The 272,800-nt window shown below is 42.2% G+C and overlaps 2 protein-coding genes across 3 annotated transcripts; both read right to left on the reverse strand.

Annotated features, from left to right (window-relative positions):
• Nucleotides 1-58,381: 58,381 nt before the first annotated feature.
• SCGN (secretagogin, EF-hand calcium binding protein) lies at nucleotides 58,382-77,707 on the reverse strand. Its single transcript, XM_053396722.1, has 11 exons — nucleotides 77,344-77,707; nucleotides 75,764-75,834; nucleotides 70,097-70,189; nucleotides 69,668-69,757; nucleotides 66,727-66,783; nucleotides 66,447-66,524; nucleotides 62,276-62,331; nucleotides 61,914-61,959; nucleotides 61,754-61,813; nucleotides 60,417-60,485; nucleotides 58,382-59,327 (listed from the first exon to the last, which is right to left on the reverse strand). Exons 1-11 carry the CDS (start codon nucleotides 77,414-77,416, stop codon nucleotides 59,199-59,201), a joined length of 822 nt encoding a protein of 273 aa, XP_053252697.1. The 5' UTR covers nucleotides 77,417-77,707; the 3' UTR covers nucleotides 58,382-59,198.
• A 9,046-nt stretch (nucleotides 77,708-86,753) lies between these two features.
• Nucleotides 86,754-221,076, reverse strand: CARMIL1 (capping protein regulator and myosin 1 linker 1). Of its 2 annotated transcripts, XM_053396694.1 has the most exons (38): nucleotides 220,354-221,076; nucleotides 215,423-215,520; nucleotides 166,431-166,481; nucleotides 162,426-162,485; nucleotides 159,725-159,846; nucleotides 158,585-158,682; nucleotides 158,132-158,202; nucleotides 157,894-157,967; nucleotides 151,228-151,303; nucleotides 149,901-149,989; nucleotides 149,084-149,178; nucleotides 147,542-147,628; nucleotides 145,439-145,542; nucleotides 143,260-143,337; nucleotides 143,098-143,174; nucleotides 140,812-140,916; nucleotides 139,975-140,044; nucleotides 138,311-138,392; nucleotides 137,389-137,488; nucleotides 137,237-137,291; nucleotides 130,717-130,889; nucleotides 130,395-130,463; nucleotides 126,244-126,337; nucleotides 124,843-124,941; nucleotides 123,471-123,599; nucleotides 123,163-123,294; nucleotides 120,304-120,479; nucleotides 118,445-118,532; nucleotides 117,355-117,504; nucleotides 110,844-110,861; nucleotides 105,713-105,779; nucleotides 104,795-104,991; nucleotides 103,935-104,041; nucleotides 102,046-102,475; nucleotides 99,153-99,225; nucleotides 95,265-95,498; nucleotides 94,484-94,624; nucleotides 86,754-87,808 (listed from the first exon to the last, which is right to left on the reverse strand). In XM_053396694.1, the coding sequence occupies exons 1-38, from the start codon at nucleotides 220,391-220,393 to the stop codon at nucleotides 87,687-87,689; spliced, it is 4,131 nt and encodes a 1,376-aa protein (XP_053252669.1). In that variant the 5' UTR covers nucleotides 220,394-221,076; the 3' UTR covers nucleotides 86,754-87,686. The 2 variants fall into 2 exon arrangements, with proteins under 2 accessions (XP_053252669.1, XP_053252670.1); XM_053396695.1 differs by lacking the exon at nucleotides 110,844-110,861.
• Between the last annotated feature and the right edge of the window lie 51,724 nt (nucleotides 221,077-272,800).

Raw genomic sequence — 272,800 nt, forward strand, 5'->3', positions numbered from 1 at the left:
TTAGATTTCTGAAAGAGAAATAATAATGTTATATTATATTATATATTAAGGCTCCAATTCTAAACACATTTCCTCCATGGTTTAGTTCTGAAGGAGTGAGCAAGCTTAGGACTGCAACCTGATTAAATTTTTCAGTTTATATTTCAATTCAGAAATGCAAAAAGTGCATTTCTTTCATACAGCTACAAGAGTCCAGGAATGGGTGAGTGAGCTGTTTGTCACCTACCTCCCCCTTGGGACTGCTTATACTTGTGGGTAGTAGAAGTTTACTAATCTTAAAGTCTCACAGAACCCCTTAGCCAGTTTAGAATAGAATCCTGTTTGTAAAAGGTAAAAGGTAAAGACCGCCGGACGGTTAAGTACTGTCAAAGGTGACTACAGTATGGCACCCATCTTGCTTTTAGGCCAAGGGAGCCAGCGTTTTTCCACAGACAGCTTTCTGGGTCATGTGGCCAGCAGGACTAATTTGCTTCTGGCGCAACAGAACACCATGATGAGTGCCAGAGCACATGGAAATGCCGTTTACCTTCCCACTGCAGTGGTACCTATTTATTTACTTGCACTGGTGTGCTTTTGAACTGCTAGGTTGGCAGGAGCTGGGACAGAGCGATGGGAGCTCACCCTGTCGCAGGAATTCGAACGGCTGAACTTCTGATTGGAAGCCCAAGAGGCCCAGTGGTTTAGACCACATCCTGTTTGTACTGGCTCTTTGGCTTGGATATATGAGAAGAATGGGTATATTCTGGGTATATGATCATATAAAAAATTCCTTAGATGTGCAATAAATATCCGAAGAGGGCTTTTTTTGGCTTCCGAAAAAAGTTCGCAAACCAGAACACTTACTTCCGGGTTTGCAGTGTTTGGGTTCCAAGCTGTTTGAGTACCAAGGCATTTGAGAACCAAGGTACCACTGTATATTTCTTCAGTGCAAATTTGAAAACAAACAGGATTTAATACATTTTCACTTTCAATATGGTACTAAGAGGAAGCTTAGTGGAGAAACACCCCGTTTCTAATGTTATAGAGTGGTACCTCGGGTTACATACGCTTCAGGTTACATACGCTTCAGGTTACACACTCTGCTAACCCAGAAATAGTGCTTCAGGTTAAGAACCTTGCTTCAGGGTGAGAGCAGAAATTGTGCTCCGGTGGTGCAGCAGCAGCAGGAGGCCCCATTAGTTAAAGTGGTGCTTCAGGTTAAGAACAGTTTCAGGTTAAGAACGGACCTCTGGAACAAATTAAGTACTTAACCCGAGGTACCACTGTATAGGCTTAAAGACAATGGCAATAAGCAATGGCAAATCTACCAAGCAAATTGATCTTGTGCAGACCTTCAGATAAAGACACACCTTGTACTTTAATCTTCTTGGTCATTTCAGGCTTTGCAATCACAAGTGGCCCCTTGAGAAAATATACTGTTAGACTTTGTTATTCTTCTTGGGACTGCAAGCAATCACTGAGGATACCACATCTCATCTGGAGGCTATTGTTTCCTGCTTTCTTATAAAACTCTCCTGTGTATTTTGATGGCTTGTAAAAATGGAAAAACATTCTTATTTCTGCACAACCATTACAGCATTCCTGAATGCACTTGCCACAATCAGTTCATTCTTGGTGAACACAACAGAATGGCAGGAGTATACATTTAGTGTTGTGACATCATTCCGTAATGTGTTTCCATTTAATGTGTCCAAACCTTATAAATTATTTGGTGAACCAATAAACAGTTTCCATTAGCAGTTCTGGTCTAGATCCTGTGGATTTTTATGGACAAGTTGGCTTAGGAAGTTATATCTATTTTCATCATTAAAAACAAATAAAATGAGAACCTCAACACAGCACAGTGATTCAATGGAGTTCATTCCTTCTTGATAGAGTTCTTATGTTGATATCTACAGTACTTTTATAAGGATCTGGCTGGCTCTCTGGTACAATTGCTGGTAAAATGCAATTGTTTCACCATAAATCTCATCTAGTATTTATATCAAGTCTTGTTCATGTAGAAGCTTCAGTTAATTTTACCAGGTAATATATTTTTCTACACGTTCCTAGAAATCACTGCATACCAAGCTGAAATCCTTTAAAAGTTAACTCTTTGGCTGTATAAACCTGAGCTTTCTTCTAAAGCCAATGGAGGTTCTTCAAAGCTAGTAGCCAGAGTTTTCATCCCTTAAGACCCAAAACTGGTTAGCAAATTGAACTTGAAAATGAAAAATTAAGTAGAGCTCTTTGACATTTATGCTTGTAAGCCACAAGCCTGATAAATTACTTTGCTTTCTGTTAATGTTTTAAGCTAAGTTTATATTACTACCAAATAATGGACACTTGAACATAAAATGATGCATTGATTTCCTATAAAGTACCAATAAATTTTTAACAGTGTAAATCTCTTGGGCTTATCAACTGGTCTGAGAAAGCTTAATTTGTCAAATCTTTGAGAGCAATACTTTTCTCTGAATATATCATATTCCTAGGGCTGTGTGAAACTAAACATAGACTCAGCCTTATCCAACTGCCAGGCAAGGACACGTACTCAGACAATATTATGATATCTCAGCACAAATTTATTCACTATGAGCAGTAATCTTAATTATGTAGGTACCTGCAGAAATAATGGCAAACATAAATCACAAGGGCACCAGAAGCTGCTTTTTGGATATGTAGATGTGCTGCCCCACTTGCATGAGCAAAATTTCTGAAGCTCATTTTGGCTCCATTTCAACTCTGACAAGTCCATGCTGGCATTGTCCATACCTACTGATCTGATGTGGTCAAAATACGGTAGGTCACAACATAGAATGGAAGGTTCAATATCTTTTTTTTTACAGCCTGATAACCTGCTGCCATATCTTCTGCTGGCCCAGAGAATTCTGAAGACATATGTTACATGTGTACAGCTGAAGCTAAGAAAGTCTGAAGGGAAGGATAAGTCAGATTAGGGTGCTGGGGTAGGGATGGAGGAAACATGGTACTATTTTCCAAATGATTTTTCCTATGAAGCTGGTTTTTTGTTCTCTGGTGGAAATAAGCAGGTACCCATAACGGAGCCATTATGTTTTCTGTCCACGTAGAAAGCAACAATTTGCAGTGGGAAGAGGAGTTCTGACTGGGATAAAGGGGATGAGGTTGTCCCCCACCTCCATGGTCCTGTTCCAATGTCCCTTAGATGCTTTTAGGGTTGTAGAAAAAAATGTGGGAAAGCCCATCACAGATCTCCCATCATCATAGCCATTTTGGCCCAACAACCAAAAGAGTATTCGATTGTATTTGATTTTCCAGCTTAACAAGTTCTTAACTAACCATTGCAGTGTGCAACCAATTATTATTTGCAGTGTTTAACTAACAGGGAAAAATGTGGATGATCATCCTGTTTCTTTCCTCCTTGTGCTAACGATTCAGGCAGCGTTGATTTCTTTAAGATTTTCCTTAAGGTGCTTCTCTTAAAAGTTATGTCATAACCCTATAGATCACTTCTTTCTTGTGCTTAAGGATTATTTCCATGAGCCAAGGCTAAAGAAGATCAAACCCATTTGCTATGATAAAATGGGCACAAGATGTTGGACATAACATTATGTTTGCTGACTGGGAACAGTTGTGGACCACAGGTATGAAATTTACGGCATGTAATGCCTTAAGAGAGAATATTATGAAAATGATATACAGGTGGTACATGACACCAGTCAAGCTTGCAAAAATCTATCATTTGCCCGATAATAAATGTTGGAAATGTAAAGAAAATGAAGGTACATTCTTTCACCTTTGGTGGACGTGCCCAAGGATTAAGGCTTTCTGGGAGATGATCTATAATGAAATGAAAAAGGTATTTAAATACACCTTCCTGAAGAAACCAGAGGCCTTTCTCCTGGGCATGGTCGGCCAATTGGTGCCAAAGAAGGATAGAACTTTCTTTATGTATGCTACAACGGCAGCAAGAATACTCATTGCAAAGTATTGGAAGACACAAGATCTACCCACCCTGGAAGAATGGCAGATGAAGGTGATAGACTATATGGAATTGGCGGAAATGACTGGCAGAATCCGAGACCAGGGAGAAGAGTCGGTGGAAGAAGATTGGAAGAAATTTAAAGACTATTTACAGAAACATTGTAAAATTAATGAATGTTAAAATGATGTCGGAATGAAATTAAGTGGTTCTAGCAGCAATGTTATAAAGGAGTATGTAAAAATGGATTATTAACAGGTGAAAATGTAAAGCTATAATATATTAAGATAAAGAATTAAGATAAAAACAAAGAGGGAAAGGATTTGCTGAATTAACCATTTGAACTGGAATACAAAAAAGGGAGGTGTGAGGAGGTCAGGGAAATAAGTAAATGAAAGGCAAGATATGGAAAGATGGATTTATTTTTAATTGTTTTTATTTTTTCTGTATTTTGTATTTTCTGTTTTTTTTCTTTTCTATTTCTTTTTTACTTTTGTAACTCTTTCTGAAATTCTAATAAATATCATTTAAAAAAAAGAGAAGAAGATCAAACCCATTGTTCCAGTCAGCACTGTAAGTAAATGAAGACAAAATATTTTCCCAGAACGGCCTAATTTTATTGCATTCCAGAGTCATGTGTGGAAGGCAGGGTTAACATCTGTTCAGCAGCAGTTAATGCTGGCATGTACATTCCATTTGACTATCTAGCTGAGCTCAGGATATAAGTTTGGAATTGTGAATATGCCAGGTAGCAAGAAATCTCAAGGATAATTTGAAATCACTAACCTACAGGCTGTTTTCTCTGCTGCTTTGCAGCAAGGGAGTCAGTTTAGCTTGCCGCTGCATGATATCACATGGGTTATATAGATTCCAGTATTTAGCAGGCTGTATTCCTCATTCGATTTGGGATTGAAGTTCTACACAGAAGTAGGCAGACACTACCAGCAATTGATTTTAACACTCTTTATAGCATCCAGGAATATTGTATGTTGTCTGCTTAATAATTCAGACCAGTGTAGCCACATTGTGCAGTAGTAAAGCTCTTGGAAATGAAAATGAGACCTACAAACAAATACTGTAAGACATTTCAGAGATTTCTGTCCAGACACTGCTTGCAACTGCCGAATCCCGGCTATGTCTGGGAAATTCCGGATGTATGGCAGCCCTACCAATGAAAGCCTTTTGGTGCTTTCCCTGCATGAAGAATTCATCGAAGAATAACACTCACCGGAACCACAAAATACAGTGACACCTATATATAATATTATTTCTTGTTCCAAATTTGTTTTTCTCTTTGGCCTTTTATTATTTATTTCAATGCCAACATTCCCATACTACATAATAATAATAATAATAATAATAATAATAATAATAATAATAATACCTCTCCAGGCATATCCTTATACAACAGAAGAGCAAACAAATATCATACCAAATATACTGGTGGAGCAATTGTAAGCGATTGTAACTTTAACGCAGTGGCAGAGAGCTCTGATCTTGCTTGGTCAATGAGGGCGGGAGGTGTTTAACTTTCCCACACACTGTTTCCCAAACATAAATCACCCCTCAGAGCTGCTGTTAAGGCCCTCCAGTGGGGAAAAAACACTAGTATGAAAGGAATACTGAAGCAGGGAGGTCTGAGCAATAAGCCTTTGAGTAAGAAAAGCATATTGGACTATGGGTTGTGATCCAGCAGGGCCCATTCTTAAATTCTTGTGATCTATTATTATAGTTTACGTTATTGATAGGCACAATCATATTGTTATAATAATTATTGTACTACTACTACAGACTTCTGAAAAATAACTTATATCCACCCAGTATTCATGCTCAGACCACCCTGTGACAGTGGGCGTTGGGTGGGTTTATTTTATAAAACACAGTAACTTTATTTTCTTAAATGTGCATCAGAAAAATCCTTCCACCTCTCCTCTCCATCCTCTTTTACCTACACTTTTGATGTGTTCTTTTGTGCAGGCAGAACATGACTGATGGGCATCTGAGGTCACTTCTGAAGCTAGATGTCAAGATAACAATGCAAGGCTGGACACTGGCTTGAGCACAGTTGTATTGTGAGGAGGGATAGAAGCTTTTGGGCTCCAGATTTTGGTGGTTACTCAGTTCTGGGAAGTTCTTTGTTCTGCCCACATGGTTAATTGGGGAAATCTGCAGAATGGGGGATGGCAGAACCATTATTGTCAGGCATTGTTGACAGGCTATTGGACAAGGTTATTCTGGTTACTGTAATCTTCCATCACATGTTCAGAAATCCAAGGGAAAACATGCTACTTTTGACTAAAGAAGTACCGTACTTTCATAAACAAATAAGTAGCAGCTTCTTTAGAGTCATTCTAATATTGACATCTATTTCCACTCCAATTGTAAACTTTATACTACGACCCCACAGCATTACCAAAGCACATGCTGTCTTGTGTCTGGTGGTTTGTTTTCTTTTTCTGGATTCTTTCCACGCAGGTTGGTGCAGAAACAGTTGGGTGAAAATGGAATTATTCCTACAAATAAATATATATATATTTCTAGTAGCAAGTTGGGATGCGGGTGGCGCTGTGGGTAATAATAATAATAATAATAATTTATTATTTATACCCCACCCATCTGGCTGAGTTTCCCCAGCCACTCTGGGCGGCTCCCAATCAGTGTTAAAAACAGTACAGCGTTACATATTAAAAACTTCCCTGAACAGGGCTGCCTTAAGATGTCTTCTGAATGTCAGGTAATTATTTATCTCTTTGACATCTGATGGGAGGGCGTTCCACAGGGCGGGCGCCACTACCGAGAAGGCCCTCTGTCTGGTTCCCTGTAACCTCACTTCTCGCAATGAGGGAACCGCCAGAAGGCCCTCGGCGCTGGATCTCAGTGTCCGGGCTGAACGATGGGGGTGGAGACGCTCCTTCAGGTATACAGGACCGAGGCCGTTTAGGGCTTTAAAGGTCAACACCAACACTTTGAATCGTGCTCGGAAACGTACTGGGAGCCAATGCAGATCTCTCAGAACCGGTGTTATGTGGTCCCGGCGGCCACTCCCAGTCACCAGTCTAGCTGCCGCATTCTGGATTAATTGCAGTTTCCGGGTCACCTTCAAAGGTAGCCCCACGCAGAGCGCGTTGCAGTAGTCCAAGCGTGAGATAACTAGAGCATGCACCACTCTGGCGAGACAGTTCGCGGGCAGGTAGGGTCTTAGCCTGCGTACCAGGTGGAGCTGGTAGACAGCTGCCCTGGACACAGAGTTAACCTGCGCCTCCATGGACAGCTGTGAGTCCAAAATGACTCCCAGGCTGCGCACCTGGTCCTTCAGGGGCACAGTTACCCCATTCAAGACCAGGGAATCCCCCACACCAACCCGCTCCCTGTCCCCCAAAAACAGTACTTCTGTCTTGTCAGGATTCAACCTCAATCTGTTAGCCGCCATCCATCCTCCAACCGCCTCCAGGCACTCACACAGGACCTTCACTGCCTTCACTGGTTCTGATTTAAAGGAGAGGTAGAGCTGGGTGTCATCTGCATACTGATGAACACCCAGTCCAAACCCCCTGATGATCTCTCCCAGCGGCTTCATATAGATATTAAAAAGCATGGGGGAGAGGACAGAACCCTGAGGCACCCCACAAGTGAGAGCCCAGGGGTCTGAACACTCATCCCCCACCACCACTTTCTGGACACGGTCCAGGAGGAAGGAGCGGAACCACTGTATGACAGTGCCCCCAGCTCCCAGCCCCTCTAGACGGTCCAGAAGGATGTTATGGTCGATGGTGTCAAAGGCCGCTGAGAGATCCAGCAGAACTAGGAAACAGCTCTCACCTTTGTCCCTAGCCCGCCGGAGATCATCAACCAGCGCGACCAAGGCAGTTTCAGTCCCATGGTGAGGCCTGAACCCTGATTGGAAGGGATCCAAATGGTCCGTTTCCTCCAGGTGTGCTTGGAGTTGTTCAGCAACCACCCGCTCAATCACCTTGCCCAAGAATGGCAGATTTGAGACTGGGCGATAGTTGGCCAAATTGGCCGGGTCTAAAGATGTTTTTTTAAGAAGCGGTTTAATGACCGCCTCTTTCAGCGGGTCTGGGAAGGCTCCCTCACAGAGGGAAGCATTCACCACCCCGCAGAGCCCATTGCCCAGCCCTTCCCGGCTTGCTTTTATCAGCCAGGATGGGCAAGGATCAAGGAGACAGGTGGTCGGTTTCACTTGTCCAAGCAGCCTGTCCACATCCTCGGAGGTAACAGATTGGAATTGATCCCATGTAACAGGACCAGACAGAACTCTAGCACTCTCCCGCCCTGGCCCTGCTCCCACGGTGGAGTCTACCTCCTTCTGAATCTGAGCGATTTTATCTGCAAAAAACTTGGCAAAAGCATTGCAGGAGATCTTGGGGTCCCTACCTCAGTGCCTAGGACTTGCTGATCGCAAGGTCGGCGGTTCGAATCCCCGCGGCGGGGTGAGCTCCCGTCGTTCGGTCCCAGCTCCTGCCCACCTAGCAGTTCGAAAGCACCCTTAAGTGCAAGTAGATAAATAGGTACCGCTTTATAGCGGGAAGGTAAACGGTGTTTCCGTGTGCGGCGCTGGTGCTGGCTCGCCAGATGCCACTTAGTCACGCTGGCCACGTGACCCGGAAGTGTCTCCGGACAGCGCTGGCTCCCGGCCTCTTGAGCGAGATGAGAGCGCAACCCTAGAGTCGGACACGACTGGCCTGCATGGGCAGGGGTACCTTTACCTTTACCTAGTAGCAAGTCAAGCTTGGTCCTGTAGTAAATAATAATAATAGTAATAATAATACTTTCAAGCTAGTCAACTTGATTTTTTCTTATGATGAGCTCTCAGGCTTTTCCAAATCTGCTTCTAGTTAAGATAAGCTAGGGTAGTTGGTATCCTGTGCCAGGAATGAAAGGCTTGGATGTTGTGCTTACATGTGGTTTTACTGTCTTATGCTTTGTTTTTAATGAAATAAATATTGTATTTTATTGGTTTCAATGGTATAGTTAATAATGTTTTATTTTATTGCTTTGACTTTTTCTTATAAGCTGCTTTGGGATGATTTCCGATTCTGAAATGTGACATGCTTAAAATCAATCAATATAGAAAAGAATTGTATTACTACCACTATTATATGGTGAAGCATAAAGGGGAGTGGAGGACGAAGTCAGGTAAGGTTGGAAATGCTAGAGAAATGCTAGAGTGATGTGGTTGGAAATGCTAGAGAAATGCTAGAGTGATGTGATTGGCTGTCCTGCCCTAAATATACTTCCAGCAACCACTGGGAACTGACTGAGGAGCAGGTCTGGTTGAAGAATGTCGGCATAACTACAGTATGACTCAACAGAGCACTTCATTTGCATGAACTGATATAATCAACTATTGCAGCCTGCCACAGAGTCAGGACTGGGCCATGAGTAACAGTCAGGAGAATGTCAGAAGCCAGGAGCCTGGAGCTGGCGGGGACCAAGATCACAGGTCGAACCAGGAGGCAGGAATGTGCAACAAGTCAGGAGTCAGGTCTAAAACCCCACAAAGCCAGGAATTTGGAAGCTAAGATTGATGCCTTAACAGACATGCCCAATACCACACCCAGAGAGATAAATCACAAACTAAACAACTCTGTATGCGGTATACAAAAATTCATTAACAATAATGTATGACATTTTGACACCTTCTAATACACGAAATCTTATATAATATGTACAATGCCAAAATAATAATAACACATGCAATTTAGTATCTGAAAGACAAAATGTCCAAATATTCCTGAAATAAGTCCATGAGAACAACTCTCTATGTGTATACTTGTGCGATCCCAACGTAACTCTGACAACAAGAAACCCAGATTCCAGTCTCTGTTTCCTGAATCTTCTGGCTGGCCTGAAAAGGAACTATACAATTCAGTGCTCTCTCTCTCTCTCTCTCTCTCTCTCTCTCTCTCTCTCTCTCTCTCTCTCTCTTAAAAAGAGCAAATTGCCTTTCTAATGTTGGAGTTGACCTATTTGGTGGAACACTGAATTGAGTTCTGTTGGGATTGCACTAGAACAAGTATACACATAGAGAGTTGTTCTCATGGACCTAATATTCTCATGGAAATATTAGGACTGTTTGGCTTTTGAGATACTGAGTCGTGCATGCTGTTGTTATTTTGACATTGTATATATTATTTAAGATTTGCTGTATTAACAGACATGCCCTGCAACCAGCAATTACGTTGGTGCAATGTCACAAATTGTGCTTGCATTCAACTTACCCTTCATGTGTCCAAGCTTTTTTTGCCTGATCCTTCAGGCCCAAATCCAGAGAGGGAGGACAAAGTGCTTGGTACCAAAGATGCTACACATTCTGGTCCTGCATTGCCTTTTGAAGCATCTGAGCCTTACTGTAATGTTAGAGGAATCCTCCTGTGAGTTGACCTATGCCTTTTTAATATTACACACCCCAGCTTGGTAGCTGAAGCATAGCAGTGCCTGTCAGCACTATAACAGGCTGCCATTGCTGCCTGTTTTCCCCAACATGCAGTTGGGAAGAGAAGAAAGTTTTGTATATTTGGCTGCAGCAAGGTATTTGCCCCTAGGTCAGATTGTTTTGGGACCTTGGGTTGTTCCATTTAGAAGCATTTACATTTAAAGACACATTCCCAGCTGGAAGTATCCACATTTTGCAATATACACAAGGATTGTTGTTGTTGTTTAGTCGTGTCCGACTCTTCGTGACCCCATGGACCAGAGCACGCCAGGCACTTCTGTCTTCCACTGCCTCCCGCAGTTTGGTCAATCTCATGTTGGTAGCTTCGAGAACACTATCCAACCATCTTGTCCTCTGTCGTCCCCTTCTCCTTCTGCCCTCAATCTTTCCCAACATCAGGGTCTTTTCCAGGGAGTCTTCTCTTCTCATGAGGTGGCCAAAATATTGGAGCCTCAGCTTCAGGATCTGTCCTTCCAGTGAGCGCTCAGGGCTGATTTCCTTAAGAATGGATAGGTTTGATCTTCTTGCAGTCCATGGGACTCTCAAGAGTCTCCTCCAGCACCATAATTCAAAAGCATCAATTCTTCAGCAATCGGCCTTCTTTATGGTCCAGCTTTCACTTCCATACACAAGGATTAAGGACAAACAAATCAGCCCCAGTTCCAGCAGACTGCATAACGTACGCATTTCTTTAAGAATACAGTTTCTTCTTTCAGGATCATATGGGAAAGATATCAGGTTTTTTTTTTGAGGGGTTGTTTTTTTAAAAAAGAAAGTCTAATGGTTCCTGTATAATTTCCCAAAGATTTCCTGTTCAAATTCCTCCTTTTCCAGAGCTGCCTTTATTTGAAAGCAACGTCTCTATTGTGCATGAACTCTTTCACCTCTGACTTCAGTACAATACAGAAACTCTAGAAATCAATGTCTTCCTGCCATTCAAACGCTCAGTTTATTAACTCCTGGCATGCTGTGCATGAAGGTACTCTTAGGATCTGGAGATAATGTAGCTCTCTTTATTATCTACTGGAAGTTCAATCTTTTAAAAATACTTATTACTTCCTAGAAGAACACTGAATTTTAGAACAGTAAAAGCAGCTGTTACATGTGAAACATTCCACATGTAGGCTGTATTCTGTGTTTTTCTATCTAATTCATTATTCAGTTGGAAATAAACCTGGAGTTCCATAGAATTATCTGGAAACATCAGATGCTGCAGTATTATTGAAGATGACTTGCTAAGCAGCTGGATCACACTAACCCTGTTGACCATTTAAGGTAGCTAGACCAGGACCCAGGTTGGGACCCACAATGCTTTGCAGTCATTGTACTGACAGCTTCCAGTGTTCTGGCCAACGAGAAGAAATGTATTGGGATGAATGCCAAGCACCTGACATTTAAGAGATTTTATTTAAAATTAGAACTTATTTTATTAATGTATCTGTATTTTAAAAGCATTTTAATTTAGGCTGCTGCTTCTCCTGATGGTAAGATCAAGCATAGCCACATGAGTCTATTCAGAATGTGATAATGATGACCAGTGTTTTTCCTCAAGAAAAATAGGTGCCAGAACTCACCATGAAGTTGTTACAGTAAGTCACTGGGCAGCCCTGAACAGATGCCGGTTTGACAACAGCCGTGTTCCCCTTTCACATGTGCCTTAATGTTATAGAAACAGCACATCATCTCCACCTGAGCATCCTGTAATAACTGACACAAGAAGTTGCAGATTAATTACCTGCTGTATACCATAAGGAAATACAGTGGTACCTCGGGTTACATACGCTTCAGGTTACATACACTTCAGGTTACAGACTCCACTAACCCAGAAATAGTGCTTCAGGTTAAGAACTTTGCTTCAGGATGAGAACAGAAAACGCACGGTGGCAGTGTGGTGGCAGCAGGAGGCCCCATTAGCTAATGTGGTGCCTCAGGTTAAGAACAGTTTCAGGTTAAGAACGGACCTCCAGAATGAATTAAGTTCTTAACCCGAGGTACCACTGTAAATGTATGTTGTAAGGAAACAAATACTGTATACGTTTTCTTTTGCTGTGATTGTAGACAGGTTATGTATATGGATTAAATGAAATACAATATGATCTAGGTGAGGGATGGCCAGTGACCTTGCACACACCAGCCCCTTTTGTGGGTCCATACAAGCTCTAAGTGTGTCATTGCTGTGTCACACTAAGGCCTAGCGCATATGCAGCAGTCACTGCACTGTAGCTAAGTCTGGGCTTCGACTCAGAGCAGGCATGAGCAGACAAGCTGTGCCCTTGCCTTGGTACAGGGGCCCTTACGCCAGATCTCAGTAACTTACTCCCCAGCACGCAAAAGCTAGTCATAGGCATTTCCCTCACCCCCCTTCTCCAATCAGGACTCAGCCAAGAAACGGAGAAGGAATAAATAACAACTAGATGATTGCGAGCCAAGCTGTATGCAGCTGCAACGAAGCTGTTGCAGCTGATAATTGATTTATCAGTTAAACAAAGGGTGCCTGCTGTTAAAAGGCAACAGTTTACATGGCAACTGGGAGAGTTTCGCCTCTTCTCTGCTCTGCCTTCAGCTTCTTGATGAGCTCAAGCTCGCCTCCTAGCCAGAATGCAAGTTCAATACATAGTAGCAGGCCATTCATCACTCTTGAGACTGTGTATGTAATCTTTCTTTCAAAGCTGAAAAGGAGAGGGAATCTCACATCTGGAAACCTCCTATTTCAGTGCTATCGGGAATTCAGCCAAGAGGGCAGATGGGCTGAAGCTGCCAAGAGGTCTTTGAACACCAGCTACGAGGAAGCAAAATGGATAGCTAGTTAGATCTCCAGGTCACTGCTCTGCATCAAGCCTTAAGTAAACACCAGGGAGCAGTCCAGAAATGCCGACTATACAATTAACACGGGCCAAAACTAAAATCCCTGAGTGCCCTGTTCTCCTCCTGCAGGAGGCTAGTTCGTCCCAGCACATGTTCCTGGTTGTTCCCAGTTTATTGCCTAACTGCAGCACTTTACAAAACAAAAAGATGCATTGAACAGCGGTGTGATATAACATGATTGCAGGGAGATAAATTGGGAGCCAGGTGCTTGGTGACGAAATTGCACAATCATTCCACAAGGAACAATGCCAGAGCATACATTTTCTCAGGGCAAGTGCAACATCTACTACCAGCTGAGGTCTGGCATCTACCCTGCTCATTCAAATGATACATTCTGCATAAAGCTGAAAAATAATGGTCTATGGCAGTGCTATTTTTTTTTCTAGAAAAAGAGGTGCCGGAGCTCACCACGAGCTTCTCCCTTGTTCTTTGATAATGGCAATGGTGCCCATCTGAGAGGTGCCGAAACTGAGTTCTGGCGAGTTCTGGCTGAAAATAAAGCCCTGGTCCATAGCCTTTTGAACCATGCGATGTTCCCAGTGCTGCACATAACACCTAGGAAACCTCCATGGGGGGGATTTCCCCCCCAAAAATTATCTTCAGCTTTGTAAAAAAAAGAAGGAAGGCTAATTCATTAAATGTTTGATTTAGTGGTGAACCTGCTTTGGAGAGGGTCAGGGAAAGCACAAGTTGTTCACTGTGATTACGGGAATGAAGAAGCTGCTTCAGAGGAAGAGAGGATTGCCCCACAGCGAGTATCAACCTGTTTTAGAATTTCACATCTTCACCTCCCCTCCCCTCTCCCTTCACCCAAGACTAACCTGTTTGCTTACTTTTCACAGGCGTATCTGTTCAGCACAACTGGGGAGGAAAATAAAGTCTGCCTGCCACCTACAGACAAGCTGGGTATTTCAAACAGTTTCAGACATAGCTGGTTCTTAAGACGCCGCCTCCCGCCTCCCTGAAAAGGTAGTGGCCACATTTATCTAGTTATGAGAACGAATGGATACAAATGTAAAGGTATGTTTAGATCTCAACCAAACATTGGGAGGAAGGTTTCTGAACTGCAACCACCATCAGCCCCAGCCAGCACATGGCCAGTAGCCTGGGATTATGGGAGTTGAAATTCAGCAGCTTTGGAGGTCCAGAGGTTCCCCATACCTTAAGAAGAGGTAGGATGACCATCTGCCAGGGATGCTGTAGTACAGCGGTTCCCAATTGGCAGTTTGTGGACCCCAGGGGGGTTCGCGTGACCCACCTGGGGGGGGGGTCCATGGCACATACCTGTCAACTGTCTGGGATATCCTGTTTTGGGGGGTCATGCTGTCACATGAGAGCCTGGTACCCGAAAACACACAAGGTTGTGGCACCCAAAAATGGGGCACCATACTCTCAGGTGGGTCTCATGTGACTTATTGCAGGAGTGTCCTGGTTTTGCCCTGAGACATGTTGGAGGGTATGGTGGCACCATTCACATAACAAAAATGACTGCAGAGATATCAACGTTTTCAAAAGTAGGAGGTTCATGGCTTGGCTTTTGAAAAACAGGGCATCCGCAGAACTTAGCTAATTGGTAACCATTGCTGAAAAAATCCTGCCCTGTAATGAAACATCATAGCTTGCGTCGTGTGGATTCACCCTAATATCAGAGCTGGTCCTTCTTGACAGTCTTTAAACACCTCATGTAATTATTGCAGAATATAAACTCAGAAGCTAGGAATTAACCCAGACCAGGGCTTCATCTATGGGAAATCTAGTGCCCTACAGATGTTGTTGGATTCCAACTCCCATCAGTCCCAGCCAGCATGGCCAATGACCAGGGATGATGGGAATTATAGTCCAACATCTGGACTAATAAAGAGGGCTCTTATGTGTTACTGTATAACCTGTCATGCACACAGTCTCACATATGTTCCTGTTAATAAACGTATAGATAGACTCTGTGGTAAGTTTTGATAACAGATATACGCACCATTCAGTCTCTTCTCATACACATACAAAATAAAACAGCAAGTGTGTGCTTCTGAAAAAAAGGAGACTGCCTATCAACCCCCTTTACTCCAGACCCTGTATGAATAAATCACAATGAAATAGTAACACACAGCAAGCATTCTAAACCTAAAGCATTCACAACAAATGATCATCTAGCCTTTTCTTGATTATCTCCAAGGAATGTTTCACAACCTCCTGGTCCTTATTGTGTGGCCAAACTGCTCTTTCTAATTCAAGCAGGGAATAAGTGCTAACATGAAAAATACTTAACCCCAGCAGGAGTTCATAGGCTGCACAAGCCAGAGGCATCAAAGGATATTTGTGTGGGAAATCACATTGCAAATTCTGATTCTCCCTCTAGCCCGTAGGTGGCATGGTTCGACTGTCTGTGTTCTGCAAAAGCCAGATTGGAAAAATGGCAAGAAGAGATGAGGAGAACGGAATAAACAGGATGTAACTGAACTTCTTTTTCACTCAGGAATGCGAGCTTCATCCTCAAATCTCATACAGCAGAATGTTAACTGGTGGGAAGGATAACAGCTTTCAGATGGGCTCCACTGGATGCCAGCAATGGCATCCAATCAATTGCAGCCTGTCCCAAAGGTGGAAGGAAAACAAGCACACAATCCCATACAATGCAGCCTTTCTGGCCTTCATAGGGGGAAAAGAAAATAAGTACTCTGGGAAATGAAACATGAAATGCAACACAGATGGAGATTCTGAATAGAGGAAAATAAAAAGATTCTCCTGGAAGAAACTAGCAGAAACGGAATGATGTTATAACTGCCTATTAGCATCTCATGGCAGGTGTAGTGAAGTGGTATCCTCCCAGTGTTGTTGGACAATCCCCATCATCTCTGACCATTGGCCATGCTGGATGGGGATGATGGGAGATGGGAGTCCAAGAATATCTGAAAATCATGGCTACCCCCGTTTTATGGTATCACAGGTATGACTATATCTGACAATCAGTCTTCACCTTCCCCGCTCCCGCCCCAGGTGTTTCCCTGGACTGGACAAAAAGACAGAAGGATCTGTCCCTCTAGATTCTAGATTCTATTCTTATTACCCTCTTAAACCCATGGCAGATGCAGTTTTGGGTTAATACATGCCGACTTGGCAGCCACATGGCCATGAGCTGAGCAGGTTGTGTGACACATGCTCTAAAGTCAGTTTAGATCAGCTTTTGGCAGTCGATTGCAGCTGCACCTTTCAAGTGGCTGCATCTGAGTTGCAAATAAACCATTGTTAGAGGCAGCACCTAATATTCTGAAGACAGGGAGCGTAAAAAGAGGCTACTTTCGATTGCCTCATAAATCCTCCGACTAGCAGTATTCAGAAAGCATCTTCTCCAGTTCCCAAATACATTTTATGGGATCCGCCATTGTGACAGCAATATCTTCCACCTATAAATCTGATTTTATTGTTGTGAATGGCTGAAAACCAGCAAGCAAATCCTGTGAAATAAATAAACCTGTGATGAGTTCAGAACATGTTGCTGGCAGTTATGCCATTGGCCCAACCCAGGGTAGTGTGGCTGAAAGTTCCCAGGGAGGAACAAAAACTACAGCTGCTACACACTCATGAGAAATGTGGGAACAGTCCATTTTAGTTCTCCAATCAGCTCTAAAGATGGTTTTAGCTTTAAATTTCACATAACAAACTAAATAATTATAATGGCTTGATCCACTATTAAAAACTACGTACCGGTAGTTGTTACAACTATTAATGCCTGGCCCCTGAGGTTAGCAAAACCCACACATCTAACTTAATACACATATGCAATTTAGATGTATGCCATTTTTCAACTGTTTGTTGGCTTGGAGGGAGCAGATACCTAGTCCATCACCTGTTACGTGGCAAATCCCCAGCTAATTTAAAACTAGCTATGCAAAATTCCTGCTGCTGTGAACTTGCTGTGAATAGGCTTGTCTCCATGGCTTTGCCTCAAAGCAAGGCTGATAAGAGTTTGGAATTTGCCCCAAAGAAGGCTAAAACAATATTTCTTAGTGGTCTAGGATGACTGGTATAACTCTCGTTTTATAGGAGCTGTTAGAAGTTACAGTAGATCCTTGATACAAGTATGTTTGGAATGGGAAAGCCATCAGAGTTTGGAGAAGATGACACTGACCCTCCTCTTCCCCACCCCACACCCTCCAGCTAAGAGAAGGGGCCTGGTGCAAATCATGTAGGTATGAATGGGGGAAAAGCAGTTTGGGGAAACAAAGAGCCTCAAGCAGGGATCTGAAAGTTAGCTGAATCCTGTGCAGGGTGAAAAGATCTTAGGAGGACTGTACACGCTGGTTGGCTCTGCTTAAGCTCTACCTGTCTGTTTGTAAACAAAGCAGCTATGAATAAACCATAAATATCCTCTTTCAAAGGTAGCCAGACCAATTCCAGGTAGCCTCTAGGATCTCTCACTACTTGGGAGAGTGGGAAGCAAGTCATACTTCCCACTATAGATTTGGATTCAGGCCTATTCATATATTAAGCAGCACACCCAAACGACTGTTATTACTTATTCATTTGCATAGCACTTAATTGCCAAAGTGGCTTCCAAGAAGTTTACAGGCATAACACCAATTACTAAAAAATTATAAGCACACGTAATTAAAATATGCAATAAAGCAACTCAATTAAAACATGAAAACAAGCACCCACGTCTTAACATCGAAAATGTGTAATAAACAGATCCCATTAAAACAGCACAAGTTAAAACAGTCAAAACACTGTTTTTAACTGTTCAGGTCATGCAGACAAATGCTAGGGAGCTATGGGACCATGAACGCTCCCCAGGCTGCATCCTTTAGCAGATATCCCCAACCATTTGGAGATTGTATCTTGCTGCCACACTTTCACCAGTATGAATCTGACCTTAAAAGGCTTCTTGGACACACAGTTTCTCTTACATGAAGAGTAGCAATGCCTTTAAATGTGATCTTATAATCTCATTGCTAAAGGAATGAAGCTACCAACATGGGTTTGACCAAACTGTGGGAGGCAGTGGAAGACAGGAGTGCCTGGCGTGCTCTTGGTCCATGGGGTCACGAAGAGTCGGACACGACTAAATGACTAAACAACAAAGGAATGAATGCATGTTGGAAAAAACAGTATTAGCTTCCATAAAAGTCATTCTACTCTTAGCTAGAAAATGCTGCAACCTTGCAAGTGATAGTCTGATCTTCCCCATTAATAAGAAATCCAATTTCCTTAGCTCTGGCTAGAATTGTATTTTAGCAATATAGCCTGCCAACATTTCCCGCTGATAGCCTCATAATGTGAACATTTTTAGCATATTTTGATTGCACAGTTTAACAATATTTTGATTGGGATTTACAGGTCGACAGTATTATGGAGCAAAAAGTGTTTTCCTGACTTGTCACACGTCTTTTTGTGGACTTTGGCACTTTGGATACTTCATAATAAAACAGGGCATTGTGGAGGCCCAAATTTGCAGTTGGCAGTGTTAAAGTTACCTTTGTAATCTAAACTCCAACCCATCTGGATATCTGCAGCAACGGTCCCCAAAGCTAATAAAACAAACAGCAGTTATGCAGGAAATGATATCAGTAACAGCCCGAGGAGGCCATACCTCATGCCGGGTTGCTGGAAGTTCATCAGGGATTCTGATCGTCTTTGTACAATAACAAAGGCTTGCTGCCTTTTGTTTTAGTAATACATGAAAAAGTAGTGCCCTCGGTGACATGGTTGATCTATGCCAGCAAGAAAACAAGGAGTGGAGAACGGATTGGAAATATTGCAGAACAACAGAGGGCAGGGAAAGATCTAGTCAGCTTTGATGTGGAGCAGATGTACCTTAGCATTCCACAGGAAGAGAGTGTCTGAGGCCCCTCGGAAAGCAACTAGGAAGCAACAGACACATCCACAAACATTTTAAATAAGCTTGAGCACAGGAACTTTCTGTTCAAAGCTTTCCATTTGAAAAACAAAACTTGAAAAGATTTTTTTAAAAGCTCCAACGCCAACTCAAGATGGAGATGTATAGTACATTCAACATTAAAGGGAAATTTGCAATATTGTATGTGTGTGAAAGCATAGCAAGAATCAGAAGAGTCTACGTGGCTGTTCTTATGGTTTTCCCCACTCCAGTAATTAATCAAGGGGATGTGGGTGGCGTTGTGGTCTAAACCAATGAGTCTCTTGGGCTTGCTGATCAGAAGGTTGGCGGTTCGAATCCCCGTGACGGAGTGAGCTCCCGTTGCTCTGTCCCAGCTCCTGCCAACCTAGCCGTTCGAAAGCATACCACTGCACGTAGATAAATAGGTACCGCAGCGGCAGGAAGGTAAACAGCGTTTCTATGCACTCTGGCTTCTGTCACAGTCCTCCATGTGCCAGTAGCGGTTTAGTCATGTTGGTCACATGACCAGGAAACTGTCTGTGGACAAACGCCAGCTCCCTCAGCCTGAAAGCGAGACGAGCACCACAACCCCATAGTCGCCTTTGACTGGACTTAACCGTCCAGGGGTCTTTTACCTTAATTAATCGAGACAGAACAGTTTTATCACAGAGCAGAAGAAACTCATGTGGATAGTTGCTTCCCTTAACCCAGGAATGAGGAAACCTGTGGTCCTCCAGATATTTTGTTGGGAGGGGGGGGGACTACATCATCCCTCACCATTAGCCATGCTGGTGGGGGTTTCTGGAAGCTGGAGTTCAACAACACCTGAAGGGCCAAGAGCTGCTCACCCCTGCCTTAATCTGATGTGGTGGTACATTCTTTGCTCCTTTAAACACATGCTAAGTTCACTCCCTTGGAAGGTTGTGGACTCTCCTTCCTTGGAGGTTTTTAAGCACAGGTTGGATGGTCATCTGCCATGGATGCTTTAGTTGAGATTTCTGCATTACAGAGGGTTGGGCTAGATGATCCTCCAACTTTATAATTCTATGATTCTATGTATAAAATTCACTGCTGAACAACTTTTCCAGTGATAGGCAAAAAAAGAAAAGAAAAGAAAAATAAGTTCTATTCTATTTCAGGCACATGATTGTTTTCATAGCAACGAATTATTTGTGCTCTTAAATTCTCCATTAAATTGAGTCTGAAATATACAAAACAGCCATGGCCCAGTGAAACTGTAATTGTCTCCAGCCTCTTACAAATATTTGCAGAATCAACACTCAAATTCCCTGGAAGCCTCATTAAAGTAGGACACTATCATCTTCTAGGTGAGAATATCAGTGCAGTAGAAAAGCTTTCAAGATGGGTTTTTTATTTTTTTAAAAAAAGATTACTTTGGGTGCCTATCTGACTCTGTATTTTTGATCAATAGGGTCACTGCTTTGGTCTTCTCCACCAGAAGCAAGTGAGGCAGTAAAGATTGACATGGCAATTACAGAGGAATGCAGCCATGGTAACTGGAGTTGTCTGCAAATTTCTGAAGTTTCAGTTGAACAGAAGAAAAGATACAAAGAAGTGGATTATCGAACCATTTGCACAGAAGGCAGTGGGCTTCCACTCATGCTTGCAGGTGATCTGTTAAGAATACAGTACCGTGGTACCTCAGGTTACAAACTTAATTCATTCAGGAGGTCCGTTCTTAACCCCAAACCGTTCTTAACCTGAGGTGCGCTTTCGCTAATGGGGCCTCCTGCTGCCACCGCCCCGCTAGCACGCAATTTCTGTTCTCATCCTGGGGCAAAGTTCGCAACCCGAGGTAACTACTTCTGGGTTAACTACTTTCCGGATTTTGTAACCTGAAGCCTTTGTAACCCGAAGCCTTTGTAACCTGAGGTAACAATGTACACTGGCTCAAACTGACCCCCTCATTACATATTGTAAGGCACCAGGCAACAACATTCCTCTTCTCCCAGGTCTTTGGCTAATGAAGCAATCTATGGCCTTTTACACCATGGTATTGTTTCTGCTTGTTACTATGTTATGTATTTTTGTGTTTTTATATTGTAAACTGCTCTGGGATCCTCAGATGAGGGGTGATATAGAAATAATAATAATAATCTGAAAATAAGGCTGCAATCCTATACCCATTCCCTGGGAGCAATTCAGTGGGACTTGCTTCTGAGTAGACATGAATGAGACTGGGGTGATGGGCAGGGTGCTGGCAGCCATCTTGGCTCTGCTGGTGCATTTGCACTGTGCAGCCTTCCCTGCTGCCTCATGCTGCCCCCTCTCAATAAGCAGCCGCTACTCACCTGCCATGAAGTTAGGCAAGTGCCTCTGCCCCACCATGTAGTCTGCTACTAGGTAACACCATTTTGTATATGCTTAGTACCATTACTAGACATTCCCCCTTTCCTGTAACCAGAGGCTGAGTTTGATGAAGGGTGAAAGAGGTGCAGAAGGAGATAACATGGGGGGGGGGGAGTAATTCTTGACTGTGTGTCCCCCACTTCAGAGGTGCAGCACACCCATTACTCAGAGTGTGCTTAATGAAAGGAAGCAGTGGGCGGTGTGTGTAATCCCCTTGCAATGAGGTTATTCTCCCATCCAATAGCTTTAAATCATCATGGGAGAATAACATATGGTGGTCCTAGCCCAGACCTGAGGACCTGGAATTTCTTTGTCATAAGACCATGTTTAATTTTCAAGAAACAATGCACTGGGGAACTGACACATAGGAAGCTCCCTCTGAGTGCTCCAGCTGCTTGAAATGCAAGGCTCCTCAACGCTGTGGGGGAGCATTCAAATTACGATACTTCTTGGCTATATGAACGAATAGCCTCATAACGCTTTCAGTGCTTTGCTTTGGTGAGAGCAACGCAACTAGGATGAAACCCATATTGGTTTCCTAAAAAGGAGCATTGGATACTTTATCTGTTTTTCACACAGGTTGCTTATAATTATGAGGTTTTCCCACCTCCCACCCCCCGCCATCCTTGGACACGAAAACGAGGAAGTTTTACTGCATTACATTTTGGATGACCAGCAGAAGAAGGGATTGAAGAGATTAGCTTGAACAGCAGTCTGCCAGTAAGCCGCTTTCCAAGGGAGATGAGACTGGCAGTCCTCCTGGAGGTAAACAACACTGGTACTTGCTATTGTCGGTTTTAAAAACTCAGTTGGCTACAACTTAGCTAATGTTATAAGGGATTCACGAGAAGTTTGCACTGGACGGCTTCCACTAATCTGAACATTTGTGGCGAGATAGCAGTATTCATACCTCCAGGGAAAGATTGGCGAGATACCCAGATCAACGTTGCCTATATTACAGAGAGGAACTCTCCATCACTTCTTAGCTAGCTCTCGCCTCTAGAGGGAGTAAAAGCTAACTTCTGGAATGGAAACGATCAGGGATATCATCATTTCTTCCCTTCATGAAATTGTGCTTTGCATGTGGATGTGCTGGGCCCAAAAATAGGATCAGGGATGTAAGTGAAAGTGCGGAAGGCAAAGTGTACACATTTCTTACTTTCAGGGGTTTATGGGAGCTTTTCAGGTAGTGGAGAAGAAGGGGACTTTATTTTTTAAAAGCAATTCCTACATTTTCTCCTCCTCCTTGAATTCTTTTTAAACTTAAGTTGTGGCTACAAAGGATGAACTGATACACACTTCAGAGTACGCTCCTGGTTCTTCCTTGAAGTTTAAATCACATGATTTCAGATGACTGACAGGTGGGCTCCCTTGTCCACCTGTCAAAGTGGTCTGTGGAAAGTTGGCCACTACCAGATCTGACCCTGTAGCTGGATTAAATTCCTTACCCTTCGATTAAAACCTTTGCTGCTGAATTTTGTTTAAGGCAAAAACTTTGTGTATGTTAACAAAACTGAAGTTGGTTACTAATTCCGTGTTTGCACGAAAGTTCAAAACACTGTTATAATCAGTAAATATGTGATGTCCTCAGAGGACAACAGCAAATACGGAACTGGATGTATGCACACCATGATGAGCTCTAGGTGATCCCAAATCTTACCTCTGCACCTGCAGGGGGAGCGTCCTCTTTAAAAAGGAATTTAATTTATGCATGCTGTGGAAACACAACAGCTTTGACTGGAGAAAACTGTCACAGATCTCAGAGGAGGTGGAAGCCCCGGTCATGGAGATATATGATATAAGGGAGATCAAAACTTATTTGGAGGATGATTGACACATATATTTTAGTTCTTAAAAACAACAACAGAAGTTTAGTCTGCCATCTTGATTCAAATCATGTTCAGTTGTATCCAAACACAGACAAAAACCAGGCCCATGATCTTAGGGACCATCATGCAAAAATTGGTTATGATGGATTGTAGCCAATGCTAGTCCTACTCTGAGTATACCCATTGGAATTAATGAACATGACCAACTTAGGTCCATTAATTTCAATGGGTCTACTCAGAGTAAAACTGGGTTGGAGACAACCTGGCATTTTAAGAGGTAGAATCATAGAATCATAGAGTTGGAAGAGACCACAAGGGCCATCGAGTCCAACCCCCTGCCAAGCAGGAAACACCATCAGAGCACTCCTGACATATGGTTGTCAAGCCTTTGCTTAAAGACCTCCAAAGAAGGAGACTCCACCACACTCCTTGGCAGCAAATTCCACTGTCAAACAGCTCTTACTGTCAGGTGTCCAAATGAAAACCAAACAACCAACTTTGCAAAATATAGAAGACCTAAGGCATAGTAACTAGTGAGTGATAAGTCACCACAAGTAATAACAAATGATCATCCTCTTCCCGAGAGTTGCTAACTTTTTTCTGGGCGGGGCTCCTGTACCTTGAACAAGTAGTAAAATGATGATGAGAAATTCAGTTGATCAAGTTTTCCACATTATTGTATCTGCAGGCCAGGAGAGGCAGCATCTACTCCACAAGATCCTTGCCAGGAAATAGCCGGCAATGTTCCATCAGCCATTAATACCACAGGGTACCACATTAATACCACAATGCTCTATTGTTTTAGAACATGCTGCTGCAAATTAATATGACTTGCTGATTATTAAGATTGACATTCCAACCCCAAACATTTCTGCCAGTATATTTGCAAGCTGCTTTGGCATCATGACATCCCTTGCAAAGTTGTGCAAAGTATCCTAGCCATTCCCACAAAGGCTCAGCAAATCCTGGCACATATGCTACCAATTCAGTGTTGTTGATTCAGCCTCATCTGCCATATTAGCTAGAAGCAGGCAGCAGAATTAACATATGCTTTGTGGGTACTGGATGTGTAGAGATCAGAAGATCCAAGCCACATCACCAGGTGGTTAACAACTGATGAGTAGAAACTGGAAATATGAAAACAAATCTTATAGGGCCAGATTTAAGTAAGTTCTTGCACTAACAGAAGCCAGCATGAGTCCTGCTAATGCAGTGGAACTTTCCTCCCCATTCCTCCCTCCAGGCTTCCTCCTCCCAGAACAGCACATGGTTTGGGGGTTGGTGGAGATAGGAATTCTTGCATTGATGGAACAATCTCTTTAGAGCAGGGATAGGCAATCTAAGGCCCGGGGGCCGGATGCGGCCCAGTTGCCTTCTAAATCCGGCCCGTGGATGGTCCGGGAATCAGTGTGTTTTTACCTGAGTAGAATGTGTGCTTTGATTTAAAATGCATCTCTGGGTTATTTTGTGGGGCATAGGAATTTGTTCATTATTATTTTTTCAAAATATAGTCCGGCCCACCACATGGTCTGAGGGATGGTGGACCGGCCCACAGCTGAAAAAGGTTGCTGACCCTGGCTTTAGAGCAATGTTGAATTCCACCTAGAGTACCTCAACACAGCTGGTATTGAGAGGCTACCTAATAAATATCACAGTGCCTTCAACAAATAAACTCCTCATTGTTTGAAGAATATGTTTAAATGATGTGTCAAAGGCATGACTCCTGACTACAGTAATACTGATATGCTGCGTATACTTTGAGAAGTTACCCATCTGTATTTTGCTTAAATACCCCATCCCCAGCTGTCTTGTTCCTGTGAAACCTCACCAGTATCATCTTCAAACAGTTAGCTGTGTTAAAGCCTTGATATCATAAGAAGTATAATTTATCCTGTACATTTAAAATGCCAGTTACTAAAAAACCAATCACACAAAATGTTCTAGGCTTCCTGGTTTTAAAACTCCTCCTGTGCCTATGAACTTGGGATTGTTTACTTGGCAATGAAATGCTAAGATTTATTTTTATTTGAAAAGGACTTGCATTGGCATGTCCATTGTTACATGATTTTTAAAAAATTGAAACAGAAAGGTGAAATGACAACCTCTCCCATTGGCATAAGCCAAAAACAGACCTAAAGAGAAGAGAGTAAACATATTCCCCAATAACCTCTCAACACAGTACCCAGTGGAACAATAACAATAGAATAGGAACCTGAAAATTAGAGAAAGAGGCTACACATTCCCCGTCCCTGGTCTAGTGTGTTGTTGTTGAGTTCTATATGGGAAACACCTGAAGCTTGTCAATACCAGCCTCAAAGTCTTGAGCTTATGACTTTGGAGAAACATCCATAATATCTTTACTTTTAAGTTTAAGAAAGAGAAGGAAGTTAACTTGATGTCAAAGCTTAAGATCAGAAGCTATGTTCGAATCCAGTAATTCAGTAGCATTGCTCTACCCTAACTTTGCAGTTCCTGTTTGCTGTTCCACTACCATGAAAACACCTATCTGCAGTACAGGAGGAAGCTGATTAGACATGTTTATGTGTGTTTTACATAGCCATGCAGTTTTATAAGGACAGGGCCAGCCTAAGACATTTTGCTGCTTGAAGTGAAGCAGCAAAAGGCACCTCCTCTTATTCAAGGTGCATAGGTAAAGGTAAAGGTAAAGGGATCCCTGACCATTAGGTCCAGTCGTGGCTGACTCTGAGGTTGTGGCGCTCATCTTGCTTTTATTCCATGTCAGTAGCGAATCCACTTGCTCTTTTTTCTTCCTCTTCTTTCCAACCCCCTTTCTGTCTTTGCTACCCTCTTTCTTTTGCCCCCTCCCTCAGGCTGCTATTGTAAGAGCTCCGCCAGGTGACCTGTTTACTGAGTGTTCATCCTGATTTGCTTGCACAAAGCTCACATGGCAGTTGGGTGATGTCTGGTCTTTATGGAGCATTTGTTCTGACCTGTTTGTGGGGAGTTTATATGACCATGAGCATCCACCCCGATTTGATGGATTAGGAGTCTACTGAGTCACAAGAAGAAATAGGTACAAGGTATGGAATGTGAGTAGGGATGAGGGTGGCGCTGTGGGTTAAACCACAGAACCTAGGACTTGCCGATCAGAAGGTCGGCGTTTCGAATCCCCGTGACGGGGTGAGCTCCTGTTGCTCGGTCCCTGCTCCTGCCAACCTAGCAGTTCGAAAGCACCTCAAAGCGCAAGTAGATAAATAGGTACCACTCTGGCGGGAAGGTAAACGGTGTTTCCGTGCGCTGCTCTGGTTTGCCAGAAGCAGCTAAGTCATGCTGGCCACATGTCAGAAGCTGTACACTGGCTCCCTCGGCCAATAAAGCGAGATGAACGCCACAACACCAGAGTTGGCCACGACTGGACCTAATGGTCAGGGGTCCCTTTACCTTTATGGAATGTAAGTAGCAGAGAACCCTTACTCATCTGCCACCTGAGGCCAGCATCTACATTTTGCCTAATGATAGAGCCAGTCTTTATGAGCATCCAAGGGACATTTCACAATGCATCCGACACTAAGCTGTTTGTTATCAGTCTTAGTGCAAATGTATCTTGATGTAAAGAAACAAAGAAGCTAGCTGCCTCTGTTTTGTGCCCTTTTAACACTCATAAAGCCTTTTTTTAAAGGGGTCAGAAGCTAAAACCGCTTGATGGATGGAAAAGCAAAGCGGCCTGCCCATTATACTAGCTCTGTCATCATCAGGATTCCATCTGCTTCTAATGAGATAGCTGATAAGAAGCAACAGCTTGCTCAAGTAAAGAAAAGTTTTTTGCACTCAGCGGCCTCATTTGATGCATGATGTTTTGCTTTTGACATTTGTTCACTCTGTTGAGCTACGGATGCAGTGCACTCAGTTACTGCCCAGCAACAGAGCTGCTAAGTGGCCTTCCTGGCAGATTGTTCTGTTTAATGCACTTTTTATTCCCTCAAAGGCGTGTAATCAAGGCTTGCTCTAATGCTTCCTATGCTGAAGTTAAACTGAAACGCAGAACAAAATGTATTTTTACCAGCCAGCATCCGGAAAAGAAAAGAAAATACTAGAAGGACTCATTACAGGGAGAAGCCCTGCCACTTACTATCCTTTCATGTATTTATAGATGAACATTTAAAGAAATAAACAGCATGAGGCTGGAGTGATAATGGTTCTTGATCCCTCTATGGATTTTGCTCCTGGATTTCCAGAGTGCCGTCATATCCTCTGATCATAGGAGGTTGTGGTGGCGGCAAGTTGGACTTTGGTATTGTCCATATGCTGGTGACACCCAGCTCGCAGTTTGTTTATTGTCTAACTGGCTCTTATGTAGTGTCTGCCTGTGACTGTTGGGAGTGAGTTGATGGGAACTCAAGCTGGAGCAAGAGATCCTGGGTGGAAGAAATTGCTCTCAAGTTGCCCATGCCAGCATTTGGGGCACTCAGCAACATCACAGGGTCGTGATATAGTCCATAGCCGAAGTGGATCTTTGGCTTTCAACAGGAGAGGAGACATATGATGAAAATGGAGGAGGAAATAAATCCATAAAGCTTGGGAAAATATGTGAAACAAACTCTCCAGTCCACAAGAAGGGACATTATTACATAAAGAAGCCTGGGTGTAAATCTGCTGACATACATAAATGTTTCCTTGTTACTAGAATTTAAACCCCGCTCCTTAAGGCACCCAGGAATTGCTTTTATCTTTCTCACATTATTAGTGTAGATCTTATTATGAGAGCCACATAATATTCATCCTTTAAAGCCTTCATCTTTACATCACTGCAGGAGGTTGGACCAGATGATCCTCAGGGTCCCTGCCAACTCTACAATTCTATGATTCTACGATCATGGTAGTTTGTAGCTAGCAAACACCCACCTTGGACAGTCCCATCAGGTTGCTTCCAGGATCTTGAGGAGGCCATCTTGTTGAGGTGCCCTGCCACAGGCCAACCATTCCGATCTGATCACTCCTGTTGGAGTGGAAGTCTTGGGTTTATATTTCCAGATCTCTCTTTGTCCCTTAAAACCTTAAAACCCAGCAGTTATGTTCTTCCTTTCCTCCCCTGTAAGACTTCTTGTCCCTGATGCTTATGCTTTTTCTGTTCATAAATCTCTGTGCTCTACTCCCTCTTAGAGATCGATGCTCTTTTATTGTCCACCTACAGAACTTTCATGTATACCATACTTGGTTATTGCTGAAGATTTTCTGGTATTGGTACACGGTGGGGTTCTCATTCCATGCATACGTCTTCTTCACAAAAGACTTCACAAAAGTGAGGGTGGTTGGCAGTATAGCACCATCTCCCCTGGTTGCTCAACTTCACAGTCTCACAGGGACCCTGGACTTACCATGGCATCTGATTGTACTGCATTGTGAGCTTGTGGTGATGGTTAGAAGAAGTTCTCTCAGTTCCATGTGGTGAGAAGAAGGATGGAGATGGGGGGGAAAAGGGAAACACAATGAAAAACTGCAGCTGCAAGAGTGGCCTTTTGATGGTGCTGCCAGAGGGAGAGGGAGCCAGTGTCACTACAGACTTTGGGATAGCAGTCCAGGGACCCAATAGCCAGGAGGACCCCCCAGATGCAACAGCAGCTGTATAAGGAGTTCCCACCTTAAGACTGTTAAATTTAGAGTCTAATATTACCAAGTCGCACCATTGGCTACAGTAGGGATTGAGAACATGTTGCCACTTCTATCATCTCTGAAGATCAACCACACAGGCTGGGGCTGATGGGAGTTGAAGACCAACAATATCTAGGGAGCTACAGGTTCCACATCCCTGGACTACAAGGTAACTCATGCAGGTTTGGTTCACTATCTTCCCAGGCCATTGATGGCATCTCTTTCTGCCCTTGAGCACACTTAGGTTAATCCAATGCTTGCTCTTCTCTCTTTAGGGACTTTTAATTTACAGTGCCGCACCGAGACTTTTACTGCATTGCAGTTCTCCCTTTGATCAGTGAATTATCCCCTTAATTAGTCTATGAATATTAATAACTGCTAAGTACATTGAAGGCAGGTGTCCTGGCACTGCATTTGTTGCTTTTGCAGAATAATGCTTGTTTCATGGAAACAAAAGGAGGATATTTTTTTGTGGGAACAATGCCCACTTCTGCAGCACATGCCCTTGGAGAACCAGGATGCTATGTCATTTGGCCACATTTTAAAGGGACAGGAGCACCAAGAAATAGACTGTGGAGTCATGAGTTCTTAAGAGTTGTAAAGTCTCCCAGTTCCACAAAGGGGTCTTTTTCTTTCTTTTGGCGGCGGGGAGTGGGGTGTGTGTGTGGAGGAGAATATGACGCAAATCCTAATAACAACTGGCTCCAAAACAAGACATTTGTGTTTCTTATTGTTTCCTGAAAACCAGCAGAAATATAGTTCTGAGGTTCCAAAGGGAAGAGTTCTGAAGGTCTTTCTGGAACCCAGGCCTGTACTAGGGAGAGAAGGCATGTGTCTATTGTGACAACACTGCCTAAAACTATGGGTTGTATTCTTGGAAACATCCAACTAAGTTTTTACTCAGCGTAGATTCATTGAAATTAATGAACATGACTAAGTTAGGTCCATTCATTTCAGTGGGTCTGCTCTGAATAAAATCTGACTGAATACCACCCCATGTCATCACCATTGTCTCTGGGAATGAGGATTACCAGCAGAGCAGGGCGAGGCTGATGATGAAGCAAGAACATTTGTATAGAAGCCCAGATGTCCGTGGAGAGGCAGTATGGATCCCAATCATCATCAGACTGACCACTTGGCCTAGTCCATGCTTCTGGCAGTCTTGGACCAAAATAACTACAAGAGGAATTGCTGGACTTGAACCCGAAAGCCTGGTCATCCTAAACTGGGGAGAAAGGATCTATGAGAAATGGACAAACCACAGTTGTGGTGAACTCCTCAGGCAGACCTGAGACGGCATTACACTGTCGCTACATTGGACATGCCAATTAAGTTTAATGAAAGCTGCAACCCTATACACAGCTGAGAGTACCGGTAAATCTCAGCTTTCTTCTGAATAGACATGCCTAGTTTTGTTCTGTAAGCTTCTTGACAGCTCGTGCTATGGCACTAGGGCTGTAGTAGCTTCTGTGATTTAACTTTTTCTTTGATTAAAGGTTTATATCCCTGGGTTCAAAATCTCAGCTCAGCCCTGATGCTCACAGCAAAACCCATGCATACCTATTCAATAGTAAGTCCCATTGAACTCAATGGGTCTGAGTCCAGCCATAACAACAACAGCAACATATTCCAATCACTTGGAAAAGTTATCTTTGACAAGTCACTATCCCTCTGCATAACTTCTTAAAGTTTTTGAGTTTTGCTTGAAATTGGATAACCCAATGCATACCAACTTTAGCTCCTTGTAAAAAGAGCGGATAGAATACAGACATGATAAATCAATAAGATTATACCTAGTGGCCAATCCACAATCTTTTAATGATCTATATCCTTTTGTAGTGGGTAGTAAGAAGAAATGCAGAGAGAGATTTTATGCCACTGGGAAGCATATTGCAGCCATCTATGAATCCAGCTTTAATTTTTCTCAAGGCTTCTTGCCAATTAAAGTCTAGATTGATTACTATATATGCTGTGTAACTACAGGGTAAACAGAAAAAGGCACAGCAATGATTAAGCCAGGAAGTTCATGGAAGCCATTCATTACAATGCACCAAATTGGTCTCTGGGCCTCTGTTCTGCTCTGTTTGCAATTATTAAAAACTGCATAACGCTACCACACCATGATTACTCCCAGGTACAATGACAGATGCCGTAGAAATACAAGAGCCCCTTGATTTCCTTCAGCCTCATTTGCAACCAGGAAACCAAACAAGTAAATTGACTTGGATGAGAAAAAGAAGAGCGTACATGCCATAAAACCACCCCACTGTGTTGCAAAGCTGTCTGCAGCTGCTACAACTTTTTTTATACTTTTACGGTCTGAAAAGTTTGTGCATCATAAATAAGCTCCGGTTGATTTAAAAGTGCAGTTAATGTGACGACACCCACATTTTAAATTTGCTTTAGTTATTCTGCTCAGAGAAAAACTTTAAAAACCTGGTTTTGTGGCTTGCAAGTTCTTTTTGTTTGTTTTGATGTGTATAGCAGACAAAGCCCTCCCTCCCCCCCCCTTTATAAGCAATTGCTCTAGTGCTGATTGAGATCCGTGGACTTAAAACCTCAGACAGTTGCCCAGGCACAGGCGATACCCAGAATCAAATAAGGAAAAAGGCGCATATAGGAATTCATAAGTAGTTCACGTGATGGGGAAAGTGAATGCCACCACCATGCCTCTATAGAACAGGGATGCATTTATTTCCAAAAATGTAAATGTGGATGAAGTAATAGTAGTAGTATTCAACAGCTGGGTGCTACAGTCCTGCATTCAACTAAGAGGAAATGTAAAATGTAAAATGCTAAATCATTTGTGAAGCCATTCATTCTAACTGGGGCCCATGCCAGATATGGAAACTAGGATTATTTCTGACATCAGTGGTGGCCAACCTTCTTTTGGCTGAGGGCTACACTGAACCGTGTTCAACCCTCTGACGCCAAAATGGGCATGGCCAATTTTCTTTAAAAAAATAATAATGACAAATGGGGTGCCTTGGGAGGACACCGAAACCTTTTAACATTTAACACAGAAGAGGAGCCATGGAAGTACTCAGCAAAAAGGGGGGGGGAAGCATTTTTTAAATAATTAAAAGAATGAATTAAAAATAGACAGTTCTTCTTTCTTGGATCCCTGTGTGTAGGGCCTACATGGTGATTTATTAAACTGGCACCATATATAATTTGCTTAATAATGAGATCTAATTGCTAAATTGCAATCCCCCCAACCTTGTACATCTGTTGCAGAAGGCTAAGAAGTTGCGCATTCAACATGCTGCCAGCCAATCTGTTCTCATTAGTGGGGTATGAAGTATTTTCCTCACTGCCCAATCAATCACATGCATCCAGTTGCCTCTCACTAACAAAACTGCCCAGACTTGTGGCAACCTTGTTATTTGCTATGCAAAAGGCATGAACCAATGCAGCCCCAGGGCTGAGTCTCACAACCTAATCAGCCTGGCTCTACCCAAGATAGAGAATGTCTGTCTGTCTGACTGTCTGTCTATATTGGCCTAGAGCATTGCTGGCCTATTGCAAGGCAGGAATCCAGTGTCACTTCCTTCTGTAGCGGTGTGCCAAGAGCAAACCTGGGCTGAATCATGTGCTGGTCACCAGCTGACATCTCACCATGGTCTTGAAATTAGCATGACTGATTTTTTACTCAGGGCTACTATGTAGTCATCAGCGCCTGAATTAACATGTAAAGGAACTGGCAGAACATAACATGGAGAACTGTATGAAACCAAGACAAACCATGGATTCATCTAGCTCAGTATGTGTCAGGGGGCTGTCAGGAGAATGCTGGACACTGGAACAGCGATCTCCTTCATGGCTTCTTGATCATGCCTGGCCTGAGACTCTTTGTTTGTGGTGCATCCACTCTGGGAGGACTTAGCATGCTAATGCAAATGGGTCGTCTATGCATCAGGGATCATTTTGTGAATAGCCACCATTCTGTTTCATTTCGTTTGAATTTCATTCATTTACTTAGAGATTTCCATTTTGTCCTTGTAACGGCCATGAACTGCTCATTCAATCTATTCTATCCAATGACAGTAGGACAGCATTGGATAAAAACCCATCCACTTCCAGCTGCATCACATCTGGGATGCAGATCTCCAAAACATCTGGCTGTCAGGGAGCCAGGATCCTCCCTAGGGACTTTTATTTACCCATGAGATTTTTATTTTAAAGACACTCGCAGAAAAAGATTAGGCCACGTTTTAAAGTCAGTTGAAATATTCATTATGAAGAGTCATAAAATGTGAGCAGAAGCCCAGCCAAGACTATAATATTAATATTGTCATTGCAAGTTGGAACACATGAAAATTTCATGGGCTAATTTCAGGGAGGGAAGTGGACTCAGAGGATCTCTTCATATTGTGACCCTTTAAGAAACCAAAGGACAGCCCCCCTCATTACCTGAAGAATCCTTTTTGGGGTGGGGGAAGGAGGAAGGAAAAGAAGAGTCAGGATCTCAGGGACAAAGCAACCCTCCCTATTTCATAATGACATAATGATGATGTCATTTACTGAGGGCAGCATGCTTTTCTCAAAGGAAACCTTCCAATTAAGCTAAGCTTTGGAATAGGTAGAGTGCATTGGCATGTATGTATAAGTGTCAAACAGGCATTGAATTTTTTTTAAATCCCCAAGTCCTTTCATTACAACCTACAGAAATGAGCAAGCTTTTGAGTCAACCAGAGCTCTTCATTAGACTGTACATTATGCTGTGCAGGTGGGAGTAAAGCTATGGTGTCTGCCACTGGCCAAAAAAGTCCATTTTTGATGTACAGTTTTAGAAATGGTGTGGCTATGGGGTTCTCATGAAGAAAGCTTGCACAGCAGTACTTGTTTGGAGGGGTAGAATCACAGAATCACAGAGTTGGAAGAGACCACAAGGGCCATCGAGTCCAACCCCCTGCCAAGCAGGAAACACCATCAGAGCACTCCTGACATATGGTTGTCAAGCCTCTGCTTAAAGACCTCCAAAGAAGGAGACTCCACCACACTCCTTGGCAGCAAATTCCACTGTCGAACAGCTCTTACTGTCAGGAAGTTCTTCCTAATGTTTGGGTGGAATCTTCTTTCTTGTAGTTTGCATCCATTGCTCCGTGTCCGCTTCTCTGGAGCAGCAGAAAACAACCTTTCTCCCTCCTCTATGTGACATCCTTTTATATATTTGAACATGGCTATCATATCACCCCTTAACCTCCTCTTCTCCAGGCTAAACATGCCCAGCTCCCTTAGCCGTTCCTCATAAGGCATTGTTTCCAGGCCTTTGACCATTTTGGTTGCCCTCCTCTGGACACGTTCCAGTTTGTCAGTGTCCTTCTTGAACTGTGGTGCCCAGAACTGGACACAGTACTCCAGGTGAGGTCTGACCAGAGCAGAATACAGTGGCACTATTACTTCCCTTGATCTAGATGCTATACTCCTATTGATGCAGCCCAGAATTGCATTGGCTTTTTTAGCTGCCTCGTCACACTGTTGGCTCATGTCAAGTTTGTGGTCAACCAAGACTCCTAGATCCTTTTCACATGTACTGCTCTCAAGCCAGGTGTCACCCATCTTGTATTTGTACCTCTCATTTTTTTTGCCCAAGTGCAATACTTTACATTTCTCCCTGTTAAAATTCATCTTGTTTGTTTTGGCCCAGTTCTCTAATCTGTCAAGGTCATTTTGAAGTGTGATCCTGTCCTCTGGGGTGTTAGCCACACCTCCCAGTTTGGCGTCATCTGCAAATTTGATCAGGATGCCCTTGAGTCCATCATCCAAGTCGTTGATAAAGATGTTGAATAAGACCGGGCCCAAGACAAAACCCTGTGCCACCCCACTAGTCACTCTTCTCCAGGATGAAGAGGAACCATTGTGTGCCATGTGGCACTTGCCATTTTAGCTCACTTTCCCCATGCTGCAATCCTAGAGACACGGAAAATGAGCACCCCCACATCCCAGATCAGTTCTCCCAGACCTTTGTTATAGTTTCTGCAGAATGATAGCAATTGAGTTGGTTTTAGCTTTTGAAGGCGGGCTGAGTATTGCTGATTTTGTGTCTTTTTTCCCGCCAAGTTGAATTATGTCTTTGTCCTCTTTTTCCAGGACGCATCCTCTTCTTCATGGGTATGTAAAATGAGAGTTGTCATAGCCATCCACAGTTAAAAGTAGAAGTCGGCAAATGCGCCCTTTTTTGCTCTTCAGAATATGGCAACCCTAGTTGCTCATATTGCTCATATTGTTGAACTGTTGCTGGTCTGGCATTATTGTTTTATTACTGAACTGCTGTAGGTGATTTTTTTGCTTCGCCCCCCCCCAGGCCACCATGGATAGGCTGAATTTGAATCTGGGTTTGGTGGGAACCCAGAAGGCTCTGCAACGGCAAATGGGGTGGAGCAATGGTTGACAAAACAGTGAGGCTCCAAGAGGACAGCTGGGCCACAAACCTTGCCCACCACTGGACAGAGTGAGCAGCCGTTAGATTCAATAGCACATTAGACTCAAGTAAATACGGCATTTATTTATAGGCTGCCCTTCAGAGTGGTTTCTCTCAGAGCAGCTCTCTACGTGTGAAAAACAATGATGTATATATTAAAAACATCGCAAATCATAAAGCAATAAAACAGGCTCTGAAGCACAATGACACATCTACAAATCATCACCCCAGGAGATAAAAACAGACTAAAATAATGCAAATGTAAAAAAAAGAAACGAAAAAGCAGAGAGCAAAAGCAGTGCATTAAAAAGACCAGAAGCGGGAAAGTATCATATTGTTACAAAATTTGGGTACCACCCGTTCCTTTGCCTAGCGGTGGCAAGATTCCAAGGGGCTCCATGTGCTCACCCAGGGTCTTGTGTTCCAGCGAGAATCAAGGCAGGCGGAGACTGTCTTAGTTTTAAGAAATATGACTTATTCCCATATTTACACCTGAGTTTGGAAGGGAGGAGTCCAGATCTTACAGCATGGTCCTCTCAAGAGTGCAGCACTGGAGTCTAAGGCATCTCTTCCAGCCTGCCTCCAGGCAGCCTGCCTAAAATAGATTTCCCTCTCTGTTCTCTCGCTTCTTCTTCCCAGCACACCTTGTGTTATGTACTGAGTTGAATAGGATCCAAAATGCAGCAGTCTGATTGGTCCTAGAACAATAGGATCCAAAATGCAGCAGTCTGATTGGTCCTAGAACAATAGGATTCATAATGCAGCAGTCTGATTGGTCCTAGAACAATGCAGCACTATGATTGGTCTGCAGGAGCCACCCAATCCAGCTCCAGATGGAAGTGAATCCATAACCTGATTGGCCTACAGGAGAATTCCGGAATTAGCCAATCACGTGCAGCCCATTGCGCAAATCATGTATATAAAGCAGATACTTTGGGGGAACATTCATTCCTCCTCACCACTATGAGCTGAATAAAGAGCATGAAATCCACTCTCTCTTTTTTTAAAAAAAATATTTTTATTAAACAATTTTTATATTCATACAAACAAAACATACATAAACAAACAGAAGACAAAAAAAAGAAGCAAAACAAGAAACAAGTACCCTTTCATGTCCTAATTTCTTAAACCTTTCTTCTTCGACTTCCTCGTGCCTCCCGTTTCTGTATTCCAAATTCTAATCAATTGTTCAGCAAATCTTCCCTTATTTTGCTATAAATTTAAGCTAATCATCCTTATTCTCCTTGTCTTAACCATTACTAATAGTAACCATTTACTTTAGTCCAACATCATTCTAGCTGTCATTAATTTTGTAATATTTCTTTAAATAGTCCTTAAACTTTTTCCATTCTTCTTCCGCTGTTTCTTTTCCCTGGTTTCGGATTCTGCTCGTCATTTCTGCCAAGCCCATGTAGTCCATCACCTTCATCTGCCATTCTTCCAGTGTGGGTAGATCCTGTGTCTTCCAGTACTTTGCAATAAGTATTCTAGCTGCTGTTGTGGCGTACATAAAGAAAGTTATATCTGACTTTAACACCCCCTGGCCGACAATACCCAAGAGAAAGGCCTCTGGTTTCTTGGGGAAAGTATATTTAAATACCTTTTTCAGTTCATTATAGATCATTTCCCAGAATGCCTTAATCTTCGGGCACGTCCACCAGAGGTGAAAGAATGTACCTTCCTTTTCCTTACATTTCCAACATTTATTGTCAGGCAAATGGTAAATCTTTGCAAGCTTGACTGGGGTTATGTACCACCTATAGATCATTTTCATAATATTCTCTCTTAAGGCATTGCATGCCGTAAATTTCATCCCGGTGGTCCACAACTTTTCCCAGTCAGCGAACAAAATATTATGACCAATGTCCTGAGCCCATTTAATCATAGTTGATTTAACCGTTTCATCTTGTGTATTCCATTTCAGCAGCAAGTTGTACATTTTTGACAAATTCTTAGTACTGGATTCTAACAGTTCAGTCTCTAATTTTGATTTTTCCACCTGAAAGCCAATTTTACTGTCCAATTTGAACACTTCGTTTATTTGATGATAATGCAACCAATCTCTCACCTTCCCTTTTAATTTTTCAAAACTCTGCAATCTCAATTTGTCCCCTTCCTTTTCCAGAATTTCCCAATATCTTGGCCATTTCGACTCCATATTTAACTTTTTAACTGCCTTAGCTTCCATTGGCGACAACCACCTTGGAGTTTTATTTTCCAGCAAATCTTTATATCTGACCCAGACATTTAATAGTGCTTTTCTGACAATATGGTTTTTAAAACTTTTATGCGCTTTAACCTTGTCATACCACAAATATGCATGCCACCCAAAAATATTGTTAAAACCTTCCAAATCCAAAATGTCTGTGTTTTCAAGAAGCAGCCAATCTTTTAACCAGCAGAAAGCTGCCGCTTCATAGTACAATTTAAAGTCTGGCAGGGCAAACCTCCCTCTTTCCTTTGAATCCGTTAATATCTTAAATTTTATTCTGGGCTTCTTGCCCTGCCAGACAAATTTAGATATATCTTTCTGCCACTTCTTGAAACAGTCCATTTTATCCATTATTTGTAATGCTTGAAACAAAAACAACATTCTTGGCAATACATTCATTTTTATAACTGCAATTCGGCCTAACAAGGAAAGCTTCAAGTTTGACCAAATCTCCAGATCTTTTTTCACTTCTGTCCAAGTTTTTTCATAATTGTCTTTAAATAAATTCACATTCTTAGCTGTCATATTCACCCCCAAGTATTTCACTTTTTTAACCACAGTCAACCCCGTCTCATTCTGAAACCTTTCTTTTTCAATCTGTGTTAAATTTTTCTCTAATACCTTAGTTTTTAACTTATTCAATTTAAATCCTGCCATTTGACCAAACTCTTGAATTATTTCCAAAACTCTTTTCGTACTAGCTTCTGGCTCTTGTAAAGTAAGTACTAGGTCATCTGCAAATGCTCTCAATTTGTATTGTTTAGCTCCGACCTGAACCCCTTTGACCAACTGGTCCTTCCTAATCATATTAAGCAAAACCTCCAGGACCGATATAAAAAGTAGTGGGGAGATAGGGCACCCCTGACGTGTCCCTTTTTCAATCTTAAACTCTTCTGTTACCACATTATTTACAATTAATTTTGCTTTCTGTTCAGAGTATATTGCACCTATACCATTTTCAAACCCTTGGCCTACCCCCATCCCCCGGAGGTTCTTCAACATGAAACTCCAAGATATATTGTCAAAGGCTTTCTCGGCGTCCACAAATATCAAAACAGCTTTAGTGTTTATATTCACTTCCAACTTCTCCAAAATGTCAATTATATTCCTTACATTGTCCGACAAATGCCTTTTCGGGAGAAAGCCCGCTTGGTCCCCATGAATCTCCTCCATCAAAACTCTTTTCAGTTTCTTTGCTAAAACATCAGCAAAGATTTTGTAATCCACATTTAGTAACGAGATGGGTCGGTAGTTCTTAAGTTGGGTCTTTTCAGTCTCTGTCTTTGGTATAAGTGTAATGTAGGCCTCTCTCCACGTATCGGGTGCCTTCCTCCCCTCCATGATCTCGTTGCAGACTTCCTTCAAAGGTTGTATAAGCCCTTCCTTCAAAACTTTGTAATATTTGGAAGTCAGTCCATCCGGTCCAGGTGATTTGCCCAACGTCATGTTTTGAATGGCATCTTCTATTTCCTGTGCTGATATCTCCTGGTTCAAAATTGTCTTACTTTCCTGCGAAATCTTTTTCAGCCCATTTTTCTCGAGGAATTGTTGTATATCTGTTTCTTTCTGCGGCCCTTGTGTATACAGTTGTCTAAAGTAGCTCTGAAAACAGTTCCTAATTTCCACTGGGTTGCATATGTTCTTTCCCTCCACTTCTAAGTTTGTTACCGTGTTGAGTTTTTGTCTCTTCTTTATTTGCCAAGCCAATACCATCTGCCATAACAAAGTCTTTCACTCAAGGTCATTCCCACACTCTTAAGCTGTCAGAATAAAAAAGTTCTCAGGTTTTAAATTCCACTTGTTGCTGAAACTGTTCACAAATCCTCTAGGGGGCGTAAAGTCAGTTCTTAAACTTCAAGTTGTTCCCACACCTTCCCAAAAGCAAAAGCCCTCCTAGTCCCTTTCTTTGTAAAAGATCCAAATCAATAGTATCCTGCAGATAACTTACTATGTAGCAAAATAGGATGTTTCAAGTTGAGAGTAGCCAAAGTCAATATTACAGTTACTTTCTAACCTTTTTGTAGCGACCGTCCTTAGCCGGTTCCTTTCCTCCAGCAGTCCGGCCCCAGGTAGAGGAACAGCGGTAAACAGTTCAATTTCTTTTAAAACAGGCAGGAAATCCCTTTAAAGTCTTCTCCCCCCCCCCCTCCTGCCTTCTGGGGAGGGAGTTCTTTACTTGGTGTTGGATTTCTTAGCTCGCAAACTCTCCTGTCAAAAGTTACAGCTTAAATGCCTTTCGCTTTAATCTTGCTGCAGAACGGAAAGCAGACTTCCTTTTTTAGTGCTTGTCCGTCTCGGTGCCCAATTTCTTTAATTTTAGCGTCCAATTTTAATATAAGCTCAGTCCTACTCACGGAAAGTTGCTCTTTTTTAATCCGAATTCTCAGGAAGAAGTCAGCGCTCTCCGCTAATGGCGACGCGGCTTCGCTTCGCAGGCTGGGTGAAAGCGACTCTCAGCACCGCTCCACACACCCTCCGCTGATCCTTAGCCTTTAAAAAGGCTATTTCACAACGTCGGGGGGGCGCAAAGGTGCCTGCCGAGTCTCCAGTTCACAGGCTACGCGCCTGTGATTTTTGAGGGTCCTCGCTCCGCCGTGAGCTACGGGACCCGAACCCGCGAAGCAGATCTCTCCCGGAGCTCCGGGAGAAATCCGCCATTAAGCGCTGGCGCTAACCCGGAAGTCTCGAGCATGAAATCCACTCTCGACTCCGAGTATATTTCACCTTGCTAAAAACTCTCATTTCCTGTCACTTCACACCCAGTTACCTGGCAACCTTCTGTTTGCCCAGCCCCAAGAATTCCTCTCAGTTGGGCCATCAATACCTTTTGTGAAGATAACGCCTCTATCTATCCTAGGTCTAGGCCTTGGCTTGGAAAGGAAGCTTAGTCTGTATTCCTCCCCCCCCCCACTGGATTGCAATCTTCCCTTCAGTACTCCAAATAATTAAAATCCTATTGCTTATTAATTTCTAGGGTTTGGAGGCATCTCACCCTCAGATCTATAACACCATTTATTTAACTTTTGTGCTCCGTTTTGAGGTTTCAGGGGGAGAGGAGGTTGTTGTTGAGCCTACTTTTTTTGAGCCCCAGGAACAGCACAGCCTGCTCCCAGCAGAGACTCTTTCCTACCCCTCCGCTTCATCCAATTATGGACAAGAGGAGTTTTGCATTCAGCTTGCCCACTCTGTTTGTATTGGAGGCTATTATTTTACCTGTTTTCCAATGGTGGAACAGGATTAAGGAGACTAAAAATAATTTCTAAATGGCACTTGAGCAGTCAAAGCTACAATGAGAGGGGGGGGGGAAACGCTCAGTATGCATGATTTTTTTTTTTAAAGCACTAATTCACATTCAGAAGGGAGCCTGCTGGCTTCCCAGAAAACATGGAACATATGAACTGAAGTAGGAGATAAGATGGGGAGTATATGGGCAAAGGCACTTACAGGTTTTTTTTAAGGCAGGGTGGAAGGTGTCTCCTCTATGTACTAAGGCAGCAGAGAGTGAAAAGGAAACTGAAGGAAGGTTGTTTTTGTCCTAGTTTGGGACAGATGCATACCGTCCATCTAAATCACATCCAACACATGTTTAAAGCACATGAATGCCCCCCAAAGAATGCTGGTTAGTGTAGTTTTTTGGGGTTGTTTTTTTTTAGAAGATCTTAAATTTCAACTAACAAAGCATACCTATACAGTCATACCTTGGTTCGCGAACACCTTGCATGTCTAGCGTTTTGGCTCCCGAATGCCGCAAACCCGGAAGTGCGTGTTCCAGTTGCAAACATTCTTTGGAACCCGAACGTCCGACACGGCTTCCACGGCTTCTGATTGGCTGCAGGAGCTTCCTGCAGCCAATTGGAAGCTGCACCTTGGTTTCTGAACGTTTTGGAAGTCGAACGGACTTCCTGAGTGGATTCCGTTCGACTTCTGAGGTACCACTGTACAAGGAAAGCCGGTATACAGAAAAGAAATAAGAACGATGGCTGCATTTGAAGCACATCCAACACACATTTATAGCATGCTATAAACTCATTCTTATTGGCACTGTTAGCCATTGAGAATGAAAGGTAGCATATGTTGTTGTTGTTGTTGTTGGCACCCGCCTTTCTCATGGAGTACACCTCCAGCGGTGAAGTCAAATCGCTGCGTTATCAGCACAGAAATGTCCTCTCTTGGGCGCAAGCCTGGGCCATGTGTATGGAAGCCCTGAACTGTCCAAACACCCCCCTCAGCCTTGCTGTTGTTGTCTAAAGGAAAGCAGAGCACTACTTTTGGCACCAGCTTGTCTGCAGGAGTTGCTGGAAGGAGGCATATAAGGTACTATCCAGCCATCATAGAGATAATATATATGTCAGGGGCATTAAGAGAAAAGTGTTTATTTGATTGTTGCCTCTCACTCTTCCCTTTTTCCTCACCCACTTTATGTTTTGGCCCTGTGGTAAAGAAATCTCCAAGTCATTTAGAATGTTTTAAAATCTCTCATTATAACATAATGTCCTCAGGTTTCCTTTCATATACTGGAGGGAATCCAAGAAATTTGTTGGGTTCTTTTGTCAGTCAAAACAATATGAGGGAAATAAGACTCAAGCAGATCAAATGAGCAGTGCAAAACCCTAAAAAACAACAACAAAAGCTGACATAAAAGTCTGGCAGGAAATGTTTTGCAGTTCATTAAAAAAGAAAATCAAATAAATATTCTAAAAGCTTTTCAGAAGAAAGCCATTTACATTTTCTAAAAAAGCAAAATATTATGTTGCACAGTTCTGCCTGAAAAATAGGCAATGCATTCTAAGTAGACGAGATGGAAAAAATAATCCACTTAGAGATTTCAGTAAATAAAATATCCTTTTAGAAAAAAATAAATCATGTCAAAGGAGAATGAATAGACTAGGGGCATACCAGAAACTGGTTCTTAAAGCCAGCCGTACTGTATGTATATTTTCCATACAATGAGTCTGAAAAACAAAGGAACCCTTTTTGATATACAAACGCTCTTAAGAAGCCAGAGAAAGAAAGACCCAAAGAATATAGAAGAATAACAATGCAAGTGAAAACACACACAAAAATGGCTGTGTTTGTTAGTTCAGACAAAGGGTATGAATTGCCTTCCTTCCAAGTTATTTCATACCGCAGACAGTTTTCAAGATTGTTGTTTTCTTCCTGAGGCTGGCCATCTCATTAACAGTGTCATGTTTCATTTTCCCACTCAGAAACATCTTAACCACTTGCCCCCACCACCTGGAAGTGGGAAGGCAAAATAAATATTTTAAAAACTGATAAACATAGACTGTTGATGTCCTCTGCAGACTGGTTCATTTAAAAGAGGGCATCAGTGGTAGCACCAGGCAAAATAGTGGGATAGAAATGCATATAGGGGGCAAATCACGTTCTGGGAAGAGTGGAAGGTTTGTCTCATGCATCGAATTTCTGAGACAGAAAATAGCTGTATATTTCACATGAATGCTCTCATCCTAATCATATTTTCTTTGAAGGAAGTCTTATGAATCTTGAGGGAATTAACTTCCAAGTAGGCATTCCAGACCCTCCAAGTGTCCCTATTTCCAGGGGCAGCCCTGGATTTACAGAGGCCGTCCCAGTTTCTGATTTGATCCCAGAATGTCCCGCTTTTCCTTAGGACATCCTTATTTTCATCAAAATGTTGGAAGGTGTGAAGCAAATACAATACTGATAAGTTCTGAAGATGTGTACACATCAAAGCGCATCCAATTCAGTGTGTTTGGATATGGTTGCTGCAACTGAGCAACGCTCAGGGATATATTTTGCATAATTATTTCTAGTCAGTTGGTTTGATGTTCCGGAAACCTGTTAAATAAACCTTGTTCTGTTACTTATAGGTTTAGTTCACAGCACTACAGTATATAAACAGTTCTTGAAGGCAGAGATGGGCCAGACATTCTCCATCGCTGGTTTCAAAACTGCTGGGGGTCAGCATTATTTTTGCTGCTGCCTAAGATTGTGTTCTTGTATTTTTATTGTGAATTTTCAATGGATTGTTTAATTTTATTGAGTTGTATCCAATGAGAGTCCAACTCAGAGTAAAGCCATTAAAGTCTAATAGACGTGACTAACTTTGGTTCATTGATTTAGATGGGTTTACTCTGAGTGGAACTTAGTTTCATACAACATACTGCAGGTTTATTCATTTGAGATGTTTTCATTAGCCTAATGTTTAGAAGAGTATTTCGTTGTGTCTTGTAATTGTCCTTTGTTTTAAACTCCTTTTTAATATTGTGGGGGTGTTTTTTTTAGATTGCTGTGAGCCATTTTGAGCATGATTTGCCATGGAAAGTAGCATACAACTAAAATGATGATGATGAGAAGAATCCACAAAGTGTTCACCTTGTTGGGATTACACTCCTCCCGTGCTGCAGATACGTGGGATTGCTTTTCATCCCCCGGTTCTGACACACCTAAGATATTGGTGGTGGCTGCGGTAGAGGGAAATACAACGTTGGTTCCACTGCCTTACACTTTGCCCTGCTAGCCTGGAATCGGCAGGGCCAGAGCAACAGTATTGCGTTCCTTTGTCTGTTTCCTTTTTTGCTTTGTTTTTAAAGCGTTTTGCCCTGCCATTTGAAACAATATTAAATCATGGTATGAACCAACAATGATCCCAGCATCTGCATCCCACAAGCAGGAGGTTGCAATTGCCCAGATGATCCTCCAGAGCCCAGCGCCATAGCCAAAGCAAACAAAGCCTATAATTCAGCCATTCATCATCCCTCACGCATGAGTGGTTTTCAGTCAACAAGCTTATCCTACCTTACTTAAACCAAGTGTCCTTTGGGCATTGCTAGGAGAGGTCTAAGCTCTTTCAGCAAGAGCAAGATGACTGCTTAAGAATAAGACTTGAGGGGTGAAAGGTTGGCTTGGTTTAAGCCCTGTGACACGACACTTAATTGGCATGACTCAGGATGCCCCAAGAAATTCCCCACACGTATCCTTTGTCATATAATGGCTCATATGTCTAAGTCCACACTTTGTTAAGGGGGAAAGGGCCCTTTCATATTCCATGATCAGCTTTTCCTATAACTGGGCAAACATTGCATCCCTAGATTGTTCAGCTTTTTGAGGTGCACCCAGAAGGTACTCCCTGCCACTCTTTTTTAGATAATCTGCCACAGAGGCTGACCGCATAAGTTGGTTTCCCTTCCTCTCATTCTTTATACTTCAGTGAGTCCCCTTTCTTGCCACCGCCTCCTTTCCAGCAATCCTTGGCATGGAATCAGGTTTGCGATTCTGCTTCAGGTGTAGCCTAATGACTGCAGCCTCTCATAGACAGCAGATGAAGGCCAGTGATGCGTGGTAAAGGTAAAGGTAAAGGTAAAGGTACCCCAACCATTAGATCCAGTTGCAGACGACTCTGCGATTGCGGCACTCATCTCGCTCTATAGGCTGAGAGAGCCAGCGTTTGTCCACAGACAGCTTCCGGGTCATGTGGCCAGCATGACTAAGCTGCTTCTGGTGAATCAGAGCAGTGCACGGAAACACCGTTTGCCTTCCCACTGGAGTGGTACCTATTTATCTACTTGCACTTTTGGGCATGCTTTCGAACTGGTAGGTTGGCAGGAGCAGGGACTGAGCAACGGGAGCTCACCCCGTTACGGGGATTCGAACCGCCGACCTTCTGATCGGCAAGTCCTAGGCTCTGTGGTTTAGACCACAGCGCCACCTGCGTGGAGCCAAATGCAAAAGTGGATAGAGTCTGAAGAAGTGGGAAGGACCAAATATGTGACTCTCATTGCTGAGAAATTGCAGCCAGAGGTTTTTGCACATATGCAAACACATCTCTCCATCTCTCCAAGCAAGCAAGAGGCATTGCCACAATTCAATGACACATTCTAGCACTTGAGGGTGACATAGCCTGTGAGTGCTGTCCCCATGGGAGGCTGGATGCCCTGGAGAAAGTCCTCAGGGCTGGTTAGAGAGGCCTGGAGGTCTGCACCCGACCACCCCTCCCGGCAGAAAGTTGCAGGATTATAGGCACTATTGCACTCAAGAATTATTCTCTCTCATGCATGTCCTTTTTTACGCAATCACATTTTTTTTAAAGAAAGAAAACCAAAAAATCCACTCATTGTTTATATTTAGGCACCTGGCAGCCTAGAGCAGGGCTGGCCCCCTCCAGATATCATTGGACTCTGACTCACATCAGCCCCAGCCAGCATGCCCAATGGTCAGAGATGATGGAAGTTGTGGCCCAACAGCACATGGCCTACATCTCAAAAACAAAAATACTAGTGTGGATTGAGCTAGTCCTGCTGCTCGCTAAACAATGTTTCGCTTCTTTTCCTGTCCTACTCTCATTGTTGGGGGTCCCTCTGGAGCCCCCTCTGCAAACGGCTCCTTGTGGCATGATGTAATTTTTTAAAGGATGCAGTGAAAATGCAGGTGCAGCTAATGGGAGCAAACTGATAGCGCCTCATTATCTCCTGGAGTCTCTGACAAAAAAGGGGCAAGGGGGCTTTCACGGCTGTGTTCTATGGTGTAATTACACAACAATGCCCCATTAAAGGTTTCACTTTATAACAGCAACGTTCTCTTCTAAATCAGATTATTGTTACGATTAGCCGTCCATTTAAAGAGATAAATACCGGTAATTAGGGTGTTCCTCATGATGGGTTGTTATTAATAGGTGGCAGATGCTCAGTGATACTCCTGTTGGCAGCTTCCTAGACAATTATTTTCATTAACGCCAACAATATTTTCTTGCTACACAAACAAAAAAAGATATAACCAACCATGCAGACTAATCAAAATATTATAGCATTTTGTTATGTTCTTGATTGTGTTTCTGGATGCTGTTCAGGCCAATACTATATATTCAAGAGTCAAATAATGGAATACAGAAGATACTCCCTTTATGCCTACATGTACTCCAACTATCATCCCCTTTTAATATATATAAAAACCAGGGACAGGCGGTTTTTATTTTCTAGCAATTGCCCCAGGTAAATCACTGTCCTGATTTTGCCTTTGGGAGGTTATGAAGGATCACCGAGAATCTACCACATCTCTCCTGCAGAAATGCCATTCTTGGTTTTTCACAACAGGGAAGGAAAACAACAGGGAAGGAAAACATTTTCTTTCTCAGGGGCCACACAGGGGAAAGTAAGGGGGGCAGGTTTTAGGATTGATTGGCATTCTTGTCTTCATTGGACTGTCTGGGTGCATCACTTACTCTCTTTCTCTTTGTGCTTCTCCCTTCCATCTCTCCGTTCAACTAGGCTTTACTCCCCTTTCACCAATCCAATAAAAGAGATCAGAGCTGATTGCATGCCTTCGCCCCTTTCCATCACTCCATCCATTTCGGTTCCCCCAACTCTCCTCTCCAGGCCCCTGTTTCCTGTGACTCACTGCAGGGGGTTTTCTGTTCTGGGATCACTGCGCATCAGCCATGCCTCCTTCTATACCTCTGATGCACACCCATGCCTTAGAAGAAGAGGAAGCGATTCCCCAAAGGATGGAGGTGGGTTTGCAGAATCTGGGGAGCTGCATGAGCTTAGGGTGGAGGCTTTGGGTATTTTACCACTGCTGTAGACTGGATCAATGTCTGAAGGAATAGAGAGAGATGCCGGAGAGCGGGGTAGGGGGAGAAGAGGCCCAAGGAGGATGACCAGGAGCCTGGAAATCAAGTCCTTTGCAGAATAGTTGACAGAGCTGAGTATGTTTAGCTTGGAGATCCTGCATCATGCAATGCATTGACCTTCCAAGTCCCCTTCCACCTTCCAAAATTTTATTCTGTGCTGCTATTCTGTAACAACTACAACCAGGTCCATTACTGGAGTAAACATAATAAAAGTGGGGGGGTTGAAGGGGGGTAGAGAAAGAAAACAGAAACAATTAGTTTACTAGAACAGCAGACACACCAGCAGAGAAGTGGGGTTTGTGTGTGGGGTTTTCAGGCACATTCTGAACTGGAGTCATTCTCACACAGCCATAAAGCACTGCTTTATCAAAACTGTCAGGATGCCTTATCCAGAAAGCCATGCTATGGACGAAAAACAATAAATCCAAATAAACCCCATCTCTAGCTATTATTGCTGGAACAGTATTTGCATCCTCCTATAAGGGAGAGCCATGCTTTAAAATACTGGGAGACCAAGTTTCTGGAGTCTTCCAGTAGCGTAAAAATAATAATAATGGCTGACAGAATTCCATAATAGACTGAAATGGGCCTGCCGCCTCTCAGCATTTACGAGTGCTCTCAACTTGTGGAGATAAAATTGTCAGAGTAGCTTTAGCAGTAACAATGACTGAAGTATCTGGGGGAATAATGAGAGATAGTCTCTAGAGAGTTGAATATGCGCTTTCCACAATATGGTAAATATTTGCTGGCCATAAGATCAGTTTTGGGGATGGCTCATTTTTTTAGGCCAAGATTTGTGGAATGCTCTCCCCAGGGAGACTCACCTGGTGCCTTCATTATACATCGTTAGGCAATATGTGAAAACAGTCCTCTTCAACCTGGCCTTGGGCTGATTAATATTCTATGGCCTTTTAAATGTGTTGGTGGGAGGGGAGAGAATTGTTTCATTTTAACTAAGACTAGTACAGCTTTTAGGCTCTACTTTTATCTTGTGGCCTGCCTTGCGATCTTCAGATGAATGGTGGTTAATAATAATAATAATAATAATAATAATAATAATAATTTGACTTTAATTTTTCTTTTTATAAAGTGAAGGGAGGGGTGTGAGAAGGCACCGATTTCTGTTCTGACCTGTGATGCTCACATGCAGTGCTGTCTCAGTTCTGCTGCAGTTTGGCCTCCAACAAAAACAGGGTTACTTGTCATGCTGTCTGCTGCGATGGAATTTTACATCCTTAATTACATTAATGAAGTACAAAATGAATTAGGTGGTTTGAAGCTGACTTATTTCATACAAACCATATTTAAGATCTGTTAGGTTTGGACAGTACAACTACTGTAGCTGTGGTAGTTCCTTTCCAAAGGGAGTGAAAACTTTCAAACTCGTCCTTGCAGCAGAAGCAGCAGGAGAAGCGAGACAGCCTACAACACACTGAGGCTCATTCTCATCTAGTCCTGGGCCCCATGAAGGGAACATGTAGTGCAGACTTTGGCATTTCCTATGTCTACTGCATCACTCTGGTTGACCTTTTATTTTAGAGGTTTGAATTCAGACTTACTTAGAGTAGTCCCACTGGAAACCATGGGTCTATGCTAAGTCTGATTCAACTCCATAGTTCAAAGCACATGGCAGATCAGATGCTCTGTGACTTGCTGCAATTAGAGGCACAATTAATCAGAAGCAGGGGAAGGGAAAACCACGCTGGTCTGTGCCAACATCGCTAGAATCATCACAATTCAGGCTTCTGGACTAGCTGCTTTTACACTTGCAGTTGATGGCATTTTTGGCTCCTGATTGTGAAGGGTATGAATGCTGCTGTGATGTTTCTGGGAAAAAGCCAGAACAATATCCCAGCTTGCTTTGGCTTTGTTCAACAACTGGTAGCAACGTTGCCATGAGGGCTTACTTGGAAGCTTTGAAGGCAAAAAATGAAATGGAAAGTTGGAACATGCTGTTCAGTAAACAAAAATCCTCCCTGTGTTTCTGAGTTGTTCAGCATAGCAGGATAACCATCTGTGTCGCTAGGGAGAATCTTACAAACAAAAAAACCTGCAAAGCAGGGGGGGGGAGGTTCCCCCCCAGTTTCTCTCCTCCCCCCTGCAAGACTCTTATCAACAAAGCAGCTCATAGTTCTCAATGGGGTTTGTTTTTTTTGCTAAGTTTTCTTTGCAGATTTGTAATACCAGGAAGGCCAGATAATTTTAGTTTCTTCCTATTTTAGACAATTTAGCTAAACAATATATTGCTTCTGCTTCAGAAAATGCATTATTCTTGACACTCTGTTTGACGGGAACTATTGGAGGCTTTTCCAACAGTTTCAGAAATGAATTTGGAATATTTTTCATGGATGTTAGACTTTCATCCCATCACACCGAAAAGTTGATATGGATAGGCAGGCAGCAAATTGAGTGTGGCTGAGACAGCCATTGACATTTGGATCTTATCCACCCCAGATGGCCTGTGAAAACTACTCTTCTCCCTTAGCCACAGCGGCTCTCCTGCAAAATGGACATGTTCTAAGTTTAAAATTCAGCTGCTGATCCACGTACGGTAACTTCAATACATGGAATGGAGAAGGAGGCACCATCTTGTCCTTTGAGGTGGCAAAATGTCTAGGACCAGCGCTTTGAGTTAATAAGGTTCTTTTAGGTACAATTTTAATCTGTGTGCCATTATTTAGGGATAAGGCATTGGGAACCAGACACCCATACCTGTTTGTACACAGTTGGACTAAAACTGGATTTCCATTTCCCACAAGTATGCCATTTAGGAAAGAAGGCATTCTCCCATTGTGCTTTCCGATCCTGTCCAGCAATTCCTAGAAGGCAAATATATCTATTGCAAACTCACTGGTTTTGCATGTGCAGCAATTATTTTTGAAATAAGCAGATTACTAAGGGCCTCTCCAGACTGTTTTTTAATGATATATTTTGCAACATGTCATTGATACAATAATAGAGCATTAGTGGTGGATTTCCAGTGGACCGTCCACACACCTGTTTGCTTTATTAGTTACACATTCCTGCACTATAACACAACAAGTGTGACAACTCCCCCATTTGCCCCCCCCATTCCCCTTCCAAAAAATTGTGGTGTGAAAAGTTGCAGGATCTTAGCAGGAAGTTATGGGATATACACTGATTGACAACATAAAAGTATGTCTGCCTTGAAACATTTGCAGGTGCAAACAGTATTGAAAGGGGATCACATGTAACTGCCCCAATACCATTATGAGCACAAATCATATTGAATGCAGAGTAAAAAGAACATTCTGCGGTATTCAAACAAGGCGAAGAAGGAAATAACTTTGTTATGTGTCTTCCCCTCTTCCTGAAATGGTAGTCCCTTTTCTGCCCACCAAGGTTTCCCAACACTCAATTATTTTACAGCTAGAAGCAGTTGTCTTGAATTTTAAAAACTTCTAGCCAAACTTCAAATACGTACCAGTGAAGGGACAGGGAAGGTATTCCCTGTATTTTATATTTAAGTAAATTGCTCTGATAAGTTGCTTTTCTAAATTGCTCTGTTAAAATTGCATATTATCCTGCTTTGCTGAATTTGGAAGAGGCCCACTTCCTCTTTCTGCCGGCTAACAGACAGCGAGCAGTGGCTTTGCAAGCTGGGAGCTACTTCCTCTTTCTGCTGGCTAGCAGGGAAGCTCATTTCCTGTTTTTTTCTCTCAGCTAAGTAGAAACTGCAGTACTCTCTGCACATGCTCTCTGATGCAGTAATGCAAGAGAAGAACACACGAACAAGGGAAGGAGGGGCGTTTAGATAGCCATATGCCATATAAGGAAGTAAGCTAAAACTTGCCAGCTGATTGGAGAAGGTTTTGGGGAAGCTTGGGGGAGGGAAGGGTGTTTTCAAGGTATAAGAAAGTTTGCAAATGTGAAATTGGGCGTAGCCAGTCTTTGGAGAGGACTCCACTGGCTGCCTCTGCGCAGATCCCAATAAATCTCTTTTCTCTGACCAAGAAGTCTCTGGAATTGTTTTTCCCCTCTGGCCACGGGGTTGGCGGACCGCTGGACCTCCGGGTACTGCTAATCTAAGGCTTCATTTTGGGGGCTCGTGTCCGGGATGGGTCCCCACCCCACGAAAGGTGGACCGAGGGGCCAGACTCGACCGGGTGAGCAACCAGGACCAGCGCTCGCAATCTCCAGCGCGCACCCTGCCAGTTCGTAGGGGGAGATCGCCACGCTGTGCCTGAGCCGAGACACCCAGTCGAGAGAGAAAAGAGGACGGCCGAAGGAGGGGTCCGCAGCGGAACAGGTAAGCCCAAGGGAAAGGGCGTGGTAGGAAGCCCGATCAGCTTCCTCTGGCTGTGAGCAGTAGAGTGCCGCCAGAAAAGGGATAAAGGGTCTGGCTGTGAGCAGTAGAGTGCCGCCAGAAAAGGAACAAAGGAACTGGCCGTGGCAATAAGGTGCCGCCCCGCCAGACGGGAAAAGGGAAAGGGGAAACAGAGGGAAAATTATTTTGGTGTGTTTTGTGTGTTGCATGTTGGAATTATATTGGGGTGTGTTTTGTGTGTTGCATGTCAGATACTCCAGCGGCTGAATTGTCAAGTGTGGGCCGGGGCTTAGCGTCCCCTTGGCCGAGCGATTGCAGGGCTGTGCATTTCTTAGCAACGAGAGTTCGCCAAGTCACAGTCTGTAGTGGTTGGTGTGTGAAAGGATCTTAAGCCCGGTTAGGAGCGGAGTATCTGAAAAAAATGGGGTCTGGGGCAAGCTAACGTAGTCCTCTGAAATGTTTTTTAACCAACTGGAAAGCAGCTACGAAGCATGATGATTGGGTTCAAATTGAGAAGAGAGAGGATGTGAGGTTGATTGGCCCACCCAAGGAACTAATTGGCCCTTGGAGGGCAGATTTAATTTGCAACTAATCAACCCACTATATCAAAATATCTTGAACGTCCACCCAGACCAGATCCCCTATATTTCTACCTGGAAAATCAATGTAGAAAAGAATCCACCGTGGCTGAAAGCCTGCCGAGGCGACGCCCCACAAAATACAATTTGTGCAGTCTGACCGGCAGGGAAGTCAGAAAAGCCTCCGGTGATATCAGAGCCGGAAGGAGAGGAAGGAGAAGAGGGGGAAGTCATTAAACCGCCGCCACCCTATGCTCCACCAGCTGCCCCTCTAGCGAATCCCCCAGGCCCAGGGCCCCAGGACCAGGGAGGAGCCGGCCCTCAGCCTGAACCCTCCAAGGTTGATGAATTAGAGAGCAAAGAGGAAGAGGATGATGAGGAGTTTATGAAGGGACTAATTGAGTTAGCAAAGAAAGGAAAAAATGTGGACACAGTATCAGACATTGAGATTGCAACAGTATGTACAACCCTGTGCGAAAGAAGTGAATGTTAGTTCCCATTTGTTGGCACAGAAGAAATGGATAGAAGCAGAAACCAGGGCGTCCCTCTATAAGTCCCATAAGGCACAGAAAAAGGGTGGGACTGCAATGATGCCTCTACGCAGAGTGTATGACCCACCAGCCCCCCAGGACAGGGTGGGGAAGCACCACCATGCACTTATACAGTCCAACATGTGCCTTTTTCAAGTGCTGATGTGTGCAATTGGAGAAATTAGAACCCTACCTTTGAGGAGAACCCAGATGATATTGCCAACGCCCCATTATAAAGGCTGCCTTTGTAGCTCAGGCAGCGTCCAATATTCGCCAAAAGAAAAAATCCAGAAGCATGAGGGGTGCATCGACCATGGGCTGCAATGGATGTTAGAAATAGCTCAAACCACTTACAATCAGAGAGATGAGGAGGCCCAGAGAAAAAAGGAGAAGTATCAAACAAGGAAGTTGACGGCATTACAGGCTACCACACCCACCCCTCAGGAAAGAGGAAGTGCCCGGGGAGGAGGGCGAAGCCGCCTGGGGAGGAATCAGTGCGCCATCTGCCGACAGGAAGGGCACTGGAAGAGAGAATGCCCTATTCTATTATTAGGAAGAGATTTGTTGGTAAAGTTGCAAGCCCAAATTATTTTTAAGCCATCGGGAGAAGCCACATTGTCCACTATGTCATTTGGGGAACTGGTTGTGGAGGCACCCCTGAGGGAGTACTGGCGCCTCATGATAATAAAAGAAGAGGAGGGACCCATCCCCGCCAGTAATGGCAAAGAATATCCCACCAATAATCGTGAAGCCCAAGCCATTTGTCAATCCTGTTGCAGTAAATAAGTATCCCATCCCACGAAGGGCGACTGAAGGAGTGTAGGTGCATCTAGAGCGACTGCTCCAACATAGGATCTTGAGGCAATGCCAATCACAGTGGAACACCCTTTTGTTACCAGTGAAGAAAGGAAGCAGGCTATTATCCTGATACCAGAGGCAAAGAACTGCAGAGAACTCCGTGGCTTTCTGGGGTCTGCAGGATTTTGTAGGATATGGATATTTAATTACAGCATCATTGCCAAGCCTCTACATGAGTCAACCAGAGGAATTGAGAGAGACCCCTTTGTTTGAAGCACAGAACAACAGCAAGCCTTCGTGGATTTGAAGAGGGCACTGCAGCAAGCCCCAGCGCTTGGCATCCCAAATCCTGAGAAACCCTTTATTCTATTCGTGGATGAGGACCAAGGGACGGCGAAAGGGGTTTTGTGCCAAAAATTGGGAAGCTGGCAACAGCCAGTGACATGAAGGGTACCTGAGCGCCTGACGCCTACAGAGCAAGGTTTACCGCCGTGTATGAGAACAGTTGTGGCAGTAGCCACCCTACTGAAGAATATTTTAGCAGGCCTGACCTCAAAGATGAAGCAAACCCCCACTGGCCTTCATGGTTTGTGGATGGAAGCAGCTTTGTTAAGGCTGGACAGCGAAAAGCAGGCTATGCAGTGGTAGCCTTGGAAGACCAAGTGATCGAAGCGCAGCCACTCCCGCCTGGAACGTCGGCCCAGCTGGCATAAATAACAGCGTTCACCAGAGCCTTGTGCTTGGCAAAGGGACAGAAGATAAACATTTATACTCTAAGTATGCCTTTCTGACTTTACATGCCCATGGAGCCTTATGGAAGGAAAGAGGTTTGCTTACCTCCAGAGGAAACCAGGTGGCCCACCCACAAGCCTTATTGAACTTTCTGGATGCTGTATGGGAGCCCAAGGCAGTGGCAGTTATCCATTGTTATGGACACAAAACTGGACTAGGAGGAGTGGCCAGAGGAAACCGACTAGCAGACAGGGTGGCCAAGGAAGCAGCCCGAGAACCAGCTCCCGCGTCAGTTATTGGAGCACTGGTCCCTGGAAGGATCTTGAACACCGCTGATAAGCCAATATACACCAAAAGGAGAGGGACACTGCAGATGCCCAGGGGCTGACCATGTCCAAAGAAGGATGGTACCTTACTCATGATGACAGAATATGGATTCCAGAGTCCCTTTCTCAGCAGATTACTCAGAGATACCATGAGTCCACCTACATGGGACCAGATGCCACAACCAGACAGCTGAAGCAGTGCTTCTACATAGCCCACCTTTATCAACTGGCAGCCCAGATTTCCAGGAAGTGCCCGCTATGTCAAAAGAATAATCCCAGAACCGGACCCTTGGCTCCCCCGGGGATTCAGCATAGTGGAACTGCACCCATGGAAGACCTTGTTGTGGATTTCACTGAATTGCCCCGCTGTGGACTATACCGCTACCTGCTTGTGGCGATCTGCACGTATATAGAATGGGTTGAAGCCTGGCCCACCAGAACTGAAAAGGCATTTGAAGTAACCAGGTGCCTGCTTAGGGAGATCATTCCCCGCTATGGACTACCTAGGTCAATAGGATCTGACAATGGACCAGCTTTTGTCCACTCAGTTTTGCAATAACCCCCCATGCTAGTCAAAATGTGCAGTTTGATAATTATGTGCAGTAATTCTCCCGAGATTTTCTCTCTTTCTAACAGGTGGACCCAGGCCCACTGCTGTTACCTCACCCCTTGGGTCCACCACACTTAAGTGAAGAAGGCTATTTTAGATTGGACAGTTACACCAAATCCTGATGATCCTCTGAAGCTAACCATCTCCAGAAGAGCGCCAGACAACCGCCCTGCTGGACAAGTGGATGGGAGGGACGCCCGCGGGCAGCGTCCCCAACGTAGAGACTTTTTTCCCCAGCAAATTTTAAGGCACCGCCAGGACTTTTGATATTGGGGCCAGAACTCTTTGATATGGTCACTCCGTGTGTCAGGCCTCTGCAAGGGTGGATATATATTCCTGTGGGTATATGTTAATATATGTAGAGGGAGAAGCCCCTTACGGATATAGTATGTTGGGAGGAAATCATGAGAGTATTAAGCATCCACAAGGACAGGTGGGAAAATTGGTTAAGATAATAGGCTCCTCCTCAGAGAGGTGGGACACAACCTCCCAAAAAGCAAGGCAGCTGATAGAGCACGAGTATCAGTGGGCCCTTCAGCAATAAAATAGATATGTCCCAGATAATAATGTCAGCATTTCAGCCACCATTGATCACATGGAAACAATGATAGCCAGGAACCCGCTGAAAACTACAGGAGGTGATCTATGGGGTTGGTTATATTCCTGGCTGCCTCATGGCAGTTGGCTCAGGCATATTGTGGTATTATTAGCAGGGCCGCTGTTAATCCTTCTGCTTTTTTTTTTTTTGCTTCTGTATATCCTGCTTCGTGCAATGCTTACAAGGTGTGATGCAAAAAGAATCATGGCCCTTATTGCTCTTCCCCAGGATTATAAACCCGAGAGACCAGGACGAACCTAGGAGATAGGTTGTCCCAAAAGAAGAGGAGGGAATGAAGGGACAGGGAAGGTATTCCCTGTATTTTATATTTAAGTAAATTGCTCTGATAAGTTGCTTTTCTAAATTGCTCTGTTAAAATTGCATATTATCCTGCTTTGCTGAATTTGGAAGAGGCCCACTTCCTCTTTCTGCCGGCTAACAGACAGCGAGCAGTGGCTTTGCAAGCTGGGAGCTACTTCCTCTTTCTGCTGGCTAGCAGGGAAGCTCATTTCCTGTTTTTTTCTCTCAGCTAAGTAGAAACTGCAGTACTCTCTGCACATGCTCTCTGATGCAGTAATGCAAGAGAAGAACACACGAACAAGGGAAGGAGGGGCGTTTAGATAGCCATATGCCATATAAGGAAGTAAGCTAAAACTTGCCAGCTGATTGGAGAAGGTTTTGGGGAAGCTTGGGGGAGGGAAGGGTGTTTTCAAGGTATAAGAAAGTTTGCAAATGTGAAATTGGGCGTAGCCAGTCTTTGGAGAGGACTCCACTGGCTGCCTCTGTGCAGATCCCAATAAATCTCTTTTCTCTGACCAAGAAGTCTCTGGAATTGTTTTTCCCCTCTGGCCACGGGGTTGGCGGACCGCTGGACCTCCGGGTACTGCTAATCTAAGGCTTCACCAGGTTTTGAAAGTAATCCCTCTTGGGGGCCATATGCGAAAATCACTTAAACCTCCCTGATGTTTTTCCCGGAGATGAAAGCAATAATATTTCTTATGTCCATTTGTTTCCTGTCCTTCCTGCCAGCAGCATAGAGCAATCTAGGAAAGTTAGTGTCTTTGCCCACCAGGTCTCCAAATGAACTTCAGAACTGGTGGAGGAGGGGAGGGAACTGGACATGGGTTTTGCACATCCAGCCCAATACTCTGGTCCTTAGCCCACCTGCTGCTCTCTCCAGATGTTCTTGGCTTCCAACGCCTATCAGCCCCAGCCAACATCTGGAAGCCACCAGGTTGGTGGCTACTGCTCTAGGCAGTGCCCCATACTGGGGAGTTTTGCTGGCACTTCTTCTGATTTTAAATTTTTTGAAAAGAGAAAAGATTCTGCCTGGTTACAAAAAAAGGTGAAATACATTTCAGTCCCAGTCAATGTTTAAGTGAGCAATGCTTAAATTTTACCTGGATTGCAGCCAATCTGTTTGGCTCACAGTGAAGGCTCATGGAAGGTGGAGAAAAGCTGCAGCTGGTTAAATAGAGAGGGAAGCAGTGAATAACATCATGAACAGAGCCACAAAACCAAATCTTTCAAATCATTTGGTTGAGCCAAATGAGGCCTTTGCTTTAAGTCTCCTGTTTGGCATTCTATTTGCTTGTAAGCCTGGTTTGTTTGTAATAAAACAACTCCCTTGTATATTGAAATATCATAGAGGCATGTGTGGTATGCACATTCAGGACACAAACCCATCTTTCAAGTTCAAATAGCAGCATGACTTCAATTGCCATCATCAGAGTTGGGAACATAAAAATGCAAAAAAATATATTAGCGGTGGTGAAAAGGGGAAAGGAAGAGGCAGTTATCTTTAATTCCAAATTATTTTGGAAGCTAGAAGTGTAGACCCACTGGAATCAATGGACTGAACTAACAAGTTGATTTATTTGAAGGGCTCTGCTCTGAATGTGACTAACTTCGATGATATCCAAAATATATTAGACTTACATTGTATAGAAATGCAAAGGTTAAAAAAAGTTAAAGGTAAAGGACCCCCGGACAGTTAAGTCCAGTCAAAGGCAACTATGGGGTGTGGTGCTCATCTTGCTTCAAGCTGAGGGAGTCAGCATTTGTTCAAAGACAGCTTTCTGAGTCATGTGGCCAGCATGACTAAACCGCTTCTGGTGCAATGGGACACCGTGATGAGTGCCAGAGTGCACAGAAACTCCATTTACCTTCCCGCTGCAGTGGTACCTATTTATCTACTTGCACTGGTGTGCTTTTGAACTGCTAGGTTGGCAGAAGCTGGGACAGAACAACAGGAGCTCACCCCATTGCAGGGATTTGAACTGCCAACCTTCTGATCGGCAAGCCCAAGAGGCTCAGCGCCACCCACTCCCCTCATACAAATGTTCCTGTTTGTGACTCGGCTAGGATTTACAAAGCCATAGAGAAAAATACGCTGTTGTGCCTTAAAGTAGGGAAAAGCAGAATGGATGGATTTAAGCATATAAAGGTAAAGGGACCCCTGACCATTAGGTCCAGTTGTGGCCGACTCTGGGGTTGAGGCGCTCATCTCACTTTACTGGCCAAGGGAGCCGGCGTACAGCTTCCAGGTCATGTGGCCAGCACGACTAAGCCGCTTCTGGCGAACTAGAGCAGTGCACGGAAATGCTGTTTACCTTCCCACCGTAGTGGTACCTATTTATCTACTTTTACTTTGACATGCTTTTGAACTGCAAGGTGGGCAGGAATTCAAGCATATACTGGACCTCAAAAGTCTTGCACAAAAAAGAGCTGGAGGGTTTTCTTTGAAAATAAAAAGTTTGAGCATTGTCAATGATCACTCTATGGGTTGAAGCACACAAGAGAGATGGTTCCCACTAGAAGGACAGGAGATGGAGCAGATACTTGATCTTAAACCAGAAAGACTTGGGACCCTTGAAAGGAGACCCCTTGATCAGGATCAGCTTTGGTGCTAGTATTAGCACCACTTTGGGGGATATTTCTGTCCAGCTAAACCTTTGCTGTTTTCCAGCTTTGTCTTCCCCTAGCATTTAAAATCAGGTTGGAGGGTGTTACATATTATAAGTAATACACACACCAGTTGTACTCTGATTTCTAAACGGTTGCTTTTATTCTTTTACAAATACACTGCCTCCAACACCATCAAGCTTTTGTGCCTTAAAAAAAAGGGGAGGATACTGTGAGTATCACACACTACACAGTTGTCACAGACATGGACTACCAAGAAGGAACCGATAGTTTTAGGGATATAGCACAGGGAGCAGAGTACAACAAAGTGTGATGCTATATAGCAGCAGTCCTGGTACAATGGCTACGTAGCTTTCTGGCAGACTAGGTAGTTTGTAGATATGAAACATGTTTTAAAAATGTGTAAGAAACCCCACAGACGAGATCTCCTTTGGAACAGCATGTGTGTCGTTACTGTTCATTACATGTAATCTGCTGGGCTGAAGACTTGCAAATGAAGATTCTCATCTGCACTGTGAGTTGCCTCTATCTTCTAGGCTTGGCATAACAGAGATTATTAACACAGCACTGGAAATGTTCTACCAGGACCAGCAGGCTCTCACAAAAGACAATAATTGGCAAGCCACAGGAGAAGCACATTCAGGTCTATGGGGCAATTTTGATTCCCAGACACAAGGCGAGTTCGGATTTTTGAATTTTCCCATCCTTGTTCACATCACAATGGCGAAGCAGGATCTGGCGGAACTTATCCAGGTCAGTGCCACTAATGCTGGGCTACAATGGGAAGGAGGGGAAAGAGAGAGAGAATTACTTTCAGAGGACAAAATATCCATTCTCAGGAGTTATTTTTCTAACATCAAGCACGAACAAGAATTCCACAGCAAAGAACAACAAAGACAACAAAGGAAGTGAAGAGCCAGCAAATAGGAAGCCTCAGTACATCTTGAAAGAAGGAAAGAAAGAAAAACGAAAAGGAGAAATAATGGATTTGTGATCTGCAGCAGATGGTGGAGTGGCAGCACTTAGTTGATCTCCTGACAGCTGAATCACTTCTGCTTAACATGAGGTGGAGGAGAGAGGTGGCAGTGAGATTGGCACAGTGCAAACACAGAAGCACCAGACTGGCTCTGCCAGCGCATTTGCACCACGCAGACCTTCTCACTGCCTTGCCCCTCACTGTCCCAGTAAACAGCAGCGGCTCAGTTAACAGGAAGTCAGGTAAATACTGACACCACACTCCACTGTCTGCAACCTAAATAGAATGATGCTGTGTGTGTCTTTTCTAAATGCATAAACATGAATCTGGCCAAGTTTATACTACTAGTCCTTCACTTGTGTGCCCAGTTTGGAGGATTTGGAAGAAGGGGTAGAGGCGATGATGGTGCAAGGTATGTACAGCAAGAGAACATGGCCAAAGCCCTATGGGACACAGAGCTCTAGATGGGCCAATGCTTTCCATCCTCTTCTATAATGGAAAATGCTCCACATGACACAAAGCGTTGGTGTGTGTGTGTGTGTGTGTGTGTGTGTGTGTGTGTGTTTGGAACACTTTCTGGTTCAATGAAAGTATGAGGAAGCTTTTTGTATCTGGAAAACCATGTGCACCTCAGAGCTGCTGTATTGGGTCTGTTACATTCATAAATCTGTCACAAGGAAAGCTAAGTCCACATCATAATTTATCACTTCATTAGGTTACCCAGGCCCCCAAGTTAACAAAGTGACGTTCCTCATTCTTTATTGTTCCACAAAAGGCCTGGAGTCAGTTATTTGTTTTGGTGCCTTATGCTTTTAAGCTACTGAAACCAAGCCACATTTGTCACAAAACCTATGGGAAACAAAACATAGAAACCACTAAGTAGTCACCTTGACAAGTTCCATCATATCTTTTACAAATCCGTCCACTTCTGGGCCTTCAAGTGCTCCTGTCTTACTCTGGAATATATACATGTAAAAATCATACAGTTTTGCAGACTAGAAACACATCCATCCATGAATACTTGGGTGCCTGTTCTCTTTCTGGCAATATTATCTCCAGCCTCCCAAGCTATATGCCTATGGACATTCCAAATCATATGGAAAATCCACTGCATGCTCCTTGTTGTCTTGATAAGGTTTTGTCATGGCAACTATGCTACAAGGAAGGTGGTCATCAGAGCTGATTCAGACACTCTGATTCAGAAGAGAGCAAGACAGCTGTAATCCTAGTTGTCCCGACTTCTGCTATAACGGGTCTACTTCTGCATCTCACAAATAATCTGCCAGCGGCAGATCGTTCCCCACCTGTGCCCTGGGCATGCACCAGGGCACACCATGGGGTTGGGGCTGTGGGTGGAGCATGCCACTGCAGCAGCCCCTACCCACTGCTGAAAAGCGGGGTGCACGCCTGCTTGCGGTGCCCCAAGAGCCCTGTGTTGTTTTTGTGAGTCTTGCAAAAATGATGCTGGGTTCATGTGGCACCACGATCAGGCATGCGTCCTGGCGCCTGCGAGCCCAGCACAATGGCTATAGAGTTGTTTTATGGTTTTTACTAATAGATTTGTTGTTTATTCTCATTGTAAATTGCTTTGAAGGTTTTCTTAAAAAACAGCAATCAAGATGTATATATATTTTAATGAAATAAATGAATCCACTTGATTTCCCTACATGCTATTCTAATGCAAAGTTTTGTAAAGTCTGATGTGCCACTTGATCAGCAATAGCATACCCTCCAACAGTTCTCAGATGAACATAGGGACTTCCTATTCTATTATTTTTTATTTATTATTATTATTATTATTATTACTATTATTATTTTACCCCACCCATCTGACCGCATTGCCCCAGCCACTCTAGGCGACTTCCAATATATATAAACACATCATAAAACATTAAACATTAAAAAAACAGGTCTGTCTTCAGATGTCTTCTAAAGGTTGTATAGTCACTTATCTCCTTGGGTTGTTTTCTTGCTGCTGTTGTTGGTTTTCTTGCAAAACTCCATCCCTCCAACATTTCTTTAATGAAAATAGGGGTGTCCTACCATACCCTCCCAACATTTCTCCGATGAAAACAGGGACATCCTAAAGAAAAGTGGGACATTCCGGAACCAAATCAGAAACTGGGGTGGCTTCTGTAAACTTGGGACTGTCCCTGGAAAATAGGGACACTTGCAAGGCTTGCAATAATCCCAAACCCACGAAAGAAACAAAAAATCATCTCACAACATCATAGTGTGCAAAGATTTTCTCAAAATCTCTCTTCCTTTCTTCTGTACTACAAGCCTGAATGGAGGAGAAAAAAATATTTTAAAATGTTTGGGGATTTTTTTTTAAGGGAAAAGGGGGAAAGGTAACTAAATGCACTAAAAATTACTGTACTTACATCCAGTTTAAATTGAAGGAGAAAATTTTCCTGAAGAGCCAGAATTCTAAATGGAAAGAGACGCATGGTCATTTTCTCAGATACCAGTTATACAGAGATAGGCATTTCTGCCTGATAGATCTCACAAAGGGGAAATATGAACAGTCTGAGAAACAAAAGCTTATAACATTATGAGTAGGGTTGTCGTTTTTTCTCTCTAGACAAATTCTAGAAGTGCTGGTTCCTTGTGACAGGCAGGAATTCAACAGATTTAGCATTTAGAGTAGAGGGAAGACACAGCAATGAGGAAAGTTTTGCCTGTTGAAGCTACCACAGATTCAACACTCCCTTTCTGAATAAGCTGAAGAGTCATTAGAAGCTACCTTGCTAGGTCATTGAGATCCAGTCGTCCGTCTTTATTTTTGTCAAAGAGCTTCATCTAAAAAGCAAGATAAGAAAGCCTTTATGAAGCTGTCATTAATATAGGAAACCTGGCATACACAGTGAGCCAATATACAGGAGCATTTTACTATTCATAGTGATGCTGCCCACATTGTGGAGTCACATAGCCTTGATGGGCATAATGTCAGATTTGCCAAGGACTGGACAAGCAATCCTCTCTCCTCCTCAGATTTTATCATGGGACATTTGGCCAGATCGCAAACAGTTTTGAAAGAGTGCATTGTGTGCCTGTTGAATGTATACGTGAGAATGATACCAACTTCCTCCTGTCTTTCCCAATTTTGATGGAACTGTCCTTGGAAAACATGGTGGAGCACCATCCATCTTCCTTCTGATAGACAGATAAGTGAGCGTTTGATCCGACTCAGTTTCATGATGAGTATGTTTGACAAATGCTCTTTCCCTCCATAAGCACGTGCTGCCGCTGGGAAATTTCAGGTTCTTAATGTCAGAGCACTCATGCTGATGACTGTAAGAGGTTCTCCCCGGTATATTCAGATTTCCCTGAACTATATTTTGATTGCTCCCCTCCAGGCTGAATCACTTCTCTTCAAAGTCCCCCCTCCCTCCCCCGGTCCTTTCCCAGCTATAGCCCTGTTGCTATAAAATGGCAATCACTTTCAGAAAGGAGAAAAGTAGCCTGAATAATTCATGATAAAAGAGGGTTGAGAAACTGAATTTAATTTTTTAAGGTGTTGGGAGATGACTACACTGTGTATCTCATAGATTAGCTGTAAAATATTCACCACTGGGATAGTGTTTAACTTCTCTTTTATGAATGCTACCTCTTTCGGAATGATGATGCTCTGACAAACCTACAGGGGGAAATGTTATTGTGTATGTGTTTGTCTACACACACCTCAAGATGCATAAGGAAATACCTCACCCTCCCAGGGTGTGAGGCCAAAATTTGGTGTCCCTCCTAACTCTTGCCATCTGTTCTGCTCAATTCACTGCATCATAGTTGTGGTGCCCTCCAGCGCCCCCAAGGCTCATGGTCCAGTGCGACAGAACTCATTGAACTGCCCTAAATCTGCCTCTGCTGTGTTAACCTTAACTAAGCTCCCTTCAAACCATAGTTTACAAAGCCTCTATCTGGCCAAGAGGTTCCCCATCCCAGGATCAAGCAACAGCTCTCTCTCCTTTTCCCCACCCCTGAAATTTGAAAGACCAAAGTCTACCCCTGGACACAGAAAGCTGTAGTTAAGCTACAATGGAGGTAAAATATCCTGAACTTCCCACTGGAAAAGTCATGCTGAAGGACAAGGGAGAGGCCAGAGTGTGCAAGTCCAGGGGAAACAAGAGTCATTCTCATAACACTAAACTATGGTTTAGATTCACCTCCAAGCCAGCCTAATATGAGCAGGATGCTTTCTCTCCTACCCCTTCCCGACACATTCCATAATTTTTCACAAGTTTCGGTTTTTTGCTAGTGTCGTGGGAACTTACTGCTCATAGTATTTTCCCATGCAACTGTGGCAAGAGCTTGGTTACAAAAAACAAAGGGATGGTTTAATTTGAATCGGGGCTCATCTCCAGAACCTGTTTGCATGCCTGAAACCCAATATATATCCAACAACAAGCGTAATCAACAAACATTTGGACAGATGTGGAGACAGCAAGGGAAGGAAGACATAGGAAGCACGGAGTTAATCCAAACAAAACCTCCATGGAAACATAGCACATGGATTTTTCATATGCCTTAAACTATCTGTGATTCTGTAGACAAACTAGATGCTGTTTTATTCAGTGGAAGCATATTGTGTGGTGCAAATGAAAGCCCAGCACTGACAGCTTGTCTGATATTATCATGACCTCCTATTCTAGCCAATGAATAACAATAGCCTTAGCCAGGATGTGATAATTTTGGCAGGCTAGGTAATGTGATTTGCTGATGAATAAACCAGTAATGAGCTTGCCTTGCATATGGCATTGACAAGATGTAGCTTTGTGAACTGCAGAATTTAAAAACATACTGGTGATTTAATAACGACTGTATGCTCTAATTTATCCGAATGTGATTGGGGAACATTAAAAACACTTCTAAAATCTGGAAGTCAGGTGTCAGATGCATTTGAACTTAGAAATTAAAAAGGGTTACACTGATACAGGGCACACGGGGATACAATAAGGGACATGGAGACAGTCAACAGAGCTAGGTTTCCGCAAAGTGAATTGGATACATTTCTGAGTGGTTTTGAGTGATAACACCCTATAACCTTTTAAATATGTTTGGGGTGGGAGTGGGAAAGGGATGGGGTGGTGTTATTGGTTTATGTTTTTTTATGTTTTTTGTGTTTTTATGTTGTATTTTAAGCACTATAGAAATGATCCCTAAAAGTACAGTCTTTTTATGTTGTATTTTAATGTTGCAAAATCTATGATGATCTATGAATGAAGGGCAGGACACTTAATAATAAGAATAATAAGAATAATAAGAATAATTTTAAAGTAGGTTTCCTTCTTCCTAGTTGCATGATTAGAGATAGAACTTAAAGGTGACATGTGGGACATGACAGATGCAGTGGCGTAGCGTGGGGGGGCCGGCCGCACCAGGCGCAACATCTGGGGTTAGGGCAAATCCACGGTTTAGGGGGCGCAAATCCACGGGTTAGGGGGCGCAAATTACTAGCCTTGCCCCGGGTGCTGACAACCCACGCTACGCCACTGGACAGATGAATGCTAATGGCAAGGCACTTGTTGTTCATTTACCAAACCTTTTCCTTAGCTGATTTTCACTCCTGCAACAACATGGTCTTCTCTTCTCCTTCAGCCTTTGATACCACTTAAACTGAATGATGTGCTTAGAAACACACTTGCCCTCTAGAATTCATCCTCTCGTAAGAGAGTTTCAACAGGTATTGAAGGATAATTGCTCGTCACCTCTTTTGGACCTTTGTGGTAGGATTCCTTCCCTTGTCATCCCTCTTGTGCAATGTATACTTGAGGAGGCCACTTGACAAGGTCAATTTCGCAATATAAGGTCAAGCTTGTGTAACAGCTGCTTCCCATTTGCATGAAGTGCCTCAATGGCTCTTCCTTAAAAACAGTACATCTCTGGGGAATGAGCCCTATCTGAAACCAACTCTCCTGTGGACCAATAGGTACTGGAACAACTTATTGAATGACACAAGAAAGAGAAGGAGATCACAAATACCTGATTTAAAGCCTACTGAAATCAGCCAGGTTGCTGCAAGATTACAATGTTAACATATGCAGTAACTCAACAGATGGTATCCACAAATCAGTTGTCTGGGCATGGATAGAAAAGATTTAGTGCCTGTTCAAATCCTTCTTGTGTATATCACAAATATTCTTGTAAAGTATAAGTTTTCAGTCTAGCCTAAATAGGTTATAATGGGTTCTATCTTGATCACAATGCAGTTTATTTTTTAAAATAGTTTTTTTGGGGGGTCCATGAAATTGTAGTCTGTGCTTGTGATGGAGATCATGCCAAGTCCAGGCTGAAAACAACTACATAGGCCATGAACAAGGCATATGAGAGAAAAAAGCCACACTAAATCTCAGTCAGATTGGGCCTGTGGGCTGGTGTGAAATATGGGAGCAGTACACACTGCAATAGTTTTATGATAATTGCTCTCAGTTCTTTTGCTATGATTTAATGTTTGCTTATTTTTCTGCATTTCTTTCCCCCCTCTCATAATCCGGATGACAGAATCCCTTTCCCCCGAGCAGGATGTTATTCTGAGGTACAGTCCAATTACTTATTCAAAAGCAAAACACAAGTCATCATAAAATAGAATAGGAAATAAATACTGGTAGTTGGTACCAGATGACGTCTGAGCACAAAAGAGGTAACTTCTAAACACCAGTGACATCAGCTCAAGGCTGGGATGACAGGCTTTAGGGACAATGGCCACATTGGCCTAGTTGGACCCCCTAGCTGGCCAAGAGGTTCCCCATCCCAGGATAAAGCAACAGCTCTCTCTCCTTCTTTCCCCCACCCTTTAGATATCCCCTGACCATCCTTTGCAATGTTGGTCCATCTTATGCAACTACCATATTGGCTATCTAGAATTCCTGAGAATTTCTATAATAACATAAGTATTTGATCATATGCACTCTGCTTACCATGGTTTCTGTGTATTCTTGCAGCTTTGCCTTAGAAATGGTTTTTCCATGCTGCCGGAAAAGATCTTGCAGAAAGTTCTTTGTCAGGAAAGGAGAGAAGCAGTTTTTACTGTTTCAGATTCATACTAGGAATAATATAAAGGAGTCAAGGCCTGTTTCATCAGACGCTTCACAAAAACTAAGGCAGTTGCTTGAATGCACTTAATACGTTTTATATACAATCAAAATATACATATTGAGTAAAAAAGGCATCTGGATAAAGACTCCCTAGAGAACTTACTCTGAGTTCGGCAGCTGAAATAAAACCACTGCTATCAACATCATATTGGCGCCAGATCTAAAGGGGGGGAAATGAGTGAACAGTTATCATCTTCAACTAGATGTTCAATACGTAACTATATCTCAGTCTCATTTATGAAGTGCTATAGAACATAGCAAATGTTTGGATAGCAGGAGTTTGGATAAGTGATTATATTTTTCACAAGGGTTGCAACCAACATGGGAAGGATTTCAGATGATGGGAGTCTGTTGCAGCCCTTCAGTGGGCTCACTGTGTGGCAATTGTATGCCCACTCTCCCTTGTACTTCAGTCATGGGGAGCCACAGCAGAAAGAAAGGGCTGCTCTACAGTATCAGATGGAAAGTAGCCACCATCACACCAGGCCCATTGCTCATGAATCAGATAGTTTGGGAAGGAGATTCTTCTGGGCTCATGTTCCTTCAGGCTGTGCTGAGTCTCCTAGTAGATGAACATGCAAGACTCATTTGGAGCTATCCAGCAGCAGGTCAGATTCAAAAATACGCAGGTAGGTGGAATTACTGATTTACTTTTCTAAGACTGAGCATTTATTTAGCTTGTTCTCTAGATCTTGGCTATTACCCCACCATCTCTAAAATAAACTGTTTGACGTGTGCACATGCATGCGTGCACATCTAGGGCTGCCATATTTTGAAGAGCAAAAAAAGAGGACACATTTGCCGACTTCTACTTTTAACCATGGATCGCTATGATGACTCTATCCACAAAAAAGAGGATGTGTCCTGGAAAAAGAGGACATATGGCAACCTTAAATGGCTCATCTCATTATTGACATCGTGGAATTATTAACTAACATTTTGTTTCTTTCCAAAATATTTAGAAAACAAGGATTTTGAAACCTGGAAAAAACCTTTTGTGTCACTGACAAGTTCCATCTGAAAGAAGTGCGTAAACAGACTTAAGTTAATTTTCATCCTTAACCTGTACATGTCGTTACCATGGCTGCATATTCAGATTCTTTATTTGTTATGTAAACAACACAGCCAATCAAGGGACTAAGTGGCTATTTGTATTCCTATTTGTATCCCCTTGTTCTTAGTCATCCTAAGGTGGTAGTTGACATTAGATGGTATTTTTAGATTGAAACACTAGGCCCAGATTAGAAGAGATTTTATTTTGTAAAAAAAAAAATTCCCAGTGTACTTGATGGTACCCACCTGGAGCTAATTGATAGTATCACCTTGGAAAGAGCAATATAAACAACTCAATGCCACAGTTACAAAATTACAGGAGCTGATTATTTCCTCTGTGGTGTTGTTCCAATTTATTAATTTTTTTGCTGCCCCTTCACTATGAAGCTCCAGTGTGGGTTATAACAATTAAAAATATAATATTAAAACAGTTAGAACAAAGTACAGTCGAGATAATAGGCTGGGTCCTAAAGTATACATCTCAGATGTCAAATGGCAGGGTAAAAAAAGGTGCATCTTTAGTATTTGAGGAAAGTGACATAATGAAAGTGTTCAACACACTTCTGTGGGGAGGGAATTCCACACTTTAGAGGCTACCACAGAGAATGTCCTCTCCTGGGATACCACTATAAATTTCTGAGGGCAGTGGAATTCCCAAGAAGGCCCTCTCTGCTGATTATAAGACCTGAGAAAATCTGTAGGGAAGGAGGCTGTGAGTCAAATTTGGGGCCTGGGCCATTTAGGATTTTAAACACTAATTTGGACACCTTGAATATGGCCCAGAAGCAAGCTGGCAGCCAAAACAGGGTTTGTGTGAATTCTAAATGTAATCCCAGCCAGTAATCTGGCCACTGCATTTTGGACCAGTTGAAGTTTCCATCTCATTTTTAAGTATTGCTTAAAAAAGAATCAGGAGATTCCTCAGAGATCTCTTTGAGTAATGTACAGTTTGGTCTAGTGCTCACAATGGAACCATTCTTAGCCAGGACTCCAGAATGGCCCTCCTTCAGTAACTGCAGTGTCAATCCCATGTTTGGGAGAGTGATCTGGGAAGAGACAGAGAGTGATCTGGGAAGAAGAATGAGAGTTCTTAGCTAGATGTTTATATGGTGACTTGAATCATTAACCTAGTAGGTATATTCTTTTAAGCGTCAAGCCTCATAATCTCATTTTTCAGGTTCCAAAGTTCAAAGGCACACAATATTTAACAGCTTGTGTTATGTAATGAAAGCTGATAATATTATTCTTGAATTTAATAAACAGCTGTGCAAAAGATCCCCACAGACCATCTGTGGCCAAAAGCTGCACACTGCTTCTTCCATGGCTGATAAGTTCCACATCATGCAAACTAGGCCATTGTGCTTCACAATGGAGAAGGATGCTGAGGCTCAACATATATGTGATGGAGGGGGCAAACTAGAGATAAAGCAGGAGAAGAAGGGTCTACTTTTGAGAGCAAAGGTGTGGGTGTATGGGAGGATTCTGAACCTGCCCCACACCTCTCCCTCACTTACTTACTTCCTTGCTCTCTATCACCTCCAGAGCTCTTTCCTGGACCAAATTCTAATGTTGGAAGTGAGTGCAACTGGGGAAAGCACTGGTTGGGTGGAATGCAGAGCCAAGGAAGTGATAGGTACAAGGAGCAAAGTACCAGGTCACACTTCCTGGAGCCTTTTCTTGGGCTCCCAGAATCTGATCCTCCATCTCATGCTTTGTACTTGATTGGGAAAGACCTGGGTTTAAACCAAGTGTAGGGAAGCTATGGCCTTCCCAAAGTCATTGGACTACAACTCTCATTAGCGCTGGTCATTGGCTATGCTGGTTTCTGGGGCTGCTAGGAATTGGAGTCCAATAAATTCTGGAGGGCTACATGTTAGCTACCCAGAGGTTAAACAAATGTGAGCCTCAGCTTGTGGCCAATACACCAACTAAAAGTATGCAATGCAAAATACTTTGAAAGATGGAAACAGACAGCAGGAAATTACACCCACCCGCATGAATTCCACGCTGTTGTCCAAAGGTGTTTCTCTTCGGAAAAGAAGCAGGAAGTTCTCATCCTCCGACAAGAGTATACTTGCAAGCTAAAGTTTTTTGGGGGGGAGGGGGGAAAGGTTACATTTCTCAAACTGTTCTCTATGCAGTTATTTTCATCATCATCATCATCATCATCAGTGTTATTGTTATTCAGAATAAATTGCTATACCACAAGGACAGAAGCAGGGCAGAGCAAAGCAAAACTACAAAATCTAGCAGCAAAATTCTGACAGATGCTTTTGTCAAAAGGACATTTGGACAAAAAGTTCCAATACTACATTATCTAAACGAACCGGTGAACCCACTCTTTGCAACAGTGCAGTTATTATGCCTCAATTGCCTGTCATCTATTTTCTAACACTGCAAAATAAAAGGCAGCTAGGTACCTCTTGTATTTGTAAGCGTCCATCTGCAGTCACATCGTAGGCTGACATAAATCGTTTTTTCACCCTCTGCACCTTTTCTTCTGTTACGGGGCTCTGTGGTATGAAAAGCAACAGGTTAAGGATAAAACCAATTTCCCCGAGTACAATGTGTTCTCTCCAGTCTCTTTTAAGACCAGCCATGCAGGACCTGCAGTGAATGTCTCTCTTAGGCTGAAAGGATGGGAGCCTGCAGCAAGAGCCATTTTGTTCTGGTTTCCTAACACCCTGCCTTGAAGTCATCTTTGGAAGTGATGTGCACGCACACACAGACATTATCAGAAGCGACTTGTTCCTTACCACAATGACAATAGTCCAAGAGCACATGAGGCCACCACCTAACTAACATTAAGCAGGAGTGGGTCTGATCAGTGCCTGGATGGGAGACTTCTTGGAGGCCACATGTATGCCATCTTGGGTTCCATGATGGAAGAAAGGCAGAATATAAATGTGAGAAAGGAAAAAGATTATCAGAAGAAAAGACAAAGTCATGGCAGCTAGGCACATTGACCTATATGGCAGTTAGCTTAGCTAAGATTGGGAGCAGTTGGTGTCATGGAAGGCTCTGGTGAACGACAAGACAATAACTTTATTTAGACAAGAATAGAATAGTGGCAGGAAACTCCTGACCATACCCAGATATAAATTAAGTGCAGTGCCACTTTGTGACCAAACTAGACACTTGCACTATCCATACAGATAGAAACAAGAGCTTACACATTTATATGAAAGGTTCAGGACCAGACAAAAAGAGGAAGATATCAACCTGGTCTCTGAAATCTTCAAAGAGCAGATTGAACTCCTGGCTGGGGGCCATTGTGGATAAAACATAGAACAGCACTCCAGGTGATAGTTGCAAAGGGGGGCACCTGAAGGCAAAGCAATACTGCTGCTCCTGAAAAGGATTCGCTGCTCATATGCATCCACCCAGAGCAGTAAGATGTTGTAGGTATATGTAGCTGCCTCTGCATGTAAGACAACCAACTCACCTTGCAGGTACAGCTAGGGATCTCTGCCTGAAACAGTGAACAACCTTTTGCACCAGAAGGGTGGGATATAATTGCTTAAATAAATGTCACCAGGCAGCCAAAAAAACAATTTCACTGTATTACTGTGTTCCACACTGTACATAAGAGGACTCCTTATTTACCAAGAAGCCAGTGACAGCTTGTAGAAATAAGATGGCCTAAAGTAGCCTTTAAAGCCAGTCAGAAGAATATCAGACTTCAAGATTTAAATATCCCTGAGCTCTGCCTCTGCTCCAAAAGTTAATTCTATGGGAGCCAGGTTAATTAAACTTCATGACACTTCCAAGATATTTTAATCCATATAAAAAGATATTGTCTGCTTTAAATTCTTTGAAGAAGTCATTAAAATAATCCTGCATACAACTGAACAATATCCCGGGGTTTTTTAAAAAAGAAAAAGGGCAAGCTTGGTTTCCCTAGTATCTTTTTAAAAGAATACCACACGTTATTATAGTTCAAAAATTTCCAATGTGAGACTGTAACAGAAGTTTAAGCCTAATTTTAAAACCACCAAAAAAGTAAAATAAAAGTGAGAATAGAATAGTACGTATTCAAATAGACCTTCCTTTGTATAGTCATCTTGGTCTTTTAAATTTAGCTTTCTTCCCGCAATGCCACGTGTATTCCATCAGCTAGTAACAAATGTAAGATTTGCTCCTGTATTTTAAGTAGAACATATATATAGCCAACCAAGAACTTCTTGGGGTTTCAATATTCTGTCCTTATTTATGGGCTCTCATTTTAATATGATATCAGCAAAGAGATTAATTAGTAAGAGACTGTTTAATTATTTCTCCATTAAATATGAAATTAAGTTGGTAACTTTACCAGCAATCCTGCTGGATTGTGAGTTAAGGTTGTGAGGCCATTCTTCATTATGCTCAGAGGATGGATTTCAACCCCATTTCCATTTAAAATACATGGAAACAGTAACCAGGAAAAGACTGAGCCTAACTTCCAGGTCTGATAGAGGGAAATGTAGCTATTTTGACACAAGCACACCATTTCAAACTGTCACCCTCAGCCATCCTGAAGGAGATATAATGGAAGTTTGTTGACTGAGCTTCAGCTGAACAAATATTTTAAAAAAGGAGACTTCCAGTCGCCAATATAGCTGTTCCCTTAAAAAGTCTGAAGCTATGCACAAACCCCACAGATCTCCATTTAAACAACCAGAAATGAAAACAAGCACAGACTCCTCCATTTCCTCATTCATTCCACCCTTTTCCCATTTTGCATGCCCACTGAATTCGGTCAGTCTTTTGTTCTCCCAGCTGGGGTTCCTTTTCTTGCCTTTAGCATTAGTTGAGAACGCTTCAGAGTAGATGAAAGAGAGGCAGGGGAAACATAGTGCTAGAGACTACAGTGGTCATTAGGGAGAAATAACATCAGGGTGCACAGAGGTTAAAAACAATAATTATGGAACAGTCTGCTATTCAAACAGAGACAACTTTCAGAGTGCATAATAACTATTCATTTTATTTCGTCCAACACTTTTAATCTTCAAAGCATATAAGTAGAAATGGTTATTGTTGACAACAACTTAGGTTGCTTGGTAAGCAGGGTCGTCTCATTCTGACGCACACCAACACAGTATGACAAATTCATAACTCAATAAGTCACTGTAAAACAATCCCCACTGGGAGATGCTCTTCCAGCCTCCAACTCGCTGCTCTTACAGAATTACAACATTGTTAGAGTCTACACTACAAAACTCTGCAGAACATCAAGGGCATGGAAAGGCAGAAGTGGTCCACGCAAGAGGTGTGGCAGAAGGAGCACCAAGACAATGGAGAACAGGGTCACAGGATGGCACTTGGGTGAAGATCAGTGAGCAAGCAAGAAGGAGGGATGCTTTATCCCCCAGATGCCAGTCATGTCTTGCCTGCAAATGCCAGCATTGGCTTTTCAAGAGGCCTAGGAGAGGCAGAGGCAACCTTAGGATCAGGGGCTGAATGTGCCCCCTGGCTTCTTTAGCCAGCCTACCTACTCATAGGACATTCCCCAGGCCATGTCCCTCACTGGTCCTGCCCTGTGTCCTTCTCAAGAGCAATTGCTGGGCCAGGATGTGTCCTTGAATTGTGACAATGCCTCTTGTTTGGCTGGATGAAGGTGTTTGTAAGGGTAACCTCTGAGTTTTGCATGGACGGTACAAAGATAACAGTCTACAATCTTGCTTTGCCCACTTGCCCCTGGCTCCACCACTGTCCTGTGACCTCTGCAAGCTTGCCCAGGGGGACAGGCAGTCCTTAGGCTGAAACAGTTCCCTGCTCCTACCCTGGGGGGCTACCTTGTCCCCTGCAGGATCTTACTTCCCACAAACACAAGCCTGCCCTATTCACCCTGCCCTTTAACCTTCATGGTGCCTGATGTTTGAGGGGAGGTGAACAACACAAACATAACAATGTAAGAAGAGGCACCTGGATCCGACCAATGGCCCATCTAGTCCAGCATCCTGTTCTCAAAGTGGCCTGTCGGAAAGCTGCAAGCAGGACCCAACCACCAGAGCATTCTCTTTTTCTTTGTATTCCAGCAACTGGTATTCAGAAGCATTCCTGCCTCTGACTGTGAAGGCAGGGCATAACCCTCATGGCTAGCAGCCAGGGGAAGGGAATCTTCCATACTTTCCACTCAGTCCAAGAGATGAGAAGCAAATGATGTACTCTGCGCTTTCTTGCAATCTGACTTCCTTTCCTTTCCCTCTTCCAAGTGTTTGGTAGGGAAGTGTTTAAGAAAGCAGGGCTTTGTTATTGAAACAGCAGAAACCCATTAAGATGTAGAGAATCACCTATTGTTCATATATTATGAACTGCATCCTTCCCTTTAAGAAGAATACCAGCAACTCAACATAGTGGGAAATAATGTCTGAAGCAGCTTGCAGTGTTTGCTATGAGTAAGTGGAGCCCACTGCCCCTCACTGGAGGTACTAAACCTATCAGTCATTCTAAGGTCACACAATTGCAGTTCAGAAATAATTTCTAATCATCCAGGGGTCTTTCCCATCTCCCTTTAACTTACTTCTCTCTCATGATTTTTCCTTTGATAGTAAAAGGAGAATCCAAAGAGTTAAGGTTTTATGAACGCAGGATATCTGATCACAAAAACAAGATCACAGTAATCAGAACTCATTTCCTTTTTTGGTGGTTTATGGCAACTGCAGATAGTCAGATAATAGACAGAAGAAAGTAAGCACAAGTTGAGAGCATGGCTTTTTGCTAGTGGCAATCAAAAATAAAGGGCCAATATGTCAGGGGAAATGAAACAGAACCGCAAAGAACAGGACATGCAAATAATTGACTGTGCTGTTGATTCTACCGTTCATTTTACAGCTGTTTACAAGCAGATCCATTTTCCTAAGCAAGTGTCAATTAACTCTGGAGAAAGACCCATGTTAATTGATTTTGGAAAGCAGAATTTTGCATCTGCAAAACTAATCAGCAATGTTTTGAATAAGTCAAAGACACCTGCTGCCCTAACTCCCTTCATCCAGATTAATGTGTATGCAAACCTCTTGACTCACCTTCATTAATCTAAATGTGTTTTTTTGTCAGTAGCCTAGCATTTGCTTCATGCCAAAATTATGACCAGTGAGTGGGTGGCCAGTGCAGAGGGACTCAGGACACAAACAGCGATAAGAACGTTGCCACACCTGTTGCAAAAGGAACCTGAGCAGAACTCTCACACAAAGAACGTTATTTACTTTAGAATGTTGTTACTAAGAAAAGCAAAGTAGATGGGGAGAGAAATATGGTTACACACTCTTGGCTTGGTCTAAAACAGTATGGACAGCATTGCCAGTGCCATGCATGGGGAGTTCTCTTTCTCTCTCTCTGGGTAGAATTTATTTATTACTGCATCTTGCATTTATACAAAATATTCAACTTTCCCCCAAGAAGTTCAAGGCATACAACATGACTCTCTCTTTCTCCATATTGCCTTCACAATACGAAGGTTAAATTGAGAGTTGGTGACTGGCCCAGGGTCACCCAGCAAGCTTCATGGCTGAGTGGATATTTCAACTCCCAGGTACTAGTCCAATGCTCTAACCACAATACCACATTGTGTGTGTCTGATACGTCTCATCAGGTGTTGGGCAGGAAGGAGAGAGGTGGGTCACATCCACACCATACATTTAAAGTGCATGGCTTCCCTCAAAGAATCCTGGAAACTGTAGTATGTTAAGGGCGTTGTAGCTCTATGAGAGTTCCCCCACAGTTCTTTGGGAGAACCAGGGCCAGACTTTGGTAATCTTTAGTAATACGGTGAGCAAGGCTAAAATTTGGCACCTCCAAATGGATCTTTTCAATTATAGATCTTCTCAGTTTTGCCCCCCCCCCCCAGCTCAAAACCCTATGCAGGGAAACCTCCTGCACTGCCCTAAATTTGGTGCTTTAAGAAGCCATGTGATTTAAATGTATGTTGTGGATAATCCATGTTTCTCCTCCCCCTACCAAACAGCTGAGTGGCAGAATTCTCATCTTCCTGAAAGTGCTCTGCAACAGGAACCCCAGCTCTTGGATCTATGTTCAACACCAATTTGCAGGAAACCTCTGCATATGCTCATGGCTATATTTACATGCAGAATATAAGACACAGTACTTACTTCACTGCCCAGTGTCTTCAGCAGATGATGGAAAAAATTATCAAGCTCTTTCCCTTCTATGTAACCGTTGTCTAAAACCGATTAAAAACATATTACTGAATATTGTACCATTAATGTTCGGAATCTAAACTGAAGAAATAACATGCAACACAAACATTTCATAAATCTAGTAACAACTCAAACATTTAGCCAAACTGACACACACACATAAAGAAAATGTGAATGTTTGTTTTTTCCTTTGATAGATTGTTTAAATGTGCAGTTACTTTATTCCAGCTTTCTAAGTTGAAATATTCCTCTTCTTCAAATAAATAAGAGATATGTAACTTTGTCCAAAATCCACCAAGAGCTTCTCTTGTTTCAGCCTCCTTTGATATTAATCAGATAGCCAAGAACTGTATTGATACAAAGATTGGAAAACATAGGTACAAGGTGCCAGGCTGCATATGCCAGAGCAGGCCTATAACTTTAGACTGCAAGCACATACATTTTGAAGTACATGAAAGAGGAATAAAGTTTTCATGCATGTATAAATGCACTAATCAGAGAATTAACATGTTTATTTTAAAACAGAATATATACATCTAAATAAAAACAATAACAATAATAATTTATTTATACCCCGTCCATCATGTTCCAGGTTGTACACAATCTAGCGTTACAATAAAGTATTAAGACATTTTGGGATCTGTTGTTTTAGGTTGATGTTTAATGAAGAAGAACCATTTAAATCAAACTTTCATCAACTTGGAAAGCATAAATGGCAAACAACTGCAGGCAGGCAAATGAGGGGAGTAGTGCAGAGGTCTCCCCACTTTCTCGGTCTCCAGCATAGAAATCAAGCAGACAGCTGGAAGGAGAGTGGGATTCTGCATTCCTCCTTTGCCAGCCTAAGTAGGCTGGTATATTATTATTATTATTTGCATGGTAGTAACTTTGGGGGTCTAATTTACAAGACTGGTTGAGAGTGTAAGCTCCTTGGAGAAGGGACATGTCCTTTTGCTTATGCTACTCAACACCATGCACACTGATGGTGTAAAACAAGAACAATAAGTTCTTCAGGATTAAAATCGGTATTGAAACACAACAGTGTTTCTTTTAATCATCAAATTAATAATAATAATAATAATAATAATAATAATAATAATAATAATAATACTTTATTTATATCCTGCCCTCCGCAGCCGAGCCGAAGCCGGCCTCAGAGCGGCTAACAACAGTAAAATAATACAGCATTCTAAAATCAATAATAGGTGAAAAAAGTCAGCTGATCGAGGTCCACGAGGATCTGTAATTAGCCTTGCTTCTCAATTAAATGGCTTCATTCAGACCCACCAACCACCCTAATCTCCTCTGCGCACCCATGAACACAAGACACTCTGAGATCACGGAAATACAAGCATATGTCTAGTCGAAAATCGAACTTGGAAAAGCAAAAACTTCCTTGCAAAGCAGAACGAGAAAACTTGGACAAAGAAACACCCCAGCTAGCGCCCCTGCCTACCGCCTTTTCTAGCCGCGCTCCGTACCTTCCCTATTTAACTCCCAGAGTGGAAAGAGCCTCTCCCGGGCGCACTCACCGTCGGCGTCGAAGCGCTGCCAGAGTCGCAGAAAGGCAGCTGCCTCGAGGGAAGGCAGAAAGTCGCTGTCCATGGTGCTGACGCCGGAGAGACCGCGATGGGCAAAGGTCAGCGCGTCGCGTTGGCAAGTCCAAGTGGGCTGCGCGGCGCTGGGGCTGCTGGCCTCGAGTGCCCAAGAGGCGGGCGGGTTTTCAGAAGGCAGCCCAGCCGGGGACACGCCCAGGCTCCCCCCAAGATCCCACCTGCTGCCTGGAGAGAAGGTCGGAGCGATCCAGCAAGCGAGGCAAAGTCGGCTGCTTGCTGCCCCCTTTCGTGCCAAAGTTTCCCTTGTCACCTGCTTGGAGGAAGAGCTGCTGGGCTCGCCCTTGAAACTTTAGTTGTTTTTTGTAAGGATATATCCTTGTAAGTAAGGCGAGAATATAAGGGGATTTATTGGTGCACGGAGGTGCAAGATGGAATTTAGAAGGCAGAGTCACCAGCTTAAAGGGACTTTGAAAAAGCTTCCTCAGAAGAAGTCGAAACAGCTGCAGTATTAAAAGCGGTTAATGAGTAGGATTAATTCAGAACTGCATTCGCGGCAGGCAGAAGGGTCGGTTTGAAAGCTCGCTTTGCATGGAGCTCTCTCACTTTTCCTTCTTTTTATATTGCCAGAGTTTCAAACTTGCAACCCTTTCTAGAACTACAGCAGCTGTAGAGGAGCATTACAAAGGAAGCCTATGGAGCTGTTGCTACTTTTGGAAACAATCCAAAAATCAGCTGAAATGAATAGAATGAAACGCATAGTGGTGGCTTTAAATCAAGATTTATTTATTTTAAATGAGGAATATAAATTAGTTATTTACTTCACAGAAAAGTACATTGTTAATTTGTGATGGGCAAGGGGGTGTGAGTTGTTTTTGTTTTTAAAAACCCCCTCACAGAATTAGGGGTAAATAAATATTACATAATTGTAATGTTGCTCATGCACACAGTGAATTATTCATGAGTTGCTCTGAAGCACCACCTCTGTTTTTAGTTAGTTTTCAGAGTGGCATCAGAGAAGGAAATAGCTGTTGTGCCTGTTTTTCAGTACAGTGGTACTTCGGGTTAAGAACGTAATTTGTTCTGGAGGTCTGTTCTTAACCTGAAACTATTCTTAACCTGAGATACTACTTTAGCTAATGGGGCCTGCCGCTGCCCCTGCGCCGCCACCACACAATTTCTGTTCTCATCCTGAAGCAAAGTTCTTAACCCGAGGTACTATTTCTGGGTTAGCGGAGTCTGTAACCTGAAGCATCTGTAACCTGAGGTACCACTGTATTCCTCATTTGAAAAGCTTGCAGGTTTTATGAACCACTGGTGGTAGACTGAAATAGACTTATTTATTGCTCAGCCACAAACTGACCATGGGTTTCTGCAAATTATGGCAAAGCTTGGTTCTTACGCTTTGATTATCAACTGGTCTGTGAATGCAGAAGATACGTTATTAATGCCATATAACTCTTATCCCACATACTGGTGTTTAGAATTACATTAGTATCTGAAAGAGGAAAAGACAAAACAACAACAACAATTACCTGTAAGTTTTCCATTCTACATACCTTAGCAGTTTTGAAGATTAGGATGTGAAATGGCATTTCCAAGTTAGAAGTTAGAAGAGTAATGCATTGCAGGGGGGCGGACTAGATGACCCTTGGGGTCCCTTCCAACTCTACAGTTCTATGATATCTCAGGCAAGCATCCTGCAGAACTGTACTTTGTGAACACATTTGCTCTACTACAGTTGCATTATGTACACGGGCACCTGCAATATTAGCTAATGCGCAGAATATTGTTGTTATTAGGGGTGGCAACATCAAATTTCTCTTGAGTGGATCACTAGTCTAGAAAGTCTAAACATACACAAGCACACAAACAGATGAATTAAATCTGCCCAACATATATTAATTTGTCAATTTGGCCCGATTGATAGCAAATGGTAAAAAAAAACAAAACCACCCACTATCAAATTACACAAATAATGACTGGTGTGATATAGAAGCCTCTGAAAACAGGCACAAAGTCAATGTTGCATATTGAGGTGTGTGAGAGGGATTCTTAGCAGCATGGCTACAGTTAAAAGCTTGACTTGCTCCCTTCTTGCATGGCAACTGCCTATTTGAAAAGAAAGAAAGAAACCACCCTTTTGCTTTTCCTGTCTCTCTTTTCCCCTTCCAATATTCATTTTGACAGTGAGGCTTAATTTTTAAAGGCACCCTTTCTCAAAGGCTGACAGCTAATTGAAATACAATGGAAGTGTTGAGACAGCAATACAAAAGATTTCTAAATGAAAATTCCAGAAAAACAAAAGTACGTACACAACGCAAGTCCACGTTTGTCCAGCTGCTTATCCAGTTGCTTCATGCATAAGTGAGCAAGCTCCATTTGCAATTTTAATATCAGCTTTATTATATTTGGTGTGGCTCAGGGGCAGCTAACTAGTAGCACTGCCATACATCCGGAATTTCCCAGACATATCCGGGATTCATCTGTTGAAAATAGCGTCTGGGCAGAATTCTCAGAAACCAGTTAAAATGTCCCCAAAAACCCCAGGCATATGGCAGCCCATATTGGAAGTGTTGGAATTTCATTTTTGGGGGAGATTTTGCAAAACAACAACAACCCACCCCTGGTCTGCATGATGATGCAAAACATTATAATGGATAGGTGCACATCTGTCCATTTCCATACGATTAGAACCTTGTGTTCCCTGCTGGCAATTGGGCAACTGTTTGTTGGAATGTCTAAAATACCCTACAGTTATTATTTTTACACTGTTGACACCAGAGAGTAGCCCATTAGGTTCCAAAGGTATTTAAGAACTAGTAGCAAGCGCCCAATCACAGAGATTTGCCTCTGGGCAGGTTAAGTTGGGAAATGGCTGGAGTCTCACTGGTACTGAGCTTCGTAGTACACTCAGAACCTATATCCCTCCAGATGCTGCTAGACTACAATTCCCATCATCCATGTATGTAGGCAATTATGGTTGGACCTGATGGGAGTTGCAGTCCAACAACATCTGGAGTGCCACAGGTTTCCTGCCCCTGCTATATAAAAAAAGATAAGGGCCAGTGCAATAGACCCAGGTTTGGATCTTCTGGCTTCCAGTAACACTGTACTAGCATTCAGTGGCAAATAGCTGTCAGCTCAAAAGCTGTGCAAGAAGCCTGCATTCAAGAAAAATCTTGGAGCAAGTTTGGCAGAAGTAATAGTTCACACAGAGGCCCCATTTTCTCACACACCAGCCTGCTATGACAGCTCCCCTGCATTAACATTTTAATAAAAGAAATATATAGAAATAATGGAGCTAATCTTAAGTCAATAAAACCCACCCAAACCTTTTATGTTCATTGAGCAGAAAGCATGTGGCTGTTGAAGGCCATTAAAGAGAAAGGAAATTTGCCACAAGAACCGAAGCATTCAATTAACCCCATGAGGTCCCAAACTGACTAGAATCACTATTGTGCTCTGGGGTAAAGGGTTTCTGAAGTATTAAAAGGGATGTCTCGAAAAAGAATTTCCTCCACATCTAATGAATGGGCTGGAGCAAACCCTTTTCATAATTATCCACTCCCAGTTTTCAAGAGTGGGAGAATGGCAGCAATGGGGGAAGCTGGAGGAGAATAAAGAGGAAGGGATTGGGAGGGGGCCACGGAATCAGGTAGTTTTGCTTAAGGGGTCATTTGGGGCATCTACAAAGTTTGCTTTATGTCAAATATGGGAAGTTCACACACACACACACACACACACACACACACACACACACACACCATTGCACATTTCCCTTTCCCCACAGTAATTACCATGTGGGCTTGAGCATCCAGATTCCAATATATCTGTTCATGTGCTCCAGTTCAGTGCAAGGGCACTGATTACTCTTCAGCACCTGGATAGCTCAGCTGATTAGAAAGTGGGGCTGATAACATCAAGGTTGCAGGTTCAATCCCCATAAGAGACAGCTGCATATTCCTGCATTGCAGGGGGTCGGACTAGATGATCCTTAGGATTCCTTCCAACTCTAGGATTCTATTTTGCCACAGCCAACACCATTGCATCATGCTACAAACCACTGATCCTGGAACATTTTCATACAGATTAGAACAGTTGTTGGGAACCTTTAACTGCCCAGATGTTGCTGAACCGCAGCTCCCATCATCCCTGGCCATCGGCCATGCTTGCTAGGGCTGATGTGGAGCAGCAACATCTGGAAAGCTAAAAGTTCCCCACTCCTGTGTTAGAAGAACCAAAGAAGGCCTCAGATTCAATATACCCATTTGTGTATGGCTTTTTCTCCACACCACCCACCTAACCCCACTTTAGCAAGGTACTTGTAAAGAAGGACATCATTATTACATGAACAGCATGAAGATTATCACTATCATTATTACTATAAAATGTATTGTTAAAATTATTATAACTCAATCTGAAAAGAAATATTGAAATAGAAAAGGTATTCTGAGTTTTAAATTTAACAAGCATTATGTTAAAGCCTGCAAAATGCATTTAAGTGCATTGAAAACTGGATAGGCTATTATGAGAGAAAATAAAAGGCACTAACTAAATTGTCTACATTTGGTTGTCTCAGTTATTGACTTATTTTGTCTTCATGATTGTATAGTAGCACAATGCAAACAAGCTAAGCTTCTCGCACAGTACTGAACAATAAGTATTGACAAAAATGACTGCCGTTGCCACACCACATTCTATTTGCTATTTTGTAAGAATGTTCGTAATCAAATTCTCTTTTTGCAAAAGAAAATGACTGTCTCACAGATGGATAAGTAAAGCCTTATCCAACCTCCCAACTCTCAAATTATGAAAAGCTGTTACAAGTTTCAACAAGCTTTTCTTCAAGCTGTAAGATGTTGCTAGAAGTAGAGTGAAGCATTTATAGGAATACTGAATTGTTCAGCATTCAGATCTGCCTTCCATTGAACAAAAGCTTTCGATAAGAAGTACTGCAGGAGGCCTGGAATCCTAGGACTTGAACCCCAAATTTAGGAGAGCAGAGGGTAGATTCCTCCCCCTACCCCTGAGGAACATTGTTTGCTTGTAAATATGTGTAGTACGCATGCTTCTCGTGTACGAGGCCATGGGTTCAATCCCCGGCATCTCCAGGTGTTTTGGGACGTGGGTGGCGCTGTGGGTTAAACCACAGAGCCTAGGCCTTGCCGATCAGAAGGTTGGCGGTTTGAATCCCCGCGACGGGGTGAGCTCCCGTTGCTCGGTCCCTGCTCCTGCCAACCTAGCAGTTCGAAAGCACGTCAAAGTGCAAGTAGATAAATAGGTACCGCTCTGGCGGGAAGGTAAACGGCGTTTCCATGCGCTGCTCTGGTTCGCCAGAAGTGGCTTAGTCACGCTGGCCACATGACCCGGAAGCTGTCTGCAGACAAATGCCAGCTCCCTCGGCCAGTAAAGCGAGATGAGCGCTGCAACTTCAGAGTCAGTCACGACTGGACCTAATGGTCAGGGGTCCTTTTACCTGTGCCTTGATTTCCCAATGGGAATACAACCCTGTGTGAGCAGCTGGAAACCCCTGAAATCTTGTTGCTGCTTGGCAGAGATTAGGAGTGGTGCACAACCTCTGTAACAATATGTTACTGGTGCAACATGGGAGCTGCTAGCCCACGTCACTCACCTGAAATTAGCACTATCACCTCCCAGATATAAGCCCGAAAGCAAGTTAGAAGCAGCAGTTACGAGAAAGAGTCGGAAACCAGGAAGTCCCTGGTTCCAATCTTGTTTTGGGTTTGACCTTAATAGCTGGCCTTATCTCTGAGCCTCAGCCATCCCACCTGAAAATAGGGAAAGCGCATGCTGTCCACCTTAGTTGGGGTAAGGTTTACTGTCAACGTATGTGAAGTCCTTTGAGCATGCAGGAAAAAGTAATTATTTTTTGCTGAAAGGCAACTGTGGTCTAAATTATTCCACCACCAAACAGAGCTCTTAAATATGGATTATGTCCATGGCCTAGGTCAGCATATCACAAGGTGTGAATACAAGGTCAGGTCAATAGCTGTGAATACCAATACTAACTTTCTTCAACAGACATACTTGTTAAGGGGAATAAATATAGCCCAGGATAAGTATCACAAATAGCCTCCTAAAGTTCAAACAATTCAGACATACAACTGAATGCAAAATTATGTGGAATTTTAGTTTTAACTTTATACATGTGGAATGTTCAATGATAATATACAATTGCATGTCTGACGGATGATTTAAGACTACAAAGAAAACACGCTTATCTGCCTCACAGCATACAATTTAAATTGAACCTGACACACATGGTTCTGCCAAACAAGCCTTTTCAAAGCAACTGAGAAGATATTTGATAGGAAAACAGGCAGCAGCCCACTAAGGGGGTCTTTGAACGTTGAAATAAACATTCAAAGTGGGGGAATTGATCAAAGACACGCTGATAGCTGAACAAAGTTGACACATCACTTTCCAGTCAGACCCTGCTATGCAAGAACAGCTAAAATAAAAATTTGATTCTGTTTTGTTTAAAAAATGATCAAATCCTAACCTTATTTTATTTGTAATATTTATGCTGAACACCTGTGGTCTGAAGAACAGAAAGATATGAAAGCCTGCTACATTTCCACAAACATATTTCCTGCATATCCGGCAACAGTGAAAAGCAATTCACCAAGGCACCTACCTTGAAAAAATATGTAGAGTGGAACTCATGGCTAGATGCTGATGATGAAAATGTGCTAGGCATCTCTGGGTAACTGTTGGTGGAAGCTCCTTTGAGTACAAGTTTACCCCAACCTACAGATAATGCCATGGACTTTTAGCTAGGGTGCCACAAACTTGTCTACAATGCTTTTATGCTGAAAGGAAGTAAAAGACTGGTCACAAGGATGCAATACCATGTAATGTGGGATAGTGAAGATGACTGCAGTGTGTGTGTGAGTGAGTGAAGCTACATTGGTGCAACCCACAGTCTGCCTCTGTTCATACTCTTAGTCCATTCACCCCATTCTGTGTTGTGGCTTTGGGTAGAGAAATCTTTGTCACACTCTGTCTACAGGCAGTCTGTTTTAGCTCCACCCCCTAGTGATGCTCTTACTAGAAGACTCCTGTCTGACAACCAAGAGGAGGTACTTCCCAGAAATGAAAGAATGCCCCATTCTAGAACTACTAGATAGATCACTCTGTTACTAGCCAGGCAGGCAGGGATGAGTTGGAGAGCTGGACAGGCCCTCCCCATAGCATCTCAACACTACCTGTAGCCAAGAGTAGGTGCGACTGCAGATGGAAACAACTGCCTTTGCCAGCAAACTTCTTAGGAGAGAAAGGGAGTCTCTGCCCTTCAACTGCTGTTGCTTGCTGATCTGAATTATGCTTACACAAAGAAACCTTTTTCTGTAGTGATTGCCTGACTTTGAAATACCCTCCCTGGGGAGCTTCAATTGGCATTATCATCTTTTTGATGCCTGCTTAAGCCATTTTTGTTTGCTCATGAAGTTTAAAAGGGTTACATTTGTTTTTGCTGCATTTTTTTTTAGCTGTTGTCGTTTAGATGTATGCTGGGTGTTTTCTTTGAATGATTATGTTTCACTTTTATTTTATTTGGTTATTGTTGTCAATTTCCTTGGAATCTGTTTAGATGAAGGGTGGCTTGGAATGCAATTAATTAATTAAACCATTTCCCCCCCTACCATAGCTCTGGAAGGGAAAAAGCACAACAATATAAGCAAGCGTGGTCCCTTCCATTGTTGGCTCTGGAACCACATAAAAGAATCAGCAACCATCCCTCCAACTTTTTAATTTCAAGATTAAGGTGGCACTGAAACATAGTACTCTATGGACACTGATGGGACAATCGTATTGGCAAACCTGTTGGGTTTTACATTGACTGGTAATGTAACAAACATCTATGCCACTGTCCCTTTGCCGACCTATAATGCTCCAATCAACACTGCAAGCTGCATTAACTTCCAAAAGGGTTTTTTCTGCCAGAGGGTTTTGGAGAAAAAAGCTTATGGGAAATGAGGGGAAAGACTTACTTCATTTCCCCATATGCTGTGCCTTTCAGCAGTCATTTAGAGAGTTAGCTTTGCTGAATTCAAGCAAATTGGATTTGTGCAGATAGCAGCCCTATCCCTTTCCTGGACACAGTCAATCTAATTAAAACAACAGTTCTTCTAAGAGAGCTTTTATATCCTCCCCTGGTTCTACATGTTCACTTCCTCATTGGAAGAAAGAAAGAAAAATGACTTGAAAGATGGAAAAACTCAGGGTCACTTTGCTTTGCGCACCAGATATGGTTACGAACAACCTTCCTGAAATAATATTACCTAAACGATTATTGTAGAGAAAAAGATTAACGTTTCGAATGTTTAACCTTACCTTTCTGGTTCACTTGATCCCATTTATTTTCATAGAACCCACTTATACTAATAATAATGGCTGTGGCATAATAGATTAAATAATGGTAGAGCTGACCTCTGCCTTCTTAACGTGTTGAATTACTTCATTTGCTGTATATTATAGGCTGAAAGAGAAGCTTAGCAGTAGTCCTCTAAGGTAAGGACTTGTCTTGAGGGCAAACCATGTTACACGTAACTGTCTGAACAGTCTTTATTTTTATTTTTTAAAGCAATTTTAGGATGCTACATATTTTAGCAGAGAAGGATATGATACTTAAAAACTCATCCTATCCTTTGCCAAAGCTATCCCTCTTTATGCAATTGCAGATGCCTATTTATAAAAGGAAATTACTTACTGGGACCTTGCATGGAGGAAGCAATGCAAACCGGCAGTGCTGAGCAGGAAAGGGTTAAGCATCACTCATTTTTCCACTCAAAATGGCACGAATATTTTTTTTTTTAAAATGCAGTGGATTCACTACTCTCATTTGCATGTAACATGCCTTTTAACTAAAGCCAGGGCAACCCTGCACACAGCCCCCCCCCCCCTTTCCTTAATTTAGCCTCTGTTAGTTTTGATATTTGGTTAACAGTAACATTTTTGGTTACTGTTGGTTAAGCGAACCAATTAATGAACAGATACACATCGGTGATAGAGAAAGGTAGATGTGGGGGGAAATCTGTTGATTCACTGGCAGAAACATACAGAAAGCATCACAATAGAATTGTGTAAAGATGATGGGTTGTTTTGCAGCAATATGCCTCTTATTCTGCAATGTTACGTTCAGAAGAAATGATTGACTTTAAAAATAAAATAACGAAGATTTTTTTTTTGTCCACATGAAGTTACTTGCTACATTATGTACAAAAATGATTTGAAATAATTTAAATGAGAAGTTTGCCTATATTTAGGGTTTGAAAAAAATGTACTGGAGTATGGAACTATAGATTTATAATTTATAAATATACAAAGGCTTCGAGAAAGTATTTCTTTAAAATTAGAAATTCAAATTCCAGTTGTAAAATCATTTTTATTGGTACAAATATACATTATGAATAAACTCCCTTCAGCGTGTATTATAAGCGGATGCCTGTGAAATATGCAAAGGAAAAAAAATGAAAAATTGCTTTTACAGACAAGAATCTACTTTTCTTTCAAAAGTACATGTTAGAAGCTAGAGCGAATGCAGACTGACCCCCCAAGGTGCCCTCTAGAAAATACCAACAGTAATAAAATGTCCATTGCCCGCATTCCAATCAACAACAAACATTTACTTCTGGATAAGGAAGCATATCAAGTTATTAGTAATTCTGGGTTGTTGTTGTTTTGTGCTTTAGAACAGTACACAAAATGTAGGATATTGTGTTCTTACATACAGTACAACAAACGAGAAAAAAGGTCTCCCAAAGGAGAATGTAAAAATCATATCCAAGCATCTAATATATATTATTTATACAAATTATTTTATTAGTGTGCTCTGTTGATATAATTACAATGTGCAATTGCATTCAGCAAGAATATATTTATAAAGTAAGTTGCGTGCAAGTTTGACACATTTACATTCAGCAGTACAACACGTCTCATGCTGTACAGTGTGGGTTAGTGTAAGAAATTGTCCAGTTCCTTTGCTTGGGGTTTCCTCCCGCAAAGCCCCGCAGAGCAAGGCATTATTTTTATAGCTGCTTCAGAGAAATTCAAGTAGAAGACATGAAAAAGTTGCTGGCTTTTGCAAAGGCGTGAAAGGGAATGTCTGGAATCGTACAGATCAGGAAAAAACAAAGGATCAGAGTCATGAAGTTCAGTTACCAGTGCAATCACCGACACTCCCCCCCCCCCCCAATTTCCAAATGCTCCTCTATAAAAGGAGAATAACTGATCAAAAAGAGGGATAAGCGGTCCCCTTATTGTTACAAAAGAGCACTGCCAAACACACGACCAATCAACTAAACAAAAATAAAATCTTTATCAGCTTCTTCACCAGAGTCACTGGACTTGCTTCCCTGCTGACCATCTTTACTTAAAGACCTCTGTTTCTGCTCCTGGTGTCCTGGGCTTCTCTTTGGACCTGTATCAGAAGACAGAATGTTGAGTTGGGAAGTTGCGGAGTGGATATCTTCATTTGCTATGACCCCAGAGCTATTCACTATGACCCCAATATCTGCTCTGTTGCTCCAAATTGTTCATCGATTAGAGTTCTGTGTAACTCAAAAGCTCATATCCTACGTTCCAAATAGAAGCTGGTTAAAATAGTAAGTTATGGCCAACATCCAAAGGATATCACAGATAGTGGCAGGATTTCCACAGTTATCATGTATGGCAGGGCACAATCAACATTGACAGGAACTGTCACATTTTCCTGAGCAGAAAGCTCACTCAGAGGACAGGCACTTTCAAAGCGGCACGAATCAAGTTAGGCCCTGCACATGGGGCCCTATCAAACTCAAAGAAACCATGGCAGTAGTGCTTTTCGATAGTTTGGTACTTCTTGACCCAGAAAGGGATCCATGTGTAACTTTTCCATGATTGGAGAGCAGAAATTACCTCATTAGCGTGCAAGTGGAAACACTAACTTGAAACGAACAGAAGGTGGCAGAAAGACATTAATTTAAACCAAACCAAAACATATGAGAACTTGTTTACATTGTAAATGTAGCAGCAGCTTTTATAATAAATGAACACAGCAATACTTACATCTGTTTAAAAAGGCAAGATACAGTGGTACCTCGGGTTACATACGCTTCAGGTTACAGACTCCTCTAACCCAGAAATAGTGCTTCAGGTTAAGAACTTTGCTTCAGGATGAGAAAGGAAATCGTGCTCTGGTGGCGCGGCAGCAGCAGGAGGCCCCATTAGCTAAAGTGGTGCTTCAGGTTAAGAACAGTTTCAGGTTAAGAACGGACCTCCGGAACAAATTAAGTACTTAACCCGAGGTACCACTGTATTGGTAGTTTTTAATCATATATAAAATCTACAACTAGCCTTACCAAGCAGCCAAGTTGTTGTTGCTATACAGACAATTTATCTCCCAAGGAAAGAAATGGTTTGCTTTTGACTTCCACTGCAATCTTTTTATATTGCACACATTGTCAAACTCATTTCATCATATGCAAAAAGTGGGTAAGTATAACGCAGGAGATTAGAGCAAATTGTTCCCTCCTTTTTTTTGCCCACAGCAGAATGCATGTTATGTGGAATGCATTATAAAGAACAATGTCCTTGACTATGCACAGGTCAACAATTATACCAATAATCCTTCCCTAAGATAATAACTGAAATTGCTCTCATTCTCTTTAAAGCTCTGATGAGTCACATATCCAATGAGGTCTATTCTCAACACAGAAGAAATTCCTCCATGTTTGGCAAGTGAGCACATCTGCTTGTTTCCTATTATTCAGAATTCACCAAAAAGACAATTCCACTCTATTCATTATCAATGTGAAAACATACTCACTGGAAAACTAAATGTAAGACTAAGAATTCTGAGAGAAAAGAAGAGAATGGGTGAAAAAACATTTTTTTTAAAAAAACTAAAAATCAGATTTAAAGGTTTGATTGCTGAGCTGCAACACATGGTAATTTGGTGATATAAGGCCCATTTATTTCAGCACTGAATAGGTAAAAGATCGAACTTTTTTGCTACAGTGCTTTTGTTCAGCACAGCATTTAAAAACCTGCAGGGATGAGAAGTACTTCCTAACATACAAAAATGAATAATGTAGTTGGAAAAGAAATATTTTCACGTCAGATATATATATATATATATATATATATATATATATATATATATTTGCTATTCATTAAGACTGCTACCCTGTGAGGAACAAGTAACTGTCTCTAAAATTGATACTGCACATTAAGAGTTCATTTTCAGAAACTAACTTTCTCAGGAAGGAAGTCTGAGGAAGTGAGGCACATAGTGGTGACAAGAGTCAAATTCAAAACTGAAACATCACTAGGTCTGGATGGCATGCCCTTAAGATCAGCTCTTATACCCGAGGACTGGAAGGTGGCCAGGAGAACAACAGTTTCAAGAAGGGAACTAAAGGGGAGCTAGTGGGAGGTTTAAATGCAGAATTACCATGCATAGAGAAGAACAAGTCTTGCTGAAGCAGAACCAGCAAGGCTTCTGCAAGAGTAGGTCCTGTCTCACTAACCTATTAGAGATCTCTGAGAGTGTCAATGAGCACATAGAGGAGATCCAGTTGACACTGTGTACTTTGAAAATGCTTTCATAAAGTACCTCACCAAAGATTCCCAAGTAAGTTTATCAGTGAGGGAATAAGAGGAAATATCCTCTTGTGGATCAGTAGGTGGTTAAAGAACAAGAAGCAGAGAGTGGGAATAAATGAACAATTTCCCCAAGGTAAAGTTCCTGGAACTGTAGTTCTGGGGAGCTGTCCAAGCTGAGCTGGGCTGTCCTGATGGCTCTTAAATCAGGAACTAGATTGGATCAGGGTATCATTAAGGCAGGATTAAAAGAAGCATGATTCTGAAGATTAGTTGGCTGGGAATCACAAATGGGAAGGGTGCTGTTGTGCTCAGGCATTGATTAGTCACGGTGGGAATAGGATGCTGGTCCAAATGAGCTCCTTGATGGATGGCGCAATGGATTTCACAATTTCAACTTTGCCAGGAATTGTTTGCCAGGAGTTGCTTCAGGTAAAAAAATGCCCACACAGCCCTGTTTTCTGGCCCCAGTGGGGATAGGGAAAGGAGAGACCCTGGAATGCCTCTGGCCCTACGACATTCCTACGTCTAGCATGTGGCAAACCTTTAGCATGTTTACACATAAATATATCCTACTATGCTCATTGGGGCTTACTTCTAGGCAATAGGATTCCAGCCTCACATTTTGAGAATCAAACCACTTAATAAGGTTTTACAAATATATATATGGAATTAAATATTAAAGCACTTAGTCTGCTTTATACAGATGAGAGTTACCAGAATTGCTGTGCTGTTCCTTAAGCACAAACCCGAGAAAGGAAAGCACTGAACAAAAATGCCTATTAAGTTGACTAAAGGTTTCAGGAGGGATGTATTGTAACTGACACTAATGAACTTCAAGCTCAACTTGTAAATACCGTATTTAATTTTCTAAGTACAGCTCTTCAAAGAGACAGGTGCTTAATCACTAGGCGTAATCAAACCGCTGAGCAGTTACACTGAGGACTGTTTACATTTGGAGTTTAGCATGGAGAATTGAGAGTGCTGTTGATTCTTGAGAATGTGACCAAATGTTAAGCCAATGGGCTGCTTGGCATGTCATAGTAAGCCAAACCATGGCTTAGTGCAGGTATCAGGGCTCCTGGTGAGGAGCCTGTGGCCTCTTTGTTCTTCCCTTGTTGTTTTGCTGAGCTAAGCAGCAGCTTGACTTAGTGCAGAGATGGAGAATTGGATCTAGCTGGCCAGCTAAACCAATAAGCAGAAGTTTGGACTACATGCTAAGCGAAGCCATGACTTAGCTCAGTGTTGTGCAGCAGCAAAAGAACTGGGGATAGCAAAATGACAGCTATCTCCTCCCCAGGAGTCTAAACACTCATGTGTTCGCACTTACAGGGGTACCACGGGTTAAGAACTGAATTCGTTCTGGAGGTCCGTTCTTAACCTGAAACTGTTCTTAACCTGAGATACCACTTTAGCTAATGGGACCTTCCGCTGCCGCCGCGCGATTTCTGTTCTCATCCTGAGGCAAAGTTCTTAACCCGAGGTACTATTTCTGGGTTAGCAGAGTCTGTAACCTGAAGCATCTGTAACCTGAAGCGTCTGTAACCCGAGGTACCACTGTATTGTGAGATGCAAACCAGCCCAATGTTTCTTACTGAACCAGCCTTCCCTGCAGAAGCAAGAGCCTCTCATAAGGACATTCCTTTTCTAGAGATACGCTACTGGGTCAGAAATGGATTGGATTAATATTACACTTGGAGATTTCTACAGCAGGCAACAACTGATGCCAAACTGCATAGGACAAAGACCTATGTACTACTACCTGAACCCATATAAAGGATGTGACTGTTGTATCCATTGAAGAGTTGCAAACATTTCCTGCCCCTTTAATCTGCAGCCCCCGCAAGGCACATGTATCACTCACTGCAGTAAATGGCCGAGGCAAATTATTTCAGATTTTGAAGCCTGATTAGCTCAATCAGCAGCATTCTTAGCCTCATTTGTTTATATTATACAATTTAGCAGCCCTAATAATGAAAATGTCATGCTTTACATATCCTGATATTTAGCATGCTTAGTAACACAACAATACACAAAAGAAAGAGAGAAAATAAGATGGCATTATTTCATCATTTTTGTCAAGCAAATCGTGTCAATGATTTACTGGTAAAGGAACCAATTAACTGAGTGTGTTGGTCCACGTACATTTGTTTTGAACTGTTTTCAATGCTGCTTTTAAAAAATATGAGGGTGTTACGGTGAAGAGTGGGGAATAAATAAAATGAATAATAATAAAGTTACAGGGGTGAGCGTGAAATGGGAGCCAGACATAACACAGAAGTATAGGTTGCACAAACAGAACTGTAACTTTAAAAAAGGGAGCAGGAGGATATAGCTTTTAACCAGTCCTAACATATAATGCTATATAATGTTATATAACATATAACATATATAACGCGGGTGGCGCTGTAGGTAAAACCTCAGCGCCTAGGACTTGCCGATCGTCAGGTCGGCGGTTCGAATCCCCGCGGCGGGGTGCGCTCCCATTGCTCGGTCCCAGCGCCTGCCAACCTAGCAGTTCGAAAGCACCCCCGGGTGCAAGTAGATAAATAGGGACCGCTTACTAGCGGGAAGGTAAACGGTGTTTCCGTGGGCTGCGCTGGCTCGCCAGATGCAGCTTGTCACGCTGGCCACGTGACCCAGAAGTGTCTGCGGACAGCGCTGGCCCCCGGCCTCTTAAGTGAGATGGGCGCACAACCCTAGCGTCGGACACGACTGGCCCGTACGGGCAGGGGTACCTTTACCTTACCTTTAACATATACCAAGAGGTAACAATAGAAATACACCTGAAATGTTCTAATCTAACACTTCACACTTTCCAGGGAGCTGGGATTGATTGCAAGTTTCTATAGGGGCTGAACATGTGGTCAAAATTCATGGGAGGGGTGTTTTCAGTTACTCCACCCCTTGCTCTTGGAAGCCTTATAAGAAGCTTATAAGCAGCTGCTGCTGCAGGAGACGGCCTATGAGCAACATCACAGGAGGTGTGTTTCTAGGACTAAGGCGAAACCTTGGAGCTCCCTTGTCATTTTTGCTATTGGATGCTGCACCTTGTTTCAGTAATCTTGTTACATTTATAGTATTGAAATGTAGGTTTTTTTATGTTGTTATATTTGCTATTGTTTTGCTACGTTATTTTGGAGTTGTTTTGCAGTGTTTGTTTGAAATGCACTCCTGTTTTCTTTGTTGTAAGCTGCTTTGAGCATGGTGTGTGTGTAAACAGGATACAAGTAAAATGAATGAATGAAAAATCCAGTTTTGCCTTTTTGTAATGTGTGAAATGTCTGTGAGCATCACCATACGTCCCTTACTCAGCAGATGGAGCACTGTAGAGCTTTTTTAATGAAAGAACATATGAAGAGTCTGCTAGAACAGGCGAATGGACCATCAAGTCCACTTCCCTCTTCTCACAACGGCCAACCAGAAGCAGGACCTAAGTGCAATCTGTATTGAGATTCGACTTCTGCCAGCCAATGATAGGAGTTCTCTGGGTCAGAGCAGATGGTACACAGAAGGATTCTTTGTATCTAATGCGCAGGTTTTTAAAAATGTGAATACTGCACCAGCTTAGGCAGTGGGAGTGATATTTATCGGGATAACAACAGATGAGGAGGGGCAATTTAACCTTGCCCTTGCATGCTGAGGTCCTGAGGAAAATCCTTCCCCACAAATTGGTCTTTGCACTGGGAGGAAATCTGCATTTGATGCCCAGGGAAATATCAGCTTCAGAGGCAGCATTTTCTGCAGGGCTGCAGCAGGATGAAATTCTGTCTTCATGCCTCCTGCTGTCACAGTAACTACCAGCCCCTCTGGAGAATGCTAGCTGAATTGTTTTGAAAACCCTGCATGTTAAATGTAAAGATGCATTTAACATTAGCCTCCTGCCTAGCTTGGCCCTGTGACCGAGAAGGAAATGATGGAGGCTGCAGATAACACAAAAGATAATGGGAGATATAATTAGCACCATGGGCTGGAATGGAAACAACCCCTGCAGAAGGGCGAGGCGTGTGCGTGCATGCAATTAGAACACATAATATAGGTAAATTAACACATTATTATGACCAGACATTAAGGTCACATTCAGAATCAGAAACTTTGCAAATTGACTTCCAATAGCTGAGGACATGAACAATTATACCATGGGTAGGCAAACCAAGGCCCGGGGGCTGGATCTGGCCCAACTGCCTTCTAAATCCGGCCTGTGGATAGTCCGGTAATCAGTGTGTTTTTACATGAGTAGAATGTGCCCTTTTATTTAAAATGCATTTCTGGGTTATTTGTGGGGCCTGCCTGGTGTTTTTACATGAGCAGAATGTGTGCTTTTATTTAAAATGCATCTCTGGGTTATTTGTGGGGCATAGGAATTTGTTCTTCCCCCCCCCAAAAAAAAAATATAGTCCGGCCCCACACAAGGTCTGAGGGACAGTGGACCGGCCCCCTGCTGAAAAAGGTTTGCTGACCCCTGATTATTATACAAGGGGGGGCGGCTGGAGAAATATACTAGCATTCTCACCTTCGTGTGAAAGAGATCTGACAGCTGGTTGGGGGCTGCTCTGTCCATCTTTTTCTTTATCAGAAGGAACCCTCTTCAGAATGGGGGGAAGAAGAGCAGTTTTAGGGGAACCTGGACCAGATGGAGACTCTGGGATATCCTCTGTGGAAACACAGCGTGCGCACAGAAAAATTCAGTCACCAGCTGCACAGCATCTAGGAAATTTTTTCACATAAACCCTGACACAACCAACCAACCCATCCAAATGTACTGATTTAGTTTTTGAAAGCATGATAGAGGAGGAACAGCCTCAAAGCTAAGTATCTCCTATCCAAAGTGGGTAAGCTGGAAGAAATGAAAGCGCTGAAGGGCTACGTGGCAATAAAGCACAATAGAGGGGCTTAAAAAGTTGTTTAAATACGTTCCAATGAAGCCTCAAAAAAGTTTTTTAAAACCTGTATTTCAATATTCAGAAATGAGGGGAAACAATTTGCTTAATCAGACACAAGAAGCATGTAGTAATCTTTGAGACCTTTAGGGTAGTACTATAATGCAAAGGCTACAAATTAGTATCTCAGTGTTTAGGGGAATATCTCATTCTCTCTTATAATTTACCATTGCAATCCCATTTCTAGCATTTAAAAGATTAGTCAGGATTAGCAGAGAACAATTGAAAAACGCGGCCGAACAAACTAATAACCATTATCTTATTTTCTGAATTTTCTCTTCGGTATTTAACTATTGATTTTTCCACACATAAGCCATTGTGCTAATGCTAGCGTAGTGTACAGAGGCTTCTCACCAGTCCGAGAGGCAGATCGTGGCTTCTGAGGAACTGTTGGCCGTCCTGCTAGGCTGGGCTTTACTGCTTGGAGCGGAGGCTTTGGGCTGGCAGGTGTGCTGGAAGAACTTCGTGTCCTCGCCCCAACTTCTGTCTTTGGTTCAGCCTTTGTGATTTTCTCTGATGAGGTTACAACAGAGTCACCTTTACTCAGGGCAAACCGGTTCTCCGGAGAAGACTGGTGGAGCTTGGTAACTGAAACAAAAGGACCCAGCGAACATTGAGACCAAGAGTGCAGCGTATTAAAAAGTTTCTAGCTTTTGTAGGTGCAGAGAAAAACACAGAGGGATGTGTGTGGACTGACAGTTACTCAGGAAAAAGAAAAGCTGCTACTTTCCCCAAGTGTCCTCTTTTCTGACCAATGTGAATATAGTCACTGACAAGCAATATCAGTGAGACATCCAATAGATTGTCCATCTCTATGGGAGCTTTAGAAGGAGAATGTGCCCAGATTCCTGGAATTGTTTGGGCCAATATATCACTACTCTGACTTTAGAAACTGGCTTGATTCTCCTGGTCATTAGCACTTTAAGCAGGACGTAGGGTACATGGTTGGTTCCTCAATGGGGCCCAGGTTGATGACAGTAACACATGAGGGAATGAGTGGGATAATCTGATACAGTCAGTTTCCGTAGAGGAACACCTGAGCATTAGACACAAGCCTGATGATATGGAGAGTGTGTGAGTGCAAAATACTCACACCTTTACCGTCAGAAAATATCACCACCACCCTATTATTCTCTGAGGTCTGGCAATAGCTGTGTGCTCCAACAGAAAGCTTTATGAGGCAGAGAGAAACTGGGCTGAGGCTTAGCAAGCTCCAAAATATCTCAATGGACCTTGGGCAGATCTACTCTCATCATTTATAATGTTAAAAAGGTGCTATGAAAATGTGACACCAGAGCAGCAAGCCACTGGCAATGGAAAACTGCCATTAAGCTTCCTAGAGTGTTATATTGAATAGCGTTCAGAAGATCAATGTAGATCCAGCCCTAGTGTCAGTGTAAGTCTGTGAAAATGGCTGAGGAGCTGCCCTGAAGACTGGTGTCCAGACAGGCCAACAGAGAAAGAGCCAAAATCCCTCAGTAAAGTCAAGGGATCTTGATTCACCCACCATTCAACCTAGGATGGCTAATCATACAAACATCTTGAAGGTTGTTTTGGGGTTGATGCATTTCACAGTTCTATAAAATACAATGGCCTGTGAATTACCACCCTGGAATTCCTTAATCATGTTAATTCACTTACTGAATTCTATGGAACATAAAGATGCTTAAGTCTGCCTGGGTGATGCTTCTTTTTTTTATTCTCAAATATATATAGCTTATATATGCTAGGCTTATATACATACACATGTATGCATATAACATGTAGGTTTTTTGTGTCAAATGGAGAAAGCAGTTTTTCTACTTACGCATTTTATAACTGCACATAATCCTATCCTACTGAAGCTACTTGGCCAGTCAACTAATGCAGAACATTATATCCCAAACTCATAACTTGGCCCAGCTACCTGCTATTCTAAATTCAGAGCTAGGTGATTCAGGATGCGGGCCACTTTCCAAGACATTCTTCTAGCTTACATAGATGTTTTGTACTTTGACTTGTACATGTGTGCATGCATTCTGTGGCTAAAAGTGTATTATCTATGCGAACAAGATGTTCTTCCAATTTTTAATTCATATTTTTGGGAGAGTGTTTGAGAAATACTGGTATATGTTCAGACATTCTTGTAAGATCTGTGAGAACTAAATGTTCTCTCTCCCAGAATTATTTAAATATGTGGACCACCTTTTCCCCCCAGTAACATTTTTCTTTCCAATATATATTCTGTTGCCTTCAAAACCCTCTCCCCATATCCATCAGCTGAGCTCGTTTCAAAGAGAGGGCTTATGTGGTCAAAACCAAAAAGGATCTTAGCACATGCACATTGTATATACAGGGAGCAAAGCAAATGTTTGTGCAGCTGGCTATGTGTCATTTAGACACCATTTTCTCCCTGGCAGCATGCAACTGAACTTCCCTGCCCCCTGAGCATTGCATAAATCTGCAATTCTAAGGAATCCTTAGAACAGATTTTATGGTCACACACAGAGGTGACAAGCCACGTAAGTTCCACTGCACAGCTTAAACTCCTTGCATTAGCAAAGGTGGAACTTTTGGCCCTTCAGATGTTGCTGAACTACAACTCCCATCAACCCCAGCAAGCATAGCTATTGACCATGATGGCGACTGCAATTCAACAACATCTGGAGGGTCAAAGGATCCCTGCACCCACACTAGCAGAACTGTTTCTAGGTGGTCCAACTTTCCATACCAAGTCAGCCACAAGAGTACTTCAACATGGAACCCGCAGGCCACACACTGCCTTGCTGTGTGTGGGGCATTCAAAATTTGATACACCCCAGCCTTTGTGCTGCCTTTCCAAAGCTGGGTAAGTGAGGTGCTGGCTTTGGGAAGAAGGAGTGAGGGCTCTGGCAGGGTCCCAAAGCTCTCCCATCTCCTCCCCAAAGCTGGGAAAGCACTAACTGGGCTTGGGAAGGAGGTGGGAGGACACTAGGATCCTGTCAGACCCCTGATAGCTCCTTCTCAAAGCCCAGTGTCTCCCTTACCCAGCTTTAGGAAGGCGATGTGAGCTAGGGGGGTGGTGTGACAAATGGGGCCACATGTTGGACCAACCTGTTTTAGTTGGATACAGCCCAATCTGTCAGGGATCATATAGTTGGTATACCAGCCACAGTCAAAAATAAACAAGACCATCTCTTCTCTTTCTGCTGAATGCTTTCCCCAATTTCCCCTCTTCTTGACACAGATATGAAGTTCACTAGGGCCACACTTTGCCCAGCTGTGCTTCACACAGATGGGGTTGTTTGCATTTAATAAAAAGAGAAAATGCAGAGTTAGGATGTTTCAGAAGTTAAGAGAAGATGGGAAGCCAAAGTAGCAGCGACAGTGGCTACATTTTACATATTGGTTAGAGTCAGGCAGCCATTTTATATCCTTGAAGTTCCTTAAAGGAGTGACATACATTTTGAGAGGAACCATGGAAAAATGCATTTTTTCATCCACAGACAAATGTACATTATTTCTGGCACTAATCCGTTCTATTCTACTTCTTAGCAGGTGTCTTCCACTCTAAAATTCCTTAAAAACTGAAATGCATTTCTTCCATCTCCATTTGCATTCATAAGGCAGATCTATAAAGGCTGGAGGGCAAATCCACAGCACACTCTTAGAACCATTTTCTTCTGTGTTCCCATCACTGCTGACTGGAACTTGATTTCCAGGCCTGGCATAGAGGATGCTACTAGTTAATTATTCCCTGTTGGAAGCGTTCTAGGTTAGCTTCCCCACAGTGTAGTGAATGAAAATGAAGCAATCTGCTAAGCAACTGACACCAGCTACACGTAAGACAGATCAGAATTCTGCCCTACAGAGGGAGTCAAGGAATATAGCAAAGTAGGTCAGCTTTCACAAATATACATAACATGTCTCTACTATGTAAAAATTGGACAGGATATGAATAATATAATTGCACTTTTTTTAAAAAAATCAAGATTTCAAAAGGGGGTTGTGTCAAGGAGGCCAGATGTAAAAGAGGGCAGTTGTGCAGAGGGAATTTGAGCAGGTGTAGTTTGCACGGCAAGGTGTGGATATGAGGGAAATGGAAACTAATTTCCATGGTATTGTGCAGATAAGGCTTGGTCTGCATGGCTGTAATCACTCTAACAATCAAGTACATTCACAAAAACTATATTACTTCAAATCATTCATTTGTACTAACTGATCGGCAACAGCAAGCTTGTGGACACTAGTTAATGAAGTAGCATTTTACTAATAGCAACACACCTGTAGCACCTCCATCCAGCCGTTCTGAATTCAACGATAGATCTGTTGAGTCTCTTGAATCATTCCCTAGTTTCTTTAAAACAGAAAGAAAGAAAAGTGTGATAAGGAATCCTTGAAAATTAACAGAATTCTCTGAACTTGGTTGATAGATCACCATTTTCCAAGGCTCCGGACTATTATTACTATCATCATCAACATCCCCATCATCATTAATTCAATCATTATTCATATTCTTATTTCAATTTATATCCCGTTCTTTTTTGCAAAGGACTCCAGGGTAACAAACATGTAATTAAAACATCTCTCTGTCCATTTTATATTGGGCAGCCTTTGAAGAATGTTTGAAAACTCCAGTTAGTACAAAACAAGACAAGCATGATTGCTAACAAAGACTGGCCAAAGAGAATATATTTTGGTGGTATAAAAATACCTATACTGGCTGCCAGTATGTTTCTGGGCTAAAAGTGGTGAGATGAGTGTCTTAGCCTTTGAAGCCCTGAATGGCTTGGGGCCCAGGAATCTTAAGGACCACCGGGGGGGAAATTCATTTGAATGGTGGAGCTCCCTTCTAGACATGTGGACCTGGTGCCTACTCAACAATCTTTTTTGGTCCCTGGTAAACTCCATCCCGTTCACCTCTGCCTTTAGTGGCCTTTATTAAGGTTTAAGATCCTGGTAGTTGCCCTTTGCTGGTCTATCAGCTGTGTTTCTTTCTTTCTTTTTTACATCTAGCTTTATTATTTTCACTGTAGGTTCACATTTTTGTTTTTATCTTTTCATAAAGGTGTTAGGAATTAATTCAACAAGGCTGGGTAAATATTTACTCCAATCTCGTTGCATACCTGCATTTCTCTTGCACTTTCTTCACTCTGCAAGGGGGGGGGGGGATTCTGAACAGCCTTCCTTTTGGCCTCCATGTACTTACGGTTTCATTAAAAAAAATGAATCTATTAACAGAACATCATTTCCCCATGATGATATCAAAGTAGCATTGTGCACAAACTTAATTGTAATCCCATTCCAGCAGTTTAAATCCCATTTAGGAACATAAGAACCTGCCTTATACGGAATCAGGCTGTTGTAGCACATCCAGCTCAGTATTTACGCTGAATTGAGGTGGCTCTCCTGGGTTCTATATGGGGGGCACCCCCTACCCTACCTGGAGGTGCCAGGGCTGAATCTGAGACCTTCCATAAGCACAGCAGATGCCTTACCCCTGAGCAATGGCTCTGCTACACCTATACTCAAACAGGTGGCAACCAGGATGCCTTTAATGAAGTCATGTGAACTTCTTTGTCCTACTTTAGATTTACTACCACCTGTGTGCCCAGACTTGATCAGTTTTTATATGGCATTGAAAGCTTTTCTTGACACTGTGCTACATCACATCTGAACAACAGTAAATAACTATCACATTTCAGCAGTTCTTGATTTACAAGTACATCTCTGCATTATAGGATGTGTAGTCTAAATTAGTTGTTATTGAACACCCTGAGTTGACATTTACCGTAAGCAAAATCTACGCTTTGGGAAGATGGCTAGCCTATGACAAACCACATGTTGCTGAACTACAACTCCCAGCATCCTTCACCGTTGGCCATGCTGGCTGAGGCTGATGGGAGTTCGGAGTCCAATAACATCCGGGCAGTCACAGGTTCCCCACTGCTGCTTTGAAAGAATTCTTCTCCTTGTATTTTCTAAAAGTTGAACACATCTTCAACGTGTGCATGTTTAGCTTTACATGCTTGGCAAAATAAAAATCAAATAAAAATAAAAATGGGATGATCATTGGGGAAATTTGCCTCCCCATCCCACCCACCTTTAAACCCATTAGGGACACCTGCCTGTGCTGTAAATCGACTTCCTGGCATCCTTTTTTTATCTTTGGAGATGAAATTTCTAGGTAATAGAATTTCATCTTAGTAAACTAGGCCATAGATTTACTATCATGTACCCATATCTTATAGCTAAAACCATTTCTACGCATAAATAAGGTAATGCACATAAATTACTAAGTAGGAACATACATCACACAGGAATAAAACATTAAATAACTTTTATCAACTGCATCAAAAAATCCTGGAGGGTAAGGCTCCACCATAAAAGCTTTTTGGTTGGAGTTTCTTCACTCTTTCTAGCCAACACCAGATTTTGTAACTTGTTGGATTAGGCCAATAATATCTATTCCAATTTCACATATACGTGTGGTACCCGGGAACGTAATCCCCACGTAAGTGGGAAGTTGCATGTATTTTTTTAACCTATTTGATATCTAACTGCACTTCATAGCAACTGCAAACAATACCATCTCCCAAATCTCATTAGTCTTACCGTTGCTTGCTGAAGAGTTCTGTTTTAAACCATCTCAAGTGCTAACTAAGCCATGCTACTTGGTCTTATTTGCACTGCATTTCTTCCTAGAGCTAATATTAAAATCTCTTCAAACACTAGGTGGAGCAAGACCACTGCCGAATATTTGCTTGGAGAGAAGACTAATCCCCTATTCACTGATCTTTCGCTGTTCCTGCAAATTCACACAAAAAAACACCCCCTCCCCGCCCAACATTTGCCATCTTTTCATCTAGCACACACCTGCTCCTCACCAGCAACTGTAGTAGGATTGTACTAGGTCGCACATCAAGTAGTAAATTCCTTATAGTTTTGGTTCCTACCTCAGGTACATTTAAGCAGCCAGCTGTCATCTCAACAAACATGCTAATTTTTTAACAACAAATACAATAATATAGAAACCGTAAGTCGTAATGGCAATTTTGAGTATAACCATCTTGGTCAGAATCAAATGACTCAAGCTGGCTGCCAATATTTAGCTACATTGTTCTGTGTAAGCCCTCAAATGAACTGCTCGGACCATTAAAATGAAAATGTCACTCACCTTTTGTGCAGATGCCGCTCTGCGCTCCTGCTTGGCTTTCATTTCTGCTAAAAGTCCGCTGCCCATCACTTGCACCCCATACCGACGTCCTCCTTGAGGACTGCCTTTGCTGTCACTCTTCTCAAGCTTTGAGGCATCCTCTGAGGACCCCTCCTCTATTGAGTCTGGTGTTTTCAGTTCCTCGTTTTTTTCAGTGTTGCCATTCTGTTCAGTCGATTTAACCTCCTTCTTTGCAGTGTCCGCTGTGGGGCCTTTGGCAGCACCTTTGGGTGCTGAGGGGTCCTCCGACACCAGAACAGTTGGAGGACGTTCAGATTTTGATCTAGATTTGATTAAATTGAGAAAGCCGCTTTTCCGAGAATCTCTTTTCTTCTTTTCATCAGTGGCTTCGCCGGAATCATTCGTGTCCCCGCCTTTTGTTGAGGATCTCCTAATAGATGAAAAAGGCACATAAGCTATAATGGCTTCATTTGGGCATAATGCTAAACTACGGTTTAGTGTTACATAGACTCTTGTGCTTCCGTTCTCCATATCTGGTGAGATCACAAGGAGATTGGAAGCTTTCAGTTGTATTTTGACTAACCACAGTTTTGAGCCATCATAGAACTGTGGAGTTGGAAGGGACTTCAAGGCTCAACTAGTCCAACACCCCCTGCAATGCAGGAATCTCAGATAAAGCAATCATGATGAGTACCCAACCTCTGCTTAAAGCCCTCCAAGGAAGGAGAGTCCACAACCTCCTGAGGGAGTCTGGTGCAGTACTGTATTAAATTCTCCTTGTTTAAATTCCATGGTCATGCTGGTTCTAAATAAAGAATGCATTTTATATTACCAGAGAAGTCAATCTTCTCTGGTGGATTATGTCTACCAGAGACATAGTTATGTGAAGTTATCATACTTCTCCCTGGGGAAGTTCACCTGGTGCCTTCATTATATACTTTTAGGTGCCAGGCAAAAACATTTCTCTGCAACCAGGCCTTTGGCTGCTAAATATTCTACAGCCTTTTAAATGTGTCTGTGGGAAGAGGGTGGTTTGTTGTTTGGCTTTAATACTTGTGTTTTTATCTTGTATTTTATTCTGTGAACCACCCTGAGATCTTATGACGAAGGACGTTACGAAAATGTAATGAATAAATAAAAAGAAAATGAATAAAATAACATAATCAAGTCAGAACACATTCTGTTTGGCCAAGGAAACGAGGGTTTTGTGTGGTACCAAATTTTGATACCTACCTCAAAATACCCACAATTGCTTCAGCTGAACAAAATCATCCCTCCTGCCCTAAACCACTTTGAAAAGGAAATGCAGCATTTAAGTGCTGCTTGGCACACTTGTTTCACTGTCTGCTTTTCCTCACCACTGCCTTCCTCCTTGGCCTCCTTTGCTTATGCCACTCTTTAATCCTACACAATGCCCTGCAGTGCCATGCCATGACATGTAGCACTGGAACGTCACCAAGATATAGTGAAGCATAGGTTTTGCATGCAGAAGTTCCCAAGTTTAATCCCTGGCGTCTCCAGATGCGGCTTAGAAAAGACTCCTTGCCTCAAACTCTGGAGAGCCATTGCCAGTAAATATGGAAGATGCTGAGCATCAATGGTCTCAGTATAAGGCAGCTTCCTAAAAGAATGGCTCTTCTGCTTAAATTGCAATCATAAAGAATTCTAATAAACTTAAGTGGTGCTATGGTGACATAAACCCAAATATATGTATATTGATGTATTTAGCATATATAAGTCACTTTAACTTACTATTGGTATAATTACGTTTATTACATTAGTGCTAGCAGCGTGCTGTACTTGCTATTTTGAATTTTTAAAGACAGAAAACACCCCCAAATATCTACAGCAGCTTTAGCTACTGTACCTTGCTGAAGAATAAGACTTACTTTGAATCCATTTTTGTCACCTTCTTAGTGAAAAATTCATCAACGCCTTCATCCACTCTTCCCATAAGACCATTCTGTTCGCCATCTTGAGGTGCTGTCGTACTCACCTGATAAGACACATAGTTTTACTAAATCTAGAAGCCTCTGGAGGTTCTATATTGCCAGTTATGGGTGTCAAAAGCCATAACTGTGTATGGGTTTGAGAAGCAGCAGTTTTTCTTATGAAGAGTGCTGACAAGAGGACAGAAAAATAAGCAACCAAGCAGGACTGAACGTGGCTATCAGAAATCTTAAAGCATGCCTTAAAGCTTGCACATTATTTAAATAATAGAATAATAAGAATCCTAGAATTGTAGAGTTGGATGGGACTATGAGGGTCATCTAGTCCAACCCCCCGCAATGCAGGACTCTCTTGCCCAATGTGGGGCTTGAACCCACAACCCTGAGATTAAGAGTCATAGAATAGAATCATAGAATCATAGAGTTGGAAGAGACCACAAGGGCCATTGAGTCCAACCCCCTGCCAAGCAGGAAACACCATCAGAGCACTCCTGACATATGGTTGTCAAGCCTCTGCTTAAAGACCTCCAAAGAAGGAGACTCCACCACACTCCTTGGCAGCAAATTCCACTGTCGAACAGCTCTTACTGTCAGGAAGTTCTTCCTAATGTTTAGGTGGAATCTTCTTTCCTGCAGTTTGGATCCATTGCTCCGTGTCCGCTTCTCTGGAGCAGCAGAAAACAACCTTTCTCCCTCCTCCATGTGACATCCTTTTATATATTTGAAAGAGAGTCTCTTGCTCTACCGACTCAGCTATCTCTCATATGAGGTAAAATATCACAACCAAGATTTTCACTCACCGCAGCTTGCGTGGGCTGTTGTTTTTTATTCCTCTTAGGCCTTAGTTTTGTAAAGTGCTCCAGTTTTTTCCCTTCCTCGGAAGGCAGCTCTGACATAAGCCCAGAAGTCCGTTTGTCCACTCTTCCGGAAAGGAATGGGGGGTCCTCTATGTGGATGGGAACTTCTTCCAATGCTTTGTCCAAGTCAAACTCCATCTCTAAGAGAAATATTTGAAGTTTATTATATTTGAACCTCTCCTTCTCTGGTCAGGTTTGTTAACATTAGGCATAATCCTGTCAATAAGCCCCCTCAGTGGGAAATGGCACTTGTAAGCAGACACGTCTGAAATAGTTTGGAATAACGACAAATCATGCTTTGATGATTGGATCACTTTTTCACCCCACCCTTTGTGCACTCCCCAGTTTGTGGCAATCCAGAACTGGAAATTATGGTTTGCACATAGTTTCCAATTCTGGTTTGGATATAATGGTGAACTATAGGATGTCTTAAACCAGAAAGGGTATGAGGGAATCAGAGCCCATAAAGGAGGGGAGAAGGGAGGGAGAAGCATGTGAGTGCTTGAGGCTTGACAATGACCAGGCCTACAGCAAAAAAACTATCTTCGCTCATAATGTCTTTAAATATAGAATTGCAGTTATCAAAGTATTTCATCTTTTTTTGTAGACAGAGGTTCCTGCACAACTAACACCCCTAAAGAAGCTTGAGCATCAGTATCTATTTTTAATTGTTAATTTGTATAAGGTTAAATGAGAGCATCAGACCAAATAATGCTTATATTCTAGAACAGGGATGGGTCCTTCATTGTAGTCCATCATCATATGGAGAGTCACAGATTCCCCATCCCTGGTCTATTTAGGTAAATCTTATAAATCTTAAGGAAGTAGCTTAATAAATTGTGAAAAGAAACAACCCCTTACCAAAAGCTCTGGATACAGGCCTCAGCATTCTGCTGTGGATACTCTTCCTTTTAGACTTAGGAGTCATCTGCAGAACGAAAAGATGGCAGAACTTAATGCCATAAGTGTGGACAGAAAAGTTAGCTGTACCAGTGCAGCTGTTAGCTCTGAGTAAGACTGGAATATATTCTTCCTATTATGAAGTCAACACAGCTGTGAAAGATGGAGCAAAAGCAAAGCTCGTTTAATTCTGGATCAGAAATCAAGTGATCTGTTAATCAAGTAACGGTTAATTAAGCTTTCTGTCTTCAGAATCATTCATAATGATCATTTATTGTGCTGGAAAGCATTCAAACCTGGTGTTCAGGCTTTATAATGAGTCTGCAAATTCATCACATTTGATGAAATGTGGTTGGAAAAGGAGCAATATCACATAGTGCCATCTGATTTTTAAGAAGTTACTGAGATTTCACACACAAAAGTATTATTATTGAACAATGGAAGCATTATCCTAAGCGTTATTTTTAGTCAAGCTACCTTTGAATGGTGTTTTCTATTTTTAGGCATTATACCGACAAAGAAAGAAAGAGAAAGAAGACACACACACGCATGCGCGCGCGCACACACACACAGAACAGATAAATTCCTTACTATAAATTGTGCATAGTGTCATTCTTGTAAATTTATCAAATTTTGGTGATAACCTTATACATCACTTTGGGGATTGACTTATTGTAGTTTTAAAATGCTACAATAAAATAAACCTAATGATTTATACTCAAAGCTGACCCTTGCCACAATATTCACAACTTTTCTTTCTATCTTTTATGAGTTATAACAATATATGAAATACTCATTGTATTAGGCAGCCTCAGCACAAAGGGTTTCAACTGTAACTGGTTAGTAGTTCCCTGTGTACACCATTACTCAAAACCTGTGCTTCTGGAATCACTGTACTTGAAAACAATACATTATTTACTTTAAAAATAAGAGTAGAGTTCACAGTGATAAATCAAAGCCTGAATGTAAAGACCAAGAAGAAATTAATGAAACGATGGACCTACAAATATACTTGTTACTCATTCTAGAATGCAATGAACTCTGAACGGGAGTTTCCTCTTTGATATGACAATCTAGCCTCCAGTTTGGTTGATCTACCTGTTCACACCAGCTGAAAAGAGAAATGAAGCCCTAGGGGATGACCTCAATTAAGTTTTTCTTGCAGGATCAGACTGGTGAGTCTCAAGTCTAGCCAGAGCCATTTCAGCTGTCAGAGCCATTAGAAGGGATAATGAACGGAAATTCCAAATGGCTGAATGAATAAATTAAATAAATAAATAAATGCTACTACTGCCAAACGATGAAAGTATTGATAGGTAGCATTATGCATTATTTGTTTTAATCAAATGTAAGTCACAGTAGAGAAAGCCAGCACAGAAAAAAATTGTTGAACAAACTTCACTTCACTTCATACAAAGTTTATCTGGCCAGTTCACACCTAAGCATGAACATCTGAGGGTGTGTGTACTCACAACAGGAACTGTGGTTGCTTTGTTCCTCCCCTGGTCCTCCTGTTGTGGTGTGACCTAGTTTGGCTTAGTGCTAGGACTCAGTCTGCGCTTAAGTTTGTGCTTGGCCTACCTACACCCCCTCCCCCAACCCCCCCCCATACAAATAAAGCACAGACAAAAAAAGGCAAAACACCCTAAACAAACAAAAGCCAAAGGAAAGAATTCAACTCCCTCAAGTAAAAAAACAAAGAAAGAGCAAACACAATAAAAATAGAGAGGGGCAGGGGGAGGACCACAAGTAGGGTATCAAAGGGCATTGTTGTGCCCATCGGCACCGTGCTGAGAACTTCAGGTATCATCATAATAATCTCATTATAAACAACAGTAGTACTCATCAGGGAAGAGCTTCAGGTGAAACCCCTAAAATAATCTAGTTCCTACTACTGTGGCAAACACAAAAAAGCCACAGAATCAAAATAGGAAAGGATACAGATTTAGGGTGGGGGGTGGGGGTACCTCTTCTGTAAGCTTGATGAGCCTATTCCTATTATTTTGTTGTTGTCTGGGTAACCAGTTCCTGAACCAAAAAGTACAAGTGAAAAGAAACTAAATGATGCTAACCAGTTAATTAGAATCTGAGGTACTTTGGTGTGCAACAATTAGGAGGGAGAACAGGGTCTGATTAAATGCACACAGAGAGCCCTCAGTCCCCCTGCCCAAATTTGCCTCCTCGCTCCACATGAGTTTCTTTTGTACTGCCTTCCGTTCATGCAACACAACATGCTATTTTATGTTTACAGTTGTTTTCCTGATATTTCCCATGTCACCCCCACCCCCAACACACACACTCACTCCATGTACCCTCCTTGAAGCCTGCCTCTGATTATTCCCCCTTCTGGTTTCAGCTAGTCATCAGGATCTACAGCTTCCTGGCTCTTATTACGCTACATTTACGACAATGTCCAATATATTGTTAAAGCCATGCAAAGTAAACAGATAATTAAACAAAAGCCTAGATTGAAGCAATTTCTTTAATGGGCACTGAGAGGAACATTCCTGCTTAGTTAACTGAGCTTTCAATAGCAGGTGGGTGGTGGCTATTGGACACGCTCCGCCTGCTTTGAGTAGGATTGAAGAACGTTGTTAGATAGTTGGACTGTAGTCAATGAAGGAAAAAGAAAAGGTGGGCTTGATAAACACACTGTTTCCTTTTGCAGGACTGAATGCTGCCTTAAATATTAGCACTATATCTGGGTGCATGTTCCCTCGTGCACAGCTTGCATATTTATAAAGAAGCAGACATTCCAAGCATGCCAAAGGTCTTCAGTACTGCCTTGTAACAATAAGCCAGACAGTGTAAAAGACTTCCCCTAGAGCTTTCTACTGCTTATGGAAGTGGAGATCATGAAACAATATTATTATTCTAACTGACTAAACCTAAGAGTAGTGGCAAGGCAGAGACAGTGATTGTGTCCTACAGCCACCAGGCTGGAGCAATTAATAACTGTTACACTGGTACACTGATCAATTTGTCCCAACCATACAAAGAAAGCACAGTTTATCTAACTTATTTCATTAATAATTTCTGGCACAAGATCATCTACACATTTTCTTGGTGACTTTAAATCAATAGGGCAGTTTTAGTTGGTAAAATTGAATGCAAGTAATCTTTTAAGACATGCTCAATGCTGCCATACTGAAAGCTTAATTGAAGATTGCTGAAAACTGCAACTCTTCCATTTTCAGCAAAATGGGATGGAGCAGGGAGGAATCTTGTGTTTACCTATCTATGGCAATTATGTTTTGAGTGAATATGGTAATGAAGTGCATACAAGATAATCTATTTTCTACCTAATTGGCATTTTGGTACCTGCAGAAGCTCGTGTTCAAGCCATTTTTTACCTACATATGTTAAGACAGCCTTCTCCAACTTGATACCCTCCAATGTTCTGAACTACAATTCCTATCGGCCCCTGTCTTCTCTAGCCAATGTTCATGGATGTTGAGATTGTAACCCAAAACACCTGAAGGCTGCCAGGATGGGGAAAGCTGTGTTAAGACATTCTTCTTAAAAGTTCTGCCCATACAGCTGAATTTGAGTGGCATTTGGTTCAGCAGAAAGATTGACAGATAAGCAGACGCCATTCATACATACCTAAAGGCAATCCAATTAGTATGATTTTAAAAGATATTTTCATTATTAGTCTACTGCACATTAGTCTAGTGTAATGTAGGATGCATGAGAATGCACGTGTCTGCTCAGTTTCAGGATGCAGTATGAATAGCAAATATTCCATCAAATGTAGGAATTGTAGAACATATATATGATTTTTACAGGTGGCAATGCATATGGGTTTACCCACACCTGCATAACCACTTTTGATAAAATATTTGCATGTGTGATGTGACCGTAACTCTTTTCATAGAAACCACGAAAAGCAGAAACAGTATGCTGAAAGTGATGCAAACCAAACCTTCACAAATTGAAAATGAAAAAAGTCCTGCAGGGCAGAAGGAGAGAAAACATTTTCTTCCAAGTACCCAAGTTACACTCCAACTCTAAAGCAAAATGGTGGTGCACAGCACTCCAGACTCCTGTTGTATCCCACTCTATAACAGCTCATGTCACCTGTAGTACTTGTGTTTGTTGCTCCTCTTTAAACCAAAGCCTGGCTGGCAAACGATCAAGAACAGAAATGGAAGTGTAGAATTGCCAGAGGGTGTGGGCATCTGAGGAAAAACTGGCAAGAAACCTAGAGTATTGATTCTTCCACTGCCCAAGGGGAAAAGTAGGGATTTCTGTTATATCCTCTTATAACTGGAAGTGGAAATTACATTTTAACACGTATGGAGAGCTTCAATTTTGGTATTAGGGGAAACTTTACACGCCATTGCTTAGCATAATTAGACTTGAAATGACTCCAGAAGAGGTTATATACAAAGGTTTCCCTGTTTCCGCTGCCTCTGCTCTATTCCTGTTACATAAACTTGCTGAACGCATTTTCATTCAGATCAGATCCAGTCTCTTCCTTTTCTCCCTCTCCCCATCAAAGGTACGAATATTGCATGCTTGAATGGCATTTGCCAAGCAGAGACAATGCAGTGCAACAGAAAATATGTCACCTTAAAATCTATGACAGGAAAACCAGTGCCACAGCTACAGTGGGGCTAGCCGGGGTTTTTTTGCCCTGGGTGAAGTCTCCAGAGGGGCACCTGTATGTGTGGGGGTGGGGGTGTGCCAAACTGGAACTTTGACTCAGGTGAAATAAAGCCTAATTTTGCCCCTGGGAAAACCCTACCTTCTGTTCCTTTAAAGCTTTGTTTTCAATAAACTGATTTTAGGATTAATGCACAACTGAATCCTGAGATTTTCTTAGCCATTAACTAGTGCTATGTGAACATTATGCTTGGTATTGTTCTCATGTCTTCTGAGGGATATTTCAAATTCGCCACACATTATGCTGGCTGGAACGTCTTGTAAAATCCAACTTCGCTTCCAAATCATCGCCTGTTTCTGTTAATAGCTTCACACTGACGGTACGGCATTTCCCCCAACAGATTAGTAAGGCACTACAGAAGCAAATGGAGCAAGAAAAACGAAGTAGGTAAGAAACAGCAAAGCTTAAAACAAAAATACTTACACTTGTACAGCAGAGAGTCTCCATGCAGCCAGAAGAGAAAGATAAAAGAATATGAATGGGCAGAAGATAAAGCAAGAGCAGTTTCAAGGGAGAAGAGTAGGGAGAAGCAAGCAGTGCTGAAATTTGGCAAATAAAAAAAAATTGAAGCAGAAAATACTGAAGCAAAAATAAGCAGAAGATACAAACCTTTCACATTAAGGCAAAATGGGAACAGATTTATATCAGGTGCATATCGATGTGAAACAGGGAAGCTCTCTCTGTACTTTCATTTATGCTTTATTACTATTCCCTGAAGAGGTGAAGATGACTAAAAGGGGCAGGGGAGCATGAAGACCTCCAGTGTAGAACCTCATGCACTTTCAAAACATTTGAGGATCTTGATTTTTAATTGAAATAATGTAAGTTCCTGGCTCAGATGACTGAAGGGCCAGTAGCTCCTTGAACCTGAAGTTATTATTATTATTATTCTTTATACTGCAGCACAGTTCAGTGTTACATTTCAAACACCTGGGAGAAATAGACGCTTGGTAGAAGGCATCCTCTTCTGGTCTATGTCCAAATGCCATTAACAGAGTTAACATAAATGAACAAACAAACAGAGAAACCTCCCAAACCTATGTGCGTTATCCAGAAGAGAGTTCAATGGAGATCGCAGTAACAGAAAACAAACAAACAAACAAACAAACAAACAAACAAACAAACAAACCATGTTTCCTTATTTGTAAATAATGCATATGGTATGAATACTAGTGTTTTCACCAAATTACATGTATGTTGCATTTTAGTTTTAACACAAGGATATTTATTTTAAAACAGCTATCTAACAGAGCATACAAGTAGGGGTGGAGAGGAAAAGCAAGTTCCTTCAGCATTTGCAGAGGAATTTTACGTAACTTCCTTAACATTCTCAGTCGCAATAGGATTATCCTAAATAATTCCATTTTAATGCTAATATTGCAACTGGTTCACTGTATGTAGTACAACATACTTCACTGTAGTTCAAAACATTTCAGAGTAAAATACTCCTCTTTTGGGAGATTGAAAAGCTTACAAGTTCTTAAAATTGAAATACACCTTATTCTCAAACAAACAAACCCTCCAAGAACTAGCTTGAGACAGAGTAAAATTATATTCTCTTCATATTTGTGTCAAACACCTGCAATTTCATGGAATGCTATACACATATAATTTATCATCTGGTTCACTGTATATAGTCCCTCTTCCTACAACTAAGACAAAGTGAAATGGTTTAGGAAATAATATTTCACCTTTTTGTTTCGACACATGCCTGACATCTAGATTAGAACAGAATCATTTTGAGTCCATTTCTATCCTCTGCTGAGCAGGCAGGACGCAATACACAGCTCTGAATGCTGCTGCAAGTGTTGGGAGCTGACATCATACTATTTTAAAATTCATAAATGGATTTTTACACTGTCCTTCGTGCCATAGCCCTCCCAAGGAGGCTCTCAAAATTAAAACAACTTAAACAATTAAATACATTATACCTTATCCGCCCAAATAAAAAATCAGCAGCAGTTAAAACTCCTGGCACACAACACTTCAGCCGAAGAGAGATTGAAACAAATATTTCTTCAGAATCCATTTAAAGGCAAATAAAGATGGGATCGTACATATCCCTGTAATGAAAGAATGCCATAGGTGTGGGGGCCACCACCCAAAAGCTCCTCTTGCTGGTATCATCCACTGGACTGGTGGAATTTTCCAGTAAGCCAGAGATCTCATCTTTGAAGTCAATCTTAAGGCTGGGCAAGCTAACATAGGTTGGTGCCTTTGCTGAAGCCTTAGCGCAGGTGGAACAGTCTTAATTACATATACAGAAACTTTGTATACTTCAGAAGAGGAGAGAAGGTTGCCATTTGTCTCTTGGACCATTCTATGCCTATGGTTCTAAATTGACACAGTTTTGTTCCAGCTAGTAGCTGTAAGCAGAGGATTTCCCTTTAATTTTAGATGGAAATGGAATGTGCCATTCTTGTCTCACCCACACTGAAATACGTGTTCCTGCTTGGGCAGGAAGAGCCAAAGAAGGCTGCCCAGAAGGGAAGTGGAAGGCAAAAGCTTTCCTTACTTTTATTAGACTGAACAGCTAAATACTTGTGTGTTAAACACCATGGCAGCCAGATGCATGGAAAAACATTCCTCTTCAGATATCATTTTACTAGCTTACTTGCTGCTAGATCCAACAGTTGCTCCAATACCAGTCACAGAACATCTGAAGTCTACCACTATGAAAGTTGCAGCTATGCTGTCATTAGCGATGTAATATCTGAAGAGCCTGGTTGTTGTTTTTTGGCAGGTTTAGCTATCACACAACTAAGGGGTGCATCCAGATTGTACAATGTTCCTAGGCATACGTCCTGGCTTTAAAACTCTGTGTCTGAGCGTTGCTGAGGGGTTTTTTTGGTCCCAGAGCTTTCCCCAGGAAAACCCACGTTTTACCATTGAATCACAGCAAATGGCAATTGGGTTTTCTGCAGGATAGCCATTTACTTCAATTCAGCAGTAAAACAAGGGTTTTCTGGGGAAAGTTCCGAGACAAAAAACAGCAGCAACCTGCTCGAACATGGAGCTTTACAGGGGGGACCTGTGTCTGAAAAGTGTGGAAGCAAAAGGAGGTATGGATGAGCTGCAAGAGAAGTATGACAAGCACTAAATTATGCCAGAGAATCATGCAATAGCTCAGCTTCCCATATAATAATCCACGACTGAGTCTGACCATTGTCGGTTTAAGAGTTCGCCTGCAAGTCAACTCCACAGAGCAAAACCAAAAATACTTAAATATCCTGTTCAACCTTACAAAGCTACTTCAACTACAACACTAACAGCACCAAGCCTGTATCCAACAGTAAAAGACAAATTCTTAATTTATAAAGTAGCCTTTAGAGAGAATCTTCTTCCTTTCCTTAAGTCTGGACATTAATTCTGTGCCAGTGCCGTGTGAAGATTGCACAGTCATAAAGAAGATGAAAAAACGCACACTTGCCTCTTCTCTTCAGGCAGGTTATGATTTAGTGCTGAAATCGAAGTGAATGAACCATGAAATACTGAGAAAGAATAATGGAGAGTGATCTATATTTAGCACCTAAGTGTGAAGTCTCCAGGCAAATTGGAGTGGTCTGAACAGCCTAGGAAACCTGACCAAGGGCTAAACTAATCATGAAAGACATTAAAAAGAGCATGTTGAGAGCAATACTAAAAACAAAAAAACAAAACCCAGTACATAAAACATCAGAACAAAGTGTAAGTAAGCTTGCTCAACATTAGAGCAATCAAAGAGTCTTAATTAGCATTTGAAACTTTGTGGTATATTAAGCAGGGATGCTCTTACGATAGGAAGTCAAATATCCTTTAACGCATATTTGAACACACCAAGATCTGCAGTGCAAATCCCAGGAACAAATTTGATTATGGCTAGATTCATAAGATGTTTCAGAAGGTAACTCTTTCCCCTACTGATGGGATGAGGCTGGGTGCCTTTCATCACAGACTAATTTTAGATTTTCTCTCAGTCCTTTTGCTGCTGTGCTCAGGGTGGGAGCTTCTCCTGGAAATGACTTCAAATGCTTTTCTTGAATTCTTGGACTCAAACAAGAGCCAGATTTCTCAAGCTTGCACCAGAAGCAAAAGCTCCTTACTGGAAACACAAGCAGTAGTTTTAAAATTTTAAGTAGGAGATCATCTGTTTAAGCTTGAACTGTTATTTGCTTCTCAGAATAACTTCTACCCATTTGAACACTCCCACCGTCACACAGAGAAATCTTTGAAGTAAAAATACAACACTGATATTGTTACTGCATTAACATTAAAGACACAACAACCATAGATCAGACCAAACAACATATAGCTATTTGCAATAGTTCTCTTATGGCTATTATTTCAAAAACTATTGGGGCACAATCCTATGGTCCCCCGGGAAGGTATTCCAGGGGTCATGGGATTTTCAGATCCCCCTCTCTGATGCTGGGGAGAGAAATGTCTACCCTCGAGAAGGAGATTTTATCTCCTGGCTATGGAAAGATAATACTGAGAGGTATATGAAGGGAAATGTCCCCATCTTTCTCTTACGTGTATCACTGAGCTTTTAAGAGGGAACAAGAACTGAAGCAGATTTGAAGCCCTTCTCTGGCAAAACCCAGTGCCAAATCATCCACTCTCATTAGCTTCCACTAGAAAGATTCTAATTTGGAATATTATGCTTTTCTTTTCTCATTTTTGTTTAAAAACATTGATCCATTAGTTAATGCAGACATACCACTTTAATTGTACTTTGTCTTACAAAAGAACATAAGAGTCTGCCGGTTGGGATGCTTGATTCCACTGCCAATGAAAACGACACATTCCTGAGTAAACGGCTCATTCAGAGTTTTGCAGATGTAGTGATCACATTGCCCCACAAGTATTTTATAACTTCTGATGGTAGCTGAGATGTATGTAAGGGGAGGAGCTATTGCTCAGAGGTACAAGCATTTGGCTTGCATGTAGATGGTCCCAATTCCAGAGGTCTTTAGCAGAAAATATTTCATGTGTCAGGGTTGATGAGGAATTCTGTCCAAGGATTTATCAATCTAATTTATATCCCACCCTGTTCCCCAAAGGGCCACCAGGTGCCACACAACAAATGATAAAACAAAAAATCATTATAAAAACAAATCTGATACAGATGCAAACTGGGAAACATACTAACTTAAAGTACTTGTTGAAAGAGGACAGTCTTCAGTAGGTGCTGGAAAGACAACAGAGATGGTGCCTGTCTAAATATCCAAGGGGAGGGAATTCCATAAGGTAGGTGCTGCAACATTAGCTGCAGCTTCCAGACCAGCCTAAAGGGCAGCCTCACATGGAGAGAATTGCAACAATACAGTCAGGAGGTTACCAAAACTTGGACAATGCTGCTCAGGCTATTCAGGTCCAGACAGGGCCATAACTGACTTACCAACCAAAGTTGGTAGAAGGCACTCCTAGTCAATGAGGTCAGCTGAGCTGCTGGCAACGATGATGAATCCAGGAGCAGCTCTAGACGATGAACATGCTATTTCAAGGGGAGCACGGCCCCATCCACAGAAGGCAATTAACCAATTATCTGGGCTCAGGAACCACCCACCCACAGCACCTCTGTCTTGTCAGAATTCAGTGTTTATTCCCCGCATCCAGCCCACCACTGAGTCCAGGGCTTGAATGGCCTCTCCTGATTCAGATGTTACAGAGAAGTAGAGTTGGGCATCATCAGTGTACCTTGACCCAAATAACCTAATGACTTGAGCAATCTTTTGTCAAACAAAGCTCAATGGTCCGACAGTGTGAGTCAGTAGAAGACTGTTTTAGAAAGTATAGCCGATATTGTTCTGTAGCCAATGCATTTTTTAAAATATATCCTTAAATTTGTAATTATGGTCAACAAACCACTGCCAGCTGCACTTATTTGATTCTGACCTGTGATACAATTGCCAAGACATCTATAGGTAGGACATTTGGAAAAATAAGAGCCATGAAATAAAGCAATGATAGGCAGTTATGCCCCTTATTTACAAAACCGCCTACAAGAGCTAGTTAGATAACATGTACCATCAATAATGCAGCATGCAGAATTCATGCTGCTTGCTGAATGAGTTATTTGATTATTTTGACCCAGTTTAGCTCTGTATAAAAGATCAGTCTCTAGTGTACATAATAAATAATCAAGAGTCTTGTGGTAGCTTGAAGACTGAGATATTTATTGTGCCATAAGCTTTCATGTAGTAAAGTCCACTTCATCAAACGAAATGTTATTCTCAGTTGAAAGGCATGTATGTGCATGTGCACAAACACTGGACAGAAATGAAAAATGTGTACATCACAACTCCCTTGAGAAAGGACACTTAAGTGTCAAGACTCAGCCGCCTTACTTGAGCTATCTACTGAGCAGAAGAAAGATTCACACACACAATTTTCAGTTTCCTTAAAGTCATGAACAAAAGAAATCCATATAAACAAAAAAGTCTGAGCCAGGGGCAAGAAGGATCCATTCTATTTGTAAGAACAGATTTCCAATACATTCATGAGATTCATAGTAAGCCTTGGAACGACAGCAGCAGCAACCAAAACCCGCCAAACATCTGCCACTAAAATGAGCATATAATAAAAAATGCAACCATAGATAAAGATAGCTCAATGGCTACCTGGGTGGAAAATTTTGTGCTGACAGAAGCAACAGTTTGCTGCTGCAGAATGGCTTGATTTATTGAGGTAATCATTCCCTGTGTACTGCCAGTCACTTATAGAGAGGTAGCAGCATAGCACACACTAAAAGATACCATAAAAAGATAACTACAAGAAATATAAGTGAAAAGAAAAGGAAAGTGCTATCTTTCCTTTTGTCTCTCAATATGTTTCTTGGACAAATGTTTCCCACATCATCCATATTTACTAGCTCAATTTTTTCAATAACAACAAGCAGAAGTTTAAATGAACCAGAATGCCAAGATCTAGACAAGGGCAAAAGGTGTCTTACCATGCATGTATCTAGGTCTTCCAAACGTTCGATTTCAGTTAGCTCCTCAACTGTGATGATGGAACGTTTCGCAGGTTTTTCCTCTGCTAGTTCAATATCTAATGATTCCAGACTGGGAAGGGGCTTGCCTCGCCGGGTCAGATGATCAGCCTAGAGGAAAGGTTGAAACAAGAGAAAGTACTCTTAGTAAAAATGAAACACTGGCCAAAAAAAAAGTTTGATGCAAATGGTTCCAAAGAGCAAGGGTCAACTCAAGAGCCCTTCACAGAGCAACTCCTCCCAGAATTGGACAGGGCCTTGTAGAAAATCTAGTTCACACCCACCTCCGTGCAGGAAATCCAGAACTAGAGCATCTCTCAGAGATGATTGTCTGGCCTCTGCTAGAAGAGCCCATTATCTCTCCAGGTAATTGGTTCCTTGCCAAACAGCTCTTAACCTCAGGATGTTTCTCCTTATGTTCAACAGAATCTACCCTCCTGCAACTAAAGCCCATTATATTTCGTCCTGCTCACTCTCTCTGCAACAGGAGAGAAGACTTTGTCCTCTTCCGTACGACATCCTTCAAGTATCTGGTTTTCCTACATTCTAGTCAAAGATGGGAACTCTTGAGCAACAATTCTCTGACTATATAACAGAGATTACAGAGGGTTGAGGATGTATGCCACATGACAAGCCTGTTTTTAAATGCATATCCAGTTGAGTCTTTGTCCCCTTAGTCCTCATTCACATTGCTGCCTTACTAGTATCAATTTACACAGTATTATACAGATATTTTGTCCATTATGGGTGTTAGGGACACTGTGGTCGCCATTTGTGTAACTACAACATGTTACACAATCCTAATTGCAATTACACAATCCTAATTGTTACACAATCCTAATTGCAATTATAATTTGATTTCTTACCTGTCCTTCACCCTAATGTTGTTGGGTAGATTATAATTAAAAAATATAATATTAAAGAACAGTTTGAAACAAAACAGATGGGTATATATTTGGAAGCTACAGTGCAGGTGAGTGCAACGTAACAGGCAAATCATGCTGAGCTGTTATAAATATCTTGAAATACTCAGATCTGTGTCAGCACTCACCAGTTTATGATGGCAATGTGACAATGCATCAAGGATCTCATCTACGATTCGGTCTGAGAGAAATGAGGCCACTGTCAACTTCACTTCACTGTGTGAAAGTTGAGAATAAGAAAATGAAAGCTTAATTCACACTAGAGTTTCCGTTATTCTTTACAATACTGGCTGTATGATTTAAAAGTTACAAAGATCTCAAAATTTCTCCAAGGAGAAATGTATGAATGTGTATGTAGGAACAGAGGACATTTAATAATTATTAATATTATGAAAATACACAAAATGCCACACACTCTTTCAGCAAATATGATGAATTATTTCTAACATAAAGAACCAGATGTATTTCTACCTTGTTCCTATCCTTCCATTTGCAAAAAAATAAATATAATTTATCCCTTCCTTCTGCGATACCAATCAGCACCATTATGTGGTTGTAAATTGCACTTATTACAGTGCAGTGTGACAACAACAGAAGTATTTGCACTACAAGGCTGGAACTTCTGGAAGTGTTATGTTGATGTTGTCTCAGGGTCCATTTCAAAGATCTGGCACTCTATACAGATGGAGTGCCTTAAATAAACCACACAACAGCCAGTGTTGATACATGACATAGTTCATGCAATTGTGCCACTACAGAATGTGACATCAGTTCAAATGCATGTGTGCCATTGGTTTGTACCAAGTTGCAAAATGTGAGAACAAAGTAGGGACATATGCCCCAGAGCATCGTATGGCACTTCTGAGCCATGGATGCTTAACAGCTATGTGCAAGCCTTATGGTATTTAGGGGAGCACAGTTAGGCTGCCCTGGTTTCCTTGCAAGGTTGCTATGACATCTGCAGTGGTCCTGACCATTGTATCAATAGAATTAGATTGTAAACTTTTTTAAAAAAAAAAAGCTGATGAATTTGCAATTTTGTTACAACTTATCTCAGGGCTTTTGCTTTTGTATTGAACAAGAAGATATAAAACAGAGGCTAATTGGTGCAGTAAATAAACCAGGTTACATAGAGTACATGGACAATAAATCAATATTTCTTTTGCTGATTTGTACTGTGTAGAGGTTTTATAGGAAACATTTCCTTTCCAAACTGTGTTCATCATCATTTTTATTTGTGAAAATGTGTATCTGGAGTAGAGATTCTAGGGGATTTCATTCAGTCTGCATTTAAGGTACCAGCCTGAGTTGCATTTGCCAATATACAGATTGGAATGCATTATCTTTTGGTTTTCACACTTCTCTGAAGTTTGTGATATATTCTCAGCTAAAAAATAAAGAAAAAATGCCTTCAAAAATAATGTGGCATTGTTGTTGTTTTTTGCAGTTTTTTTTCAAATCTCAAGACTGAAGTGGACTCACAATGAAAGGGACATATAAATGACCATGTGTAAAATTGACACAGACCATAAATAGATGGTTCTACCCATCCCCCTGCCTCAATGGTGATAACCAACAATTCTCAAGAGATCAAACTAATGAACCATATTTAAAAATCAAATAATGAAATTAATTGTATTCTACATTAACTGTGGCACCATAGCCTGAACTTCAATTTCTATATGTGTTTTATAAGACCTTACTTCTGTGTCAACAAAACATTCTAATCAGAAAACAAAGTTGGACATGCAAGAAACCTAGTATGTCTGTTAGGACTTTCTGGACCATGAGATGAGCCAAGAATCAAACACATGGACATCCAGGGCATAAGTGTTTTACTTAAGGGAGGTAGAAACAAACTAAGTCTAGAACCGCTGGTATTCCCCATTTGCTGTTGCAGGGACAGGTAGACGTCTGTTTTTAACAACGTACAATTTAAATATGTGCCCTGAATCCATAGACGAACCGAGAAATCATACCGACTTACCTAATTTTATTACGAATGTCAATGCCAGACTGCTCCAAGAGAACGTTTTTAACAAATGTCCGTGGAATGGAAATCTTTTCAGTGCCTGACTCAATCAGATCTTGCCTTATGTGTGCTTTCTTCATTGCACTTGGACAGAGATTTTCTGCTGCATCAACCATAGACTCAAGCAGTGTCTGTAGCACAAAGTGAAGGAAGGCAAACTTTTTCAAGAAACCATCTGAAATACTGCATGTGCTGCTTTAATGCTAAGACCTGGTGATGTGCAACTCACAAATTATGAAGAGTCATCAAATTAAGTGCCAGTTCCTACAGACACTTTCTTCTACCATGCAGTTTATCCCTAGGCAGATTCATATGAGAACGTCTTTTGAAATTACCCAACATATTTTCAGCATGAATTGTGATATCAGCTCTAGATAACTTCAAGTTTGTGTGTTGGCAGCAGCTGAATAAGATCTACACAAATATTAGCAAGAATTGATTGCAAAAATGAACAAAAAGGAGGAGCCGCAATGTTTTTAATTGAATGTAAAATACAGAAGAGGAAATGATATCACTGATCTGCTACCCACTAGACATATGAATGCTAATTCAGTTGCTTCAGTATTAAAGGGATAGTAGTGTAAGTATAGACCTCTATACCATTACCTATAGCAAATAGTGACCTGTTTTAATTTTTTTAACAGCTGTCTACAATAAGTTTAAGCAGAATGCACTGCAATCTTAAGTAGCCAGCATTGCTCTCTTACATGGAAGATCTCAATAAAAATCTGAATAGTGGCTTTGTTTCTAATAATTCCAAGATCTTAACCCCCCCCCCAAAAAAAACCCACCATCAAAGCCTGATCAAATAATGAACAATGATAGCTCACTACGGTGGAATTGAGCACATCTATGAAGTTTGATGATCAGATTACTTGAATTTGACTTTGGTAAAATGGAAGTTGGAAGAAAAACTGAAATACTTGAACCACTAGGAGATCCTAGTTTTGCAACTGTAGCTTTTGGCATTATGCCACATACTAGGCTTGGATGAAAGGCTTGCTCTCAAAGGGTTATTTCTTCGGTGCTGCATTGGCTAGGATTTCATCAAGTTATACATGGTCCACTTTGGTGGGGGGAGGCTGGAAAGAAGGTCTTTCCAACTCTATGGCCATGTTCAGACAATGAACAAGTTGGGTTTTTTTTTGCCAGTGCACACCTTCTCTTTGCTCCTTCCTTCGCAGCACCAGCAATCAAACCAGAACACTTCCAATTAGCTACAGTTTCTTGGTTTGGGCAAAATGGGAAACTGTGGTTTACTTGCTTTGGAAAAAGCCAGAATATTAAGCTGACGTCAAACTGTGGCTACCCTGCCTTGTTTTGAAGAGATAAGCATAAAATGGGATTTCCAAGCCCTACAACACAGGAAAGGGCTGCATGCCTGGAAGCTTTAAATCCTGGGAACTGGTAGGAAGATTTAAGTTTGTCCCTTCAAATACTTTGGCACTCTGGGGATTTGAATCAGTACTCTAAATTGTAACATTTTCTTCCTCATTAACTTCTCTAATTTAGATTTATATATATATATATATAGCAAAGTGGTGTTTCTATAGTTCTTCATTACCTTCCCACTGACTGAGGCATTTTCTTTTTGTGTGTCTTATGAGCAGAAGTCCAATCTGTAGCTTTAGAGCTGCTACTAAGTTCACAAATACACTACTACAACAAGCAGTTGGAAGCAGAAACCATTGCAGGAGAAATTCTAACACTCTATGTCTGATGATTATGATTCCCCACAGATAACCCTGATGGTGACAAATTTCCACTGAATTTTAGGCATTGCTTTTTTCACAACGGAATAGAAGCTGCTTACCTTCTCATAATAATACCTCCAAGGGCTGATTGCAACAACTAGCACCGCTGGGCATTATGATTCCCTTTTAATATGGCATGATACATTCTCCCTAACTTAGTTTTATATCAAGTATTACTACTCTTGTTGGATTATTTTTTTAGGCAGTGAAATAAATTACAGCAGGGGTGGGGAAACTTTGGACCATGTGCACGACGGGTTATTTTTGGAAAGTCACGGCAACCTGCTCTACATACAAGACGGCAGGTAGGTATGGGCAAGACTTCAAAGGAACAATTGAGAACTTGAAGTGAAGTCCTGATTGTTCCTTTGCTGGAGCACAGCACACTCCCACTCACAATGGAAAATGCTTCTCCTTCCTTGCACGTCTCTTTGAACCTTCAAAAACTAGAGGTTCCCTTTCCAAAACAGTTTTGAACTGCTCTTAAAACTTCATATTTTCTGAAGTTTAAGGAGCCACACAGGACTGTTTGCAAAAGGGCTTTCAAGCAGCCCTGTGCTGAAATTTGAAAAATCCTGAAAATCGGGGCTTCAAAGCGCAGCATCACTTGATGTCACTCTGACATCAGGTGATTGACAGGTGGGTGGCTTTCAGCCTGCCATGAACCACCATTTGCAGCAACAGCAGCAGATATGTTCTATGCTTAAGATGACTTTTTATTCCCTTGTTAATTATGCTGTTTTAAATGTGCATTTTATATTTGACTTCCTTCAGTAATGTTTTCTTCTGAAACTTTTTTTGTTAACTTTATATGTGCATTCTGTTAGCTGACATACTTTGTACTGTTTTCTTTTATTTCTTATTTTATTTCTTTAAGGTAACATTTTCATTTCCACTTAATTATGTTGCTTTGAAGGTATACTTTATATCTGACTTCCTTCAGTAAAGTTTTACTCTGAATTATTGTATTTGAAAGTTTTAACATGTTGTAAACTGCTTTGCTTCCCTCCCTTTAAAATATAAAGTGGTATAGAACTGAACTGAAAAATAATAATAATACCTTGAGTTGATCATCGACGACTCTGGTAACCTCCCCAGCCATCGATTCTAGTGTCTCCTGGATTGGGTTGGATAAGGAACCATTTGCTCCTGCCCATGAAGGTCCACCAAGATGATACAGATTGGGCAGTAACTGTAGAAATTTTTGCAATAAATTAACTCAAATTAATCCTTATCTACAGAATCCTGTTTAGCAGGTAAACGTAAATAATATATATTTCAAAATACTTAATCTACATTAATATTTTAATAGTGATTTATTCTATTGGAATTAGTACGCCAGTAACATAAAAGCCTGGTGCCACTTACAGTTTTGGAGTTCTTCGCATCTTTCATAAGTCTTTCTGCCGATTTCAGATCTTCCTGTATTGTATCAACACCACAGTTTCTTAAAGAGTTGATATGGTCTTGCACTTTGACACATATTCTGTCGATCATCTACACAGAAACAGAGCAGGAAGAAAAGATAATATTAGCAACCATCAGAAAAGCTGTAAAACCTTTTCATTCCCAGTATTCTGGGTAACCTTATGGGAGCCACATGAAGGCTAGAGGCAAAAATGGGCAGAGCAAGATTAATCCAGAATGTGGCAGCTAGACTAGTGACTGGGAGTGGCCGCCGAGACCACATAACACCAGTCCTGAAAGACCTGCATTGGCTCCCAACACATTTCTGAGCACAATTCAAAGTGTTAGTGCTGACCTTTAAAGCCCTAAACGACCTCTGCCCAGTATACCTGAAGGAGCGTCTCCACCTCCATTGTTCAGCCCGGACCTTGAGGTCCAGCGCTGAGGGCCTTCTGGCAGTTCCCTCACTGCGAGGAGTGAGGTTACAGGGAACCAGGCAGAGGGCCTTCTCGGTAGTGGCACCCGCCCTGTTGAATGCCCTCCCATCAGATGTCAAGGGAATAAACAACTATCTGACTTTTAGAAGGCAGCTCTGTTTAGGGAAGTTTTTAATGTTTGGTGTATTATTGTGTTTTTGATATTTTGTTGGAAGCCTCCCAGAGCGGCTGGGGAGGCCCAGCCAGATGGTCGGGGTATAAGTAATAAATTTATTACAATTATTATTATTATTATTATTATTATTATTATTATTATTATTATTACTATGCAGTTCAATTTCTACATGTACTCATAGACCCTTCTCTCCATCTAGGCAAGCAAGAGGCATTATCAGAATTCAAGGACACAACCCAACCATGCAAAAACAGTCAAGAAGGGTGTAAGGCAGAGCTAGTGAAAGATGTGGCCTTGGAAGAGCCCCATGGGTCTGGCAGTGATGCTAGGAAGGTCACATTTGGCTCCTGGGCCAAATCTTACTTCAGACTTAGAATGGTGGTTTAGAAGGGGATGGAAAGAATCTGATGTTCAGGAATACGTGTTGGGATCCAGAGTTCTACACATAGTCAATTCAAATCATACTCTTAGGTTCAAAATCTCCCTTCCCACTGAAGCACCTCTGAAAATATGCTCCACAAGGTTGGAAACCCTTCAGAATAGAAGGTGGGGCAGGAGGTTTTGTGGAGAAATTGGTGAAAGTTATCTCTCCTCCACTTCCATTTCTGAAACCCTTTTCTGTGAGTGGAATTTTATGAAGACCAATTTAAATCCAACCCACTGAAAATTACCATAGCTTTGTTTGTTTGTTTGTTTGTTTCTTTAAGTGAAATGCATTCACCTGCTGTGTTGTGCTAGTAACTATGCCCTGCTGCAGTCTGTATGCTTGTTCCTGTAGATATTTTCGGGTCTCATGATTGCGAAGCAAATAGTTTTCTATCTAAGAACAGAAGTAAAAAGTAAGTTAGGAATATATGTGCATGAGTATGCACACAAACAGTTAACACATTTGGTTTTAAAAATCAAGTGAGAAAAACAATGAAAGAAATGCAATTTCACACACCTGATACAAAATGAGTAAACGAGAGTGGATCACAAATGAGTCAAAAGAAAAGGGGAGTACTATTTGAGGCAGGGAAAGTATTACTATTATTATTAATTTATTGAATTTATATACCGCCCTACACCTGGAGGTCTCAGGGCAGTTCACAGAAAATAAAGCAAAACATGTTTGGCACCACCAGCTCTTCTGATACATCCCAATATTTAAAGCACAAAACTCAACAGCCACATTTCTCAGATCATATTGTTAATATTCTCTATATCTGCAGTCACTAGCGATTAGTAAGCAGAACATGTACAAATGGCACCACACATACATGTATTTAGATTGAGGGACAAGGGAAATCCTATGGAAAATTTCAGCAGATTTCCTTGCATTAAAATGCAATTGGGAATTCCTTAATCCAGTGGATTTAGATAGTAACAGGCACAAGTCATTGGTTCAGTTTTCTCCATGGTGGTGCCTTTCTTTGCAACTTTTGGGTGGGGCCCCAACCACCCAATCACTGGAGACGCGAAATTGTTTTTTTAAAATAATTACTAACTGGAAAAGGATTTATGTTCCGTTGTTTTTAATTTGTGTTTTAACTGTAATAACAAATATTATTTTCAACATTGTAATTACAAATTGTTTTGAGTATTGGAAACAGAAAAGTAACTAAAAGTATTTATAAAATGGGGTAAAGGTGGCAATCATTATGTCCAAAGGTACTTTCAATTCATTGATTTTCACATGTGAAATCATCGGGGGGGGGGGGGGCGGACAGCGACCCTTTTGTTCCTTGGATTAAGGCAAAATCAGTGTTCCCGTTACCTAGGTTCCTAGGAATACACATGAAAACATACACATCCATTTTATTTGTGTTATGTACCAAAAAATACTGCTTAATTAGCACTACATGGGACTGTTTACTATTATGCTATTATTTCTGTTATTTTCACTTCCCACGCTTCATTTGGAGGGAGAGTTATTTTCATGCACTTTTGGATATCATAACCTTTGCAAACATACTTGTATGGGCCCCCAGGGTTAAAACACACACACACACACACACACACACACACACACACACCCCTCAAGAATTTTGTTCATTCAACCATGAAATGACAAGCATTTAATAACATTACTTTCTTTGCGTCTCCCTGTCCATCCCAATCTATAAGTAACTGTAGGCAATACCTTTTGAAGTGCCTCTTCAGTTTTTTCAGGGCTTGTTTTAAGCGCTTGAGAAGCATCATTCACAGGTATAGGCATGAATCTTAATGTATAATTTCTTTTTAAAAAAAGATGTAGAAAAAAATCAGGTTAGATGGGCACATAGAAAAAACAATTATTTCTAACATTTCTGTAAACTTCCTAGTCCCTTTATCAAATGCACACATTTTGTTACACACAAGCTGAAATGCTGTATCAATATATAGTTTCCAGGACTACATTTCAAAATGGCTTTGATACATAGCTGAGATGTAAAAAGTGATATAGATGGTGTTCTGCATCAGTTTGCAAGTAGACACAAATAAGGGGTGATTCTTACACCTCTTCTGAGAAAATAGATCTCAGACTTTCATACAGATATAGGAAGATAGCTTTACCCATCTAAGTATTTTCTTGAAATCAAACTTTTTGAACAAGGATGCCCAATGAAAATAACAGAGGCTGCACAACAGATGTGTTTCATGGCATATATGAGTATGAATAATAACCACCAAGTGGGGAAAAAATGACTGCATAGGGAAGTTTTTAATGTTCAATGTCTTACTTCGCTTTAATTTGTTGGAAGCCTACCAGAGTTGGTGGGGCAACCCAGCCAGATGGGTGGCATATAACCAACTAAACAAACAAACAAACACCTGCAAAATAAAATGTGACTGCCCTATATAAGCTTACATTTGGCACAAACACAAAGCTGCTTCACAGTTTTCTAGTTGTTTTTAGTTTTTTTAACCCATATCTAATGTGAAATATGACTTGCTTTCACCCTTACCATATAAATAGTATATTTCAAGTAACCCAAACTGCTTCGTGCTTGGCATCTCTCAGTCATTCTTTTGGTTTGTTGGGGATGACAGTTAAAGTTCTGCTATGACTACTTAAGAATCAGCAGCACTACAGAATCCAAATTTGATGCGCCCTTTCCGGCCAAATTCATCCCTCACCAATCCCTGACAGTTATTGAGACCACAAGCAGGGACCAGGTGAGCTGCAGAGGTGGCTCAACAAGCATCCAAGCCAAGACAGTAACGTATAGTGGTTAGCGGGAATGTAAAAAGGTGAAAAACTTCTGGGAAATGATATCTAATGAGATGAAAAAAATGTTGAAATATACATTTATTAAGAAACCAGAAGCATTTTTACTGGGCATTGTAGGAGATGATATAAACAGAAAGGATTGTAAGCTGTTCTTATATGCAATGACGGCAGCAAGAATATTATTGGCACAAAAATGGAAGCAAGAAGAATTACCGACGAAAGAAGATTGGAGGATGAAATTGATGGACTATGCAGAATTAGACAAACTAACAGGAAGAATTCGAAACCAGCGGGACCAGAGATTCACAGAAGACTGGTGTAAATTTACGGACTGTTTGAAAAGTAATTGTGATGATCAGATTACATTTGTAGGTTTGCAAGAAGTTTTGTGAGGTGAATAATTTGAATTATTGCATAATTGGATAAAAAGGAAGACGTTAGTTAAGATAATTAAAGGCAATATGAATTTAAGAAATGCAGAAGAAATGATAAAAATGGGGGATCATCAGAGGTGCTGATGGAAGTCTAAAAAGATTGTATAAGAAGTGAAATTTTGTGGTATGTATGACAATTAATATGCTTAAAAATGAATAAAAATTATTTTTTAAAAAGGGTATAGTGGTTAGCACACAGCTTGAATCTGGTTCAAAACATTACATGCCAAGTGGGTTCCATCTTTCTCATGTCTGCAATGTTTGATCAGCCCACATCGTCCTGTGATCCCCTTCAACAGGTTATTGCATTTTACAGACCCCAATGCAAACAAGACCCCATTTTACAGATCCTGCAGCTCACATCAGGCAAACCGCAACCTTAAAACTAATCTCTCTTTGTCTCTGCAAACTTTCTCCCTCTTAGTTGAGGCAGGGGTCCTTCCCACAGCTGTCTGACTTAACAGACTACTTTCCTGCCTTTTGCTTGGTTAATGACTGGGCCATTATTAAATAACTGCCTCATTAGGAAACTGGCTTGTGTTATTTCCAGCCCTTGCTAGATCCAGGAATTTAGGAGTTTGCTTAAATTCTAACCTTTTACTGAATTCAGAGATCTAGCGGAGTCTGACCCCCCCCCCAAAAATCCTAACAATATATTTCCAAGGGGAAAGTTCTCATTTCTAAAGACAATTCAGGAAATTTAAAATTCAACATCTGAAAGAATAACCAGCATGTATTTTTACCCCTATATTTACTGTTTCATACTGAGTGCAAAATACATGGATAAAATGCAAATGAGCTCCTTGGAGGAACAGCAAAATACAATAAATTACAGTGGTACCTCGGGTTACATACGCTTCAGGTTACATACACTTCAGGTTACAGACTCCGCTAACCCAGAAATAGTACCTTGGGTTAAGAACTTTGCTTCTGGATGAGAACAGAAATCGTGCAGCCACGGTGCAGCGGCAGCAGGAGGCCCCATTAGCTAAAGTGGTGCTTCAGGTTAAGAACAGTTTCAGGTTAAGAATGGACCTCCGGAACGAATTAAGTACTTAACCCGAGGTACCACTGTATATGTATTTTATAAAGTAATGCAGGATATATATTATTTAAAGAGAACAAGCAATAGGAAAAAAGAAATTTAAGAAGTCTATCAATGTTACTTGCATGCCCAACAGGTGTACTGCTAGCCTATTTAAGTTTTCTGACAACAGATGTAGCAACTAGATCTTCCGTGCAAATATAAACCACTGAGTTTTCCAGTATAAAAATTTGGAATGAGGGATTACAACCTACTTAAAAAATATGACTAAATAATCCATAGGCTTCTGCAGAATTAGCTTGCAAAACTATAGCCCTTTGTTTAATGAATACATGACGTTATCCACCAAAATGTCAGTAACTGTGGGAGTCTCGACCTCTTCCTGTGTTATATATTGACTTATTTTTCACTGCTGTGATCCTAATCTATGTTTGGAGTTTTTGTCTCTTGGATTATAACACATTTCTAAAGAGTTATTTCCCACCCTGCAGCCCTGATACTGTCCTGAAAATTCCAATCATCATAATGCACAACAAGTGGGTTTTTTCATAATTATCTCAACCTGATTCTAGACTTTGGATTTTCAGTCCTGCAGTGCAACCATCAATAAATCACTCCCTATTGAACCAAAGTAATTAAGATGAGAGAATGCAACACTGTTTGTTGTTCTTCATAATGGTTTTCATATTTCTTTAGCAAATATATAACTTCACTGTTACAGTTTGAAAAACTCCCAAACCAATCATTTTGATGCTGTTAAAAAGGAAAACGTTGTACTTCTTTTACCCTGAGAACAGAAGAATTAGTTACATTACTTGATCTGCTAAGAAGCATATGGTAGAAAATGTTTTCTAATAAAGATGTCACACACACACACACACACACACACACACACACACACACACCCCTCTTTACCAATGTTGACATAAAAGGCTGTCTTCCCCGTTAAGAACTTTGCTGATCACATCTGAGGCCCCATGAAGGAGACAGAAGGTGACCTGAACTTCTATGCTCAGTAAATAAGATGTCACCTTTAGAAAATCATAGCTGTTGTATTAGCACCAACATTTCCACTTTCTGTCAGATAATTTCATTCTCAATCTTAAGAGCAGCCCCTCCTTTTCATTTATCTTGGCAGATGGAAGAGAAGGCACATATTATAAACAGGATGCCAGAGAGTATTTTCCTGTCAACAGAATGTATGTTGTCAGTCTGTGAAGGGATTTCCTCACCCCAAGTTTGCCATTGATCTCAGTACTGCCAGTTAACTTTTCATTAACTGTAACTTCAACAAGATGGCACCGTTTAAGCACCGTTTAAGTGCCTAAGCTGGCCACTTGACTATTTTTTAATTCCACACATTAGGATAGAAAGTGATAATGAATTTGAAAACTGGTAATCAACCAACAAATGTTTTAGTAACAGAGTACATCCATCAGTACAGATGAGAGAATGTCAATATTAGGGATTCCTCTGCCATTCAGACCATGCAGATCAAAATGATTCATTGTCTATTTTTGCAAAGCAGTATCGTAACATTACCAACCAAAAATTGGGTCCATCTTTGTGACAATTATAATACACAACTGGGTGGAACTTACTTTTCTAGAGCCACTGCTATATCTTGGAAACCCTGGGCAGAGATATTATTCTTGTCCCATATAACAGTTCTGTTGAGAAAATAGAAATGACACTGATGAAGTTGTTTTTTTAAAAACAAACAAACAAACAAACAAACAAACACATATTAAAAACTATCAGTAGTAGTGCACTTCCAGTATTTAGAACAGAGTAGATCTGTATGTTTGGTTTGGGAGATTAGACAATATGCAAGAAACTCATGAACAAAGCATGGGCTACAGCATGCAAGACAGACATCGTTCAAGTTAAGGAAGATGTTATGTTTAAATATGCACATAATACCTGAGTTTGGTGTTTATTTGAAGAGCCTTTGCTAGCATTTTTGCTCCCATGTCTCCCATGCCGTTTCCACTAATATCCACTTTTGTAAGAGATGTATTGCTGCCCAAAGCATTGATGATAATAGTAACCTCCGTCTTCAGCTTGGAATCTGCTAGAGACAGCGACTGCAAGGGCTGCAGAGTAAATAAAGAACAGGTAATATCACTGCACTACCACTTAAAGGTAAACGGTAAAGGGACCCCGGACCATTAGGTGGCCGACTCTGGGGTTGCGACGCTCATCTCGCTTTATTGGCCGAGGGAGCCAGCGTACAGCTTCCGGGTCATGTGGCCAGCATAACTAAGCCACTTCTGGCGAACCAGAGCAGCACACGGAAACGCCGTTTACCTTCCCACCAGAGCGGTACCTATTTATCTACTTGCACTTTGATGTGCTTTCGAACTGCTAGGCTGGCAGCAGCAGGGACCAAGCAATGGGAGCTCACCCCGTTGCGGGGATTCGAACCGCCAAACTTCTGATCGGCAAGTCCTAGGCTCTGTGGCTTAACTCACAGCGCCACCCGCGTCCCACGCACCACCCCTTATGCTAGCCCAAATCATTAGATCAACCGGCAGCACAGCTCTGCACAAGATGCCTTCACACAGGAAGTTCTGAGTGAACTGCTACAAATGTAGAATTTTACACTACAAAAGAGCAATACATTCCATCATATTATTTGGAGCTACTGCAAGGCGCAGGCCTGGTTCATATGATCATCTAAATCAGGGGTGGACAACCAGTGGCCCTTCAGATGTGGCTGAACTTCAACTCCCATCATTCCTGACCATTGGCCATGTTGGCTGGGGCAGATGAAAGGTCTAGTTCAGCAGCATCTGGAAGCCACATATTCCCCACCCCTGGGTCCAGACCATGGTGCAGATGGCTGCAAATGAGCTGCAACAAGTTCTGGACACGTGAGGTCCCCTTCCCTTCTCCTCGTCTTTTGTGCACATGAGATATAGAGTAAAAAGCTTTAACCTTTTAAAAGGAAAAACACACAACTAACAAAATCTAATGCTCAATATATCAGCTGGTAGACATTATAGACTGGAAGAGTCCTGCTTGTGGGCTTCTCTTGGGCATCCAGTTGACCACTGTTAAAAAAACAATACTGGACTGGATGGGATACTGGCCTGATCCAGGAGACCTTTTGTTATAACTTTGCTTTTTTTGGGGGGGGGGACAGCATCTAGAAATATAAAATACCCTCTGCAACTGAATCTGCAGCTCACTGTCAACACACAAACACAAATACACACACACACATACACATGCTGCAGGAGATCTCTAGATGGCTTGAAAAATATTATTTTTTTCTTGCCGCCGCTATACAGTAAGATTAAAAACCCAGAGGGATGGCGCTAAGTTGGAGCTTGCCATTATGCAAACTAGGAAGGCAACGCGCTGCGACTACATAATTGAAAAGCCTGTCCTTGACAAAGAAATGTAACCGTTTTAGTTTAAGTGACAGCTATCAAATTACTGTATTAATTCTCCTAATCTCCAAGTGCGCCCTTACTTTATTTGCCACATAATTTAGAGAGCATTAGCTTCACATTAGCCTGGTGCTTGGGAACGGTAGCAAAAGTTTAATTGAGGTGCTTCGTGCTTCTGTCGTAGGTTCTAGCACAAAACTGTAAGAGTACAGCTCATCCTTCTGAAATAATAATCAGCTCAGCAATGCTTGTTTACAGTGTGCATGGCAGAAGAAATTTTTTAAAAAATCAATTGGAACAGAATGCAGGAGTTCACCATCATTACTGAAAGTGAGCAAGGGATAAGCTTATCTCTTCAATAATATGTACCATAAGGGATGGGAAATCTGTGACCCATTGTCGGACAACAGCTCCTACTAGCTCAGCAAGGATGACTAATGCTTGAGGATGATGAATGCTGTAGTCCAGTAACATCTCTCTTGTGGATGCATTCCTCCTTCCACACTAAGGCCTTCCTGTTCTGTAAACCTGCTGTCTCTGCTTTCATACTAAAAGTGGAACATCTGGTCTTCAATCACAGTCTCAGAAAAAGCACAACTTATTCCTGCATCCAATTGACTCTCAATTAGCTAATTATCCTGGTCATAGTGGTAGTTGGGCGCATGGAAAAATTAAGAACTATTCACCCCAGACATCCTTGAAAAGAAAGCCTCTGTGTTTATCAGTCTTAGACCCTATGAGGGGACTGGTAAAGGCACAATGTTTCTGCCTAGCTTGGCTGTGAGGTAAATTCAAAAACCCTGAATAGAGTCTGCCAAATGATCACATTACTATTTTCATATTTTAGTATTTCGACATTGGATAGTCATTGGTATAAAACACACCTGTGTAATAAAAACCACAAGACTTAATGATATTATATGAAAAATCAGATTTTAGAATGAATGGATCCAATACTCCCAAACATTCTTATGTCAACCTAAGGCAGACATTGCACCAGTCTGTCAAATCCAATAAAATGAAGGCTTTAAATACCATTTCATATGACAACTTTCTTACACACTACTCTGCATGAAAGCATCTATGCCAATATGCAGAGTAGTGTGTGAAAATGGCATGAGTTTCTGTGTTATCATAATTATACCCTGAATTGACTCCTGCACTTGAAACCAGGTGCTGTGCCAAGTATCAAGTACTGTAATTCCAAAATTAGAGTTATTTTGTTCTTAGGGAACCCATTCCAACACTTCACGCTCCCATCATGTAACACCAGAAAAATGAGAGGTTTGTCTGAAGTCGTTTATCTATAGAGGGGAGATAACTGTCCTCCCCTTTTCCAATTGTCCAGGTGTGGATATTTGTTCCCCCTTTCTTGCTCAGGATTGTTTCTATGTGTCTCTGATACTCGAGGGACCCTTTTGCCTTCCCTATTCCAATAAATCCCTAAGAGATTACAAAACTCTGGATTTTTTTTACCTATTTAAGGCTGTGAAATTGCACCCTCCTAATTACTATTTGACTCATCCCTAGAAGGAGACTTCTCCAGTTCCCAAAAGATCTTTCTTTCTGACTCCAAAATTTGACTTACTCCTCTAAAATGGGAATGTGGCTCTATTCAGAGCTTAAAGGTAAAGGTAAAGGGGCCTCTGACCATTAGGTCCAGTCATGGCCGACTCTGGGGTTGCGGCGCTCATCTCGCTTTATTGGCCGAGGGAGCCGGCGTACAGCTTCCGGGTCATGTGGCCAGCATGACTAAGCCGCTTCTGGCGAACCAGAGCAGCGCACGGAAACACCGTTTACCTTCCCGCCAGAGTGGTACCTATTAATCTACTTGCACTTTGACATGCTTTAGAACTGCTAGGTTGTCAGGAGCAGGGACCAAGCAACAGGAGCTCACCCTGTCGCGGGGATTTGAACCGCCGACCTACTGATCGGCAAGTCCTAGGCTCTGTGGTTTAACCCACAGCGCCACCCGCATCCCATATTCAGAGCGTAATAGATCACAATTGCCCTCATCATCATAATGTCCCTGGGGGAAATTTGAAGGAGACACAGGGATAAAAGAAAAATCAATCTGCATTCGTGGACAAATGGTTGTTAAAAATAGCTCAGAGCTGTTTAGTGGTCATTTTGTTTGGAATATTTCTCCACATAGTCAGTCTTATCAGTTGTCCAGTTCAGAGACATTGGTTGCCTAATAAAATCAAAGACAAATAATCTGCACTTTTATTAATGGGGACATTCCCAGGGGAACTGAAGGAGGCAGTGGTGCGCCCGTTCTTAAAGAAAACATCATTAGATCCTTTAGATCTATCCAATTACCGCCTGGTTTCAAATCTTCCGTTCCTGGGTAAGGTGATTGAGAGAGTGGTTGCTGAACAGCTTGGTAGGTTTCTGGATGAAACATCGGCTCTGGATCCATTCCAGTCCGGCTTCCGTGCTGGTCATGGGACCGAGACGGCTCTGGTTGCCCTAACAGATGATCTTCGTAGACAGCTGGATCGAGGCGGGTTGGGGCTGCTGATTCTTTTAGATCTGTCAGCAGCTTTCGACATGGTCGATCACGAATTCCTGGATCACCGCCTTGCCGACGTGGGGATCCAGGGCACAGTCCTTCAATGGCTGTGCTCGTTTCTCTCTGGTCGGGGACAGAGGGTGGCGCTTGGAGGGGAATTGTCATCGCGCCGCTCCTTGGTGTGTGGAGTACCTCAGGGTGCGATATTCTCCCCGATGCTTTTCAACATCTTTATGCGCCCCCTCGCCCAGCTTGTCCGGAGTTTTGGGCTGGGTTGCTATCAGTATGCTGATGACACCCAACTTTATCTGTTGATGGATGGCCATCCTGACTCGGCCCCAGACACACTGACCAGATGTTTGGAAACTGTGGCTGGATGGTTACATGGGAGCCGGTTGAAGCTAAATCCTTCGAAGACAGAGGTCCTGTGGCTGGGACGGGACGATATGGGATGGGGGGGCAACTCCCATCTCTTGCGGGGGCAGAATTAGTGCCAGCACCGTCCGTTAAGAGTTTGGGTGTAATCTTTGACACCTCCTTTCCATGGAGGCGCAGATTGCAGCTATAACAAAGGCGGCATTTTTCCATCTCCGCCAAGCTAAGCAGTTGGCTCCTTACCTCTCTCGCCCTGACCTAGCCACTGTGATCCACGCGACGGTCACCTCCAGACTGGATTATTGTAACTTGCTCTACGTGGGGCTGCCCTTGAGACTGACCCAGAAACTCCAGTGGGTGCAGAATGCTGCAGCGAGACTCCTTACAGGGTCTTCGCTGCGAGATCACATTCATCCGGTGCTATACCAGCTGCACTGGCTCCCGGTGGAGTACGGGATCAGGTTTAAGGTGCTGGTTTTAACCTTTAAAGCCCTATACGGCCTAGGACCCTCATACCTACGGGACCGCCTCTCCTGGTATGCCCCACAGAGAAACATACGGTCTTCAAATAAAAACATCTTGAAGGTCCCAGGCCACAGAGAAGTTAGGCTGGCCTCAACTAGAGCTAGGGCTTTTTCGGCTGTGGCTCCGATCTGGTGGAACACTCTGTCACAAGAGACTAGGGCCCTGCGGGACTTGACATCTTTCCGCAGGGCCTGCAAGACAGAGCTGTTCCACCAGGCCTTTGGCCAGGGCACAGCCTGACTCCCTCCCTCGGCAATCTTCGCGGAGCTCTGACCCAATGGTTGCCAGTGGCTTGATACGAATTAATTTTATAATGAATGATTTTAGAGTGTTGTTTGTGCTGTACTTTTGTACTGTTTTATTGTTGTTAGCCGCCCTGAGCCCGGCTTCGGCTGGGGAGGGCGGGATATAAATAAAATTATTATTATTATTATTATTATTATTATTATTATTATTGGCCTGAGATGAGTCATACTTTGATACATTAAGCTTAATATAATGATAATTTAGAGGGCAATTCTTTGCTCATGGGTTCTGAAAGCAAGAGATCACAGAACCCTGAACCAAATCCTATGAGGGTCTGGAGATCAATTATCCCTGGAAGAGAGACATGAACTGGCATTTATTGATTAGAGCAAACTCTAACTCTGCCAAAGTACAACCCCAAAGTTTCATGTCTTTTGATACTGTCTTTTGGCTGCCACTGCCCCTTCCCAGAAGCAACATCTTTTGAAGTTTCAGCCACGATGGATGGCGGACATGATTGGTCACCTGGCCTAAATGTGATACATATGATCTTGCTGTTAGTAGGAATAATTCATTTTTGGCAAGTAGCCTGGCAGTTATATGGTCTCACTTAGCCCTGGGTGGAACCTACACTCCCATGCCAATGGCTAGTTGCTATGTACTACCTGGAACTGTTTGGCCCTGCTGGTAGTTAATGTAGGAGAGACTAAAGGAGGACAACCTAGGCTTTGCTTTCCCACCAGCAGGTGACTGGCATTGTTATAGACAACAATGCCAACCGTCTGCTTGGCCAATGAAGGAAGAGAACAAGTAACTATAGATAGATAGATAGATGATAGATAGATAGATAGATAGATAGATAGATAGAGACAGACAGACAGACAGACAGACAGACACACACACACACACACACACACACACATATTCTGCACTCAATTCCAAAGCACTCAAACTGCTGATTTCCATATTCTTTGGAGCGAAAAACAAAAAACAAGCTTTTTATGGTGAGCAGGTAAACTTCATATGACCTCATAACAACAACCCCAGACAATTGTAGAACGAGATTTGGATCTCAGGAGTAAGGGAAACTGTTGTTAAAAAGACAGGGAAATGGACCTTTGAATATTTGTTACTATCTATAAAGCACAAGTATAGCCCAAAAATCAATCAGACCCTGCACAGAATCTTAAAATGTTTCAACACTTTCAAAAAAAAGGTTGTGGGTTTTTCAGTGCATAGCTCATTGTTTGCTATATAAATTTGAACTGGTTAAAAAATAAACCTAAATAATGCTTTCGCCTAGTATATATTGTTGACTAATAGCTGCAGGTGAGAGATGGTGGTGTTTAAAACAACTTTAAAGCAGTAGGGTAATGATACTCACCGAATCCTCATCTTGAATCATTTGTACTAAATTATCAAGTACAGGGGACAGATTTCTAAAAGAGGCAACAAGCAAGAGAAAAGGTGAAACCAGCAGTTTTTGTTGATTATTCCATTTTAAAAACCCCTCCCACAAATAAATAAAAATCTTACTTGGATTTCATGTTGTTAAAGTTTTTTCCTAATGCCAAGTGTCTTATTGATCGGTTTTTACTAAGCCAGACTATAAGGGTTGAAAGGTCAGATTCCAGGCCTGTGAGGAACCAGATGAAATGCATAGTTAAAATAGATCCCCACAAATGCATTTTGTCACAGGGGTTTCAATCTATAGTTAGAGAGTACTTTGACGCCAATTTCCTTAATTAGCAAGAGCACATGCTTTGGTGGATGAAAAATGTGATCTAGTCCCTTATTTTCCTATGGAAAAGCAGTTTTGAGAAGACGATTTTAAAAAGGAAACCAGTAGGTGGAGAAAGGGTTAAGTGGCTTGTTTACTTCAAATTGCTAATTTCCTGAAGATGCTTCCTGAAGATGCTATGCAGACAGCTATGTGTTTCAGCAAAGGAAGACTCTCTCATTCTTTTGAGAGTTAAGGCCACAATATATTGTTTAGCTAATTTTAATTGCTTTGAAAAGCAATATAACTCTCCAACAATTTGATCCTATTTTGAATGGGTTCAATAACCGCTGCCCAAGAAGATTAATAGCATGAGAATAAAATGATGCAACAAGTGTTTTGCTCTGTGTCTAGACTAGAAAAGAACATCTGACGGAAGTATATTTCAGCATTAGGCTTTTAAGGGTTTTGTGGAAAAATGAGGTTGATTGCATACTTAATTATCCTGTTCTTCAATTCCCCCCCCCCCGCAACAGCCTATTATATAATGAAAGCAGACTTACTACTCAATGCTAACTATGTTTGCTCAGCAAGTCAGATTGCTTTCAATGGGAGTTTTGTCCAAATAAAGCAAGTCCCATCAGGTATGTAGTCTACTTGCAAGCAAATATGCATAGGATCACACCATAAATCACCCACATTCCTTAATCCTCTGTGCAGACTTATATGAGCCCTTACCATTGTCTGAAATATCAAGGCTGGCGATGTTATGTATTTCTGCTATGCATCCTTCTAAAACCTGCGCACCTCCTGATCTTAGCTAGAGGGGGGAAAGAAAGCATTAGATACCTTTTCACTGAGGGAGTGCTGAGAATGTGGAAAGCAGAGGTTTGCAAATAATGCAAACTATAGTACAAATAAAGCTGAAGTACATCATTTTTTCTTAAAGTAGCTGTTAGCGTTTTGTTTAATTGCTACCCTATCGAACAGGAATAATATCTCATGACAAAGTATATGCTATAAAGGATGATGAGGATGAAGATAATACAAACTATATGCAATATCTTGCTGCTCCTTTCATTAAGTTCAAAATAGCTTCCCAATTCTCCCTGATCTAGGCAGTGATCAATTTCACATCTGCCTAACCTCTATTCTATGAAAGTATGACACATTCTGCTATAAAACAACCAAACCTCTCCTGCGTCCAAGTATCAGCAATTAAAAAGATGCTCTGCAAAGGGAACATGTGTAGTGGATAGGCAGGAAGTGAGCTGCTTTGAGGTTAATAGTTGAGAGGCTGCAAGTAATAAATGATGTGTACTTACACAGTGACCAAGCTAATGGAAGCAGGAGGGGGAAAAGTTAAAATACATCAGAGCTGAGCAACTAAAATAGAAGTATTTTCTGCAATAAAATCAGCAGTACATAGCAACAAAGTTTTGGATCAGAGTTAGTAAGTCAGCAGTTAGTAAGTCACAAGATAAAACTGAAGCGGTGAGGAAAGGAAATATTTGGTTTTTTTCTAGGCATGATGAAGCCTTGGCTCTGTTGTGTAGACTGAAAGGACCAAGCAGCCTATAAGGAAAGGCAAAGCAATATCCCGCTTGATATTAATACATTCCTCTCAGATTCAGATAAAACTAGGAAAGAAGAGTTTGGATTTGATATCCCGCCTTTCACTCCCCCTCAGGAGTCTCAAAGCGGCTAACATTCTCCTTTCCCTTCCTCCCCCACAACAAACAGTCTGTGAGGTGAGTGGGGCTGAGAGACTTCAAATAAGTGTGACTGGCCCAAGGTCACCCAGCAGGTACTGTGGCTGATTATTTGCTAGAAGCTGGGCTGGCACTGGGGTATTTAAAGTGGGCAGCTGAAAACTAATTGTACTACTGATAAAAACGAAACATTCACAAGTTTTCAACAGCATCAGCAAGTCTACTGTCATGCACAGAGGGCCTAAGCACTGGGGTCTTGCTAGCTAGGGATGATGGGAGTTGTAGTCTAAAGGCAGCTGGAGACACAAGTTTGGGAAACCCTGGACTAAGATAACCTTTTTCAGTTTTGCTTACACTGACTCTTTCTTTCAACAGCAAGGCCATAGTAGTAGTAGTAGTAGTAGTAGTAGTAGTAATAATAATAATAATAATAATAACCCTTCATCTGAATTTCCTCAGTTTCAAAACAGATTGCCATTTTTGCTGCGGCTGTTCAGAAAATCACAGCATAACAGATGCATGTCTGTACAATAGGTCACTTGTACACAAGGCCAGGCATGTTCTGTAAACAGGCATTAAAATTGGCTTATTGCTTCTTCAGCATGGCCAACACAAAATATATAGAAACCATGGTGTTTAAGGAGAACAATATAATCGTGACATTATAGATTCATTGTAAGCATTTCCTACCTCACAGCTGCTCAGATCTAAAAACACCTCCTTCACATTTTGGTTACAAGCGAGACCCAGTAAGAGTGCTCTGAAAAATGAATTAGAATTATTATTATGGAACACTAGAATGGCAATCAAGTCACAAGAGAAATTCCTATTATATTTTTTTTGTATACTGTATGTGTTATTGTTGGATGCTTCTTTGAGAACTACATGGTGGAAAGAGGGATACATTTTAAAACAAACAAACAAAATATTTACTGAAAGGCATTGGCAACGTAACTAAATGTGCTACACCTTATTTAGAATACACTGTATAATTAAAACATGGTTTGGAAGTGTCTCCATAGGCTGGCACACTTCTTCTGCTCTCTCCTGTATACAGGTTGCTCCTCTATGGTTAGAATATGGTGCCTACTGGATAAGGTTTGTCTAGGACCTATTATAAAATGATAGTTAGCAAAAGGGAAGAGGGACCACATGAGTCTGCAGTGTCCTGAATGATCTAAGCCAAGTCAATAAGTTCTAACATCTTTCAGTTAAACAGAATTAAAGTAGAACATTTATTAATTAAATACTCAAACATCAAAAATCAAGCAAATTAAACCGAGCATGAAAGAACTGAGTAATTTTACTATTCATAAAACAGGAACTGTAAAGAAAGCACATAACACTGCAGGGAATCAAATACATGACTATTTATAAGCCAAAATCTGCAGAACATGTTTTCGGTCTATTTTATTCATATGAAATCAACACACCCTACTATCAACTTCCCTGCCTACTCATAAATTTACATAAGGGAGCGTCACAATGCAATTTAAAATCTTATGACAAAATTCACAGCACACTTACTTTAGCGGCTCAGGAGGAAGTTTAGTCCCTGAAAGGTTGATTTGCATCAAAGCAAGGGAACTGCTGAAAAATTGCTTGAAGGATGGGGGTACTTCCTTGCCCTTTCTGTAAAGCAATAAGCAGATAGAAGTCAACATCCCCAAACCTCTGATACGCTGCTAAATCTGCAGTTTCCCACATAAGGCTTGTGATCATTGTTATGTATGTTTGCAATCCAAAGAGATACAATTGCTAACACTTATCAGAATGCAATAATAGCATTACTGTATTTTTCGCCCTATAGGGTGCACCGCCCCATAGGACGCACCTAGTTTTTTTGGGGGGGAAATAAAGAAAAAAAATTATTTCCACCCCAGGCGCGGGGCTGGCACAGGGGAAGCCCCAGCTTCCCCCAATCCCAGCCCCGAGAACAGCCTGCTATCCGCAAGCCTAGGGAGGCCAGCGGTAAGTCGCGCAGGTCTCCCCAGGCTTCGGAATGCAGGCAGCTCTGCGCAGCCATTGGGAGGCGGGCGCGACTTTGCCCCCCGCTCCGGATGGCTGCGCAGAGCTGCGCTCGCCCCGGGACTGCAGGCAGCTCTGCGCAGCCATCGGGAGGCAGGCGCGAAGTGGCGCCCCGCTCCGGATGGCTGCGCAGAGCTGCGCTCACCCCGGGACAGCAGACAGCTCTGCGCAGCCATCGGGAGGCGGGCGTGACTTCGCCCCCTGCTCCGGATGGCTGCGCAGAGCTGCGCTCACCCCGGGACTGCAGGCAGCTCTGCGCAGCCATCGGGAGGCGGGCGCGAAGTGGCGCCCCACTCCGGATGGCTGCGCAGAGCTGCACTCGCCCTAGGACAGCAGGCAGCTCTGCGCAGCCATCGGGAGGCGGGCGCGACTTTGCCCCCCGCTCCGGATGGCTGCGCAGAGCTGCGCTCGGCCCGGGACTGCAGGCAGCTCTGCGCAGCCATCGGGAGGCGGGCACGAATTCGCGCCCCGCTCCGGATGGCTGCGCAGAGCTGCACTCCCCCCGGGACAGCAGGCAGCTCTGCACAGCCATCGGGAGCGGGGCGCGAAGTGGCACCGGTCTCCCGAGGGTTGCGCAGAGCTTCCTGAAGCCTGGAGAGCGAGAGGGGTCGGTGCACACCGACCCCTCTTGCTCTCCTGGCTTCAGGTAAAGCCTGCATTCGCCCCATAGGACGCACACACATTTCCCCTTCATTTTTGGAGGGGAAAAGTGCGTCCTATAGGGCGAAAAATACGGTAATTTATCAGCCTCAAATGTCTAGATCAACAAGCATCAACCAGCAGAAAACAAACAGGAACCACTGGGTGGTATCCAGTGTGGGCTGGTGCTACAGAACTTCAGTTTCCTCCCCTCTACCACCAATATCTGCTCTGAAGGGTCCCACAACCCTATGGAGATGAATTTGAGTACATGTTGGAGCTGGAGGGGACAGGAGAGGAAGAGAGAACTCTGCTCACAAAACTGCCTTGCCCAAGCAGAGCTGCAGCATTGGATATGACCGCCTAAAAATAAACTTATAGTAGTGCACATGTTTTACTGATATAGGCACCCCCCCCATTTACACACATTCAATATGTGTGCAACTGTGTGCACATGTATCACGCCGAACCCATAAGTGACCCATGAACGTCACAGAAAGGGGCAGAACAGGGAGGGTGGAATAGGGTATTTTCAGGCTTTTTCAATGACATTTCAAAAATACGCGATTTCACTGAAACATGCAGTGGCTTAGAACGTAACCCCCACATAAATGGAAAGTTGCATGTACAGAGAAGCTAGCAGCAAATCAGAGATGAAGTAAAACAACTATTTTGGTCTTGGATCTCATAAGAGGGGTAGGAAAGAACCAACACCCAGCTGTTTCACTTTTTCTTTGCCTAGCCCTACCATATGACACTTAAATGTTAGCATGGCAGAGGTAAGAGACAACCGTAACATGTACAAGAGGTACTTTACAAATGACTTTTCATACACAGTTATCACATGATATACAGAAAACATTGCATGTGGCATACACCTCCCCAAATCACCATAATCACACCATCCAGCAAGATTCTCCACCTTTTTTATTCCTTTTTCATCCTCTAGTTTCCAGCCTTATTTACCTACACTGCCATTTAATCCAGTTTCGTGGTGCATACAACCTAAATGCTTTCATTTACAAGTGCTGGTAATATCATTTCACCAGATATAGTGTTTTTACAGCTCTAAGTCGTTGGTTTTTTTTGGGGGGGGGAGTTTCATGATACAGTATCTAATTCACACAAATAATGATAAATGCTGACCTGTGAGAAAAAACTGTTCTGGATAAGTTGAGGATGGCAAGATGCTGAAGGCAGCCATGGAGAAGTGCTCCACACATCTAAATCGTAAATAAGAAGATAGTAATTTTACACATAAGCCAATGTGAAACAGAAAAACTGGACTTCTCTTTAGTAAATTATTACCATGTCTAATGCACACTCTGTGTTGGATAAATCCAGATGAACAATCGCGTTTGGCTGGGCCAAAAAATTATACAGGAACTATAAGGGAGAGACAGAAAGAGGAATTTTAAAAAATAAGCTTCAGTTTTCTTCTGGTATTCATATCCACTTCTCTGATCTTGAAGGTAACTGCTGCCCTGACAAATACTCATATTTCACCCTTATGATACCATAACATTCTGGTCCTTAAACACCAAATACCTAGTAAGTACTAAGAAAAAAATACTGCCTACATAGGATCACATAGTAGCCTTGACACGTGCATGCCTCGGTTTTAAATAATCAATTAACTACCCAGTTTCAAGGAACCATTATTTTTAATTACAAAGTAGATTAGAATACCAGCCACCTTTCAGCCAAATAATGCAAAACAATTTTAGTGAAACTCTCACACAAAGACAGCTATTAAATTGCAAGTGGATCTAGTAATTCAGCTGCATCCTCCACCCAGAATTAATTCCCACAAGGCATTTCAGAAATAATTTCATAGACTGAAAATCTGAGAGCTTTATATATACATGTGTACATGAATAAACATTCTCATAAAAAGGGGGGAGCTGACATGGGCCATGTTATTTGTCAAGGTTCACAGAAACAAGCAGCAAAATTAAGAGAAGAGCCACTTTCTTCTTTTGCTGAGGGCCTGTAAATCCCTATAAGGACACCACATTGGCTACTCCCTGCACAGAACCTACGATTGGGGTGGAAGAAAGCAAAATTGCATTCGCCCCACCCACTGGTGTGGCTACCCTGCTTTTCGGCCCACAGGGCAGCAACTGGATTCTATACTAGGGGCAAAGCAAACCAAATTCAAACTGCGTCACAATTTAGAGCAAGCTCTGCCCTCAAATGCAGTTTCATTCACTTTTTCTGATATTTCTTGAGGCAGGGTTAAAGAGAGGACATACTGAGGAAGCCAAAACCTTCCTTCCACTTCTAGCCTTTCTGACACAGCAGTATCTGCACTCAGCTGAAAGGGATTCAGGTACACCTCACTTTCCCTCCATCTTACAATGAGAAGTACTGTATTTTTCCGTGTATAAGACTAGGTTTCCCCCCCTAAAAAATAAAGTCAAAAATTAGGGGGTGTCTTATACACGAGGCCGTCTTAAATCTCAGTCCCCCAAAATAGGAGGCGTCTCATACATGGGGGGATCTTATAGATGGAAAAATATGGGATATTGCTGGTATTGAACGAAACCAGCGTTTTCCCTTGCCGAGAGGCAAGGGGGTGCCGAATGTTGGAACTGCACAGGGTGCCAAATTTTGGAACTGCACAGGGTTCCGCTGATTATTTTTTAAATGATTTCATACATTTCAATAGTTTTACAGTCATTTTAACATTTCAAAACTCGACTTCCTTCCTCCTCTTTCTGCGGTTCCTTAAATTTATTTGTATCATTTCCTGCAAATTCTAACTTAACTTATTATTTTATTCATCTACTTTAATTAAATACTCTTACGAAACTGCAGTTTATTACAATAATCCTGCCAATGTCCTTATCTGTTTACAATTTCCATTCTTTTATAAAAAGTTCGTTATCTTGATTTCTTATTTTTCCGGTAAGTTCAGCCATTTCTGCATAGTCCATAAATTTTTGTATCCATTCTTCTTCTTTCGTTGGAGGTGCCACTAAAATTTGAAAACGCAAGATCCACCACGGGTGAAATAAAGCATGATATCTGGTTCAGACATTGTGATGCTAAACCAAGGGTTCTCTTGCTCATGGAAGAACAAAGCCAAAGTGATCTGCTCATTCATGGTAAGCCATTAACTATAGGTTTACTATGATAGGTGAACCAGCCCATATTATCTTCCACAACAACCTGATCCATAGGTTAGGTGCTTGCTATGTTGCTTTCTTCACAGATTAAGGAAAGTAATGGAAGATGGCTGACAACCTCAGGGGATTATTCCTTTAGTCCCTATAGATTGTTATGAACATCAAGGATCGGAACTAACAGGTGGTTCACATGACACATTCGATTGGCAAACTGTCTAAAATTAGGCAACTTGGAAAAACGAATGTGCTTTCTACTATTCCCAATTCTCTTGCGATGCTGCCTTCACTGGTATTTACTTCATTGATTGCTTTAACACAACAGATTTGTTTAGGAAGTAGAAAAAAGTAGCACCTACTGAAAGATCATCACCCCGAAGAACGTTCCCTGAGAGATCAAGGTGGGTCAGTGTGGTAGCTAAGAGCTGGTTGGCACTCAGTGATTGAGAAAGGCTGTTTACCCCTGCAACAAAATGGTCAACATTTGTCTTTGTTGCACTCAGTAAAGTATTAACATACACTCTGCAAATATACAATTTCTATGAAACATTTAATGATTTCCTGTTCTGCACCTCATCAAAAGAACATGAACAGCAATGAATATTTAAGATAACAGCACTGCTGGAGAGACTGTGCTTCCCACATGCTGATCATATTCAGTGGAAGCTTGGTACATATAGAAGATGAAAAAAACCAAGTCATGCAAAAGTCTGTGGGAGGCTGATCTCAGAAAATAAACATTTCCTTTCTTAAGGTCATAAATGTGGCAGCTTCATACGGAATTGTTACAGTCTTGTTGAAACAGGATCAACCACTTCACAAAGAAAGAAAAGAGCGATAGGTACTGTGCAGGCTACCAAAGGTCTCCAGTCTGTATTCAACAGGCTTATAGGCTAAATGAAATTTTTTTAAAAGGTAGCATGGGAAGGAGTTAGATGGGAATGAACTGGCAGTACAGAGGAAGTCAAGCTTCAGTGATCCAGGGAAGATTCTGCAGAAGAACTAAGTTTTCAGAATCTGATAAGAGATGAAGACTGATTCAAGTTAGAGGCAGCAGGGGTGGGGAAGGAATATTAGGAAGATTGGAATAAAAATGAAACATCACAGCATGCAATGTTATAATTTATTAAGAAAAGAATTTTTTTAAAACCCCTCTTAACTGCTGTTCTCCAAAAAGCAGATCTAGGACAACCAACAATGAAGCTGCAAGGTTTAATCAAAACATCCATTGCAATTAACCATGAAAATGAGCACAAATAAGGAACTCAAGAGCAAGCACGCATGTGATACTCTCTTGAAAAGTGTGTGGAGGGCCAGGCTAAGGGAGAAGAGACCCACTTCTGTATACTCCTGGGATGAATTTACAGGTGATAAGCACAACCAGTTTCTGCATCTAATCTTTAATTGTAATAAAATTCAGCCTTTAGGCTTCCGATTAAATTTCCCAACCATGGCTAAAGCAATGAAGTGTTGTCCTTAAGCCAAGCGAATGTTTTAGAAGATAAGCTAGGCAGAAAGCCACAAAGCTTTAAGAGACAAGATTGAAGGGGCTTTTTAGAGACACACAGAGAGAGAGGGGAAATCACGGGTTTTTGTACAAAGAGGATCTCACATACAGAGACAGACATAAGTGCTCAAAAGAATTTGTTTTTGTTAGGAGAGCTATTTGAGTTTGCTTGCCTCTTTGTAAGAACACTGAAGGGCTGACCTAGTAAGTGATTATAGTTTAAGGTGTGGTGCTTGGAAGCTTCCTGTACCTGATTCTAAACAGAATGTGCAGAAAGAAATCCTTGAAAATGGCAAACACAACATTGACTAAGGTTTCCTGTGCAACTGCAGTTCCTTCACTTGCCTTGACCTGCCATTCAGACACATCCTCCAATTTTCTCCACCTCCACCACCTTTTTAAGCAGAGGTTGGATGGCCATCTGCCATGGATGCTTTAGCCGGGATTCCTGCATTGCAGGGGGCTGGATTAGCGGACCCTTGGGTCCCTTCCAACTCTACAATTCTATTATTCTACTTGCCATGCAAATCATGCACTGTGCTGAGCAGACTCATTGCGACTCTGCCTGTGTATTCATGCAGTGCTTGTGATGACAACTGCTACTGAACTGGAACTCAATTAATCCTGATGGTCTAGACCAGTGTTCCCCAACCTTGGGCCTCCAGCTGTTTTTGGACTACAACTCCCATCATCCTTGACCACTGGTCTTGCTAGCGAGGGATGATGGGAGTTGTAGTCCAAAAACAGCTGGAGGCCCAAGGTTGGGGAACACTGGTCTAGACTACAACATCCAATGGGGCAACAGCTGATAAAAAGTGTGCTGCAAAACATTGACGGCTCTATTTTGCCTGCCTGATCATGAAAGAAAAGTTCTGAACTGGAGAAAGCACTCAGATAACAGAAGGGAAAATAAAAGCTAATGTGTCATAATGACTTGTACATTTATTGAACATACCTTTAGGCGATAATGAGGTTTTTGATAGATTTAATTGTGTCAGCCCCTTTGGTAGTTTGGCAAACTGAATACTTAGTGAGGACACACCTGTAGAAGAACGAAAGACAACAAAGACTCACACTAGAAATGGGGAAGTGCTTACATCGTAAATATTTATGTTTCAATATTGACGTACAGTGTGGTCCAGTTGACACAACAGAATGTCTGGACCTCAAAAGCTAGGTTCAAAGCACTGCACATACAGAAATGCATCGTTTGGCTTCTGGCAAGTTGTTTTTGCAAAATGGGACAGACTTCTATTTTGCATGGCTACTATAAGGCTAAGTGGAGAAAGTAGGGAAGTTATTTGCACATCCACAGACAAAAGGTATATAATGAAGCCTTAGCCATTAATTACAATACACCTATGCTTCTCTGTAATTATCAGAATAATCACTTTCCTCTACTAAGGCTACCCTGGGAGCTGTAGTTTGGGATGGGCTAAAGGTTTGCAACAAAACGTTCTGCACACTGACTATAGAATCTTCAAAATTATTTGGGGTGAAACCATAAAAAAGTTAGGTAAAGGTAAAAGTACCCCTGACCGTTAAAAAAAGTTAAACTGATACAAATATGATGGATTTCTACTGCAGATATGCCATCAAGAAATGACCCTGAGTGCACTTACTGGGAATACATTCCAGTAAAGTTAAACGTTAACGGTAAAAGTAAAATAAATTTCGGTGTCTCTTTTATCCCACAGGAGAAGATCAGAGCAATTTCCTATATGAAATGAGTATTTTTAACAAAAAGAGTGCACGCTAATATGTATGTGGAATGTGTGAGAAAGTTAATGAGAATTCCTACGCTTTGATAATGTCCAAACGAGGTTTTAAATATTTAAATTTAAGGAAGGAACAGGAAACCAGATGATGGGCAAGTATCCAAGCCCACCAAATTACTTAACTGACACTTCCTAGAACTGAAACTGAATCCCTGGGATTGAAACATGATTCAGTGTTATGCAGAACAGTGATAAGCTTATCATTCATTATTTCTGTCCTGACTGGCTGCTCTTGATGCTTACTATACCAATGACAGAAAGGAACTCCTCTTTTGCTCAAATTGTATGATATGCTAATATTTAAGCTCATATTACCAGACACAAATGTATTATTTACTCAAAAGAGTAACACTTCTCCCTAGGGTGAATATTATGGTAATTCTAAAGACTTTGAAAAATACAACATTTGTGGCCTATTAATTCCTACCTCAGTTCCAAACTAATTACCCGCTATTGTTTTTTACTTAAATGCCAGCAATTTTTGTGAAATCAGAACAAAGCTAGGCTTAATTAAATTTATGGCCACTATAACTACTAAACATGACTTGCAGTTTAAAGGGACAGTGACTAAATCCTCAGACATTTGTGAACAAAGGGTATTTACGAAGCAATGACATCCGACAAAATGTTGTATTGTTTAGACAAAAGCTGAATGAAACCACACTAATCCCCTTATTGGGTGTGTATTAGGAATGGAGAAAATTTAAGTGCTACAGTACCTCTGTCCTCCAGGGGGTTGCCAGCAAGGTTAATTGTATGAAGTCCTGAGTTGGGATTATGGGATAGGGCATTGGCCAGTTTCTGTGCAAAATCTCTTTAAGAAAAACAACAACCACAAAACAGAGGATTATATTAAGGCTTGCAAAGTTGCATCACACCATATTTAAAAGCTTAATATGAAATGACTACTTAAAAAGAATGAGCATAGAATTAGGGAAACTGTGTACAACATTGCCACTATGTACCAATTCTCTTTTACGTTAAGGGTGGCTTTGCCTATACCTTGGGTTATGCATTAGGCTTAGCTTCTGCGTGTAGCGCTTAACTAGCCATGCAAAGGCACAAGTATGCAAGGGAAGGAAAGATGCCATATTTACTGGTCAATGTAATACACATTTGTGGGCTTCCTAAAAAAAAAAAGATGTGGTATTTTCTTTTTGCATATCTGCCTCTATGAGATAAAAATTATGTAATACAGAATGAAAATTTGTGCAAAGTTACTCTAAGTCACACCTATTTTCACAAAGCAACAATTTTCTAGGTCTGGGTGGTTTCTCCTGCAAACCCTAAATATTTATTTTGAAGCATCACATATCTTATTTACACTCCTATCATGCACTGCAGTGTTAAGTAGATAAGAGGCGCAATTTTGTACATTTTAGCAATTCTAGGTATGCCTACTCAGGCCCCACTGAGTTCAGTAGGACATATTCTCATGGAAGTGTGAATCAGACTGCAATTTCAAACTCAAAGCTCTTTCTAGCAATATTGGGATTTGCTAAATACTTATGCTATTTAAAGAAAAAAGGGACTTACGTTCTAAGACCTGCATTCTCCAGTACTAGCTCTTCCAGTCTGTTAGATCTGCTCACCACTCTTAGGATCTGCTCACAAACATCAGCAGACTGTCAAAGACAACAATGGTGTAATATTATATATCAATGAAAACAAGTCAGTATGAGAATGCAGCAAATAACAACCTGCCTTCATATCCAAAGTGCCTGAAACTATTTTAATGTGGTTGGGCTCCACAGAGGGGCTCTAATGTTCTCTGAAGTGAATCACCACATACAAAATGTCCACATCAAAGCCAGAAGACCACAGAAAGGCATGGATTGGTGGACATTTCAGGTGTGAATACGCATACCATGTAGAAAATAAAAAATAATTGGTTCTGCCAAGCCTATGGTTAACAACTGGAAGCTGGAAACTTAACTGTCATTGCAACTCTAAGAGATATGACAATATTTTTTGCCAACTGTTCTGTACTAGATTTTTTTGTCCCTTCAAGGAAAATACTAAAGGGGTCTCCAAGGTTCAAGGAAACCTCCCCTTAAAAACATAAATATGTGTTAGCTAAGCCCTAGAATCATGAAGTGACAGATTTAAAAGGAAATTTCTGAGTTGGGTGTGATTTGTGAATTCAGTGGGCCTTTATCCATTCTGCCACATCAACACTGGACCCGCTTTCATGATTAGCCATGCAGACTTTTAAAAAAAAGTGAACTGAAGACTGGAAAAATGAGAAACCAAAATTGGTAGATTCGTCCATTGCTAAGCTATCACAAATGATTTCAAATTAGATTATATTTTTTTTAGTACATTGACTTTGAAAATTTCAAATAATAAAGGTAACTTTCACTCAAAAGGGTTGCTTAACTTACAGATTGTTTAGGGGGAAAACCCATGTCCCTCTTCATCACCTGAAACAACTTGAGACATCTAAGATGTTTCAGGATGAACCAGGAGATTCCTGGCATAACCAGGTTATGGTGGCTTAACTCCTTCAATCCTTGGCTCAGCAAGGACCCAGCTGGCTGATCTGAGCCTGTTGGATGTTAAGCCCTGAAAAAGGGCATTTTCCCCTTGCTCAGCCAGATGCTAAACAGAATAACTATACACTGGTTTGCCTTACACTGCTTACTTTATGCCAGCTTCTTGTGTATAGGATTTCTCCTTTCATCAGTGTTTGAAAGTGAACTTTGCATATTTAATTTCACTACATTCTACTGCATGCAGAATTAAAGCAAAACATTTATAGCTGCAAATCCCTCTTTTCATTTGGATAACCACACCTTCATAAATTCCACAACACTAGTTATTTTATATGAACCAGATAGTCACCCTTCACCCTAATACTTACTAACTTTAGATCCTTGGAGGAAAGCTTTGTAAACCACTGGTTGTATTCCAGGGCAGCAACTATTGGTATTAAATCCCTAGGGGGGAAAGTACCACATATTGAGAAAAATGAAAATTATAAGCAATGCATGAGAGCGATCAACTTGGTAAAATGTTTTATCTTTATGAGAAGCTGCAATTGTCAGGTTTACAGGCTACATTCACATGCAGAAAGGATTGACCCTTGATAGGCTAGTAAAAAGGTTGGAAGTGTTTGCCCAATATCAGAATATGTATTGTGAACATTCTATTTTAGTAAATATTATAATCTCTCTTTTTAGCAATACTTGCTGATTACCGTATTTTTCGCTCTATAACACGCACCAGACCATAACACGCACATAGTTTTTAGAGGAGGAAAACAAGAAAAAAAAATTCTAAACAAAATAGTGGATATATGATTTTTGTGGTTCATGCTATGGCCACAGACATGTGATCTGACAGTGAGTTTGGAGTAGCCCAATGCAAAAATCCTGAGGATCCATGTGGATCCATGCTTTGTAACCATGGAGGAGGGGAGGAAGGGGAACCATGGATCCTCTGCTCACGACTGCAGCAGATCCACCCCGCCACCCGCAGGCATTCGCTCCATAACACGCACAGACATTTCTCCTTACTTTCTAGGAGGAAAAAAGTGAGTGTTATGGTGCAAAAAATACGGTATGTAAGCTTGTTTTTGGAATATGCATCATACCTGGTCTTTTGTTTTTCGTGTGTGTGTGTGAGAGAGAGAGAGAGAGAGAGCCCCGTGTGTGTGTGTGATGTTTTAGTATTTCAAGCCAAAGTACCTGAAACGTGCAATAATTACAATTTTAGAGAGCTTTGTAAATGTGTAGATCTGTAATAAAAAGTAGGTGGTAAGAGGGAATGCAAACAATTCTGTTTAGTCTGGTTTTTCAGACTGGGCATATTAGATTGGGCATTTTATATTCATTAAAAAGTGAGCACCTGTTTAGAATGCGGTTTCAGCTACTGAATTGCATTTGGTTTTTTATCAGCTTGTGTCACATTTAATCAGTGTAGTAATCATAATTGAGTGCTAAAGGCTTTTAGGCGGCTAGATGATTTAACATAATCCTATGACTGAATGAATCCAACAAGCATCTCTTCCAGTCACCTTTTACTCTAAAGATACTGGTGTCTTGTGAAAAGATAATAAAACTTTCCACACGGCCTCTCCTCTAATTGTAAAGGATTTTAAAAGTAAAACCCTAAGATGAAATTCATTCCTTTAATCCTAGACTCCTTAATTTGATATGCTGTCCCTCTGTCAGCTTCTCCATTAAATTAATACCAACAAAGGCATGCTGTTGGAGGCTTCCATACTAACTACAGCAAAATCGTATTAAGTGTTACCATAGCATTTAGTATGCTAGATAGCTCAAAATAGATATTTAACATTCCTGATCCATACAATAGGACCTTAAAGTTCTAGTTCTCTATAAAGCAATTACTCTGAAAGAAAACAATTTGTACTAAAACTGGCCTGTTTTAAGAGTAAATTTTCATCTATTTTCTTCCTGATATTTTACTCTCAATATTTTTATCTGATACAGATGTTTTTATGTATACAACATCTCCTCTAAATGTCTAGCACAAACCTGTACATGTCTACTCAGAAGTAAGTGTCCAGTGTGTCCAGTGGCGCTTACTCCCATGTAAGTCTGCATATATTTTTGGCTGTAATCCTATGGTTACTTCAGATTGAACACAGGTAGGAGGTTTCGTTGTTGTTTTGGTCTATGCCCCCCGTAAAATAACTGTTCAGTGTTGTGCCTATTAACAACGTTGTGTGCTATAAAATATAGAATGTGTGTGGTTCCTGGCCCCTTCATGGATCACTGCCTTGCCGTGGTGAAGGGGCTTGAATAACTCAGAGAAGCTATGAGCTTTGCCGTGCCGGGCCACCCAAGATGGACAGGTCATAGTGGAGAGTTTTGACCAAACGTGATCCACCTGGAGCAGGAACCGGCAAGCCACTCCAGTATTCCTGCCAAGAAAACTCCATGGACAAAGACAACAGGCATATAAAAGTTATGACGCTGGAAGATGAGCCCCTCAGGTCGGAAGGCGTCCAACATGCTACTGAGGAAGAGCGGAGGACAAGTACAAGTAGATTCAGAGCTGATGAAGCGGCTGGGCCAAAGCCGAAAGGACGCTCAGTTGCGGATATGCCTGAAAGCGAAAGGAAAGTCCAATGCTGTAAAGAAAAATATTGCATAGGAACCTGGAATGTAAGAACCATGAACCTCGGTAAGTTGGATGTGGTAAAAAATGAGATGGCAAGAATAAATATTGACATCCTGGGCATCAGTGAACTAAAATGGACAGGAATGGGCGAATTCAGTTCGGATGACCATCATATCTACTACTGTGGGCAAGAATCCCGTAAAAGAAATGGAGTGGCCCTCATAGTCAACAAAAGAGTGGCAAAAGCTGTACTGGGATGCAATCTCAAAAATGATAGAATGATCTCGATACGAATCCAAGGCAGACCTTTTAACATCACAGTAATCCAAGTTTATGCACCAACCACTGGTGCTGAAGAAACTGAAATTGACCAATTCTATGAAGACCTACAACACCTTATAGAAATGACACCAAAGAAGGATGTTCTTCTCATTATAGGGGATTGGAATGCTAAAGTAGGGAGTCAAGAGATAAAAGGAACAACTGGCAAGTTTGGCCTTGGAGTTCAAAATGAAGCAGGGCAAAGGCTAATAGAGTTCTGCCAAGAGAACAAGCTGGTCATCACAAACACTCTTTTCCAACAACACAAGAGACGACTCTACACATGGACATCACCAGATGGGCAGCATCGAAATCAGATTGATTATATTCTCTGCAGCCAAAGATGGAGAAGCTCTATACAGTCAGCAAAAACAAGACCTGGAGCTGACTGTGGCTCAGATCATCAGCTTCTTATAGCAAAATTCAAGCTTAAACTGAAGAAAGCAGGAAAAACCACTGGGCCGGTAAGGTACAATCTAAGTCAAATCCCTTATGAATACACAGTGGAAGTGAGGAACAGGTTTAAGGATTTAGATTTGGTGGACAGAGTGCCTGAAGAACTATGGATGGAGGCTCGTAACATTATACAGGAGGCAGCAACTAAAACCATCCCAATGAAAAGGAAATGCAAGAAAGCAAAGTGGCTGTCCAATGAGGCCTTACAAATAGCGGGGGAGAGAAGGCAAGCAAAATGCGAGGGAGATAGTGAAAGATACAGGAAATTGAATGCAGATTTCCAAAAAATAGCAAGGAGAGACAAGAAGGCCTTCTTAAACGAGCAATGTAAAGAAATAGAGGAAAACAATAGAATGGGAAAAACCAGAGATCTGTTCAAGAAAATTGGAGATATGAAAGGAACATTTTGTACAAAGATTACCATAATAAAAGACAAAAGTGGAAAGGACCTAACAGAAGCAGAAGACATCAAGAAGAGGTGGCAAGAATACACAGAGGAACTATACCAGAAAGAAATGGATGTCTCGTATACCCCAGGTAGTGTGGTTGCTGACCTTGAGCCAGATATCCTGGAGAGTGAAGTCAAATGGGCCTTAGAAAGCACTGCAAATAACAAGGCCAGTGGAAGTGATGATATTCCAGCTGAACTATTTAAAATTTTAAAAGATGATGCTGTTAAGGTGCTACAGTCAATATGCCAGCAAATTTGGAAAACTCAGCAGTGGCCAGAGGATTGGAGAAGATCAGTCTACATCCCAATCCCAAAGAATGGCAGTGCCAAAGAATGCTCCAACTACCGCACAATTGCACTCATTTCACACGCTAGCAAGGTTATGCTTAAGATACTACAAGGCAGGCTTAAGCAGTATGTGGACCGAGAACTCCCAGAAGTGGAAGCTGGATTTCGAAGGGGCAGAGGAACCAGAGACCAAATTGCAAACATGCGCTGGATTATGGAGAAAGCTAGAGAGTTCCAGAAAGACATCTACTTCTGCTTCATTGACTGTGTCGATCACAGCAAACTATGGCAAGTTCTCAAAGAAATGGGAGTGCCTGATCACCTCATCTGTCTCCTGAGAAATCTCTATGTGGGACAAGAAGCTACAGTTAGAACTGGATATGGAACAACTGATTGGTTCAAAATTGGGAAAGGAGTACGGCAAGGCTGTATATTATCTCCCTGCTTATTTAACTTATATGCAGAATTCATCATGCGAAAGGCTGGGCTGGATGAATCCCAGATCGCCGGAAGAAATATCAACAACCTCAGATATGCAGATGACACAACCTTGATGGCAGAAAGTGAAGAGGAATTAAAGAACCTTTTAATGAGGGTGAAAGAGGAAAGCGCAATATATGGTCTGAAGCTCAACATCAAAAAAACAAAGATCATGGCCACTGGGCCCATCACCTCCTGGCAAATAGAAGGGGAAGAAATGGAGGCAGTGAGAGATTTTACTTTCTTGGGCTCCATGATCACTGCGGATGGTGACAGCAGTCCCGAAATTAAAAGATGCCTGCTCCTTGGGAGAAAGGTGATGGCAAACCTAGACAGCATCTTAAAAAGCAGAGACATCACCTTGCCAACAAAGGTCCGTATAGTTAAAGCCATGGTTTTCCCAGTAGTGATGTATGGAAGTGAGAGCTGGACCATAAAGAAGGCTGATCTCCGAAGAATGGATGCTTTTGAATTATGGTGCTGGAGGAGACTCTTGAGAGTCCCATGGACTGCAAGAAGATCAAATGCATCCATTCTTAAGGAAATCAGCCCTGAGTGCTCATTGGAAGGGCAGATCCTGAAGCTGAGGCTCCAATACTTTGGCCACCTCATGAGAAGAGAAGACTCCCTGGAAAAGACCCTGATGTTGGGAAATATTGAGGGCACAATGCGAAGGGGACGACAGAGGACGAGATGGTTGGACAGTGTTCTCAAAGCTACAAACATGAGTCTGACCAAACTGCGGGAGGCAGTGGAAAACAGGAGTGCCTGGCATGCTCTGGTCCATGGGGTCACGAAGAGTCGGACACGACTAAACGACTAAACAACAACATGGTTCCTGGGTCCCTTGGGAGGAAGGGCAGGATATCAAACTATAAAGTTATTTATAAATAAATAAATTTCAAATAGGAAATAAGGTTTATTTTGTACTGGCTTACACTAAAAGCTAAAACTAAACATGTGAGAAAGGTATACATTAGCTCACTTCAGATGTGACTGGCAAACAAGTGATTGGCCATTATGAACAGGATTTGGGCTCATGCAGTCTCTCCTTGCCTTCAATACTTCCCTCCCTAGTTTGAACAAACTGTAGCTTTGCTGTGTTTCCCGCCACCCCAATCAGGCAAATTATGGTTTGTGCATAATGAGATGACAAAGGGTCATGAGCATCCTCAGCCAGCATGAACTGGTGTCTGATCATGGCCACTATGATTAGAATCCAAAGATCTATCTTAGGTATGCCTGAAGATTTTCCCAGAGAGACTTCCTTGAGTGTGCCGCGTACTGACAACAGGCTGACATACAGTTTTAAATCCCCACAAAGCTAACTTACTATTTGCATGCATGGCTAACTTGTGAAAAGATTTCTGCACCACAGTCCTGCATTGCATGATATTCTTCCAGTTTGCAATTATTTCCTAGGCACTGAAATTCTGACCAGACGTACAACATCAAACACCATATACATTTTTGTTATCATAATCTAATGCCAGTATCCTAACTGTGCCACAGATAGACATATTAACTGTCCCAAGAACAAATACACAGTAGCCTGCCATCTGAACATAAGAACAGCTTTCTGGAGCAGGCCAATGAGCCATTTAGAGCAGCAGCCAACTCGCTGCCTGCACACAAGACCTGATAACAAGAGCAGTTTCTCCTTCTGTGGTTTCCATCAGAAGAAGAAGAAGAAGAAGAAGAAGAAGAAGAAGAGTTTGGATTTGATATCCCGCCTTTCACTCCCCTTCAGGAGTCTCAAAGCGGCTAACATTCTCCTTTCCCTTCCTCCCCCACAACAAACACTCTGTGAGGTGAGTGGGGCTGAGAGACTTCAAAGAAGTGTGACTGGCCCAAGGTCACCTAGCAGCTGCATGTGGAGGAGTGGAGACGTGAACCCAGTTCCCCAGATTACGAGACTACCGCTCTTAACCACTACACCACACTGGCTCTCTAGTATTCAGAAGTGAGCTGCCTCCAGCCAGGAAGACAGAGCATAGTCACTGAGCTACAGGGAGCACCATGTGGGAGTGTTTTCTGTGGTAGTGAAATGCACCCTTTAAGTGCAAGCAAATAAGTGGTATGGATGGGAGCATAGCAGCAGTTGCATCATCTCAAACACTGCAGATGATTATAGTAAGGTTACCAGATTTTTTTCAATGAATCCGGGGACACCTTTCAACTTCCTACTAAATAGATGGATTTGGTCAGGGGACTGATTTGTAAATCCGGGGACTGTCTCCGGGAAACGGGGACGTCTGGTAATCTTATAGAGGCATCACAGCAAGCTCACAATGTCACCACTAGACCCAAGCATTGCTCTACATTTCAACAGCATACTGAAAAAGTAAGGTTTACAGATGCACGCAATACTGAGTGCTGTGAAAGTAGCATGGCATATTGCTTTCGGCCATGAACAGTTTTTGGAATGTCTCGGGTGCTTACCTGTGGTCGAGATGACTAAAATCTTGTAAATTCAGCTCCCTGGTATCTTGAGTCAGATAAATTGTATCAACATCCTGGTTGGGGAAAAAACACAACGAAATATATTTTACAGCCGGGATGGTAGAAAGATAGTGTTTGGGTTCGGTTAGGGCTTTTATAAAATAAAATAAATAAAACCCCTCTGTCTTTGCACAGCTAGGTGAAAATAAAACTCTGCCCATGAGATTTCTGTACTTACCCACTGAACTTCTTCCCTATACGGAAAACCAAGCCAGTCACAAACACACGCATACATTTGAGAAAAACCTCCTAGAAACAAAAGAAGCAACACAAACCATTTGTCTCCTTTGGGAATTGGTACTTCAAGCTGATGCACATATCTTAAAGACTCGGTATATTTTCCTCTCCTCTGAGCACAAACATGCTGCAGGCACAATATGAAGCTAGCTGAGTCTAGACCACGTTGCCTGTAATGTACAGCAGGGCACAATGACGTACAAAAATAGCACCTTCCCAAGCCAGTCGCAACGGCACTCTACTCTAACTATACCTTAGAGCTAATTATACCTTTACCAAAAAGCCAAGCCTCTCCTAGAAATAGAATTAAGCCTACCATAAATAGAATACTGTTTCCCAGCACTGGCGATTATACTTTTGTACATTTCAGTCTAAAAAAAACATGCACACTCACCACATGGTCCTAATTCTGCCACGGTTTGGCTGTCCCACAATGCCTGGAGATTAGCCAGTCTTTCTGGCGGCTCCATAATTACTTTTTTCATTATCCTTCTGCATGCAAGAGGAAAATGCACATCTGAATTAGAACACAGGTGAAAATGTAGCCTACCCATATTTGGGTGGAATTCAGTGTATGTAGTGCTAAGGAGATTGTTCTGCCAGTGCAAGCATTTCCATGTGTTGCTCTGGATTCTGCTAACATAACGAAGTAGCTGAATTCAGCCCTTTATAAATTTAAAACATTTCTACGCCATCCTCCATAACAATTACAACTATATAAATAATAAGTTAATTAAAACCTGATACAATAAACCACAATTACTGAGGCACATGATTGATCACATGTTTTAATGTGTTTCATTGTTTTTATATTTTTTAACAGTTTTTAAACGTCACACACACAGACACACACACACACACACACACAGATGTGTAAATGCCCTGGTCGCCTTTGGGAGGAAGGGTGGGTAAATAAAACAAATAACCATAATAAAATACAACAGATGACAAAGCAGACTGAGGGATTCAAACACTTGGGTGCATAAAAACATCTTAACTTGGTACTGAAAAGATTGCAAAATAGACAGCAGGCATACTCGTTTATGGGATGGCATTCCACTGCCAGGCACCATCACAGAGAAAGCCTTTCCCCATTGTGATTACATAAGGAAAGCAGTTGGAATATGGCCTCATGGGAAAGTTAAAATACAGGAGGGATGGAAAGAGGTGCTCCTTCAGCTACTTTATTTATTATACTTATCTACATTAAGTGCAGAGAAGGGTAAATTGAAGGAGAAGTTAAGCTTTCGGTTTCTTCCCCCGCCCCCATTAATCACACTTCAGATTTATTACATTGGTACTTGCAACAATCAGAGCTTTCCTGGAGTGAAGTGGTTGTTGAACCTGCTAGGTCAAAGGGCTGGTTCAACTGCACTTTTTGTCTCCAAATCGTAAGCTGAAACCCACTTCAAGCCATGGATGTCTGAACCCTGATGGGGTCACACATACACATACACATATACAAATATAAAGAGAATCTGGCTGACTAATTGAATATCAAATATATGCCACAGTTTCCCCAATGAGTACCTACACAGGAGACAGACCAGGAAATATCCTCCTAAGGCATGTTCCAACATGTGCCAAAACTTCATGCACATCTTCAGATGAAGTCAACTTCATAGAAATGTTGCATTTTTCAGTTTCTACAATCAGCTGCATAACGAAGTAGGAAAAATAAGGTTTCTTCTGCATACCGTTTCAATAATAAATATTATGATGAAAATCTAATAACACTACTGTAAAAAACACCCAATCCAAGTAATAATCTATGTTTCTAGAAATGTGTTTGCTTCATCAACCAATAAAGCTGCATATTCATGTCAAAACAGCGCTGTAACAATACTGTTGGCATTATCAGATCAAAAAGTCTTGATTGTGGTGGTTACCACCTGGCCATCTTACAAACCTAAAGGTAAAGGGACCCCTGACTATTAGGTCCAGTCGTGGACGACTCTGGGGTTGCGGTGCTCATCTCGCTTTATTGGCCAAGGGAGCCGGTGTAAAGCTTCCGGGTCATGTGGCCAGCATGACTAAGCCACTTCTGGCGAACCAGAGCAGCACACAGAAACGCCGTTTACCTTCCTGCCAAAGCGGTACCTATTAATCTACTTGCAGATTGTTGGTGTGCTTTCAAACTGCTAGGTTGGCAGGAGAAGGGGCTGAGCAACAGGAGCTCACCCTGTTGCAGGGATTCGAACCGCCAACCTTCTGATCGGCAAGCCCTAGGCTCTGTGGTTTAACCCATCTTACAAATCTAGCAAGGAACTAACACAGGATGCTAGACTGAATAGACTTGAATGGGCTTTGGTCTGATGTACCAGGGCCGTTCTTGTGTTAGTTCCTTACAAACCTAGCAAGGAACTAACACAAGAACGGCCCTGGTACATCAGACCAAAGCCCATTCAAGTTTATTCAGTCTAGAATCCTGTTCTCACAGTGGCCAACCAGATGCCCATTGGACACCCACAAGCAGGACTTGGGCACAACCAAACTACTTTGTCAGTCTCCCACATCTTTTTCTAAGTGATAAGACATCACAGAGGTTTTGGAAATGGGGCTGTATTAGCACATCACTGCACCATTCTCTTGGGAGAAAAGAATGTGCAGAGACCACCACAACTGATATCTTTCCACTTGTGGTGATGGGATCACATGTGAAACGTGTGTATGTAAGAAACTCTTTGTTCAACCTCCCAGACAAAACAGTGCTTAACTATGCCAATGTGATGTATAGGCACAGAAAAAACTGGTGACAACCTTTACTTTAAAAAAGAGACTACTAAAAAAAAGTAAACAATTGGGTTTATATAGGCCACTTTAGAATTGAATTGTTTGGCGCATATGTGATCCAATTTTGACTTTTGTATGTGTGGCTGTAGGCACTCCAATATATCAAGTGAAATATGGTCCTAGCACTTTCAAGAGAGATATTCGAAGAGTGATACACTCCATCTTCTCTTCTAATTAATCCTATGCCCCACTTTAAGCATACTGACAAGTAATGGTTGTGTGTAGGGTCTGAAACTTGAATATTCCCTGCTTCCTTTGTACACTATGGATCCCTTCCCGACTTCCTAGTTTGAGACAAACCTAGTCTGTTGTTACGTCTCTGAACATGGCAGACCACCACAAATAGAAACCATAATTTGGTATCCTGTTTATGGTTTGTGAAAATCTTGGGTTTGCCCAGAAATGTCATAGCAAACTATGATTTGCTATGAAGCAAGAAGCCAGGGAGGGAAGTGTGTGTGTGTGTGTGTGTGAGAGAGAGAGAGAGAGAGATGAAGGAAGTGTGGGTGTCTGAGGCTTAGGCTCATCAGTCAAACCACATTTAGATATATTACATCTGAACTGACTCAATGCTTTTCTTTGAGAGGGTAACACATACGGAAAAAGGATGTAAGGGAATGCAAACACATGGATTTTTACATGAAAGCTTTGCAAGTTGCAGACTAAGTTGAGACCTCCATGTATAGGGTGGTATATAAATTTAAATAAATAAATTCCTGCCACCTCCTTCTGGAATACTCTTGCGATATTTTCAGATTCTGCATTCACAAACATTTTTTTCATATTTTATTTTTGCCAAGAAGGAATGAAGTGACATTGGATTCCACCCCCCCAAAAAAATCTTTTATGAAAGCAAACATACGTTCAGTACAAAGCCAAGTCAATCTGATTTATTGTACTCCAAGTTACAAACTCATCTCCTGCCCCCAATTCAGTATCTACACCTGCTTGCAAATAAAGAACTGTATCCAATTGGTGTCCCTTTGCTAACAGAAGACACTTTAGTCCCACGAGTCCTTCTAGTATAATAGCAATCAAGGCAATCTTTGGAAATTCCCTACCCCCTGCCTGCCCACCATAATCTTCCCTTCCCTTCCTCATGCTTTTCTCCAAAAGATCCCAGAACCCTCTGGAGCAGATTTTTGGAACATATGGTAGGGGAAGTGAACAGCCCAAGATTGCTTCAATTCCTATTCCATCAGCAAAAGGCTCTGCTGGAAACCTCCACTTATGTCAGCAGAGGAACACCAATTGGTAATAAACTATTACCAACATAATTCAGACAAGGCTGGTATTCCATGCACATTTCTTTCTCCATTGGTTTCACCTAAATTAGTATTGGAAAGCGGGGGTGGGGGAGCACAGCTGCCTAATTAGAACATTTCTAATCTGCTATATAGGATTACTGCATCGTTAAATATATTCATAACTGAAATATTCACCTGGCCTGGTTTATTGCAGGTGATTCCTTGGATTTCCAAGTAGCTGAAAGTTAGTTCTAGCTGTAATTCAAACAGAAAATTACTTCACTTTATATTGAAACACAGCAGTAAAAGCACACCAAGCAAAGATTAAACTATTCTACACAGACTGAGCGCCCAGTCAAGTATCCATTAATAAAGCACATGTCCTTAGCTAGTGCCCTCCCATAGTTTTGGACTACAATGCCCATCAGCCCCAGCCAGCACAGTAATAAGGTAGTTATGAACTTTAAGCTTAAAGGCTCAACTCATCTAAGGAGGTTTCTAGTTAGCTAAGTATGACGGATCCTCTGTTTTCCAAGAACCAAGCCATGGACCCCCTACTTTTGAAAATTTTCGATATCTCTCTTGTAGTTTTTGTTATGTCAATGGTTCCATGGAGCCCCTGGGTGGGCTACACAAACTCCCAGTTGGGAACCACTAGTCTAAGGAGCAAAACACATGCAAGATAATGAGCCTGAAGATGAACTTGATAATGAATCATTCACAGTTCTACCCCAAATGAATTTAATTCACAATTAGTTCACTTTGAAATTATGGGAACTACTTTCATGCATGGTTCTAAGATTTTTGAACTAATTTGTTAAACCAGATTTGTTCATTGCAAGCACTGGTTAAGCAAGTTCTAAGTTTATTTATGGACAGCATTGAGTGTTTATTCTTTTAAAAAGGGAGACACAGTTTCTATCTTACAGCAAGGGGGGGAGGGGAAACAGCACCTCTCCTCCATGTCTCCGCAGAAAACTTACTGCAAGTGTATTAATTTGCAGATTGAAAGAACAAATTTGCACTGATAATATGTTTCTGTGTGGCCCAGCTTTTCTTTTTTGGGGAAAAGAGATCTGGTATTTTTTCAGCAGTGCTAAATGTATTTGACTATATTCTTATACTTCCTAATGTAACACATTTTATTTAGCATGTTTACGAGGATTCAAATTTGGGTAAAATTACTACACTATACTATTACTATAATATTAATATTGCTATACTAATATTTCTATGCTACAATTAAACCGTGACTAAAATGTGCATATATATATATATATATATATATATATATATATATATATATTCTCATTCATTCTCAGGAAAGAGAAAATCAAGCTTCGCTCATGTTTTATTTTGTAAGTCTTTCTGAATTTGTTTTGTATAAAAGCAGAAACAAGGACATCTGCCAACATCATGTTAGCCAGAGTCCATATGGAATGAACGATTATCTCCAGATACAAATTCATCATCTGCAAAGAGCACTGGAGTCTTTCCTCTGCCAAGACAATCAGTTCCAATTGTCAGGAGAATCAAAGCATTTCATGGAATATGCTGTTAGACAAGTCATAAGATGCAATTTCAGTCTCTAGAGAACAGCAGACACTATTCCACTGATAATAAATAATGTGGCACAGCAGGCTGTATAACATTCATGTTTTTAAGCTGCAGATACAACTAAGATTGCCAATGAATTCGGGGAGGGGGGTTTCAACCCAGCAGCAGGTTTTGGCCCGAACAGATCAAACCCATGATACTGTTGAGAAAGGCATACCCACCAATTTATTTGGTGAGTCTCTATATAGATCTCCCCTGCTGTGTCAAGATGGTCAGGATGGGGAGGTCCCAGCACTCACGATGAAGATGGCAGCAGCAACAAGCCCGGGCATTGCACTAATGACATTAGACGTGTGTACCAAGGTCTCAAAAGCATCAAGTTTTCAGAAGTTGTCGCCTCACAAATTTTATTGAATAATGTACCCAAAAAGAGGATTGTTTGATGGAATTATCTTAATACTTGCAGAGTAGTTTAACCAGCTATAAGTGGTACAGTGGTGCCTTGCAAGACGAAATTAATTCGTTCCGCGAATTTTTTTGTCTAGCGAATTTTTCGTCTTGTGAAGCACGAAATCCCATAGGAATGCATTGAAAATCAATGAATGCGTTCCTATGGTCAAAAAAAGTCCAAACAAAGCCAAATTTGGTACAACAAGAGTTTATTAAGTGCTCTTTAAAGTCACACATACTGTAAAGAGCATTTCAAAATTCAAACCCAGAATTTTTTTTAAAAAACAGCAGAGTGGCCAAATGGTCACAGAAAATCATAAAAATGCAGGGGGGGAAAACAAGCTTCCAGATTCTTGCAAACCCCTCCCCAACTGTTCCCCCAGCCACCCAGCACACAGAAATTCAAATCCAGAATTTTTTTTTAAAAGCAGCAGAGTGCCCCAATGGTCACAAAAAATCATAAAAATGCAGGAAAAAAAACCAAGCTTCCAGATTCTTGCAAACCCCTCCCCAACACCAAGTCCTTGAATTCCAAACACCCCAACCCAAAATCCAAAACCCCCCCAAAAAGTTTTAAAAGCTTAACTTACCAAATGGCTGCAAAAGAAGTTTTGGAAAAGCTTCAAAAATCACCAAAGTCTTTAAAAACCTCAAAAAAGGCTACTATGTACACTGCGTTCTATGAGTTGCTCCTCGAAGTCAAGTCGCAGCTGTATTAACGGTGTTAAGAAAAAGGAAACAAACTTGCAAGACGTTTTCGTCTTGCGAAGCAAGCCCATAGGGAAATTCGTCTTGCGAAGCAGCTCAAAAAACGGAAAACCCTTTCGTCTAGCGAGTTTTCCGTCTTGCGAGGCATTCGTCTTGCGGGGCACCACTGTATTCATTATAGTACTCACCTGCAGACATAGCACTAGACAATGGGCCTGTTCATAAATTGCATAAATATATGTAGATGAGCTGTGGAGGAACTTCAACTCTTGTGCGAGACACAACCCCATGCCACATCCAGTTGAAAAATGTGAATCCAAAGAGTATTTAATACAAATATTCGATTCATGGTAATAAAATTTAGAAAAATAATATATACAACCATTGTAGAGGCTAGTTTTTCATGTATCTGGATTTAAAATAACAATATGTGTTTGTGAAATGGCGGTTATTGGATTGCTTTTGTTTTATTATGCATTTTTGTGTTCTCATTTTGTACTTTTACGCTGTGAACCATCATGTGATCTTTGGATGAAGGGCAGTACAGTCGTACCATGGTTCTTGAATTTAATCTGTTCCAGGAGTTTGGTTTCCGATTGGCTACAAGAGTTTCCTGCATCCAATCAGAAGCCGCGGAAGGTGAGTAGGATGTTTGGCTTCCAAAAAACATTCGCAAACTGGAACACTCACTTCTGGGTTTGGGAGCCGATTTGTTCAACAACTAAGGTGTTAAACTACCAAGGTACCACTGTATACAAATTTAATAACTATTACTACTACTACTACTACTACTACTACAGATGATCCTTTAAGAGATCTACTTTGCCAATAGTTTAGAGTGCTAATACAAAGAGTTCAAAAATATTGTAATGGCATGCTAAATTGGCTTCTAGGATATTCAGACAGCTACTTCACAAGTTCAACAAGGACAGACAGATAAATAAAGAAACAAACAGGAAATTCATCCTTTAAAAAAGTTTGGTAAACTAGGCCCTATGTAAAATTAAAAGAACCCATCAAAAAGCACAGCAATACAAAGCTTTTCCTGCTAAATGAAATGTAATAGGGCTGTGATCTCTTAGCACTCCATTTCCCAACAGCCTCTGCTACTCTGTCTGTATTCTCTGACCTCTAGGGTGGAGGGCTGAGTTTCTGGGGAAAGGAGGGGAAGCAGGGAGAGAAAGAGAAAAAGTAGGTAAAGTGGTAGAGTCTGAGAGTGGGTCTGTGAGGGCTGGCGAAGCACCACTGGAGATTCAGAAGTGGCAGGAAAAGAGTAAATCTAGCAGTTTTGAAACAAAGGTAGCCCTGGCTTTGTTGCTAGGCAAAAGGACTCTGCAAAAAAAGCCTTGAAGCAAGTCCTTAAAAGTCTGAAGTTGTGCAGGCAGTTGTGTTCCGTTGAATTGATAAACACTGAAGCTCCCACATGAACAACATTAACTTAAAAAGTGAAATTTACCATGGCTACTGGACTGAAAAATGCCTTACCTTGGTAGGAATACGAGAAGTTAACAGAAAGGCCCGACATGATGTTAGCACCTACAAAGGAAAGAGCAAAAGTTGAAGTCAATGCTTAGCTGTTTTAAAATAAACCTGTACAGCATGATATAAACTCTTGTTACCAACAGGTAATTTTATAAACCAATCTTTGCTCAGGATGCAAGTCTCGGTGAATTCGTTGGTATTGGTATCCAGATGAACATGCACAGATGAGCGGCTGTTTATCGGACGGTTTGTAAGTACTGTAAAAAATATACTTCCATCACTGATATTTTCAATTGACTAAATCTTATAAATGCTTGGAATGATAACAGACCCCAGCACCAGACCTTCTTTGAGTCTAACTGGACATTACTGGGAGCAAGTGGTTTCCAATGACCCACATCTTCCCTGAAAGATATGATGACTTCACTGTGCTCTGGGCATCATTTTCAAGATGCAGGGAAACAATGAAAGTGTTGATGTCATGTGACAAGTTTCTTAGATGCTACTGGGAATATTCAACAGGTACATTAAAGTTTGTCACAGTGACATGCTCCCACAGCATGTTGAAAGCTATTAGTGCATTTTGTTTTCAAACTGCAAAAATAATTTGTCGCTCCACATTTACCAACAACTTGAAATACTTTTTTTCTGTTAATCTCTAAGGAGAATTAGGTTTCCATGAGACCCCAGGATTATCAAAACATTTGCAGAATCTTCAAAGTGAACAACAGGATTGTAGTATCAACATTTCCAAGATGAAAAGATTAACTACAATGCCAGCAGTAAGTGCTATTCATTATGGTAATGTATTAAAAATAGATTAACTATTTTTTTAAAGAGAAGAATTCATGTCATCCACAAGGAACTGAGCATGGTACAAAGACTCTGTCACATGATACTTATGAGAAGGAAAGTTCCATGCATTGAAAGGGATCAGAGCAAGACCACTGAACTTGCCCTCAGTCATTCCGCAATAAGGCAGCCATGAAGGCATCTTAGGGTGCCAAACATATCAGGGGGTAGTCAGTTGCATAGCCTTGCCTCTCCAACACAGTCTCCACCTTCAGGTGAGTAACAATTGAAATGAGTTTTAGACACAGCATCCTCTGCTGTACAAAGTAACTCTCCCACAATCCTCTGTGCTCATACATGTGAAGACTTACCAAATTTAGACCCAGTCCCAGCACCAACTCTTCTTGCTGCAAGATAAACCCCTTAATAATAGCTGCTATAAAGTTCCCACTCTGCAAGAATCCAATGCTACAATAGCTAAAATTGAGGAGGGAACATTCTGCTCCACTCTGACAATGTCATGCTCTCTCCAGCAGGGGGAACAAACCCATCAGACATAAACAAGGAAGAATCACAGTGGCCCAGGCCATCCCTTTCAAGCGGGGATGGATAATTCATCCACTATGAAATCCACAAGGTGCATATGTGGAGCTCAGTGACAGAAGGTTGTTATACCATACCTCTAAACTACTTTAATTAACTTTCAATGAAAAATATAGTTCTGCAGAGAAGCTATTGGAAAACTGATTATGGAGTGATTTAACACACATGCTTTACATTCATGGGATGAGCCTCAGGATTATTCCATTGTCACAAGGTTGCATAAACTGCTGACACTGGACCTGTTCCCAGATGGCTCTATTAACAGCAACACACTGCCTTCCACAGAATTAAGTCAGTCTGAGAGAACTATGAAAACAACCGTTTTAGGTTGTCATGAACGGATGGACAGTATGTGGTTTTTTATTGATTCATGGAAAACCACTGTAGAACCTTTAATGCTAAAGAATTTTCATTCTGTTCTATTCCAAAATTTGGCCTGGTCACTTTCAGAGCCATTTAAATATGTCCATTTTAGCCAACTATTAAGGGATCATACAGGAAACAGCATCAAGGGGCCTATCTTGCATTTTATGTCATACCTTATCAAGTATTTCTTGTAATCAATCATACCTACTCACATAAAATTCAGACCACCTGTGGTCAACTAGGATAAGAGGGGATAGATAGATGATAGATAGATAGATAGATGTCAATAGAGGCACAGAAAGAGTGTCTACTCATCATTAAAGGCCAGGAATAGCTCAGTTGGTGGAGCACGAGACTCTTAATCTCAGGGCTGTGGGTTTGAGCCCCACCTTCGGCAAAAGATTCCTAAATTGCAGGGAGTAGGACTAGATGACCCTTGTGGCCTCTTCCAACTCTGCAATTCTACGATCTATGATCATAACGTAAAAATAATTGATTGTTCATCTCTTGTATTACACACACTACCTTTTTCCTAGATGCTATGATTTTTGTTGTCTGTATTCACCAATGTTTTGAAGCTTGTCTCAAATCCCCAAATTAAAAGCATACCCTAGCTACTGTAGCTTTATCCATCCATGATTAAGATAAGCAGCAATGTAACTTTTAACAGTGGGTAGGCGTAGGTATGATTTCATGCAAGAAAGGGGGCAAGCATATGCTCTTGCTTGTGATTCCTTAACTGTGGTTTAAATATTAGGATCTCCACAGCCACCAAGGACTCCTAGCTTCAGACACATCTGAATCAATTAGCCAACTGCTTTAGCAGAGGCAAACCACCAAATTCCCCATCTTATTCCCAGCAGCATCTTTGTATCTCCTTCAATGTAGGATAAGCAATTTACTATTACAGTAACTGTTTATCACAAAAGTTATCAACATTATTCTGCGCACAGCTGTACTTTGTTTCATAGCTAAACAAGGATCTGCTACTGCTTAACAAGGATAACATGTGACTTCTATCATGATCTGCAGTATTTGAGCACCTGAGATTAGCCTAACTGAAACGCAACAAAAACGGTTTACTGTATAAATGCATCATGGCCAAGTGTCTATCAATGTATACAATGTTCTGCAATAATCTGAATTGATAGGTCTTTTAACTAATTTTAAATATTTTGTTCATGTGTGTATTTAAACAACAGAATAGGGAGAAATTAATGCAGTAACGTCCTTAGATGCTCCCAGGAGTATTTGGAAGGTGACTTGGATAGGTACCAGCAAGCACATAACAACGAGCTGTGACCTGCATGCACAATGGCATATTTTATTGATGCCAACCTTATATGAGGCAACAAATGTCAGTCAGGCAGCTGCTTAACATCACACAATGAAACTTCAAACTGCCCTTGAGGTACAAGACCAATGGTAACCATTAAAAATTGCATTGAATTAGATGTGTATTTTTCTAAACATCAACTCTAAACTGTCTTCCAGCCTCTGAAAAACTGGTGTGTGTTAATAATTTTAATGTATTGTTCCTTTATTCATGAGCCATTACTTGTTCATTTTTTAAATATATTATGGCTTTCAGGTGCAGTTGCATGTAGAACCAGTATGGTGCAGTGGTTAGTGTGTTGGACTAGGACTTGGGCGACCAGGCTTCAAATCTCCACTCAATCATGAAACTTGATGGCTAACCTTGGGCCACTTACAGTCTTTCAAATTTATCTTCCTCATTCACACAGTTGTCATGCATGGAGAGAAAACACAGGAAGTGGGGAGAGACAGTTTGAGCATATAGCGCCAATCCTGGCCCGAATGCACTGGCTGCCAATTAGTTTCCGGACCCAATGCATAGTGCTGGTTTTGACCTATAAAGCCTTTAACAGCTCAGGATCTCAATACCTCAAGTACTGCCTCTCATATGAACTGAACTGGACCCTGTGATCATAATCTGAGGCCCTTCTTCGTGTGCCTCCTCCAGAAGACATCTGGAGGATGGGCAACTGACTGTTGATAGGAACAGATAATTGCTAGAACCCCAGTGCTTTAAAACTTGCACTGGTCCAAGTTCAAGGTCCTTGTATTAATTTGCAAGGCTCTTAACTAGAGTCCAGGATTCCTCAAGCACTGCCTAATCTCTCATATCCCTGCCCAATCAGTGAAGTCTGTGGGGGAGTCACTGTTAGTGGTCCTTCATGGTTCAGGTGCACGATCCACCAGTGATCAGTACTGTGGGCCCAATTTTATGGAAATCCCTTCTGGTCGAGGTCAGACAGATCTTTTCCCTGTTGAACTCCTGACACTCAATGAAGACTTTTTTTTTATTCTAGAAGGCATTTTAACTGGTCTGGTTTTATAGCAATAACTGATTTTTTCCCTTTTCTGTATTGTAATCTCCATACACCGCTCACAATCATAGTATATAAATTGTTTAATTAATTAAAAATTCATTGCCTATAGGGATATCACAGGCAGCATGAAGAGGAGTTTATAGTGCAATTCAGAACCAGTAAAATCACTGGGAAATTGGAAAAGGGCTTGTGCTGTGTTTTGCACTACCATCCCTTCCCCCTGCATTTCATGAACTCTCAGTTTGGATCTTAAAACTATATTGCATGCTTACATTTTGCAATTTTCCAGAAAATAAAAAACTTAATTATTAGTTTCATTCCTGTTGTGAAAAAATCCTGCAAATGTTTTACTAAAGGCAATGCATATGTCATTTCAACACAACCCAATGCATTCAATAAGCCATAATAAAAAGCATATGCATATAAAATTTATCAATGCACTTATCACTTTTGGTAATGCTATAAAAACTGTAATGGTCAGAACAATACATTTCACTGTAGCACCACAGCTTCCTTACATCACATTACATTACTCAGCTCCCCCCTCAATTCCTAATTTACTCCCTTTCCTTTTGAGTTTTGAATACTACATGCTTTTCTTAATCATGTGTTTTTCTCCTGCACAGAAGCAGTACAATCTTTGAACCAAAATTTTAAAAATCCTTCCAGTAGCACCTTAGAGACCAATTAAGTTTGTTATTGGTATGAGCTTCTGTGTGCATGCACACTTCTTCAGATACACTAAAACAGAAATCACCAGACCCTTATATATAGTGAGAGGGTGGAGAGGGGTATTATTCAGAAGGGGGGTGGGAATGGGTGATTGGCTGATAGGTGTGGTAAACCTGTTGACGACTGTTAACGACTGCAATTGGTCTTACAGGAAAAAGCAAAGGGTGAGATGGCAAAAAATAGCTTTATCTTGTATAATGAGATAAGAATCCAATGTCTCTATTCAGACCAGGTCTCTCCATGGTTTTAAGTTTGGTAATAAGTTGCAATTCAGCAACTTCTCTTTCCAGTGTATTTCTGAAATTCTTTTGTAATAAGACAGCTACTTTGAGATCTTGTACAGAATGTCCTGGGAGATTGAAGTGTTCTACTGGTTTCTCTGTCTTGTGATTTCTGATGTCAGATTTATGTCCATTTATCGTTTGGCATAGGGTTTGCCCAATATAGAGAGCTGAAGGGCACTGTTGGCATATACAATGTTAGAAGATGAGCAATCAAATAGTCCTGAGATGGTATGTTTGATGTTGTTGGGGCCAGGAATGGTGTTGTCCGGGTGTATGTCGCAGCAAAGTTGGCATCTGGGTTTATTGCAGGCTCTGGTACCACTGTCCATGTTAAGTCTGGTTGTTGTATTATTGTGGGTGAGGAATTGTTTAAGATTGGGTGGCTGTCTGTAGGCAATGAAAGGTCTTCCTCCCAGAGCTGGAGGAAGAGAACTGTCATTGTCTAGGAGAGGTTGTAGATCTCTGATGATGCATTGAACTGTTTTAACTTGGGAGCTGTATGTAATTACTAGTGGTGTTCTGTTATTTTCTTTTTTGGGTCTGTCTTGCAGCAAGTTCTCTTTGAACCATTTGCTATGTGCCAGGAGGTTCTTTATTCCTGAGCAAGTCACAAAGGTGCTGTTTTCAACTGGAGGCTTATAATAGGACTTCTATACATGCTTACCCAATAATAAGTTTTACTTCTGAGTGGACATGCCTAGATTACACTGCTAATCTTGAAACTCAAGGTTCACTGAAATTGCATTGGAGTATTACCTATATCTATCTTAATAAATTAAAAAATTGTCCAGTAGCACCTTAGAGACCAACTAAATTTGTTCTGGGTATAAGCTTTCGTGTGCATGCACACTTCTTCAGAACACACTTCTGCCTGCACACAAAAGCTTATACCCAGAACAAATTTAGCCGGTCTCTAAGGTGCTACTGGACAATTTAATTCTTTTATTTATTTTGACTGCGTCAGACCAACACGGCTACCTACCTGAATCTATATCTATCTTATTTTACTTGCTTCAGAACTATTTTAGTTTTTATCATCATGTCTGTTTTAGATGAGACACATTTGCCATTTTCACTTGCGTCCTTAGCACTGGATAATTTCTAATTAAGTGATTTCTTATTATCTATGCATCAAGATTGGAGTGGCAGCTTGAAACTCAATTTGTCCTTGGAGCAACACGACTGCTTCTCCACCTATTTCAATCAAGTATGTTTACAGCTTGCGGAAAACTGTCTCCTCACCCCATGTTGTCATTCTAGTTTTAAAAATTCCAGAAGGTGACAAGAACGTCTGTGCTAACCCTCCTCTATCACCCAAAGACATCACATTTCATTCTACTGCTCCTATTCAACACCCCCCTAAATGGGATAGAAAAAGTTCTCATCACCCATGTCTATCTTTCAAATAAATTAGCTTATGCCTGCCCATTTCCCCTTGGCACAAATCCAAGGTGAAAATACACTAAGGCTTTGTCTAGACTAAGGATTTGCCTTTCATATCTGCTTACCAGAGTGATTGTATTGGTTTGCACCTTTAGTACAAAAGCACTTGGCTGCTGCTGGCATTGGTGCCAATCTAATGTAGGCTGCCTGTGCAAATTTAAATAGAGACTGTGATACTATGCCATTTAAACTGGAGTGGAACTTTGTCAAACGTCTCTGAGATCAGGATTTCAGCCTAGATAACTTGACATGCAAGTAGCACAAGTACCAATGCAATTGGTGCACAGGCTTCAACCCATGAATGGGAGCAGTAAGAATGAATACTGCTTTAGAGTATTTATATAGCAAGCTTCTCTCTCAACTGTGAAGTAACGCTTTCAGCCAAATGGGCAGTCATTCCCACATCCAGCTGGGTGTACTTTTTATTCAAAGGGGAACTTCCGCTGGCTGTTAATCTGGATACAGCCGCAGCAAATTTCCACCAGGCAAATGTGGAAATGACTATGCTTTTGACTTACACCGTGCATCCAAGCCACTCTGAGTAAGCCCCAGCATCTGTGGTTGAAGCAACGGTTCTGCATCACAAAATACAGGTTTGAGCCCCAGCATCATTTTAGAATATATGTTCCACGTGAATTGCCTAGATTATTCTGTGAAGAGATTGTTAGAGAGAAGATCCATCTTTAAGAAAGATTAGACTAAGGTGGCCTTCCAGAGTCTGTAATCACCTGCAGGGGTGCCAACTTGAATAAAATGGGGGGAGGGGCTTCAGGTAAGCCCCGCCCCACATAATTGATCACAGTTATTGATAACATACACCATTTAAATGACAATGTTGATCAATTTGAATGGCAATGTCCAGGCCCCTCAAATAATTTTTTTGGGGGGGTGGGGGGGAGGGACCTTGGTCACTAGGAATTGGCTCTTAAGATCACCTGAATATTTAACTTTATGTATTTTTTTCCTGATTTCGTTAAATCAAGTGAGATCTCTGGCCTACCCAGCATAGAACTGTGTAAGAAGCAACTCTCAGACAGAGGCTATTCCCGGCGCCATGTGATCCTTTAACTGAATATTTCAGAAACTGAACATGGGAGCTTCCTGCATGCAAAAACATCTTCCCTCTACAAATCATAGAACTAGTAACAGAAAACTTTTTCCTCCGTCTTTTCGGATACATCTGTTTCTTTCTGTACAAAGATATGAGACATTCAGATTTCTATTTCTTAAAACTTATTCCAGGCACACAATATTATTATGCGGGCTAAAAGTTGCATTCCCGTCCTTGAAGGTAACCAGAGAACTAATACACAGTTATAACAAGTACGACATTGCTTACAACATTTTAAATATAAGCTTCCTTGTGAGCACTTGACCTAAAAAGAGAGGTAAAAACAAGTAAGTGAAACAGCAAGATGGGCTGTAGCCTCATACATGTCATACTTGTACTTTTTCGGGTCCCAACTTTCTCTTTTTTCTTTTTTTTTAAAAAATGGGAGACCACCATAAATGACTGCATTGTTGCTTTATTATTGACTAGTTTTAAGATTTGTATGTAGTTGTGAATCTGTATTTGAAGTGTGTGCATACAGAACCAAAATCACAGTTGTTTTCCATAAGAAGAGTCAAGTATACATTTTACCGAGGACCAGGCAGATATTAATGATGGGTTTATATTTAGTTCCTTGCCTACTTTGCTAACTTTCTATCTAGATCTGTAAACAACTGACAGTTTCACTAGCAGATAAGACTGAAAAATACTCTCGTGCACACCGTATGCAGTTTTGGTTCTATACGAAAAGGAGTCCAGCAATATGTTTTGCTTATTCAGTATTTTTCCTCACCCAATTCCTTATTTTTCTCCGACTGCAGATGTCAGTGTCAGTATTTTACAAAACATACCAGGTTGCTGAATGACAGACTTGCTGAGCTTAAAATATTGTGGAGGAGGCATGAAGTCAGCATATGAGAATTTAAGTGGAAACTGAATGTTCAATAAGTGAAGAATACAGTAATTATTCCAAGCTCCCTTTTGTTGTTAAGTCTATAAAATAGTCAGTACTCGAGCCAAAGAACCTACCGTATTTTTCGCTCTATAGGGCGCACCGGCCCATAGGACGCACTTATTTTGGGGGGGGGGGAATAAAGGGGAAAAAAAATATCCCCCCCGAGCCCCAAAGAGCAAAGAAGCCATGACAGCGGGCGGGATGGATCCCGCTCGCTGTCCTGGCTTCATTTTTAGCCTCGGGGCTGGGGGTCCGGGAGCGAAGGTGAGGTTGCGCAACCTCGCCATCGCTCCCGGAGCTTGCGGGGCTGGGGGCGGGGAAAGCCCGAGCTTCCCCCGACCCCAGCCCCCAGAATGGGTCCGAGAGCGATGGCGAAGTTGCGCGCAGCTTCTCCATCGCTCTCAGAGCTTGCGGGGCTGGGGAAGCCCGAGCTTCCCCCGACCCCAGCCCCCAGAATGGGTCCGAGAGCGATGGCGAAGTTGCGCGCAGCTTCTCCATCGCTCTCAGAGCTTGCGGGGCTGGGGAAGCCCGAGCTTCCCCCGACCCCAGCCCCCAGAACGGGTCCGAGAGCGATGGTGAGGTTGCGTGCAACCTCGCCATTGCTCCCGGAGCTTGCCGGGCTGGGGGGATAGCTTCCTGAAGCCTGGAGAGCGAGAGGGGTCGGTGCACACCGACCCCTCTAGCTCTCCAGGCTTCAGCGAAAGCCTGCATTCGCCCCATAGGACGCACACACATTTCCCCTTCACTTTTGGAGGGAAAAAAGTGCGTCCTATAGGGCGAAAAATACAGTATCTTATTTGTCCAGCGTTACAGGACTATCAAAACGAATGAAGTTTGGTATTTTCCTAGAAATAATCCATAGAAAGTCCACCAATTCACTCTTCTACAAGAGCTTGTTAAAATACAGGGATGTCAGTGGGAATGTTGATTTCATAATCAGGCCTCTTCCACAGGGATAGGATCACTAGTAACAGCAAGAAACTTAAAGTCTTCTAGCATTCCTGGTCCTTTTTCTGTTTTCAGTGGCTAACATTTTGGCACTGTGTGCCCTGCAGGAAGGTACCCCAGAGCCAGGGAGGGCACATGCCATCAGCTCCCAGTTGGCCTGAGAGGAGTCTGGTCATCCTTCATTTTATACCGCCTTGGCAGAAAGGCAGTATAGATCGCCAATAAATAAATAATGGTAAAGAAAAGGGCAATTATCTTTCTATAGGCTAGAATCCCCATAGCATTTAAAGTTTTTGTGAAGATTTTTCATTTCTTTCATAAATATGTTTTACAGTAGTTTCTGTAGCACAATTCCTTCCAGCTCTTGAAGTCATCATATCATAGACTCAAGCACTGTTTACGCACAACAATCTGAGTACAGATTTGAAAACCAGCTGGTATTGATTAAGCAAACTTAAATCTAGTGATTAAACAGCACAAAAGTCAGACTGTAAACAACTTTTTTTTTTTTACTAGAACATCGTGTGATCAACGGCAAAGAGGCACAACAAAATATTTTTGGCTGCCTTCACAACTGCAACTTGTTTCAATCAGAATAAACTCTCCCGCTCTTACGTGACATGAACCAGATATCTGGTTAACAGTAGATCAATGGTGTACTTTCAGACAGTCTGCAAGATCACAGTTAAGGTCTTTCCCAGAACAAAAAAATGGCCAAGACAAAGCTAATGCTCATCACATTCTTCACTGCTGCACTGGATACACGGCTGAAAAGGATGTAAATATGAGGTTTACACATCTTCCATGTCAAGAAATTTCTATTTACGATAAGTTAGTACAAATGCACCAAAGTTTTAAATTTGATGCCTTTCAAGACAGACTTCCAAGAGAAAACATAAGGCAGCCATCCATCAGCTTACAACTCCAATCAGCCCCAGCCAGCAGTGCCAATGGTTAGGAATCGGGAGAGTTTTAGTCTAAAACATCTGGGAGGCACCATGCTGAAGATGGCTGACATTAGGAAAAAGCAAATATCCAATTATGGTTTGCTTGGTTTCTCCAGTTCCCACAATACAATGACAGCAACAAAGGCTTCCTTTCTTTCCACTCAATTCATCCACAAATAAAATGACTCACTTTGCAGCCAAACAGGGCACTGGCACTTTACTTGTTCACAAGTAAAACACAACAAAGTCTTGGTGCGCTATAGCAACTAACAATGATAGGTGGTACCAAATGGTAGCAGGTGGATGATTGCTACACTTGCCAATTCTGGATATTCTTTACTAACTGAATGAAATGCAAAACTTTGGTAATGTTAGTTGCTGAAATTGCACTTTTTAAGGTTGTGTTACAAGAATGCTCAAGGAAGTGTTACTGCAATTCGTATCTTAATTCCAGTAACTCTGCGTCCATAGTGAATGATGATTGTATCCACTGTATTTCCTCACACAGATTCTGAAGAAGATGGGCACCGAATCTTTCAATAAACTGTTGTACATGTTGCAGAATATCTGCTTCGATAAAAGCAAAACTTTACTGTTTTATCTTTCTCAGAAAACTGGGCAACAGTTGGAAACATGAATAGAATTTTCTGAACCACAGCTCAAACCAGAGTTTCAGCATTGTTTTCACTGTCTTTGATGTTGAGAAAGAGGACAAGTTATCATCACACCATTATGCTTGCGTTTTCTTACCAAAAAATAAGTATCCATTACTTCCAGAAGGATTCAACTGTCACTCATCTTCTGTCTCTTCTCTCACGTCCTTCTACTTTCATCACTTTCCTGTCTTTCTGTGCCTTTCTGCCTTCCTACCTTCTTGCACTGTCATTTGCTGTTCTCTCTTGCCCAGATTCCTGGATCTGACCAGTGGCCCCAATCTATGGCTCCCAGGATCAGGCCAATTCAGTCTGTGCCACATGGGAATGAGGATGTTGTGGCACCCCTGCTCCTTATAACTCTCACGTCCTGCAGCCAGACTTCTGTCATCACCTTCTAGGCCCCCAGCTACTCTCATGATGGCAACCACTGAGCAACCAAGCTACCTACTGCAGTAGACACTTCTGAACTCTAGTTCTCTGCATAATTCCATTTTTTGGAGAAGTCTAGAAAGCCATAGAGTGGTATATCGGGTTAAGAACTTAATTCATTCTGGAGGTCCGTTCTTAACCTGAAGCTTTTCTTAACCTGAGGTACCACTTTAGCTAATGGGGCCTCCCACTGCCACCGCCACACGATTTCTGTTCTCATCCTGAAGCAAAGTTCTTAACCCGAGGTACTATTTCTAGGTTAGCGGAATCTGTAACCTGAAGCGTCTGTAACCCGAGGTACCACTATATCAAGAAAGTGAACAGAGTCTTTACACTCCACAGAGATCTTCCTTGCTACAGGCATAGAAAGGTGGGGCATATGGCTGGATAGAAATCTCTCTTATTGAAAAAGGTTCTTGCAACTCTCATGGAAATTGACAGAATGAGTGTCTCGTCAGAAGTATGTGTTCTAGCTCAGATGCCACATATAGCGCTCCTTTGGTTTGGTCAGCCTTAACTGGAGTCCAACATGGCAGCAACACCTTTACCATGACCTCCCTGGAATAGCCTCACAACCCACCTGTTCGTCCCAACCCACTGGTTGAAGACCAAAGATCTAATGTCTCTGTGGGTATGCAAATGCTCTCAACCACCACAGCTTTCCAGATGTCTCTCCCAGCCAGTTAAAGCTGAAAAGAGTTATGTAAAAGTTTAACATGCTTCTGTTTGCCCTTCAAAAGTAACAGGGAGTTCTACTAAAGATGGGTTGTAGTTCTTTTAATTAAAATGGGAGTCAGCATCTAGAACAGGCACCCCCAAACTCGGCCCTCCAGATGCTTTGGGACTACAATTCCCATCATCCCTGACCGCTGGTCCTGTTAGCTGGGGATGATGGGAGTTGTAGTCCCCAAACACCTGGAGGCCCGAGTTTGGGGGGTGCCTGATCTAGAGCATGCAGCTACCACAGTACTAGCATAACTTTCGATTCCAGTAATAGCTGCAGAAAGGTAGGTTTAGCAGGTATATCTGTACTGGGCCCAGAGCCAGCATAGGCACAAGATTCTGAGCTCTCTCTTTTTTTTAAAAAAAAGTTGCTAGCCCATTAGAATGAAAGATATGAAACTAAAGACACAGGCAGTATTTGGGGAGAGAGGAAGGCTTTGTGAGATTTGAGCCTGCTTCTGCCTTTCAGTGTTTTAAGCCAATGAGTGAAGTCAGATCTAAATTAGAATCATACAAACCAGACAGAAGAGCCCAAAATGGCCTGAACATGAAGAAAGGACTTCTGGGGTTATTTGCAAGCCTTTTGTGTGTCTTCTTTGGTGTCTCTTAATTCAGGCAATTGAAACGTGATGTCAGGTTTATTCTGATCCTCTTTTTTAAGGGATGGGGGAGCCTCTCTTGGTACAAAAGTGATTGTTGCCCAGAAAAATAATAATAGAGAAATCTAGGGTTTTAAGTGTAGCTGTGAGTTGTGGCTCTTCGTTTGCTCTTTATTTTTCTGAGTGAATCAATGTCAGGTATGCGCCAAGAAATCTCTTATTTGAAAGCATTGTTTTATAGTCAGTTCCAGTAGGAAATATTGAGTTTCTACACAGCAGGTGGCATCCACAATGCATCGTGTGTTCTACCAACTAGCTCACTATACTTTATCAGGTAATTGTTCTATGACTCCTATTTCTGAACTATGCACTACATCTAAAGATTGAACTTTGAGCTCACCATTTACCATATTCATGCTTCATCATTCAAGGTACAGACTGGGAAGACTTTTTAATAAAAGAGAAATCACACATTCATGACACTTGGAAGACATAACCAAAGTTTAATCAACGAGCTTAAAAGGTAATTGGAAGAACAGTAGTATCACTTTCTGAAGACGTGCCAACTTGTCTTGGCATACACTAAAAATCCTATTAACTCAGATACAGAATAAAAGGACAAACGAACTTGGCGGATATCAGGATTACATCATTACTGGGAATCATTTTGTGAAGGAAAATCCATCTAGTTATTGAAGTGTTCAATTTCTCCGAGGCCTGTAAACACAGGGTGAAGTGACTAGTGAAACATACCTGATGATATAATACAAAAGCAGTCACTCACCTGGTACAAGTTTGTATCTTTCTAATGCTGCCCAATATTACAATTTTTGTTAATGGTCTGACTTGCTTTTTGCAAATCTGTTAATTAAATTTCAACTTGGGAATTAGATAACGCCAATCGTACAACTGAAAATTAGCACTGAGACTAAAGGACGGCTAATGTTTCTAGCTAGCTTAATAAACATGGATTAATTACCAGAATGGTAACTGAGGTAGTCTGTTGCTGGTTCCTTTTTTAAAAGAGTTTTCTGAAACACCTTAAAGGCTAATAAATGAATCTTGGCATAAGCTTTTGTGGACTAGAACTCACCAGATGCACAGAAACTGAAATGCAAAGAAACATGAAACAAAAAATAAAATAAAAATAAAACCCTGATAAATCTATAGGCTTCTTTAAAGAGTAGTACAATGGGTTGTTTGGGGATCATCTTCCATCATCATCATCATCATCATCATCATCATCATTATTTGCTTCATCAAAATAAAAACTACAAAATTCCCAACGACCTATCACCCCAATCCAAACCACTGTCTCTTTATTGTTCCAAATTTCAAACCATCTTCTTAGCTTGTGAAAGTTGACTGTGTCAGAGTACAAAAGCTTCTGTGTCAAATAAAAAACGTTGCTAAAAATGTGTCAATCAAATTCTAGCTTATCCTTTAAAAAAACCCAAAATTTACCAAATCCCAATTGCACGAGTTTGAAAAAATTGACTACACTGCCAAACAGTGAAGTGTAAAATATTTGTTCCTATATAAGAAGTGTTAAATATGTTTTCTTGAGGTTAAACCAAGGCTTTTATAGAAAAGGTTGTCCTTGAAGGAGCTGCAGGACAGCCTTCCAAAACAAACATTATTAACCCACTACCCCATGCAACTGCAGGCAATACAAATGTACGGCTCTGTCAGCAGAGATTGTGCTGATCACAAATCGCCCATGAAAGGGAGGAGATTATGGAAAGTCCGTCCTTGACACCAACAAGTAATACGACACATAACTGAATGCACAGAAGCAGGCAGATGAATTTAAGTCAAGCCATGACTAGCTGGTGTCCCATTGAAATCAATGGGACAAGTTCAACTCTCTTAGCCTGAATCCAAACTAATACCATTAGCTCTGCTCTACAAAAGTTCTTTTAAAGAGATTTAGACAACCAGTGGTTGATGGCAGAAAATTACCATTTCAGTTAAAAGACCTTTTAAAACTGTCAGGAAATGTTTTAATGGGAATGCATAAAAGCAACCAGCCTGACCCTCTGAACATCATCACATTTAGAAAGCAAAAACCAGGGAAAGCTTTCATCTTTTCCTATCAGACACTCTTCTATAGCGAAGCCACAGCTTGAGGCAACTACAGGTTTCAAAGACTTTGCCGAAAGCAGAATGACACTTTCTTTTCCTGTTGTTGTTTTCAAAATGATTTTTGTTGATTTCCTCTTACATAGCGGTACATTTGTAATAAAAATATTTTAAGTTCGTTAACCATAAACAGTGCTAAACAAAAAGAGGCCCTTTAAAGTCTGTAACTTGTTTGTAAGATGTATAAATAAAATTGACAGTTTCTAACCCCCACAAAAAACAAGTTTCTGGAGACAGGTCAACGTTTTTAAGATAACTACAAAAGCATAGATTCAGTTCACAGGCAAAGGACAGAGAACGTGGGTAGATTTAGAATGAGGTAAAAGCAGCACAACTGCCAAATTAGGTAATATGCATTGGGGAAAGAGGAAGAGGAACAACATATTTATTTTGCTTTGCTTTTTGGGATCCTTACTAACGGCATTCTCCCCATTATGCAGTGTGTGCAGAAAAGTCACAAAGGAACTATTATATGGATATAACAACAACAACAACAACAACAATATTTATACCCCGCCCATCTGGCTGGGTTTCCCCAGCCACTCTGGGCGGCTTCCAACAGAATATTAAAAACAGTACAGCATCAAACAGAAAAAAACTTTCTAAACAGTTCGTCTTTTAAAAATAAAATAGTTGCTTATTGCTTTGACATCTGCTGGGAGGGTGTTCCACAGCGCAGGTGCCACCACCGAGAAGGCCCTCTGCCTGGTTCCCTGTAACCTCACTTCTCGCAGCAAGGGAACCACCAGAAGGCCCTTGGTGCTGGACAATGGGGGTAGAGACGCTCCTTCAAGTATAGAGGACCGAGGCCTTTTAGGGCTTTAAATGTCAGCACCAACACTTTGAATTGTGCTCGGAAGCGTACTGGGAGCAAATGAAGATCTTTCAGGACCAGTGTTATATGGTCTCAGCGGCCACTCCCAGTCACCAATCTAGCTCCCGCATTCTGGATTAATTGCAGTTTCCGAGTCACCTTCAAAGGTAGCCCCACGTAGAGTGCATTGCAGTAGTCCAAGCGGGAGATAACTAAAGCATGCATCACTCTGGCAAGTCTGTCTGCAGGCAGGTAGGGTCTCAGCCTGCGTACCAGATGGAGCTGGTAGACAGCTGCCCTGGACACAGAATTGACCTGCATCTCCATGGACAACTGTGAGTCCAAAATGACTTCCAGGCTGCGTACCTGGTCCTTCAGGGGCACAGTTACCCCATTCAGGACCAGGGACTCCTCCACACCAGCCTGCTCCCTGTCCCCCAAGAACAGTACTTCTGTCTTATCAGGATTCAACCTCAATCCGTTAGCCACCATCCATCCTCCAACCGCCTCCAGACAGTCACACAGGACCTGCACTGCCTTAACTGGTTCTGATTTAAAAGATAGGTAGAGCTGGGTATCATCCGCATATTGATGAACACCCAACCCAAACCCCCTGATGATCTCTCCCAGCGGCTTCATGTAGATGGATATCTTTCTCAGGGCTATCAGTGCATGTCCATACTTAAAGAGTTGCATTATGAATTATAAAAACAAAGTAAAAAAGCAGATCCTGAAAACTGGCCAGAGTTTAAAAGGCTAGCTAGTCTTACCTTTGATTTACCCGCTTCCGCCATCTGCACAATAGGAGGCACACCTTTACTGAGAGGTGGCAATAATTACAGGCTAATTTTTGAAAACGGGGGAGCAAAATTATACAGCAAATGTTTTGAGTGAGGAAAAATGACCTGGCTTTTTTCAGTTTGGCAAGTATTCATTCTTAGTAATGGACTTTAAAAATTGGGGTTTCCACAGGAAAATAAAGCACTGGAAAATTGTGTGCCTCTGGTTGAGCTATGTTAATGCCGGGGATGGAGAATTTGTGGCCCCCTTCAGTTGTTGCTGGACTCCAATTCCCATCAGCCCCAGCCGCCTTGGCCAATGATCAGGGATGGTTATAATTGTAGTCCGTGCTTTTTCCCAGGGGGTACACTCAAGGGTATGCAGTACCGGCACCTCTCTTTTTTGTTGTTAAAAAGTGTGGCACTTACTGTAACAATTTCATTGTGACTACCGGCAACTATTTTACTAGAGAGGAAAAAAGAGCACTGGTTGTAGCCTAAGCAACATCTGAAATCTCTTCCATCCTCCCCTCAAATTCACTATTCCAGCAAAAAATGGTTAGGGTAAGAGACAAAAAGTACACACCTGACCCCTTCACCACCTATGGCATTCTGCAAAATCCCAGATATTGCAGGCCTACAACAGTATAAACAAATAAACAGTATAAACAAATAAATAAATAAACAAATAAATACATGGTTCTCAGTGTTCCAAACTTTGATGTAACCTGGTGGAAAATGTACAAATCAACCAAACTTCTTCACAATGAAGCACCATGAAAAGGTCACCCTAGTTTTCAGTGAACCACCACAAATCTGTCAGCATGCTTGCCCGTGTTTGGGCCTTCTCCTAATAAGAGAATTAGTCTAGAATTGAGCAACCTGCAGACTGAAGACCATAAGAAAGTGCCAGCTTTTCTGAAGCTTGGACCACTCATTATCTTCAAATGTAGCAGTAAGAATGCATGTGAGTACTTACATTGCAGAAATCACTTTACAGAGCAGCTGACTCATATAGGTGATTGCACAGCCGTTTCTTCACCTATTGTGAGTGGCTAGTTTTCCTATGCTGCCCTCAAATATACATCACATACACATGCTTAGAATATAAATCAGAAACCAGCATAATTCTTGTCCATTTCTTTTAATTAAGTACAGTCGTACCTTGGATCTCAAACGCCTTGGCTCCCGAACAAATTGGCTCCCGAACGATCAAAACCTGGAAGTGAGTGTTCCAGTTTTTGAACGTTCTTTTGGAAGCTGAATGTCTGACGGGGCTTCTATGGCTTCCAAATGGCTGCAGGAAGCTCCTGCAGCCAATCAGAAGCCGCTCTTTGGTTTCAAACGTTTTGGAAGTCAAACAGACTTCCGGAACGGATTCCGTTCAACTTCCAAGGTACGACTGTACTGGAGTTTACCATTAAAATATTCTGGCAATGAGGAAAAAATGCTAAGTAAGTTTTCCCACAGGACTATGGATTGGAAGCTGCAATTTCTAGCTATCTTAATTTGGTGTGTAATATGAAACTATTTATCCAAAAGGACCAGGAAACGAAAAAAAAGCATTTGTCTACACCCAGTTTTGGCTAAGTCAGAATGTTATTTACATTCTTATTCTCTGCCACAAAGGCTGCCTGGATGACACAAATTTTAAACAAGCAGTATCAAATTTAATGAGGTTCCCATGAGATTCTTAAACCTAACCAAAAAACACATTCTTTCAGTTATGAAACATAATTAAAATGATTTCTTGGGCTGGCGTCCTTCCTGCTGAAATTCTTCACAGGGAGATGAGAAAGCAGGAGTTGAACATCAAGCTCCAGGAAAGGTTATGAGCAGGGCTTTTTTTTCAGCTGGTACTTGTCAGAACTCAATTCCGGCTCCTTTCAGGTGAGCGCCATTGCCATTCTAAGAGAATGAGGGAGGTGTTCATGGTGAGTTCCAGCACCTCTTTTTCTAGAAACTGGTTATGAGTGTCAGAATGCAAAGAGGAATCATATATGAAGCCATAAGAGGAGATTTAAGGTGGAAGAGAGAAGGGGGAACCTATGGGGTAAAGAATTAATGTGCAGAGCCTCAGTACCTCACCACAAACTAAACAAGCCACAACTGTAGCATGAACCATTTCCTTCTTGTGGAACTCAGCAAGTTTCTGCATATCAAAACAATGTGGATGTACTGCAAACTAAGATACTGGCTTATCTTTTTCTTTGGCTTTCCCCTGGATTCTTGGAATGACACCGGAAATAGTACTTCGAAATGTAGAGGAGGGGATGAGATAAAAGCCAGCAGAGTACTGCACTCCAGTGAAAACATCTCACAGTATTCCTAGATGTGTTTCAGCAGCATTTTTTTTTGGAAACTAAAATCCAAGTGAAAAACTGGTTATTCATAAAGATGGGCTAAGATTTAAATGTAGAAGGTTCTTAAGGCATTGCTACATATCATGCATTGGTGTTCCAAACAAAACTAAAAGGACTCTCTTGCATCCAACTAGTATTGCTTTATTTATTTACATGAACAAGTATAACTCTGGACTCCCTAAGGCATTCAAACCCTTTAGGTTGATTTCACTTCTCTCACAGGCCACTTCACATGGCTTAAATAATTATTCAAATAAGAGAAATATAATATTACTGAACAACTTGTTTCAAAAATAGCCCTGTCCAGGAGATTATTGAACAGTTGAAGAAATACATTTAAAAGAAATGACAGTGCTGTCACTGAAGCTATTTTATGCAGGGGCATTTATTTAATAAAATATCCAAAGCAGAATGGGGGGGGGCAGAATATAATGTCAAAGATGCCTATGGCGCTTCAATCTATATGATATAAACAGAGCCAAGTGACTCAAGTCAGTCAATGGTACTAACCGGGAAGAAGAACATCAAGATGCCAGCACTTGACAGCTGCTAAAAATATATTACCACCACCAGCTGTCAGTTACAGTTGGAAACTTGAAATAGTTACTTTTACAAATCAACCTACAATTTTCCCATTCCTAAAACGTACAATGGCCAAACTTCATCTTAATTCTAAATGCTGTGGGAGCAACATCAGTATTTCAAATCACAAAATGTTATGTCACTTTTGGGGTTTTCTAACAAAACTGTCAGAAGCAGTTCCAAATGCTAATTCCTAGAGCAAATGACCACAGGCTGCATTCAAATATTCTGAGAGCAGAATTCCAGCCATAGAACATTTTAAGAAACATTACATTTTAATGCTTATTTGTTTATTTGTTTTATTCAAAACAGTTCTATACTGCCTTTCATCAGCGATTTCAAGGTGCTTCACAGCAAAATAAACGTATTACCAATTAAATAAATGCATTAAACTGTAACAATATGGAATGTATCTAGTTGTTGTTGTTGCTGTTGTTGTTTAGTCATTTAGTCGTGTCCGACTCTTCGTCACTCCATGGACCAGAGCACACCAGGCACTCCTGACTTCCACTGCCTCCCGCAATTTGGTCAAACTCATGCTGGTAGCTTCGAGAACACTGTCCAACCATCTCGTCCTCTGTCGTCCCCTTCTCCTTGTGCCCTCCATCTTTCCCAACATCAGGGTCTTTTCCAGGGAGTCGTCTCTTCTCATGAGGTGGCCAAAGTATTGGAGCCTCAGCTTCACGATCTGTCCTTCCAGTGAGCACTCAGGGCTGGTTTCCTTCAGAATGGATAGGTTTGATCTTCTTGCAGTCCATTGGACTCTCAAGAGTCTCCTCCAGCACCATAATTCAAAAGCATCAATTCTTTGGCGATCAGCCTTCTTTATGGTCCAGCTCTCACTTCCATACATCACTACTGGTAAAACCATAGCTTTAACTATACGGACCTTTGTTGGCAAGGTGAAGTCTCTGCTTTTTAGGATGCCATCTAGGTTATCTAGTAGTCTTCAGCAAGTGTCAAAGGACTCGGAGTAGATGCTTGTTGCATTTTAGAGGAGGGGTGGTTCCATAAATGGGGTACCACAGAGAATCCCCCCCCCAGGTGCCACAGGATGAATTTTTGCAGAAGGGATTTGACCGAAGATCTCAATAAATAGTGGGAGGTACACATGGGAGATGGAGTTCCATCAGTAAAGTGTTGCAAAATATATAGCAAACTGGTTGCAAGTAACCATCTATGATTAGAAAACCCTTCTCATTAAATCTGTTTTATTAAAATGAAAGGTGCACATTGAACTCAATTCTCTTGGCAAAGATAATTACAGGGTCCTGAGTGTGCAATGCAAAACAGAGAGAATTCCATTCAAGGTATTCTCTTTGCTATATGTAGTCTTGAAACAAGAACACTGCCAAATGCAACTTTCAGGCGATGCTTTCACTGCTGAATTCTGAAACCCTATTCAAATGTATATGTAAATAGATCTTTCAACAATTTGCATTTCAGTTTCAGGGGGAAAATATTAACTACAACAGGAAATTCTTCCTAGAGTTAGAGTGATGTATTCAGGGATATAGGCACTCCTTTGCAATATCCTTTGTCTGGCCAAAGTCCAGGATCTTAACTGCCAGACATGAGTCAGTATGTACACTACAAATGCAGATCCGGGAGGCGGGGATGTATATTTCTAAAATTTAGCCCCCACAAATTTATTACGCTTTCAAATCCAGCCTCTGTGTGGAAACACATGTTTGTTCTTCCATTGTGTCCAATGAGACTCAGTGATCCAAACACTCTTTATCCAGGCTGGCTCACACAAAGGCTTAACTAATCAAAAACTTATGAGATTAAGCCCTGCTGCCTTGCTGTATCACATGATGTTGATTATACAGCACACAGATAATGCTGGAGACAGAACAATCTACAGTTTCTTATAATGAAGCAACAGCTTTTCTGCCACACCTGCTTTCGAAGAGGATGGTAGCTCTCTCGTTCCTAAGAAAACAAAATCACTGGCCTAGTTCTCCCTTTGGTGATAATCTATATCTAGGTTAAAGGACTTCTGGTATAAGACAACCCCTCTGAAGCACTGGGGGAAACCAAAGAGGATAGAAGCCTTTGAACTGGGGGGAATTGTATATTATTTGAGCATGGTGGGATACAGAGCTTGCGACAGTGTGGAAAGGGGAGTAAAACTCTTGGAATTTTTTCATGCAAATACAACATCAGCAAACAGTCTTCATCAATAACAGGAGTTCAATGCTGAATCATAGAATTTTTGATTTGGAAGGGACCACAGGGGTCCTGTAGTTCAGCCCCCTGCAATGCAGGAATCTTTTTGCCCAACATGGGGCTCAAACCCACAACCCTGAGATTTAAAGTCTCATGCTCTACCAACTGAGCTACCCCACAGGCTCATGGAGACAAAACCTTACAAAATGAACTAACTGACATGCTGCTACAAACCTGCCATGAAACCAGATGCGGATTTGTCTATTCAGACTGATTAAAATGAAAGCATTGCTATTTAATTAGAGCACGGAAGAACTCGCCAAGACACTTTCCAAAAACATCTTATGCAAAAAGAATTATTAATACCATAAAATGTTCAGCTCTGCATTGTTTCTAAAAGGCTCGCTTTCCATCTTGCTGATTGCAAGCTGACTTAAAAATGTACTGGCAGTGTGTTAGCCCACAGGAAATCCTCAATTTTGTTAACTACTATTATTACCACTGAGAAATATTTCTGAAATGGCACATAAATCAATAACGATTGAAGCTTGGAAATTAAAAGACACCAAAGATTTTATTAAACATTTCAGCTTGCTCGAACAGTGCCTGGTGTTTTAATCAACTACGGCTTGAATCCTATACACTTACCAATAAGCACCCCATCAAAGTCAATGGGACTTACTTCCAAGTAGCTAAAGTATAGGACTGAGCTGTATATCTTCCCTAGAATTGTGCTGTGAAAGTTTGATGATATTATATGTGCTGACTCAGAAGTAAGCTCAAGTGTATAGGATTGAAACATTTGTAAAGTAGGGCAGCCACAGTACAGAAGAAATTGGAGTAGATGTTTAACGTACCCACTGAGATATTACCTAGTACTACAGATTATACTGCAATATCATACTGATTATCCTCAGTGTAGCTGTTTCCCATGACTGGGAAGTAAAAGCACAATCTGCAGTTACAGGCTTGGGCCTAAGCCCTTTCACTGCCACTAACTGACCTACCGGCCTTTCCTACCAACAGATTACCAAATGTGACCTTTGAATCTTGGCTCCTATATATGCAACAGGCAAGTCTTCTCAGCCTGCCTGTGCCAATTCTAGCAATGAGTTCAGAACCACCTTTGGTGACTGTTGATTATGAGAACTGGGCTTGATCTTGCAGCAAAGGCTGCTTAGACCTGGCCTGTCTCCAACACACACTAGCTCAAAATTCCATGCATAACACACAGCACTGTAGTGGGCGGTGGAGCTCATTAGCTTTCAAAAGCACTGAAAGCTACAACATACTCAGAAGAGAAACCACAAACTCACTTGCACAAATGACAAAGCCATGCTACCAAATAACGTCATTTATTTGTGCATGCCTCAAACCTTTCTCACAGTATGAAAAATACCATACGGCTGCTTATGAATGGTCCTTCATTCTGTAAGTCGGGCTTGCCTCTTTTGCCTGCAGTGTCCAAGTAGGAAAGACATGAACAGAGCAGTGATGTTTTCTGCATTTGGATGAAAACAATAAAAAAATGAGAAAGTGATCTATTACCCCTTGCCAACCTGCCAGAGAATTACAGCGGAATTTTCACTGCTGAAAAATAAATCATTGGACATGCTAAATCAGCAGCCTGACAGTGACAGAACAGTCTGCAGAGTTTTTACACAAAATGCTCTTCGCATGCTGGCCTGAGAAATGGGCTGCACCAAGAGCAGTAACAAACATGCAGGTTCCCTGAAGTGATCGTTGTGATTTTATTCAACCAAAATGCAGCTACAGAAAATGCCCAGAGCCTGTGGCTGAAGGTTTGGGCTGGATAAGGCAACAAGCTTAATTCAGATAAGTTGTAGGTGGAAAAACTGTCAGTTCCTCTCAATGCTAAGTGGAGATGCTCAGGCAGTGGTGGTGGTTTAGGGTGTTTCTTACCAGATTTGGCTACTTTGCCAGCTTGCCAGCTGCAATCCTGTCTGGAGAGAATGGACCTTGTACTAGGGGCATCCAGTTGGAATGTGCTCTTGCCCAGGGCTGCATTTAAAGACAGCTCAGAAACTTCAACTGGAACAAAATGCAGCCACCTGGCTGCTGGTTGGAGCATATTACACCTTTACTGTACCAGTTCCACCGATCACCAGTATTCTTCAGTACTGAATTTGAAGTGCTTGTGGTGACATTTTAAGCCCCTAATTTTTGGAGACCAGGTTACTTGATAAAGAACTGCTTGTATTCATATCAATTTGCCCATCTGCTTCAGGTGCCCTTCAGATGTAAAACTTGATTCTCTATAAGGTTAAGTAGGCCCCAACCATCAACACCCTTAAATAGGTCTTAAAGATGCATCCTTTCATTGCTGCTTTTAATAGTCTGTGGGTGTGCCTAGGCTTTTAGCATGGCCATGTTAGTTTATCCTGGCTTTAACAATATTTTGTACTAGATAGAATGTAATAAAATGTCTGTTTTTAAAAGTGCATTATGTTTTATTTGTGTACATTTTGTACACCACTTTGGGAAATATCTTGTCTGAAAATAAACTATTTGAAAATAAACTACTAAGGTTTATTTCAAAAACAAAATAAGAGGCCTGCTCCTTTTCTCTACTTCGTATCCTATTCCACCGCAACACTAGCCACACAGGCCTGGAATCTGAATGCCCATCAAATTCAAAAAGAGCTTGAGAGGCAGAGCAAAGATAATAAGGTGTCTTATGCCAGATCAGATTATTTGTGCCTTTACCCCATATTGTCTACTCTGACTCCAGGATCCCAGGCAAGCATCTTTCACCTCCTTTAACCTGAAATTGCCAGTTTGAAAGAAACTGGGAAAGTGGGCTGCCCCCAGCAAACAGATCTGGCAGTCATGCTGCACCTCAAAACTTAAACTTGCAAAATTTAAGCAGCATATGAACCTGGTTGCTCCCTCCCCTACACTGAGGTCCATTCTACCTGCTTTCCACTGCTGTGGTGCTATCAGCTTAATGAATTAATAATTTTATTTGTACCCCGCCCATCTGACTGGGTTGCCCCAGCCACTCCGGGCAGGAAGGTATCTGTAGAAGGACCAGACACTTGAAATATAACTCTCTTACTTGCACCAGAGACCTACCGGTACTAACTACTTTGGCAAAGCAAGCAAACAAATTGCTGGGTGGGGGGGGGAGAAAACAATTCAGCCCCTGTAACCAATTCAGGACAGGATTCAGTTATGCCTTTTACCAGAAGCAAACTGCAGCCTCGCCCCAAAATTAATGTATGTGAGCAGTTTTATAATCTAAATCTAACAGGCAACAAGTAGGAAAAAGCATACACAAAACACTATGGAATTCAGTTATCTTCACAGTCATCCTATAAGAAGCATTAAGTCATGTGGATGTGGGCAGCCTCCCTCCGTTCTGCATATATCAGAACCAAGCATGGTTATAACCTCCCATATATCTGCAGTGGCAATTCATAATGTAAGGTTCCTGTTTGCTCTCTCTCTGTGTGTGTTTGTGTGTGTGTGTGTGTGTGTGTGTGTGTGTGAAAGAGAGAGAGAGAGAGAGAGAGAGAGAGAGAGAGAGAGAGAGAGAAATCAATTTTGTGTGATCTCTACATGTAGGATACAGCTTACTTCCCATGAAAAGAATACCGCTGAACCGGGGGTGGGGGCGGCAGCAATTACTATACCTGGTAGCCATGTTGTGTTATACTACACCTGACATGGCAGTCTTTTGTGACAGGCGCCCACAGCACTCTCTCAAAATTCAAAATGTGCCCCTGCTCTAAAAAGGTTGGCAACCCCTAACTTTCTGTGCAATTTTGGGTTGTTTTCTTCTTCTTCTTTGTAATGGCAGAAACTTTAAGCTGCCATGCCTAGAGTGCGCTCCTTCTTCCCTTTCACATTAGTTGGTCATGAGGGTCTTGGGAATGAATAAGAGGTCACCTTCTCAAGAGCCAAAAACCTCTCACAAAGACCCAGACTAGGCCTAAAACCTCCTCTTTTAATACTATCCAATCAGTTAGCTACTGCTCTTTAATGCAAGACCCGGTTCTTAAAAGAGCTACACCAGGCAATTATGACAGTAATAATGAACATGTCTTAGCCTGACATTTACAACAACTTAGTTAACAGTTCATCAAGCACGGATTCATGCACACATTTAGAAATGATGTTTTCCAGCACTCACATTTGTATTCTTCTTTAAGAATTGACCATCTGGTTTCTGAATTAACAGGGTACATTAAGTCACTTTCTCAAACATTTTTCCCTGCAGACACAGGGGATTTCTTCCAAATAAAACCAATATTCTCTCCCCTCCCCCAGCCCAGCAACTGTTGAACCAACAGCTAAAAATCATACAGCCTGGAATAAAATGATGAGGCTTTTACAAGATTTTGGAATACTCACCATAATGGGGGCAGGAGAGGAATGACATGCGATATCTCGCTGGAAGGGGTGCCTTTGGGGAAGCCACCTCTTTGTCTTTCACCACCTGAGGCAGCTACTTCACCCCACCTCATGGGTGGGCTGGCTGTGCCTACATATGCACACTAGGGTCTTCCTTATAAATGTTTATGGACTTTCTTTAATTGTCAGGGGGTGCAGGTGAACATTTGTTTATGACTAATCATAGTTTGGTTTTTTGGTGGGGGACCACACACCCCACTGAATTAAGCAAATCTATTTTCTATATCAAGTCTCCAAATAAAATGAAGTTGAAAATGTGTCCATTCCAAAATAGCAGTTTTTTAAAAATGTTAAGGAACCCTAATATAATTTAAGAGTGACTAGTAGGAAAATCTGAAAATGTGTTTCCTGCTATGCCAGGCACAGTCTCAGTAACAGATACAGTGATAAAAATAATAAAAGCCTTTATTCTTTTGCATAACTTTCAATGATTATGAGTTGCACGCACCAGGCTTTGTTTTCTACATGACTTCGTAAGTATTCATAATGGTTAATGCATCTGTATTACTACATCTCACACTCATTTAAAAAGGATTCCTCCTTATGGCTTAGTCTCAACTGTAATAGTATGGTTGACAGAAAATATGAGAGAGCGTCTTGCCTGGTTCTGCTTCCCAGGCACTCAGCTGAGACATGCAGGCTTCCAAGAAAGCTTTTGCATGTTAATGTATGAAGAGTACTCAGCTCATGCTATTATTTACTGAGTTCTTCCTCACGGAAAGGCATTCTTCCAAATCATTCATTTTCTAAATATATCTGTAACTCTTTTGTAGTTTAACTATCATAAGCCTAATCCAAGGATCTCCTTTCTTAAAACTAAAATGAAAAGAGTCCTTTCAAAGTTACCCACAATGTTTATAGGAAGGGTTATAGTGTAACCAAAAATTAACTATATCTGCTGTAAAACAGAATTAGTCAATGCCCTTATTTTGGCTCTGGTAGCCCTTAAGATTATAGAATCATAGAACTGTAGAGTTGGAAGGGACCACGAGGGTCATCTAGTCCAACCCCCTGCAATGCAGGAATCTTTTGCCCAATGTGGAGATCAAACCCAAAACCTTGTATAAAGAGTCTCATGCTCTACTGACTGAGCTAGGAAGAAACCTACAATGCAGGATGTTTTATTGCTCACAGAGTATATGCCAGTGTGTTACCTGGACTGATGGGTCAAGTTCCATACATTTTTGTTAGAGAGAGAGGGGGGGGGAATAGTCAGGGTTTACAGGTTTTCTAAGGGGGCTTAGAATAAACTGCACTGAAAAAGTGCTCCTTTTAATTTCAAATATTAAATAAAGGGAATGCAACCTATCTACATAAAAAGTTGCTTTGTTCACTTTCAAAGTGGAAGTAAATGTAGTTACCGCTGCTTGAAGAAACTAGTTATAGACATAATGTCACTAAGTGAGCAAAAGTATACCATTACTCATTTTTAAAAGTGGCATGTGAGCTCCAATGACCAGCAGTGGCCAGGCCTGCAAACTTAATACCTTCATTCACAGGCTCTTATAAGCGCCAGTCCGGCCTAAGCCATTTTATCTGGAGTATCTCAATCTAAGCATATAGGGTTACCTCAGGGTTGGTGACTGAAGAATACAACCTGCACACAGAGGAACTGACATTTGGATTATTGGAAATACAATGCCCATGGAATCACCAAATTAAATGGCTACCCAAAATATATTATTCCTTCAAGCTTTGTTAAGCAAATGACAGCTCACCACGAATTCACACACACACACAAATGTGTGTGTGATGACAGTAGGAATGTTGAAAATTATAACAAGTCTTGAAATGTTAAAGTAGGAACAAACATGAAATAGATGTTTGTTCCCTTTTAAAAAATCCTTTACTATCAGCCTAGATAAATCAATTTTATTTACAAAATTTAACTCAATAGCATGTGGTCATGCCTAAATTAAACCATACACAGAGCAAACTTATTGTAGTAATTGGATATAACTCTTAAACTTGTTTACTTTCCACTTGAGTAAAAAGACAAATATTCTCTCATCTTTTGCTTGATTGCCTTTGTGAACATGCTTAAAGTACAGTATATACTTCAAATATATTATTTTCTGAAGTAATGTGCACATGTACCTTGCAGAGAGAGAGAGAGAGAGAGAGAGAGAGAGAGAGAGAGAAAGAGAATACATGCTACATGTTTTCATGACAAATTATAATTTGAACCTCTGCACAATGAAAAATAATAAATTCTAAAAAGAAAAATGTAAAGCAAGCAGCATAACTAGGAATGATTAAATCATCATAAATACAGGCTGCAATCCTATTCCTAATACCCCTGGAGTTGCTTTAGAGTAATTAGACTGGGAATTTCATTACTCTTTTAACTGGCTTACAATTAACAGGCCTATAATCCACTTCTAATGGGCAGAAGCAGTAGTTGCCAGTCACAACATCCCACAGCAAAGCACTCAAGTTTACTGTACCTTGAGTTTCTATTATTTTTTAGTCTTTCAAATGTTATATAGCGAAAAACTATCCATCAAGGTGGCAGGAAGCAAGTATGCACCCAATGTTAGGCCTACTCAGAGTAGACTCATTAAAATTAATGGCCATGGCCAACTTAGAATAGATACATTAAAATTAATTGACCTGGGTAAAACTTTGTTGGCTACAACCCAAAGCTTTTAAAAAAAAATATTGCATAGACTGTGCCAATGAGGTATGTCGCTGACCACAATATGAATCTGTTTCCGCACAGGACAAACTAGATGTGACAAAAAATGCATTAATCAGAAAGCCACCGTGGTCCTTTAATTAAAGAGCAGGAGGATTCCCCCCACCCAAAACGACAACACACAGGGAGACCAGGTTTAATCCTCCCTCCCCAGCCACAATCCTGACAAGCTCCCCAGCCACTATTATTATTATTTTATCTGATGTGATTCCTGAGATCACATCCAGTTTGCTAATGAACATCTAGCAGGCTCAGGCTACTCGCTGGAAACATTGCTCCAAGGACAGCACTTTGCTTTTCCCCATACATGAATGGTTGCATTCATTCTTTACACAGGAGAAAGTAAAGAGATGCGCTCAATGTCACCATTGGGCTAGAAGCTAAACCCACTTCCTACTGCTAAGAACCCCTGAGTCAAGGAGAATCAAACATGCTCCTATCAGCAGAACCCCATCTTAAGTTCTGTGACAGAATGCGGGCAAGTAGCTGGCAGATAAATATTTTGTTAAAATATGCAGGCAATACTCAGTGTTTGTATTCCACCAACATATGGACTGTAACACTTATTTTATGTTTTTTGTTGTTGCTGGAATATATTACCGAATCTCAGCTGTTGTAGAAATGCACATTTTAGAAACATAATTTTGAGGCTGCTATCCTTGGCATCCTGACTTGAAAATAAGTCTCTCTGACAGCAGTGAGACCAGGTGCTAACTCAGTAAACCTGGATTCAGCTGCAAGTCCATTATAACTTGTGCCTGCAAACTAGGCATATATTGGCACATTCTGTTCTGCTTGTGGATCTGATATGGGAGGGAGGGCCAACAGCAGAAGCCGATGGAAGGCACTCTGTGGTGCTGAAGCCACCTGAGACTCAAGGGACAGCGATTGAATCCAGAAGGTTCCATGGGGCCGAGAGACACTCCCCAAGCATCAACCTCTGAAAATGACCATCAATGTAGGACTGGAACCACCACAACGCAGCTCCACCCAGCTCCAACAGCTACTCCAGAAGGATGTCATGGTCGGTGGTATCAAAAGCTGCCGAGAGATCAAGGCGAATTAGCAGGGACACGTTCCCAACAGAGGTCATCGTACAGATTCTTATTCCCAAATTATTCTGCTGGTGATTAAGGTTTTTTTTAGCAGCTATACTTATGCTGGTTTTTACTTTGTTTATTTATTTATTTTTAAATATAATTTTTATTAACAGGCCAATCAAATCACATTAATTCCAAATCACATTAGTTCCAAATTATACAGCCAGATTTTTAAAATTTTTGTTGGGGGTACCCATACTTCAAGCTCCGAAAGGGATCCAAACTTCACTCTTGCTGGTGCTGCTTTAATTAAACAGTTCTATCCAGTTCTGTCCAGATAGCCTCTTTGTTATTTTCCTCATCTTCTTGTTGTTATCATATATTCCTTTCTTTGTGATCTCTGATAATCTTCACAAGCGGGTTGCAAACAAACATATTCTGTGTGGGTTTTACACTCTCCAAGAGTCATATCACATAAAGGACAGACGCCATTTCCACACCTCCGTAAAGAACATTCCCACAGTCTGTCCGTTGATTTCCAGAGGCTTGCCAATATATCTCAGGGGGACCTGCCAGGTCAAGATTACATTCCAATAACCATACATTCACATTCCGATGACCCTGGTCCTCCTCCCCCTCGTCTTCCTATGGGCAAGCCTGTCTTAACGAAAGTCCATTTGTAACTGCATCATAAAATTCCTTTCATTCCCTGATGTTTCCACCAGTCCTCTCTTTAATCAGTAATTCATTTCCACACAGTTCTTGACTCCTGCTTGTGATTAGTAATTAGCAATGATTCTTCTCTCTGGAGGGGAGGGTTATTGGTACTCACATAAGACAAAATAAGAAAAGTTTTTTCCTCCCCCTCCTTTCCATTTCACTCCAACATACCAGTCTTTTAATGATGATTCGTCACTTGATTTATTTGTCCAGCCCGTCGCTCCGCTTGCAGAGATCCCATTAATCAGCAGTCTTTACTCCCGATCTTCACTTGATGTATGTGCATTAGCTTCTTTCCAATTATATATTTCCAATTATATATTTCGAGCTAATGCGAACCAGTGCGCGATTAGAGACAGCGTCAGGGAGAGCTGACCTTGCCCGAGGGCTTCGTGCCAAGTGTCCTCACCCCCTTCTTTCGAATCCGGGGGTGAATTATGGACACAGCTGGCAAGGCAGTCCTCCCCATTCCCTTGGGGGGGCAAGGGAGGCTGCATACTCCCATCACAGCCTCTTAATTACCTCGAGTGGGTCAGAGAGATATTATTGTCAGCCATCTTCCAATGCGCCCCCTGGTGGCCCCCCCTACTTTGTTTATTTTGAAGCTTGTTTTATTTATAATTTTTGTTGTTGTTTCAAATGCTAAATTTCATTTTGTGTTTGTGTGTGTACAGTCGTACCCTGGAAGTTGAACAGAATCCATTCTGGAAGTCCATTCGACTTCCAAAACGTTCCGAAACCAAAGCGCAGCTTCTGATTGGCTGCAGGAAGCTCATGCAGCCAATCGGAAGCTGCAGAAGCCCCGTCGGACGTGAGGCTTCCAAAAAAAGTTTGAAAAACCGGAACACTCACTTCCAAGTTTTGATCGTCCGGGAGCCAAAACGTTCAGCAACTAAACCATTTGAGATCCAAGGTACAAGTGTGTGTGTGTGTGCTCTCAGTCAAGAGGTAAAAATTTGGAGAAAATAAATGAAAAGAAAGCAAAGCCTCCCAAGTTGCTTTCAGCTCAATGATGGTCTGCATCCACCCAAAGACAGCTCAGCCCTCTAATAAAAGCAGAGCAAGATGAAGGTTTCAATAGAGGGTTGAGGTGGAATAGGGAGGAGAAAGGAAAGTGGTGCTTTTAAATAATTTTTTATGGCCATGTCTGTGAGCCAGAAAGGTTATTAAGGTTTGAGGAAATATGGGGGGGAGAACCCAGAGACGTTATTACAGAGTATGTGCTACAAAATAAATTTATATTACAAGTGGTTATACTTGGAATAGGTTCATATTCTTCCAACAATGGTGTATGTGGGAAAACGTTGTGAAAACATAACGAAATCCCCCTAGCTAATGTGTTTATGAATATTTACACCTTGGGTTTCAGTGATGATCTGGATTATTAAACAACTAGGAATGGATGACTAATATGTCTGGGTGGCTAGCCTACAAGATACAGAGTACTGTACAAAAAGAAAAAAAATAATGCACCAAGTACTGGTTAGCTGAGAACCAACACATTCTGCTGCTTTTCTCTAGTCCCTTCTCAGTTTTCAAGTAAAATTCAGTTTCATTAGCAGAGCAAATCCTATACTCCAGAAGAGAGATATGCAGCCACTACTACACTGGCACAACATCCATCATGGGTTTTTTGCTTGTTCAACCCAGAACCAAAATGGAAAATTTGGGCACATCGTTAACTTCACTGCACCTTGGCACACCATGAACGCCATCATAAACTGTCTAATAAACATCTACCAGATCGGTTAATTGCATGAATCCTGAGCAGTCATGTGAACAACTTTGCCAATTCATAAGTGCAGTAACTACCTAAATTTGTAGCCTGGGGCCATTTCTCTCTCTCTCTCTCTCTCTCTCTCTCTCTCTCTCTCTCCTCTCTCCATGTGACCACTCTGCTGTAAACATCTAAGGGCAATGAACTTGCATATGGGAGCACAGAGTAGAGTGTTATTAACCTCTTCTGGGTACAACCATGCACCTCAAAGAACAGTAGTATTGCAAGAAGAAATGCAGCCAGTGGATCTTTTCCCTGTGACAGCATCTACGAAACAGGAAAAGCTTGTCTGGTGTATTTATCCCTCTCATACAGTGGCTAACATACACAAGCCCCAACAACTGGTAAAACAAGTGGGCATTATCCCATAATAAGCTTAGATAAGGACTCCTTACAAAGAGACCTTAAAAAGATACATATCTTAAAGTCTGTTTTTAAACTAAGGGTCAGTGCAGTAAAACAACAGTGAAATTCTTCACTCTTTTCAAGGCTATTTGCAAGAAGCTGCAGTGTAAATAGAAGTTCCTGAAAGAACAAAAACCACAAAATGGAATGTGCTGACTGGCCAAGTAATAGCCTTTGAAATGACACTTTAATACCAGCAACATTGTTACCAAGCTTTCAGAGTTTTCCCGACTGGTTAGCAAAAATTTTGTTTTCGTGTAGCTTTAGTTATTCAATTAGGTCAGCCTTTAATGATGTCTAGTTGTTGTGGGAAGCAACCATTAAAAATGTAAATAATTTAAATTAATCTAAATGGATGACATTAATGCCTAAATATATACAGAAGTAGATTATGAATTGAAATAAATATTGCAAGCATACTTACTATATGGCACATTATTTCTACATTTTACAGCATGATCATCAAATGATTAAATATGCAGAGCTTATTAGTACAAACAAACAGTTATGATTTTCTGGGCAAGAAGATCAAGAGACGAGTTTAGAAATTCTTGGAAGATACTGACAATACAGTCATCCCTCGAGTTGCGTTTGCTTCACGTTGAGTTTTTTCATGTTACGAACATGGCAAACCCGGAAGTGTTTACTTCCAGGTTCACCACTTCGTGCATGCGCAGGAGTGATCTGCGTGCATCGCACATGCACATGAGCATTCTATCGTGTCATGCGCACGCACAGAAGCAGCGCTCTACTTACAGACTTTTTGGGGTGCGAATGGCACCCCGGAACAGATTGTGTCTGTAAGTAGAGGTACCACTGCATTGACGCATTTCATTATGGCTTCAGGTCTGGTTTCAGAACCAAATCAGCCTTGGTTGCCCTGACAGAAGTCCTTTATCAGGCGAGCAATCCTGTTGCTCTTACTCCCATTTTTCAGTGGCTTTTCATACCATTGGTCCTGGCATCCTCTTGGACCAGCTCTGTGGGATAAGAATTGGTGGCACTGTACTATGGTCCTGTAGAATCACAGGTTCACAGAGGAGGGTAGCATTGGGAAACTGCCTTGTCAGGTACATCTACTGTTGGGAGTGCCCATCAGTAGTCACTGGAGGCATAGTAGCCTGGAGTGCTTTTTTCTGCTCCTGCTGGTACACCAATGACGGCTGTTCCTGGACAGGAATAGCCTGGCAACAGTGGTGCAGTGGTAATCTCTAGACTGGAATATTGCAATGTGCTCTATCCTTCAACCCTTGAGGTTGGTTCAGAAATTGCAGCTGGTGTATATGCTGCAGCCGGACTTTTGGCCAGCTCTGTATCAGCACTTTTGTTAAACAGCGGTATATAAATGGAATAAATAAATAAATTTGATCCTGTACTTAACCATTTTATGATGTTTTAATGAATTTTTAATTTGAGGTGCATCACCACAATATTTTATTATGAGCTGGGAGTTTATGTATTTATTTGTAAATATTAAAAGAACATTTTAAAAAAGATATCTCAAGCACATATCACAGAAATGTATCAATAATCCACAGCGACAGTAAATTTAACAAAGAAGAAGGAAAAGCAGCAGCAGCAATGGCCCATGTTCCTTTCACTAAAGGGAATATTCACAACTGTCACACTGCTACCAGTTTCTCTTCAGGTACAAAACACAGTATGTTCAAAAAAGAAAGACCCTTTATCTCCAAACTTGTCCTTCACCAAGTCAGTAGAACTGCTCAAAACACAGAGATTAGGAGCCCATGCAGACACAACACTCCATGCTCCTTAAGAATGTTTAATTGTTAGGGCAATGGCTGTGTCTCTCAGTAGAAAATCTGTTCTACATTCCCCCACTGTTTGGGGTTATTCTGGCACCCCAGTTCATCACAGGTGCTGCTTTTAACCAGAACTTGAAATATGGCTATGCTGTGCATGTATGTTACTTTAATGGTGGTGCCAAGGAAAATTTTAACCTGAACAATCTACTGGGCCATATTTATTATTGTTGACCTCAGAAGTCAAAAATTTCCTATCCTTTCTTTACAAACAACAGCAATTGAGAAAATAATAAGGCTGCAAGAGATTAAAAACATATTAAAATGTAGCTTTAGGTTATTTTTAAGAATGTTACCCACTCAATTTCAAACATGTTTATGCACACTACTCATAGCAAATATTGCCTGTGTTTCTGAAATACACCACCATATGCTTGAAATGTATTTCCTCAATATTTTCACTCATATTTATACACATATACTTTGCCAGTAGAATTTGACTTACAGGCCTAGACACAGGGAGGTCCAAAACAACTGCTGAAGACAGAAGCCCAGAATAGCGAAGCAATCAGGGCTGATACCAGTTTGTTTTGTTTTTAACATTTAGATGAGCAGCCAAAGCCAAAACTCCAGTGAGAGTGGGGAAATGAATATCAGAGGTGTCTCCAGTTCCTCAGTCATTCCTTCACTGTACAACACATGTCTTCATAATTCAAAAAAGAAAAAGGATCCATTTGGGCTTTCCCACTGTTGCCTCAAAACTGGGAGGATGGCTGAACAGCCAGGTCTGAGGACAACTTGCCCAGGAACCCCTCAAAGCAAGTCAGTTCTGTGGTTTATGTCACCATCTCTACCCTATTCTTAAGTCAACTTTCTCTTTCAAAAAGTAGCAATGTCAAAAAGAAATCTACACAGAGTTCAAGAACTCTATTCCAGAGTTTAGATCATCCCCACTCACAGCTGAGTCAGCCGCTCCTCTGGAGCATGCCACAGCAAATAAGGAGCTTAGATCACCACATAATGAAGTCCTCAGGTGAAGTCAGGTTGCCAAAAGGAATTTTAAAAGAAACCACATTTAATTTAAGGCACATCCTGCTGTCAGTAGTTTGGACAGTATGAAGTGATGAAGCAGGGGAATTTACTCTATAGGAAAAAGGAAATGTGGAGAGCCCAAGATTAGTACAGCAACCTAATTCTGAAAGGCACATTGGCCTGGATTACACAACATGGTAAGACCAACTATGGCAAGCTCCTCTCTGGTCTTCTAAACTTCCACACCACCCTGAGCTAAGGCACCAGGTTGGGAAAGCCTGTCTAACAGATGAGCAAAGAGAAGGCAATTATAAAAGTTTTAAAGTTGATTTAAATTGTTTTTAATGCTTTAACCCACCCTGGGATGTTAGGGTAAAGATAGAGAAATAAATAAACAGCTCTGCTTGCAAATGCCTTGTTGTGTTCCTCGCGGCAATTTCCTACCAACCAAGGTTAGCTTAATGTGCACTAAAGCTGAAGTCATTAAAGGTGAATAAACACATGAAGTGACTGCAGCATTAAGCGATAACTAGCATGGCAGACCACATACAGAAAACAAGTTCAGCCACACTATCTGCATTTTGTGTGGGGTAAAGCTCTCCTTGCCACATATAGCAGGAACCGGTACTGCATTTACCCCAGGAAACTGACTTGTTTGAATTGGTTTTGCGCAACAGCTTAAAAACCAACAAGTGCCTTTTTCACGTCTAATTTCATAGTGATTCAAGACCTGCTGGTACAAGTGATACACAAGTCATTTATCATTTAACTCCTTTTATCCTTTCTTCCTGAATACCTTTTTCTGGCACTTTTATAATCCAGATATAAATCCTCTACGACTGCCTACCATTTGAAATGTTAATGTTGCCAACCAGCATTCCAGAAGCAGAATTTGTGCCGAATGCTCGGCACACACTGTTAACACTAGGTAATCAAGATAAAGCAAGTTTTATTTCTTTAAAGCTCATTGTTTAGTTTTTATAGGGTTCATCTACTTGGCACTTATGAGATACCTAGTTTTCAAAGGCTGCTCTTTTCTGGCTTGACCATTAAAAAAAAACAAAAAACAACCACCACTATTGAGTCCATTTGTTTCATTCCTGCCAAACATCTGACAAAACATGAGCCAGTCCTTCCTGTTTATGCCCTAGGAAAAAGTCAGTTCTAACAGTGTAGCCCTTCAGAAATGCAGGGAGGTGCAGAATGCTGTGTGTGTACACTCATCCCTCTGGCAAGCCCATGTTGTATTTCATCAGTTTCTGCAAAAGTGTACTTTAGAAAAAGAGCCAAGTTTCTGAACGAAAACTGAGATGTAAGAAATTCTTACTTAGGGACAGCATTTCTCCCCTCTTTTCCTCAAAGCCAGTACATATTTCTATCAAAAGATAATCAAGCACCTATTTTACTATACCGCATTAGGTAAGCAGACAGTCGTTGTCTCCCCAGTTGTTAATACAAAAAGGGAAGAACACATCAGAAGGTTAGAGAGACCATCAAGTATCTCCTTCCTATTAAGAGCATATTAGTAATATATATATTACTATTACTTATCATCATCATCATCATCATTATATGAGAGAATATTAGTAATATATCCAGAGATGCAGGTGGCACTGTGGTCTAAACCACTGAGCCTAGGGCTTGCCAATCAGAAGGTGGGCAATTTGAATCCCCGCCCCAGGGTGAGCTCCTGTTGCTCTGTCCCTGCTCCTGCCAACCTAGCAGCTCGAAAGCATGTCAAAGTGCAAGTAGATAAATAGGTACCGCTCCAGTGGGAAGGTAAACGGTATTTCCATGCACTGCTCTGGTTTTGCCAGAAGCGGCCTAGTCATGCTGGCCACATGACCCGGAAACTGTACGCCGGCTTCCTCGGCCAATAAAGCGAGATGAGAGCCACAACCCCAGAGTCGTTCATGACTAGACTTAACTGTCAGGGGTTCTTTACCTTTTTAGTAAAGAGGGAAGCCATCCCTCAACATCAGTTCCTCAAAACAGATGTCTGGAGGAAATACACGCCCTTAGATGATTTATTCCTATTATGTTAATTTAAAAATCAAGGGCATGACCCAGAAACAAAATACTGTCAATGAAGCTTTAACCAGAGCCCAAACAGTCACCAGCATAAATGGCAAAAAAAGAAAACACACATGCTTTTAAAAGCCCATCAATTCTGACATGCAAAGAAGTCAATAACATTTTTGAAATGTGTACTGACAAAGTATTTTCTTGCCACTGTAAACTAAAAACCCTCACTTCCTCTCCCCCCCACCCCAAGTTTTCAGTCTTCCCTTTATCACATAAAAACCTGAGGTATCTATAAAATGAAAGTTATGCAATCATGTAAGGGCTGAAAAAAATCTGGGAAATGGAGGTTGGAAGGAATATGCCCCATATTTATCTACAAACTTCAAAAGTTGCTACACCAAACTGATACAGAATGATACAGAACAGTTGTGGGAGAGACAGAATATTCAATAGAAAGAAAGTGAAGGCATACTGAAAGAGGATGTTAGGGTGAGGTCTTTAGAATTGTCATTAAATGCCCTATATGCAATTATTTATTTATTGTTGCATTTATATCTTGCCCTTCCTCCAAGGAGCTCAAGGTCATATTCACAAGGTCTTTGTCTGATATGCTTTCACCATACAGATTTCTATGGGGCAACTACACTGGAGGAAATGAAACAGGTTTAAGGACTACTATATATCCGAAACAGCTTGGTCAGTCATCATACTTCAACTATTTGCATTTTGAATCAGAGATTATTGAAGTCAAAGCTTGCTATTTAAGTAAATTAGCAAGGTGAGGAAAAAGGGGTGGGGGGGAACTCTTCTGTAAATGACTGATCTAGCTTCTAATCAGAATAATGATTTTACCAAGGCTCTCTCTACTGCTTTGGGGAAGCGATGCTGAAACAATGCATCGTCTTGTTTTTCCCTTAACTGGGCTCTTTACTTGGAAAATGCTTTTCATTAAAGCCCTAACTAGCCATGCAAAGTCACATATGCCTGACATCATGTCTAAAGAGAGTCACCTAATGCAAACACCATTTCAAGGATCCAGAGCAAGTGCTGCAGCAGCATACTAACACACACAGGCTGACAATTCGGTTTAGATACAACATCAGATGCATGCCCCAGCATCATGTTTAAAATCCGCTTGCTGACTTGGGATTACAAGTAGAAGATAGTTGTTGCAGCAGTTGCAATATCTCACAAAGGCACGATTTCCCCCTCTAGACCTATTAATTAAATCCAAACCGCACCTCAAACATAACCTTGGTCAAATTACAATGTAACACAGACTCCTATATCCACTGGAAAATTACAAAATGAATCTCTTTCATGCAGTGATACAGACTTTGCAAGATGTCTTTTTAAATCAATGCCCCACATGTACTGAACTAGAAAATCAAGTAAGACCTTCAATGTTATCTGGAAACTTCAAATGGTACAAAGTGTCACTACCAAAAACTAGAAAGTACTGTTTAATTTGCACAGATTATCTGGACTCAATTTACTGTGTTTTTCTTTCTTTCTTGCATTAAAGTTGCAAATGCCTTGGGACCCAAATACGTAAAGAGCCCACCTGTACATTGTTCCACACCTTTTTCAACATCTGAGGTCTTAGGCCAAGTGCCTCAACTAACATCTGATGAGATCATGGCCTTCTCAATTACTGCGCCAACTGTATGGAATGCAATCCCCAGATACTGTGTGTTTCGAATGCCAGGTTAAAAAACAAACAAAACCCTGGCTCATCAAGAGGACCTTTTGGGATTAGTTGCCCTTTGTGCTTGGTTCCTCCTGGTGCACTAGGGTTTGTTTTCACTTTTTAACAAATTGCTTTTTGATGTTTCCACTCTTGCTGTGGCGATTCTGTGTACCGTTTGCGGCTTTGCATTTGTTGAAAGATAATGCAGGATACAGATTTTAATAATAAAACGATTAATTTGCTTCATACTGCCACGGACAGTTAACACTATCTTATGGCGGCAAATTTAGTTTTACTAAAAGTAGAAATTAACACACACATACACACCACAAACACTACTACTATTATTATTTTATTTCTGATGGCGCCTAAAAGCTAAGAGTGAGCAACTTGCCTAAGGCCATGAGTTCATGGCAGAGCAAGGATTTGAAACAGAGATTTCTTGGTTTATTGCTCAGTCTCTTAGCCACTTCTGCTACATAAAAGACAGGTGTGGTGCAACTAGGCACAAAGAATGTTCACAGATTGGTCTCCCAGGCATTTGATGGAGTATGATAAGAGGGTTGATGGCCTACTGAATTGGAATGTTCTTTCTACTGAAGTCCTGTTGTTCTTTTTAGTGTGTGTGTTCTTTTTGTGGATGAATGAAATGAGTTTTTATTGGAATGTATTACTTTTCATTTCATGCTATGCCTTTTTTTTTTTACTCTTAACCCTATAAGTCACTTAGAGACTTCTCTGTAGTAAGTGATGAATGTCAAATAACCACAATTGGGGGGGGCACTAGGGGCGCATTGGAAGATCGCCGACAATACCATCTCTCCGACCCACACGGGGTAATTAAGAGGCTGCTATGGGAGTAGGCAGCCTCCCTTGTTGCCCCAAGGAAATGGGGAACACTGCCCTTGCCTGCTGTGCCCATAAATCACTCCCTAATTCAAAAGAAGGGGGTGAGGGCCCTAGGCAGAATGCCCCCGTGTGGATCTCGGTTCTCCTGGACGCTGTCTCTGATCACGCACTAGCTGCAGCAATTTGGAATAATTAATTACAAAAGAAGCAAATGCACATATTTCAAGTGAAGAAGGGGAGTGATGTCTGCTAATTTAAGTGACCTCTGCGAAAGAATACGACGGGTTGGAGAAACAGGAATATTTTACGATGAAGATACACCAAAGGCTGGGTATGTTTGACAACGGGACTGAATGGGGGGGGGAACCTTTTTTACTTTCCTTCTATGTGATTTACAAGAACCCCCCCTCATTAGAATCGTCGGTTGAACTGACCCAAGCAGGATGATTAAGGTCTGTGTAGAGATAAACTTTAACCAAAAGTATGCTTTATAGAGATCGAGAAGCAATAAGAGCCTTTGGAATGGCGCAGCAATTAATTCGGAGCCGCCATCTTGCCAAAGGATTTATAGCTGGGAGGACAGAACGGACTTGTTTTCAGACTGCATTCCTGGTGAATCTCCTCAGAGGTTTTGAGAAAGGAGGCAGATTGGTGAAGATTAATGACGCTAAGACTGTTTTGATGTATGGAAGTGATGTTATATGGAAAACGTCTGGATATGGCTACTGGATAATAAAAAAAATATCCACGCAGGATTACAAACTGTTCTAACCAGCTTGCGGAGACTATCAGAGGTCACAAAGAGAAAGGAAAAATATATGAAAATAACAACAAGAGATGTGGAAAAACAATAAGAAAGGACTGGATAGTACTGTGAACATCATAAGGTTAGATTTGTGGACATTAAAACAGCAGTAAGAAGTAAAAAGTTGATTGGATCCCCTTCGGAATTTGAAATATGGGTACCCCCAACAAAAATTTAAAATTCAGCTGTGCAATTTGGAATTTATGTAATTTGGTTTGATTTGATGTGATTGGTCAGTTAATAAAAAATTATTCTTAAAAAAAATAATAACCACAATTGTCTCAATTTCTGAATAACCAAAGCAAAAAGATGGAGGGAACTATCCAAAAGAACGTGGCATCACAAACTTGGGGGGGGGACAGAAGGAAAGACAATAAGTTAAAGATGCTTCTCCTGGAATTAGAGAAGAACTACTACTAACCCATCTCATTCTTAATATGGGAGGAGGGAAGCAAGAGCGAAGTGCAAAGTTCAATGGCACTTGTAAAACAAAGCAGTCCACAGTTCTCCCTCATACCTAAAAGCCCTCCTCCTCCTCAGCATCTCAGCATTATAATGATAGGTCATGCTGGGTAGTTTCATGACAAAGTTATAACAGTATGGCTTCACCCTAGTTCTGGAAGACTGCCATGCTGACAGTCTGCTAAAGGTCAATGTTAGGCACTTTCTGAAACACACTTAAGTATTTATTTAAGTAGGACTTGTGGCCAGGGAGAGGCACAGAAGAATTTTGTTTGCATCCATTGTTTTAATTTTCTTACATTTCTATAATCAAATATGTTTTTCCCTTGCCATTCACTTATAGAATAGATGGAGATCATAGCTAAGAAGAGACGCAGTTTTAAGTGCGAGTGGGATAAATATGGAATTGAAGAGGACGAAAGAGAGGAATGATGTGAGACTTCCAACAAGTATTGCAAGATCTTGTTTGTTTTGAAACAAGCCAAAGCCACAGGACTTTATACACAAGAAGTATCTTTTAAGATATGGATACGTTGGGTGCTATTTTCCACACACACAAAGTTTGTAGAAGTTTTCTGTCCTGCTCCTGACTTATCTGCATGCTTCTATTTCCTTTTACCATGTTAAAATTAGTTATCATGCTAGGAAGGAATCCTAAAAGTTTTCCTTAGGCCTGCCGAGCACGGAGCAAGAAGTTACTCATGGCACTGAGAGGAAACTGATGACAGTGAGGAAAGTAGCCCAGGGTGAGTACTGCAGTTCTTAAAAAGCTATTATATCAACAAATAAACAACAAGTAAGCACATTATAATTATGAAGTGAATAGCAGCATTGAGTTAATGGCCAAATAGCCAAGAAAGCACCAGCGTATTACACCTTCACAAGTTCTGCACTGACTGCCAATTCACTCCCAAACCAAGTTCCAGGTCTTAGTATTAGTGTATTAGTATTAGTATTAGTCCTTAACAGCTTGGGACCAGTTTACCTGACGGACTGCCTTCCCCCGTGTCTACTCGATCCCTTCAATCTGCTGAACTTGCACTCTTATAAGAATGTTTGCTCTAAATCTACAGGAAGTTGGGCTTTCAATGTGACATCACCTATGCTCTGGGAATCCCCTGCCAATCAACCTTAGTCAGACCCCTTCATTATGTTGCTTTATAAGCCTGCAAAAAACTTGTTTCAGCAAGCCTATCTGGACATGTAAGAAGTTATGTATATCTGCTTTAAATCTTGCTGATTTTGTTATCTAATTTAAGGGTTCTTTGATTAAGCAGTATATACATTCTTGAAATTAAAAAGAAGTAAGCCAAATGATTAAAATAAAAGCTAGATTGTGGTGTTACAATTCAAGTTTGAGCTGACCAGCACAATCCTAACAGATATGTCAACTTCGAGAATTTACCCAAGGCCAAACAAAAACAGCAAGGAACTGAAAATAACTTCCAGAAATAAGAAAGGGAGAAAACAAGTTGCTAATGCTAAAACATTTGGACAGAATGTCCTCTACTGTGGAATAGCAGAGAAAGTATTCTCTAAACATCATTGATCATCAAAAAGGCTGCCAACTGTAGTTGAAAAGAGGAGTACACCACTTCAAGGCAGTATTTAGCTGTATTTCCCACCTATTCACCCACATTTAAATTCATCCATCACTCTCACAGAGTATATCAAATCAGAATGAACATTTATCAAACTGATACAGGCCTCCCTAGACAGAATGCACAAGACACTAAGCCAGAGACCATAATTGTCAGTAAGTTCATAAGGCATTTTAAGGACTTTGACAAGCTTCACTGTCGATTTTCTTCTCACTTTGCGCTTCTACTTTTTTCAGCTCAAAGGTTCTTCCAAATGTCCCAAATGGTTAACAATTGTTCCTGAAGAATCTTGCTCCATATGAATTTACTAGTCACCTAACAGTCTGCCAACTAAACTTTCTACAAACACCTAGTGGTCTGAATCCTTGTGCTTTAATTTCTAAGCATTCCCTTAAAAGGTAAAGGGGTAAAGGGACCCCTGACCATTAGGTCCAGTCGTGGCAGACTCTGGGGTAGCGGCGCTCATCTCGCTTTATTGGCCGAGGGAGCCGGCGTACAGCTTCCGGGTCATGTGGCCAGCATGACTAAGCCGCTTCTGGCGAACCAGAGCAGCACACGGAAACGCCGTTTACCTTCCCACCGGAGCGGTACCTATTTATCTACTTGCACTTTGTCGTGCTTTCAAACTGCTAGGTTGGCAGGAGCAGGGACCAAGCAACGGGAGCTCACCCCGTCGTGGGGATTCTAACCGCCGACCTTCTGATCGGCAAGTCCTAGGCTCTGTGGTTTAACCCACAGTGCCACCCGTGTCCCTTATCCTTCCCTTAATTTAAAGACAGGTGCATTTACAGATTTTGATGAAGATACCGTATTTTTCGCTCTATAACACGCACCTGACCATAACACGCACATCGTTTTTAGAGGAGTAAAACAAGGGGAAAAAATTCTGAATGAAACAGTGGATGTATCATTTTTGTGCCTCATGCTGTGGCCACAGACATGTGATCTGATGGTGAGCTTGGGGTAGCCCAATGCAAAAATCCTGAGGATCCATGTGGATCCATGCTTTGTAACCACATTTTTGCTCCACTGCAGCCCCAGGCAACAGTGGGTGCGTGATTTGTTTGGTGCAGGCTGCAGCCATGGACATGCTATGTGATCTGATGGTGAATTTGGGGTGACCCAATGCAAAGATCCTGAGGATCCATGTGGATCCATGCTTTGTAACCACGTTTTTGCACCACTGCAGCCCCAGGCAACAGTGGGTGTGTGATTTGTTTGGTGCAGGCGGCAGCCATGGACATGTAATGTGATCTGATGGTGAATTTGGGGTGACCCAATGCAAAGATCCTGAGGATCCATGTGGATCCATGCTTTGTAACCACGTTTTTGCACCACTGCAGCCCCAGGCAACAGTGGGTGCGTGATTTGTTTGGTGCAGGCTGCAGCCATGGACATGCTATGTGATCTGATGGTGAATTTGGGGTGACCCAATGCAAAGATCCTGAGGATCCATGTGGATTCATGCTTTGTAACCACATTTTTGCACCACTGCAGCCCCAGGCAACAGTGGGTGTGTGATTTGTTTGGTGCAGGCTGCAGACATGGACATGCTATGTGATCTGATGGTGAATTTGGGGTGACCCAATGCAAAGATCCTGAGGATCCATGTGGATCCGTGCTTTGTAACCATGTTTTTGCACCATTGCAGCCCTGTTTTTGCATCAGATCATTGCTATGTGATCTGATGGTGAATTTGGGGTGACCCAATGCAAAGATCCTGAGGATCCATGTGGATCCATGCTTTGTAACCACGTTTTTGCACCAGTGTGCAGAGAAGCAGCTGGCTAAGAATGCAGGAGAGGGGTATAATGGGAGGGAGGAAAGGAAGGCAAAAGTCCCCCCCACACACCCAAGCCAGCCCCCCCTCTCTCCCACCTCCATGTTTTCCCTAAAATGCTTCCCTGGACGCAGCACTACCGGAGGACGGAGATCCTTTCCTTTCCCCTCTGCTTGCCTGGAGGGAAGGGGTTGCCTGGAGGGGAGGGGATTTGCCTGCTCTTTGTTCCGTTTGAGCAAACAGCAACCGAAACAGAAGTGAGTGGGCAGTAAGACCCTGAGGCAGAATGCAGGAAAGCAGCAGCTTCCTCTCTCACGGAGCTCCCTCCTCGCTTCTCCCTGACGCGCGCGATTGGATTTTTGTCTGATTTTTCCTCTGCGCTTGGGAGGGTCGGCTCCAGGGACCCCCCACATTCGCTCAATAACACGCACAGACATTTCCCCTTACTTTTTAGGAGAAAAAAATCTGCGTGTTATAGAGAGAAAAGTACGGTATGTATCAGAGTGCTGACTGAAACATGGTATATTCTTGTTGTGGAGGCCGTTAGCTTGAACAGTGCCACAGAGAAGTACTTTCTATCAGAATTGTGGTGTTAAGGTCCCTCCATATGCGATTTAGCCAAATTAAGTCCAGTAATGTCTGCTGTCCTTGGCGGCTGGTGCTAGCATGAAAATGCTGCATTCACACATGTGACATTATAGTCATGCAAGTCATCAGGGATGACATGGAAACACTGAATACAATTGCACTAATAATACCTACTAGAAGACACTTTCAAACAACATTGAGCATGGAAGTGCTTTTTCACAATCTCCATTTGGGGCCTCACTGTAACATTTAAGTCATTTAGCATTAGCAACCTTTGCGTGGCTCAACTCCAACACAGCTGTCTTATAATATATTCATGTTGGTTTTGTTCCACAACCAAATCCCACTTCTACTTAAGGTTATTTTTATTTCCCTGAGTTAAATAGATCGTGACTTTGAAAATTAGTTACCAAGAGTGCTTTCCCTAAGGAGTAAAAAACCAGCACACTGGTCTTTACCAAAGCCATGTCAGAAGCTAACTGTTGAGATTAAACAAATTGGGGGTGAAAGCAAGACCAACAGAGTATGAAAACTAGAAGAAGAAGAAGAAGAAGAAGAAGAAGAAGAAGAAGAAGAAGAAGAAGTAGTAGTAGTAGTAGTAGTGCTGAATGTCTAAATAAGCCAAATGATTGCAAATAGTACGTGAGGATAAAATATTTCATTAGGGACACTGTGAAGTAGATTAGCTACAAAACTTAGAAACAACCCAGTATTCATTTTCCTCTTCTCCCAAATTTATGTGAATGTTTAGAAAGTCAAAATCTGCAAAAAAGTAACCCTAAAAATCAACTATTAAGAATTCAAGCTGCAATCCTACAAACACTTGCCCCAGTCACCATGTCCTATATTCAAGCTACACAGAAGTTGTCATTTTGTAAATAGATCAGTGAAAATAAATTATTTGTTACATTTTTGTAGCACCTTTCCTCCTGCAATGTGAGGCACCTAGGGCCATTCAACCAAGTAGATTCCTGCTCGGAATTTCTTAATGAAGCAGTCCAAGTTAATGAATAACTCCAAGCTATTTTTGACCTCAAAATAAGAAAACAGCAAGCAGAAGGCAGTGAATTGCCACTAGCATGAGGGTGATCCTTACTTTTTTGTCCAAGATGTTTAAAAATGTTTAAAAACCTCAGAAATAACCTGAAAGCATATGTTACTCAGAGTTTCATTTACTCATTGCTCATAATGCCAGAATGTAGACATTCTGGGGCACTAAGATAACACTCTTAAACTGGCACTTGTACTCAACCCTCAACATTAGCCTTAATGTAACTTAGGATCCCTATAGGTAGCTACTTTTATGAGGGCTAGCCCACAGGGAAGATGCCCGCGCCATGCTAAAAACACAGTTTAGTGTGACATAAAAGAGTATAAGTAAGCCTCAAGGTCACACACTCTGGAAGAGTTTAGAAGCTTTTGCTTCTACTTTCCATAACTACACTTTGTGCAAACTGAAGAACTATGGTTAACATTACATACCATTTTGTTTAACACAAATCAACTTGCATATGAAAAGTCAGGAATACTCCAATATATTCATTTACAAAATATGTACACTTCAGTCAATAACAGTGCACACCTTTAAACTGCTGCCTTTCTATGCAAAATACAAAGAAACAGAACTTTCCTAGTTGACACTTCTTGACAAATAAAAGCAGCACATTAATTATACACATGGTTTATTGTCTAATGAACAGTGCCCGTATTCTGTACTTGGACACCCATAGCAGAATTAGCAGTGAGAAGTGAAAAAGGGTGATAAGGAAATGTGAAAACACTAAACTTTAGCTCGTTTCCCAATAAGTCCAACAGAAATGCAATGTATCAACTATATCATCTAGCACCAATAACAGCAATAATTTTGTGCAAGTCAAAAAGTCGCTCACATTCTATTATGTGAATGAACTGATCAGTCAAATGCATAAAACAAATAGTCTCCATCAGTCACCATGCATATTCCAAACCTAAAGTAGGGAGAATGCAAAGTGTAGAATTTAGGGCCATGATTTTTTTGGAGAGAGGGAGGGAAGGAAAGAGGGAGAGGGAGAGATCCTTGCAGAGACACTGCATATAAGATACTTCAAATTCTATAAGTAGCTGATCCCAGAAAGAGGTATGGCATTTATTAATATCACTAAAGCTCAGTAAGTATGCATCAAATGAAGAAAGCAATCAAATTGTTCATAGGGGAGTGAGCATTTAACACTTTTTGAACAGAAGCTTACTGCTTCTTGCCTGCATCTGATATGCATAAGCTGGCAGGAAATCTTTCAAGTCTATGACAGCTGTTGTGTTACAATACATCAGGCTCAGAAATATTCCGCGAATCTGATAGTCATAATACAAACTGCTTTCTGTTGACAGCCTGTTCTCCTTCACACCTATGTAAACACATATACACACTGTGGAACAAAATTTCAAAACTGTTGTTCTGGAGGAATCAATTTTGCTGTTGTGCACAATTGAATATCAAAATCAACTGTACATCTGCTTGATCCTTTAAAAAAATAATAATCAAAGTAATTAACCTGAAGAAATGAAAGAGTAATTTTTCCTGCACAAACCTACAGGTAGGATTATGTAAATTTCACAATCCTAATTCATGTTCCCATAAATTAGCACCGGACACAAAATTTAACCAACAATATGGGCTCTCTTTTTGCCTTTTTAAAAAGTAAGTTTTAAGACATTAAGAATATTTTTAAAAATAACTTCAAAATGTGGACAGAGCCTGGTGAGAGTTCTGAAGCAGTAGGCTAAGCATTATTTCCAGTAGTTAAGGGGTAGAACTTCAGTGTTCCCTCCCTAACATTTTACACAAGCAGAACATGTTGCTCCCTAAGCCTCCAAAACCCCATCTAGTACACATAATTTTAAATTATCTGAATTATTTAGAGAGTTCCTCTGTGCAGACTTTGGCAAAGGAAGGGGAAATATTTGGGAAGCGTTCCCTCTGTTTTGTACTCTTGCTACAGAGCTCAAGCACCATATTGGCAACTTCCCACGCAAGCATGCCTGCATGAACATTAATTTGAACATACTGTAGATATCTGTCTTTATCTGCTGTACTCTTAACTTGATAACACTAGGCACAAATCTAGATTGTCAGGCCTCCAAATATCCTCTAGCAAGAGCCCATGATCAACATGACTGTCCCCTCTCCCAAGTGGGAGAAGTTTCTAACAAGACAGAGCTTTGAAACAGGAAAGGAGGGAAACCCACTGATTCTCCCCTCCTGCCACCATGATTACAGAAAGCTCTTCCTTTCCCCTGCTTCTCAGGTACACACACTGAGAACCTGCAACAGGCATGAAGTCGGGCGGGGGGGAGGTTACATGCCAGTTTTTCTTCACCCAAGCTGTACAACCAAACTCTTTTCTTTCTGCCCCCCTCCCCCTACAACTACAATACAGAGGAAATGAGAAACTTTAAAAGCCAGGCAACTTTTTCAAGAAGAGGAGCAAGAATCTAGCAAACCCAGTTGGTGGCCCCCTTCATTTAAATTAAGAGAACATCATTTCTGAGGGCTTGGAATAACTTGTTCAACATGAAGAACATTGTCATCAGGGCAAAGGAGCGTACTTACCAATATTTTGTTATCCACTTTGTCGCTCTTGACTTCTAGCTTAACTTTCTTCTTCACTGAAATTTTTATCTTCCTCCCAATCACATCCTTGACACTTTCTGAAATAGTGAAGAATATAAAATTGCTTTCACTGTTAAGAAGTAAGGGAAATATGAAATTATGCTACTATTATACTGCCAAGCAATGCTCTTGTTTCCAAATAAACGTAAATGACTAAACTAAATGTTTCCACTGTTTTAGTAAACAGTCAAACCACACATGCCTATACATTCTCTACTGCACTTTGGAAATCTGTACTCCTTTGTCATTGAGCATTAGGTAAATAATACATTGTAAACAAAGAAAAGTCTAAAGAGGAAAGCATAGGTTTACTTCCTCCTCTTACCAGAGAAAGACATCTATGAACTAAAGTAATCAGATACTGAGGCACTCAAATGTTTGATCTCATTCATATTCACAGCAGGCTCTCACATTTTGGAAGTCGAATAATGCAGGTAAGATCCAGTGCCTTGTAAGTGCAAGCTGTGTCACCCCCTAGATTGCAACATCAAAACAGTTCTATGTGTTCTTATCTGAGAGCTGTAGAATGGCCTCTCCAGAATGGATCTCAGTCTAGGAGTTCAGTCTCCTAGGGCCTGTGTCGATTTTTAGTACCTAGAAAAGGAGTCTCGCATCTCCATCCCCTGAAGTACTCATGAAAGTATGCAGGTTGCAGGCAGACTACAGTACTACAGTACAGTACTGGTACTTAAAGTGTAAGTATGGAATCCTCTTAGAGGAACATTCCTGGTTTAGCACTGAAGTACAAAACCAAATGCAAGGAAAGCTGCCACGCTGATACACCCTTAAAAAAACTATGCTGAGCTCACTTCTCATACCATTTGTCACTGGTCTCAACCAACCTCATTCTCAATTTCACACATTTTTATCACTCTCTGCAAGAACCAGACCAGAACCAGTCATCCAGGGCTGGATTTAGGAGCATGTGACTGCCTCAAGACACCAGATTTTGGGGTGGGAAGGAGAAAGAATTTGTCACAAGCTATCTACTCAACATCCAAAGCAAGTACTACAAACAGTTCATGTTCACTTATAAAGCTCTCACAGCATGGATAGTGTTGTGTTAATGTTCTTTTTTCCCATTATAGGATAATTTTTAGCATTTGTGGCCATTCAAACAAGCAGTTGTGGTCGGATCCATGTGTACAAGTTGATCGTCTTAATATTAACAGGGATAAGTAACTCATGCAAATCAAGTACTGAAGTCATGGAATAAACTACAAAGCTAGGTATATTCAAAAATTGAAGGGGGGCATCAAAAGGTCCTCATTTGGTCTGAAGCTGGCCTGCAGACAACATGGATACCACCATCATTGTTGTTGCACATGCTCAACACACAATCCAAGATGAAAAAGCCTTTAGAACACAAAGATGCCGCCATTTTGCACGCCCATCAGTAAACAAGATAGCAGCAGCTATAGTTCAATGTGGGGTTAACTAAAAATTCATCTCCTAGTTAAGACTTTGCATCAATACCCATCAAAATACAGTAACATGTTGCCAAAGATACTGCAGGGTCTTCAACAAAGCCCAGAGAATACAATTAATGTAATAAATATTGCTCAATATGTTAAAATGCTTAGGGGAGTACATTCACAGTACTATTTATGCTTTTTTGGCATAATAATAATAATAATAATAATAATAATAATAATAATAATAATTTTTTATTTATACCCCACCCATCTGGCTGGGTTTCCCCATCCACTCTGGGTGGCTCCCAACAGAATATTAAAATACAATAGTCTATTAAACATTAAAAGCTTCCCTAAACAGGGCTGCCTTCAGACGTCTTCTAAAAGTCTGGTAGTTGTTTTTCTCTTTGACATCGGGTGGGAGGGTGTTCCACAGGGCGGGTGCCACTACCGGGAAGGCCCTCTGCCTGGTTCCCTGTAACTTGGCTTCTTGCGGCAAGGGAACCACCAGAAGGCCCTTGGCACTGGACCTCAGTGTCGTGGCTGAATGATGGGGGTGGAGACGCTCCTTCAGGTATACTGGACCGAGGCTGTTTAGGGCTTTAAAGGTCAGCACCAACACTTTCAATTGTGCTTGGAAATGTACTGGGAGCCAGTGTGGGTCTTTCAAGACCAGTGGTAAGTGGTCTCAGCGGCCACCCACCAGTCTAGGTGCCACATTCTGGATTAGTTGTAGTTTCCGGGTCACCTTCAAAGGTAGCCCCACATAGAGCGCATTGCAGTAGTCCAAGAGAGAGATAACTAGACCATGCACCACTCTGGCGAGACAGTCCACATTAGGTTTTATACATTTAAATATATGCTATTAGGTTTTCATGACTATCTTCAAACAACTTAACTAATGTGTCTTGGTATCATGTCTCTTATAACACATTAACCTACAGTGCAGAACAGCAAGGTATCACTGCTGCAAGATGATCCACCCAAAGTACTAAGGCACCTGCTCTAACTGAAACTGGAGGATATGTTGATCCACCCTGAAGACATAGGAATACCTTCAAGAACACACAAATGTGTATGATCAAGCTTTAATTCTGAAAGCTGACAGATGTTAGGGTAAGTCATATTATATTAAACGTAACATCTAATTTATGTTTACAATAGAAGACAGCTCACCTTTGTTTTCCTGGATGAGCAATGCAGCCTAATAATTAATTATATATGAATCTATGCAAGTGTCTGCCTTTTTAGACATTATATCCATCTAGAAGTTGGCAACAAATGATTGAAATATACCTGATAGTTCAAAATATTGTTATTTTTATAACCAACTCTTCCCCACCCCTCTATCAATGGGTAAGTTTTCTTTAAAGAGCCCCCACTGCCATTATGTACATTAAAAAACCCAAGCAGATTTCTCTTCTGGCATCCTACAGTAACCGAACCAAGATGCTCCTGCACTATTTACCCATGCACAATAACTCTTTTCCTATCCAAAGATTCAGAATCATTACATACATGATGAGTTTAGCTATCTATGCACTGCCAGAGGTGTCAAGACATTGTTGAAGTATGCATTATTTGCACAGCAAGTAATAGTGTCATTTATCCAAAGGAGGTGATAAGGCAGTTGAGAAACATTATATCTATATATAGGTAAACAGTTTGAGGGATCCATTTGTGTGTCACATTCTAGCACAGTTAAACAAAATCCAGAGCAGAGCTGTACAGGTGAGGATTCGTAATAGACTCCATTGAGTAATATGGGTCAACAAAACAAATAGGTTGCAATCTGGTACACGTTTGGCACCAAATACTGCTGCTAGGATCTGGCTATCTGATTTCACCAGGGTAATATTAGTGGATGGTCTAAAGTTATTAATCAGGATTATATGCAATAGCGCCTTCATTTCCTTTTCGTGCTCCTCCACACAGTATAATTTTTTTCAAACCATTTCTTTTCAAGTGCATTTGTAGAAGACTAAATAACATATGCAGGTAAACCTAACAGGATTGCCCTCAACTTATGCCCAGCTGTTTCAAGAAGCAGCCATCATATATGTACTTGCATTAGCAGTAACGAGATTAGAGGAAGAGGAGCAGTGAATGGTGGATAGTCAAGATAAAAAGATGTGCTGTATCTGGAAAGATAAGACTTGCCTTTTGCTGGAAAACCACTATGCCTCAGGCTACAATCCTGGGCACACTTAATGTAGGAATAAGCTTCACTGAACTCAGCGAGACATAGTCACAAGTAATATACCAAGGATCAGTTTCAGTTCCTTCTCTGTAAAATGGAAACCCCATGAAATTTCATGGCATGTTTGAAGTGGACCAGGCAAAGGAAATATTGTTGCACACCCCATGAATCTTCCTGATATGACACACTCAATATTATAATAGGTAACTAAATCTTGTTGTGAACTGTCCTGGGAACTTGGCTATAGGGCAGTCTACTTACCCCAGTAAATAATAATTTTCACAGAGATATATTTTTAATTAACAAGGGCTGAACTGCCAGCCATATTGGCTCCCAGTCCATTGCAAATCCAGACACAGGGAAGGGGCTTTTTGAAATCTCCCGATCCACAGTCTGAACAGCAACAGATGCTTTGGCAGTCCTCTCCTTATGCACCTGAGCATCTTAAGCCCATCCGCCTAGCAGCTTGGCTTGCACAGCGAAGCAAGGTCCATAAGCAAAACACTCTGGGGCGCATTTGCACCGGAGAAGGAAAGGCTAGGAGGTTCTGCCTGCTTTTTAAGCATCACTTTTCGCACGCAACCTTGCAAGACCACCAAGCGATAGAATAATCCAAGAACCCTTTCCCATTCTTCGCGCGCAAGAGACTCGACATACGTCTGTGGAAGAGCACAGGAGGGGAGAGATCATCGCTAGGGTTGGAGGCTCCTATGGGGCCAGATGGGGAGAGCCAGTGGGGCAAGGGTGGCGAGGAAATGCTGGCGTCGAGAAACAAGCCGCCCCTCGAGAGGGTTAAAGATTGCTTTCACTTAGTTGGCTCACAGATGCCGAAAGCTCCGCTCCGTTTGCCTAGTTAAAAGGCTGCCTAATCTTCCCCTCCGCCCCGCAAGCAAATCTCCTCCAGCAACAGCGATGCCAAAAAAAGGGGGAGGGGGCGGGCGGAGGAAGCGAGAGCTGCTTCAGCTTACAGACGACCCCCACCCCCCGCACCTTTCCACCCGTCTCCCAGAGAAAACAAGTAACTGCAGCTTCCCACCACGCCTCCCCATTCCCAAAGGAGCATTTAATGCAGAAGACAACAGGATATGGGCGAGGAAGGCGTCGGGGGGGGGGGAGAGGAGGCAGGCAGGCATAGACTTTAGCCCTCACCTTAATACCCCTGACAGGAAGCAACCCCCTCCCCCTCCTAACCTCTCCCAGTTAAGTGCCCATTATGAACCCAGGAAGAGAAATGGGGAGGCGAGGGACATGCTTACCTAGCAACTCTTTGGGAACGTCGGAGCTCTCTTCAGTCATCGTTGCCCCCCGTCGTCTCTCCACAGCGAGGTTGGTGCGCGTGTGTGCGCGCTGGTTGCCGGGGACAACTCGCGCCTGCTCGCCACCAAAGAACTGCCCAAAACGCAATTCTTTTGGGGTAGGGAAAACAGGAGAGGGAGGGGCAACGAGCCTGCTGCGGCTGCTGCTGCTGGTGTCTCTCTCTCCCTCCTTTCTACCCTTAAAAAAATCGGTAGGTTTAAAAAAAAAGACCAAAAAGCGGAGGGTTACTTAGAAGATTATTGCTACATGACGCCTCTCCATTTCGGCTGAAGGGAGAAGGGGGCGAGAGAGGTCCAAGGGCGGAATGGTCTCCCCGAGGCAGAGACCGCGGCGCTAATCCCCTTCTTCGCCGCCGCCGCCGCCGCGTCTGCGCTCGTCAGGCTCGCCTTTCCTCCTTCCCGCTTTCCCCTCCTGCCTCACGCAGCCGCCTCCTGGCTTGAGGTGCAAGCGGAAAGCGTGGGCGGAGGAGGAGCAGGCGGAGGAGGACGTCGTAGTGGCGGTGGCGGCGGCATTCCTTACTCCCGCAGAGAAAAGCCCAGCCCCGGCGAAGGGCTTCGCTTCGTACGCGCCCACACGCGCGCCCGGCGGCTCCAGCCGGGAGGCGGCCTCTTCACCTCGCGAGAGCCGCTGCCGCCGCCGCCGTGGAGAGCGTTGCGCGCCCTCTCTCTCGCTAAAGCAGCAGAAAGACTTCTCTACTCAGCCGCGTTTCCTGCCAGCCCTACATTTGCAACAGATTCCATGCGCGCGGCCAGGGAGGGAGGGAGGAGGGAGGGAAGGGGGTGGAAGAAGAATTAAGGACATTTGTAGCAATCCCCTCCCTCCCCTCTCAAATCACAGGATCCAGCAGCAAAGAGAGCGCCGGAGAGAGATCAGGAGGGCCATCTGCTGGTTTGAGGCGGTCTAAACCTGGGCAAAAAAAGGGATCCCTTCCCTCAGCCCCACCCACTTCTGCTCCTGCTCCTGCCCCCACCCCACCATGAATCCCCAAGCAAGCGGTTGTTTTGAAAAGCTGCACATGCTTTGGAGTGAGCCGCATCGAACTAAATGGGTTTCGATTCCGAGTAGGACTGGGCGGGAATGCACACTTACCTGGCAGTGAGGCCTCCTATTGAACTTTCTCTGAGTAATATCCAAAGATCCTTTGCACTCGGAATTATCATCAGATGTTTTACAAAAAAAAAAATATTAGATCTTAAAAGTGTCTAGGCTTTAAATTCTGGGGCTGGGTTGTTGTTTTTTTTTTTTAAAAAAAGGTATATTGCATATTTTATTGTTGCAAGCTGCTTTGAGACCTGCAGTGGTGAAAAGGGAAAGACACCTTTTAATAAACAAATAGTGGAGAAGCTTTGCTTAGCTGTTTACTCCTTCCTACCCAGTTCTGTACTGGAGGTGTGATCTTCTGGGAAAATAAAGGACTCTCTTATGGATGCTGATGTTCCTGTTCAACACAGGAATGTATGGGACCATTGAATAAGGCCAAAGGCCGGTCTAGACCTACATTTTGTTTTGACAGTGGCCCACAAGATGCCCATGGGAAGCCCAAAAAGATTACATAGCATGGCAGTGTAGGGGTTCATGTCTAAAAAGAGGTATTGGGGACCAGTAATCAAGTAGTGCCAGCCTCAGGCACTTAATAGGGTTTGAGTGTGTGGCCCGCCTTCTGCTGCAGGGGTAAAAATGGATATGGAACAAGGGGGAAATGCACCTTATGAATGCTTGTGGAACCTATAATCCTCCAGGTACTGTTAGACTAGACAGCCCATTGTTAATACTAGCTGGAGGTGAGGTGAGTTGGAACTACATCTGGAGGACTGCTGGTTCCACATTCCTGTTTTACTACTACTAATAAGAATAAGAATAATTTTTATTACTTGTACCCTGCCCATCTGACGGGGTTGCCCCAGCCACTCTGCACAGCTTCCAACAAATATAAAAGCATAACAAAACATCAAACTTTAAAAAGTTCTCGATGCAGGGCTGCCTTCAGAGGTCTTCTAAAAGTTGGATAGTTCTTTATCTCCTTTTCATCTGATGGGAGGGCGTTCCACAGGGAGGGCGTGACTACCAAGACGGCCCTTTGCCTGGTTCCCTGTAACTTCACTCAGTGAGGAAACTGCCAGAAGGCTCTCGGATCTGGACCTCAGTGTCTGGGTTGAACGATGGGGCTGGAGACTTCCAGAGATGCATTTAGTGTGGTCACTCTGTTTCTACACCATCACCACAAGTGCTGTTATCTGCTTGGTAGATAAAACCTGCTGTTACCACTACAAGCATGTTTAACTTCAGGGGCTTTACCTGGGAGGGAGGCCTGCCACGGACATATTAATGGATGGTTCAAGATCCCCTGAGGGCTTGTGCCATTTGTCTAAGAAGAAGACAGACTGGCCAGCTGGCCAGTTTCTTTTTAGAGTTTCTTTTTAGTCCCACGTGGTTTGAACTGGTAAGAAGAACAAATGAATTTGTTAAGTCACACTGATTGTTAATTAATGCTTTCTGCGTACCCAGTGGCACATACAGGGTGTTCTAGAGCAGCATCTCTAGGAGTCACAAAATTAAATAACAATTTTTAAATGGACAGCAACAGGGCTATGGGCTGAAATGGTAGGTGAGATACTTGTAAAATTATGGATATACTATTGTTACAAAAGAGGGTTTTTTCATGTCAAAAAGCAGTGGAGATATCTTCATTGCCCAGAGAAATTCAGGACAGTCAACATTATCATTACTTACTTTTTTTTGCTTCTATTGCTCTCCTATCCTCTTCTGTCCTGCTTCAACAATCCCTTTATTATCTTTTGCCCAAGATAAGCTTTTCTGCAATTCCTTTGAAGCAAGAAATTCCTTTCCGTCATATAAGAATGCAATGCACAAATAGTGCCTTCTACTTTGTGGCCTGACTGCAAGACGGGAGTTCCTAGCATATACGTTTCATCTTATTTTGATTGTATTAAATGAAATTATTTTTGCATCAATTATGTTTTAATTAACTTTTCTTCTTCAGTTGGTTTTGTCAGGCTTTGCTCAAAATTGCATGCCCAAACGAAAACTTGTACTATCATATAATCACCACTCATTTGAATTGGGTAACAGCAATTTAAGGATTTGGTTTTAATTCAGCATCAAAGGGCTCTTGCCTTTTTTAAAAAAAACCTTGGCAAAGACTCTGTGCTTTTCAAGAACTGCTTGTTCGGCTTCGGTTCTCCTGGTGAACCTCCTCTTTCTTGCATGGAAGCACAGTAATAGGGAGACTGCATCTGTTCAGCCTGCCATGTATTAAAGGACAGTTCTAGCCTAATACATCTTTCAAATATAATATTTGCTTTTTTTGTGTACATTAAAAACATATGTAGAGGACAGGCTCTGCATGTAGAAGATCCCAGGTTAAGTCCCCTCTCAGAAATCTTGGCAAACTGCTCCCAGCTGTTCTTCCATGTGTAGAAAACAACACTGAACTGGATGGGCCAATGGATTGAGGATAGGAATGGGTGTTCTCACTGTGCTTCACATTTTTCCTTTCCTGCCCTGGGGCCTCCTGGCAGGGGCAGAGGGCAGGTGTCTTCGCTGAGGGGGGTGACATTTGGCGTGCCACCCGCCCACGACTCCCAAGCCTACCCCGAGCCATCGGGGGAAGGGAGGGAGCTGCATCGCTTTGCTGGCGGCATTCCTCCCTTTCCCCTTCATTTTGACAGATGGGGGAGGCTTTGGAGTCATGGGCGGGGGGGCGCGCTGAATGTCCGCCATCAGCGGCTTGCTCCGCCCCCATGGGTGGCGGGCGCACATGGTGCTCTGTGCACCCAAGCTGCTATACCGCGCCTGGGAGGGCACCCTTCATTCCCCCCCTTTGGGAGCCCGCCCGCCCTGGGCAGCATGGGCATATGCTTCGCCACTGCCTCCAGGGGTTGAGGGGGGGAAAGTTCCTGCCAGGAGCACCATCACTGCTATGCAGCATATGAAATATATGGTCGCAGCATTTTTTCAAAAAAATATGAGCCAGGGGTTAGTTTCCTGTTAACTTTTGGCATTCCTGAGTCTCTTCCACCCCTCCCATTTCTGCCAAAAAAAAGTTCCTATGGGAAGCTACTTTAAATAGTTAAAAAAATTACCAGCTCTCAGAAATTTACTCCGGGGAAAACAACAAAGAATCTTGTGGCACCTTAAAGACTTCACAAAATATATTTCCACAAGCTTTTGTAGACAGAGTCCACTTAGCCAAACGCATTGTGTTCCAGAGATGCTCCTCTGGATAGACATGATTGGAAAGGGTGTGGTGGTTGTAAAAAGTGTCATTGGGGAAATGAAATGCAGAAGTTGTAACAATGTAACAAGAAGGTGTAACAATGAAAACCATGTTATTAACTGTGGGAAGGACATTCTGAGGAAATCAATGGGTTTGCCACCTGCTGTCAAATAAGGAAATTTCAACCTTATTGGGGCGGGGAGTGGAACAGGAGTGGAAAGGAGGAATGGCGTCACCACATTTTTAAGGTGAAAGTTTACCAGAGTTTATAACTGTTTAGTAACTTCAATGGGAGTCATGCTACTATTGAAATCAATATGGACTTAAATTAGTCAATTGATTTCAGTGGGCCTGCTTTGAGTATGGCTTAGTTGCGTACCACCTGTTCACTATATTTTTTTTTTTTTATTTTTTTTTTATAAATTTTTTTATTGCTTTTTTCCAGAATCTAAATCCATCATCAATAACACAACAAAAGCGGTTTTACAGAAAGAAAAAGAAATTAAACAAGAAAAAATTCATTTTTCGAAGTCTTTTTTTTTTTTTTCATCATCCACTGGACTTCCCCATCTCCTCCATCCCTGCATTCTTTATAATAAATATAAACAGCAAATTAATACCTTGTTTCCTGTGTTTTTGTATTTTCATCTAATTATTCACTCTGAAATTAAAACTTTTCTCAATCATTAACTTTGTTTCTATCAACTCCGAATTTCAATACTGAAGCATATTTACCTCAAACCTTAGCAAATTTTTAACATTCATATATCTTATAATGTTTTTGTAAATAGTCCTTAAATTTTTTCCAATCCTCTTCCGCAGCCTCTTCTCCCAGGTCTCGGATTCTGCCAGTCATTTCGGCTAGTTGCATATAGTCCATCAGTTGTGTGTGCCATTCTTCCAGTGTGGGTAGCTCCTGTGCCTTCCAGTATTTAGCTATGAGAATTCTTGCTGCAGTCGTTGCATATAGAAAGAAGGTTCTGTCTTTCTTAGGTATCCTCTGGCCCACAATGCCCAAGAGGAAGGCCTCTGGTTTCTTCTGAAAGGTATACTTAAATACCTTTTTCAACTCGTTATAAATCATTTCCCAGAAGGCCTTCACCCTCGGGCATGTCCACCAGAGGTGGTAAAAAGTTCCTTCAGCCTCCTTACATTTCCAACATTTATTATCAGACAAATGGTATATCTTTGCAAGTTTGACTGGGGTCATGTACCACCTGTACATCATTTTCATAATATTTTCCTTTAAGGCACTACATGCCGTAAATTTCATACCGGTGGTCCATAACCTTTCCCAGTCCTCAAACATAATGTTGTATCCAATATCTTGTGCCCATTTTATCATGGCTGATTTGACTGTCTCATCTTGAGTATTCCATTTAAGCAGCAAGTTGTACATTCTTGAAAGCACTTTCGTCTTAGGTTCAAGTAATTCTAGTTCTAATTTTGATTTTTCCACCTGGAAACCAATTTTTTTATCTTTTTTAAAGATCTCTAAAATTTGGGCATAGTGAAACCAGTCTCGCACCTTCCCTTTCAATTTTTCAAAGCTCTGCAACCTCCAAGTGTCACCCACTCTTTCTATTATTTCACAGTATTTTGCCCAGCCACCCCCCATATTAAGTATTTTTGTGGCTTTAGCCTCCATCGGTGATAACCACCTCGGAGTCTTGTTTTCAAATAAGTCCTTGTATTTAGTCCAGACAGAAAACAGAGATTTCCTTACAATATGGTTTTTAAACAACTTATGAGACTTTACCTTGTCGTACCACAAATATGCATGCCACCCAAAAGCATTGTTGAACCCTTCCAGATCTAGGACATCAGTGTTTTCTAGCAAAAACCAATCTTTCAGCCAGCAGAGGGATGCAGCTTCATAATACAACCTTAAGTCCGGCAGGGCAAAACCCCCTCTTTCCTTTGCATCTGTTAATATTTTAAATTTTATTCGGGGCTTTTTGCCCTGCCAGACAAACTTCATAATGTCCCTCTGCCACTTTCCAAAACATTCCACTCTGTCCACGATCTGTAGGGTCTGGAACAGAAACAGCATTTTTGGCAATACATTCATCTTTACTGCTACAATTCTTCCCAACAAGGAAAGTTTCAATCTTGACCAGATTTCTAGATCCTTTTTAATTTCAGACCAACATTTTTCATAATTATCTTTAAACAGATTCAAATTTTTCCCAGTCAAGTTGACCCCCAGGTATTTCACTTTATTAACAACGTTTAGTTCTGTTTCCTTCTGAAACCCATCTATTTCTAAAGGTGTCAAGTTTTTTGCCAAAACCTTAGTTTTTTGTTTGTTTAACTTGAATCCCGCCACCTGACCAAACTCAGAAATTAATTCCAATACTCTTTTTGTGCTGGACACCGGCTCCTGTAATGTCAAAACCAAGTCATCTGCAAAGGCCTTCAGTTTATATTGTTTTCCTCCGACCTGTATTCCTTCCACCTGCTGATCCTTCCTGATCAAATTTAGCAAAACCTCAAGGACAGAAATAAATAGCAAGGGTGATAAGGGGCACCCCTGTCGTGTTCCTTTTTCAATTTTAAACTCTTCTGTCACCACATTGTTTACTATCAATTTAGCCTTTTGTTCTGAATATATTGCATCTATGCCATTTTGGAACGCCCTTCCCACTCCCATCCCTTCCAAATTCTTCTTCATAAATTTCCAAGATATATTGTCAAAGGCCTTCTCCGCGTCTATAAATATCAAAACTGCTTTTGTATTCAAATTTGTCTGTAGAAGTTCCAGAACGTCAACAATGTTCCTAGTATTATCTGACAAATGCCTGCCAGGGAGAAAGCCTGCTTGGTCTTTATGAATAACTCCATTTAAGACTTTTTTCAATCTATTTGCCAAAATGTCAGCAAAAATCTTGTAATCCACGTTTAGGAGTGAGATGGGACGGTAGTTCTTAAGTTGAGTCTTTTCAGATTCCAATTTTGGTATCAAAGTGATGAATGCCTCTTTCCACGATTCTGGTGCCCCCTTCCCTTCCATAATTTGATTACATACCTCCATCAATGGCTGAGTCAGGTATTCCTTCAATATCTTATAGTATTTGGAGGTAAGTCCATCTGGGCCCGGGGATTTGCCTAGTTGCATGTTCTGAATGGCATTTTCGATTTCCTGTTGGGTTATTTTATAATTCAGGTCAGTTTGTTTGTCTTGTGTTAGTTTTTGTAGGCCATAGCTTTTTAAAAATTTATTTATTTCAGTCTCCACTTGGGGTCCTTGGGAAAACAATTTTTTAAAATATCTCTGGAAACACTTTCTAATTTCCTCTGGTTTCTGAATACATTCTCCTTCAACCTCTAGATTGGTAACAAAGTTCAGTTTTTGTCTCTTTTTCAGCTGCCATGATAGCAGCTTCCCACATTTATTTGCCGATTCAAATGATCTTTGTTTCATCTGTTTGATTTTCCATTCAACTTCTTGATTTATCAGTTTTGCATATTGTGCTTGATGGAATTTTATTTCTCTCAAAACTTCTTTTGATTTTGGATTTAGTCTCAACTTTTTCTCTCCGTCTTTTATCCTTTCCAAGATCTTGTCCTTTTTACCGTTCCAGAGTTTTTTCTTAATAGAATTCTGCTGTATCAGAAACCCTCTCATAACAGCTTTGCTTGCGTCCCAGATTGTTTTTTTTTCCACCGAAGTGTTCAAATTTAGTTCAAAGTAGTCTTTCATCGTCTTTTGGGCCTTCTTCACTATCTCCTGGTCTCTAAACAATGCATCATTCATTCTCCATCTGAAGGATCCAGCTGGTGTAAGTCTCAAGTCCATTTTCAAGGGGTTATGGTCGGAGCAAGTTTTAGGGCAGATCTCTACTTTTTTGGTCTTGGGTGCCAGTCCTCTAGATATCCAGATTTGGTCGATTCTTGTCCAGGATAGGTGGGCCTCAGAAAAGAATGTTCCCTCTCTACCTAGGGGGTTCTTTGTCCTCCAGATATCAATCAAGTCCATATTGTCTGTGAGTTCAAAAAAAGTCTTTGGTAGTCTGCCATCTTTAGTCACATTTTGATTTTGTGACTTATCCATGTGTGTGGAGACAACCCCATTCATATCTCCCATCAGAATGATGTTATTATAGTCCATATGGTCCAGCATTGTCTCATGCAGCTTCCCATAAAATTCAGATTTCCCCTCATTTGGTGCATAAATTCCAATTATCAAAAATTTTTCTCCTTGTGATTGTATTTCGATCGCCAAAATTCTTCCTTGTTCATCTTTGAACACAAATTTTGGTGCTAGGCTCTCCTTTGCATATATCACGACTCCCCTTTTCTTTTCTTTAGCTGATGAAATAAATTCTTGGCCTAGTCGCTTGTTTATTAGCACTCTTCTGTGGAGCCTAGTCACATGGGTTTCCTGGAGACAAATGACGTCTAGTTGTTCTTTCCTCAAAATGTGAAAAATCCTTTTCCTTTTTTCAGGGGAATTTGCCCCATGGATATTCCAACTAAAAAGCTGCAGAGACATCCTGGATCAGCTTGTTAGCCGATGGGGTTGTCTCCCTTCTCGTCTATGTCTGGAGGTGGATCTTTTGTACCAGGCGTGGGGGGTGGCCAGGTACCTGCTGTCCCTTTTCGAAGGTCCTCCCCGTGATCGTTTAGGAATTTTTCTTGCTCTTCTGCTGTTCTGATTCTCACCTTCTTCCCTTTCAAATTAAAAGATAATCCTTGGGGGAATTCCCACCTGTAAGGGATTGTGTTGTTTCTTAATAATCTTGCCAGATCCTTGTATGTAGTTCTTAAGTCCAACAATTGTTTTGGTATGTCTCTGAAGATTTCTGCTGTCTTTCCCTGTATCACCAATGGGTTTTTAAAATGTAGGCCAAGTATGTTGTCTTTTTCTTGCTTGTATCTCAATATGATCAAGCAATCCCTTGGTTTATCTTTCTTGGCCACTCTTCCCAATCTAAAAGCGGTGACGATTTTGAAGTCTTTCTCTTCTGCCAAACCCCAGAACTTGGATATTTCTGCAGTCAAAAAGCCAGCCAAATCTTCCTTTTCTAGTTCTGGAATATTTCTAATCCTAAGATTACTTTCCCGGTTTTTCAGCTCCGCCATAGACAGATAGGCCTGTTGTTCAGTGACCTGTCTACTCAGTGGTCTTACTTCCCCTCTTAATTCCTCAATCCTTTTTTTGTTTTGGTCTGCTTTCGTGTTTGCGTCCTCAGCTAATTTTCGGTTCTCTGATATAGTCTTTTCAAAATTTCCTATCGCCTGTGTGTTTTGAGCAACTTGGTCTGTCAACTTATTAATCGTTGCTGTAACCTGGTCAAATTTAGCCGCTTGTTCATCAGCTTTCTTATTTAATGCTGCCAGTTGATCCAATATTTCTTTAGAAATAGGGTCTAATCCTCCTGCAGCCATATCCTCCAAAACTGGCTGTTTAAATTGTCCTTCTTGCAGACCTGTCACAATTGGAACAGATGATCTACGTGGCTGCACAGGCAAAGTTGATTGCAATAGTTCAGTTTGTTTTGCTTTCTTGGCAGCCCTTGTTTTTCCTGCCACACTCATTCCACAACTGTCTAGGTTTCAAGGTCAAATTGTAAATCCCATGGGAAAAGCAATCATCCAGGCAAAAAGATTTCCAAAACAACCAGCAGTTCTCAGAGGTTTATATTTCCACAATCCAGCAGGGGGAGCTCCCCAAAAGTTTCCACCATTTAATTCCCAAATATGGTAAAATCCAAAATAAGGGGGGGAAACCCTCTAAATTCACTTTAAACTGCAGATGATAAAGGTTCTTTGCGAAGGTGTGAACAACAGTTCCTTTTTTGTAACTGCAAAGTAGCCCAATGTAACTTTATGTCTCTATACACAGTTGCCACAGTCTGATGTTACTTTGTATCCAGGCAGCCCGTGAGCTGGGGCTTATAACTTTATAATCCACAAAATATAGAGAGGTATAGCACAGTCTCACAATCAAATCCAAACTTGCAGGGTAAGTTCCAACTTCTTTTAAACTCCTTTCAACGCTTCCGCTTTAAAAAAACTTTGCTCAGTACTTTAAACAGGGACGGAAGACTGACTTCCTTTTTAGCGTCTCCCGCTTTCAGCCGAAATTCACCAATTTGATGTCCAAATAAAGCCTCAAATTTCTTACTCACGAGTTTGTTGTTTCCAATCAAATGTTCAAAGAAGAAAGGTCAGCGCTCATCAGCAGCAGCCGCGCGGCTTCGCTTCCGCGGAAAGAGCGATGGATTCACAGCACCGCTACCCCCTCCACGTTCCGGAGCCCCTTACGGGGTCCCTTCTGCGTATCCGAGGTCGCTCCTGGTGCCCGCCGAATCCCACGGCCACGGGCTCACTCTACCCGTGGTTTTCCTAAACGGGTCGTCGCTGTGCCGCAGCGCACGACCCTTTTCCGCGGAGCCCCTCTTCAACAACTGAAGAGGACCGCCATTGCTGTTTCGCGCCGCCTCCGGAAGTCCACCACCTGTTCACTATAAACACACAAATCTCTAATAATTTATCAAAAATGTGTTGACACTCAGTGTATGTATTTGCTAAGTAGAAATAATTTAAAAGGGGGAGGTAGGGAACATATTTCTCCCAGCACCCAGTTCATACAACACATGATAATTTATGCTGGCAGCAAAAAGCCTTCATAAGCATCAATGACCATATGGCATTTCTGGTTCATATAAATAATGATCTGAGTATAAAGTCTTTAACAACTTATTTTTCTCTGTCTTCCTTCATGAACCCATGGCAATTTATTGTGTTTAGTCTCAGAGGTCAGGTACCAAGTCTAGTTGAATCAGTCTTCTTCTGTGGCTACGTTGTGTGAAAAGCATTGGTGGCCTTTTCTTTTTCTTTCTGTTGATGTAATTAAATTCCATACTAAATTCAAATTCCAGGCCCCACTTCAGTTAAACAACAACAACAACAACCAACAGAAAACACAGGAGATTCAGTTCATAGAATATCCATTCATGCCACTTTTACGACTTACTATATCGTTCCCAAATTTACCCACTTTTTCACATTTCCAGCAGGTATGGATATAATTTGCTCCACTTTCCACACATTAACAGCAGACGTTTCATTCATTCATTCATTCATTCATTCATTCATTCATTCATTCGTTCTTTAGATTTATACCCCATCCTTTATCACTTTCATGATCCCCGAGCAGAGAATTGTTAACAGGTGAGGGTTGCTAGACACTGAGGAATCAAACACCAACTTATAAGGATGTCATGTACATGGCAGTAAGAATTTATGGGGTTCTCCTGTGCATGCCTGGCCTTGGAGGTCATAGGATGTTTATGATGTTTTGTAATATTTGAATTTATTTACAGATATATAGGTTGATTCACAGCTGAATATTCCATGCCCCTGCCATCAGATTTTGTGGGTGGGTGGGTGGGGGGCAGTCATCACCTTTAGATCCTTGCAGAGAGCAGCTCAGTCATCTTTGTATATTTTAGCCTCAATCTTGTCTTTCGCATCTGCAGAACTGCAGGCTTCCTTGCATGATCAACATTCCTTAAGGGGGAGGGAGGAGAGCCTAGCTTGACCATTCCAGCAAGCAAAGCAGTCCAGCAGGTTTGACCAGTTTTGAATTGGTTAACTCTCTCCTCCAAACTTAAGACTCACTGGACTTCCAGCAGTTCCTCACGTTCTCATAACAATTTCTCAAAATAGTTCTACCTTATGCTACTACAAGGCAATAAAGCCGGACTGTTAGAGAAAATAATTTCACAAGTTACATCACTAATATCTATTGCAAATGTTTTATTAACTTCTTACTAATGTGGACCGTTAAAATTAATCTCCAGCTTTGTTACTATAAGGACCATTACATTTTTATCTGCTTGCCATTCTCTTGCAAGAGCCCTGTGTGTTCTAATTAGAGCTAAGCAGAAAAGAATAACTGCTGATGTTTGTATTTTCAAAGGAGAGCTGCAGCCATTGTCACACTGTAACCCAATTATCGATGTGCAATACCTCCTCTGCTCCACCTTATTAACTGAAGAATGGGTGTTTTTCACCTTGCCTAGGAGCATCCTTTTCTCCTACCCTTCACACTATTTCCTTAATATCTAGTCTGAAGATGACTTCTTGCTTACTACTTTGTGAACATTAAATGGATTTGTCTGCCCCTTCCTTCTTTCCTACCAAACCTTGCAGCCTCTTTACACTCTCTCCCCTCAGTCCTTGCCCCCTCAGGGTTGATTTCGTAGTACAAATGTTGCAGCCTGAAAACAATAATCATATATAGAATGGAAGAAGAGTGCAGAGATTATTTATCAGTTAAAATTGCTATTTTTTGTGCTTGTGGTTGATAAAGCTTCAAAGGGCATTACATCCCAGACATATGAGCCAACTCCTCAGTGCCGAGGTCCCTTTGCCCCTCCCCAATAAAATATTTGAGGGGGGACAGCCCCCCCAAAAGTTGATGTGCATTGCCATTCAAATGGTGTGCATGTGACTCATCATGTGATGGGGGCGGGGCTTACCCAGTATTTTATTCAACTTGGTACCCCTGATTCCAGATTCACAATCAGTCTTGAGTACAAGTGGTACCTCAGTTTAAGAACAGTCCTGTTTATGAACTATTCGGTTTACGAACTCTGCAAAACTGGAAGTAGTGTCCCAGATTGAGAACTTTACGTCGGTCTAAGAACGGAAGCCGGATGGTAGAAGGACACCAGTGGTGGGAGCCCTCATCAGGGAAAGTGCACCTTGGTTTAAGAACGGTTTCGGTTTAAGAACTGATTTCCGGAACGGATTAAGTTCGTAAACCAAGGTACCGCTGTAAGTTAAAACTCAGGGCTTGTCCACATTTGAGCATTGTTTAGCTGTTAATGCTGTCCGCCCCATTTGAATTAGACAAGAGTCATCACCAATTGCATATATTTGGACTGGAGGAGGAACTTCAATCTTTTCCATTTATAGAAGTAGCCATTCCCTTTTGTGCTTGTCCTTACCTTCCAATTTGTTGATTCTGTTATCCCAATTATGTATTGACAGGGCACATACGCCCAGATAGCCATGCCCACCTTGTTTTATGAAAATCTCCCCACACAGGAGGTATACAAAAGCACACAGGCAATTGAAAAATTGTTTGCACAGTTTTCTGCTTTTGTGCTAATATGAGGGATCAAAAGGGGGGGCTAAGCGCCTCACACACCCTTACTAGCAGGCTGGAAAAGAAATGAAAACAATGGTAAATTCTAAGCACATAATTTTCAGATTGCTGCTCAATATTTCTGGTGTAGATTTTTTAAAAAAATGTGGCCTGCTTGTGCAGTTTCGTAGTTTTGTGCAAATCTGAGAGAGAGAGAGAGAGAGAGAGAGAGAGAGAGAGAGAGAGTCCATTCAGGAGCACACTGGAAATAGGAGCACAGCCAGAAGAGAAATTAAATGGAAGCACTGAGGAAATAGTGGGGGCAGCAGAAAGTGACCATTGATCCCCCTCCCCCCTCAAACACTAAAACAAATTATCAGAGGGCCCAAATGGCACTGTTCAGAACCTGATTTCCCCCAACTTATTGGATCATTCCCTTCCTGGGTAAACCAAAAATAACAGGGGAAAACATCAAGGCTGATGTCTGTGGGTAACGTCATGTGGACTATGCACATTAAATGTGAAGGCACCAACATAAGTCAGTGTAAGGATTAAAGATACCAGTTAATTAGGACCAGAAATCCAAACCACATAAGGGAAATAAAACAACCCATTTTATTTAACAATACTACAAGCTCAATAAATTTGTCCCCGAAGCTCTCTATCACAATATTATGCTCAGAAAGCTACCAACCACAACAGCAGATGATTGCCAAAAAAGTGGGGGAAACTTGCTCAACGGCAATCAAACATGCAGCTTCAGCTATGGCCGGTCTCCTAGTTCTCTGGCAGAAGTAACACCAAAACCTTCTCTGGCTGGTCGTTGGAATATGTGAGTCAGTCCTAGAAGCTACTGGACCCCAATGAAGATTCAGAAAAAGTGGTTTTCATGAAAGGCAGTAGGGACTGGTCTGTATCTCAAAGATAAATGTGTCTGTTAACAACATGTCACAATGACTATGTATGCAACACTTCTGTTAATTGTGAACTACTCACAAAACTGACTGTAACACGGTGGGGTTTCTGGCAGTAACCCCCCTGCTTTTACTGAGGTGGTGAGTTATCTATTTAAACAGAAAGTGTTATTGTTACCCACAAGGCACATTCTGTATAAACATTAGGTCTCTGCTTTGGTATAAATATGAACAGTTTGGAATTGTAGTTTTTCTTTCTGAGTTTGCCACAGTGCCGGATCAACAGATTTTGTCATCGGGACAAAAGCCTGCACTACTGCCCTCCTCCGTCCCCTTTGGGGCACTTACTTGCCCTCCCTCTCAGAGAAAGGGAGGAAAAGTATCTACATTATCTATTGATCTATAAATCTGTAGATATAACTACTTTTATGCTATTAAAAACAAGCTGCAGCAGAACCGAAACAGCATAGAATCATAGAATCATAGAATCATAGAGTTGGAAGAGACCACAAGGGCCATCGAGTCCAACCCCCTGCCAAGCAGGAAACACCATCAGAGCACTCCTGACATATGGTTGTCAAGCCTCTGCTTAAAGACCTCCAAAGAAGGAGACTCCACCACACTCCTTGGCAGCAAATTCCACTGTCGAACAGCTCTTACTGTCAGGAAGTTCTTCCTAATGTTTAGGTGGAATCTTCTTTCTTGTAGTTTGGATCCATTGCTCCGTGTCCGCTTCTCTGGAGCAGCAGAAAACAACCTTTCTCCCTCCTCTATGTGACATCCTTTTATATATTTGAACATGGCTATCATATCACCCCTTAACCTCCTCTTCTCCAGGCTAAACATGCCCAGCTCCCTTAGCCGTTCCTCATAAGGCATCGTTTCCAGGCCTTTGACCATTTTGGTTGCCCTCCTCTGGACACGTTCCAGTTTGTCAATGTCCTTCTTGAACTGTGGTGCCCAGAACTGGACACAGTACTCCAGGTGAGGTCTGACCAGAGCAGAATACAGTGGCACTATTACTTCCCTTGATCTAGATGCTATACTCCTATTGATGCAGCCCAGAATTGCATTGGCTTTTTTAGCTGCCGCGTCACACTGTTGGCTCATGTCAAGTTTGTGGTCAACCAAGACTCCTAGATCCTTTTCACATGTAGTGCTCTCAAGCCAGGTGTCACCCATCTTGTATTTGTGCCTCTCATTTTTTTTGCCCAAGTGCAATACTTTACATTTCTCCCTGTTAAAATTCATCTTGTTTGTTTTGGCCCAGTTCTCTAATCTGTCAAGGTCGTTTTGAAGTGTGTTCCTGTCCTCTGGGGTGTTAGCCACCCCTCCCAGTTTGGTGTCATCTGCAAATTTGATCAGGATGCCCTTGAGTCCATCATCCAAGTCGTTGATAAAGATGTTGAATAAGACCGGGCCCAAGACAGAACCCTGTGGCACCCCACTAGTCACTCTTCTCCAGGATGAAGAGGAACCATTGATGAGCACCCTTTGGGTTCGGTCAGTCAGCCAGTTACAAATCCACTGAGTGGTAGCATAGTCAAGACCGCATTTTACCAGCTTCTTTACAAGAATATCATGGGGCACCTTGTCAAATGCCTTGCTGAAATCAAGGTAGGCTACATCCACTGCGTTCCCTTCATCTACCAGGCTTGTAATTCTGTCAAAAAACGAGATCAGGTTAGTCTGACATGACTTATTTTTCAGAAATCCATGCTGACTATTGGTGATCACAGCATTCCTTTCCAGATGCTCACAGACTGTTTGCTTAATGATCTGCTCCAGAATCTTCCCTGGTATTGATGTCAGACTGACTGGGCGGTAATTATTTGGGTCCTCTCTTTTCCCCTTTTTGAAAATAGGGACAACATTTGCCCTCCTCCAGTCTGCCGGGACTTCGCCTGTTCTCCAGGAATTCTCAAAGATGACTGCCAGTGGTTCTGAAATCACATCTGCCAGTTCTTTTAATACTCTTGGATGCAGTTCATCTGGCCCTGGAGACTTGAATACATCTAGACTAGCCAAGTATTCTTGTACTATCTCCTTAGTTATTCTGGGCTGTGTTTCCTCTGCTGAATCATTTGCTCCAAATTCTTCAGGTCGGGCATTGTTTTCTTTATCGGAGAAGACTGAGGCAAAGAAGGCATTGAGGAGTTCAGCCCTTTCTGTGTCCCCTGTTTGCATTTCACCATCTTCTCCTCTGAGTGACCCCACTGTTTCTTTGTTCTTCCTTTTGCTACGAACATACCCATAAAAGCCTTTTTTGTTGCTTTTAACCTCTCTAGCAAGCCTGAGTTCATTCTGTGCTTTAGCTTTTCTGACTTTGTGTCTACACGTGCTGGCTATTTGTTTGAATTCCTCTTTGGTGGTTTCCCCCCTTTTCCATTTTTTGTACACATCCTTTTTTAATCTTAACTCAGTTAAAAGTTCTTTAGATAGCCACCCTGGCTTCTTTAGGCACCTTCCATGTTTCCGTCTCATTGGTATTGCCTGAAGTTGTGCTTTTACTATCTCCCTCTTAACAAACTCCCAGCCATCATGAACTCCCTTTCCTTTTAGTATTACTGTCCATGGGATCTCACCCAGCACTTCCCTAAGTTTTATGAAGTCGGCTTTCTTAAAGTCGAGAAATTGAGTCCTAGTATGCTTGGCTGCTCCTTTCCGCTGTATAGTAAACTTCAGAAGAGCATGATCACTCGCGCCTAATGATCCTTCCACTTCTACCCCACTAACCAGGTCATCAACATTGGTTAGGACCAGATCTAAAATGGCTGTTCCTCTTGTAGCTTCTCCCACTTTCTGGACAATGAAGTTGTCTGCAAGGCCAGTGAGGAATCTGTTTGACCTTATGCTCTTGGCTGAGTTTGACATCCAACAAATATCCGGGTAATTGAAGTCCCCCATTACTACTATCTCCCTTCCTTTTGCATGCTTGGCCATCTGTTCCAGGAAGGCATCATCTATGTCCTCCGTTTGGCTTGGGGATCTATAGTAAACTCCCACAATGAGGTCACTGTTATTCTTCTCTCCCTTAATTTTGACCCAAATGCTCTCACTTTGGCTTTGAGGTTCTAAATCTTGGATCTCTTCACAGGTATACACATCCCTGACATATAACGCCACTCCTCCTCCTTTCTTGTCTGGTCTGTTTCTCTGAAATAGATTGTATCCCTCCATTATTACATTCCAATCGTGGGACTTATCCCACCAGGTTTCAGTGATGCCTATTATGTCATATTTAGTTTGCTGTACCAAGAGCTCAAGCTCATCTTGAGCAAAAATCTTGAGCAAAAATGCAAGCAGCAAGGCTCTTGCATTTTTTCTCCCTTTACTGCTGTCTTTTTCCTGATTTACCTGCCCATTCTAATTGTATTGTTGCTGCTGTTTTCATGTGACTAAGGTGAGTACAGTGGTACCTCAGGGTACATACACTTCAGGTTACAGACGCTTCAAGCTACAGACTCCGCTAACCCAGAAATAGTGCTTCAGGTTAAGAACTTTGCATCAGGATGAGAACAGAAATTGTGCTCTGGTGGCGTGGCAGCAGCAAGAGGCCCCATTAGCTAAAGTGGTGCTTCAGGTTAAGAACAGTTTCAGGTTAAGAACAGACCTCCGGAATGAATTAAGTACTTAACCCGAGGTACCACTGTACTGGAAAGAGACTCAGCTTGCTTTAGACCAGGATTTCCCAAATCATGTCTTCTTCACCATTGACTATTCTGGTCAATAAGTAAGCGGTTATTCACTGGATCAAAACTGGCTGTCATTTGTCTGTTCTTTTATTCCTGCTAACTGCAGTCACAGCTTGCCTTTGCTTTGCAACTTTATTATTAATCTTTATCCTTCCCCCATGCATAAACCACTGCTGGCAGTAATCTTAACTGTTCCACTGACAGGAAAAATTATAGGGTGTTCAACACACAATGATAATTCTCTTTCTCTGGCACTAATTCATTTGCGCTGCCATCAGGAAAGCATCATCAAGCTTTCAATGCATTATCACTTGCTTATTGATAGGAGACATTCACTGCCTGCACATTCTTCACGGGAGGTCAAAATGAGCTTGCATTCTGTGATGTCCTGTTGAATTTTCTACCCTGGGAAATTCTGTTAGTTCCTGGTTTCAGCTATCTGGACTGCCAGCAAAATTAGCACAGAAGAAAAATGCTTTTAACAGAGTGTGAGATACAAATTTTTATAAACATATCAGCCTTTTCTCCAGATAACAGGGTCTGGCATTTGTGACACAGCTAAAATTATTTGGATTATCTTTAGGGCTGCCGAGAAAAACCTCTGCCAGGATTGATTTAAGAACATTTTGCACATTGAAGGGTACACCTTCACCTTTTCTCAGGAGCTTTTTTCCTTAGGAGCTGTCAACCAATCCCCCCCCCCTTCAAAATTGTTTTAGCATTACAGGGTTGGACACATTAAAAAAAAATAATCAAAGTCTGTGTTGTTGTACTACTTACCTCACATCTTCCAGTCATAACACCAATGTCAGAAAAGTCTCAGATGGGTTTTTCTTTTGAAAAGGAGATATACCTAAAGGCACATCACCCTTCTTTGCCTACTTGAAAGCTATCAACAGCCTGTTGTTATCTCAAAGTGTTTGCATAAGTGTCACTAACTACATGATTCTATGCATATATTTGAGCTGTAAAAAGTGTATTTGAGCCTCTGTTGTACTTTCAGTGTCATGCATGAATGCTGTCAATGTGGGAGAGAACCCGAGATGAAAAAATAAATGTGCACTTGAACAATTTTATATAGTTTTATATTTCGGTTAAGAGCCAATTTAAGCCTCATACATATATTTAGGACGATATGTAGCTGCGTCTTCTCCTCCCCCCCCCAATTTATATCCTGCCCTTTCTCCCAAAAGAGGCCAGCACATAAAATAAAATCATAAAATAAACTACGGAAGCATTCTAAGAACATTCTCTCAATTTTAGGGTTGCAAGGGTTTTCAATTGTCAAATTCCTGGGTAAACGGGATTTTAATTTTTTTTAAAGAGAATTGTCATGAAAGTCAATAATAGTAATTATTTATTAGATTTATATACCACCCTTCATCCAAAGTTTACATGATGAAGGAGACAGACAAGAAGGGAACCACCACTGAAAAGGCCCAGTCAGAAAGCCTTCAGTGGCAACACCACTAAAAAGGCCCCACCTGCCAATCTCACAGGGCATGCCAGCCAGTAAATCACACAGCTCAAAGTTGGAGTTAGCTGTTTATCAACAACTTTCTGATTCCAATGGAGTGGAGAGGTGAAATTGTGTGTCATAAACATATAGATGACACTGTGGCCCAGATGACAGCTCTCAATTGTTTCATATAGACATAAGGTAGCACAGAACTGAATGGACTTTTGTGGGACTCCACAGACCCCAAGCCATGGAGCTGAGTAATGATCTCCTAGCTTCTGCAGGTAGCATTAGAACGTCTATACAGTGGTACCTTGGGTTACATATGCTTCAGGTTAAATACGCTTCAAGTTATAGACTCCACTAACCCAGAAATAGTACCTTGGGTTAAGGACTTTAGCTCAGGATGAGAACAGAAATCACGCAGCGGCAGCAGGAGGCCCCATTAGCTAAAGTGGTACCTCAGGTTTCAGGTTAAGAACGGACCTTCAGAATGAATTGATTTCTTAACCTGAGGTACCACTGTAATACAGAACTTCCAACTCCTACTTCCTTGAGCCATTCCAGAAAAACACCATGACTAGTGGTATCCAAAGTAGCCGAGAAACAAAAGAGTCACACAGGTTTGTCTTGTCTCTCTCCTCGTTGTAACTTCACAGAATATTGGGTAGCGTATGAATGTATGAAAACATGTTTTGGATTTGTCAACCATGAATCCTGGTCAGCTAAAAATAATTAGTAGTCCTTCCATTGTGTTTCACAAAGGATTCAATAAATCCCCAAAGCATGAATTTCCTTTGGTATTTTTTTATTCATTGATAATTTATTTATTTTTTAAACCCATTCACAACCTGAATGTGTTTCGAAATCAGAACTTGGCCTCACATGATGCAGAAATGGCTGAAAACCTAATGAGAAAGCAAAACCTGCGGAGACATCCTAAAATAACAGGAAGGTGGGCAAGGACATTCCCTGGATACCAAGGCAGAACTTGTAGCATATTGCTTTGATAGTATTGGTGTGTGATTTTGCCATAATTAATTTTGTATTGGGAAAACGTGATTCCCCCCCCCCCCCCGCCAACAGCAAAATATAGGCTGTCAGCTCAGCAGCTCAGGATGAACATGAATACAATTAGACTCTTGACAAAGCTCATTAGTATTTTATCTGCAGCGCTGATGGGATTATTCAATGGGGGGAAGGTTGTTCTCACAAATTTCCTAGCTATGATTACAAAAGAAGAGAGAGAGAGAGAGAGAGAGAGAGAGAGAGAGAGAGAGAGAGAGAAGGGATGGGGGTAGGGAGCAATTACTGCTCTTTATTTTTCATCTCTCCTAGTCCTAAATGTATTAAAATAACTAAATGTGAAAGAGTAATTCTAGACAGGTGAGGCTCAACTGATACTTTCTTTCTCACAAAGCAAAGGTGCTAAAAATGTTATCATATGTTACAGCAAGAGGGATATGAAAGCATTTTGCACTGCCTGAAAATCACCCTTGGCTGCAATGCTGTGAGACAATGGAAGAATAATAAAATATGACAATTTGGAAAAAGGTGTTAGTAACTACAGGTGAAGACTCTTAAATAAGAATTCCTTAGTCATGGAGCAGAAATGTTATAAGGGCTTTACGGGCTCAGGTAGTCCTTAAGTTACCTTGGACCCAAGTTGTTCAGGGTTTTTTGTATCAATATTGCTTCGGGGGAGGGCAGAATAGTTTTATTCCTCTCAATACTTTTATATTGTGGCTTTGTGTTGTTTTCATTCTTATGTATACCACTTTGAAATCCATTTTTGGATGAAGGTACAGTTTTTTTAAAATGCGAAAAAATGGGGCTGCCCTATTGATATTTCAGGTTTCATTTATAAAGGTGTGGCATAGTGCTCTGGATACTTGGAAAGATCATACACCAGTAGTACAACATATGCTTTGAATGGAGAAGGTACTATTCCCTGGCCTCCCCAGTTAAAAGGATTTTAAGCAGTAGGGGTGGAAAAGACCCAGCTGAGGCGTCAGAGAAGTGTAGATCGTAAGATTAGGGTTTGCTATGTGAGAGAAACGCATGATTCATTGTAAGGCAGCATCATATATTCATGTGAACATATTCACCTATTTTTGGGGTGGGATTGCTGAAATGAATGAGCATTTGTGAAATGCCACCTTGGCTTCAATGGGATGTAACAAGATAAAAATGGATGCCGATGCTGAAAAGTCAGAATCAAATAAATAAATATGAGGCACTTGGTAACCACATGGCTTATTTACCCTGTCCCTCCTGTGACACTGGAAATTCTAAGCCCCATTCCACAGAAGGGTCACCACAATTCAGCTGTTGAGAAAATGGGGACCCCACAGACCCAGAACTGAGCTTGTTCCCACTCCACAAAAGGCTGACTTCCGTATTTTTCGCTCTATAACACGCACCCGACCATAACACGCACGTAGTTTTTAGAGGAGGAAAATCTGTAGGCATGCCACCTGTAGGCATTTCCTCCATAACACGCACAGACATTTCCCCTTACTTTCTAGGAGGAAAAAAGTGAGTGTTATGGTGCAAAAAATACGGTAGATTTGGCATTATAGAAGGTGCCCTGTGGAGTCTAAGGGTGTGGTACATACTCCTGTTTACTCCAGGCGCCGCCAGCTTCCAGTTTGGGAAGCAGTTTACACACAACATTATCGACAATCCATATCTATCCTGTCGTTTCTTATGAAAACCTGTGGTTTGGTGCCTTTCATCCCAAACCAGCCTCTATCCAAATTGAGACAAAGAACAATTTAGCTGTGTTTTAAGACAGTAATACGCACACAGCCAAAAACTATGTCCCCAGTTACCTCAGGACAAATTCTTCTTCCCTTGAGATTCTGGGTTCCTCTCTTCCTAATAGCAAGTAACAGCAGGGAACTGTCTGATTTTTCACCACGCCCTTCTTTCTGATGAGAAAAATGAAACTACAGTAACCGTGAAACAGTTCTTCATGTGAGGGAGGATTGACACCTAGTGGCCTAATGCTGTCAAAAGAAAGAAAAACTGAACATGTGATTCCCCCAGTATTCTGAACTTCTGTATGGTCATGTTGTAGATGTAAAATATATTCGTGCACATATAGATTATTCAGTATTAAATAATCTGGCCTAGCATAACCTTTTCCCTTTTAACATTGACTAACACAGTACTTCCTTGTGCTTATGCACCTCTAAAGAGATGTGTGCCTGGAATGGCAAATTGTATTCCTCCAGATGAACTGCCATCATTCCTAACTATTGTGCATGCTGGCTGGAGCTGGTGGAATTTTTTGTCCAACAACATCTGGAAGGCTAAAGATCGCCCACTCCTGGAGTATACTCAAGATCACTGAATGGACATAAATTCCTATTTATTTATTTAAAAAACTGATTCCAGGGTTGTGGGTTTGAGCCCCACATTGAGTGAAAGATTCCTGCATTTCAGGGGGTTGGTCTATAATAATAATAATAATAATAATAATAATAATAATAATAATAATAATAATTTATTATTTATACCCCGCCCATCTGGCTGAGTTTCCTCAGCCACTCTGGGCGGCTCCCAAACAAGTGTTTAAAACAGTACAGTGTTACATATTAAAAACTTCCCTGAACAGGGCTGCCTTAAGATGTCTTTTCTGAATGTCAGGTAGTTGTTTATCTCTTTGACATCTGATGGGAGGGCGTTAAACAGGGCGGGTGCCACTACTTAGAAGGCCCTCTGTCTGGTTCCCTGTAGCCTCACTTCTCGCAATGAGGGAACCACCAGAAGGCCCTCAGCGCTGGATCTCAGTGTCCGGGCTGAACGATGGGGGTGGAGACACTCCTTCAGGTATACAGGACCGAGGCCGTTTAGGGCTTTAAAGGTCAGCACCAACACTTTGAATCGTGCTCGGAAACATACTGGGAGCCAATGCAGATCTCTCAGAACTGGTGTTATGTGGTCCCAGCGGCCACTCCCAGTCACCAGTCTAGCTGCCGCATTCTGGATTAATTGCAGTTTCCGGGTCACCTTCAAAGGTAGCCCCACGTAGAGTGCGTTGCAGTAGTCCAAGCGGGAGATAACTAGAGCATGCACCACTCTGGCGAGACAGTCTGCGGGCAGGTAGGGTCTTAGCCTGCGTACCAGGTGGAGCTGGTAGACAGCTGCCCTGGACACAGAGTTAACCTGTGCCTCCATGGACAGCTGTGAGTCCAAAATGACTCCCAGGCTGCGCACCTGGTCCTTCAGGGGCACAGTTACCCCATTCAGGACCAGGGAATACCCCACACCCACCCGCTCCCTGTCCTCCAAAAACAGTACTTCTGTCTTGTTAGGATTTAACCTCAATCTGTTAGCCGCCATCCATCCTCCAACCACCTCCAGGCACTCACACAGGACCTTTACCACCTTCACTGGTTCTGATTTGAAAGAGAGGTAGAGCTGGGTGTCATCTGCATACTGATGAACACCCAGTCCAAACCCCCTGATGATCTCTCCCAGCGGCTTCATATAGATATTAAAAAGCATGGGGGAGAGGACGGAACCCTGAGGCACCCCACAAGTGAGAGTCCAGGGGTCTGAACACTCACCCCCCCCCACTTTCTGGACACGGCCCAGGAGAAAGGAGCGGAACCACTGTATAACAGTGCCCCCAGCTCCCAGCCCCTCTAGACGGTCCAGAAGGATGTGATGGTCGATGGTGTCAAAGGCCGCTGAGAGATCCAGCAGAACTAGGAAACAGCTCTCACCTTTGTCCCTAGCCCGCCGGAGATCATCAACCAGTGCGACCAAGGCAGTTTCAGTCCCATGGTGAAGCCTGAATCCCGATTGGAAGGGATCCAAATGGTCCGCATCCTCCAGGCGTGCTTGGAGTTGTTCGGCAACCACCCGCTCAATCACCTTGCCCAAGAATGGTAAATTTGAGACTGGGTGATAGTTGGCCAAATTGGCCGGGTCTAAAGATTTTTTTTAAGAAGCGGTTTAATGACTGCCTCCTTCAGTGGGTATGGGAAGGCTCCCTCACAGAGGGAAGCATTCACCACCCCGCAGAGCCCACCGCCCAGCCCTTCCCGGCTTGCTTTTATCAGCCAGGATGGGCAAGGTGGTCGGTTTCACTTGTCCAAGCAGCCTGTCCACATCCTCGGAGGTAACAGATTGGAATTGATCACATGTAACAGGAGCAGACAGAACTCTAGCACACTCCTGCCCTGGCCCTGCTCCCACGGTGGAGTCTACCTCCCTCTGAATCTGAGCGACTTTATCTGCAAAAAGCTTTGCAAAAGCATTGCAGGAGATCTTGGGGTCCCTACCAAGCCTCGGTGGTACAGGTGGTTCTGATAGATTGCGAACCACCTGAAAAAGTCTCCTGCTGCTGTTTTCTGAAGATGCAATGGAGGCGGTGAAGAAGGCCGTCGCCATTGCCACTTGGTAGGCTCGACGTTGAGCTCTAGCTCAATTCTGATTCAGAATGAGTTTTCCGCCACCGGCGCTCTAGCTGTCTCAACAATTGTTTCATCGCCCTCAGCTCCGGGGAAAACCACGGGGCTGTCCGGGCTCCATGCAATCGGAGAGGGCGCTTTGGAGCCAGAAAGTCAATAGCCCTGGTTAACTCCGCATTCCAGCGTGCCACCAGGGAATCAGCTGAAAGGCCATCAACTTGGGATAAAACATCCCCTACCACTCTCTGGAAGCCATTAAGTGGCGGGGGCAGACCATCCGAATCGGTCCCACCTCCCTGCAGAGGGGAAAGGTTGCGGAGAAGTCCAGCTGCACCAGGACGTGATCTGACCATGGCACTTCTTTTGTTTCACTTTTAGTTAGTGTCAGATCACCAACATCCGTAGAGGTAAACACCAAGTCTAAGGCATGTCCGCGGCTATTAGTTGGGCCAAACTTATTCAGGGACAGCCCCAAGAAGGCCATGCTTTCCACGAAGTCCCGAGCGGCCCCTTGTAAGGTCGTGTCGGCATGGATGTTAAAATCCCCCAGGACAACAAAGCTAGGTGTCTCCAGGAGCATATCTGCCACGACCTGAAGCAGCTCAGGCAGGGAATCCTTGGTGCAGCGGGGAGGCCGGTACACCAGTAGGAATCCTGTACGGCCCCTATTGCCCAACTTCCAGAACATGCACTCAGAAAACTGGGTCTTCCCAATAGGACGCCTGCTGCAGACTAATGACTTCCTAAAAATCACTGCAACCCCCCCCCCCGCCCACATGACCTGGGTTGCTGTGCGTAAGAGAAACCTGGTGGGCAAGCAGCGGCAAGGACAGGCCCATCTGCTTCATCCAACCAGGTCTCTGTCACACATGCCAGGTCAAATCCTCCATCCACAATCAGGTCGTGGATGGCAGTGGTTTTATTCATCATTGACCTGGCATTATACAGCAACACCTTCAGGTCATGTGGGTTTCCCTTGCTGATTCCTGTATCCTTCCGGTCAGGACCAGGCCTGGAGGCAGGGATAGTCCTCAAACAACAACTAACCCTGCCTCCTCGGTAATGACATGGTCTGGTCTTAGCATAACTCTTCCTCCTGCCCGTGATCACTGAGATTGGGTGTCCCAATACATTCCCCCCTGTGGAACCTGCCCCAGCCATTCTATTGGCTGAGGCCCACTCCCAGGCAGCCCTGACCCTTCCCCTTAAATGCAAAATACAAACTATATAATAACTTAACAGAATAATACAAATAAAAACAAAGCAAGAAACAATAGTGCTCAAATTAAACTACTCTCCACATTGACTAAATGCTTATTCCACCCCAAGCAAAAATAAAATAATAAAATAATATAATATTATAAAAAACAACCACCACCATTTAAGGTGCTGCAGATTAAAAGCGCTTAAAACATTTTAAACCATTTTGTCCCTTGCTGCAGGTAGCTCCTCAGGCCTCTAAGCTGTAGTGGTGAGTGCAGGCCCCGCCCCCTAGGCCGGATGGAGTTGGCAGGAGAGGGAGCGGTCCTCCCAGCACTCAGATGACCCTGGTTTCCCTTTCCAGCTCTACAATTCTATGATTCTACATTTTGTAACTTTTTTCATATTTCTCCCCACCCCGAATTCAATCAAAGCATAGCATACCTCTGGAAAGTAAGTTAAAAATATTTAAAGCCTACACATGACATAAGCAGTAAACAAATATACTGCACAGAGAATAAAATCAGTGTTGCATATGTAAATTAAATGATAGATCAAGGATGACATGCTTGTGTCCCAAGACTGATGGATGTCATCAATAACTTTGGAAGGGGGAAGAAATGTCAGTAGGACAATTTTTTTGTTAGGGAGGCTAATTGGAACTTGCCTTTTCAGTAGGTAGCAGGAGCAGCTGAACCACCTCCTGGCACCACCACTGCTGCTGCTTATCAAACTTTCTGCTAACCTGTTATATTTCTGCACCATCCCAGTAGTGTAGACTTCTGCTTTCCTATGTTAGAATTGAACTAGGTGCCAAACTGGATGAGTTTTGGATTAAGTGGACAACTGAACTTCAGAGGCCAGCATGTATTCTTAGTGGAATTATAAATCTGCAAGCATCAAAATATCTTTAGATTTGTGACCACAGCTGATCTAGCAGAAAATCATCTTGCAGATACACTAGGCTCTAAAAGTGTACGCTAAAAGTGTAGAAACTCTGAGCATGTTTTATGGGCCTGCCCGCTTATGACTCCCTTTTGGCATGCGGAAATGAACATCTCAGTTTTATACAAGTAAGTAGGATTTCTCTACCTATCAATTATTGTTAGGATACTTATCTGTGGAATGGAACACCAAATAGAATGCAGACTATTGATTGTACATGCAGTCATTGTGCCCAGGAATATTACCCCTAACTACACCACACATGGAACAATTAACAAAAGACCTTGGACTTAATTGTAAACAGACCTGAAATTTAATAGAGCAAAAGACATGTGAAAGAAATCAGGAAGTCTCAAAAGCGAAGCTTTCTATATTCTGACCTCCTAAACCGCACCTTAACCATAGCTCCCTCTCTTTCCCTCAGCAGCAGCAATGCTTAGCTTTGGAAAGCCAATTGTGCAATGCTGTCCTGCCAGCCTCTGCTGATTTTCATCATCATCATCATCATCATCATCATCATCATAGTTGTATGCTGCCTCCCCATAGTTGAAAATATGCTCAAGGCAGCTTACCTCATAAAAAGATTTACATAATTAGAAACATAACAAAAGTCATAAACAGTAAATAAAACACATCAAAAAGTACACAACCAAACCGAGCAATTTCCGCATAAGTTATAAGTTACAAGTTATGTTCAGATTTTTATTTAGGTTGTAAGTTACGTTCTTTGTTTCTGCAGATAAAATCAATAATAATATAAATTAAAAAGAACAAATCGGTCTACTGCTTAACGGTAGAAATGACAGTTTAAGGCTGGAGTTGCCTTTTTTGGCCTTTTCTTTCATCTCTCTCAAGACCCAGCCTTGCTATATAGTTTATCTTTCTTATTGGGCCTCATTGGCCATTTTAGTCCCAGGCTTTCTGTATAGTGTATCTCTATAATGAGGTCCAGCTCTAGGTTTGATTAGTCATGGCTCCCTATAAATGAAAGGGGGCCCTGGGGCAAAAAATTGTAAAGGCTCCTCTTGATCCTAAACACCCTGTTTTCTGTTTCCTAAGATGAAGAAGAAAAGGCTCATGGATTGGCCATTTCAGCACCCCTGTCTGCCACCGTTGAAAGATCTTCTCTGGCTCCCTCAGCCTCGTGCTCTGCTCCCTCAGCAGACCAGTGCTAGGAAAGAAGGTACACCCAAGCAAAAGGAGGCTAACAAGTGAATTGTCAATTTAATCCTAGCTCACTTGAATACCTTGGAGCAGGCATCCCCAAACTAGGCCCTCCAGCTCTTTTGGGACTACAACTCCCATCACCCCTAGCTAACAGGACCAGTGGTCAGGGATGATGGGAATTGTAGTCCCAAAACAGCTGGAGGGCCGAGTTTGGGGATGCCTGCCTTGGAGGCCGGACCCAGCAGGAACCCTCTGGTTGTACTAGCCACTCAGGCAAGGATCAATCCACTTTTCATTTCCCGATGGAAACAGTGCTTTGCCTGGGGATGGGGTTCTTCAACTGCAGCAGTCGTCTCCGCTCGCTGCATGTGAGCAGGTCTGGCAGCCATAGTGGTTCCCTCTGGGGTCAATACTCGACCACCTGTGCATCTGGTGTCGGAGCAGACATCCTGAGGTGGCTTCTTCAGCTGCTGCTCTTTTTGACTCTGTTAAGTTGTGGACGAACATAGCAGACGACACAGCGATTTCTCCAGAGCAGCTCTTTATTTATACGCTGGACAGAACTGAACAGCAAACAGCTCAGCCGGCCTGCTTTTATAGGCAGCCGGCTGTCAACATTGTAGCAACAACAACCCAGGGTTTCCTGCCTAAAATAACTGACGTGGACCTGAGTGAAAACTATCTACAGTATCCCTCTGCTGGCCCAGGGTGAGAACTTCAGTACATAACAGACTCTTAGTCTGGAGTTGGGGCAATGCCCTTTGGAGAACCTTTGCCCTCACTGGCTTTTTGGGTTTTTTTTGCTTCCTTCCGCCATTTTGGTGACGAAATTATGTGAGTTTATTTTCACTGCTCTTTCGAGAGCACGCTAAAAATACAAAGAAAAAGGATACAAAGAAACATTGCTGTTTCCAACTCTCTCACAGTACTAGATTTAAATAAGACAAACATAGCTTGTTGCCATATGAACTTTGTGTGACACGCTATCTTCTCAGTTCTTTAGTCCATAGTGGGCGTACCTCCACCGTCACTCTTCCTCTCTTACTAATATTTGCCATGGATCTCAGCCATTCCCTTTTCAGCTGGCATCAACACCTGTGAATCTCACAAGCGTATGCAAGGTTTTTTTCAGTATATGCCAGTACATAACTTTCATTTCTAGATGTACACCAATGTGTATATAAACTGCTGGCGAATTGGGGGGAAAAAGATGGCGAACGGCACTTAGTCAGCGTGAGTTTGAGCTCCCTGATTTATCTTTTAAGATTGTTTTAATGAGTATAGAAACCTATTAATTTTTAACTTTAGTTTTTAGTTTTTTAGTTTTAGTTTTAAACTAGTAAGTAGGAGGACGCCTCTTTCTATCGGGGAGACAACCATTGACCTTGAAACTGGGGCGGCTGCATGAAGAGAGAAATGACTAAGCAATTATACAGCCCTGCCTGTGGGTGAGGAACTGGGAAACGTACCAGAGATTCCAGAGATTTAGATGACACAGAGGAACTGAGATGCTTGCCTCTTGCTAAACAAACAAAAATTAGTGAATCTGAAAGTACAAAGGATATTTTTAATATTCCGGTTTCAAACTCTTTCACACTGCTAGCAGAGATGAATGACGAGGAAACCATTGTGAAAGAACCTTTTGATAACCTGCCTACTAAACCTTCAAGCAATAATAATACTAGTATCCACTTGAATGACTGCACTAGAGCCCGTGAAAGCTGCATTGATGAGATACTATTTGAACACTCGACTACTCTAAACCTAGTCGCTAAAACAGTGGACTATATCTTTAAATACATAAAAGACATCCGAGGATCCTTGGTGAAGATTATCTCGCTTGTATCCCCAACAGGTAAAAACAGTTCCCCTGATGTACCACCTGAGATGAAGCCCATACAAATGCCCAGAGCACCCGTTTTACCTCATACCTCCTGTATAATTCCTCAAGTTGCTGGCAATCAGAAAAGTGAGCCAAGTGAGCAAAATAAGAAGGAACAACACTTTGCACCTCCTCACAAACTGCTGCTGCAAGCTACCAAAATCTGCCTAACGGTTTGCCCCTTTAGAGGCAAGGTGATAAACTGGCATTTTAAGAGTGATATAAGGAGACACCTAGCAGAGCTTCTGAGGGTAATCCCTAGCTCTATTGACCTGAAGCATACTGACCATATTAGCAGCAGACCTCAGAGGCAGAGAGTGCTGCTCTCCTTTAAAACCAAAAAGCTCCCTGCACTTATTATGTCCTCAAGAAGCCTTCTAATTAACTATGGAATCCTTGCTACAAGAGTCTTTACCAATACCAAGATCTGCCCCCTCTTACCAAACTGCTTGTTCAAAAAGAAAGCAGACAAGTCTGAGGGTCCGCCAATTGCCACAACCCCAACTCCCCTGGCCACAGATCTAATCAGCTGGATTGACTCCCCCCTGCCTCCACTGACAAAGGCTATACATCTGGAGAATTCTACGGAGCGTGAGTTACTTCTATCCTTCTCCCAATTGCCAAAACTGGAGCGAACAGAGATAACGGACAGATTGGACGAGTTGCTACTCTGTCTCCGTAACTCAGAAGATCATGCTCATGCAAATAAGATGAATTCCTCACCAATTGTAGATCAGTCTACACAAGCCCAAGTGGTACCTGTTTTAACGACCTCTGATCTGCAACCTGGCTGTACACGGCCTCGGGATGTCAAGCCCGGGCAGGATACAGTGGAAGATTCGACAACCCTCTGGTCAAACTCGGAAGCTGTGGCAAGACTGAATGCTCTTTTGGAGGCAAACCGAAAAGGATGCCTCCCACCTGCCTTACACTGCATGTTCCCTACAGCAACCGCAGATCCAAAAGGCCCACCCCCCTCAATCTTAGAGCATACTTTAAATGCAGAGTCTATGGACCTGTCGTTAAGTGATACTCCCGTGCACCAGAATCCATCCCTGCAGCTACCAATAATTAAGCCTCAATCCATGGCTGCTGCTGCGGTAAGTGGTGCTCGGAAATTGCCTGGTAAGCAAGCTACAATTACTTCCTTCTTCCAGCCTATTGCCCCCCCTCGCCGCATGCATTCCCAGGTGGATTCTGCCGTGCTGGTTCCGCAAGGCCCAGCATGACTCGAAGGGGTGACCAGGAGATTACTTACTTTCTTATCCTGGAATGTAGCTGGCATTAAACCTAAGCTGATGGATCCATCCTTTGTCGCCTACATAAAAGGCAGTCGTATTCTTTTGCTGCAAGAGACCTGGGCTTGTGAGGGCTTCTCCTTATCAGGGTATAAGGGCTTCTACCTGAATGCACAACAGAATTCACTATCACCTGGTAGACCACAAGGTGGGTTGGCTACCTTAGTTTCTTTGGCTTTAAATCTGCAGGTGGAACAAATCGACATCCAGTCGTCATCCATGCTGGGTGTAAAGCTACAAACAGCGGAGGAAGTGTTCGTGGTGATTAATGTTTATTTGCACCCAACCTATAAGAAAAACCTGGTGGACCAAAGATGGAGGGGAATTCAACTGACTCTTGAAACTCTCCTAGAGAAATATCCTGAAGCCACCTTCCTAGTTGCAGGAGATTTCAACGGCCGATTGTCTCACTCTGATAAATCATTATTTGCTAAATATAATAAATATCCCTCACTACCCATTTTAACCTCAGACCTTTTACCCAGGAACTTTAAAGACAGTGTTGCTACATACGCAGGTTTTAAATGTAGACAAACTTTGATGGCTCTTAATTTTCACCTTCTAAATGGAGCTCTCAGCTCTGATTACCCTGCCGAATTTACTTTCTGGTCAGGCTCCTGAGCCTCTACCATAGACTTTATTTGGACATCAGTAGACCTAATTCCCAAAATTTCCAACTTTAGGGTGGTAACGAGGCTGGAAAGTGACCATTTTCCATTAGAACTCTCTCTGACCCTGGATGGAGAATTGGCTACCTATTCCTGTGTGCCTATTACAAATAACCAGCTTCAGATGAGGCCCACTGCCTTAAAATGGACCGACAATATGGCTCAACGGATAAATGAACTCCTGTGGTCTGACCAACTGCAAGAGACAAGGGACTCCCTTATCCAGGCAGTTGAGCCACTGCCAATATATGACAATTTAGTAGAACTGCTAAAACCTTCGTTGGCTAAGGCCCCGGTAATGAATAGTAACCATTTCTCTCATAAAAAGTGGTTTGATGAGGAATGTAGACACTTCAAGAACAACCTATATAATGAATTCTTGGCATATAGGGCATCAAATGACCCCGCACCTAGCAGTCACCTTATGAACCTCAAGAGAAGGTATAAAGCACTATTAAAGGAAAAGAAGCTTGCGGCAGAAAGAAATGATTGGAAGAACCTTCTAAAAGCTGCAGAAAATAGAAATCCCTCCTCCTTTTGGCACCAAATTTCTCAATACCTGGGTAGACCGTTGTCAAGGATAGAACCCCAAATTTCAGCTGACACCTGGGAAAGCTTCTTCTCCGATTTATATGCAGCTCACGCTGCCAGCGGAGGAAGGTTAGATTTGGCCCCCTTGCCTGAGTGGGATCCTGTTACCTGCTCTGAAGTGGAAACACTTATAGGCCAATTTGAGGCGGGCAAGGCACCCGGAAACGATCTTATTTCCATAGATCTTATTAAAGCCAATAAGGATTGGTGGTGTCCACCCCTAGCAGCTCTTTTTACTTATATAAACAAAACAGCACAATTTCCTCCAAGCTGGAACTCTGCACTGATTGTGTTAATTCACAAGAAAGGGCCGCGCACAGACCCGGCCAATTTTAGACCAATTAGCCTGCTAAATGTTATCGGGAAGATCTATTCAAGATTTCTATTTAACAAATTAACGACCTGGATGGAAAGCAACAATATCATCGCAGAGGAACAGGTGGGTTTCCACCCCGGAAGATCAACAATAGACCAAATCTTAATCCTAAATCACTTGGCCACCAAGTACGCTGGCAATGGCCTAAAAGCCCTCCACGTCGCCTTTATAGACTTTAAGCAGGCCTTTGATCTAATTCCCAGGAACCAGCTATGGACAAAATTGGCAGCGCCGCCTTCTCCTGCTGATTATTAATTTGCATACAAATACCCTCCTGAGGATTAGGCTAGATAGTAAGGGGCTAGTCTCCAATCCGGTTGCCACCACTAGGGGGGTAAGACAGGGCTGTTTGCTTGCCCCTGCTTTGTTTAATTTCTATATTAATTCGCTAGTGGTGCATATGGCAAATGCTGATTTCCATCCACCAAAACTGGCAGGACGAGCCTTGAATGTCCTACTGTATGCGGACGATGCCGCCCTATTAGCTACCTCCCCCATCGGATTAAGGAGGATGCTTTGAGCTCTTCATGAATATGAGACCCAACACGAGCTCCAACTAAATTATGCCAAGACCAAAATAATGGTCTTTGCTGCTCGACTCAAACCTAATTTATGGTCAATTAATGGTATCCCTTTAGAGCAGGTCAGTTGCTTCAAATACCTGGGTCAGATTGTAAGATCAAATAGGTCCTTCTTGGCGCACAGAGAATACATAGCCTCGAACGCATCCAAAGCAGCCTTGGTGATTAGAACCCTGTACTCCAAGAAACAGGCACAAACTGTCAAAGTTGCCTTGCGACTCTTTAAAATGAAAGTCCTCCCTCTTCTGCTGGTGGGCATTGCCTTGGGCTCACGTAGGGACTTTGAAAAATTGGAATCTATCCAAACCCAATTCCTCAGGGCCATACTCAGGATCCCCCCCTCCGTGGCAGGCGCGATCATGAGATTGGAAACCGGTTGTCAAGCCTTTAGGTATGTGGCCCTGAAAGCGAAGTTATGGCTATGGCTGAAGCTCTGTTTCAGACCGGTGGGTTTGGCCCCCTTAATTCTGAGGGATAACTTTAAATCTCCATGGGAAGGGGAGATAGTGGAGGAAGTGCAGAAGTGCGGGTTATCCTCCCTTTATATAGAGTCCATGACGTATAGCCACGCAAAGGCGGTGATCGCTCAATGATTAAGGGATATTGCCAGACAGGAGGACATAGCCCGTGTGAAACCTGGGTTGTTTCTGGGGGAGCAGTTGTACCGGGCTGCTCCAGCTCGCTACCTGGCGGATATCCACTACGTGGAATACCGCAGATTATTTACTGCGGCTAGGCTGAATGTTCTTGACTCGGCGGTTCTGAAGGGAAGATATGGAGGAGTCCCATATGACCAGAGATTATGCCACTGTGCATTGGGTGAGGTAGAATCCACAGAGCACATTTTACTGAGCTGTCCCATTTACAACGATTTAAGACAGTACCTTATAACTCCACACTTACCCCAGCTCAGTTCCCGACAAAGAGGAAAGCAGACAGCATATCTACTAAATATGTCTTCTGGGAAAACAACTTTGTCAGTGGCTAAATTCCTTTTCCTGGCACTCAAGTGTCGGAAACGTATAACTGAATGCTTTGATGTGGGTTATCTGTGAGAGGTCTAGTACTGTGGCCCTACCTTATTTATGTACCCCTATGATGTTATAGTTTATAATTATTGTGTAATGTTTTATTTCTGACTATCGGTCGAATAAAGGAAATTGATTGATTGATAAACTGCTGGCGACCTTATTAAAAGTAAATGATTTTCTAGCGATCAGTTCTCAGGCTTTTTTCCACCTTGCTATAGCTGCTGTAAAACTCTCAAAACTTGTAGTTTCCACGGTGTCAGCCCCACTGGAGTTTACAGGTCCTTCTTCCAGAACCAGCCTATGATGTTCGTGAAGCAGAATAAAAATTTATGACTTCGTTGTTGTTGCTGCCAGGGATTCAGCATCATTTCTCTCCTCTAACCTGTTGATCCACTATGGAGAAAAAGTAAGATTTCTATCTTAATTATTCTTCAACATGTATTATTTTTAAATAATGCAAGAGATATGCAGAATAACGAGTAGTACAAAAAATTTAATATATAAGGAAACTGATTGAGAAAGCTGACATATTTGGAATAAACTGCCGCTTTTTATTTAGTTTTCCACAATTTATCTTAACATCAGGGCATAACAGCAGCACTGTAGCAATTGTATACCATTAAATTAAGAGCATATTGTATTAACTATTCAAATATATATTATACTATTTGCATAATACATATGCTGTGCAGTGAGTGCCATGTGAGATGTAGACTTTCTGTAGACTATAGCACATATTTAATGTTATATAAAAAAAGTTCCTTTGCTATGTCTTATGTGTGAGTGGATCTCATCCATTCTCTATGTTATCTCCCCCATAAGTTCATTTACATGACATGAGACATGTCGTTGCTTCTTCCATTAAAATAACAGCTGTGTACGAATAAAGAAGCATGCATTTACGGGAAGAGGTGATATGTACATTTATATCGTCTTGAACTTGAGTCATGATCCTATATAGTTTAATAGTACATATTCAACATATATTATATTCAAAACCTTTGTATATATTATAGCTAGGAAGTTCCCCTCAAAAACTATCTTACAAATCACAAACGGCATGCATTTCTTGCTGGGCAAAAAGGCTCTGTAATTTATCAGAGGCTGACTTGAGAAATAGCAGTCATTTTGATTGTAGACATTGGCATCACCTAATGAACTACTTTAAGGCAGCACATTCATACATTTCTTTTCTTTGCATATAGCTCTATATTCTCAGTGGATATGTGTGTTTGCGATGGAATGGAATTTCTTAATGTACATGTTAGTATTTGAAAGTTAATTCCAAGAACAAAGATAACAGGTGATATCCAACTAAGCCTTGTCCAGAATAGAACCATTGAAATTAATGGACTTAAGTAATGAAGTTGGGTATCTCCCAATAATTCTTAGCAACAATTCATCTCTCACAGCTGGTCAGCTGAGGAAAATATATTGAACAAGTTAAAATAATTTAAATAGCTGGAGCTTTCGTTTTCACCCTGTAACAAGTGGAGCAAACATTGTTATGTTTTCAAAGCTGAAAGCTGAACGCATAACATCAAATGTGTTAAGATTCCTGTGTTGTGCGGAGGAGAATGTAATTTGATAATTCCAGCAAATAACAATTTAGATTAAGTTTGTAGGGTGTTGAGATATATAGACTGTTTAACTTGTTAAGGATCTAGATACCGTACAACTTAAGTTTTTCAAGGCTGACCTAAACCACCTGCACCATTTCCACATGCAGAGAGATGATAAATGCTCTTGTATTTAGCATATGGTGTGTGGAATTTTAGCTACGTATTGAAATGTTCTACCATGGATACACTTCTATGTAGACTCCAGATGGAGTAGAAGCAGTCAGGAAACATTTTTAGAAAATCACGGTTTGCAAACGGAATGGACTTGATATATCCAATTTACTATATTTAAAGCAACATGGAAGTAGATCCCCATTTCATTAGACTATAGGATACTGAAATACAGCTTCATTAGGCAGCAGTAAAGCTTTCCCATATCCCCTCCCCCAGTGCCTAAAATATTTTAAACCACACATGCTAAATACAATGATTAGTTGAGCCACATTAATTTTCGAGAAAGACATTTCCTTTGAGCTTTGAAGTTTTAATCGATGACCACAAAATGTCCTTGAAGGACATCACTCCTATGTGAACATTGCAGGTGTGGTTGCAGCAGCGGCAAAAATTAATGATTTTCCTCATTCTTTACTGAATTGATCAAGCACAAGGAAAGTCCCACAAGTGGGGGGGGGGGAGGTGTGGGAACAAACCTGGCCCCAGTCAGGAACCTCTCATTTTGCAGCCTGTGTATTCCCAGCACATAACAGAGTCCATTAATTTTGGCTTGGCTGCCTGGGTATCCTGCAACAGTTGCAATAATTACCGTAAATTACCGTAAACGCTTTGTTGGCGTGTTGTGTTGAACCTACTTAATGGGAACAGGATTACAGGTAGACCTGGATACTGATGACTTAGGAGACAGGCACAATCCCAAACTGGCGGCCTGTTGAATGATCAGATAAGATCAAAGCACATTTTGTTCTATCCTCAATCCATCTGCATACCTTCTAAAAATACAGGTTTATGTACACGTCATCCTGTTTTTATATATAAAATTGAGGATAAAAATATTTAATTTAAAGATTTCTTGCCATCAGAGGGGAATCCCATTCTGTTTCACCACTTGAGGTGAAAGAGGAAGATGTTGCCCTCACCAAAGTCTCACTTACTGGGGCGTCACAGTGGCAGCTTCTGGAAAAATCTCTCAGGTGACAAATGGGTTTCGATAGTTGAATTTGTTGTCATTTTACCTGTAATGCTTTCCTTATTGCTATATTTCTTATTGTAAATGTGTTGCTTTTTCCCTCATGTAATTTTTATGGAAATTCTAAAATCAGGGGAAATCTACAGAAAGAAAATAAGAAAGAAAAGAGAGAGAGAAGAAGCTGAGGTGGGGGAGAAAATTAGGCAGCATCGATGCAGACATGGAACACAAGTACAGGAGAGTATTTTTGAAGTTTAAAAATAGAAAGGAAAATACCACAATAATTGCTGATATGTTGGATGTGAGGTAGATCCAGGAAAAATGTTGGTTTTAATTCCCTTGCTTTGATATCATGTGATATAATAATAATAATAATAATAATAATAATAATAATAATAATAATAATATATTTTAAATACCCCGCCCTCCCCAGCCAAGGCCGGGCTCAGGGCGGCTAACAAGCAATAATAAAAACAAGTTGAATGATTACAACTTAAAGCAAAATTAAAATACAACATTAAAATATTGAAACATTAAAATATTAAAATGCCTCATTAAAATGCCTCATCGCAGGAGGAGAAGGAAAAGAAAAAAGGAGAGGGAGGGAATCAAATTGGCTCCAGGCCGAAGGCCAGGCGGAACAACTCTGTCTTACAGGCCCTGCGGAAAGAAATCAGATCCTGCAGGGCCCTGGTCTCATGAGGCAGAGCATTCCACCCGGCCGGAGCCAGAGTTGAAAAGGCCCTGGCCCTGGTTTTTTTTTATTTTTAATATTTTATTTAGGATTTTCTTGTTTTACAGAAGTGTAATGCCTCGTATTTTTTCCCCCCATGTAACATTTTTACAAATCCGTTTCATTTGTTGAGGCATTAGGGGGAGAGGGGGGAAAAAAGGAAAAAGAAAGGGGGTGGAGGGAGGGAAGATGGATGGGGGTGGGGTCAGGTGGTGGTGTTTCTATTATGCTTAGTGTATGTAGTGTTTGGTGTCAGCGTTGTTTGTGTTGTTCACTTGTGTTCCTTTGGTGGTGAGAGAGTTTGGGGTTGGCGTAGGGTGTGATTGTTTGTTTGTGATTGGCTGTGGTGATCTTTGTTTTCGTGTGTGAGTGGGGTGGGTGGGTGTTTTGGATCAGGTTAGCCATATTGATTTGTATGCTGTTGGTGGATTATTGTCATTGTCTTGTTGGGCTGTGTATGTGATAAAGGGGAGCCATACCAGGGTGAAGGTGTCTTCTTCTGTTTGTCCCCGTGTCAGTTTCAGTTTATTAGTTAATTTTTCCAGTAGGGTTGTTTCCCATACTATTTGGTACCATTGGTCCATGCTTACTCCTGACAGGTCTCTCCAGTGTCTGGTTATGGTGTTTCTGGCTGCTGAAAGTAGGTGGGTTATGAGTTCTTTGTGGTGTAAATGGGCGTTGTTGTCTTGGAAGATGTTTAGTAGGGCCAATTCTGGGGTGATATAATACTTGTTTAGTTATTTTACATATTTCTCGTATGGCTGTTGCCCAGAATAGTTGGATTTTGGGACATTCCCACCACATGTGGAGGTATGTGCCTGTGGAGGTGCACCCTCTCCAGCATTTTGGTGAGGTTCCTGGGCATATTAGCGCTAGTTTCCTTGGTGTTAGGTACCACCTGTAGGTGAGTTTCAGTGTGAGTTCTTTTCTTTTCGTTGATATGGATTTAAAGGGAGGTTTAGACCACATTCTGGTCCATTGCGTGGGGTTAATCTCATAGCCTATGTCATTCTCCCATTGTTTTTTGATTGCGTCTAGGGGGTTTGTGGGATTTTGGAGTAGTATTTTGTATATTGTGGATACCGTCCCTTTACTGTTTCCCTTTGTTGTTAGGAGGAGGTTTTCGAAGGTTGTCAGGGGCCTAGTTGCTGCTAATTTTACTGTTGGGTTGTTTAAGAGGGCATGTAGTTGGTGTTGTGTTAACCAGGGCATTTGGGTGTCTTCTAGTTTGTCTTGTATTTCTTGTGTTGACAAAGGTTTGTTATTTTTATAAAAGTCTATTAGGCGATATAAGCCTTTGGTTCGCCAGGTTTTTATCTGGAGGTTTTGTGCTGCATGGTGGAATAATGGGTGGTACGCCAGGGAGATTAGTGGGGATGGGGTTGGGGATAGTTTGCCTATTTGTGTTTTCCATGCTTTGAGCATGGTCTATGTGTACCTGTTGAGGGTTGTGGGAATTTTCTTTAGTTTGTTTGGGAGGAGTGGGTATGCTGTGGTGCAGGTATTTTCAATTGTGTCCCTCTCTAGGTGTACCCATTGTTTTGTCTCATCTTTGAGTATATATGGGATTATATGTCGTATTTGGTTGGCAATGTAATATGCTTCTATGTTGGGGATTCCCCATCCTCCTTCTGAGGTGGGGAGGTGCAGGCATTTGGGGCTTATTCTTGGTTTTTTATGTGAGAAGATAAAAGAGTGTAGTTTTCTCTGCCAACTGTGGAGTTGGGTTGGGGGGATCCAGATTGGGAGGGTTTGGAATAGGTAGGTTAGTTTTGGGAGTGTGATCATTTTGATCATGGCTATTTTGTCTGAGAGGGTGAAATTCATGTTATTCCATCTCTTTAGGTCTTTGTTAATTTGTCGCCACAGGGGCTTGTAGTTGTGGAGGTGCAATTTATTGAGGTTTCTGGTTATTTGTACCCCTAGGTATCTGAACTTGGTGTGGCAAAGTTTTATTTTGGTGACCTTCGTGAGTTCTTTTTGGGTGTGAGGAGGGGTGTTGAAGCACATAGCTTCTGACTTTGTGAAATTTACCTGTAGGCCCGACACCATTGCAAATGTGTTGAGTTCTCTGATTAGGGAGGTTGCTGTGCTTATGGGGTCTGGTGTTGTGACCATTAGGTCATCTGCAAAGAGCCCTAATTTATAGGTTCTGCCTTTTATTTCCACTCCCTTGATGTCTGTGGCTGCTCGGATGCGGATTGCTAAGGGTTCCAGAGCCAGGATAAATAAGAAGGGAGACAGTGGGCATCCTTGTTTCGTGCCTCTTTGGATAACTATAGTATTAGAATCCATATTATTACCGTATTTTTCGCACGATTGGACGCACCGGACCATAGGGCGCACCTAGTTTTTTGGGGGGGAAATAAAGGAAAAAAAATTCCCTTTATTTCCCCCCCCAAAAGCAGGTCAGGGAAACCGAACCAGGTCGAGGAACAGCGGGATAGTGGCGCTGCGCCTCCCTGCTGTCCCCCGAGCTTGTGGGGCTGGCTGATGTCTGCCTGGCGCGAGGGGCGCTCTGCTTCAGAGCGCCCCACCCGCCGGGCGGCAGGCTGCTATCCGCAGCTTGGGGAGCCTTGCGGGGAACTCCTGCAGGGCTCCCCACCCTGCGGATGTCTGCCCGGCGCGAGGGGCGCTCTGATTCAGGGCGCCCCGCCCGCCGGGCGGCAGGCTGCTATCCGCAGCTTGGGGAGCCTTGCAGGGAACTCCTGCAGGGCTCCCCACCCTGCGGATGTCTGCCCGGCGCGAGGGGCACTCTGATTCAGGGCGCCCCGCCCGCCGGGCGCCAGGCTGCTATCCGCAGCTTGGGGAGCCTTGCGGGGAACTCCTGCAGGGCTCCCCACCCTGCGGATGTCTGCCCGGCGCGAGGGGCGCTCTAATTCAGGGCGCCCCGCCCGCCGGGCGGCAGGCTGCTATCCGCAGCTTGGGGAGCCTTGCAGGGAACTCCTGCAGGGCTCCCCACCCTGCGGATGTCTGCCCGGCGCGAGGGGCGCTCTGATTCAGGGCGCCCCACCCGCCGGGCGGCAGGCTGCTATCCGCAGCTTGGAGAGCCTTGCGGGGAACTCCTGTAGGGCTCCCCACCCTGCGGATGTGTTCCCGAAGCGCCGGGCGCTCTGCTTTCAGGGCGCCCGACGCTCCGGGAAGCAGGCTGCTATCCGCAGCCTAGACATCCCTGCGGGACCTCCCGCAGGGTTGCCTAGGCTGCGGATGAGTTCCCGAAGCGCCGGGCGCTCTGCTTTCAGGGCGCCCGACGCTCCGGGAAGCAGGCTGCTATCCGCAGCCTAGACATCCCTGCGGGACCTCCCGCAGGGTTGCCTAGGCTGCGGATGTGTTCCCGAAGCGCCGGGCGCTCTGCTTTCAGGGCGCCCGACGCTCCGGGAAGCAGGCTGCTATCCGCAGCCTAGACATCCCTGCGGGACCTCCCGCAGGGTTGCCTAGGCTGCGGATGAGTTCCCGAAGCGCCGGGCGCTCCGCTTTCAGGGCGCCCGACGCTCCGGGAAGCAGGCTGCTATCCGCAGCCTAGACATCCCTGCGGGACCTCCCGCAGGGTTGCCTAGGCTGCGGATGTGTTCCCGAAGCGCCGGGCGCTCTGCTTTCAGGGCGCCCGACGCTCCGGGAAGCAGGCTGCTATCCGCAGCCTAGACATCCCTGCGGGACCTCCCGCAGGGTTGCCTAGGCTGTGGATGTGTTCCCGAAGCGCCGGGCGCTCTGCTTTCAGGGCGCCTGACGCTCCGGGAAGCAGGCTGCTATCCGCAGCCTAGACATGCCTGCGGGACCTCCCGCAGGGTTGCCTAGGCTGCGGATGAGTTCCCGAAGCGCCGGGCGCTCTGCTTTCAGGGCGCCCGACGCTCCGGGAAGCAGGCTGCTATCCGCAGCCTAGACATCCCTGCGGGACCTCCCGCAGGGTTGCCTAGGCTGCGGATGTGTTCCCGAAGCGCCGGGCGCTCTGCTTTCAGGGCGCCCAACGCTCCGGGAAGCAGGCTGCTATCCGCAGCCTAGACACAGCTAGCGGAGCGCTAATCCCGAAGCTTGGGGCTGCGGAGCTCAGCGCGCCCCAAGCTTCTGGGTGCCGGCAAGGTCTAGACGGCTAGCGGAGACCTTGCCGGCACCCAGAAGCTTGGGGAGCGCTGAGCTCCGCACGCCCCAAGCTTCGGGATTAATGCAGCGCTCCGCTAGCCGTGGGAGAGCTGGGTCTCCCACGGCTAGCGGATAGCTTCCTGAAGCCTGGAGAGCGAGAGGGGTCAGTGCGCACCCACCCCTCTCACTTTCCAGGCTTCAGCGAAAGCCTGCATTCGCTCCATAGGACGCACACACATTTTCCCTTGCTTTTTAGGAGGGAAAAAGTGCGTCCTATGGTGCGAAAAATACGGTAGTTCTGCATCTTGCTGAGGCTTGGGAGTATATTTGTTTGAGGATTTGTAGGAAGTTGGGGCCAAATTTCATGTTAGTTAGTACTGCTAATATGTATTTCCACTCTAAGCAATCAAAGGCTTTGAGGATGTCTAAGGACATAATTGTCAATGGGAGTTTGGTTGCCTTGCTGTGTTCGATCAGGTTCAGTAGTTTCCTGATGGGGTCTGTTATATTGCGGCCAGGGACAAAGCCAGTCTGGTCTGGGGCTATTAACTTGTGTAGGAAGATTTTTAGGCGGTTGGCCAAGATTGATGTGAATATCTTGTAGTCTTGGTTTATTAATGAGATTGGGCGGTATGATTCTACTTTGAGGCTATCTTTTAGTGGTTTTGGGATGGAGACTATTTTGGAGTGGGTCCAGGTTTTGGGGATGGGACCCCCTTTTATGATGTCGTTGAATAGGCGGGTCATGTAAGGCGTCAAGGGTTCTTTGAATTTCCTATAGAATTCTGCTGTGAAGCCGTCTGGGCCTGGGGCTTTGTGTGGTTTCAGATTTTTGAGGACTGCATCTATTTCCTCTGGTGTGATAGGGCTGTCCATGAATTCCTGTTCCTCATCAGTTAGGGTAGGCATGGTCAGCCCTGCTAGAAATTTTTTTATTTCCGTCTCTGGTGGGTTATGGGAGGTGTATAGGTTGGAGTAGAATTCTGCAAATTCTGAGATTATTTCTTTGGGGGAGAATGTTATGTTGCCGTCTTTTTTGGTGATGCAGTGTATTCTTGTTTTGAGTGCTTTTTTCCTACATCTATTTGCTAGTAATCTGGATTTTTTCCCTCCATATTCATAGAAACGTTGTTTAGAGTATAGAATGTTGATCATTGTTTTGTTGATTTCTAAGGAGTCTAGTTCTCTCCTTTTTTGTTCTATAAGTTTGAGGAGTTTTTTAGATCCTGTTTGTTTGTAGCGTGATGAGAGGACTGTGATGTCTTGTTCTATTTTGCTAATTTTTGAGGTGGTTTGTTTTTTAAGGAATGTTTTCTCTTTTATGCAAGCTCCTCTGGTGACCGCTTTCATTGCGTCCCATAGGAGGGGGGTTGTTATATTGTCTACATCGTTTTCCTCGAAGTAGTTTTGGAGGGTTTTTGTGAGACTCTCTCTAATTTGTTTGTTTGTAGGTAGGATGGGACTGAAGGACCATGATGGGGTGGTTTGTGTTCCTTCTCCTATTTTAACGATGACTTCTACTGGGGCGTGATCTGTGATTTTAATGTTACCTATGTTTGTTGATTCCACTGAGGGGATCAGACCCTGTGTGAGTAGAATGCTGTCCAGTCTGGACACTGTATCATGGCGTCCCGATTGGAATGTATGGCTGATGTCTCCCGGGTTTTGCTCACCCCAGATGTCGTAGAGACCCCTGTTTTTTAGCAATTTTAGTAATTTGTAAGAGTTCCTAGTTGTTGGAGGTTTCCTTCGGAGGAAGGTTGGCCATGGGGTTGTAGGGTGGATATATTTCAGGGATATACCTTTCATATTTAGATTGAGGTCCCCTCCTAGGATTGCTTCCCCTTCAGAGAAGGAGAGGAATTTGTTTAGTGTCTTCTGGAAGAATTCTAATTGTTTCGCGTTTGGGGCATATATGGAGCCGATTGTCAGTTTGATTTTGCCGTCTAGTGTCCCTTTAGCGAAAATGAATCTGCCTTTTTTGTCCTTGAGGACTGTTGTGGCAGTGAAGTTCAGGTCTCTACTAAGTATTATGGCTACACCACGTGCTTTCCCTGAGCCTCGTGCGACCCACTGTTGACTGAAGCGGGGGTGGCTCAGGAGTTTGCTGCCTTTGGGTGGGTTGTGTATTTCTTGTAGGAAGGTGATGTGTGGTTTCATGGTGTTTATGTATGAGGTGATGCACCTTCTTTTGATGGGGTTTCTCAGCCCCCTCACATTTAATGTAATTGCTTTTAGGTTAGCCATCTTGCTTATCTATTATGTGGGGTGATTCCCTGCCAACCCATTCGGGTTGCCTTGTGTCTCTCTCTTCGTGTTGTTTAAAGAACCAGTGGGGTTGCGCTGACCTAGGGTGTGGTGGGTGGGGGGCTAGTGGGATTAGAGTAAGATTTGGGTTAAAGAGTAGGGGGTAAGTTGTGGAGAATTTCCTATATGTAGTCATATAGGTGTTTGTTTGGGGTATTTTGGGCCATCTGGCATTTAGCCGGTTGGTCCTAGGTCTCAACTGGTGTGGAGGGCCATGTTCAAGGGCAGGCCACCCCCCCTGTTGTTTGCGATGGGGGGTGATCAGCGAGACAGTGTGAAGTGACTTTGTAACGTCGCTGTCAAGTATAAGGTTCATAAGCAATGTTGCCAATGTTTTCAGCAACATTGTTGGTGTGTTGGGGTGGGGATGTGGGTGCTGGTACGCTCTGGTGCCACCATAGTCCTGTTTGGGTATCAGATTTTAGCCTGATTGTGGGTTGTGTTATTAAGGTCGGAGTTGTTTTTCCTTAGTATGGAGTATGGGGATGTTGAAGGTGTGGGTGATGGGGAGTGTGGTTGAGGTCGTCTGGACTGGTGTTGGGGTGAGGATTTCTGTGGGGGTGCGGGGCTGGGGGGGATGTTGATGGTGTTAACTAAATCTATGTTTTGGGGGAGAGAGAGGGGGAAAGGGGGGGGAATCACCAGTCCTTCAGTTTGTGGTTTTTTCCTGGTTGCTTCATTCAGCTGGGGTTGTTGTTGTAGGGTTGTCCATCTGCGATGAATTGGTTTGGTTAATCTTGGACTAGTTTCTTGTGTCGTATGGCCGGCGGGACGGTTCTGAGCATGATGCTTGCCTGTATTGGTTTGCGTTGTTGTGCCGCTTCTGTTGTTTCTTTTTCTTCTGTACCGTCGTCCAGTTGTTTGCTGTTGTTTCCTCGTGGTTGGGGCTGTCACTTGGTGGGTTTGTCGGTTGCCATTCCGGTGGGAGGTCGAGTTCAAGGTTCTTTAGTAGTTGCAGGGCCTCAGATATGTTGGTGGCCGTGTGTTGTGTTGTATTAGTTGTTACAATGAGGCGGAAGGGGAAGCCCCATCGGTATTTGATCCCTGCTTGTTGGAGACGCTGGGTGAATGGGCGCAGGCTTTTCCTCCGGTTTAGGGTATCCTGGGATAAGTCCTGTAAGGCCAGGATGGGGGTTTCTCCATATCGAAGGTTGGTTAAGTTTCTGATGCTGTTCCATACCTCTTCCTTCTTTTTGTAGCGTGTGAAGCATACAATGATGTCTCTTGGGGGGGCGCTGGGTTTTGGCATAGGTTTTAGGGCTCTGTGAGCCCTCTCCAAGTCATCTGCCTCAAGTTTCAGGCTTGGGATTGTGTTTTTCAGCCAGTGTATAATTAGGTCTGCTGGGCTTTTCTCCTCTGTTTTTTCAGGAAAGTTGCGGAAGCGGATGTTACAACGTCTATTGCGGTCTTCAAGGTCGGCTTGCTTAATTTTCATCTCTCTGTGTTCTGCTTCCATTTGGTTTACCAGTTCGTCCAGTTTCTTGTTCACACGTGCATTCTCCTCCCGGTATTGCTCTAATATTCTTTCTTGCATTTGGTTCTTGTTCTCTAGAGCTTCCACTTTGGAGGTTAGATTGTTGATTAGTACCTGCATGGGAGCCATTGTGGCCTTCAGTGTTTCTTCTAATCGTGCTTCTAATCTTGCTTCCATTTCCCTCAGGTCTCGTTTCGTTACTGGGCGGTCATCATCTTGAAGGGGAGTTACGGTCTTAGCATTGTTTGCCATCTCCCTGGTTGGTGGCATCTCAGTCTCCCTAATGGTTTTGGTTTGAGGTTGGCTTGGCATCCTCTTGGAGTAGAGCGGTGGTTAGGAGTTGTGGCAGTGGTGGTTCCTGAGTATTGTTGGGTTGCTGAGCTGATCAGGCTTTGGCTGGTGGCTTGTGCAGAGCGTTTGGATTAGGTGGTCATTTGTGTCACTTCTAGCCTGTGTTTTAAGAACTTCTGTAGGGCTTCTGTAGTTGCCTCAGCGGTGCCGCCAAAGCGGGGGGGGGCAGGTAAGAAGATGAGTAGACTAACGGACAGACAGTTCATATAAAGGGAGGGGGTCAGCAGGTAGAGATGCAAAAGATTAGGGGGTGGGGCCAGGGGAAATATTTGTTTCGGAGGGGGTTGTATATACCCCAAAGGGGTACTGTACTGGGGTCCAGTTAAGGTGGAAGTTGGGGTTGGGAGTGCACTCAGAAGCAGAGACAGACAAATAGGCTATATGTAAAGGGTGGAGGGAGTAAAAAGAAGAAGAAGAAAAAAGAAGGGGGGAGCCGGGGGGAGAGGAGAGATTGGAGTATAAGAGAAGAGAGAGACAAAAAGAGAGTTGAAAGAGAGAGGAGAGATAGTACAATAATATCAGCGGTAATAGATTGCAGCAATAGTTTTAGCTATGGTATGGGGGGGGGAAGTATGATACAGTGATATGAATGTGTGTATGTGTTTCCTTTAGGGGAAGGGGAGGAGGAGGGAGAAAGGGAGGAGGGAGAGAAAAGGAGAGGAGGAGGGGGAATGGTGGGAAAAGGAAGGAGAACAAAAGAGAGGGGAGAGGGAGGGAGGCTGGGTGAACTGTGGCAATGGTATGGGGGAAAGTCTTATTTTAAAAGAGGGGTGGGGGGAGAGGGCTCCCCCCTCAAAAACAATCTGACGAACAGGCTAAAAAAAAGAGGGGGGTGATTTTTTAAAGTAAAGGGGATAGAAAACAAAATTGGGGATGGAAAGTGAAAGGTGGGATAGAAGGAAAAAATAAGGAGGGGTGAAGAGAGAGAGAGGGGAGAGAAAAAAGGAAGAGAAAAATAGAAGGGGAGAGTTGAGGGGGAGAGTATCAATAGCAATAGCAGTGATATGGAGAAAATTTTTGTTTTAAAAGAGAGTGGTGGTCGTAGCAGGGGGGGCGAAGGATTCCCCCCTCAAGAAGAAGCTGACAATTAGAATAAAAAGGGCTCTAAAAAGAGGGGGGGAATTGTGTGTGTGTGTTGTTGTTGTTGTTTTTAAAAAAACAATTTCCCCCTAATTATTATTATTATCTTTTGTTTGTAAATAATAATAATAATTAAAATGGTACGGGTAGAAGATAAAAATGAGAATTAAAGGTTTTAAAAAATGTGTTTTTGTGTGTATATATATATATATATAAAGTTATTTTATTTTAAAAAATGAGTAAGGTACGAAGAGGATAGGTAAAAGAGAGTGGAAAGTCTGGGGCGAAGTGGCAGTCCCAGTGTTGTTTCAGGGCTCTTTTTTGGGTACTGCCATTTTAATTCTTAAGAGGGGAGTTTGAGGTGAAAATAAAATGAGATTTAAGTTGGGGTGTGTGTGTGTGGAAAAGGGTGTCTTTAAATAGTGTAGAAAAGGTAGAAACAACAATTAAAGTTCAAGTAAAGGGTGGCTGCAGCAGCAGTGGCCCCTCTTTTAAAAAGAAGAACGATAAAAGTAGGTATATGGGGGGGGATAAAAAAGATTTAAATTTTTTTTTAAAAAAAAAGGGAGAGAGAGGAGGAAGGGGTTAACAAAAAGGGGGTTAAAAAAAAGAAAAAGAAAGGGGGGGGAAAGGGTAGTTTCTTCCTTTCTGTGATCTCCTTTGTCATGCGGCTTTTCGCTGTTTTCCTTGCCGCTGGAGCTCCGGTGGGGCTCAGCCACGTGTTTTTTCGGAGCCTCTTTTTCCTTCCCGGTGCTCACCTACCTCTCCTCTTTTTTCCCGTCGGCAGAGATGGGGGCAGCAGCGGTAAATTATGGGGCTCCTTTTTCTGTCTTTTTCTTCCTCTCTCCCCCTTTCTTTCTCCCTCTTTGCTTTAGCTCCACTGTTCTCCTGGTTTTGGAGCTCCTCTGGGCTGTTGGGGGGGGGTCGGGTGCCTTTCCGGCTCAATCTCAGTCCTGGGGGGGTGTTTTGGCTCCTTTGATAGACTCCCGGGCACCCCCGATTCCTCTCCGCTGGCGGTGCTGGCGGCAGCAGTCTTGGGAGCCCGGGAATCGGCCAGACAGCCTTTTCGGCCCTGGCCCTGGTTGAAGCTAATCTAACTTCCTTAGGACCCGGGACCCCTAGGGTGTTGCTATTTATGGACCTTGAGGCTCTCTGTGGGGCATACCGGGAGAGGCGGTCCCCTAGGTACGAGGGTCCTAGGCCGTGAAGGGCTTCAAAGGTCAAAAGCAGCACCTTAAATCTGACCCTGTACTTCACCGGGAGCCAGTGCAGCTTGAAAAGCACTGGGTGAATATGCTCCCATGGCAGAGACCCCGTGAGGAGCCTCGCTGCAGCATTCTGCACCCGCTGGAGTTTCTGGGACAGCTTCAAGGGCAGCCCAGCGTAGAGCAAATATGAATAATATGAATAAAAGAAGAAACCAAGTATGAGTGTGTTGTATCTTCTTGATTTTTTATCATGTAATCCATACATTAGTGTAAATTGGAGGAACTATCGATCCATACATTTCCTTATTCTTAAAATATGTGAAATCAAACCAGACTGCAAAAAAGCTGTATTTTTTATTGGACCTCTTGTAAACTTTCAGTTTATGGGATTTTTTCCTAACAAGGCTACCTACCAAACCTAATAGTCCAACTTTACTAGCTCAAGCATTTGCCAAAACCTTGCTGTAGACATCCTTGTGGCCGTCAAAATATGAGAGATGAACTCAATATTTTTAAGGTTTTTATTGACTTCAGGGAATAAATTTAGAAGCGCCAAATCTGGAGAGGGGACAACAGTTTTTTTGTTATGCTTATTGTATATGATTAGTATATGTGTTTCTATCAGCCACCTTGAACATTTGGTGGAAAGGTTGGTTATAAATTTCACAAATAATAAATGAATAAATAAAATGGAAAGGGCAGGAGTGCATTACTTCTAGATCAGGGGTCAGCAAACTTTTTCAGCAGGGGGCCAGTCTGCTGTCACTGGCGCTCTCTGATTTATTGACACAAAGCCAGTCAGTAATTCTGTCAATTCACATCCTTGCATTGTGCTGCTTCTAGAACCAAGAAGCCACATCCAGCTCACTCTTTTGGATTGCTTACTGGCTGTATCTCACGCGGCTCTTTAAAATCTTCTGCTCTTTTCTTTCTGCCAATTCACATACTGAAATACTCTTTTGGGCTGTCTGCTTGTCCATTTCACCTGATTCCTTCTGAATTTCACCATTCTCAACTTCCTCTTCTCTTTCTTCCTCAGTCTCTTTGCTTTTGGGGGTTGGGTAGGGGGAACCTCATTTAGCCCTGGTGCAGTTGCTGCATAGGGTGGTGGGGGGCTAATTATTCCTCCTTCCTCTTCTGGGTCTGGCAAGACTGCTGGGTTTTTTCCCCTAACTGGTACTTGCTGCCATACTGGGCACAGTTTGGCATGGCATGGGTAATCACAGTTCTACTTTTCCTAAGCCATGGGGGACGGTCAGGAACTTCACAATAGTGTTGGAGTCTATTTTTCATCAGGTTTTAAAAATCCCCAATCTTCTCCCCTTCGTGGCATCTTTCCAGTTTGTTCAGGAAACATTGCAGGGGGTCGTGGGAGTTGTTTTACTGCTTTTTCTCCATGACCCTGGAACCCTGGAACACTTGGGATACTGGGACACTCCCTCCTCCTAACGTAATTTCTATTACTCGTCACAGACCACACGTTGCTTTCAACGTCTCACACACTCAAAACATTCACTGGAGTGTCCCCACACGCACATTGAGAAAAACCCATGCACCTCCCTCAACCCCCTTTTTACCAACACCAAAACCACAACTGGCAGCGCTTAGACTTCGACCGGGGCCCAACAGCACCCTTTTTTTCTGCTTCTTCTGGGCACAAAACCAACAACCAACCACAACCGGCAGCGCTTAGACTTCGACCGGTGCCCAGCAGCACCCTTTTTGCTGCTTTTCTGGGCAAAACCAAAACCAGTGGCACCTTTTCTACCCTACTGGTGGAGCTGATCAAACTCTCTTTGTTCCCACCTAACCCTGTGGAGCTTGCTCCCACCTATACCCTGTGGAGCCTTACCTTTGTCCTCAAGGTACCTTCTTACGGCCGTTGCTTTTTCTCCAGTCCTTGCAGTGTGTCCACTCAGGAACGGGTGGCAATTCCTCCCACGAACTTGGCAGGATGTGCACTGGGACTGCTGACACGAACCGAGCTGTTCACCACAGGGGTGCCTTGGACCCGCATCCCTTATCCTCAGGGAATCTGTTTTTCCCGGCCAACGCACCAAGAAATGTAGCCTTATGAGGCTTTGCCCTCGGGTGGGAAAAATATTGCGCCTGGGAAAGGGAAGTGGGAGTCAAAAGACACTCAAGGAATAGTTTCGGAGAAAAGGCTTTTATTTCTACCATCCATGAACTGGTAGAAGGAGCAAGTGTGATAACTCACAAAAAGCATGCACGAGTTCACAATCATGTGCACAAACATATATACCCCTTTCCAGTTCCCTCCTCCTTTCTCCTCCCTCAGGAGTCCTGCCCCATGATGTGTTCCCCTGAGCATGTACAGAAAGCTGTCTTGGAACTATTGTGGACTCTTGGCAGGAAAGGGGGTGAGGGGGTTTCAGTGTGTTCCAGTTGTTTCATTCTTGTGCTTTGGCATGGTTCCCGGGACAGAAAGCAAATTGCAATGTGGTTCTTTAGCAAGGCCAGAAGGCATGAGAAAGGCCTGAGAAACAAAGGACTGTTCTCTACCTTTGTTACAGCAGAGCGGAATGTTTCTGATGCTTAGGCGCTGAGAAAAATGATTTTGAAAAGCTTTGAGAAGCTTTGAGCCTGCTTTGGGGGGGGTGACTTCGGGCCTAGGTGGGGTCACCTGTCCTCACCTCCTACATGACCTTGTTGAGGGCCGGACTATATTTTGAAAAAGAAAAAAAAAGAACGAATTCCTATGCCCCACAAATAACCCAGAGATGCCTTTTAAATAAAAGGACACATTCTACTCATGTAAAAACACGCTGATTCCCGGACCATCCGCGGGCCGGATTTAGAAGGCGATTGAGCCAGATCCGGCCCCTGGGCCTTAGTTTGCCTACCCATGTTCTAGATACTAGGGAGATGGCTGAAATATGCAAAACCCCCACCCCTGATGTCCTTTAAAGAGACACACACTTTAAACCCGAAAATAAACAGGAGAAGAAAAATGCTGTTGTTTCCTTGTCATTGGTCCAGCTGAAGCATTCCAGCCCGGGGTTTGGGGAAGTCTTTGAAAGAGAATAATAAATAATTTGCTTGAAAATAAAACCCCAAGGTGGTTGTCACCAATGGAAGTGAAGGCTCAGAAAAAGCTCAATATGGAGGCCAAATGGCCGAAATATTGGGAAATTTTGGAACAAGAAGGGGATAGGTTAAAATTACAAAGTTTTGAAAAGCTAAAAAATAGAGTGCGGGATTGGCTCCATTATTATCAAATAATGGAGGCATATAATCTGGACAAAAAAATTGGTTTCCAGGTGGAAAACCCTCCGAGCTCCGGAGGGAATCGGCTCCGCAGGATTTGGGTCTTGCCGCTGCGGCGACGCGGGGGCCCTCAGAAATCACAGGCGCTGAAGCCTGTGAACCTGGTGACTCGGCGGGCACCATTTGCGCCCCCCCGACCCGCGAAGGAGCCTTTTTAAAGGCTTCGGAACCGGGGACGGGGCGAGCGGCACGGTGCTGAGAGTCGACAGCTTCTCCTGCGGAGTGAAGCCGCATGCCATGGTCGGAGAGCGCTGACTTCTTCTTGTGAACAATTGGACTTTAAAAGCAACAACCCATGAGTAGTACGGAAATTGGATTTGCAAAGAAATTTTTTTTTGAATTAGGCACGATCGGGGAAGGCGCAAACAGGAAGTCCGTCTCCCCGTCTTGTAAATAATTTAAAGCAAGGACTAGTTAACTAAGGTCGAAAGAACTTCTTCTTCTTTATTGGGTAAAAGACATTAATTTCACGATTTGGCAGTATAAGTAATTTTACTGGAGGATAAGAGCTAATTTTGAGAGCTGAAGT

This window comes from Podarcis raffonei, chromosome 7, assembly GCF_027172205.1.
Source record: "Podarcis raffonei isolate rPodRaf1 chromosome 7, rPodRaf1.pri, whole genome shotgun sequence".
Lineage (NCBI taxonomy): Eukaryota > Metazoa > Chordata > Lepidosauria > Squamata > Lacertidae > Podarcis > Podarcis raffonei.

Bases quoted from the DNA above. Each gene is read 5' to 3' on its own strand.
- SCGN (XM_053396722.1), bottom strand. From the start codon at position 77,416: ATGGACAGCGACTTTCTGCCTTCCCTCGAGGCAGCTGCCTTTCTGCGA. The intron at 61,814-61,913 runs GTAAGTACAGTA...TCCTCCATTCAG, and splicing joins TCCTTCAATTTAAACTGGAT to GCTTGTAGTACAGAAGAAAG. The intron at 59,328-60,416 runs GTGACTACTTAG...TTCCCATTGTAG, and splicing joins ATATGATGGAACTTGTCAAG to CCCAGCATTAGTGGCACTGA.
- CARMIL1 (XM_053396694.1), bottom strand. From the start codon at position 220,393: ATGACTGAAGAGAGCTCCGACGTTCCCAAAGAGTTGCTAG. The intron at 166,482-215,422 runs GTAAGTACGCTC...TTTCCTTTGTAG, and splicing joins AAGTGGATAACAAAATATTG to GTGCTAACATCATGTCGGGC. The intron at 158,203-158,584 runs GTGAGTGTGCAT...TTTTGTTTCTAG, and splicing joins GGCAGAATTAGGACCATGTG to GAGGTTTTTCTCAAATGTAT.